We start from the raw sequence: 272753 nt of genomic DNA on the forward strand, positions 1-272753 counted from the left end.
ACACCAAGTTAGGGTGGGGCTGCTGGTGCTTGTGGAAGGAGGCTTGGAGTTTTATTTTGGTATGATAAATAAAAAAATACCAAAAGTAACTGCAAGGCAGGACAATAAGGAGACAGATCATCTTTCTTTTCTAGGCATATTAGTTTAAGTGAAGAAATCCATTGTGAAATGATTGTCACAGAAGTCAATGTAGTGATAAATGAGTATAAAACTGGTCACTGAAATAATGGTAAAACATTCTTCTATTGGTTCCAAAATAAGCAAGTTTCTGCGAGAGAACAGGGCTGTGTTGATTCCAAATTTTGACAAATGTAATACTTTCTTAAGTTTCAGAATAGATGCTTTTAAATTAAACCATCCGAAATTTCTTCAATATAATTCCTTCAAAGTGATTTCATTAGTTCTAACTGTATCAGTTAATTGCTTCAATTTAATGTGTAAAATCACTCCCAGCACATGGCTCTCACGGGCTGTCAGCACCATCGCTGCCGCCAGCAGAGGGCAGGGAACGATCAGTTTGCCTGGATGGCCGTTACCAAAGGCTGATTATTCCACACAGCAGGTAACCTGTTTCACTGGAATAATGATAGAAATTGAAGGCTATTTTATATTGTGGCATAATACTAAGCCCAGTGTAGTAGTGTCCAGATCAACGTCTCCAGTGACAGAAGTTCCCAGAGACCTTCTGGCCATGTCCTGGGCTTAAATGTCCAAGTTGAGAAACCCAGTGAGATAGATGGGTAACTAAAATGTAGTTAAGCCTACTGTTGGCAAAAGAGGTGAAGAAAAAGTCTGATTTTTACAGCAATCCTCTTCCAAGGATAAAGCTAGCACCAAATGTTTTTGTGGTCAACACCAGAATCTGAGTTTGTGCCCCAGTCAGGCTCCAACCAGCACGTTTCATCTCCAGGATTAGCTGGGGGTTCTTTCAGCTTATGGGGTGGGGAAAGGGAGAAGGGAGTCCTGTAGTAAGACATTACTTCAGAAAACTGTTCAGACAACACAGGTTTAAGATTCTAAATACATTCTTGAACTTTTATTCCTCTCAGCAGGTAAGTGGTTGATTAAAAACCTCAGTAGCAAACCCAGACCAAATATATAAGCAAGTCTCACACTTTGAGAAACAAACCTGTGCACTTGCACGTCAGAGTCACATGCAGAACAACTCGCCTTTCAGCAGTGAATATGCAAATGACTAATGAGGAATTCAGGTTGGCAATGAGCACAAATTAGCTGCATGTGTAACCATGGAAAATGTGCAACAAACACTGCGTGTCTGTTTAGGTGTGTGCAACGCTGAGCAAACGGATCGGGCCATGTAGAAAAAGTGATGCTCCTGACTTTGAAACGATGTAAGCAGAGGAGAAAAATCACATTAACAAACAGGACAGCTTAATGAAAACTGTTTGGCACTTCCCGAGGGAGGTGGTTTCAGCAACGTGCAATATTAACCTTTCTGTACCTGGATTGGATTTTATAGACTTTTTTTTTGTCATGAACACGCTGGCTTTACTTTCACTAGGACTTAACAATTGCACTAGTGAGTTCTGGAGTGCTACAGACACTTCACAAATTAGGCAAAACAAAAGCTGCTGGTTTCCAAGTCTTGAAGCCAAAGAGCCAGCAGGGAACAACTGCCAATTACAGAAACCCAACTGCAACTGGCTCTAGGCAAAGGAAAAAAACACATTCAAAGTAGAACTTCAAATGCAGTTCTGTACTGTGTTGTACAATCCCCTAGTCTCCAAACCATGCTATAATCAGTACCGTGGGTTAGATAGTTCAGTATAAAATAAAAATCCCATAAAAGAAAAATCAAGACTTTCTTAAAGGTCAAGCCAACCAGTTCTCAGAGGTGCTTCTTTGTAGGTGCAACATCTGTCAAGGTAAGTACCTTCTCCAGATTCATAACATGCAAATCCCATAAATTATATTTTCCAGTTGGATTCCCTTACTAGTGCTGAAAAAAATTCACAATATAAACTGTCAAGATTCTCCATGCTGTGAATGAATATATATATATATAAAAGTAAAGTGCAATTAATTTCGTTTTGCAGAGTCGTACAATGGCTCTGTATTTCAGCATTGGTTTACAGTAGATTTCCTAATAGGAAGAAGACGCCTCCATTAAACAATGTGATAATATCATGGAGATGCTTCTGCTTTTCAGTAGGCCACACAAAGTTTGCTAGGCTGTAGAATCTGAATGAAACATTCTTCATTCAGTCCAGTGTCTGACACTTGGGGGTTTCCATCACTGACCAGTAATGTCAAGCACAGCAGGTCTGCAATTTTATGCCTAAGCATGTAGCACAAGACGTGTCTGAAATCAAAAAGTTCATTCTTAGTTTTCCAGCTTCTGTGAAGCCGGACTCTTGGTATTGAATCCTCTTTATAATGCTCTAGTGATGAACTTGTTCTGCTTCTTCCCCAGTCTGCTAGAGCAGCTCTTGCTCGTCATCTTCAGATCCTGATGGTCCTTGTCGTACCTCTTCATACCATTTGTTTGTGAGGGTTTTCATCTGTATACGCCCATGATGCAAGTCCTAAGGCAAAAGCAGACCAGAACAGATTGTTATTTAGCTACATTGTTTGTGTGCCAGAGCAAAAGAGAAAGACGAGGTTAGCATATTCCTTAGGAAATAATCCACTCCTGGTCTCTAAGCATGCAAAGCAATTCTGCTTCCTACTAGAAAATATTTATCACTAGTTGTTACCATGGATTTTTGATGACAGGTAATTTTACCTGTTTTCTCAACAGTGCTGCTCTGTTGGCTTCAACAATCCTAATGCCCTCTGGATGGCCTGGTTTTGAACCTCACACTGCTCCATACTTCCCCAGGGACAGTGGGAAGCTTGTGGCTGGCTTTGGTGATTCACATACTTATTTTTCTAGTCTTTGATTGCAATCTGGATGGCAGCCTGTGCTTTTGGCTACCAACTACGAATCAGATGCTTACTGTGGTTTCTTGATTCTGTTTCGGTTTTGCAAAAAAATGCCTTCAACTTTTGTGGGGAAGTGCTGAAACAATTATCTTTAAAAGAAAGGTACAAAATAAACAGTACATATCTGTAGGCTAGGAAGATGGAATGTGCATGCTTTACACACAGCAAAAATGCTTAATCCTATGGCAAACTGGAAAAACAGTGAATTATATGGCCAAGGAGTCTCAGGTTTCTGAGGGGTGGAGTGAAAATGGCATAGGATTTACACCTCTTGAAGCCACTCCGTGTTAAGTTACGTACTCAGTCAGGTGTGATATTGCATTTACATCTTCTAAGTCTTGGTTTCCCAATGAAGAAGTCTTAAAAGTGAAGGTTGCAATTGTGGTACATATTTCCAAGATAAAATACTGCACTCTGGGGAAAAACTGCAGCTCCAGGATTCACAGGACCACGAACAGTAAAAGGCAGCAGCTTTGTGTAATAGCACATCAAAAACTCTACTGAGTGGCAGCAGCTTTTTCTAGCAACAGTGGTAACTAATAACTCCTGATACTCTTTATGGTGCTCCGCAACATTAAAGGCGAGTTCAAAAATCCATGCATGTTTTAAAGTCTAATTGCAGTGGCACTGAGAGATGCTCATTTAATCCAACCTTCAATTTTCAAATACAGCTTGTCATTAGAGCTGCTCTACATGCACAAATAATATATTAGACGGCTCGCTGTTCCTGATATAGAAGTTGCATGGCTGCACAATCAGCCCTGAATAGCAGGCTGAAGTGAAAGCCAACTCTAACACAGAGTTTCTTTTCTTCAAGAAAAAAAGACTGACTTACTTCTTGTGTGAGTCTTCTTGTGAAGAAAGGATTCAAATACTTTGCATCAAGCCACATAAACCCTTTGAGGTCCTGGCGTTTTATGTACTGGGCTTCATATTCCTCCTCTGTGAGCTCTGATAAGTGTTCAGATTCTATGGTATTTCCCTAGAAAGATCACAAATATTGCAATAACTTGAGAAACATAGCAGTTATCCCTCCAGCTCGCTCCAGCCCTCTGCTATGTTGTCCTTTTGCACAACCAATTCCCATGCTGGAACAAAATGCCAATTATCACCCTAGCCTACAAGGGGCTTATGGCTGTATTAATTTGTCCAGTATTGATTCCCAGAGCCACTTGGCTTCCCCTTTCAATCCAAAAGGTAAAAGACTGCAAATGTTCCATATTTTGTACTGTTACTATTGCTGAGATTAGACATGTAACATGCAGGTTTTCTGGCAGGAAAGTTTAATGTCACTGTCACACTAAAACCAAGCCCTGTATCAGAACACACCCCATCCCTCTGCTCTTCCTATGAGCATCTCCCTTTCTGGACAGTGTAAGATAATTCTGAAGACTGCAAGCTTTTTGAAACCTCACACCAAGAGGAGCTGTTCTTCAGTCTTACAAACAATACCCTGCAGGTATTGTTTGATGGTTCGGAGAAAAATGGGCAAATGCTCTGGGATACTTCATGTGCTCCAGCCTTTTGCAGGTGAGGTTTCAGACTGGCTGGTTAGTTTTCTGGCCACTCTTGCTTGGCCAGGAATTGCTTTACAATAAAATCCAATCAGAGGAGTGCTGTTGTTACCGCTTTCTCACGGCCTTTGCTTTGACTTTTTCCCATCTGCCTTTTATGATTAATTTGTGACTCACACTGTACTAGCTACTTTCCCTCTGCATATGACTCAGTCCTGTATCATCTGCTTTATGCATTTGCAGGGGTTACTTTAATTCACGTGGATCAATTTATAATTTGATTGAATAAAGAGACTTTACTCTTCCTCCCTTTGTCCAAGCAGTTATTTGTATGAACACTAGCCAAGCTCTGTCTTTGGGATAGTGTAAAATGATGTTGCTTGGCTTTTTCCTACCATGCTTTGACTTGACTTGTTACTAAAATAAGGTACTAGTCTTTTTTTTTTTTTTGAAAATGTAAAAATAGAGATCAATTAAAAAGTGATCGTCTGAATAAAAACCCCAAACAAACCATCTTCTCTGTCTTGCTAAGATTAATATCCTTCTTGTTCCTCTTGCGTGCTTTGGAGTCTTCAATGTCAATCAGTCTGATAAGAGGCATAGTTCCTCCTCCCAGCAGCAAAATCGTGAACAGCACTATGATGATTGTTGTTGTTCCAATGAGCTGCCGCTTCTCTATGGGTTCCAAGCCCAAGTGGAGGCTGAGGGCATAGGGAATTGCACCACGTAAACCTTATCAGAGAGAACAGCAAATCAGTGAAGAACAAATTAACACCGACATTGGTTCTCAGCATCCTAACTCAACAGGAATTAAATCTTCATCTTTAAAAGATTTTTACAGTCCTATACTGTTCCATTTATCTGCCATTTGGTCACCACCCTAAAATGAATCTGAGGTCTTCAGATGGTGTTTTTCAAATTGTGATGTCGCTAGACTTAGACAGAAAAGTAGACTGCAAAAAAGCTTTAGTAGGGGTTGCCACTGCATGATCCTCTAGCACAAAGGGGAAAGAGAACATATTTACTGCACTTGAGTTTGAGAGTGGAACAAGTGTTCAGCTGAGTTTTGCTCCACCAAAGGAAAAACAGTTCCTCCCAGAGCCACCCACGCAATGAGAAAGATAAAATATTTTTTCCATTCCTCTGTACTTTGCACTTGAACTTACCACTAAACCACATGATAAACATCATTTTGGGGGTGATTTTATGATCACGGAAAAAGTTGAGTAGGTAGGAAAGTGGGAAAATATTCACTGCTCTGCCAAAGAGAACAAGTACCTGAAAAGCAGAAATCAAAGCAAAAGATCATTTCACGTGTTACATTCAAGCAGGCCCCAGTTGCATCTGCCTTATATGGGGTGAAAATGCTATTTTTAATCACAAGTCTTCCGAGTAGGTGTGCTGCTAAACTAACATAAAGAAATCCTTCAGCACAGATCAATGTGGAATTCAATTTTTTAAACATCTTGTCCGCTTAAATGACACTAAACCAGACTTGTCACTGACAGAGACCAGACATTACTTATAATAAATAAATGAAACCCAAGAGGCATTCCAGGGAGACCAAGAATTGCTTTGGGTAAAAGTTCTCCTCAGTTCGGCTCCTTTAATCATTCCCTTGGTGCAGCAGCTAAGAGGCAATAACATATTTCTATTGCCTCTCCGTGGACCACTTCCTCAGAGAAAAGGCCAGAAGCCAAACAAAAAGCATGTAATCTGGTTCCTTAACACTTCCCTGGGTATAGTCAAAAATATACCACACACTGAAGCAACATTTTGAGAGGGTGGGGGAAAAGCACTATTGATTTAATGGCAAACAACTAACAGATACTGTGAAATCTTTAACTCGGAAAAGCAAAGGTTTTCACAATGGCTTCACCACAAACAGACATTGATTAGGTAAATATCCTAGAATTAGTCAGCAGTATCCTTGAAGGGCTCTGCTGTTTTCCTTCATGAATCACCCCAAAATTAAACAATTTGTACTATGCCTGTGAGGACAATGCTACAAAGAAGGAAGTGTCACACCTTAGATATATATTAGATAAGGAAGTTGGGTGTAATGCAGTGAGAGCAATTCCTTGTGTTGGTATCGCTATGCCTAAATTGTAGGTAACAATTTCAGTCCTTGAACCACAGACTGAAATGTGCTACTATACATTGCTGGGTTCATATTTCCCTCTTTTGACTCTGCAAAAGAGGACATACTTTTCATGTCTATAATAAACAATTACAATAGCAGCAGATGTAGGTAACCCCCATATGAAACATAATTCAAAGGGGAACTACATAAAGCTACACTGAAAGACAGAATGGAAGAAAAAGAATCATGAATTGAGTAAAAGACTGAATACACACTGGAGAAGGTTTGAGTGAGGACTTCCTCTGAAAGAAGTAAGCTCAGAGTGAAAAAGGGATGCAGGGGCTAAATTGGCTTATGTGAACCAAGTGCAATGATATATGGGAGAAAAAGACTCAAAAGCTGTAGTCCGGGAGAGATGTAATGGAGCAGAGTTTGGTACTGGTTTGTGCTGTAGTTTCTACAAACTCTGCATTCACACAAGTCATTCATATGAAGCTAAAGACACGTAAAAACTCAGGATTTTTTTTTTTTCTGGTAAAATAACTTCTGGGATAAAGCAGCACAAACAATAATCTCAACATCTGAAATTTCTTGTTTTAAAAAATCTAATATGGTCAAAAAAAGCAATATGCTTTCGCTCGTTTTTGACAATCTTATACAGAAGGGCTTCAAAATAAGAGAAACTGGAATTCCTTAAAAAGGACTGATGTATTTGTACACCAAACAAGAAGAATAATTTCATGCTATTTTTGAGAGTTAACTTTACACAATACGTAAAAATATAGAAGTGTTTTATTAAAACCTTTTAAAACATAAAAACTACTCTAAAATATTTTAACTGTAAGGTGTCTCTCCCCTCCCCAATATCTCAAATGCACCTAAAGAAGAATGGAAGAAAGTAAATACCTACTATGCACCAGATGACAAAGGACATTTCAAATTTGTGAGGAAAACTAAAAATTGACAGGCCAAGAAACGCAAACACACATGTTTCTGAAAAAGAGAAATCACATCTTAAATAAACAATTCTATAAAACCTTTTCTACTCCTATCACAACATACTACATATGGTACATAAAATAATATTTCCTGACTTGTGAGTGCACAAAATAGTCACAGATGCCATTATGCAAAAGGCCACATTCTTCTCTCGCTGTCAGCACCTTAGTCTGTGTGTGTAGGCTTTTCTCAGCTGTAAACTACTAATGAGCATGAAAAAAACTAGCAAACCTTGTACTAAAGACTGAGGAATTTCTTAAGGAATATAGGACGAGCTGCAGAACATAAGCTACAGGAGCAGCTACTGACTTCTGTAGCTTTGAATCAGATTCTATTTAAAACTGAAATGTCAGACACAATCTCATATATTGCAAGTTGAATACTATTATAGAGTATTAAATTCTCTAAATTCTTATAAATGGCAGCAGTTCATGTCTTTCTTTGTAATAAAGTACTGCACTGTAATATCTAACACCCTTGTATATTCTAATAACCTCCAGAAGTGATGTTTCCAAATCTGAAATAGTACCACCACTGCACAGCGACTACAGTAATCCAAACATTTTATTTCCATAGCACCAACTCACTACCATCAGAGAATCGCACAGTTAAGATGTTTTGTCAGTTCATTGCTGTCCTAGTAGGGTAGGTTCCTTATCATAAAGGCAGTTAAAACAGGTCTTTTGGACAGACAGTAGTCACATTTGAGTTAATGCAGCCTAAGACATTGTTTGGGTCATGCCTGGGGTACTTATATTTGCATGTTCAAAACCTGCTGCAAACATGTATGAAACTGCACAGTATCTTAAATAACTCATTTACAGTGGCTTGACTGAACAAGCCCCTTTTTAGCATCTGTAGTGGATTGAGACCAAACCCTGATGAGCTACTGGTGCTCAAGTAATGAGTGGTTGAGTTTAGTTTGCAGCAAGACCACTCCCTGACCATGTTGCAAATGCGTTTTCCTGCAAAAAGTACAGAAGACATTCCTGCCATCCCCTAAAAAAGGGATATATTTGTAATACAGAAGCTTGTAATTTCTTTGAAAGTTTGGATTGTAAATGGAAATGCTACGGGACCCTGAGCTGATGGTACTGCTACTTCCAAAAACAAATTCTCAATTTGTGAAGCCATTGTTTTTGCAAGTAGCTTTTCATATCCAAACCAATTTTTTTTTAAAAAAAGCTAAACATCCACCTCCTAAAACTAAAAATAGGCCAGAGGAATATAGGAATCAGAGCTCTCTATTCAGTTATCAGTCTTGTGACAAATCTTAGCAGGAACCTGCAGGATGGGAGAGAGATTTACTGTATGTTTTATTCAGTGTGGCAGGAAAGGTGACTTTTGACTGCCTTCCAGCCTCCCCTATTAGGAATTCTTCTCTTAAAGACATGTTCCACTGACATACAAATGGCTAGAAGAAAATTCACACTTCAGAATCAACGCTTCAGGCAAATACAATTTTAAACTATTAATATTAGATATTAATAGCAGGTAGCACCTACCACACATGAAAGCAACGGTTCTCAGTGTCTGCTGCATTAAAATCTGTGTAACTGGGGACAAGTTATGGTGTGTGTAGTGAGACATCACGATGCCAGAGAAGAGGATCGCCATGATACCTGGAGATGAAAATGAGGCAGTCAACAGAAGAATACCTTGCAAGTTCCAGTACAGGTCACTTGCTAGCTAAAATAAATCCCTGTTGCCTCATGTTTTCCTGTGAAGGCAAGGGAAATAAAAATCCAATTCTTGAGAGTTTTTCTTCCTTTTCATTCTTCTAAAAGATATAGAGGTGAGATCAAAAGAAGAATAAAACCAATCTGAGAGTAGCAGGGCTACAGAACAATGATTCAGTCCTTCCAGAAAGCATGTCATTCTTTCCTACATATTCATTAGCCAGGCCCACTCACTCCACCAGAAGCAGAATGAGACCAACAGGGCATCGGTATGAGTCCACTCCACTATGGTGCACCACATCTAATACTGTAAAAATTAAGAATGAATATCAGATACAGGGTTACTCCTAATTTTCTATGAATCTGAGAATCAGAGAAAGCTATTGAGACTTGAGAACTCAGTGCAAAAATTGCTTTAGTAGGAATCATAGAATAATTTAAGTTGGAAAAGACCTTAAAGATCATTATGTCCAATCATAAGAAAGGCATGGCCGGATATGCAGGGCCCTGCATGGAACGCTTCTGTGCAGAATGTCCCTTGCCTCCAGCAGAAAGGGTCACTAAGCCATCTACTATAGGTTACTACAGAGATTAATCTCAGCTATCAGCTATGGGAAAAGCCATCAAACTTTCCATTACAGAGTTCAGTTCCCCTAATGACATGCATTTACAAGAAATATAGTCCTGCAACTTCTCACAAACTTGTAACATTCTTAAATAGTCCACCTTGTACAGCAAATATATCTTTTAATGAACTTAAAAAATCAACCAACCAACCAACCAAGAAAATATTTTTTTTTTAAAAGAAGAACCAAGTAGATGCCTTAGCTGTTGGGATTACAGCAACTGCTGTGTCCCATCCCATTTTCCTTTAAGAAATGGAAACTCCGGAAGTGGCCAGGTTGGATGGGGCCTTGGGCAGCCTGATCTAGTGGGAGGTGTCCCTGCCCACAGCAAGGGGGTTGGAATTAGATGATCTTTAAGGTCCCTTCCAACTCAAACCACTCTATGATTCTATGAAATGAGACAGGAACCCGATTGCCTTAAAAAAACACCTAAATCAGCAAAAGTAAGAGATATCCGGTATCCAGCAGAATGGACCCTGTCTTTGTACTCAGTCCTACAGAGTGATGGAAGAAATTCGCTTGTAAGTCCCTTCCCGAGCCCTTCAGCAAGACTTCTACCAAGTATTCGGAGATAAACAGAACGCTCAGTGGTCTCAGCTGATTTCCCCAAAGGCACTGAAGGACAGGCATAAAAACAGCTACGGGGCAGTAGGCTGGACACTATCTAAGACAGCTGATATGGCTGAGATCTACAGTGTGCAGCGGAAATTTTAATTCTGGTTAGGCAGAGGGAACTGGGGAGAATACTAGTATCTACTCTGAGTAACTAACAAAAACTGCAAATACGTTTTCTGTACTTTTATAACATGAAGTAAAGAGTAAGTGTTTCTTTAAACTAAGTCAAGGTTAAAAATAGCATAGATTAAATAAGAAAACACAAAAAAACGGTCACTCTTAAGACACAAATAATACCTACTCTCTGTATTTATCAGACATACTCATTTTGCTACTCACCTGAAAGTGAGATACCTTCTGCAAGTCCATAAGGAAGGTAAGCGAAGATAATCATCATCCCAAACTCAAGGGAGGGTGTCTTCCTTAAATCAATGTGCTTTAGCACGTACACACAGGAAAATGTTATGGAAAATTAAATAAATTAAATTCAAAGAAAAATTCAAATCTGCGTCATTCCATTGAAAAACAATGTTTATGCTTAATGTACTTATCTACTGAATAGTTAATAAAGTCTACACACTGGCCTTTGACTCAAGCATGGCAAGATTAATAATTTCTCATGAGTGTTTCTTATAGACAGTACTGCTGGTAGAAGTCTATCAGAATGGACAGAATTAGAGACAGAAAGATCTGATATGCCTATGCAATACTGATAACAACACATAAAATTGTTTCCTTGGGTCTAGAACGGCCACTTCCCTACACATTCAGCCTCTGAAATCTCTGCTCCAAAGCTACTGCAGAAAATCCACAGAGAATCACTAAATAGTAAAGGCTTTTCTAAGAATGGGGGAGAGCTATGAAACAGCAAATTAAAAGCAAAATAGTTCTAATTTGCATTTTAACAAAAATAATGTCCTTTTGTTTATCAAGATACTAAAAATGTACTTTTCATTTGTACTCATAAATGTGGACATTTGTCAAGGGCTACAAATTCTGCTTTGCATCTCATGCACGGTGCTGCAGCACAGGTGCCTTCGATCGCATCCTCACCTTAGTGCTCAAAATACTCCGCCCACCATCTCTGTTAAGATTCAGAGGATTAGATGCCTGTGACACGGAAGTTCACATTCCTCCTGGGCCATGAACCAGCAACACCCTTCAACTATATTTATCTGCTGGCAGCCAATAAGAGATGTCCTTTACTGAACTGAAATTTTGTGTGTTTAGGGTAAATCCAATCCTTTGAGACACAAAGGATTGTAACAGGGAAAAAAAAGATGCATTTCTCTTTGCCTTAGTATCATTTAGATATCAGTGAAGGAAATGATGAACGTGTCTCCCTCTTTTGATGCGATATATGGAATAATTTAAAAGTCCATGGAATCAGGCTAATGATCCAAGACAGGAAACATGTCTATATTTAATCAAACACTGTTCTTGTTATTTATAAACAAAGTGCTTAACACTATGTCCCAGATAACATCAATAACTGTTACACAAGCCTGGCACAAAAGATTACTTATGCTGGAGTCAGTGTTAACATTTGAAAAGTGACAAAGGTGTCTGAATTACAATAAACTTCCTTATCTCAGCAGAGAGGCTTCTGGTTTGTTTAGCAACCAAAACACGGAAGTGGGAGAGGCAAAATATAATTCAATGTAAATCTAAATAAAACAGTATCTGTATTCAGCTGTCTGAATATGATACATAGGGACAAATCAGTCGGTCTAACTCAAAAGCCCTCAGGAAAAGCACCTTTTTTTTCTTTTTAATTGATTTATCTATGTAAAAAAGAAGGCATATGCTTGTAAAAATGGGTAAGTACTGAAATGGAATTAATATATTCTGAATTTACAAACCAATTACCATATTTTGTAACACTGCAATGCATGCAATATAAGCTACTATGTAGCATTTCAGACCTTAATTATGTTTATAAAAATTTGATGCATCTTTTCAATACACAACCATGCGTACTAACATAAGAACTAAATAAGCATGAGAAAATCCTCAGCCAACAAAGTAATATCTAATAAGAAATATTCCCTAAGAAATGCTGGAGAAGGTGAGAAAGAAAAATACTGTTAAAATATTGTTCACCAATTTATACATCTGTATCACCAAAGTGAAAAAAGGATATTAATGCAGAAATAAGACCAGTAAGTGTGCCAAGTGCTGCAGAGCCAAAGAACATCTTAAGAAAGTATCCCAGTGCTTGTAGAAAGGTTTGCCATCCGCTTACATCTGACATATTTTCTCTTGTCAAACCTTCTGCTGTGCTAGATATAATTAAAAAATAAATAAAAAGAAACAGTATAAATCCTAAGCCAGGATCTAAAAATACCAGACATCTTTTGAGAACAACAACAAAAAAGACTTCCATTTCTTTGTTGCTACCACTCTTAAAAGGCTTTTACCGTGATACATATAACAAGAGGAATGTCAAAAGATATTAAATCAAGTCTTAGTGTAATCCCCAAAGGGAAACCTAATTCTGCTAAAAATCTGGAAATCCAGCATTGCTCTTCTGAAGAATCCCCAGAATGGCATAAATAGGCTATGATAATGCCCAGTATTACAAAACAGTTTTCAAACTTTGAAAAGAAAACACATTTTGCAGTGATAAAATGTGAGGGCATAAAAAAGAAAAGAGACAGGTTATGTGATCTGCAGAGAGGAACAAATGAAGAGGAAAACCTCTCATCAAATATTTAGGTGTGGACGAGAGACAAGAAGATTGCTGAAGAAAAACAAAGTGGCTTTTAGGAGGAAAAGGGGACAAATCTCTGAATTTTAGGAACGTATTTCATAGAAATCCATGCAAAGACAACATGCCGTTAGCCTTAATGATCTTCCACAAGAGAACCACAAGTGTATTAAAAGCAATTAGTTAATTGAAAGATTACTAACTTCACTACCTCATTAGTTTATCTACTCCTTCTATATGTTCATAGTCACATCTACTGACTTCAGCAATAACACATAGATTTTTTCTTTTTTTTTTTACTCTTCCAGGCCCAAAGAATTATCATGGGCAAAGGATATGGACAGCAGCTGTTCTTCCCAACATAAACGATGGCCCCAACATAAAACTGTTGCATAGATGTGTCCCGCTCCCCCTTCAGAATGTGACTCCGGGTACAATCCAATAATACAGGAGCCACAGCTGTGTTTTCAGCAATATAAACCTTTCTGTGCAAGCCTGAAAAGGCACATGTTGGTTTTCTGTTGTCAGGACCTTGAGATGGAAAGAGAGCTGGTAAATGTATAGACTTAGAAAGCAATCAATTTTCTGGGGTCTATGAGATGAGGCACTGGGGTAGAGCTAATAAGACATCCATTTACTGTCTTCTGCCTATTCAGGATCATAGAGAAATACATGATTTATTCCAAATGGAGATGGAAGAATTACTGTATATCTGAATAACTCATTAACAGAAAAGAATGAGGTTGTTGTTTCCATAAACATGTGTAGTTCAAATGTACTTACTTGGTCAAGACAATAGAGACCGCATCATTGAGAATGCTTTCTCCAAAAACCAACATGTTAAGTACAGGATCCACATTGAGGGCATTGAAAATGGCAATAGTAGCCACGGGGTCAACTGCGGATATTAAAGAGCCAAATGCAAAACTAGGAGAACACAAAACAAAAAAAGAAAAACAGATGAAAGGAAAATATGTACCCTAGTAAACTTATATCAACAACTAGTAACAAAAATGTTATGTGTCACAGTTTCTACACAGTGAAAAGATACGCTGTTATGCTTTCTTCCCATTCATAAGAATCTGAAGTGAAAAAACCTATTTTTTTTTCATTTACAGATATACCAAAGAGAAAAGTTGTTGTCCAGCTGGAAGAGGAGTTAGAGAAATACTTATCTCCCAGCTCTCAACAACAGTACCAATGTCTTACTTCAACTAAACAGGAAAAAAGCAGAGCAATGGGAAACCAAACAACTTTACAGACACCGCCCAAACCATGTATTATACATGCATAGTGCTACCTGCTCAGGAATGCTAGAGAGGAACATTTAATGGGAACTGCTAAAACTTCACTACTTTGGAATCTAAAGGTAGACAATATAGAGGCAAGGGGACTGCTCAGCTATGTAAAGTCAAACACTGGAAGCAAATAAGGAGTATTCATGCATGTTTTGCTTGTTATATTTCTTGCCTGACACCTAATTTATTTATGGATTTTAACAGAAAACTGTTGTGTTAGCTATAGAGTAAAAAAAAACAAACAAAAATCCCAAACAAACCAGGAATGACCTTTACTTAGATTCTTTGCCAAGTTCTTGAAACAACCACATTATTGATGCTGAAAAACTCATTCTGTCTTTTAAGAGAAGATTTGGACAAGGAAGTTATGCCCTCATCCTATGTATTAATAATAACAACTAATCAAACTTTACATATTTTAACTTTAAGAGTTGCTTAAAAAAGCCAGTATCTTTCCTGCCTAGAAAAGTCACCGAGCACAGAATACTATTTGGAAATAAGGGTGTAATAAACACGGTTTATCAGTGTTTGATTTATTTATCAGTTTCATACACTATGTTGAACGTGGGCAATCTAAACAATAATCAGAAGAGTGGCCAACTACAGTGCACTGCCCACATACAGTTATTGTAAGGAATGTTTTATTTCATATACTACACCATTTCCCCAAGAGCTTACCTGTCTGTCATGTTGAGTTTATAAATTACATCAGCCTGAAAGAATAGGTAAAACATAAAAAACAAAACAAAACAAAACACAATCAACTGTGTTTTTCTGCTGTTTTTAGAAACGAAAATACTCATCAAATCCTAAGTCTGTTATCATGAAAAAAATCACAGGAGTGACGTTACCCAGCCTAACACTGCCCTCCAACAGTGACCTACTGCTACAATTCTGGTCACCCCAAAGCAAGGAAGACCAGATAAAACTGGAACAGATACAGGTGAGTAATTACTAAGGCACTCAAAGGAATGGAAATTCAAGAGACAAGGAGGAACATATGGATTGTTTGGCGTACCACTATTAAGTCTGAGAGAGAATATAATTACCTAAATCTATATCTAACCAATGGGGAAACACCAAAGCAGAGGGGCAAAAGAATTCTTGACAGAAGAAGAAATAAGTTTAATACTGGAAATTAAACGATGGCTCTGGAGAACAGAAGTTTTGGAGGAGCCTTTCGATAGGAAGATTGAGTAAATAAAAAGAAGTAAAAATCCACTCAAGTCTTAATTGCTTTTAATATGGAGCATGCTATGGAAGGGGCTACATAACACTGCCTCTGTGATAGCAGAGAACTGGGCTTTCTGACTCCGAAACTCATTTTCACTATGTTTCTCTGCTCTTGAAAAATGGACTTTCCAAGAGCAAGACAGATAAACCTAAGTACTTCAAAGCAGTTATGCTTACCTGGCCCAGGAAATAAATTCCTCCACCTACAATGAAAGCTGATATTGCAGTGCCAAATACAGAAAACAGAGTGATGGAACCGATGTTCTGAAAAAAATTACCCTGCAACATGATAATAAAGTAAATTAGTGAAAATTATCTGAGAGAAAACTCATGTTTGGGTTTGCATCTAAATTAGATTCTGAGTCACAACCGCGTTTCTGATAGCAAAGCTTCATCAGTTTGGTTTCAGGTACCCCAGGACGTTCACACCACCTGTCTAAAGAGCCTGCTCACTTGAGAACAAACAGCAACTAAAATCAGAATGTGTTCAAAAAAAACCTCAACAAGTAAAATGAATGTCCAGCAGGGACTAACCTTGTGCAATGAATATCCAGATTCAAATATAATAGGTGGAAGCAAAAGCAGAAAAAACATATTTGGACGAAACATTTCTTCTTCCTGCAAAACAAAAATTAAGTATAATTTCAAGAATATAATTACTAAAATAACATCAAATCTTCCAAAAGGGAAATCATTACTTAAAAAAACCCAAAATGTTGGAAATGAAAATGGCATTAATCTCTTTCCCTTCTTATAAGAAAACCCAAAAAAATGAATACTTTTCAACAAAAAGAGTTCCCATTTTATCTCAGTTTCAAAATCCGCGAGGATTGTCAAAGAACAGTGACCTCTTGGCCCCTGTTTGAATATAACCTAGGTTAATTGTGACCAACTACAGTTTCACTAGAAAACTCATCACCTGAGAAGAAGAAATCAGATCCTCACCTTAGTAGACTTTCAAGTGAACAGGCTCAAGATCTACACCACTCTTAGAAGTCTGAGGCTTGCTTCTTCTCAGCAAATATAATTTATGGATGTAATTTAATGGTATTATTCTGATGGTTCCTTTTCAGCATCAGAGTGATATAAATGAAACCTACTGTGTAGTAAGATGTTATTTTTTTGTGACCTTACTCTTTGTCACCTGTCTCATCACTTGGCTACCACTGCTTCATGGAGCTGTACCCTCAGATTGGCACCCTGCTTTTTTTCTTCTGCTGGTAAACTAAGCACAGAAGACAAATTTATTATGGCTGAATGTGCATCTCTCTCTTCATCCACTTGGCTCCCTCCTGGTCCCCACCGTCTGACAAGCAGAACTTGTCACCTTTGAAAACAACGATGAATTTGCTTCAATTCAGGTTAAACAGCTGTTTGACTGTTCTGCTAAAACAGCAGCTTTCAAAAAAAAGAAGTACTCATCTCTTTAAAGTCCCATTCTTGTCTGTACCAGCGGTAATCATCTTAAAGGATTTGGGGGACTTAGAAAATAAAACTCATCCTTTACACTGAAATGCTCTAGTCCATTATTCTGCATGCACAATTTTTGCGTTGATGGCTAACACTACAGAGTTTCTGTCAATACAGGAACTGCACTAGAATGAAAACCCACATATCTGATTAATTACACTGGTTAAAAGCCCCTGAAAGCAGAGCTGGACAAGGAGGCGAGAAATAATGAAAAGGAAGGATTGCATTTGTGCTGCATTGAAGCAGAGGCCAGGAAAGCAAAACATGAGAATTGTAACTATCAGCCACGCTAGCCAGCAAGGATCACCAGCAAATACAAGGTCCACTGACGACCTAGTAAGGCATGACTGCAAGAAATCAGATAGACGATTCTCTAGTAAATTTAAAACTACTTAAAACCGTTTTATAAAGTACATAATAATTTCTGATTAGAATGTTTCATATCCAAAACCATGACAGCCTATGTTAAAACCTAAGCTTTAATACAGGGAAATAACTAAACCAATTAATAACGTGGTATCTGTGATGCTTTACCTTAGCTGATAACATTAGCAACCGGATGCAGCACCCCCAGTGCCTTCCAAGATCTGGCCAACGCTTACCAGAAATAAACCACATAATTCACAAGCTGTGATCAGTATTTCCTGTGTTTATCACAGCATACTTTGCTGTGATTTCTTTTTTCTTCCTACATCCTTGATCTTTCTCACATTATTTTATTTAACTAATAAGAAGCTATTTCAAAATGCCGATTTGGGGCTGTTTAACTGGCTTTCAACTTTAAGTCAAAACCAGCTGACACAAATCAGGAATGAAAAAACACCAACTAGTGCACCACCCACTGTTTCCAAGAAGTAAATATGTAAAAATGAAATATCACAACATGACTCTTCAACTATGCAATTGCTTAAATGAATGTACACAGAATTAGTATAGTTTGTTAACAAAAAGAAATAAAACATGCAATTAAAGAGCTATGTCTGACTGAAAATCTATGCATTTTAATGTATTTCAACTAAGGAGAAAAAATATCTTCATTTAGGGAAGTAATGCAAGAAATATTAAGCTGCAAACTATGATTAAAATTCACTATTCAGACCAAGTTTTCCAGCTTGCTAATACAAATCCCGTTCAAAACCGGTGATTCAAATCACTGATTTCAATCAGTTCACTGATGTAATCCTAATAAACTGTTTGATTCTAGGAAACAAAATCACAATTTAAATATTGCAAGATTGTAAATTAAAGCAGGAACAGAGAAGAGTTCATTGCTTTGATAAAGTAGGTAAACTGTAGGAGGCAAAAGCCTTGCTTTACTGTAGACTTCACCTGTTGGAGACACTTTTGCCAGGATTCTCCCTCTGTAACTCCACACATGCAGAGGTAAGATCTCACAGTATCACACACTAATTCAGGTTGGAGGGGACCTCTGGAGGTGTCTGATCCCAGCCCCTGCTTAAAAGCAGGGCAAACTCAGAGCAACTTGGGTTGCTCCAGGCTTTATCCAACTAAGTTTTGAATATCTTTGTGGATGGAGATGCCCCCAGTCTCTCTGGTCACATGTTCCTATGTCTGCTTGCTGCCACTGTTAATATTTTCTGCCTAGTATCTAAGCCAGACACCGGGACAAGGACAACCTTCCGCGCAGAAAGAAGCTTTGCCTGTATCTTCTGCTGGAAATAAAACTCAAATCATGTTTCCATTGTCTCAGCCAGTGTGAAAAGCACTGCTGCGTCAGGTACGTTGGTTTTGGCAGTCTTTCCACAAGAAGCAATGAAGTAACCAAGAAACACGCCATGCTGAATTGATCGCTTTGTCGACTGTCTGGTTTTAGCACCATTATTAGTTGCAGTTTTAAGTAAACAAAATAAGTAAATAACATGACTTTAAGCATACCTGTTCTGAAGAAGTTAATGTTATGTTAACATCTTCAAGGAAAATGTGAATTCACAACTTACCAAAACACTAAAGAGGAAGAGCACTAAATGCAGTCAAAAAGTATACAAGACAAATAACTGAATTACTATATTTTTTACTGTAACTGATCCCAAAGATATCCAGTACCTTCTTCTATCATGTATCCAATAGGAACAGATTTGGTATCTTAAAAAGGATTACTCAGGTTAAAAAAAAAAAAATGTATAAAATGTTCAGCAGGATCAGGACCCCAAATTGGTTGTATTATTACTAAAAAAAAACCCGAACTTCGGTGTCAAGTATAACATACATGAGTTTTAGGAAATTACATCTAAAGAAACTGATATTACAATCAGTTTTTTAGAGATTTAGGACTTGTTCTTTAATTAAAAATTAATTCAAATATACCTTCCAGTTGGCCAGCTTCTGAGCTTCTATGATTTTTATAAAAGCTCCCATAAGAATACCTAGGAGAGAATGAGATAACACTCTGAAATATTCACAAAACGCATCACTGTTTCCATTAACTGTTTATCGACTCTCAGTCAACAAAGTTTTAAAAGTGAGAACAAGGCAAAACATAAAGCAGCAAGTCTTTCATTCCTAAATCACAAGACCAAAAAATTATTTTGGGTCCAATATACGACAGTTTCCAGTACATTACGTAATCACAAAGGTTCCCTTCACAGAAGACTGTCACTTGGGATATCTAAATACTGAACATGCATATTGACAACATTGTGTTCATTAGTTCATGAAGGTAACAGGTTTAACTACTGCTTCTCATCTAAACCGCATTCAAAGCAAATGTCACCTTTCTGGGTTAAGAATCAGAAAGTTACGAGTGAAAGCACAAAACCTTCATGTCACTTCAATGCTACTTGAAGTGTTAACACAGCTTAAGTGAAATCAGTCTTCTCCATGGAAGTTAATTTTGTCTCAATGAAATCATAGCACTTACTGGCAATGAAGCAGGCAACAAATTCCAATCAGGGTGGAGACACTGTGAGAACTACTTCCCAAATGAATTACAGATCTTTTAAGTCATGTAGAAATGCTAATTTGAGTATAAAAGAATTTTACCAAGGGCGCTGCAAACTCAATGGTTAAATGTTATCATGCTCTTTTCTCCTATACATCTTCAAACAGATAAGACAGAAAATTCTAAACTAATTTCCTCTGGAAACAACAAAGATAAATCATGAACTGTCATTAAATGCTTTCAAGGGGTTATGAGGAATTTGTCTTTTGTGAGATTCCAGATCTGTGTTTCTGCATAGTTGTGTTTTATTACTTACAGAACAGAGACTTCATAATCAAACACTGGGATGTAGAAATGAAATGCAATGAATGAAAAATAAAAGGTGCCAAGCAGCTTAAACTATGCTTTCCTGTAACTCATGTGTTTTTATTCTCTCATGCTGTAGCTATCAAAAGAGTCTTACAAATAGCATCACATGGATTACTCCTGATGGATGTGTCATACACACAAAGCCATGAGGCTTAAGCCTTCTTTCATACAAAAATATGTGAAGGCATTGGTCCCAGAGGATAGAAATAGTTGTTCCATGAAATGGTTTATATGGAAAGGAAGAGCAAAACATTAATGAAGGAACATCAAAGGTCTGGTTCTCTTTGAAGGAGGACAAAATATAGATGCAGCCACTCACATGCCATACAAACACAGGCCTCAGTACTAACAGTCAGGCTTGCCATTCTGGGATGGAAATTGTGTCAAGCCCAGGACTAGAACATTTCTAATAGTTGCAGAGCAGTAATATTGTCTTCAACTGATACAGGCAGTACTCGCATCACTGAACAAGAAGTTTATGTTCATAACAACCAGAGGCTATAAAGCTGAAGGCACAGACTTCAGGAAGTGAACTTCCTGAACAAACTTGCAGTATTTTATGAATTACTACTGACAGCACTCATATAAAACTATGCATAGAGGGGATTTAAAAGATAAGAAAATCCCTTAATTCAGTTCTGCTGAAGTGGAAGCACTCCAGCGTGACTCTGTGAAACTGGACCCCTGTGAGCAGGCCAACCACAGCCTGTGGGCTACAAGCTGGGCATCACTATCCTATGAGCTCAAGCAGCTCAACTAAAAGGCTGGTCTCAAATCTCTTTTTTTAGAGGAAAAACTAAACACAAGCTGACCATAACAGTGTCATGGACAGACAAGGTCCTTTCATGATACTGGAAGTTAAATGAACATTATAAACAGTAGAGGCTAAGGGAAAAGGATGAGCCTGAACAACACAACTTATACCTTAGCACGTTCCTTCTAGCTGCATACTACACAGAACTGTACTACTAAACTATGATTATGCTAAGCAAAGTCATGAAAGAGAGCTGCACAAAATAGTGCATCACCAAGAGGTTTTAAAAGCAAAAGAATCAAACTTTAATGCTGGTTTTTAAAACCCGTCCCACATATCTTTACAAACTACTTTTCTTTTATTACTAGATTAATGAACACAGTTTTTGTTCAGCTAGTTCCATATATTAAATCAGGTAAATAATTTTTTTTCAGGTGGCCAATTGGAAGGCTCAGTCTGTAAGAGTTAATCTAACCCTCATTCTTTTGAAAACGTTACAGGAATTTTCTTATTACAATCAACCTTTATTTTGTCTGAGAACATGTTAAAACTCAATACCAAATCAAAGAGAAAATCTTCTAGCAACCATTTTTTCCAACAAAATTCCAGTAACTTTTAAGGATGAAGATCAAAATCCAGCCTCAGAGAACGCACTCCTGCCCTGTCCACCAGGAGAGCTACATGCCCTAGAAACTGTAAAATGGAAGCTTCTGAGCAGTTTAGACAATGGGAGGAAAAGCAGTTGTGAAAAATCACACTTATCTTCCCTGCTGCCATTTTTACTAGCCTTCAAAAACCATCTGAGAACATTCTTAATTTACAAGTCAAAATAGGACACACCTCACTTCTGGCACTGCTAGCAAAACTGGATACTTGAAACTCAAGCTGTGCTCTGGCAGCTGTGCAGATCATTACCAGTAACAGAGGCTCACTGACCAGCAATTAGCTGGCAATTCCAATGATTATACAGATGCCGCGCACTGTCAACAGAGCTAACAGTAGTCTAAATATGACTGAGGAAATAAACTAAATAAATAAGGATTAAGTGACACAGAACATCTGTTAGTTGGGTTACGACTGGGTATAACGCAGTCTTGACTTAATGGAATTCCATTTATTGGTATCATCCCATCCTATTTGGGAGGCAGACTACAGCCATGCTGTGGCTCACTCCGAAACCTGAACTGCGCAAGCTTCCTATAGGTACAAATATAAGAGATGCAATGCTGCTCCTTCTCACCTATCTTGAGTAGCAGTCACAGTTGTGTTGGGACTAACAGGAGCACAGCTACAATCCTTGTCCTGCTGTTGAGACACCAGGAACAAGAAACAGAAAGAGAAGAATGTCTGTGCCGCTGCTGCTCTCTGCAAAGCCCAGCAGGAGCAGAGACGCAAGCCTGTCTAATGCCTCAGCTCAGCACTGCCCAGTAGTTGGCTTGGGGCAGAACATAAGGAATGATAGTAATTCAAAACTACACCAGCAAGGGCAATCAATACACTGCTGCATTTTAAATTGGGGATTATGCTTAAATTTAGATTAGCTATTTAGTAACAATGGTAACTAACGTGATTGGAAGACGAATTTAACACCTTTCACCGGGATTTTTGTGTACAATGAGGATACTGAAGGGATAGTGATGTCCTTTTAGAACCTTTGAAGACACTGGAAGATATCCTACGCAAGACATCTCACCTGTCCACAGAAATAATATAAGAAGGGAAGGAAAGATAAGTATTGCAGTAGTGAACTGAATACTGTATGGTTTTTATGGAGATGACCAAGTACGTCAGGATGACCTGCAGCAGCCCTGATCTTTCTAAGTCTAAACAGAAGCATACATGCATAAATGCCTGATGGATGCTGCTTCTATAAAGATGAGATGTGCACGCAATAGCCAGGAAAACCATACCAGCCCCATGACATATTTCTAACTGGTCCATTTGTTTTTCAGCTGCACAGAAATATCAAAACTCAAACAGGGTCTTCCAAGTGAATGCCTCTTTAAGCCTCAGTACATTCTACCACACTAGGACTGTGATGTGGTCTACATCAGAGTAATCTAAAAATTCAGGAAGTCATGCCCGCAGGAAAACATGGGGTTTTTTTTCTGCTAAGTAACAGCTCTAAGATCTTCTCAATCTAGCACCCAAGATGCAAGAAGATTCCTATTTTCAAGAAAACATAAGGTACTGACAAGCACCAGAAAGCTTATTTTCACCCATTGAGAAATTGTGTGAAAAATACAGTTAAGCATGAGAGAAGAAGGTACCAGCAAAGCCCAGGAGACAGTCAAAAATCTACCTGCTCAACAAGTATTACACTCCTCCACGCTATGTTAGGATTATAGCTAAGCCTCTTTTTCTTTTTGTTGTATTTTTAGAATGGCTGTCAGTGAAAGTGTCACTAGTAATAGAAGCAAAAATACCACAGATTCTTGTAAACAAGTTATGGAGACAGCTGAAGAATCATTGCTGGGATTAGTTAGACCAGGCTTTTTAAACATTACGTTAGACAGTATATGGAGAAAATAAATGTATTTGGCCCGATTCCCTCCTCATTTACCCATTTATAAAACAGAAGCAACAGCATACAAATAAATGAAATCACCCTACACATAAAACCACAGGCTTAGGAATACTCCAAATTTAATTCAAATCCAGTAAGCACTTTGTCTTCACTAAGAGTGGCACACTTATAGCTCAGGTCATAGGTAGAGCTCTTGTCATGGTACTACAGAGTTAAGTACTAGTTAAGTACTTAAGCACTTAGTTAAGCACAGTCCAGGCAAGTTTTCAGGATACAATTACCTCCCCTAGACAGACTAAAATCACATATAACAGATGTAATTTTACCAGAACAAATGCAATCACATGTACCACTTCAAAGGGATGGCCAGACTCTTTCTGCCAATGAGTGCTGCAGCATCTTGTCCCACAGAGCAGATGCAAAACCAGAGGGAGCTGCCAAAGTACTTGGGTAGTGACATCCCTATAGTGCCTGTACCTGTCTCTTTACTGAGCCAGCCTCTGCACACGAGCTCATTTCTTGTTTTTTTCCGTGAACTGAATTCTCTGAATTCATTGTTTTCTTCACCAAATCCAGTTTGTTACACCTTTCTAGTGACAGCTAACACACAACATAGCATTATTTCAAGTACAGAATACTGAGAGTCCCTGAATTAACATAAATTCAAAACAAAAATATCACAGTTACTTACCTAAAGAAACAACAGCCACACTCTCTGGTAAAAAATGAAGTCGGTATTTTATCAGTAAATGCACCAATATGATGCAGATAGCTGTGAAGGGAAAAAATTGTAGATTTAGAAGTGTTAGAAAAGAATAAATATACTTTTAAGTAGTATTTCTAAAATACACGACAGCAAAACTTCTCCTAATGATCTAGTAGAAATCCACTAATGCAAGCAACTAAATTTCATTTCAACCTAATTCGCACTGAAGTATGTAAATGGATCTAAAAATGACAGAAAATAACTAAGGCAAATTTTAGGACTTAAAATTACCTTCTAAAAATATCAGCATTACTACTTTTAGAGCTTGAGTCATCTTACAAGAAAAACCTCCTCTGAGCACAAAAATGCCAGTCATCCAGAATGCATTGTTTTAATAATGTTTTTGGTAAACATTTTGTATTTTTTAAATAAAATGTACACGTGCAGGTGGCCTCAATTAAGATTTCAAAGCTACACTCTGCCACATTTGGGTTCCTTTGAGAAGATGGGCTTTACCCAAATGGATAATCACAGAACCAGAAAAATTTACATTGGATGGAATCTCTCAAGGTTCCCTAGTCCAAGCTCCTGCTCAAACCAGGGCTGACCTCAAAGTCAAAGAAGGCTGCCTAGGGCCTTGTCCAGCCAAGGTTTAAGATCTCTGAAGAAGTCCCAATGCCTTTCAACCCCAGTTCTAGTGCTTAAGTGTCATGGGGAAGAACTTTCTTCTTGTCTCCAATCCGCATTTTGCTTGTTGCAAGTTGGGACTGGTGCTTCTTGTTCTGTGCACCTCAGAAGGGTCTGGCTCTGTATCCTCGACAACTCCCATTCAGTGGGGCTATGAGGCTGTAGCATAGGTAACTGTTCAAATACTCAGTTCTCACAACAAGAATCAGCCAAATTCTTATCCAGATCAGCAAGAGACATTTACTGCTGGGTGTTGCTGAAAGTTAAACCAGCAAGGGGGAAAAAAAAGCACTGTAGAAAAACACAAAACAGATTTGACTTGAAGATTAAAAAAAGAAAAACAAAAAAGAAAAAGGAATTTAATTTTTAAAAATCCAGTTTTGTACTGTAGCAATGTACTTTGCCCAGTAGGGAGAAAGTCTGCCTCACAACAAAAGTGAAGGTTCCAGCAATTTGAAAATCCCATCCCATCCTCTATGCTAATGGTAAAGGCAAATTACAAAGGATTTACAACAGATCTGGCTATCATCCCTGGATACAACTAGAAAACATCATTTGATTCTTTTAGGACTACTGCAGACAGGAAACTTATCTATAAGCATCAAATAATCCTGGATTATTAAATTCCTAACAATTTTTATCTGAATGTTCCCTACGTTGAAAGTACAACAATTCTTCTATTTTTCTTTAGCTCAACAAATGGTCAAATAAACAAACAACATCTGGCCTGCAGGTCTGTAATATGTGTATTTTGCTCTATTTTCTAACAAATCATTCTGCAGTGTCCTGGGAAATAAGCAGTATTACTGCTCGCATTTTCTCAGAAAGTAACTGAATCACAAGCAAAGTCAATTGCATTTTATATATTGGAATCAAATTGTGACCCATTAATTGCAACAGAGACTGTTTTAAACAGTGCATTTTGCAAACCTAATCATAACTGCAATGGGAATCTTCATTCTTCTTACTCTGTGCCTTCCAAGTTCTGTGAGTCTCATCCTGTTTCAGTGTGGGCACCACAGTCCCACGCCACGCTACAGCAGCACACATTTTGAACCTGAGAATGAACTAGCTTCTTGGAACTGCTCTTGGGGGTTTGGTTTAACTGCTCCTTCTAGTTAATTAACAATCAACAGCCACTCATGGTTCAGAAGAGTTCTTTCAATTTATAGCCGGAGAAGGTGCAAAATTGTCCACAAGTAGTTCCAAGCACTGGCACGGTTTGCCGGTCACACCACCTGTGAACTACAGGGGTTTACAACACAATCAATATTTACTATGCCGTGTCTCAAAGAAGTACAAATTTAATAAATACAATATCACTTTTTGTTGTCCTGCTCCCCAATGCAGTGCCCAGGAATGGGTATCACAGATTCCTGACTTCTCCCACTCGTTATCTCCTACACCCAGTTCATACAGTAAGCATTTCATTGACGTGCACATGAATAGGTGGATGGGCTTACGAACTGAGCAAGGACTCAAGAAAAACAGTAACATTTGCTCAATTATCAGCATGTGATTTGTTCAGAGCCAAAGCTGTGAGTTCAAAGTAATGAGCAGGGATGGCTCCACTCAGGAAAACTGTCAGAGCTCCCTTTCCCACATATTCATCCCACTTCCACTCCACAAATCTTTACGGCATCAACCAATCAAGCGGTTCTCAAAACAAACACCTGAGTTCACTGTACAATACTTTAAAGTAGACTCAAACTGGTATTTAATCTAAAATGCTGTACTAGAAACGGCAGCAGTTCAGAAGTTATCAAGCACCTCAGACACTTGGCTGCCAGCGAAGAGGACTACTGCAGTGATAGCTTCATCATATATCCCAAGCAAAGTTTTTATTTCACCTGTCAGCCAGGACATGAGTTTTCTATCAATTTCCTGCCTGTTAAACATGAAAAATATGCATCCAGCAAAGACATCTAGGATTACTGTCTTAAAAGCATTCTGTACTACTCTTTGGGAGAGATCCATAAAGGCATTTGGGCATTATGGATCTTCAGCAAACTCCAATGCAAGCACAATCATTCTTCCTATTCAGCAGATATAAACACCAGTTCCTTTCTACCAGCTCTTGACTACTCTGCTTTGGCAATAAACCAAAAAGCAACTGTAGTTTAAGAAGTAACTCCCACCACCATAAATATTATGGCAGCCTGGTATATTCTTTAGCTGTTAGTCACCCTTTCCTTGTGCATGACTATCTGGCAGCACATCATCTGCTCCAGGCACTTGTACATATCAGGAGTGCAGCAGTCAGGCAAGAAGCTGGAAAAAGCAGTGTTCTGGACAGACTAATAGAACATTTGAGTGTGCATCTAAGGAAGAGCGCAGCAGAAGTGTGTAACAGAGGAGAATACAAGGATCATATGAATATGGCAGAACACAGGTATGACTTTGAAAGTGAAGCGGTGTTCACACAGATAAACAAGCCATGGAAATCTGGGGTCAGAGACTAACTCATGCTACTTTGGGCACTTTAAATTTGGGGTTTCGCTTCAACACAACACAGCTCAGAACTGCTCTGCTTCTGAGTCTGTTCCAGTTTAGAAGGTTTAAAGGCCATTTTACAGCTCACCACATCCAGATTTGAGTACTATAGACATACCCATCTTCACCCTTCCTAAACCCTTAAATCTTATTTATAGATCATATAGGGTAATAGATTATGAAGGGTAATAACTGTAAACAATAAGGTTTTATACTCGCTTTACGTTGTTCAGGAACTCTCCTGTCCTGAGGGTGATGTTTTTAAGATCCCTTGAGTTGTCAGACTGGCATAAACAGGCTGGAACACAGTCAAAAAAATCACGGCTCTGTTCTTAAGTTCTAGGAATACAATTTCACCATGAATGGCCCTTTCAAAATCCATGACACACACATATTCAGAAACTTTATTTTAATCTTAGAAGTCTTCTGATCTATTGCATTTTGCTTTGGTCTTTGGTTTCTGTTCAAATTCTAACATACCACTGATGTCTTGGAAAACACTAACCCTCTTTGAAGACAAGTAGATACTTTATGACTAAGAAGAAGCCTTCTACTTTTTTCTGCACTTACTAACACTTACTTCTAAGAGACAAAATTTTATTTTTTTTAAACCCAAATGATTTGCAGAAGTTTCTGCATTGCTGTCAAGTCCACACCTATCATTTTCTCCCTTTGACAGCAGAAAGGATAATCACTTAGAAGATGAGGTGACCCATCTGTCACAGAAAAGTCTCTCAGTGTAGCTTGACCTGGAGGAACCAAGCGCACTAATGGACAGACAAACCCTTAACCCTCCATGAAAGTTTTGTTATTATTACAGTTTTGATTACAGCATTGCTCTAATCAGATGGTAAGAGAAAACTATAGTCTATTAAAGAAAGGTAACAGCCCAGACTTACAGAAAAGCTGCAGGAATGTAAGAAAATTATAAAGGTCAGAAAAATTGATACTATACTTTAGTGCTTGCACAGATAAATCTGAATGCCTTCTACTGGCTTGAGTAACAAAGTATGAGGGCTGTTCAGAAGTGGTAGAATTGGTTAAATTGACGTCTACCTACTACACTGTCCTGAAAGACAGCTGCAAGCCCCACAGAACATTCTGACACTGTCTTCTTCATACACTGAACACGTGGTACATGCTTGATAGAGAAGGCAAAACCAATCTGACATTTTGTTTGCACTTTGAGATCATGGTGAAAACTCTGCAATGGTCCTCAGCTTTCCATGGGTTTGAAAGCTCCAGTCAGTTATATACCCAACTTTGCAAATCCCTGTGCCTGTACAATATTTCACTTCATGGAGAGAAAACCAGAGAAGAAACAAAACACTACGATTTTGAAAGCTGGCCTGTGTCCTCAGATTCAAAATATGATTAACAGAGATTAGAAGACTTTCAGTTCATCATTCACCTAATACAAGAAGGCTAAAAAAAATCGTCATGCCACTAGACTGTTCCTCTTGCTGTGCTTGAACTCCAGTCTGAACTGGAAGGATAGGTTTAGCAGGTGTAGGTACCACCAATTTGGTAGTAGCAGCCAACGTAGTGTGGAAGGTGACATTGAAGACTTCATGGGTGGCGTTTGCAGACCTGTTAGGATAATAAAACACATTATTACACTGTATGGAGCGGCATGATAAAGACTTAGCCTACTAAAAATATCCACACATGAAACACCCGCCAGGTCATACTGAGTTTGCACTAGTGACTAACATGTTAAAGCTGCTTTTTAGAAGTGGTCTCTGATCACAGACAAATGCTGAAAGTTCAAATTCACACCACTGATTATTGCTAAGTTCCTTCACACACTGCACACACCAAATAGTCTGCACTGCAGCCTGGGACGCAGCTGAAAGCCTGACATGGAGAAAACGAAACAGCCCACTCAGCCTGCCGAATGTAACAAACCCGTGTCCGAGCAGCAAGCTTTGTCAGCCCTCCCCGCCGCGCAGGGCCGCCTCAGGGCCGGTCTGCCCCGTCAAACCGGACGGGGGGGGCAGTATGCATCATCTAACGGGGGGGCGTTCTGCCCCGTCTAACGGGGGATGGGGGGGGGGGGGGGGGGGGGGGCGTTCTGCCCCGTCTAACGGGGGGGGGGGGGGGGCGGGCGGTGTGCCCCGTCTAGGGGGTCGCCCCGCAGCTCGCCTCCCCACCCCGCGAGTCCCTGCTGAGCGGAAAGGCCTCCGCTCGGACACACAGCAGCGTCGCCCTGCCTGCCCATGAGGCGACGCCTTCCGCCACCGATGCCCGAGGGAGCGGAGCGGGCCGGCCCCTCCCACCACCCGCAGCCCTCCCGGCACCGCACTCACTCCGCCATCTTGCCACCCCTCACGCAGCCACTTCCGGGACGCCGTAGCGACGCTCTAGCGAACACGTCCGCGATCTCGATGGTCTGGTGGGGGAGAGGCGGTGGGCGGGGTGCGCGCATGCGCACAGGGCAGCAGGGTTCCGGCGGGCGGGCGCGTGACTGCGGGAGGGGCGGGGCCGCCGCCGTGGGAGCCGCCGTGCCGTTGCGTAGCGACGCCGCGTCGTCACGCGCCGGTGTGACGTCACCGGTGAGCCGCCATCGTCCTGCAGCATTGGGCAGTGCCTGGCGCCATGTCCCTCGGCCACCATCGCCCAGGGCTCCGTGTCCCTTGGCCACTGCTCACTGCCTTGTGCGGTGTCCATCAGCCGATGTCACCGGGGCTCCGTGTCCTTCGGCCACCATCGCCCAGGGCTCCTTGTCCTCCAGCTGTCACTGCCTGGTGCCCCGTCCCTCAGGTGCCATCGCCCAGGGCTCCGTGTCCCTTGGTCACTGCCCGGTGGCTCCTGTTCCCTCTGCTGCCATCACCTAAGCTCATACATAACCCCTCGTGCTTAAACAGAGACTGAAGTCATGGTGGCAGAGGGTTATCGTTCCAGAGGGTGTGCTGATAACCTGGGTAGAATGGCTTCAGGAGTGTGCCAGAGCACTGTGTCAAAATCCTCTGTGGTGCCTTGAAGTAGGAAATGGATCCTGACTGTAAATAACACATGTGCAACGTGCAGCTCCCCTAACCCTTTGCAGCTGGCTGAGCAGGTGGGTAACTGCACAGCTGAGCCGTGGGCAACTTTCACTGCTCAACTGCAGACCGAGAAAATAGCTTTACAGCAAGAAGATAGGGTCAAATGAGCATTCATCCAGCTAACATAAAGCTGAATGAGAAAGCCACTGCCTTAAAATCAGTGTCAAAGTGCTCTTGAATTAAAATACCATCTAGTTGTCAGCCTTACCTGGCGTAAGTTTCAAACACCCTCCTCTGGCATAGGCTGCTGCCATGACTTAGGTGTCTAAACTCTCTGGTGCTTCAGTTCATACCTGCGAATGGGGCTAATCAGCATCTCCCAGCTTACAAAGCCAGTCGTGGACATCCATGCATCCAGTCTGTAAAAGTTTGAAATGCAGGGGTGACAGATACTATGGAAACAAGTAGTATGACAGCATCACATGCTGTTCATTTCTGGTTTGACTTCTTCAGGGAAAAAAGGGGGGGTTGTACAAACAGATGTACAGGTTTGTATACCTCGGGTCATTTTGAAGACCCTTTAGAATGCACTTTAATCAAAATGAAATTGTAGATTCATAGCACAAGCACAGTGACACTCCCTCTGTGTCACAGGTGGGGCAGAGCTAGAGGAGCTCTGGTTTCCTGTAATGAGACTGAACCCACTTCCTTCTTTGTACTCGTCTTCTCTTGTGATTTTGTGGCAACCTACATAGACTTTCTACAGTCATAACCAAATTTTTTTTTCCACACTGACTAATTTCTGACAAACTGCAGTTTCCTAATCCCCATTTGCTTTAACTCATTGTCTCCATCTCAGCTGTGCTTGGGACAGTTTAGAGTGCATGACTTCAACTGAGGCACACGTTGTGTGGCACGCTTAAAGCTCACTGGTGCCAGTGAAAAATGAGAATGGCACTTTGCAGGATGGTGCAAGTTGATTTCCAATGTGCTTGTCTTACTCCATTTGGAAACTGAGGATATTGTGGGCCTGCAACACATCAGAAGCTCAGGTGCATCTGCTCTTTGATTTCAGTTTTCATGATGCTCTGGGTGAAGAACAACACTTCACCCATAAGCAATGAAGCTTGATCCAGAATGTCTTACACTTAGGTTGATGACACAGGAAAATTGCTTGTATATGCTGTCTTCCTTTCTTGTGCAAAAATTAAAATTCAAAATTTGCCAAGTCTTGGCCAATTTCAGTGTTTGTGAAGTGCTCCAAATGTGTTGTCTCAAAGCAGCAGGGGGGTATGGAGGGTCACTTTGGTACAGAGGCTGGTGCAGGTCACTCTAGATGTCTGGAAGTAGCTGGTTGCTAAAAGGTGAATTGTCAATATTTCCCCTGAGAACTAAAAAAACACCCCTTCCTCTAAAAAGAAATCAGTCTTCTGCAAATTTGCATGTTTTTATATAATAGCTTCTGGGGTTTTACTTTTGCTTTTCTGAGAAGCCCAGTGAAAACACAAGATGTTAAACTGAAAGGGATTGATGAAGGACAAGTAGGAATGTGGCAGAGGAAGACCCTGGGGCCATATGCATCTCACTTCCACCCAGTATGGCTTATGCTCTGGGTCACAGGCAGGAAGAAGCTCCTCTGCTGTGCATCCCAGTCCTCACCCAGTCATTTTCTTGTCCACCTAGAAATCAGAGAAAAAAATGTTGAAAGGAACCTGTGGAGAGCTCCAATTCAACCTCCTGCTCAAAGCAGAGCCAACTGCAAAATCAGAGGAGGTTCCTCAGCACCTTGTCCAGAGATATTTTGAAAATCTTTAAGGATAGAGAGTCTCCAGCTGCTCTGGGAGACCTGTTCCTGAGCTGCACCACTCCTGGGCTGAAGAACTTTTTCCCTGTTGCACCTCATCACTGGCGCCTCTTTTGTTGTGCAGCTCTGACAGGAGTCTGGCTCCTCTTCCATGTAGCTCCTTTCCTCTGTATCTTATAGCTGTGCCTGTGCCGCTCTGGGTTAAAAGGAGGAGCTGCATCCGTCTGCAAGGGCAAAGATTCTTAAAAGCAAAGCAGTGTTGGTCAGGGAAAAGGGCATGAGTAGAGTCCCATGTAATCTTCACCTGTTGCAATGGGTGCTTGCAGCTGTCACCTCAGAAACGTTCAACTCTGTACCAGGTTGGTGCAGAATAAAGAAAATCTTAAAGCTGTCTTTCCCAGTCACTCAAGTTTTGCTTGGCATGAAGAGTAGGTTATCTGGCCTCAGAGTGAAAGCCAGAAATTTTAGCTGTTTTGCTTTCTCTTCGCTTTTTCTTTTCTTTTATTTTGGTTTGGGGGTTTTTTTTTTGGTTCAGCCTTGGCCTCGTTTTTCGTTGTTTTTGTTCCTTGAATCTTTCAACTGCCATCATCAGGAAACTCCACACTTGTTTTGTTTTAGTGGCCTTGTAGCTGTCATGTGCTTTTAATCATGAGAGACTGATATAGAAAAGGGATGACTGCAGATGTAACTCTTCAAGATGTGAACTGACCTTCTCCTCACTGTGCCTGTGGTCTGCTGGCTCTGGCCAAGGGGGAACCACAGATGGGGGCCATGGAAAGGGCTCAGGAAGGGATGTGGAAGGAAGGAGGATTGAGCCAGGAAAGCAGAGGCCTGGGAACCTAGAGAAACACAAACACAGGACTGAACCTCATAAAAGCCAGGATCTGAAGGGGAAAAATAAAACAACAAAGGGGAAAGGGTGGAAGGAAGAGGATCCCAGTGGCCCCCGTAGGAGGGGGAGCATCAGAGTGGCTGGAGGGATCAAGGGCTGCTGGGTCAAGCAGCTGTGTGAGAACAGGAAGCCCCAGGTGCCAGGAGATGCATTTGGTCACCTACTGTGAATTGTCACATTTCTATCGAAATGAAGTGTCATCCCTCACAGCAGCGTGCTGTGGGTGAAGTAACCAGAGATGATACCAAATTGTAACATCTAAAATGTTCTGTATGAAGAGATGGTGATTTTTGTGTCTCATGACTGACTCATTAGCAGGAAATACCACTGCTTGCTTGACCTGTTGTTGCTGCTGGAAAAGAGTCAGTCTGACTTAGTACCACTGAGATAGCTACTAAACCAAACAGCAGTCTGGCATCACTGTACAGATGATTTTTCAAGGACTTGGTTGCAACAGAAAGTAATCATTTTGGCAGGAGGGCTTTCAGCCTGCTTCTCACTTGCAGTTTTCTAATGCACAGCTACTGAGCATCTGTTGATTAATTTGTGTGCTGAATGTTGCTTTTAATAGATCCCAGGAATTTCACAGTTGTTTAAGCTCATCTAAGATGATGTGGCTGTAGGTAACACAGTGTTTAGTTTTAATTCTTAAATTACAGAGAGCAGCCTAAATAGATAGCTATGTGGAACACCGAGGGCAGGCACAGATGAGTAAGTGACCAGCTGTGACCTTGTGCTGGAAACATAGGGGAGGGTGCTAATTTACAGGAACAGTACTTTGTTCTCTCTTACAAGTGGTGGCTCTTGGCACTAAAGAGCAGGGACATGCCAGATTTGCTCTAGGGAGTGGGTTTAAGAGTTATGACAATCTTTGACCTTGGAGAGATCTGGGTTCAATTTTTAAATTGTCTATGAATACCGTGACAATCTCACGTGGGTTGAACAGTCACCCTTGATTCAAGTCCTCCTGAAAGAGAGAGGACTGAACTTCTTCATGCAGCATTGGGCAGGTAGACAATGGGAGGAGACTGCCAGATGTAGGGGAGGTGGAAGTGCTTCACCTAGATTTACTCCAGAACTATTCTGCAAATATTTAAATATGTCAATCACTTTCTTGGCTTTATAGTAAGAACAAAATATTTCCCAGGGTGTGGAGAGGTGTTCAGCTCTAAGCTCACCTGAAGCCAGATTCTGATTCTGGCATGGAATACGGTATGGGCCAAACAACAAGATGAGCCTGAGGTTTCAGAAACATCAGGCAAATTTAGCAATATCAACAATACTGAAATCAGCGGTGGCCTTAAAATGTCAGTATCTGTAGGCTGCTTGTGAGAAAATGCCTATGGCTACTGCATTGAAGTGCCAATAGGACATTTATTGCCTTTTGAGGGCTTTGTCATCCTTCAGGATTGGTCCCATCACAGCTCCTGAAGATACTGGCAGACTGGGATGTGAATGTCAGGGAGCTGCATCAGCCTGAAAACAACCTCTGTGCAAAAAGATCCTTTCCTCCTACTTCCTTCTCTTGATTTTCCTGCGCTCCAGTCTGGTTGTACTTCAAAAGGAATAACAAATGATCTTTGTTCTCAAATTCAGGACATTTATGTATTAGACAGGTGAAGGTTAAACATGCCACTAAGAAGGTAGGAAAAGAGGCAGCTGTGTAATTTACTTGCTTTATTATTTTTGGGAAGGATTCTCTTAGGATGTCTGAGGAAATGCTGAAAATTGTTTTAAATCCTTTACTATATAGATTTGGTTTTATATCTTCTTAATGTGTCTTAGTATATATAGTGTCTTATTCTCTTGCTCTCTAGATAGATGCAGTAGGCATATGCCTGTGTGCATACATACACACATGCTTCTATGTACAAATATAAACAAATATAGAGAGAAAGGCAAATTCCAGGCACGAGTTCTCCGCAGATAATGTCTCTCCTGTTGCTTTCGTATTTGTTATTTGTAGCTATTGGATGCTTGGTTTATTTGCTTTTCATTTCGTGTTTTGTCTGGTTTTGACATGCTAAATCCGGAGTTTATCCAGGAGGAAGCAGTGACAGAGGGAAGCACAGCACATGGCTGCAGTCACTGCCCAGCAAGATGCACTGCTCTAGCAGCTTGCCAGAGGTGGTGATCCACCTGAAAGGCGAACAAATTGGATCAGCGCTTGGAAACAAGGACTCAAAGGGCAGCAAGGAGGGAATATTCCCAAGGACATTGTCATGTTGTCTGTTTGCACTGCTAGTCAAGAGGCTGGATAGGCGAGCTGAGGAGACTGAACTCTGCCCTTGCCTTGGACATGGGAATGAGGTGAGGAGTACCTTGTTGGGAAGCAGTGGCTGACTTCTCCAGTCCAGTTTGCCCTTCAGGGAGATGCAGCCCTCTTGATCCCAACCTCACTTCTTCCTTTTTTGTGCTGGTCATTTGTTCATTCTGGCTTGTGCCCTGCCATGCCCCAACAACTGACCTGCTGGGTAGGCTGAGAGAGAGGATGGTCCCCATCCATGGCACTTGCTGCCTTCCCAACGGACAGATGGGCTCTGCTGGGTGAATGGTTCATGTCATGTGGGGACAGGAGGTGCTGGCCCAGAGACGGGACATAGAGGGATTGTCTTCCCTTGGTTTTGCTTTTAAAGAGTGTATTTTTTTGATCTGAGAACTCAGGCATTTCATGCGTCTCAGAGCTGGTGCTGTGCTTGTGCGCCGTGACTCATCTGAGCCGCTCTCGCAGCAGCGTGTGATAAGCCTTCTGTCTCAAGATGTGACTCTCCCAGCGTGAATAGGTTATGCTTAGTGACAGCCTTCGGCAGGAGGCAGTTGCTATTTTACAAATAGCTAAACTGAGGCACAGAGAAGCTGGAGAAATGGCCCTGAAACAGACAGCGAGTCAGTAGGTGAGCTGGGAGGCACATCCCACAGGGTCCCCTGCCCTCTGAGCACCACTTCATCTTGAGACCCACAAAGACTGGGAAAATGTGCTCCCACGTTTTCAGCCTTATCATCCAGTGAACGTGTTTCCCTATGCTTATCAGCATGGATAGTTCTCACTAGTACCACTTCCTTATCTGACCTTTCTGGCCACTGCAGGCAACCAGCCACATGAACTGACTGCACCACCGGCTGGAGCCCAGCGTGTCGGAGTCCACAGCCATGTCTTGTCATGTCTTCTGCCAGGCCCAGGGATGCAGCCTCACTCTGTCAGCCCAACAGGTCCTGCAGACCCTTGGTATTCTTTCCAACAGTGGCCCCTGGATATTTCTGCACACTCAGAAAATGAGGCGAGGAAAGGCAATGATGGCAAAATAATGCCCTTTTCCATTTCTTCGTGAATGTCTTCCTCAAGTCAATCTTCCTTCTGCTTTAAGGGCTGTTCAGTGCTTAATTTCGAACAAGTGTTGTGAGTTTGAGCCTCCTGCACCCTAGCATGGGTGTGATTCTTGGAGTGCATCTATTTGGGGCTGGTGTATCCTTCCCAGAATTTGATGGCACTCCACATGTGTGCACGTGTAGAGGGTATGATGGAGAAAGAAGATGCCAGCAGTAGAAACCATTGTTAGTAAATTAAGAAAAACAAACAAAATAACCAAGAATGGAAAAATCCACTATGGTCAGGTTAGTATTAGAATTTTAAAAAACAACATCCCCCTTCCACCGCAAAAAGCCATCAGAGGCTGTAAGCAGACGACTCAAAGAGACAGAGAGCAGGGCACACAGATGCAGTCCTGCTCCTGACGGCCTCTCCAGCTGTGCTTCATTACATTGAAATGATAGTACATTGAAATTTATAATATCTGCAGGTTTTTTTCTGGCCAGTCATCTGTTTGCACCGGGCTGTGAGCAGAGTTGCCTCCTTTTCTGTTCTGGATCTGGCTCTTACCAGCTTCCTTGGACACTGGTGCGTGCAGTGGAGGGACCAGGAGTGTTGGGTCCACGTTTGCCCCAAGGGGACAGGCAGCAGCTGCTTCCCGGGCAGAAGCCATTCATCACTGGGGAGGTGAAACCCGAACACCAGCTGCAGGAAGCTTGGCCCTGCCCGTCCCCTGCGTTCCTCCCTCCCGCAGCAGTCCTTCACTGCCTGCTCCTCCACCAGGGCTTGGTTTTAACGGTAAACATCTTTTTGTTGAGGGGCAGCATTTATGTATTCTCTCCATTACATTCTTGCTAGCATGTAAGTTAAAAGTTCTTCCTTCTTCCTTATTACAGACTATCATGAAAGCCCTTCTGTCAATGGGAATTAACAAATCTTTGTGACAACACTGGTAAACAGAGTGTTTTGTTATCCGGATTATGGTTACAGGTACCAGCCCCAAATGAGTCTCAGTATCTGTTATGCTGGTGAGAAGCATCTGCTGTGACATGTCTACAAACGAATGGCAATGGGGAAGGAGAACAATGGTACAAGTGACTGCATCGACTGCATCACAGCGGTAGCGTGGAGCTACTGGGCACTCCCAGAACTGTCACCTCACGCTCCCATGAGCAGCCTGCCCTTGAGCTGCCTCTGAAACCTGCCAGCCCGTGCAGGAGCTGGCGCAGGCCCCTTCTAAGAAGGACACTGGTCTTCTCTGCCCTTTGCCAGTAGCGGGATGGAATGGCAGAGGCATCTGGGACACAGGGAGACGCCTGGAGTACGAACTCCTGAGTGTGACTTAATGACAATGTGCACAAAGGCTTCCCACCAGGTGGGTCTTCCCAGCCTCCTCAGTAGCCCTGGAGCAGCCAGAGAAGTGGAGATCTCTGCCGGGTGCTGTTTAGCAGATTGTTGGGGATCCAAGCAGGAGGATCCAGATTTTTTTTATGCTCATTGTTTTACCCTGCCTGTGGTGCATCTGCTGGGTGAGAGAAGTCTCACAGCTGGAATGATGCAGTTCAGATGTCCAAATATCCAGCAAAGTGATATCAGAGAGAAAAATAATAAACTGTGCTGACTCCTGCTCTGACCGGGGGGCCAAGCTTCCTCTCCTGTCTCCTTTCTATCAGAGGCAGCTGCTGGTGGTTTTTATAGGCATTCCTCTGCAGTGTCTCCCTAGAAGAACGTTCTGCTTCTTCTGTTATCTCTGTAGTCCCTCATCAGGTCAGCAATCGCTTAGTTAATAAAACACAGCTCCTGTTCACACGTGTTCCACAAATCACTTTTGACACACAACGTTTAGGCCCCATATCTTAGAGAGGGGCATCCCTTCCCAGGCCCATACGGCATTTCTTGCCCTGCACAGAGCAGCATTGCTCCTGCAGCTTGGAGCAGAGATAAGGGAAGAGGTGTAGTCTTAGGAGAGGTAAAGTGGAAAAAGCAACAATAATAAAGATTTAATGCTGGCAAAATGAGTAACTATGTCACAGGCAGAATGACTATATGACAAAAGAAACGGAAAGGATGAATGGAAGGAAACCTGCCCGGCTGTGGTGAGTTGGTGAGCTCCCATCTAGTTGCTCACACACTACCCTCCAGTGGGAGGAGCAAGAATCAGAAAGGCAAAAGCGAGAAAAGACTCTTGAGTTGAGATAAAGACAGGTTTAAAAGTGAATAAAAGCTGCACAAACAAGCAAAGCAAAAAAAAGCATTCATTCACCACTTCCCATTGGCTGTTCCCAGGGAAGCACATAGGGGTTGCTTGAGAAGACAAATGCCATAACCCTGAACGTCCCCCTTCTTCCTCCTGTCCCTGAGCTTTTATTGCTGGGCATGACATCCTGCGGCATGGAATATAACTGGTGACTGCGGTCAGCTGTGCTGATTGTGTCCCCTTCCCAGCTCCTCACCCCTCCGCCTCCTCCCTGTGGGGGCAGAGTGGGAAAAAGGAAAGTCCTTGATGCTGTGCCAGCCCTGCCCAGCAGCAGCTAAAACACTGCGGTGTTATCAACAGTGGTTTAACCACAGATCAAAAACACAGCTCCTTACCAGCACCTCTGAAAAAACTTTACCCCACCCAGGTCGAGTCCAGCAGCAGAGCCCCCGGCAGCCGGCAGCGCTGCAGGAGGATAGACGATGGGTAAAGAAAGAACAGGAGCCGAGGGCAAGGCAATTTCTTTCCTCGGCAAGGCCATTGTCCTTGGATCCTCCTCTCCTTTCAAGAAGAGGTCAGCTGTGGCAACCTCCTTTACCCCTGAGATGACTATTCCAACATATCCAGCCACTCCTTGTCTGCGTCACACCCATCCAGCCGTGGCACAAGGACTGAAGTGGGTGCCCTGCCCATTGCCGTAACGCCGCTGCCCGTGTCTCTCCCCGGCTGCGGGTCAACATGGAGCTGTAACCCAGCAGCTCCCCCTGCTCTGAAAGCCAAGGCAAAGCCAAGGTCAGGCCTTCGGCTGATAATCACTCTAATTAATTTCAGGGACACTGACAAAAAAATTGATTGCTTTGTCTCAGAGTTTTGTCTGAGATCTGTACCATCCCATCCCTCTGTCCCAGCGAAACAGTACTGGCTCCAAGTGGTCAGTCTGTTCTAAACCTAGAAACCTGCAGCGCCAGTGAAAATGTTAACAAAAAGCTGTTTGTTTAGTTTAAAATACCTTTGCAAACTAAACAGCTTAAATCTAGGTTGCATACAATGAACTGCAGGCTGTAAAGTTTTTTTTCTTGGTTTATCTGAGAAAAATATGCCCGTGGCAAAGCCACGCACGGTTTGTTGTCGTAACTAAGCACCGTTCTTAGCAAACTCACTGGCGAGCCGCAAGTCAACTGTTGTGAATAACTAATGGAGGTTGCATAAGATGAGAAACTGCAAACCTGGCTGAAACTAGCTGTCCCACTGGTAATGCAGGGAATACCTCCTTCCTTCTGAATCATGAGGTGGTGATTGGGGACACAGCGCAGTTAGGGCCAGCAGACCATTAGGTCACCGAGGCTGGCAGCCTCTGGATCACAGGCCACGTAGTATCATCTGTAAAAGCCTGTCGTGAGCCCCGTCGCTTGTGTTGCAGGAAGGTGGGATGGGTGGCTGACACGTGAATTGCAGGGAATTATACTGCTTTGCCTAGGTGACAGCAAGAAATAAACTATCGCTTCTGCTTTTGGTTGCACAAAATTCAGCCTGACTTTTCATTGGAATATTTCTGGCTGCAGTTACATCACGTAGCCACTCAGGTTGTTCAAAAGAAGCAAGTATGAGGACTGGTGTCTTGATTAAATACCAGTTTACACGATTGCATTCTGCTTTGCTGCAGTTTCCACGGGTTCTGTGGTAGCTGGTGATACTCTGCTTTTCCTGCCCTGCCCTGCATTCCCGGGTCAGTCTGTACTGTCACCTGCACACCCTGGTGTGGGTTTGGGCTGTGCTCCTGAGCTCCGCGGGGGAAATATCAGAGGGGCTCAGCCTGACTGTGGACCGCAGCCCTCGTTCCTGTTATTCAGGTGGATACACAGCACACAGAGCCACGCATGCAGAAACAAACCAACCCCAAATTTGGCTGGCAGCACAAATGGTGCCATGCTGCAGTGTCCAGGTTGGCACAAACAAGCCAGTCACATCAAAAATGTCTCCATCAGGAAATGCTCTGCCTTTTTCGAGATCCAGCCTGACACGACTGCTGCCTTTCCCTGTGGGCGAACAGGACTGCACAAATCCTGTGTGTGGGACCAGGGTCGGTGCCTTTCTTTGTGGCTTTTCCTGGGCAGATGGTTTGCATGTGCTCAGCAAATCCATCACAGTTGAAAGGTGCTGATCCATCACGCACATGTACGCTGCACAGCACCTCCACAACAAATCTGATGCTTCCAGAAGGTGTTGGTCTTGCAGCAATTCACTGCGTGGCGGACAGAAAAACACTGTTCTTCTTCCTGATTTCTGCTGCGCATGGCAGCACAGCTGGGGCTGCCGTTCAGTTCTGCCAACCAGCCTGCAAATCCCAGACTGCTGTAAATAACTCTTGTCTCCAGGTACAATGTCTAGGCTGAAAAAGAACGTGTATCTGGGGAAATGCAGGCAGGGAGCAAGCCTGCCTGCGGGGATGGCTGCAGTTCTGTAATAAGGCACTTCCAGGTGCCTCCAGATCCCTTGCATTGAGAGCATTAAATCAATACCTACTCCACTCCTATAGGCAGGGTCCTGCTTTTTCAACAGCTAATGCTTTAAATCATTAAATAATTACAAGACGAGCTGCCCTGTAGAGTGAGAAATGCACTGAAGTAAGGATCCATTTAGGCCAGATTGTTGTGACTGATGCTGTGTAAACTGCTGAGGCCCCTCGAGAGACAGTTTGCCCTTGAATTCTGTGGAGAAAGTAGGACAAGGGATTTGTGCGTGGCACCTCCTGGTCTTGCGTGAAGGTCATCAGAGGGATGACTAGTGAACGTTTTCCAGAACCAGTACTGCGAAGACGGCGTGTGAGCCGTGGTGCGGGTGCGGCATTGCGCAGGTGTGCACCCTGCCCTTGGTGGCAGCCCGGCTCCTTGACACCGGCTCTGTACTGTCAAAATTGCTCATTTACTTTCTTCCGCTCAGCAAGTCAAGCCAATACCCTGGGAACAGGCAGTGCCGAGCCCTTGCCCTTGCTTTGCCCTGGACTTCTGCAAGCAGTCGTCTGCAGAGTCCCGAATGCTGGGGGCCTGGGGCGCTCTGTGTTTATAGTTTGCAACCCCATATTCAGAGTCCTGCTGGTTTAGCTGTTACAAATAACCCTACATTCAAACCAACTGGCCTGGAGTTTCACCTTCTGCTCCATGCTGGGGAATTTCTGATTGGTGATTTTTTGGAGGCACCCAGTGGAGCTGAGTAATGCAGAGAAGCAGCCTCAGACTGCCTGAGCGTGGAGGAAGTTAACACATTTGACATTCGAGAAAATGTATGCAAATAGCTTTTCCAAGGCGTTCTCATCACTATCCACGCTGAAAGCAATTAAACCTCCCTCAAAGTGACACTTCCATGCAAAAAAACAGTATACAGCACGTCGCCAAACTCCAGCGCAGCCAAATAAATCACTGGAGTCAACGATTCTGGGCTCTGAACTGTTATTCTCCAGAGGAGGTATAAATCAGTTGCAGCAGCAAGAGCAGCAGCTGTTTTTAGAGCTGGTAAGGGTCTCTTTTGCTTGACTTCACCTTTTCTGCTCTCAGTCATGCTCACTCCTGCAAAGACTTCAGTTAGATATTTATAGAGTAACAGCAGGAGTCCCACAGCAAACAGGAACAAAATCAAGCACGAAGGCAAATCATTAGGATTTCCTCAGATTAAAATGAAGATAGTAAAGGTGTAAATGCTTTGTTGGGAAAAAATAAAAGCATGTGGCAGAAATGGTGCCAGTGCAAAAGCAGGCAGCAATTAAGCCGGCAGAAGACGGAACACAAAAGGGCGGCGTTGATGGTTTTAGCAGATCGCCCTCATCAGCTGAGCTGCTTCCTAAGCCTTGATTCCGCACGTGCCTAAGCCCTGCTGGAATACGGTCACTTTTAAGCAGGTATTTGAGTGCTCTGTCGAATTGCAGGTTACGGGGAAGGGGAAAGGGAGCACGGCTGAAATGGGCACCTCTCTTACTCGGCACCATCACCCATGTGCAGCCCAACAAGCGTCCTGTGGATCTTAGCTGGCTTGTGTTCGCATCACTTCAGCGCTCTGCACAGGAGGAAAACATCCAGCGCGTGGTCCTGCCTGGTGCCCATCGCTGCAGCTGGCAGCTCCCACGGAGCTGTGCGGTGCCCGAGACCAGGAGCTCTTCCCGCGGCTGCGCTGCAGCTCAGTCGCAGTAAACGTTTAGCCAAGCAGTCTCTGCTTGGGGTTTGCTGCAGGAGCCGGCAGCAGGCGGGCGAGCATGGGACACGGCCACCTTTTCCAGCCCTATGGTTTTCACTGGCACCTGAAGGACATGGGGACCTGGAAAACAAATGCCCAAGTGCACGTTTCGCCCAAGGCGAAGCAAGCCTCCCCTTATCCGACCAAGATGAGCAGGAATCACTTTGTACAATGTTAACTGCACTGCTTCTGAGTGGAAAACCACAGAACAGAGCCTGATCTTGCTACAACTTTAAGAGAAATGAGAGGCTGCACATGATTTAAGAAAGTCCTACGAGCCCTTTCCTTATACATCAAAGGGCAGCGACTACAGAAGCAATGCCTGGGTGGTCAAGAGGTTCAGCTCTTTGCCTTTCTAATTAAATATTGATTCCAGTTAATCAAAATCCAGGCCGAGAAGAAGGTTAAGACGGCTGGAAGCCTTTATACTTTACTGTAGCAAAATATCCGAACATATTCACAGAATTAATTAGGATTCAGCTCTTTGGCTGGAATTGCAGGGAGGTATCCGTAAGGGAGCTGTTTTGTAGGTCACCTGGGTAGTTTGACACCAGTCAGCAATTGAGAGGAAATGGTCAAAATCCCTTGGTTGTAGCTATTGAAGGTAATGGGCATTTTTTGCTGCACAGCAGAATAATTTATATTCTGTATTTGAAACACCATATTTAATGTAGCTATGGAAGATTCTTATTCACCACACAACTGTTTTCCCCCCTTGGGAATCCAATTAAGCTGTTGGCCTTTGGAAGTTAATTTTGCATTATGTAATTATGAGTTAATAGAAAGCAATTTCCTCTAAAATGTTCTTTTGTTCCTGGTTGCCCTTGTCACCAGATTTCTGGAAGGCAGTCACATTTCAACATGGTGGGAAAATCCCGGAGTCTTTTTTACAGGTGGCTTCACTAGAGGCAGAAGTTCACCCCACTTTCTTGCCTCTGCTGTTAGTTTTGAAATCCAGCTGTGTGCCTGAATAGTCCAGATGTTTCTTTTCCATCCCTGTCACCTGGCAGGATTTAGGCAGAGTTTTACCTCTGCCTGCACTGCTCTTTCATCTGGTTTTGCTTGACATCCTTGCAATCCCTCGCAGACCGGGGAAGAGCAGCACTCCTCCACACTCTCTACAAACAACGCTGGCCCCCATGGAGAATTTCCTGGCATCCCCATCCTGACCTCCTGGTGTGCTGAAAATGGCCTGTTTATTTTCCAACTCCCAGACAGTTTGGGCTGTTTGGCAGTGTTTTAGCCTAGCCATCGTCATAGCTTTGTGAGAGGGACTTTGGTAAGCGGTATTTTAAAATCTGGGTATATAACCCTAAATTACACAATAATTTTACCTCTTGCCTGCTGGAGTTTCCTTCCTTGGGAAATTTTGGAAAGTACAGCCCAATGTATTCCCTTAACAGAATATTTAGGTCTTAAAAGCATTTTACGAGTCTTCGCGCCAGTCCATTTTGACTGGGATAGACTGTTAGCCTTTGGAGGTGGCAATGAAATCAACTGAATCTCTGCAAAATGCCATGATAAGCTTAATATTTCAGCCTGTTTTTCTGATGACAGCCACCTTCCAAGTGAACGTGGAGCTCTGCAAAATAATTTCTGTTCCCATTGTCTCCTTTTGGGAGCTCTGACTTATCTGTTGGCTGTGGTAGAATGAGCCATCCCTGTGGTTAGGTATGTATATGGGTGCTATTAATATCAGAGCCCTACTAGTCTTGTTAGAAAGTGCAGTGGGTGGCATAATCTGACAACTGGTCTACAGCAATCCTGCTTGCAAGGAGCACCTTGCAGCATTCGGTAGAGTTTTTCCATCGTAATAGAAAAATCCCTGCCTTTGGTTTCCTTTCTGTTACTGCTGACACATGGATGTGAGGTAAAATAGCATCACCCGTGGGTGGCAGTGGTCTCGTCCCCAGCTGAAAATGCCGGGGCCAGTTAGGTGTGCTCTTATCGCCAAATTAAGTACACGCCCTGTTCTGTCTTTCTGAAAACCTGCTGCATCAATAATTATGTCTATGTTGTGGCACAAAGCAAACGATACATGGAGTATTTATTGCATATGCTGTGTCTGTGGGTGTACATATAGAAAATATTTACATTTCTGCTATGCCTGCATGCTCTGTGGCTTGCTCCCGCTCAAAGCCGGCGATGACACTGTGTCGGCTTTCAATGGAGCTGGAGCAAGACCCAGGTTGCAAAGACACTTTTACTAAAAAATAGAGGGAGCACATTGTTTTTGCAAAGCCAAGAGCTGCTCAGCATCCAGTCGCCCCCAAGCCCCATCTCTCTCTAAGCCACACCGCTCAGGTTCCCACTTTGCTCACAAACTGTCTGGCAGCAGAAACTCCAGGGAAGATCCAAAGCAAATCGTGTCGCTGAGCAGCTGGGGGGTTGACACGGTGCGATGCTGACTGTCCTCACCCTTGAACATAGAGGCATTTTCCTAATCACAGGATGGAGTCTGTTCTGGAAAGTCTCTACCATTGGGGCTGGAGGTGCCAGAAGCTCCAAAGACTGCGACAAAGACTGCAAAACCCTAGCGAGGGCTGCGACATCCTTCCTACAATCTGTCTTTTGCCAAAGTGGTAGAACAAAAATTATCCTCCTAGATTAGATAGACTACATTGAGCCTCTCCATGAAGTGGCAATAAGAGATGTGAAGTTAAAGTAGCACAGCCCTTTAATGACTGTTCCTAACCCCAAAACTGAGGATTATGCTCCCCATACTGGCTGCCAGCTTCTGTTTCTGACCTCGCTGGGCAGCGCTCCCCACTGGACACTGTCTGTCCGAGGGCTGAGAGCCTGGGGCAGCTCCTGGGCAGATGCGTTTGCTCCCAGCAGGATACGAGGCAGCCCCAGGCCTCCCTCTCCCATGGCAGCTCTTGCGGCTTGGTGCAGGATCTGGCCTGCAAGCTCTCTGCCCAGCCTGGCAGTGCCAGAGTTCATCGGGAGCGAGCCGTGATAGCTGCCAGGCTGGTCTCCCACGCGCAGCACTTGAGCAGCTGTGTTGGTGCCACTGTGAACACGCAGCTCCATCTCCAGCCTGCGCACGATGCAATAGTGTCCGTACCCTTCCTCCGAGTATTGTGCTCGCACCGGGGCACCCCCAAGCCATCAAATCAGAGCTCTCCCTCCAGTGATATAGAATGTCTTTCATGTGGAGACACACTCTAAGGGTGCAGCTACGTGTTCTTGTGAGTGTAGGTGCGCTGGCAGGACCTGTCCCTCCATTCCTGCTCGTGGCCACGCACCAGGAGACTTTATCTTCCCCTTCGGGCTGCTGGCAAAAGTGTTCACACGGGCCCTTCTTAAAGTGTGGCAGGCACCGTCGGTATGTTGAACTCTGCAGAAAGTGGGACTTTGCTTATCCGCTGGAGGCTGGGAGGGCTGGAGCAGCTGGTGCAGGCTGGAGCACAGCCTTTGGAGGAAGGTGGTGGGGCAGAGCCAGGACTCCCTGGATGTGAGCCACATGCACGCTCCCTGCAACAGCCCTGCTTGGAAGTGCTCCCACCCTGAACTCCTAACCTGGCCCTATGGGACGTTCCAAGACTTTTAAACCCCTCTTCCTGTTAATTTCATTTAACTGGAAGCAAGCAACGGAAGGGGGAACGGCTTTGGCTGGTGTTTCTAATCCCTTGGCAGAGATGCAGCAGAGAGGCAGGGCAGGGAGAAGAGGGGAAGAGAGAGTAAGCAAAAAAAGAGGGGGGGAAAGTGAAGTGTGTTGACAGGGGCTGAAGCTGAGCCCTGGGAGGGAGGGAGAGGGGAGGTCAGTCAGAGCTGGGGCAGTGGGACAGGCATGTCCTGCCGTCGCTCCAGGGCTTCTCTGACTTCACTCCTCTGTGACAGTCCCCATTGTGGCCACCTGGGCCTGGGAGTGAGTTTCTGGGTGGCTCCTCCAGCAATGTCATTGCTAATTAAATATGTTCAGAAGGTTAGATTATTGGTTGTGACGACGTCTCACCTTTCACCGTGTCTGCATCAAAGAAATGATAAACCAACCGAGAAACCTTCTTGGGTTTCCTTGCCCAAGGCGTTCCTTTTGGAGCTGGATAAGAGCTGTTTTGCAAACAGCAAATCTCACCACAGCTTGGCCGGGTAGTTCTGCCGGAGTATTGTGGGCTCCCAGAAATTAATAGGGCTCAGGATTTAATTTATTTCAGTGAAGGTGGTGGTGGATTGGCAGTTGCAGAAAACAAGAACAAGTGGCAGTTTCCTCACTCCTGATGTTAGCACAGCTTATGCATCCTTCCTAGGGAAACCCCTGCTTTCCTCCTCCTTCCCGGCTCTTGAGGATCCCCTGTCTTTGAGATCCTTTGGCGCCTTGGCACATTAAGTAAATTAATGATTTACCTTTTAAAAGGAGTTTCCACTATCCTGCTAGGCCCTGCTGTTGTTTACTTTATCTTCATTTTTATCTCCTCTCTGGGAAGACTATGTACTCTGGGAATATACGTATCGGACAGGGGTGTTATTTGTCTGCCAGTTGTCCAATGTGGGAATTGTTTTCTTTATTTGCCCTTACTGCATTCCGTCTGGGAGAGGAGCTAATCTCTCACAAGATTACTGTGATGCACAGCTGTACCTGGAGAATGCCTTATCCCAGCGTCTGGCCGTGGGCTGACATGGGGCCGGTGCTGGGCAGTTGGAAGTTTGGATTGAGCAATGCTTCATTCCCTGCCAGGGAGAGGCTCAGCCCCGGTGTGCAGTGGCAGTTGGGGGCACAGCGGGCACGTCCTGGCAGATGGTCCCACCCCACGAGCCATCCTTCCTGGAGGTGCTGCTGCCTTCGCTGCCCACGCCAGGCAGAGGCAGACAGCCTCTCCCCGCACGCCTGATCCGCGGCTCTGCTTCCTGCCTGGGCCTGGAGCCCAGGCTCGGTTTTCTCAGCTCTGTCTATCCGTGAAATAAGAAATTACCTCTCCCTCCAGCCTCTCCCCAAAAAAGTGAGTCGCACAGGTCCTGCAACTACATTGTGCTCTATGAGCTGGACTGGACCCCATCTGCTCTGCAGCTACTTCTGGCTCCCCGGATGGGGATGGCATTTCTTCTCTCCCATTATTTCATTTTCAGACATCTCCATATCTCCTTCCAACTCCTCCTACACACAATGGAGGAATGGCCCACAAACATGTGCAAAACTACTTAATTACTCTTTAACTGACTCGGCTGCTGATTGCTGCTAGTGCTGACTATTGCATTGACCGTGATTACTTCGCCCCCTCTTAATTCCCACCCATCAGTGCCCATCACCTCCTCTGGGGCTGTGCCTCCTCCTGCGCTATGTCTAGGGCACAGCCAGCACTCGTCCAAGCAGAGCCCTGCTGTCTAGTGGGCTGGGGGTTAGGGGGCTCAGCCCTCGCTCTCCTGGTGCTGGGTGTCCCAGGTTCACTGCTGGGTGTCCCAGGTTCACTACCAGGTGTCCCGGGACCATGGCTGGGCGCCCTGAGCTGCTGCTAGGTCTCTTGTGACCATTGCTCGGTGTTAGAGTAACATAGCTGAGTGTCCCTGGACCATTGAGTGTCTCTGGACAATGATGGCCTGAGCCACTGCTGAGAGTCTTGGGGCCATTGCAGGGTGTTCCACGGCCATCAGTGGCACTCAAGAACTACACCAAATGCCCTAATGTCATTGCTGGGTGTCCCAAGCTGTGTCTCAGGACCACAGCTGGGTGTCCTGAGGCCATTTCTCAGTGTCCCAGTGCCATCAGCAGTGCCGCAGGTCCATGCCTGGGTGCCCTGGGACCACCAGCAGTGCTCCTGGGTCATTGCCTGGTGTCTTGGGGCCATCGGTGGTGCCCCAGGTCTACAGCTGCACATCCTTGTGTCTTTGCCCCATGTCCCAGTGGTGCCCCACGTCCATTATCTTGTGTTCTGGGTCCATCAGTGGTGCTCCAGCTCTGCGGGGTGTCTGGGTCCGTCAGCAGTGCCCCAGTCCATGCCCAGTGCCTCAGGACCACCGCCGGTGGCCACTCTGTGCCCAGGAGCCCCGACACCACCGACGGTGCCCCCGGGTCAGCGCTTAGTGTCCTGGTCCACCGGCACCGCCCGGTCCATGCTGAGTGCCCGGTCCATGGCCGGTGTCCCTGGATCCCCCGCACAGCCCGGTCCTTGCCTGTTCCCGGTCCCTGCCCGCCCCCGTTCCCCGCCGGTGCCCGCGGTGCCGCAGCGCCGCTGCCGGCCCCGGCCCGGTCCCGCCCCCGCCCCGCCCCGTTCCTGCGGCGCTGGGCGCGGGCGGCGCCTCCCGCCGGGCTCGGCGCATGTGAGCGGCGGCGGCGGCGGCGGATCGGCCATGCGGTGGCCCCGCGGCCCCCGGGGCGCCTGGCGGCTGCTGCCCCGGCGCTCGCTGCTGGCCGCGCTCTTCCTCTTCTCGCTCTCCTCCTCCTTCCTCTACTTCGTCTATGTGGCGCCGGGCATCGGTAAGCGGCGGCCCGAGGCCCGGGCTGCGCGGCGGGGCACGGCGGCTCCGCTGCAAACGCTGAGTAATCCGGGGGCTGCGGCATCCCCGGCGGCCGCGGCTCGGGGGGCGCGGGGGGATGCGCGGCCGGACCGCGGGGCGGGGCGGGGCGGGCGGGACCGGTGCCCGTTCGGAGCCCGCGGGGGCGGGGGTGCCGGTGCCCCGGCGCTTACCGGTGCCCGTTCGTGCCCTGCAGATGCGGGAGTGCCGGTTCCCTGTGGGGCGGGACGGGCTGGGCTGGCCCCGTCCCCGCAGATGCGGGGGTCCCGGTGCCTTGGCTGTGTCCCGGTGTCCCGGCTGTCCCGGTGCCCATTCGTGCCCCGCAGATGCGGGGGTGCCGGTTCCCTGTGGGGTGGGGCGGGCTGGGCTGTCCCGGTCCCCGCAGATCTCGGGGTACCGGTCCCGCGGCGGGGTGGGGCGGGATGGGCCGTCCCGGTGCCCACTCGTGCCCCGCACACGCGGGGGTACCGGTGCCCCAGCTCTTCCCGGTGCGCGTTCGTGCCCCGTAGGTGCGGGGTACCGGTGCCCCAGCTGTTCCCGGTGCCCGTTTGTGTCCCGCAGGTGCAGGGATACGGGTTTTGCAGCAGGGTGGGATGGGGTGGGCTGTGTCCGGTGCCCACTCGTGCTTCACACACGCAGGGGTACCGGTGCCCGTTGGGGCGGGAGCGTGTGGGCTGTCCCGGTGCCCGCTGGTGCCCTGTAGGTGCTGGAGTGCCGGTGCCCCGGCTGGTCCCGGTGCCCACTCATGCCTCGCACACACAGGGGTACCGGTGCCTGTTGGGGCGAAGGGTATGGGCTGTCCCGTGCCCACTCGTGCCCTGCAGATGTCGGGGTACCAGTGCTCTGCGGGGTGGGAGGCTGTGGGCTCTCCCACTCGTGCCCCATAGGTGTGGGGGTGCCGGTGCCCCAGCTGTTCCCGGTGCCCACTCATGCTTCGCGCAGGCGGCGGTGCCGGTGCCTGGGGCGGGAGGGGTTGGGTTGTTCCCAGTCCCCGCACGCGTGGGTGCCGGTGCCTGCTGCGGGACTGGTGGGGCTGGAGTGGGGAGCAGGGAGCCGGCTGCCTGCGGGACTGCTTGGGAGTTTGTTGTGAAGAGGTGGAGCGTTGTCCAAGTGTTTGCGGTCTAAACTCCCACTCTGTCGGAAATTCTACTCTTTTTGTCAAGTGGGAAGATGAGAAGTGTGTATTTTAGAAGGAGACCGTGGTCGTTCTCTCTTCTTTCCTGTAGTGTGCTTCCTGGGTGGAAAGTGCCCCTGCCTATGGCACAAGGGTTGGAACTGGATGATCTTCAAGGTCCCTTCCAGCCCAAACCATTCTGTGATTCTATGATTCTATGAGTAGCTGTTTGCCAAAATGGCCAGTGAATGGTGCTGGTGGGGCTGTGTGCCCATCTCGGCAAGATAGGGGAGAGCTCGTGCCTCAGAAAGCAGCTGCTCTCTTTGTATGGTGGATCTCATTTCTGCCAGGAGCCAAGACTCACTGTTTGGCCTTCGTCTGAACTTTTACTTCAATTAAGTTTTATAAAAGCAATCTTACTAAAGAAATCTTATGAGTAGGAGTTTCCCCTTGGAATGTCATTGGTGTGGCTAGTGCAACATCCCTAGCTTGGACATCCCGGGGTGACCTGTGAGTGCTTTTCAAGGTGACTTCTCTGGGGTTTATTTACAGCTTGTGTCCCAGGGCTGCTGCTGGGCTTTGGGAGCCTTTTGCAGGGCTAGATGGGGGTTGGTTGGTATGTGAAGCTCTGCTCGTGGGGCTCATGTCCTGGGCACAGCTCAAGTGAGGACACTCATCCTGGGCTTCCCCACCATGCTTCTTCCTTGCTTGATGGCCCAGGGCATTGCTGTCCTGACAGGCTGGCCTCGGAGCTGCTGAGCTGTATTCTTGCATCCGTTGGAGGATGGTTTCACACTGGTGCTGTCCGCTGGAGGATGGTTTCACACTGGTGCTAACGGGTGGTGCAGCCACCGCCTGTTCTCTTGATAAACACAGCCTGACTCGCCCTGTTCACATGCTGCCATAGGCTTGGTAGTTGTTTTATTAAATGCATCCTGCAGCCCTGTGCAGGGGATGTATTCTTCAGGAGCCATAGTGTGGCTGCGGATAGGCTTCCCTGCAACCACAGGGACTAGCTGAGCAGTTTCAGAAAGAAACTTCTCTTGTAAGGATGATTTTGTATCTTTTTTAGAGTCCTCTCATTCATTTTGTGCTGTTTCTATGTGGTCACCAGTCCTGGAGATGCTGGAGATGCTGTAGGGCATAAAATGCTGTTTAAAACCAGCTCTGTGCCCAGAGACCTTTCCCTAAATGGCCCTCGGATAATTCTGTCACATCCCACCCTGTGTTTTCACTGTCTGTGATGCTGGCAGAGAGGGGAAGGTGGTCCCGTCTTCACCGGTGCATGGATGTCAGTGGTGTTCTGAGTCATCTCCCCACAGAGTGGTAAAAGATCTGCTTGCTTTATTGTTGGGTTTTTTTAATTCCTCTTTCAGCCAAAAATGTTCCATCATAAAAACCCCACCCAATATTCTCAGGGCAGATTGGTTTGTCCTCCTGACACTTGGAGGAAGATTGTTGTCAGGCCGGAGTGGTAAGGAGAAGCGTGGAAGAAAAGGAGTGAGACAGGACACAAACTGAGCCAAGGATTTTAATAGATTGACTGGTGTGTGATAGAGAGATGCCATCAGCGGGGTGTTCTGGGGGCCTCTGGCCACCCACCGCCGCTTTGGTGCAGTGGGGTAGGTTTGGGCTGGTTTTCTCAGGCCATTGAAGGGCCTGGAGAAGGCTGCTCTAAAACTGTCCATAGCAGGATGTGTTGGGAAAGAGGATGAAGAAAAACTTGCAGCTCATCAGCTATAGCATGGGAAGCGGAGTGATTCATCCGTTCCTTATCATAGCTCAATTAAAAAGGAAAAGGAAAAACCTAAAGAAATGGAACCTGAAGCTGTAAGTGAGCTTGAACCACCTGGAGCCTGGACCTGCAAGGGCTTCCATCTGCTGGGTGCTGCTGGCTGCCGGGAAGGGTCTGCAGCAAACCTCTGCTTCTGGGGGTTGGCAGCCAGTCGTGTCGGGGCTGGAGGCAGCCTACCCTGCCTGGGCAGCATCAGTCCCTCCAGGCTGGGAATCCGGGCATCCCAGTGGTAGAGTGTGCTGTCACCGTGGCAGAGGACAGAGCTGGGCTGAGCCTGTCCCAAGCCGCTGGTTGGAGAATGAAAAAAATTCATTGGTGTTGCTGAGGCTTGTTGTGTTCAAGCAGTTGTGCGTCAGTGCCAGAAGAAAACTGGGACAGTTGCGCTTCTGGGTGCTGTCTCAGCGCATTGGTGTGGAGCTGGCACGCTTGCCTGCTTCCTTGCTGGCTGGGAAATCTGGATAACTCCTCCTGGTGCCCTTTGGGGATTGGGGTCCAGCTTGGATTCGAGGTTGCCTGCCCCAGGGCTGGCCTGTCACCCAGCCAGCCATTGTGTTTGGCTCCTTGCAGACCAGGTAATGCCAGTGTCTCGGTCTGCTCAAGACGGAAAGGCAGGAAGAAATTGATGTTTACTGTCAGCAAATCACCACACTTGGTACCCATAAGGAGCCCAGAGCTTTTGAGGCTTATGTTTGCATTGTGCCTAGTTGATGCAGTGCCTGGGGTAGGTCCTCGCTTCTGTCCTTCACCAAGGTTTCCTCCTACAGAACGGGAGTTTTCTTGGGGCCTCAGATTTGTGCTGAGTGATCCAATGTAAACAGCCGGCAATGCCACCTCCCCGGCGCTCGCATCCAATCCTTGTGTGTCCTCCCCAAACATCACCCTAACAGTTTATGTCCTTGGGTTCCTGAAGCCACCTTGGAAAGTAAATTGCCAGAGACCCAGCTGATGGCACAAATACATGAGGCTCCACGTTTATTTGATGCTGTTCCCCAGCGCCTGCTCGCTTTTGTCACTGCGTGGCTGGGGTTATTATGTGGGTCTGTCTCATCGTGGCCATTGTGCGCTGGATAAGGCGGCTGATTGTTCTGCTCCGCGGTGAGCTGGGGCCGAGGCACGGCGGGGCTGGTGGAGATGCAGGGGCTGGTGGAGATGCAGCGGCTGGAGGCTCCAGGAGATGCACTCATGTGTTCACGGGTCCGCGCTGCCCTCCAGGGAAGCCCTGCGAGGCAGTAGGTATGAGGCAGTGCTTGTACGGGCGGGGAGGTTGCTTTGCTCGCTGCCCTGCTCAAAGGTCTTGTGAGTGGCATCAGCAGGGTAAGGGCTGTGAGGCAGATTGTGCTTTAATTATGTGCAATTGCAGTGCCCTCGTCTTTGGAATAAACAGAGCTTGGCATGGAGTGAACTATTTTGTCCTTTTCCGGAATCCAGTGTGTGCCTCGCCAGGTTTTTTTGCAAGGCTCATTCCCGGCACTGAGGCGCTCTCCTTCCCAGGATAACCACCCTGTGTGCCTTTCACTTCTCCAGAGGTGATGTGCACAAATGGGCTTGCCAGTTATCCTGGCAGTGCCTGGACGCTGGTGCTGGAGCAATGGGCCTCCTTGGAGCTAGGCTACAGTCACTGGAAAGGTCTTGTCTTGCTGTTTTTGTGTTCTTTTAACAGGGTTTGGGAAATGGAAGGAGTTCCTTCCTGCAGCTGAAAACAGTAATGCTTTTACGAGTTGCTTGCACTGCAAGTTGCCGTTTGATCTTGGTGACTCTCTGCAACATCAGGAATTTCTCGAGCCTTAGACTTGGTCCTCATGGAGAGGGTAGTTGCGGCGTGGCTGGGTGAGGGAGTTCAGGGGCCTTCCTCGGTGCTCCTGGCTTTTCCCTTGTTGTCTCTCCAGGTGTTGGAGCCTTTTTTTTTTTTATTGTTTTGAACTTAGATATGCACAGGAGTCGGTTGGATCTGATGTAGGAAAATAATGCAGAGAATTTAAATTATTGGATGAAAGATTGTTACCTTTGAGAGAGCTGTAATTCACCCTGGCTCTACTTCCTCAAAACTTATCAGGAATTGCTCCCAACCGGTTGTACAGGGCACAAGGTAGCAATGTTAGCCATCAATTACATTTATGGCGCAAGAACATGGCTTTGATAGGCAGGAGCGCTGTGGAACGCTATTCCTCCCTGCTGCATTTTGGTGGGCAGCAGAGCAGTGCTGTGGAGACCAACAGGTTCCTTTGTACGGCGTGTTTGTTGCTTTGGTCTCTCACAAGGATCTTACGTGGCCAAATGTGGCCCATCCAGTTTGGTTATTTAATGCATCAGCCTGGCAAATCTTAGCACAGAGGAGTTCCGAGGGTGAAAATGGCAAAAGGTTTTGCTGTTGCCGGCTTGCCCCACACTGCAGGGACCGCAGCACTGTGGGAAGTGGTTGAGTTGCTGTTGGTGGTGAGCAACAGAAGAACAGTGCTGGCTGTGGTCCCATGAGGGGGGTTGGCACTGTGGGGACACAGAGCTGGTGAGTCTGGGTGAGGGAGTGGGTAGCTGCTGCTTTTGCCACCTGTGCACCTCTCATGGGGATTTTGGCAGGAGAGGCCTGATGAGACTCCGTGACTGGTGGAAAGAGGCAGAAGAGGGATGGCAGGGCAGAGTTCCGAGCAAGGGGGTCAGGGGACACCAGCTGTGGCGGGGTGCTGGTGCCCACCTCGTCTGAGAAGCACACGCGTGAGGTGCGGTGGCTTTGGCTCAGCTGAGCTGCAGCTGGGTGCTGGTGCCCTTTTGGATTTGCCGGTGGCTTGCTGGGTGGCTGGACACTGCTTGAGCAGGGACAGACGATGAAGGTGCAGCTTGGAATAACAAAATGAGGATTGTGCTGTTGTAGCCGTGGCTTTCATCTCCTAGGTCTTCCCCTGCAGTGCAAGGGAGCGTGGTACCTTACTACAAAACATCGCAGCACTGCCCTGCTTTGCCCTCCTCTCCTGAAAAGGTCTGCCAAGCAGCGTTTCACAACCTAAGGAAGGAATGGCTCAGGCCTCCAGCATATCGCACTGAGGTTTTTGCAGTCATTGGATCCAACAGTGACTGGGAGTGGTAAGAAATCCTGGAGTACTCCTTGATACAAGAATTTGAGTTCAGGACCTCCAGTTCTGCACGTGGAAGGAAACTGGTGGCGGCTGTGGGAAATGATTCCTTTGATAGCACTGCTTTCTTCTAGTGCATCAGTCTCCTAAAATGCACCTGCAGGCAGGAGAGTGTCTGCAGCCCTGCTTGCACGGAGCTGCTCCTGTGCCAGTGCATCCGAGGCGCTGGTGGTGTGGAGCATTGGTTGGAGACCACCTTTTGGTCAAGGCTTTATACAAATTAAAAGGTTTCTTTGAGGGCAGGTTAATTACTAGGTTTTCTTTGCCTGTAAGCACGCTTGCTGTCTGTCAGGCACGTCTGGTTTGGGTTATTTTGCTGGTGGCTCTCTGGGTGTTGCAACTGCAGAGAGTACGTGAGGAGTTCACGTTTCATCTGTCTCTGGAAGGCCTGGCTTGTGGAAGCTGATCAGCAGTCACTGTTCATTCCTGCAAGATAAACGCTTCAAAACTTCAACGATCTACAACAGACCAAATCTTAAAGCAAAATTATTAGTGTTGTCAGCCCGGACTTCCAGGACACCTGATCTCCATGGGGTTGGGAAGCTGTGGAAGGCCAGGGCTTCAGCCCTGAACCTGAAGTTCAGTCACTTCAGGTGGCCGCCGGCTCGGGTGGAGATAAGGGCTGTGACGCTGCTGCTTTGTTTCCTGAGCTGACTGTCTGCCTCTTTTCCAGGTGGACTCATTAATTGCATTAACTCGGGCAGCATCTGCTCTGCAGGGTACAATGAACACCCTGGGGACCACTGCAGGGAATGGAGATGAGCAGTGTGGGGAGCCCTGTGTTTGTGCTTGTTCCTATTTGAATGCTGATGCTGTTGGTGGATTTGAGTATCCAAGCAGTCCACGGAGTCTTTAAGTGCTTAATTTTATTGAAACTTTTGGGGAACCTCACAAGGGTGGCACTGGTGACCCTCAACTGGTGGTGTTGGCTGGAGCCTAAGTCCTGTTGGCCGCGTAAGGCTCTGCAGAGCCCTCTCCTTCCTTGTGACAGCACCAAGGGATGAATAGTCTGGAAGAGAAACTGATACACAGCTATACAGAGCAAGAAAAGCTTTCCCTGAGCAGCTTTATTTTTAAAGCATCACTGTTACAGTAAAATGTGTGTCTACTTTGACAAAACCTTTGCCGAGTTATTTTAGGAAGGTTTGTTTTCATACTGGCTTTTCCTTCTCCTTTGCATTTGGACTGTTCTGACCATGGCTTTGTCTGACAGCATTTTGAACGTGCATTAGGATGGTCAGCGTGTGTTTCAAGGTTTTCTAGCACTTGCTCTGAATTCTGTGGGTATCAGTCCTGTTTCAAGAGGTGGAGCAGTAAATTTACAGTAGACTGTGCTGTTGAAATGCAAAACAAAACAAAAAAAAAGCCTAAATCAGAAATTTTTGAGGTGTTTATGGGTGTTTGTTTGGAGAACGTGAAATTGAGAACATTAAAAATGCCAGGGCTTTCAGCATTATTCCAGAGCTGCTATTATTTTGAAAGGAAAGGTAGATGGAAAAGCTGAGGGGTGATGTCAGTGCCCGGCAGGAAAACCGCTCTTGGCCATCCTCATCTGCTACTTGGAAGGGTCCCAGGGGTGACGAAGGGACAGCATGTGTGATCCCTGTCCCAGTGGGATGTGGAGTGTGATGGGCAGGGCTATGGTGCCCTTTTTCCATTACGAAAGGAATTTTCTGAGGCGTGCTGATCTTGTCCCATCCCAAAGTGAAGGAGCTGGCAGTTGTCCCTGCGGGCAGGCAGGTTTTGGGGAAACCTTCTGCTCTGTAGTGATTGTGGGTATTTTGTATAAACTCATAAGCTTTATTTCACCTTATTGGACACTATGTTTTTTCCAAGGCCTGTAAATACTGCTTCACGGGTGCCAAAAGCTCATTTTGAACTCTGGGCTTGCTCCTGACTACGCGGGGGAGGCAAGAGGGGGCTAGTACTTGCTTGGGTTGGGCTTTAGCTGGAAGCGTGTGGCCACATGTGTGACTTCCTACAGCTCATTTTTCTGGGTTTTTGGTTTTGAGACACAAAGCCAATGGGCTCTTCCCTTTGCAAGCCTGTGGTTGTGTGTGACATCCCCAGGCGGACACAAACCCCTGCAGAGTCCTTGCGCTGCACTGGCTCTCATCCCAGGGCCTCTCTGAAGTTGCTGTCGGGGCGCCTGCCATCCCCCCTTGCAGCACAGCGCACCCCAAGCCGGAGCACCCGTCCCCCCAGCTCTTGTTGCAGGGGAGAGGCTGCTTCCAGGGATGTGGGTTGAAATAGCACTATGGGTTTTTTCTCTGGGTCGTGCCTCAGTTTCCCTGCTTGGTGGGAGCTTGCTGCCTTCAAAAACTGGTCTTTTCCTGCCCTGATGAGCGGGTGTATGCTTACTTTGGCCGTGTGCTCCCAGCCCGCTGCAGGAGGGCTGTGTGTGAGACGGCACCTGCAAAGCCGTTCCCTCTCTGTGCCTTTCGAATCCGAAAGGTAAAGGTTGGGAAATATTTCTGTGTGGAGGACGCCGCTGCATGCAGAGTGGAAGGAGGCAAATACAAGCAAAATACCTCACTCCACTGCTGCAGGCTGTCCTGTGGTGTAAGCAATCTTTGTCCAGTGTGTGTTTGCATATCTAGGGAATTTTATGGCAAAGTAACTGATTTTACTTGAATGCATTCATCGCTGCACAAGTGATCAAAGGACTCTCCTGAATCCCGGCACCACCTTAGTCACCTCCTTTGCTTTGGAGAGGCTGCGCTGAAATGTTAAATATGCTGATGTGCTGCCAAAAGGCTCCTGTGCAGGGATCGGAGGTCTGTGATGCCTGCGACGGGGGAGCACATGCTTTTAATTTATGGTGTCTCCCCTCAGCAGCAGGTTGGAAGAGGCTGTGTCTTAAGCAAGGATTTTAGATGGAAAGTGGTGAAGATGGCTACGTGAATGCTAATGTTTACGGAGCACCTCTAATAAAATGTACAAAGTGTACAGATTAAAAGAGGAAAGCAAACACTGCACTGCTGCACTGCACCAGGTAGTCAAGTGCTAACTGATTTATCTTTTTTTTTTTTTGTTTGGTTGGTTTTTTTTATTCCACTTACCTGGCAGATAAAGGAAAGCATTTCAGCCCCGTTTCTGCCTTCCATCCGCTCTGCGTCAGTAGCTGGGCAGGAGGCTGCAGGCTGTGGCATAGGAGCCCTGGGCACGTTGCACAACAGCTGCTCTTGCTAAAATACCCAAGAATGTGACGGCAGCGTGGCTGGGGGGGACTGTGTGGGGTGGGAGGCAAAGGGGAGAAGCTGCTGGGAGTCATCAAGTGATGCACGGACCACAGATAAGTAAACCAGCTACAGCGGCTGTATTCCACGACAGGAAAAGCCCTGAGCTGTCATAGCTTGGAACTAGTGCGGGCCATGCCTAGAGCGTGTGGTGTTTTCTGTACTAGGGCTGCAGCAACCTGCTTCCAGAGAGAAAATACTGGATATTACATTCCTATCAGCAAACGTGGGGTTCCCTTGGGGCTGGGGACCCCGTGGAGGGGTGCAGGGTGGTCCCCCGCCGCAGCAGCCCTGCGAGCACAGCCAGCTGCTGTAGGAGTGTGAAATGCTTCCACACACGCAGCTTGCTTTTATTCTGCAGTCATATTTTTTTTCCCCTCAGTGTTTTTCCAACTCATGTCTTGCTGCCAGAGTCCATATTAATAATGCATGACTTTTTTTTTTTTTATGGTGCTTCCTTCCCAGCGTCCCTTTCAGCTGCTGAGTCAGAGAAGATTGTTATAGCAGCAACCTCTGAAGCGGTGAAATGCCCCTGCAATGCTCAACTGCTGTCATTTATCATCCTGGCTCCTCTGCGGGCAGCCCTTTCCCTTGCCCGGCTCGGGGTGAGGATACCAATGCCAAAAGGCTGATTCCTGCTATGCCAGCCGGTGACTGGCAAGCTCTGCTCTGCTGAGCCTCCCTGGTTAGTATGTGATTAAAGCAGGTATTGCCTCTGTTGACTGCTTTTTTCTGGGGTTTGAAATCCTGTGAAGTTTTTTTTCCTGATCTGCCAGAGACTGTGCTTTGGAGTTGTGCCCAAGCTCTTTTTTTTTTTTTTTTTGGTCATTCTTACTAATTCTTAAATTATTTTTTATTCTCTTCCTCCCTGCACTCCCCCTGAGGTCTGTGCCTGGGCTTTTTAAGGTAATTGAGATGACAGAAGCCACATAACGTGTTAACATGGTTAAATTAACTCAAAAGCCTTCCAGTGGCTGTTGAAACGTTCCTGACTGCTGCGGGAAGCCTCCTGCCTCTGGCTGGGATCAGCCTTGGGGAGAGGGGTGTCCCCACCTTCTGCATCCGAAACAGAAATAGGGAGCAAGAGTGCTTTTCAGGGAATTTGCCTAATGACTCGAATAATAAATATGCTGTAATCTCAGGAGAAGATCTCTCCTGTCCCACATCCTAGTGTGATCTTTGTTTGGTTGGAAGCAGCTGCAGGGGGAATCGCTGGTGGGCAGCGAGATCACACGCCCTCAGGATGGGAAAGAGCATCCTTTGGACTGGGAAATGCCTCCTCATAGTCTTCCTTAGCTTGGTGTTGTGCACTTTGAAAGACTCCCCTGTAAATTTATACAGGTATTCCAGAGCTAATCAGGAGAGGAGCGTGGCTCACCTCAGCAAGCAGGGTTTCTTTTTGCCAGACTTCCCAACTGCTGTGTTCCCCTGTGTCCTGCTGCTGGCGGTGGCACCAACGTGTGTGCACTCGTGCTGGTGTGTGCTGGGGACTGTGGAGGGGCACCGGAGAAGGGAAGTGGTGCTGCTTTTCTCTGTCACAGCTGGCGAGAGCAGCCGGACAGCAGCGCTGCCCCTTGGGAGCAGGGTGTGCGTGCCAGGCTGACCCTGGCTGCTCACTTTGGTCTCTTCCAGAGCCCCTGTCTGACGGGAAGTAGTTGTCCTTATGCGATGTGCTTCCCACTCGGCACCCAGGCCTTTCTGCTAAGGCTTTCTGACTGCTGTGCTACTCATTCCTTCCTCCCGAGGAAGGGGAAGCACTACTGATGTGTGAAATTCCCCCAAAGCTGCAGCGCATCCTCCTTCCACGCTGCTGCCTGGCTCCCGTGCTCCGGGTCAGTGATTTCTCCTGCCATGGATGTTTTTAGGGCTTTGCTGGCTGTTGGATGCCCGCTGCCCTGGCAGCAGGGCAAGCCCGGAGGGTCATCCTACCTGTGCCCTCCAGCAGGGAGGGGGCAAGCTCTTTCGGTGGGTGGCTTTTGCCCTTTATGGGAGGAAGTTTGCATAAGGATCTCAAACTTCTGTTCCTTGAATCCATATGGGCTTACTGGGGTGGCAATGGCAAGAGATGTGCTTTCTTGCTACGGTCGCCAGCTGCCCCAGTGCTTCTGCCTGCCTGGGATGTGCCCCGAGGAGCACCTTCCCACTGCGGGGAGCCCTGCTTGCCTGGCAGCGCGATGCAATGCCACCCACAACTAGTGAGACAAGCGACTTGCTTCTCTGCTAACAAGATTTAGGTGGATTATGCTATGTATTTAATCAAGGGCTAAGCTCATTGCCTTATTTGAAATGGATGAAAGCCCTTGAAAATGCTGGCCTGGAGACCAGCTATTGAGCAAGAATATTACTCGGATGTGTTTCTGTGTGGCAAGCCTTGTGGTTCATCAGGCAGGTTTCAGACTGCAGCAGTGACCAAATGCAAAACCAGATGGGAAAAGTTTGAAGTGATGAGGAGATAGGAACATGCAAATGTTGTTAGTTATTCAGCATCCTGGAAGATTTGGGCTAAAAAGGCTTCCTTTTCTAGGATTCAGTTTGCAAATACATTTCCAAATCTATAAAACTTCATGCTAGCAGGTAAGGGGGATATTCTGGTGTTTGGCAGTCAGGCTTTCACCTTCTAGAAAAGCAGCTGTGGCTTTTTTGTGAGCTTGCTAGGCTCTGCAGGCCAGATGCTCCAGCATTTTCAGAGGAAGCCCCACACCCCTGCCATGGCCAACAGCAGCGTTGAAGCTCACAAGGGATTTGTATCCCCTTGTTCCAGTCCCCGAAGCAGCGTTGCCCTGGGACCCTGCAGGACTTTGGCTGTGGCAGCAGAAGAACTCCTGCTGGTTGCAGAGGAATAAAGCAGACAATGCTCCTTGCTGCTCTTTTATCCTGGAAGCCTTTAGTCCTTGCTCTGGCCCTTGCTGTGCTGGGGGCACGCTGTGTGGTGGGAGCAGCAAGAACGGCTCTCCCCCTTTTCTGGGCAGCAGGTTGACGGCCGTGGGGCTCCCGTGGAGCTCAGCGTGTGCAGGTGCTGCCCTGCCTGTGGGTGAGGAGGTGCCTGGCCCCTGCCCGCACCCAGGCTGGGAGGGGGCCGGGGGGCAGATGTGGCAGCAGACCCGCACGGGGTTTATTTCTGCATGCCTGCTAAGGTGGAAGGAAGGAAGTGTTGCTGTAAGCAGTGAGGCCAGTTTAAAATGACTTCCAGTAAAGAGGTGTTGCGCTTGCCGGGGTCTGCTTGGAGTGGTAGAGCAAGGGTGCATGGCCATCTCTTTCTTGCAGGGTTGGTGTTTTTTGCGGTGAGAGGTGTGTTGGTGCTCACAGGTGCACTGTCAGTGTGCTGCGAGCACACTCTGCGCCACTTTACCTGCACGCAATGAGCTTTCCTAACTTTGCCAAGCAAGCTGTTGAAAATACACCGGCTATTCGGATCGCTTCTCTTTTTAAGAAAAGAGAAACTTATTCCAGTAACCATCTTGTGTCTTGCTGCTATTGACGTAAAGAGGGTGGCCACAGCTCACGGCTCTCTTGCTCTGTGAACATGACTGTCGGCAGCTGCCTCCAGAACAGAAAATACCACAACTAATGGTTTGTCTGGAGGACAACTTCTGCTTTCGGTTGAACCAACCTGTGCAGTTCTCACGCAGCAGCAGGTGCCAGCGCTCACAGCAACATCACTGCTCCTTCCCTTTTACTTAAAGCAGCATTGGGGTTTCACAAACTTCTCTTCTTATGTTTTCACCTCACCGTGTGCTGCGGTGGAAAAAACAGTAAATGCAGGGAGATAAATTCAGCTGCATCCTGCCTATGCCACAAGTGTGGGGGTCCCTTGCCCTGGTTGCTTCTTCTCTCCTGGATGTGGCCTGAGCTCTCGTGTAGGGCTGCCAATGCTTCTTGTGTGACAGCCAGGTTCAGCATGTTCCCATGTTTAATTTATTGCTAATCAAACCTGCAAATGTGGCTTTGCCTCAGTCTTCCTCCAGCCCAAGCCCATTATGTGTCCTTCTGCCCGAACTTGTGTTAGTAATTACAGGCGAGAATTGGTCAAGCATCCTTTTGCATTTCAGAGTCCTCATCAGTCTTGCTAGCTTTAATCTTCCCGTCAGCGCCGGCTTTCTGGTGTCTTGGGTTGTATCAAATGGTCTTACAATTTCTAGTCCACAGCAGTGGGGTGTCTGCTGGTACCTGGCCCTGGTAGGCAGCTCCAGGGTTGTTTGTTGTGTGCATTGGGTTGGGAAGGGCCTCAGGGCAAGAGCAGATGGGCGGGAGCTGTGCTGGGGGGTGCTTCAGGGTGCTCTAGGTTAACCCTGCTTTCACATAATTAAAAAAGAAAAAACACCAGTCAACACAGTAATTGTCTCATTTGCTGCTGCGCTGCAGAAAGCCGATAGCAACGCAGGGCTCAACAGTGGGTGCTGACGCCAACCCTTTCCCCCCCAGTGCCCTCCCCCAGCTGCCATCCCCTGCCCTGCCTCAGACTGGATCTGCCATGTCCCCAGGCTGTGCTGAGGGCACGGGAGGTGCCTGGTTGCGGCCAAGGTTCCTGGTGTCACTTGCGTTTGATAGGTACCAAAACTCAGTGGGTGGAGGCTCCCGTGCCGGGCTTGTGTCCTTTTCCATGCTGGTATGGCAGGAGGCTCTTGGAGTGGGCGCTGGGGGAGCTGCCCTGCCAGCTCTCCTCCTGAGCCCACACGAGGGCTAAAAGCCAGCCCTGATGGGAGAGGGTAACTGCTCCAGCCAGGGAAGGGCTGTACTAGCAGAAGAGCAACTTGTATGAACCTGTACTAAGTTTCTCTGCTGCTCCTCACCTTTGCATGTGGGGCAGAGGCTGGCTTGGAAGTGTGTCGGTGCCCCCCAAACAGCAGGATGCTGCTGCCGAGGAGCATCGAGACTTTGTAGGGCAGTGTCTGCGGAATGCTGCCAAGGGCTTGGCCGCATGGAGGATGGGGGAGCAGAGGAGGAGGAGGAGGGTAGTGTTTCGCTGTAATACCTTGGAGAAGAAAACATGACCTGGACAAATCGAGTAACTTCGGTGGATAAATTGGTGTAATCCAGAATCTCGTTATCCGGCACGGAGGGAAAGGGCTGGTGCCTTGGCCAGCAGGAGGAGGCCGATGGGCTGCTGTGCTGCTGCGGCGTGGTGCGTGCTTGGTGGGGTGGAGGGACTGGTGTGGGCAGGGGCCGTGGGACACCAGCCCCTATCGGCCTCGGGGCTGCCTTGGAGGGGTCCTGCCCTCAGTGCCTGCCCAGCCCCTTACTGCAGCCCTCTCTAACCCGGGAATGTCTGCAATAGCCAACTCTGCCCCTTTGAAGTGAGAGGGATGTTTGCAGAGGGGAAACAGGAGATTGTTAAGCCCCTGCTGAGGCCGCCTTTGCTTCCAGCTGTACTGCACGGGTCTCTCCCAGTGTCTGGCGAGGCCGTGCCATGCTGCCCCGTGCTCGTCCTGACCCTGAGGCTGCCAGGAGCTGCTCTGGTCCATTTTCATCAGATGCACATGAAGATACACGGTGTTTTGGTGAATGTTTTTAGGGTGCAAAGGAATCTTGCTGTCTCCAAGACCTCACAGTGTGCTTGGTGCACTTGTGAGTTCTAACAATGGTGCACTAACAATGTGGGAATCGGTGACAGAGGGTGCTCTTAAGTGGGAGCTGGACGTGAGAGGGGACAGTGATTGGAGACTGACGCCTTTGGGCTCTGTGTGCAGTCACCGGGAGTTGCTCCGGTAAGGGCAGGGAAGCCCATGCTGGGATCACCACAGCTCCAGCAGAGCACAGGGACATTCCGAGGCGGGAAGCCCGGGGTGTCCCACGTGGGGCTGGGGAGGGCTGCTCAGCCTGGGGAACACTGACCTCTCGTTCGCAGCGTGTTTCTTTTCCAAGGTAGCCGAATGTCTGACTCTTGTTTGCAGAGCTTGACTTCTGGGCGCAGGCAAGCTGGAACTGATTAGTTTGATATTTGTGTTAATTCTTTTTTCTCCTCCCTACCCTGTTGCTCCTATCGATGAGTGAGAGGTCAGATCCCTCGGTAGCCAACACACAACCCTAAAAAACTTCAGCTGCTGCTGTGTGTGTGAGGAACTTAAAGGTGTTTCTGTGGGGGAATGGAATGGAGGGAGGTGATGTTTGCTATTCCGTCATGTGCCCCCACGTGTGCTCACCCCTATCCAGGCCTGTGAGATGGGAGCGATGTAGGAGAACTGTGGCTTGGAGGTACCTAAGCAATTGCAGAGCTGCCACACAGATGAGGGCCGGTGACTCGGGGCCGGAAAAGGCAGCGCTGGCTGCCTCCTGCCCACGGCGGGACAAGCAGGGCAGCGTGTGCCCGGGGGGGCAGCCAGGCGCCGTGCCCAGCGCCCCCTCCGCACAGTCTGCTCGTGGGCTCCTTGTACCGCCAAACCTGCACCTTTTCCCCTGTTTGTCTAAACCCGACAAAACCTGATGGGAGTCTGGGGGCCACAAGCTTCGTGGCCCTCGCCATCATCCATGTCCTCGTTGCCCTGTGGTGGATCCTGAACCTTGGTTACAGCTCAGGGCTGTGGACACTCTTACCCTTTGCTGAGCTCACTCATTTCTGCTTATCTGGAATTAATATGTAACTTAATGGCAGCACATTAGGCACAAATCTACGAGCGTCGTGCTTGCGGTGAAGGGCGGTGCAAATCTGGTTTCTGATGCCAGGAGACTTTATTCCCCCTGCTTTCTGTGATAAGTTTTAGGGCTTTCTTATGACCGGCGCTGGGGAGGCAGTGCTGTCAGTAGCTGTTTGTCATGACCGGGCAGGGGGGGACGAGTCAGCTGAAGGAGGGAGATCCTGAACCATGGGGCACAGCAGAGGTCTGGGGCACAAGGTGATGGAGAGAAGGGGTTTTTCATTTCCTCACCTTGTTCGAGGCATCCCAAACATGCTCATCCCATTGCTTTTCTGCTGGCACACAGAAAGGCGTCACACAGGCTGTGATGTGATGTGTAGTTGCTTAGTTAAGTGCTAAATGAGTTCATAGATAGAGGGATGGATTATTTCCAATGAAACCATTCCAAATGCTGATAATGGAATTGTTTATTTACAGCAGCTGTATTACCAGTCTGCTCATCAGGCAGGAGGAAACCATATTAAACATGTTAGGTGTTCCAGGGCGACACAGCTCACAAAAAAGCTAATAAATGTCTTAGGACATCAGAGTTCTTACAAAATCCCATAGGTAATGGTCGTCTGTATGCTTGAACTTCAAAGTTGAATCTTTTTTCTGGCAGCTTGTTTCATCCTGTAAAACCAGCAGTTGTACCGACTATTTGCAGCACAGTCTTTAATTATTGCAGGCAAGAACAACTCTGTAATCGTGCTGCAGAGGCTGAGCTGCTGTGGGTCTCAATGGCACTGCATGGTGAAAGTACCCTTGGCAGGGAGCTCCAAGCTGCTGCCTTTTAAAATCTAGGACAACAATAATCCCACGTGATTGAAGAATTTCAGCTTGGAGAATTTTTTAGGAGTTGAAAGGGCTGATGGGCTCTCCAGCAGACAAGCCAGGCTGATGTGTAGTGTGGAGGTGGGGCTGTGACAGTGCTCCTTCCCTGGCTGCTGAAACGACTGGTTTCCCAATTACCTGGAAATGGCTAGGAAAGAAATTGCGACAGGGACTGTCTTGGAGTATTGCTACAGAGGGATGTCTCCGTAGATGCAGTCTGCACAGTGCAAATCATGCTTGCTGCAGAGCAACCTTTCAATACTTTCAGGGCTGAAGCATTTGCAGGATGCTTTTTTTTTGCTGGCAGGTGCTGACTGCAGTATTGCAGCGTGTGCTCCTGCTGGCCCTGGGCTCTCCAGACCCAGTGAGGAGCCAAAACGCTCAACGTCACCAGGCTGCAGCTTTTGATGGTCGATATTTCCCTGCTGATAGAAGTAGTCGTTGTGGTGCTCGGGCATTGCCAGAGTAAACGCCCTAGTACAGGGTTGCACTGCCACCCGCCTGCACCTCCCATGGGGTGGTTCGTGGCAGGCGTCCCCACCGGCGCGTCCTGCCCTGCCCAGCTTGGAGACACTGAGCAGCCGGCAGCTTGGCATAGACCAGCCCACCGCAAAAATCCCTGCCTTGGGCTTTGCCATTCCGATGGCAAGAAGCGGTCCCCTGGGATCTCTGTATCATTGGCAAACTATGCAGGGAGCAGGACTTTCCCTGTGCTAATTTTTTTTCAGAGACAAAGATATAAATAAGAGCTGGACTGTGCTTTAGCCATAAATGGCAGTGGAAGATGTGCTGCAGGTCTTGCTGAATTGAGCGGAGGACAAATGCCATCCCGGATGCTGTAACCACAGATCTTGCGCCTGCATTTAAGTGTGACAACTGGGAGGGCGTATTGTTTTATGAGTGCGAACTGGGATGGTCCAGCCTGATGTAAGAGGCAAACCACTGACCAGAAGCAACATCTCAGACTCTTGTTTGGAACAGCTCACTTGCAGCAAACACAAGGCTGTACATGTGATAACCCTTTTTGTTCGGCCACGCTGAACTTGTAAAACATGCTTGAAAAATCAGGTCTTTGTCTGTGTTTTAGGGAATATCCTAAAACAACAGTCCCATTCTCTTTTCCTCCATCAAAGTCAGGGTGTTAAAGCTTTGGACAGAACAGCTTGTGCTGTGTGAACAGAGTCAGTAAATCCATGACTCTGTTAAGTTGTTTTTATCTTGACAATTTTATACTCTCCAATGGGTATCGTTAATCTCCTAATTTGGAAGACTATCAAATCAGTGATTTCAATCTATTTAATTGATGTGTGATATATAAAGACATTTTAAATCCAAACCCAGCCTGTCTTCTATTCTCTGCTGTGTTATGGTTTTATTCTAGATTGTTTCAAACGGGGTAGGACAGCCCTGATGAAAATCCCTATTGAATGCGTTTCCTGGGCAGTACCACCCCCGTGTCCCCTTTTTCCTGCATGTCCAAAGGCTGCATGTTTGATGAGTAGGTGCTCGGTTTGTGCCGGAGGTTGCCTGCAGCAGAGGATTTCCTGTGTCTCCTGCAGCCGTGTGATTCCCATGACCCAGGAGACAAGAAGGAGTTATCCTGAGCACCCAACGTCCTTCCCTGCCCTCCTGCTTCAGAGGCAGTGCTGGGGAGTATTTGCCTGCTCTTCCTCTCCTTTGCTGCCCCAGTGTTCACTTAATCGTTTTATATTTTTCTTTTTAACCCCCTGTTTCCTTATTGCGATCCTAGGGGAGCAGGGGGCTCAGGCATTAGGAATCCTGACGCTTCGAGATGGTGTCTGGGACACAGGAATTTGCACGCCTTTGTCTCCTAATGAACCTGAGGAACAAATGGTGGACTGTAAATGTTTGCTGTCTTTGGCCAGCAGCAGCCTGTGAGTGCTGCCCGCCGGAGAGGTTAGCAACCGTTTCACTCTGCCTGCTGAAGAGCCTTTTATTGCGCATTTAACTGTGCAGTGCCCACAAGTGCCCAGCAAGTGCTGTGCTTTTATGCTCTGTGTGTGGAGAAATCTGCTGGCAGCTGATGTTCTTTTTCTCCTTGGAAGCGGCTGCGCTGACCCTGGCAGAGGGAGGCGAGATGGGGAGAGCTGCCCATCACCACAAAGAGGGGAGGGATGGAAGGTAAACAGGAGATGTAGTCATGTGCAATTGCATCTCCTGAACTGCAATTAAAGTAGGAGAGTCCAAATCCTACTAGGAAGGGTAATATTTAACTTGGGCAAATGCTTGTTATGCAGCAGCCTGCACATGTCACTATGCCCTTCCTTGCCAAGAAGAATTGCAGCGGAGCCGGGAAGTTGAGACGTTCTTTGGATTTGCGGAGTCCCATGTGATCTTGCAGCCATCATCAACATTCCTGCCCTGGTGTGCAGGTAAACTGTGTCCTCTTGGTTTCCCCACCCACAGCATCGCTGCATGGAGCCACGTACCACTCGCTGCCTCAGTGGGTGTGACTGCACCAGGGTGACCTGGGCCTCAATCCCACCGTCAGCTCTGGCTGCTGCTGGGTTTCAGGACTCCTTCCTGGGTGCTTTGGTGCTCCAAATGCTCCGTGAGTTCCATTGGCTTTCTGAGTTTTCCTGTGTGTGCAGCGCGTGTTGTTCTCCTCTTGCTAGGTATCGTAAAATCAGTGCAGCGTTCTTCAAAGCAGGTTGCACGAACACTTTAGCCCAGCCGGCCATGGGATTGCGACGGAAAATTGCTCTTTTAATGTGTAGATTAAGTATTTGAAGACTATTAGAATAATCTGATTTTTTCCTCCCCTGGTGAAGACTCCCAAGGGTCGTTTTTGTCTAAGACAGCTCAGATGCAAATTGCCAATATCCAGGTTTTGGTTGATCATCACTGCAGTCTCCAATCCTCCCCACTTGCTTCCTGCACGTGCAGGCTGTGTACTTCTCGATTTTGGATATGGGTGGTTTGTAATTACCAGTTCAGCGCTGCTGTTGCGTCATTAATTCTTAGATCACTTAATGTATCAAATTATTCCTTTCTGTGCTATTTATAGGTGAACGGCTAAGTAAGTGGTAGTATTCATATTCAATTCTCTAAAACTAATAGGAACCTCTCATTTAATTGTTCTGGCACTCTACATCTGGGGAATACGGTGCCACTGGAAGGTGAACTGATACAGAGATTTCATGGTGTATTAGCGATGGGATGCTGCTACATTTCCTAGTTAGCTTGTTTATGAGTTAGGACTATCGTAACTCTCTATCTGTTCCTTAGAGGCTTAGTTTGATTAAACCCCTTTGTGCTGCTAATGCTAATGGACCTGAGTTGATGCTGAGGATCTGCTGGAAGAGCTTAACAAAAGGCTTAATGTAGAGGAGTCAGAATCCCCAGTACGTCTCCCAGGCACACGCGTCCCCGCAAGCGCAAGCTGCTTCATACCCACTCCAAAGATCTGGCAAAATTGTTTGGCAGCAGTTTTCCCATTTTTACGTTGATTTATGACCGTGGTGGGTGAGACGTGTGCTCCTGGGGCAGAGCAGGGGCTTGCAGTGGCTGCCCTTGCCAGGATGGGATCCAGAGCCGTGGGTGCTGGCAGGAGAAGGCAGCGTATTGTGGTGAGACCCTGATCAACTCAAAACCAGCCCCTCTGTGCTCCTGCAGTGCTGATGGATTAATGAACCAGGAAAAATGCTGAATGTGACAGAAAACCCTAAATCTCAAAGCCAAGGAAGACTGTTCCTTCCTCAGGAAAGCCTGGCTGGTGTGCTGAGCACTGATACTGCTGCAGGGGTGTGCAAGGCTGCTGTGAACTGCCCTGCCCTCCTCCTGACCCCAGCCCCGGTGGCTGTCTCTCTTGTTAATGGGCTTGGGGTGTCACGCCATCCCCTATGTCCAAGGATTTTGGAGGAACATCCTTGCCACAGGCGGCGGAAACATGTTGGCGTTAGGAGGAAGACGTGTTGGATATGTCCCTTTCCTGTGTCGGTAGCTGGCATCCATCATGCTCAGACCTCTTCCGAATCAACTCCTGAGCTACAAATTACGCTGCTGCCTCTCCTACTACATATCATCATGGTGGAATTAATTTTCCATGAGAGAGTCAGCTGTTTCTTGATTAGAAGTGCTCCAAAAATACCAACGGAGAAATGATTACAGGAAGACTTCCACACTCATTTATATAATTGCACTTGACCTCCCTGGCTGAAGTTGTTGCATCCTTTCCTGGGTTGGATGAGCACTTGCCCTCGCTGTTGCTTGTGAGCTGGGAGGTCGGGGTGCAGCATCCCGAGGGGTGCACCAGCCCTTTAGGTGCAGCTGTGTGCAGCCTCTGCTCTAGCTGTTGGCAAGCTGTAGGTCTGATACTGTGGTTTCCATGTGTTTAAATCCCAGCAGGGTTGACTTGTCCTTTACTAAACTAGCAAGAATAATCTTAAGGTAGTCATTTGAACAAATTTTGTTCATTTTCTGTGTGGGTAGTGAGGTTCTGCTGGAAATCTACAGGAAAAAAGGCATCTCCCCTGCACTGACAGCAACTGGAATCCTTTTCCTCTCCTTGTCCTGCTGCTCAGTGGTCGTAGTTAAGCTGTTATCACTGCGTGTACGCGGTCTGAAGTGCTGTGTGCTTAAACGGAATAAAGACAAAAGGCCAATGTAATTTTCGAGATCATCCTGTGTGATTAGATTAGCAATATTAGCAAGAGTTGCTTTCCGGCTGAACCCCGGTACAGGCTGAGTGTGCTGCGAGTGTGCATGACTGCGTTCCTCCCCTGGCAGAGGGCAGCGGTGGTGGTGGTCAGCAGCTCCCTCCTTGGCTGGTAGTGACTCCGGCACTATGGCTCAGGGAAATGCTGCTTTTTGGGTAAGGGGCCCTGGGCTCTGTGGGGTCATCCAAATCAGGCTTAATAAATGTAAAACATGGCCAATTTGCTCATCAAAAGCAAAGAGGAATGAGGTTTAAGTTCAGTGCAGTGATTCCAAATGTTGGTCCAGACCCAGCCCTGGCCCCATGGAGCTCATTTCAGCACCGTGTAGGGAGTGAAATGTTTTCAATAACGTGCGTTAAATCTGATTTTCTGACCCAAATGAATTGAGTGTTCTGGACAAGCATAGTGTTAGTGAAGCTTATCTCACGGTGGCAGGTCATTGCAGAGGCAGAAGATGCTCTCATCCCTGGGTTGGGTTCGGTGTGGTCAGGGTGGGGGTCTTGGGGTTTGGGTGTGTAACTCGTTGATGGCACAGCTCGTCTGTGGCCAGGTATCTCCATCATCTGAGTAGAGGGGTTAATGCGTGAAAAGGCAGCTGCTGCCTTAAACAAAGCTGGTGTTGTTTGTGCTGGCGCTCCCCTGGGACGGCGGCTGCTGTGACAGTCTGTTCAGGATTCCCACAGCAGCTCCATGCGAGTCCGACCCAGCAAGCCGTGTCATGTGGCTGTGGTGAGGAGGCCCTGCTCCGTCTGCCTGCTGAGGGAGCAGGGAACAAACGACGCTTTCACTGCGCCCGACAAACCTTCCTCAAATGCAGCAGGGATTGGATGCCGATTTGTGTGTCTCATTCTTTCATGCTTCGCCAAACCTGGTTCTGCTTTATTCAGCGAGTAGAAGGCATAATGAAGTAGAAAGGTAAATTACTTGTTCAGCGTCAGCGAGTTATGCCTTGCCACTGACTCAAACTGTGCAAGCCGGAAAATGCAAGCTTGCTGCCCCCTCTTCCCTTACCAACAGCCTGGTCCTGATAAACATTTCAAATCAAGTGACTTCAGCTGTCCTCTGCTCTGTGCAAAGAGAGGAGCTGTGCCCCAGCTCTTGATGAGCCTTTTGGTTTTTGGAAAGGGAGCTGGGCAGTCTCTAGTCCTCACTACTTGCTGATAACCATGGTGAGGTTGTGGGGTGCTACTGTCCCTTACAAGCCCATGCCCTGCTATGCTCGCTTGGCTTTGGAGGATGCTGTTCCCGTTGCTGGGTGCATTGGTGTGTGCTGCTCCTGGCAGAGCCTTGGTGCCTCTCGCTGCAGCTCGGGGTGGTGTCACTGGGACAAGATCTTACAAACGTGTCCGTACGAGCTGGGTGTCCCAAACATCAACCCGTCACATTTGCAAGTGGGGCAGAGCTGTGACGTGGGCTGGCGAGCTGAGGAGGTTGCCCAACTTTCACATCTTGTCGTAGTCATCTGGGAGATCTGCCGTCTGCCTGGCCTGCATGGGCAGGTTGGTCCACAGGTGCCCTGCACGTCTTGCCCTAAATACCAGGGCCACGCTGGCCTGATAACATCGCTTCCTTATTCACCACTAACCCCTAAATAGCCCATTTCCACTCATTTTTTTACCCTAGGAACTCCCATTTCTTTGAGTCCTGGTTCGGAGCTGGCTTGAGAAGCTGATCAGTTGCAATCTCCAAGCAGATGACGACTCTAAGTTCAAACGTATGAAGGTTTTTTGGCTTGCTTGATCTGTAGGGACAGAAGGGGAAAGCAGAGCAGGGAGACAGGGAAATGTGTCAGCATGTGTACTGGTGGGCAATGTTGGGGGGACCTTTGCTTCCCCAGAGCGGTGCTGCCTCCGGGGTGCTGTGTCTGATCTGTGCTCTCCGTGACTGCAGTGATGACTGGACCTTCCTGGCACTGGCAGCCGTCGGTTTCAGACTATTGCAGCTTGTGAAACGCCTGCTGTAGAAAATGACCTGCCTACGAGGGATGCTTCCTGCTGACATTTCATCAGTTACTGCCCTCCTCTGTGCAGGGTCTCTGTTGTTTCCTTGGCCCGGTGCCCTCTTCCTCCCTCCTGGAGTGTCTTTTGACCTGGTTTTTTTAGTTATTAGTGTAGAATTGGCCTTCTAAATCTTCCCTCCTCCCTATTTTCAAGATTTATTTTTATTCCTTCATTCTTAGCCCTGAAACTTCACAGTGGCGGGGCAGTGGCTGGCACTGTGGAGTTGGAGAGGGCTGTGGGTGGCCGTCCTGCCGTCCCCGCGGCTGCTACTGGTGATGCAGGGCTGTGCTTGCTGCCGTTTGCTTTGGTGCCTGGCCCTGCCAGCACCTGGTGTCGGCTTAAACCGAAACCTAAGCAGGCTCTGCCTGAGCCGTGCCAGGGCACAGGGTCAGTGGGAAAGGGAATGAGGAGGGAGAAACTTGGCTGTGGGGGCTGCCCTGGGGACCCAGGGGCTGTTGCTGCAAAAGACTGTCTGCTTTGGGACGTGTGGCTTGTGGTGGGCTCAGAGACTGGCAGCAGGATGGTCCGTGTGGTGCACATTGAGGCCCTCGGTGTTGCAGGGTGTCCTTCTCCAGGGGTGCAGCTTAATTTCCTGTTCTAATGATATTTCCTAATTAAACCTTCCTACTTAGGCAGCAAAAGGTGATGTTGTTGGAGCTGCAGTGCTGCATTACAGACTGTGTTGTCAGGGCTAGCTAGGTATGTTCCCCTTATTAACCAGCCAGGTTTCCAAATGTGCCTTACACCTCCGCTTCCCAGCTCTGTGCCCTTCCCAACTCCTGTTAGGCAACCGATGCACGTGCAACCCAGGGATCCTCCTGGCAGGAGGGAGCTGAAACCATGCAGAAGGCTGGGAGTGGTTCCAAAAGACACCTCTTTCTCTTTCCTACAAAACCTGGTGCTCATGGAAATATTCCTTTCTTTTTTCTGCCTTGCAGTGAACACCTACCTCTTCATGATGCAAGCCCAAGGCATCATGATTCGTGAAAACATGCGAACAATAGGAGCTCAGGTGTACGAGCAGGTGGTCCGCAGTGCCTATGCCAAGAGGAACAGCAGCGTGAATGACTCAGGTATTTCTTGAATAATTGTCGATTTGAACAAAGATTCCATTTCCATTGGAAGTCGAGTTGGCCCAAACCACTCTTGCTTGAAGGAATTAATTTATGCTGGTAAATGCAGGGTGGGAACTTTGATTGATTTGCTTATTTTCAGATTTATATATGTATATTATATATAGCGTGAAAATATGTATTATATATAGCATTACTGTATATATACACATTATATATAAAAGATACATTCATTTCTTTATGTATGTAAAAAATTCAAATGCTTCCAACTTGTATAAAGGGTGAAAATCTTGAAAGGCCTCCAATGATGGGATGTGGAGCTGAAAACCTCTTTGCTTTCCAGGAATTCAACTTGTTAGCGTCAACCAGTCTGAGGGTAAATGTTTTCAAATTTCAGTGCAAGGATCACGTTTCGTATTTAAAAGAATAACTTCCCTGGCACATGTGCATGCAGAGCCTTGGCTCCGTGCACGTGGAAGAGCCTGTGCACATGAGCTTCACTCTTTCCATGCAAGGATGAACTGAGATGACTTGGCTGGAGATCTGCCACAAATAATATATTGAACTTTGGGCAGAATGCAGGAGCAGAGTCACAGGCTCCTGCTCCCAGGCTGTTTATCATCCATCATATAGAGCTGATCACAAGGTCACAAGTTTTGGTGTAAATATGGTACAGCTAAAGTATAAATATACGTGGCTGTGTGTAAGCCAGGATGAAGCATTGCCTTTGGGCTGGTGTGAACATGGAGCGCGTGACTTCCCTGCTGACAGGACACTGGTGCCTCTTGCTGGTGCAGCTGGCATCAAGCTGTGGCAGTATCGGAGAGCTCACCCTAGTGTCTTCGCTGTGGAGGTTCATTATTGGGGCCTGATAGTCTTCTGAGGCAAGATTATTTCCTTATTAATAAAAAATACAAGCTGCATCTTTGCCTCCCAGCCCTCCAAGGTGGTGCGGCTGCCGGTTCGGCTGTACTCTGCCTGGGGATGAGCACGGGAGGTGGATTATCAGCTTGCACAAGAGATTGACACCCTGGGTCAGCTCCTCTCCGCACTGGAGCTGGCCAGGGCTGCTAACCTGGGCTGGTTTTAAGTCTGGAAACATCAAGTAAAGTAGACGCAGGGTGAGGAAGTGGCTGATCCCTTGAGAGGAGAAGGGTTATACACTCCACCACTGCCACTGGTGGTGATGAGAGCCTCCATCCTGCTGCAGTCCTGCCACTGTGCTTGCTGTGGCCCTCGGGGCTCTGAGCTCTCCAGAGGTGTGCTGTGCGCTCCTGCTGCCTGCAGCAGACAGGGAGCTGGTACCACATTAGCAGCAGTGATACTGGGACCAGTGCTACTGAAATACCTGGCTTTCCTTGGGCTTCAGGTCCGCCCTGGCTCTGCAGGGGTGAGCTGATACTCCTCTTGCCTTGAGAGCTCCAGCGAGGAGGACGGTTATAACATATACGAGCACTACGTACTGTCCTTGTGCAACCTTCCCCATCAGGCAAGTGAAGCGCACACATGATGGATTGTGGTGTGGTGTGGCCACAAGATTATATTTATGCCAGGATCATTATCTCCCTTTTCCAGCTCTGTTTCTGGGTGCCTCAGTGGGCTCTGGGTGGGTGGCACTGCCTGGTTAGTGCATTTTGCCCACACTGCTGCAGGCAGCATGGTAGTGTGACGGCCAGGAGAGCAAACCCGCCTGGTACAGCTGCAGAGAGGGACCCAGCGAAGGCCTTGACTGTCCCTGTTGTGACTCAGAGGTGCTAGGAGCAGCTCCTGGGCTCTCCTGCCCCTGTCCTACTCCACAGGCAGCAGTGGGTGGCACATCCCTGCATCTCTCCCCCTCTTCCTGGGAGAGGCATGCAGAGCAGGGGCAGACATCCTGCTGTGGGGATGAGCTGGCACAGATCACTAACCAGTGCAAGCAGTAGAAGACCCCGTGGCCCCACTCTGGTTGTCCCTGTTTTAGCATCTTGGCGGCATTGGGAAGCAGGAGGCTGCTGATTCTTTCTGAGCTGGTCACACATGCCCCTAGCAAGGGGCTGAGGGGAACAGCTCTTTGTGCAGTCCTGCCTTGTATTTGTGTTCATGTGTATGCCTTGAGGTTGATGCTGGTGCCCTGGGTGCTGTGGGACCAAAAGACCAACTCTCTGCTAAGCATCTTGTGGTCAGAGAAAGTGGAGAGGGAGCATCTTCCTGTGGCAGTTGATGCATTACTACAGGCAGGAAACTCTTTCTAGTGCCTAAGATAAAGGTCATGCTTGGCTAAAGTTGCCTTATGCAAAGTTGGTGACTTTACTGTAGAAAGCAGAAGTTCCTGGTTATGCAAATACCTGCTTAAAACATCTACGGTTGAACCAGGCTGGAGAGGTTTCACCTAGGAGGTAAAATTATGGAGGGGAACGTGGGGGCTGGAGAAATGTGCTGTGGATACTGCTGTGACCTGCTGGGGTGTGGGGGCCCTTCTGCTCTTGCATGATACAAGCTGGAAGAAAGACTGTGTGTAACGTGATAGTTTTTATTGATCCTTTGAGGAGGACACAAAGCAGGATTTCCCTGCTCAGGCTGCTGCACTGGCAGTCCTTACTGGCATTGGGACGTGCCTAGGGACTTTCCTCTCTGAGCCTGTGCTGTGAAAGGACCCGCATGAGGAGTCCATCCCATCTCCCTGTGACATGGTCCTTCAGGGACAAGGTGCTAAGAGCCTTTTCCTTCCAAGGGCCATGTGCTCCTTTGCTTTGAGCTGTTTGTCGTACCTAGAGGTCATGCCCATGATTCCTCCTCTGACCAGAAAAGCGTGAAGGTTTCTTTAGCATGTTCTTGTCGAAGGCAGCTGGAGCTGCTCCAGCCATCTCGCAGCCCCCCCACGCCAGGATGGAGACAAGCGTCTAGATGGGTTGAGGCCTCGTGCTGTGTAGAGACACCCCCATGCCATAGGGGACATCCCCAGCTGCAGGTGGCTTTGGCGTCTGCTCACAGAGGCAGAGGGAGGTGGCTGGAAAAAACCAAAGACCTGCAGCTCAGGCTTGGCTTTTTTTTTTTTTTTATTTCCCTTCCCCAGATTATCCTCTTGATCTGAATCACAATGACACCTTCCTGCAAGCCACAACGTTTCTTCCTGAAGACTTTACCTACTTCCCCAACCATACCTGTCCCGAGAGGCTCCCTTCTATGAGTAAGTAGCATCCTGCCAGCCCCATGCCCCTCTCCTGCTTCCCTGTAGCTTTGGAGGTCACATTGCGGTATTTCCTAGCTTGCTAGTATCGCACCTTTCTCTGCTGGGCACCTGGGGATGAATGGGAGCACTGTTTGGAGCCCGGTCCCCTCGTGGGAAATCATTGTTTACCCACTCACATGAATTAATCCCTGCTATGTTGGAGGCACGTCTCCCTGCCGAAGCAGGAGCCCATCACTTGGCAAACACAGACAAAAGATGGATTGTACACTGGAAACCGGTGGAAAAGCTCAGCCAGTTCTGTTCCAGGGGCAGCGGTAGTGGGATAGCTGCATCATCCCTTGGCAGTGCTGCTGGTCCCGGTCCCAAGCCAGACAGGGGCTGGTGTAGGAGGCAGCCTGGACTGCCTGAGAGAGCTGTGAGAAATACTTCCACCGAAGCAATATTCCAGTGGAAAATTGGGCTTTTATGGGTATTTCCTTAAAGGTGGAAATGTCTCTCTCCTGAGGTGTGGGCTTATGTGTCTGCTGGAAACCTGTATGGAGGGGTAGAGGGCTGCCCCGGACTATGTGATGGAGAGCTGCGTGCCAAGAGTAGCCCCAAAGGCTGAGCAGAGCCCAGTTGTCAAGGAGGTGGAGGTGTTACAAGTCATGCTGGCACCACTTCCTAATTGGTTTTGTTGGTGCTTGGGCAAAAGAAGAGGCTGCCTCGGTGCTGGGGACGGCAGGCGGGGTGCAGCAGAGCACTGCACCGAGCTGCCCCTGACCCCCTCCTCTGCCTCTCCCTGCTGTCTCTGCAGAGGGCCCCATCGATGTAAATATGAGCGAGATCACAATGGAGGATATCCACCAATTCTTTGCAAAAGACCCTTCCATCAAGCTGGGAGGCCACTGGAAGCCAAGTGACTGCCTGCCTCGCTGGAAGGTAACCAGGACCTGGGGAGCCGCATGTCCTTGCTGAGCACAGGGTACAGAGGGTCCGCGGTGATGGGAACACATTAATGTCTGTTTTGTGCTGCAGCTCCAGAGTAATGGATATAAGAATCCCCAAGTGTGAGGCTGCAAGTGCCAGGGGATCAAAAGCTGAGCTCAGGAGCTGCTTTAGTGATGTGTAAGTCAGGCCTGAGCATCTGCATGGACTACCAAGGCAAGGAGCTAGACTGCCTGCTCCCCAGCTGCTAAGCTTCCTGCTGCCCTGTCAAGGGTCGGATTTGACCCAGAGAGGCAAGGTGACACTACTGGGGACTCCCATCCCCCGAAGGAGGTGGGTTAGGGCGTTGTGGTAGCAGCTGCCTGGCCCCACTCTGTTGTCCCGGGTGGAGGGAGGCAGGGGGGCAGGCGGCAGGTCTCCCTTCTGCTCAAGGTCATGCTGAATTTCCCCAAAGCAACAATTGCCCAAAAAGTGAAGAGGAAAACTGTGATGTGGGGCTGGAAAGGCTGCTCCAATTCTACCTGGGAGAGCTAAAACATCATGTTTGGTGCTGCTTCCCAGCCTGTAACACCAGCCAGTCCTGCTCCCCAATCCAGGAGTTGGTCGGTGGCAGAAGCCTCTCGTGCAGTGCAGTAAGAGCTGTATCTTCTACCCTTCAGGTGGCGATCCTGATCCCATTCCGCAATCGATACGAGCATCTTCCTGTCCTCTTCAGACACCTTATTCCCATGCTGCAGCGGCAACGTTTACAGTTCGCCTTCTATGTTGTGGAACAAGTGAGTGAGCCCTGGGTTGGTCAGCAGCCACTGGGGCACGGAAATGCTGCGCTAGAAATCTGTCAGCCAAAGCTGCAAGCATAGCTCTGCGCTGTATCTCCGGGCATTTACCTGCCAGATCACGTAATTTAAAGGTGTAGGGTTCATGTTGAAATGTTTAAATTGTCCCATTCTGCCTAGAAGTGGGATAGCTCAAGGGTGTACTAAAAAATTACTGGTTTTGTCAGAAATAAAGTAGAGATATTCATCCACCCAGTAAATGTATCACCATATTTAGCTCTGTATTACAAAGATTGATCAAACCTGGATTTTTTTTTTTTCCAAGTGTCTGAGTAATAAGTCTTTATCATCTTTATTTCTGTTCCTGCACAGTAAATGGAATATTTAAGTCTTGGTTGATCTCACTAGTCTGTCTTTTCCAATACATCATTTCCTTTTGCGGCAGTGATGTGGGAGCTGGTTGCTCTCCGCAGACAGAGGATGCATATGCAGAGCACAAACTGCACGGGGCTCCCCTTGAGAAGGAACTTTCTCCCTCCTAGGCTGGAAACCAACCCTTTAACCGGGCCATGCTCTTCAATGTTGGCTTTCGGGAAGCAATGAAGGACTTGGACTGGGACTGTCTCATCTTTCATGACGTGGACCACATACCAGAAAATGACCGTAACTATTACGGGTGTGGACAGATGCCCAGGCACTTTGCAGCAAAGCTGGATAAGTACATGTATCTGTAAGCACTGTTCTTTCTCTGTACTACAATAATAGATAAGGAGCCAGTGTTAGCTTATTCTTTTTAAAAGGCAGAAGGTGAATCTCTGTTTGCTTCCCATGCTTTGTGCTAAGTGAACATGAGAGGGGAATAGCAGAAAGTGTCTTCACAGATCAGGCTTTCCCCATTGCAGGCACTGATGGGCTCTGTGCAAGCGGCCGCATCTCCTGAGTGGCAGCGACTGTCCTGGCTCTGCCCTAATCTGTTCTTTCCTGCTTAGGCTCCCTTACAATGAGTTCTTTGGTGGGGTGAGTGGCCTGACTGTTGAGCAGTTTCAGAAGATCAACGGTTTCCCTAACGCCTTTTGGGGCTGGGGTGGCGAAGATGATGACCTCTGGAACAGGTACGGGCTCGGTTCAGCCAGCATCCTTGAAAGCCAAGCTTTGCATGTGCTGCAGGGGGAATTTCTGTCACCCTCTCATCTGGCGCTGGGCTTGCTGCACGCACTTCACCCGAGATGGGGAAGAGCCAGCCTGTCTGCGGTGGCTCGGTGGGAACCGGGGGCTGGAAGCAAACAGAGAAGCAGTGGTTGGGAAATTACTGGGTTTGTGTGCAGTATCCCACGCTGCTCAGGTCAAATTGATCTTGGCTGAGCTGAAACCTTGAAGTGCGGAGTGCTGTGTGACTTGCTGGGAGAACCGAGCTGGAGTGGGAAAGTTTGCATAGCTTATCTGCTGGGTAGAAAGACAAAGCTGCCGTTGGAGCCCCAAGCACACTAAGTGTGCAGTCCTGGCAAATGCTGGTGGCACAGCAAATACGACAATTGATTTTTATTGTTTATTTTATTTCCCCCCTTTCTAATGCAGAGTGCAGTACGCAGGCTACTCAGTGACTCGACCAGAAGGAGACACAGGGAAGTACAAGTCAATTCCCCACCATCATCGAGGAGAAGTGCAGTTCCTAGGAAGGCAAGTGATTCTTTTTTTTTTTCCCCAAGGATCCCAAAGCCCTTCACAAAGTATCTGTACTGTGTACAGGGCTCCCTGCCGCTCTTTGAGGGCAGTAACAGTCTTAACTCATGAAGGAAACTAACTGTGGGAGGAGAAGGAGGCAGAGCACTGCCTGGATTCCTCCAGTATGTCTTACACCTTGCATCCCTACCATGAAGGGTCTTTACTTTACGGCTGTAGTTGCTTGGACGTCATCCAAAAGAGGGGATTGTCAGCATGGCAGGCAGAAGACTTGCCCTTTATCCTGAGGGGAATGTTCCTAGAGGGGTAGCTAATGTCAAATATCAGAGGAGCTTCTGTATCAAAAAGAAGAGCCTGATCTGAGTGTTGAAGGAGGCATTGCTCAGCTTGCAGAAGGCAGAGAGTGGAGTCAGTGTGCAGGGCTTTGAGTCAGAGGGTAGCACTCGCACTGGCTTCATCCCATGGTGTTTGCAAACGGGGAGGTGACAGCAGCTCCAGCACATGTCACCACAGCACTGAGATAGAGTAGGCCATCCCTCTCCTTTCTTCTGTTCCTGCCTCTTGGCTCCACACTGGGCTGGGAGAACAGAGCCAGTACAGGGGACGATCCCTTCCCTACTCCTATTGGCCACACTGTTTCCGATACAAGCCAGGATGCTGTTGGCCTCCTTGGCTACCTAGGCACACTGCTGGCTCATGTTCAGTTGCTGTTGACCAGCAGTCCCAGGTTCTCTTCTGCCAGGCAGCTTTCCAGCCACTCTTCCTAAGCCTGGATTGCTGCATGGGATTGTTGGGACCCGAGTACAGGACCCCTCAATTGACCTTGTTGAATCACGTACAACTGACCTTGGCCCATGGATCCAGCCTGTCCATGTCTCTCTGTAGAGCCTTCCTGCCCTCAAAGAGATAACACTCACACCCAATTTAGTGTCAGAGTTACTGAGAGAGTACTTAATCCCTTCATCCAGGTCATTGATAAAGATATTAAAGAGAACTGGCCCCAACGCTCAGCCCTTTGGAACACCACTTGTGACTGGCCACCAACTGCATTTAAATCCATTCACCACAACTCGCTGGGCCCAGCCAGCCAGACACATTTTTACCCAACAAAGAGGATGAATGGCCTCTTTTGCCAGAGGGCCTTGGTGAAATTTGAGTCTTCTGAAAACTAGGCAACAGAAAACTGGAGGAATACCTTTTTCATAAACAACTGCAGGAATTAAAACTTGTAGGTGATGAGCTGCTGGACCGTGTAAGCTGTGCTCTGCAGGGGGACTCCTGGCTGCTGCTGGCAGAGTTGGGGGCAAGGAGGGTTTCTGTTGTACACACCATCTGAGCTATCTGCTTGTCTCTTTTAATAGAAGACTCTGGCTTTTGGGAGATTTCCATTTGAGGTTGTCATCTTTAGCCCTGGTTTTCATTTCTCTGTCAGACAGTGAAGTCAGAAGGAGATGCTTCCTCTCATTTCACTCTTGAAAGAGAGGTCCATTTTACCTTCTTGAGACACATTTAGTCAAACTTTCAAAGCTTAGAAAATTTGGAGTGCAGTGGGATTGAACTCCTGTTCCTAATGCTTCCCTGGTTGTTTCTTGGCTTCAGCCTAGAGCCCTAGTTTAGTGTCAGCAGGAGCTGCTGTGGGTCAGTTCCGCAGGAGGGGGAATCTGCAGTGAAGATGGGCAAGGCAGCGGTTTGCCCTGGTGAGGCTGATGCTCTTGGTGCTGAGCCCTCCTGCCTTCACTGCTGCGCCGGGAGCCTGACCCTCAGCCTAGGCAAGGATTAGCAATGGATGTCCTCCGTGGCCCACCTCTGAAATCTCTGCTCTGCACTTACCTGCAGGTGAAGAGTAACTGCTGCCATCTAAGAGCCCTGCTGCTTCTCCCACCCCTGCAGGGAGCTGGGGGACCCAACACTTCTCACTGCAGAGGAGGAAAGTGTTTGTTGAGATACTATGTGTCCTGCCTGTGTCCTGATGCTGTGACCTCTTTGAAGCCAGTTCTGGCACTTCTCTCTTTGCTATCACGCAGCATCTTCCTCTTCCTCCTGGCACATCCCTTCCCTGGTGCTTTCTCTGTCCCTAGGTCTCAGTCTCATCCTGGTGCTGCCAGGCCCCATCACTGCTGAGATGATTCTGCTTATTTTTCCCCTCCCACCCTTAGCCCTTTTCTCGCCAGGCTGCTCCTAAATTAGTTGAGGCTGGTTTTGAGCACCAGCTGCAGTTCCTTTCCCCCAACCATTGTTCTTTTTGTTTTACTTCCTTATCCTCAATCTCTCAAACTAAACCCATTAAGTTCTGCTCTTGGTTTTGGTCCAGTTTCTAAAGAATGGTAAGGACCACATCACCTATCAGCTGCTTTTCTCCAGGACATCTTCGGCTGGTGAGGGCTTGGCAGGACCCCCCAAGCTCAGCCCCTCCTGGGAGTGGGACGTGCAGGCTTTGGGCAGGAGTTATAGGTTGTTTTGACAGCTGAGTGCTGGTGGTGCAGAGAGCATTTTGCTTTTCATCAGCTGATAGAGTGTAATTTTCCAAAGTTTGGGATGTATACCAACAGAATACTGAAAATGTGGTGGCTATTTTTATTATGGGTTCAGAAATTTGTTGTTTTGTAGCTGCCACTGGGACTGGCTGTTTTAAGGATGTGCTAGCAGCATTGGGAGGACTTTGCCAGGTGTCTGTGGGATACATGGAACTGACTCTGGCTTCTGGTTCTCGTTGCACAGGTATGCCTTGCTGAGGAAGTCGAAAGAAAGGCAAGCACTGGACGGCCTCAATAACTTGAACTATTTTCCAAACGTCACGTATGACGCCTTGTATAAGAACATCACTGTTAACCTGACACCGGAGCTGGCTCTGGTGACCGAATATTAAGAGGAGAAAATAACTTTGCTCTGCCCTTCACCAAGAAAGCACCACGCTAGACTTCCTTTTCCAAGGGTTATTGAGGACAAGCAACACTTTGTCTAATGAAGGATCACAGTATTTGGGAGAATACGGCTGAAAGTGCACGCACAAATTGCCCCAGCTGTACCAATCCAGCCTGATACTCGTGCAGCGAGCTCAGCAGTCTCTTTATTTTTTCCGCCACTTGCTTTCTGGGTTTCAGGACAACGATTCGACCTGCTGCTCTCGTCTCCACATTCCTCCTCCAGCAATCTCCAGCACCAGGACTTGCCTCGGACGCGCTTTCTCCTCCAGGAACCAGCTCAGCTGAGGGACTCTGGCTTCTTGATGGCGAACGTCGGGAGCAATTCAGTTGGCAACTGCCCTGGTGGAAGATCAAATGACTTCCGATACCGTTCTTCTATGTCTGTGTGGTTTTTTAAATTACCCGCTTGAAGTATATACAAGAGAATCGCTTCTTAAAGAAGTGTAAGTGTAAATATGCTGTGTAAATTGCCCCTTTTTATTTTTCTCCTATGGCTCAAATCCAAGCTAGAAGTTTACATACTGTCACTCATTTTAGTCCTGAATTCTGTAAACACTTGTGTGTGCATCACTGTACTTGTGCAAGGTGTTCCCTTTTAAGCCAATGAGACTGCTTGCATGATTTAAGCTGTGCATATGCAGAAATGTTCATGGGACAGGGTCCTAAACTTTCCAGTGTAGCGGATGAGAAATGCAGTCATGCCATTGCTCATTCCAGAAACCACAGGGGTAGCTTTTTCCAGGGAGAGCAAGGAAATGGGAATATTTATGGAAAAACTCCCCTTTCTGTTTTGCAACGAGGTGTGCAAATGAATCCAAAAGCCATACAAAATGAAATCCCTTGCCTGTTGCTCTCCATCCTACTGATGGCAAGTGTGAGCTTGGCAGATTGCTCAGAGCTCTCGTCCACACCGCTGTGGGAAGCGCCGCCCTGGGTCAGCTGCTCCTGCCCCTGTGCAGTCTCTGGGATGGGGCAGCTGGCCGCACCGCCCCGAGCCCACCCCGGACCAGCAGCACCCTGCCGTCACTCCTATAATGTGATGGTATGGTTTGGGAGTTTGTTTTATTTTGTATTTATTGTGTAAATCTAGCAGTACGCTGAAGTGCTGTCAGAGCCAGGTAGTGTGCTTGGTTATCGCCATCGGCATCTGACAGCACTTGGACAAGCCCAGCTGGTGGGGCAGGTTGTCACAGATTAGTGAGAGTGAGAGAAATGAAGGACACATTAATCAAACTGATGGAAACATGAGGACCGGGAACCTGAGAGCCTGGTCTGATGCCCCATCCAAACTGGAGTGCCCCCTCCCTTCTCCCATCTGCCATCCTCTCCTTCCCATGGCTGCTATGGGCAGGCTGGGCTCCAGGCTCTCCTCCCACCAGCACTCAATCCAGTCCTTACACAACACCCACAGTCACTTTTACTGGACCTCTCTGACTTAAAATTGAATACATTGGGGGTTGCTGTTTTAATTTGTATTTATACATAACAACAGTGGGTACTTGCCCTCCAAAGTGCTTTAACTTTCTTTTTATTGCGTTGTTTGCCTTCGGTTTCCTTAACTCCTCATGGTTTACATTGTTTTCTTGGTTCCGTGGACGTATGATCCCCATACGCATCTGTTGTGGGTGTGACTGCCCAGGGCATTCCTAACCTGTATCCAGAAAACGTTAGTTTAGAAAACAAGAGTTCTTGTTATGTAGATCTTATCAGCTGGTATGAAAGGACAGCGAGCCTGCCCTTGAAAAGTGCTGATAAGTTTCTTAGTTAGATTTAAAGTCTTTGAACTTACATGTGCTTTAAACTCACGTCCCGAGGGAATTCAACTTGGTTGTTTATAGGCAGAGGTGAGGATTTGCTTTTTACGGCACATATAGCAATAAAGACTTTTGCTTCTACTCTCGATCTCTGATTCACGTGGACCCTTTTCAGATGCTGAACCCGCGTTGCCCTGCCCCTGTTTTCGTTCATCTTGAGACCTTGCTAGAAGTCTGTCGTTGTTCAATGGTGCTTCAAACAAGGAATGTATTTCAACGAATCCAAGTTCACTCCCCCAGGAATCATGCATGTGTGTGTGAGTAGGTGTTGAACTACCTTAAGTCGGGATCCTCAGCCTTCGATGTGTACCTGACACCCATCGCACCTTGTGTTGAACAAAAAGCTGTTACCTCTGCTCAGAAATGCACTCTACGGTTGGTACAAAAGGGTCCATCCGCTCCCCCCCCCCCCAGCAGCATCCCTTTTCATAGTTCCTTTGTTCTAATCACATTGAATTTTTTTTCCCTTTTTAAAACGTGGAATATCTGAAAATGTGCACTGTTAATCTTATCAGCTATGTCAAATACTGTATAGTAAATGTAACTGTTAAAAACATACTGTCAAGCGCATGTGCTGTTATGGTGTAAAAATTCTCGTATTAAGGAGAACTTGTACATATTCTGGCAGCTGAAATTCAACAAGGCCACTTGTTTGTCCCTTCCATGTCAACACCATCGGTCAGCCCCGCTGGAGGGCAGGTCCTGTTCAATGCTGATTTTTTTTGTTTCGTTTTGTTTTCCCTTAAATGAGCCATGTGGGTTTTATTTGCAAAACTGACGGTTATCTGTAAAGCTCTGCTTCTCTAAGGGAGGTACCATCTGAGTAAGAGCCACATGCTTCGGGTCGCTCACCATCAGAAGTGGTTTTAAACTCTGAAGTAGCTTTCCATCATCATAGCTTTTGAGCTTACGGTTATGTTTTTAAGAGGTGCCAGGGGGACATTTTTGCACTGAAGACTAGTGTTTTAAAACACACACACTTCTCAGCAAAGCAATCCTTTGTGTCATTACATTTATTTACCCATGTGTTTGTACATTTTTGTATTTGTTAATTTATGAATGATTTTTTCAGTAAAAAATACATATTCGAGAACAAAGATTGCAGTTGTTGCTTTATTTATAGGAGATTGAAGTGTGTTTTTTTTTTTATAGGAGGTGAGATCTTTAAGCCCAGAGGAGTAAGTACTTATGAGAGCTGGAGAAGGGTGAGCCGTGGATGCTAAAAGCTGGTTAGAAATTTCCCATTTGGGCTGGACTCGCTGCCCAGAAGTGAACTGAGTGCAGGGAGGAAGGTTCTTCCCATGCTCTCACTACTCTGCGTGTGATAAAGCCAGCCTTCCGAGCATCTGCCTCAGTAAAGCGCCGACGGAGGGGGTGGCTGCCTTGAGGGAGGTGGATTTAGGAAGATGCTTGGCTGAAAGTGATGCAAGGCTCGGAGATGTTGGTGGGGAAGATTGCTAATTAGATTTTTCATCAACAAACCAAGGCAGGCAGGCAGGCAAGCTTCCTTGCAGCAGCTTTAAAATATCTCTCCTGCTCTGCAGTGTTACAGGCACGCTAGAATAAATAGCTGGCAGCTCTGGGTTGTTCCAGGCCTTGCCTTTATTTAGCTCTCTGTCTTCTGGGAAGCTTCCTCCCACCCACAGCGCTTGGCTGGAGCCTGCAGCGTGGCAGGCCTGGAGATGATGGTCTCGCCTCCCACTGTGCTTGAAGGAGCAAGGGTGGGAGCCCCTCTTGCTCCTGGCTGTGTGCTGGTGGGAGTCCCTGGCCTCGGTTTAGGGAGTCCCCATGGCCGTGTCCCTTCCCAGTTAACCGCGCTGGGGGAGGTTTCACTGTCTTGTGTCACCCCTGCGGTGGCTGCGCAGGACAGGGGCTGGAGAAAACGCGGGTACTCATGTAGAAATGTGGCGTTGCCCATATAATAAGAAGGGTAGGGGACCCTCCAGTTCAAGGTGTGGGTGTGTGTAGAAACCCCCTCCCCAGGGCCAACTGCAGAGAGAAAAGCAGGGAGCAAACCCCCATTTGTGTGGGTTGTGCAGGGAGGGCACCAAAGAGAGGAGCCCTGTGGCAGCACAGCTCTGGCACAGCCCCTGCTGCCAACCAGCAGCCGCAGAGAGGCTTTCCTCTCAGCAGCCCACGCCTGCGGGGGACAGTGCTCCCTGCTCGGGCAGGGAGAGAGCTCAGCCTTCTGCGCTGCAAAAGTCTCCAGCTTTCCTGCAGCGTGCATTAAAAAAACACCACCCAACCACCAAAGCAGGGTGTTTCCTCCCAATTCTTTCCCCCTTCATCTCCATGTGGCACAATAAATCTGCTGGGACAGCAGCTGGAGCCACACACATCCCCGGGCACACGTGGCTGCCGGGCATCCCTGCCCGCCTGGGGGGAATGCCCCGCTCAGGACCTGGTGGGAAGGCTGGGCAGGAGCTTGGGGCTGGGGTTTCTTTCTTGTTCACACGTATTTTGACACTCCCGGGCACAGCAGGCTGGGAGACGTGAGCACGGCCACGGGCCGCGGAGAGGCAGCGGTGCTCATCCCTGAGCTGCAATAAGCACAAGATGAAAATAAAATGCTAATGCTGCTTTGCATCTCCTCCTTCCCCTTCAGAGCACCTGCTCGAGAAATCAGGCCTTTTTTGAACATCCGATAAATAACCAGAAAAAAACCTAATGACCTTTTTCTCCCAAAGATTAACCTTTTCCTGCCAGAGACAGCTCTTTATAGGCACTAGACCAGGAGTGGCTGCGCCCGTATAACCAAAGACAGGGCTAGGAAAAGCATGTGGCTGCTCTCGTCAGGCAGATGGAGATGAGTTTCTCCCGGCTGCACGTGAAAGAAGCCAGCCCGGGAATGACAGGCTGAGCTGTCTGCCCAGTGGCCAGTGACAGCCCCGCTGGCACGTGGCATCGGCACATCCCCGTGTCTTAGCCGGTTGCTACACAAGGCGAATCCTCCGGTGAAAACATCTTCAGAGGCTCCTGGGCATGGCTGGGGTCCTGCTGGCTCCCTGGACCTCTGGGTTTGCTGCTCAGGGCACATTCCGCACAGGAAGGGCAGGGTGACCCTGGATATTTATTCTTCCCTTGGGTGAGAAGTAGGACAATATTGACTGTTGTTTAAGAAGGGCTCTTGGTAGTCAAGAGGTGAAAGAAGAGAACAGGAGCAGCACGGTCATGGAGGATTAGGTGCGGCTCTCAGGCAGCTGCCCTTGGTAAATCCTGCTGAGGAGGACTTCCCAAAACACGCCTTTCCTCTGAAAGCCTCTCCCAGGTACACAGCCGAGGGCTGCTGGTGGCCCCTGCTCCTCTGGCACACTCAGTCTCCATAGATCAGCCCCGCGGCATGTCTGCTGCGCCGCCATCTGCCCTTAGCATCTCAGCATCCCTCAGCCCTGGTGTCCCCTCTGCCCACCCGCTCCCTGCCACGCTCCCAGCAGCACCCACCAGGCGAGGAGCCCCAGTGACATCCCTGTGGGGGTTCCAGGCACCCCATGGCCATGCCAGCGCTCTGCTGAGCTCCCCCAGGAGAGAGGAGGCCCCCAGCACCGCCCTCCCGTGCAGCAGCTTGGCTGCCGGAGAGGGGCTGTGAACATATGTGTGGATAAGAAACCCCAGCCCCAAGCTCCTGCCCAGCCTTTCTGGCAGGTCCTGAGCGGGGCATCCCCCTGGGCAGTGCCCCCCAGGCGGGCAGGGATGCCTGGCAGACACATGTGCCCTGGGGTGTACGTGGCTCCAGCTGCCATCCCAGCCAGATTCACTGTGCTACGCAGAGATGGAGGGGGAAAGAACTGGGAGGAAACACCCTGCTTTGGTGGTTGGGGTTTTGGGGTTTTTTTAATGCACTCTACAGGAAAGTTTGAGACTTTTGCAGTGCAGAAGGCTGAGCTCTTTCCCTGCCCGAGCAGAGCTCCACGGCATTCACTCGGGCTCACGGGCTGCACTGTCTGGGAAGCGGTGAGCAGAGCCACAGAATGGCTCCTGGGCTCCTCAGCGCTGCCTTCGTCACTGTGTGCCTGCAGAATTGCTTTTGGATAAGAAAGGAGCAAAACCAGGAAAACCCCATAACTCATGCGGTATCACCCAGGTGAAGCAAGAGCGAACGCTGCCCTGCGAGCAGCGGGGCTCAGGCTGGTCTCTTGCCGCCGTTGGGTGCCACCCCTGTGGCACGGGCAGGGGTGCAGGATGAGGGGGTGGGTGGTTGTGCCGCAGTGGCTGAGCCAAACAGGTCATCTGGGGATGGCTATGGGATGCCTGGACATCCAGTTAAGAAACCACCTCCCTGAGCACTGTCTCAGGCAGGAGGACAGTTTCTGAAGGCCACAAATGTGATGGCGCATGCAGGATTCTCTGCACAACCGCCTCTGTCACCAGGACTGCCCGCTTGCCGGTGCAGTGGGTTCCCGGTGAACGGGAATGCTTCCTCAACCATAAAACTGCGAGTCACCTTGTGATACGTGCCTTGCTGTGGGGCCAGCGAGAGCCACGGTGGTGCCCCGTGGGACCAGGCGGATGCTCCCTCCCCTGCTGTGCCCCAGGAGGTGTCCGGATGGACGGTGCCTTCGCAGGCGCATTGGAGTAAAACCCATGGCCTCAGAGCAGTCTGTGTGGCCACATCTTGGTCCTACTGCAGTTTGCATTTGCCCATAGGACCCAGGATGGGGAGACGATACAGCCATGCTGGTGATGCCCAGGAACCACTCCCAGATACCGAGGCTCCTGCCTGCCCCTCTCTCATCCCAGCACCGCTCCCCCTCTGACCACATTCAAGCAGCTAATTGTGTTAGTGGGGCAACAGCCCGCTACCCATCGCCGCCTAGATGCGCACCAGGGTCTTTGTTATCACTAACAGTGTCTCCAGCCCACGGCTGAGACCTAATCCCCTCACCTGAGCCAAGATCTCCATTTGACAAAGCAAATTCATTCATAATTCAAAGCTGCCTCTGTAGCTGGAAAATTTTCTTCGGTGACAGAGCAGTCTGGAGCTACGCAGTGGCGCGTAGCCAGCCCCAGGGCACAGGGGGGGAGGTACACTCTCCTTAGCACAGCTGATTTCTGTGGGGAGTTGGAGCCCATTCAGAGGGGGGCAAACGAGCCAGGGTCAGGATTTACACCAGCTAAACAGTCAGTGACTGTTGATACCACGCACAGGTGGCCCTCAGAGCTCTCTGCCCAGGAAAGCACGTGAGCCACTGGAATGCCAATCAGCTTTTTGCCTGTGTGAGTCCCTAAAGCTGCTCTCTACTCCACTGACAGAGGTGTTTATTCCCAAGAAAAGCAGCCACGAGGGCTGCGAACGGGGGCTGCATCCCCAGCTACGGAGCCGTACAGGGGGGCTGTATCCCGCTGCCCTCCCGGCCAAACCCCTGTCAGCCCATACCCTGGGAGGACATCAAAAGGAAAAGCTGCAGAGGTGCAGCTCAGTCCCAAACCCCCCTGAGCAGGTGGGAAGGAGGGCGTCCCTCCCGCCACAGTGGCAGGCCCTTGCTACAACAGGCTGCAAATAAGGCATCTGCTCAAGTGCAAACCGAAATAGGTGCTCAGCAATTAGTGCTTCCACCTGATGAGGAGCTACAGGTCCTATCCTGCTCAAAGAGGGGGTGGTGATGGGGCAGAGCCCCACACGAGCCGGCCCTTGTCCCCTGGTCCAGGCCGCTCTGGGGCAGGACGCTGGCGGGGCTGAGAGCGTCGGGTCCCCAGGGGTGCCCAGAGGGGCTCAGGAAGCGCCGGCAAAGAGCTGGGCTGACCCCACCACCCCAGGGGCGCCAGGAGGAACAGCCCCGGCAGGAGGGGGAGACCCAGACCCGCACCGCTGAGCGGGGAGAGCGCGTGAGGGGCGGGGGAGATGCTCCTGCGGGACAGGGGTGGTGCGGGGACCGGGCGGGGCGGGGCGTGGGCAGGCATGGAACGCATCCCGGGCGCGCAGAAGCCATGCGGTGCGGGGCCTGGTGGTGTGGGTCCCGGCGCTGCGGTGCGGGAGCGATGCGGGGCGGATCCCAGGGGATGCAGTGCGGGAGCAATGCAGTGCGGATGCCGGGTGATGCGGTGTGGATCCCGCGCAATGAGGTGCGGGAGCGATGTGGATCCTGGGCGATGAGGTGTGGGAGCCATGCTTTGCGGGTCCCAGGGACTGCAGGAGCAATGGGGTGCGGGAGCAATGCGGTGCAGGTCCTGAGGGGTGCGGATCCCGGGCAGTGCGGGAGTGATAAGGTGCAGTGCAGGAGAAATGCGGTGCGGGAGTGATGAGGTGCGGGAGTGATGCGGTGCGGATCCCGGGCAATGAGGTGGTGCGGGAGGGATGCGGTGAGGATCCCGGGTGATGAGGTGGTGCGGGAGTGATGCGGTGCGGATCCCGGGCGATGAGGCGTGGGAGCGATGCGGTGTGGGTCGCAGGGACTGCGGGGACGATGGCGTGCGGGTGCCGGGGGTGAGCGGTGCGGGAGGGATAAGGAGCGCCGCGGTGCGTTGCGGGTCGCTGCGGGTCGCGGGCGGCGCAGCGCGGTCCTACGGCGCCCCCTGGCGGCAGGGATTGCCCCGCGCCTGCAGCCCCGCCCTCCCGGTGCCGCCCCCGCGGAGGGGCGCGGGGAAGGTCCTCCCGATCGTCAGCGCTGGAGCTGCCGCGTGGGAGAGGGGGGAGAGCCCGTGGAGAAGGGCTCGGGGGCTGCGAGGGGCTGCGAGGGGCTGGGGGCAGCTCGGGGAGGAGGCAGTGAAAGGAAAGGAAGGTGCCGGGGGGTATTTTTCCATTCCCAGGAGCCAAAGTTTTAACCCCGGTGCCCCCGAACATTTGCTGATGGGGGCAAAGATGCGAGGCTGACAAAATAAGAAATGGCTTAGGGGAAAAACTGGGTTCAGTTCCTGCAAGAGGGTGAGAAATCCCAGGTTTTCAAGGATATTTAAAAATGCGGAGTGAAAGCCAAATCCGAGTCTCAAAGTGCCCCAGAAAGCGGAGTTGCCAGCGGGGAAGCAGCTGCTGGCTTCTGCTTCCTTGGTGCGAGAGAAATTCTGGCCTCGAAGATGCTCCCGGATATCCTTGTTCTTCCTTGATATCCTGGGTGAGTTATTCCTGCTCTTGCAGCTGTTGCTTACTGCCCGGAAGAAATCATTGTGACTGGTTTTCAGCTGCCGAATTGGTTTCTCGTGCATGGTGCCCAGCCTCGCAGAGCCTTGGGAATGACCAGCAAGGACCTCCCTTCCCACTGCCCCTTCACTGAGCAGAACTGGACCTGCTGTGGGTTCTCTTGTCCCACGGCCAAAACCAGGGAAAGTTCTGAGCTGAGAAGAAACGTTTCTCCTCAAACTGGGATATGATGTTTCATGTTCATGCTATTTTACCGTTCTGTTTAGTCCTCTCTCCATCAATATTTATCAACATAACATCTTTTAAGCAATGTCAAAGCTTTGCTTTAAAGAAAAAAAAAAAAAGCAGAATAAAATTTTTTGAAGCTTGGACTCTATTTTTTCAGCTCCCTCATTCCTCCTTCCCTGCCTGTTTTGGCCTAAAATGCAGTCTGATTTTAATGAAATATATTACTCTGTAGAAACATCAGATGAGCACATCTAGATCTAAATGCGACCAACCTCCTGAAACGGGGAACTGCAAAGTTTTTATTATACCAAGAGATGGACACGGGGAGGTGAAGCCGCTTCTCCTGCACAGGTATGGGCTTAGAAACCCAGGTGCTCCTGGGGCTGCGTTCGAGCTGTCTGCCTGGGGCTCAGCGGGGCTGGATCCCCTCCCCGCTCAGCACACCAACCTTTGGCAAATGCCTTTGTGTCCATTCCTCTGCTGCCGGGCAGGAATGCTCCTTCCTCTGACTTCAGGAGGAGCACAGCAGTGATCTGGCTAAACCTAGAAAGGAGCTAAAGTTCCCTGTGCTCCAATGTTTTGTTTGGATAAACCATTTGGCTTTTGGAGGGAAAGGGCAGGGAGATGGGTCCTCTGTGTCCATACAGGCTCTGCAAATGGTGGAAGCTGCACTTAGAACAGTTCAGCTGCCTTCTGGGAGGAAGAGAAGCAGATGTAAGGACAGTTTGGGAAGGCGTTTGGGAAAGGAGGCAGGTGCTTCTACACATCCAACAAGACTATCTTGAGATTTATTTTTTTTTTTCCCCTGTAGGAAGTTTGAAGGGAACAAGTGTCTCTTGGAAAATCAAGGTGTCTTGAAGGTTTAATTTGCATGTCCAGCAGCAGTGACCCCTCCCCTGGAAGCATCTGCTGCCCTGGCTCCAGGAGCACAAGGTCCCAGCAGGTGCGGTTTAGGATGCAGTGAATATTTAAACTTGATGCTGGACTCCTTTCAAGTACTGTCTCCTCCTGAGACGCTGCAGTTCATGTTTTTCTTAAGTATACACGAATATCACAACGTCTGACAGCGGTTTATGTTGGCGGACTCCTGCTGCCTTTGCCTCTCTATCTTGTGTAAGCTAAATAATGTGGATCAGTTCTTTGGGTTTTTCGTGTTCTTATTTGGTAAACTTAGGTCCGTGTTTTGGGAAACTCACCCCAGTGCTCTAGCACTTCTCTGTGGGTATGAATCTATTTTGAACTAATGCTCATTGCCAGCATTTATCAAACTAGATATTGAACGAGAGAGGTTTTTAGTTAATATAAACCGGAGTCAATTTATGATGACAAAATATTGCTAAATGTGTCAGGGAAAAGACAATCTGCTAAAATGTTTGACTAAAGTCAAGTTAAAAACTGCAGTGTTGTTCATTGGCGGATTCTCAAAGCCCAGCTCTGGCAGGGAGGGGAGGTCGCTCATTGCTAGCAGCTTTTGCAAGCTCCCAGTTCTGTTCCAGGAGGATGGAGACTGATGTTTTCAAACAGCCTTTGACAATGAGTGGTAGGCAGCGCCCGTCTGAAACTCAGCTGTCTGCTTGGATGATGATTTTTTGTTTGGTTGGTTCTTTCTTCTTTAAGATATCTGGAGTGCAAAACGCAGCAATGGATATTCTGCTTGTAAGAATCTAAAAGTGTAGAGCCCAAAGCACGTTGCTGTACTTAACCTAGCGACTTCCCACACTTTCCTGATGAAAACACTGAGGGTTGCAACTGGGATGGGCTGTGATGCTTGCAGCACCCAAGCAAGAGCTCCTTTCCACAGTGAAAGAAAAGAGAGACACAGAACATCAAAATGCTGACGTATAAGATGAAGACATCCATAGAGTCGAGGCTTCACACTCTGTATTTAAAATAAGACAAGCATCAATAAGTTTTCACTCTTCATCTCAAGCAGAGCTGGGTACCTGATGCTGTCTGGTAATAATGGAGAAAACTGCAGTGGTCCACGGTCTCAAGCTGAAGACATCAATGAGGAGAGTGGGAAAGTGAAGCAGGTTTGATAGCAGCCCAGTCCGTGCTGACAGAGGTTAGTGCCGGGGCTGGGGGGACTGTGCAGCTCTTCTCCCGCTCTCCGCTTTGGGCTACAAGCTGATGGCCCAGCGGGACGCTGGAAGTGATAACTCCAAGTGGCTTTGCCCCTCCCCAGATGGGAGATGTGCACCAGTGATGTCAGAGCAGAGCAGTGGCCCAGGGAGGGTGAGGGCACCTCTGACCCCAGGCTCTGATGTGGAGTAGAGCTCTCAGATGTCACTCTTTGTTGAACTGGTGTTTTCTGACGTGTGCAGATAACTTAAACATGAGCAGCTTTCCTAAGGTGGAGCAGCGTACTGGTGAAGTGGGAACTTTCCTTTATTCCTGCTGGTGGAAATTTGCCTTTTCCCTCTTCTCCCCTTCTGCCCGGAGCCGAGTGTGGCAATAGATGGCACTGCTGGGACAGGCTGGAACCTCTGCCCTCTGTGCTGTGGCCACAGCACCTGCACTTGGTGTCCCAGCTGCAGACACAGGAATTGGGCAAATCCGGTGCACATTGCCTGCAGCAAGACTCCGAATTCCTAGCTGAATTTCTGCTGCAGCAAGACACTGTTTGCACCTGAATTTCTGCTTCTGTTTACATGCAGTGGAAAAGGAGGCTGCGAGCATCAAAGGGCATGTCTGGAAACTTCTGCCTGTGAAAATCCAGAGCAGCAAAGCATCTGGGAGCTGCCTGGAGGAGCTGTGAGCCACAACTGTGGTCCGTGCAGGTATGTCTGCTCAGCTGGACAAAGGGGAACAGGGCCTGTCCTGATGCTCGGTGCCACCGTGTTGAGCTGCAGCCTGTCCCTGAGCAGCCTCTGCTCCTCAGCACAGCACGTCAGCCACAGCCCCCTCCTCTGCTTTCACCTCCCTGCAGGCTGCCAGGTCCCAGCAGAGCGGGTTAAGGTCACCAGGCCATTTAATTTTCATTGAAATGCTGTCATTTATGTGCTTTGCAACGGGCTCAAATCCCTCGCTGATCTAAGCCGCACAAAACAAGCGGGAGAGATCCTTGGCTGCTGCAAGCAATTGCGTCAGGCTGGGGCAGAGCAGCCCAGCATCCACGCGTGGCTCGTGCCTCACCGTAGGTCGTGCAGGTAAACTCCAGGTGTCCTCCAGGTTTTCCAGGTGTCAGGTTCTCCAGACGCAGCACCTTACAGTAAAAATCCAGGGATTTCAAAACGATGATTGTTGACTGCTTTTGATTTACTTCCTGAGCAGCAGAGCTTTATTCTGGGCTGGAATCTGTTTTGTGGAAGTTAGTGCTTATACCAGGGCCGAGTTTCCCACTGTGCGTCCCTTGCCTAGGACAGATCCACATCCCACAAACCCTCTGAGAAGCTCCCATTGAGCTAGAGGTCCTGGGAAGGAAGAAAAGGGCTGTTGCCTGTGGGGTCAACAGGAGGTAAGCAATTAAACCCTCTGAAATCACCCAAAAGCTGGTTATCTTCCTTCATAATACTGCTAATTGCCTGGGAGAGCCTGCTGTAAGACAGACACTGAGGCAGATTGATTCTGCATCACGTTTGCTCTCCAGCATTTCATTCTTTTTTTGGTTTGATCTCGGCAAATGCATCTTCCCCGATAACTCTGTGCTGCACAGCAGAATGAAACGCGCTCTCGGCACAAGACAGACTTGCTCAGATCATTCACAGTCCCACAAGTTTGTTGGGTGTAATCTACAGAAAGATGAAAGCTGCTTTATTCTTTCTAATGCATGACCAAGTCAGCTTGCTTCAAACATGAATAATTAAATGCCCACGTGCATTTGTAAATGCCTCCATTTTAATTAAAAAGCAACCTGCTCCTTGAAAATTTAGGCAGCTAAAGTGGTATTGTGCTCTCCAAAAGAGAATTAATTATTTATATGATATGCTCTGCTGTTTAAATTACTTGGGTTTAATGTACTGCATAGGCACTCTGTATTGATAACAGCACTGTTTTTCTTCCACTTAATCATCACAATTTTAATTATTTATTTATTAACAAGAGCAAAAATACCCAATCTGATACTTCTTCACTGCACCAGTGGTGGGTTGCATTTTCTCCCGCTCTTAGGTTGAAATAATGATGTTTTTGCTGTGAAGAGGCTGTTTCGCAGCCCACTGTAGTACTTGGTGCCATGTGTGAAATGGGACTGTGGTGTCTGTCACTACGATGGTGCTGATGCTGATTTGTGTTTTGCACTTTGTGCTTTATGGGGGTTCTGCTGGTTCCAGTTCATCTACTCACCGTTTAAATAACTCTGACTCCTCTCGTGTTTATTTTTAGGGTGATGTAGGCCCTGCGTTTTTTTTTTTTGCTTCTCCTGTTTCTCCTAAAGTATCCTGCAGCCACAGCAGCAGTTCAAGGTGAAATAGAAAAAGCAACTATAGAAGCAGAGGACAAGCTGCAAAGCTGATACGTGGAGGTAGCCAGGGGATGCTTGACCACACGGCCGCTCTGGGCTGGTGCTCCTCTTCTGCATAATTTGGTTACCAATAACTCTGAGCTGTACTCTCCTAGAAATTAATTTACCAGAACAACTGGACAACTTAGGAGACTGTGTTCAAGGGGACTGGCTGCCCTGGGTTTGTGGTTTGCAGCACTGTGCATACCGTCGTGTTGCTGTACAAATTGCTCATGTGGGATGCAAAGTAATGAGATTTATACAACATTTTGCAAGGGAAGAAGTGAGAGGTAAGAGTCATCAGCTCCCAGGAAGTGTAACTCGTGCCCTGCTTTCCCCACAGCAGCTGTAGAGGTCCTCCAGCCTCACTTCTGCATCCTGGGTACAGCACAGGTGCAGCTTACCCCTTTCCTGACTTATCTTACCCGTAAATTGTCCTTTCTGGTGTACAGCTATCCACCCGTGCTTGTCGCAGAGTACGAGCGTGTGGTGCTTGTGGGACAACTCGGCTCTGGTTTCATGGCATCATTGCACAGATTTAATGACTAATTTTTGCCGGAGGTTTGCCCAGCGTAGGGGCAGCGCTGTGCCCACTGAGCAGCTGCCTCCTCCCTGCTGGGTCACAGGCATAGAAGCCCTGGCAGCACGTCGAGGGTAGTTTGGATCTGACTTTGATATGAAGTAGGTTTTTGATAGAGCTGGGTAGAAGTGAACTTCAGGGCTTTGATTGAGTTTGTATTTCCTTCCGATTTGGGATTAGACTGCAAAGTTACCAAAGTTATTTCAGGTAAGATCAGTTACTACTTTCTTGTGATAATTTAAAAATATATCATTTCAATTTTGATCCCCTCATTTTCTCTTTGTTTCAGCTATATTGGGGGTTTCATATCAGTTCAAATCAGTTGGGTTTCAAGCTGCCAGCAGCCTCCCCATTGGGATTGCTGTCTTGGGGCTACTGTGGTACCACACCCCGCTAGTAGGTGCACACTGCCCGGGCACACAGGCGTGCTGTGTGCAATCTCCTGACTTCTTTTCCACAATCTCTTAGTAAGAAAGGAGTTTTGACTCTTGGTAAGCTGCAATGATCTGCTGTTAATTCCAAAACAGGCAAGACTGTTTAGCAGAAGCAGCTTAGAAAACCAGGAACTGATGCGCTGCAGGAAAGGTGTTATTGTGTTACTACCGTTTCTAAGTGCTGAGTTGTGTTTGATAGATTAATAACAGGGTTTGCTAGTTTAGAGTATAAGGGCATCAGCTGGGAGGAAATGGAGCAGAGCCCCCCGTGCTGCTGCTGCTGCTGCTGGGGTCACTGAGCTTCCAGGCTGGTGTGGCCACCAAAAGGCAAGTTGAAAATTGCTGTGTGTGTGCAAAGTGAGGTGGTTCCAGGGGTGACACTGAAAACCTTATCTGCCTTCTGAAATATCAGACTCAAATTCAGTCACTGCAGCCAAAAATACTCCTATTGCTGTAAATGGTTATTGAGGTGTGTGTAGGATCAGTGATTGTAATGCACATGTGAGGGACTCACAGGAAAATCACAGCTATGTATCCCTGGGAGGGCTGTGAAGATGCACCCTAAATCCATCCTCTGTACAAAGCCAAGATCAACGCATTCCTGACAGATTCCATTCCTGACGGATGCTTAAGCACCTTTTCCTTTAAAGACTTAGTGGTTTCTTCACCCTCAAATATCCTTGGGCAATCTACTCCAGAGCTTTAATGTGCTTCTTCTTTGAAAGGTTTTCCCAACAGCCATCCTAATTCTCCTATCCTATTTTTATGTGATTACCAGCAGATATGCAAAGCAAGTAATTGCTTTCTTCTACAGGAACCTTTTATGAACGGAAAACTGTAACTGCATCTCTGCTCTGTCTTCTGTTTTCACGAGTTGATTGACCCATTTCCCTCTGTCTCTCCTTAGAGGCTGTTTTCTCTATCTCTGGTCACTCCCGTTGCTATCCTCTGGGCTCTCGCCAGTCAGGGCCTGTCTTTCTTGATGAACAGTGCCCAAACTTGGATGCAGGACTCCAGCTGAGGCTTTAGTAATGAGGAAGAGAAAGTTTACTTCATGTGTCTCGCATACAGCTTTTCTGTTTATGAATTCCAGCATGATAGCTGCAAAAAAAAGCAAACAATGTCTTGGTGGCCCTTGAGATTTAGGCATGTTGGAGATGAGGACCATATAAGTACACAGATGGATGCATGGATGAAATGCAGACTTTCAGTAGTCAGACAGAAGCAACTGAGCATGGGGAAGTGGCACCGCAAGGGTCAGGCTGCTGCCAGCATATGTGCGAGGCTCAGGTCTGCCCTGACGAGGACCAGCAGTGGGTATGGAAGGAGGGGTTAATTCCCACCCCACTGGGACGCACTCCTTGAGCACCTCGCCCACGTCAGGAGCCGTGCAGTTGTCTCTCCTGGGGACACATTGGGTAGATTTCATCCTGCTGGTGGCTCCCAGCCCCTGGGGGCTCCATGAGCTGAGAGGGTCTCAGCCTTTCTGCTGCTAGACTCGGCTTTCAGTGCTGCTATCTGTAGGCATATTTATTTAAGCCGTTCTTCTCATTTGCTTTTCATTTCTGGAGGAAAAAGCTCTCTGTGAAAAGATGAGTTGCATGTCTCCCCCCCTCCCCTTCAGCCCAAGTGTTAGGCAGGAGGCTGGTGAGTGATGCGAAGTTGGGCTCTGCAGAGGATGGCAGGGAGGCGTTCGGAGGAGCCCGTGGCGGTGGCTGGAATTCCTGTTGCCATAACAACCCTATGCAGGCCTTAAATATAGATTGGTTTTACCCCATAGCCCCCCTCTGTCCTTTCTCCTGTAATACAGGAGCAAACAGCATTTACTTTCATTTTGCTGCAACCCGTTAGAGTCGGAAAGGTCGGAAATGGGGCCAACTCTCCAACAATATAAATCCTGGTGAGTGCGGTGTGTGAGGTCAAAAGCCCCACCAATAATGGGTTTGATGGTCCTGCTCCACTCAGAGCTTTTCTGTGTAGGCTCCAAATACTGGTTTAGCTCAGTGAAAATCCTTGGACGTGTTGGACCGAAAGAAAAATCCTCTAGCAAAAATGGGAAACATTTAATTGCTGATGCAGCTTTGGTTGTGGTGGGCAAGAGACAACCGGTGCCGCTTTGGGGCTGAGTGAGGGGTAGAGCTGGGACACAGATGGGGACAAACCATGCCAGAGCATCACATCGAGCTTACTCTACCCAGGGATTTCTTGTAGTTTCCCAAACGAAAGCTTCGCTGAAAGAGCTATTCTGTTTTCATGAGCTACCCTATTTTTTTTCTCCTTCCGCGGGGCTGTCCCCTGCAGGGTCTTCCTTCCTGTGACCCCTGCTGCTCTCCCGTTCCTGTGAGCATCAGGAGACTGCGAAGGCTTAATGGATGAGTAGCAGCTGGCTGCACCAGGGACAGGTCAAATAGCCGGGATGTGGCTTTATTATCTTTCAGGAACATAAACACCACATATTTCTCGATGGAGACAACACCGAGAAAGAATTCTAGAAAGGAGAGAAAGGCCAAGTACTGCAGTGTGCCATGGGGAGCAGGAGTGAGCAAGCGTGTTGGACGGCCGCATGCAGTCTGTAGCATCAAGCAGTAGCGCGCAGGGAGGCTGCGGAGCGCGGCTCTCCCCCTCAGCACAGTCCTGCTGGTGGTGATGCTGACAAATGCTGCTGAAGTCCCTCTGCTTAGGAGAAAGATCATCGCGTAGAAAATTCATTGGATGCCTTTGGTATCTCCAGCGTGTGATTACACAGCAAAACTATCTGTTAGATCAATGTTTATTCCTCAGTGAACAGTATAAATCCTTTTAGAATGTCATACTTTTATTTTTCATTAAATATTGGATTTTATACCGTAGATCAGATGAAGTCCCAAGCTGTAGTAATTATTTACTGGTGCAATATAGTGGGAGAGCTCCCAGGATCCCGACTCCATTGTAGTGCTGATTTCATTCTGTAAGAGTAATTTCATTCTCTTAGTTTATTAAATTAGACGAATGTTTAGAATGAAAAATCAAGCAGCTGAAGGTTTTCCCATAAAATCCTAATCCATCTCCCTTGTTTATCTGCAGAGAGGTTCAACCTGCAAATGTCAGATTAATTCCTTATTTTTTTTTTCTTCTCCAATAACAATCTCATTCGTGTTAATACTGTGTACTTTTCTCTGATCTTGTCACTGAAAATAGGTAATTTTCCTGAAATTGCCTTTGATTTTGACTAGAAACCCACAAATGGCATGGAAAATTCCAGCCTGGGTAGTTTCAATTTTGGCAAAGTTACAAGTAATGGAATACAGAATAACTTGGGTGGGTCAAGCAGCTGTCTTCCGAGCACAGCAACAGAAGGTGGCTCTTCTGAATCGCCTCTCTTATCATTTCAGATTTATTTTGCTCCTGTTGAACTCTTCTGAATTGGAATTGAAAGACATCTGGTGACAAATCTCAGAGTTTACCAAGGAAAGACCCTGCTTTGGGATGTTACGGCCAGAAAAGGACATCAGGGTTCAATATAAACTGAAAATTGAGTAAAACAGCAAGGGCTTGCCTTCCATCTACTGGTCATCTTCTTCCCTGTATGCTTGTCAAAAAATGCTACAGTGCTGCTTTTTAAACCAAATAAGTCTCTTGGGATGAAAAAGTGGTAGAAAAAATTGCACTCAAAAAATACCATTGCTATACATCAGCTTTGTAGCTGTGAGACTGCAGCTTTGATGCTGAGTGCCTGCGAGTGCTTGGGGAGCTCCAGCATGCTGTACGGTCGTTTTGAGTAACTAAACGCTAGATACATTCAGAGAAAACTGCATCCTGGAGGCGCATTTCAAGGGAAAACATAACTGTCAGAATCTATAGGATGTAACTTGCAATTAAGTTTGCACATTCATCCATTTTCTTGCAAATCCTTGGGTAGACGGGAGCTAAATATAGCTAATGGACTCATGAGCTCAAGTACACGCAGTGCTGTGCTTTTATTTCTATAGAGTGAAGCCCAGGGTCTGAGCACAGAGCTGATAGTCATTGACGGCAACGTAACGAGGGAGGACTGGAGGGAAGATACTCTGGAGTGACTCAGCATCGTCACTCTATGTAGAAAGTGCATTAGTGCAGTATGGAGCCACTGGGGAAGAGAAAACCTCCTGTTGGAATTTAGGCTCCCAACCCAAACAGCGGTCGCCCAGAAGGCTGCACAGGACGCAGCTGGGCAGGAGGCGCTCAAGTGGGTGTTCATGGGACACCGTGTTTGTGTGGTGTTCCCCAAGGGCCGGAGCTGCCCGGCTCAGAGCAGCAACAGTGCCTTCCTGGCAGCACCAATGAGGTGCCTTCCCCTGACAGACCAGTTGTGTTTGAAGCAGAGGAGAGGAGGAGGCAGTTGATTTTATGACTTTATTCCAGACCTGGGCAGTCCTATTTCTTTCTGACAGCCAAGCAGGACTTTCCAGTGCCTTTGGTAAGCCTGGTAGCACCTGGTCTGAAGGAACAGAAGGACTAGGGCTTGCTTTGCTTGTAATTGCTGTTGTCTACATGTACCGTCCTGCAAGGCGCTGACTGGAAAGTGAATCTCGCCCCATGCTGCAGATCTCTGTGCTGAGACAGCCCCCAGTTCTCTTCTGGGGGGTGCTCCTTCAGGGTCTGGAAAGGTTGCATTTAACCCTGGAAACTGTGAGCAGAACAACGGGTTTGCTTGTATTTACAAAGTCACCTCCCCTAAAATGTGCTTTAGTCCATATCGGAGCTGGAGCATCACATTTCTCCTGATCAAGCAAATGGTTGGGAGACTCAGTCTCAGGTTGCACTGCAAAGGCTTGTAAAGCAAACCACTGAAGTTCCTGGGATGGTTCCCCAGACATTGCTGCTTGTTTTGTGCATGTTCCTATCCTAATTAATCTTTTTCCATGGGGAAACACTTGTTTTAGTCAATTTCTTGCAAAATCAAACCGGTCGTTCTTGGTTTGCTAAATTAAAATCCATGAAGATGGATGCTTTAAGAATAGATGTTTTGAGACCTGCTGTCCACATTGATTCTGACTTTACAGCAAGAAGGCTGGTGCACATCTGCTCTGCAGGCGTATGGGTACAAGATGAAGCTGGGTTCTTCGATAGGCAAAAATGAGACATAGAGGGACAATGTTTCTAGTGTCACACGCTCAGTGGTCTGGGACCGCGAGGGTGAGTTGTACCTGTGCAATACTCCTTCAGATCTTTGCATGTCTGCAGTAGAATGCTGTCCTTACCTTCAAGAGCCCACTGATGAGCTCTTCTATAAGGACTCATCAGTGGACAATGTCACCTCATCAGCCATAGAGAGGAGGCAGAGAAGAGCTACTGGTGCTGGGGAAGCGAAACAGCTGAGTTATCCTCAAGTTATCGTTATAGAAGCTTCAAGCAAATATCGTTTTTATTACAGAATAAAATACTTTTATTACCCAGAAGGAACTATGCAAGCTCAGAAATTGTGCTTTTTACAATGCATCTTTACTGAATTCCCTTGTCTGCAGGGTTCCTGGGTGCTATTAGCTGCTTTAACTGGAAAATCAGCTGCTGGGACTCCGGGCGTTTGCTTGCGGAGGCAGCATATTCCCTGTAGCTCCCAGCCCCCAGGGTTCACCCAGCCCACATCAGCCTGTGAACGGCTGCCATCCATCTCCCTTCCACCTTTCCTTTGAGAGCAGTGTTCAGGAGAGGAAAGACCAGGGCAAAGAAGGAATTGTACAGCCACACGTGGCTCCCAAAAAGTCAGTTAATGTTTTACCATTTTTTTTTTCTGCAGAAAGAATGAAAACGCCCACGCAGGACAAATAGCCTTGGGCTAGGAATAAATTGTAGTTGCTTTATGGAGCTTAAGATCTATTGAAGTGATACTTGTGTTGCTCTTGGTAATCAGAGCTGAATTGCTCTTTGGTTTCTCTGAGTGTCCCCTGTGCAACCCTTCCCATATCAAAGGAGATGGTCTGGACAAGGCAGGCAAAGATCGCCACACATGTCAGGCTTGAGAAGAAGGCTTTTGATGTGTTGCTGAGCAGAGGTATTTAATTAATCTTCTCTATTGATTTTGATGGAGAACCGCCTTCAATTTTTATGTGCGAGAGAAAGAGACTGAAGAGCAGCCATCTGTAAGATGGCCAAGCGAGTGCTGGGCTCGGTTTGCTCGCCTCTGGTTTTCCAGTGCAATCCTGTGGTTGACCTTTGTGAACATGCCAGAAAACAGATAGGCTGAGGGAGTTGAAGGAAACTGGAGAGAACACCTCCAAATACTTTATGTCTCCTCAGCACGCAGGGTGATACAGGAGGTATGTGAAGAGTGGAGAAACTCCCCTCTCCTTCCAGCAGGTGAGTGACGGCCCCCGAGCAGAGACAGCACATGCAGAGGACCTGCTCTGTGTTGGGACTGAAGGGGAGAAGGAAGGTGGACATCCCTCAGCGTCAGTTACCAGGGCAGGGCATGTCAGCGCTTCCAACTGCCGTACATGGGCTGAGCTTGAAACTGAAGGGCCATCAAAGGATTTCGGAGAACGATTGCAAAATATTGAAATGTTTGCTCTTCCGACGTGACAAGGGTAACAAGTTAGGAGTTTGCTGGGATCTCCCAATTTACTGTGGTGTAACTGCTTGAACTTAGGGCCTTTTAAATTGTGCATTACATTGACTGGGTTGTTAATATTTAATCTATGGAAAAAGACAAAGGTAGTTAGCTGACAATTCTCTTCAAATAAAAATCTCTATTATGATAATCCGGAGGAATCTTTGCTATTGTTATTACTTCAGTTACTGGAATGGCAGAACATAAATGCTAGGAGCAGGGAAGGAAGCTGTGCTGTGCCAGGGACCACGAGAATGGAGGGGCTCAGAAGCTTGCAGGCTGGAAGACAGGGAGAGCATGGGGACAGGAGTGACCCTGGTGCGGAAGTCCTCCTTAGCATGGCAGTTTTGTTTTAGCGAAGGCTGTGACCTCGTGTCATGTCCTCACGCTTCATCACTACACTTAAACCAGTCTTCCACGATGTGGCTTGCTGGTCCAAGGACCCACAACCCTGGGCTGGGTGCCCCTGCCCTGTGAGTGTGACATCCTCTGCAGGGCTCCTCTGACCTCCCTGCCACGGCATGGAGCGGGAAAGCTTCCCGAGTTCAGGGTCATGCTGCTGCTTTTTAATCCAGGCCTTTTTCTCCCCTTCTCTTCAGACCCTTTCCAGCCAGCAGAGATTTGAAGAGTGGGCGGGTGGGAGCAGGACTGCTGCTCCCCAAAGGCACTCACCACCTGCAAAGCCACAGGAGTTTAGCTGGACTATGTCCTTTCACCTGCTTTAAACCAGGTGACAATAATTTCTGTCTTCCACAGTGAATCTGAGCTCTGTTGAATCCTCCTCCAGAGCTGTCTGGAGCACGGGCAGGGATTGCAAAGGCCTCCCTGCCAGGTTCTCTGCCCTTTCCACAGAAGGAGCCTAATGTGCTGCACAGAAAAGCTGTGTTGCAACTGCCTTTGGCAGAAAATAAAGCATTCACCAGAACTCTTAATTCTATGTAATCATGAGGAGTTTGGACAGCAAAATGCTTTTTAGAGCACTCCGACGATGCCTGGAGTTCAGAGATGATAGTAAATCTCCATTTCTAAGCTGTTGACCTTTTTAGATGTTTATGCACACTGGAAAATGAGTCTCAGCAGGGCAGAGACAGTCAGGTCAGACATTGCAGTAAAGGTTTTGCTGCAAGGCTCTTAGGCATTTTGGTGTCTAAAGCAGCTGGAGGCAGGAGGTGGAAGAGCCTCTGTGTGCAGAAGCACTTGAGCAGGTATCTCTGCTCTCTGGTCAAGCGCTCAGAGCTGGGGTATTTCTTAAAAATTAAAAATCTGGTTTACTCCCACTTTCTTCCAGTTGCACCTTTGAAAACAACGTGACCGGTACGCATTGCACTGAAAAACTCAGCGCACACAACTGTGTTTAAGAGAGGGTCTCAGGCTGCAAATCCCAAAGGGAAGGAGAAATGTCCCTGGCACCCTGAGAAATGGGCCATTCAAGCATCCAAAAAATGTAATCTTAAGATGGCTCCATCCTCCAGTTTTCCCCTTGGTCGGCTCTGGACAACTCCGTTGGTGGCTTTCCCAGCCACGCTTTACTGCTCCGTGCAATAGCCTAGGGCCAAACCCCAGACCTGCAGCACGCTCCAAGCTGGCCACTGCGGCACTTCCCACTCTGTTTTCAACATCTTCTACTCCTGTCAAGATCAAGAAAGCAGAGCTGCACTTTCAGTAGGTTACTGCAGTGTTTTCGTTTTGTACGATTACATCCAATTTGTTCTTTTTGGTTAGCTGGCGCTGGGTATTATTCCCCTGCAGAACTCAAGCATACAGTGAAAAGGGAATGTTTAGAAAAGCTTATTAAAATTAATGGGGAGTGGTGCTGTCCCATGTGAAGAAATTTAATCCAAGACAGCCTTCAGGAATGGCTTACTGCAGCCTTCTGCGTCACCCACAAATACTTTAGGGAAAAGCAGGGAAGGAGAACAGAGTTTTAGATGAGCTGCTTTAAAATTATCTTTATAATCCTGCAAATTAAAATGTGTTTTATTAGAGACAAGTTACAAATGCAAAATAACCCAAGAGAGGCTGGAAGTGACCGTTCTCAGAGATGACTGATGCAATTCCTGCAGCTGTGACTCGATGTCACTGAAACCAAAGCTCTCCCCGCTCCAAGGAGTCTGCCCCATCAGTGGCACAGGACACCCACCGTTTCCTACAGACCTGCCTCAGAGGATCTAGGCTCCTTTCGTACTAGGAATAACATTAAATAGTTGCTTGAAATTAGGTTCGACCTCCCCATGTCATTTCACAGGCACTGCTATGAAGCTTCCTGACCCCAACGTAGCTCCAGCTTTCACCGTCATTGAAAGGTACAAAGGCAGGGAGAAGGAAGTGTGTTTACCCAAAGCTTAGGGCAGTTGGGATCAGGGAATGGCTGAGAAGGGCTGGGTTCATGCAAGGTTTTCAAATTCTGCTGTTTTCTGCCAGTTCCTCATAAGAGAGGAGCAACAAAAAGCTTAAACTGTTGGGTACGCCCATCAGCCTTATTCTCACCAAGACATGCGAGGCTGGTACGAGCTTCTGCCACTGATGTCAGGAACCTCTGACAAACGCCCTCCCTGTTAGCTGCAGTGACAAGGCAAACAGTCTTGGTAGGAATCACTAAAGGATATCTCTTAAGATTTACAGTACATTTTGCTGTTCATTCATTCCCCGCCCCATGCGGCTTTTGGCTGGTTGCTTTAATCCTTCTCAGTCTCAATTTCCCTCAGTCTGAAAGGGGACAGTATGGTACTTCCCTACCAGGAGCTATCTAAAATTACTCTCTGCTGCAGAGTCCTTTTAGGATCCGCATATGCAAGAGCAGAGAAATTTTTATTCTCATTATCCTAAGAAAACTCACCATGCTTCAGGACTTTCAAGCAATGGCATTTTTCCAGCATTAGACCCCAAAGCTGGCTGAGTTAGGTGTTTGCTTTGCCTCTAAGGCTGAGCTCTCAGCCGGTGTTTGTTAAAGAGGAGCTGCGCAAGAGAAGCCAGGGACAGGATTGGGTTGCTATGGGGGCAGAAGTGAATCCTAGCAGGAATACGGTTCAGGTCACAGCTACCTGGTGCCACCTCCAGACATCAAGGAGCCATGTCCCCAAGCTCAGGTGGAAGCTGTTTAGGGAGGGGACCTGACTTTTCCTCTCCTGCTGTGAGGATGCTGTGAGGTACCCCATCGTGGAGTGCCAGATCCGCTGCAACTTCACTTGTGTTTTTTCTTCAGCTGCACAGGGAAAATGCTGCCAGGGACAGGAACAGGGAGCTCTTTAGCAGACCCAACTGCTAGCTATACTGTTTGGAGTCTCAGTGCCAAAAGCCTTTCCTGAAACAATCAAGCCGGCATGTTCTCTATTAGGAGAAGGTGGACTCATCATTCCTTCTGCTGCTCTTTCTCAGCGCTCCTGCCCTCAATAGCAGGCGAGGGCTCCTCACCGCCTGTTGCAACACACTTCAAGCAGGCTGGTTCTCCAGATGCTGATTAAAGCAGTCAGGCTTCCTCCAACCCAGGGATAGAAACAGCACCTGAATCAGAGACACTTGTCTGTAATGCACGCAGTTGGTGGCAAACGCAGGGTCAATGATATTTATCTAGTTCCCATTACACCCTTACTTACGCCTTTTCTTTAGGGTTGGGACTTCAACTTGACATCCATCAGCAGCCGCCCCATCGCATCTGCAGACCCTCGCCCGGCTGTGTGAGTTTTCCCCACATTCAAGCCCTCAGCTTAGCTGTGTCCCACAGCTGCCAGACGGATCCCAGCCCTGGTGGGTGTTTAGGGAAGGCAGGCAGGGCATTCTGCCCATGAATTCCTAGGAATGATGCTGCATCTAGGTCCTGGGCTCTCGCTTTCCCAAAGCACCACCCAGTTTGCCAGCACACAGCATGAGGTGGGTGTGCCACAGACCCCAAAGGGTGTGGACGACTGCAAGGTGCTTTGCAGTCCGCAGCAGATGGGTGGAAAGCAGCCCAGATGGACAGGAGCTTGGTCACCCCTGCAAGGGACACGTCACATCTCCACCACCGCAAAGGCTGGCTGAGCTCCTTAGCTCTGCTGTCCTCCCTCCTGGCTGATGGCGAGGTGACTGATAGGAGCCTCCAGCCTTTCAGGGGCTAATAAATCTGTGATTGCTGAGTAACGTAACAAGTCATATTGCTTTACAGAGCTCAGTGCTTAAAGCTAAATGTTAGATCATGTATTATAGATGGCTGCTTTTCCCTTGGTGCCAGCCCTGCCTGAACAGTACCAGCTGAGATCATCCTCTGCTTCTCCATGGGATGCAGGGGCTGGTGGAGTCCTGCTGCCACCTGTCCCTCCTGGGCAGGACAGGGACCTGGGATCCCAAAAATTTGGCTTATGGTGTTGATAGGTAGCGGAAACTGATTTCTCAGGTAATCTTCCCTAGCAGGTGGGTGACAGGCACACACTGGCCCATTGTTTGTTTGGTTTTCTTATTCCTCAACTAGAAGAAAAATTTGTGTCTTTTTCCCCCATGAAGTAATTGTATTTGGTCTCCAACCTGATGTGAACAAGACAGACACAGCCAAGAGGTGACACCTGGACACCTTAGGGAACAGGCTGGTGCTTCCACAGCTTTCAGTCATTCCCCCAGACTTATCCTCATCAAGACAAGAGGAAAGGTGAGTGTAACAGAGCTATCCTTGGGAAGAGGAGCTCCATGGTGTGTGCTTGTGGTTAGTGAGCACAGAGAGGAGCCTCAGTAGATGAGCGGGAGAAAATGCACACTCTGGGAAAGGCAGAAAGCTGGAGCCAAGGAGGGACAGCTCTGAATGTGCTTTGTGGGAACCTGAACCAGGAGCTTCTCTGATAACCAATTTGCCCTGGCTTGTTTCCTGACCTTTTCCTGAAGGCCAAAGGAGCCCAAGGCTGACTAAGCACTGAGAACTGTTTGCAGAATGGTGCCAGGCAAGCAGTGATGCAGCTCTGGTCTGTCCCTCCTTGAGGTGGCGAGAGGGAGGGAAGCCTCTTGCTATAGGAGGGCATTGTGGCACTTCTGGGACTTGAAATGCATCTCAAGTGTAAGCTGGAAACATCAGCTCTGTAGGACGGGGTCCCCATGTGGCTACTGTCCTTCCAAACACAAGAGAGGGATGTCCTCACCTGTCTTTTCTCTTCCATAACTAAGACAGTCTTCAGAGACTTTGCCCTCTGCCAAGTGGCATTTGCTCCCTGGTCCCTGCGGAGACCTCTCGGCTCTTCCTCCCTCCATCTCCTGCTTTTGCAGTATCCAACCCTTCCAGATCCTCTCAAGCTTCTCTGAGGACCCAGAGAGTGTGGCCCTGCTTTCTGTACCAATGAGCTGTTATGAACTTATAAATAGACATAAAGAGTTTAGAAAAGGCTTTCTTTTACCGTGTTGAGAGGAGGAGCCGGTGGGGAGCAAGAGTGAATGTTGGAGCATGCTGCTGGGACAGACGAGGGGCCACTAGTTGTGGCTACCAAAGCCCCCGCCGTGCACGCAGAGCCCCGCTCCCCTACGGCAGTGTAGGTTGGCAGCTGCAGCTGAACTCCTCCCAAAGTGGCTTTCAGCAAGGGAGAAGGTGACGATGGAACACAGCTGCTGCTGGCATTGCCATCCAAGCTCTGCCCGAGTTCTTCAAGGAGAGCCTTGTCTCTTTAAGCTTTATTCTTGGATTGTATTTTGCTGTCTGTTTCCAGTATTTTTCACTGGTATTCCAAGTATTTCCATGCTCCTGGGCTCTTGGTAGCACAAGCCACTTCGCACAATGTATCTCAGTTCTTTTTGCACTTTTCAACACTCATTACAGATCTCTGTCAAGAAACCTAATATTTTTTTTTTTCCCATTTGAAGGAAAGGATTTTGGACTATAAAAGAAAATCTTCATTGTACCTAAAGTGTTTCTAGGCTGGGAAGAAACTCCCTGGAAAATAAATGAATCCTTAAAGGGACATACTCGGATACACACTGTAACAGAGACAACTTATTGAGTCTGACTGTCTTTCCCATTCACGAGGACAAGTACGAGGCCCTTGGGCTGCACGAACAATACGGGTTATTGTTAAATCTTTCAGCTCATTTTAGAATGTGAAACCCAGCATCCCCTCAGCATGGGGAACCAGCCAAAACTCCTGGGCCACCAAAGCTGCTTTGCCCATCTCTGCTGGAAACCCATTGTTCCACATACCATTGCTGTGACAGGGGCTGAGCATTTGTTTATGGGATAGGAGCCTTCCTTTCCTTCTAGTCCTTTGTTTTTCTTTTTTTTTTACCAGTAAAATGATGTAAATCAGCCTCCTCTCTTGCTTCATAGGACGCACTGGATGAGTCCAGGCTGTTGTGTAGGTGTGGGTGATTGTGAAGATGTGATACTTCTCCTTACGCAGGCAGAGGAGTCTCTGCTGATCAGCTGAGGGATATTTAGGCTCAGCCTATTCCCCTGTCATGTTGTAGCACAGCAAACACTGGATAACAGACTTTTTCTGCCTGGTAGGTGAGATCCGGATATGTATTTAACACCGACTGTGAGCCCAGGAGAACATATATTTGCTGTACTCCACACATTTCCTCTAGCGTACTTGAGGTTTAAGGTGTTTCCTTGTCAGTAACTGCTGTAATACCTGGAAAGGAACAGAGTTTGCCTCGGTCTGCATTCAAGCATTCTGCTGGTTCCGTAGGCTGCGGAAATAACAATCCATAAATCAAGTCTGCAGAACCTCGGGGTACAAAAATATAAATTGAAAGGAATATCCAAACCAAGATTGGGTTAGATAACCTTGGAGAAGAGCGAGCAAGCTGCACATTTCTTCCTCAGGCCTGCACTGCCCCTTGCTGACAAACTCTCCATCACGGGACAAGAAACACTGCAGGGAACAGATGTCCCGGGGGTGGAAATCTCCCCTCCTCTCCTCAGACTCCTGCATCACCCCAGACAAAGGCAGCTGGAGGGCCTGCCCTTGGCAGGGCTCCCTCTTGCAGCTTCTACCTGAGACTCCAGCATGACTTTTCAGTGCTGGCAAGAAAGCGTGTGTGGCAGGGTGAGCGCATAGCAGAGGAGGAGTCTGGGCTTCCATGATGTCCCTTTTTGCACCCTGACTCCAGGGCTGGTTCGCTGGCCTCTTGGCAGAGCATGTGAATGACATTGCAGGGCAGCAAGAGCAATGCAGGAAGATAGTAAACACAAATTGCATCTCTTGCAGTGATTTAACTACATTGAATCTGATACCTCTCCCTGCATTAGGCTACCTGTCATTTTCTCTTCTGGCATCCCCTTCCTGCAAAAGTGGCCTGCGTTTGTCACAAAGAAAGATAACGTACCCTGGATGCAAGTGCTGACATAACTTGCTGTCCTACAGCACCTGCCAGCTGGGAGTTTCAAAGTGCTTTGTAATCATGTACAGATTTAGCTTCCTAGTTCTGATTAGGAGTTTTAATCTCTGTTCTAAGAGGAGTAAAGTAGAGTCTGAAGGCAAAATGATGAGAAAGTAAGAGGAGAACTGAAGTGCTCTAGATACTGCTTGTAGGTTTTCATGGGGGACGGGGAGCTGCTTCAGTGGAGGAGCACTGGGCTGCGATTAAGCTGGTCAACAGGTTTTATTCCCAAATGTTCCTTCCATCTCCCCTTTGGGTGATCTTGCTTTTCTATATCTTAATTTCCTCATCTGATAAAGGAGTTTAGTCACCCACTTCTCCTTGAAGAAATTCCAAAATATACAGATAATATACGATTGTGGGAGGAACTGAAAAAAAAAAACCCAAACCACTGTTTGGGATTTCAGAAAGCTACATCTAAGGAAGATGTGGACATAAAACACCCAATATAATAGCATAATATCAACATTGTGTACACTGGGCAATGAGAGCCAGGTGGGTTCCAGGCGAAGAAGCATAGGAAGTGGGGAAAAGCAACACTGAGAGCCATTTTCCCTAGTTAAGCACATAAAACCAGACACTGCACTCCTCTTTTAGAAACCTCGTAGTAGTAATTGTCACTGGAGTCCAAGAGCCACGGTCAATCAATGCAAGAGGACAAAGGTTAACGAGCATTGCTGTGTACCTCTGGTACAGAAGCCTAAGCAGGTGAACTGCATTAGGTGATGATGATGTATCCATTAAATGGTGCTAATAGAGCTCCAGGCTCCTGGTGAGGTCTATTTACTTTGCTGGGTGTGAAGGAGGAGGGCAAGAGGGACAGAGCACCAGAGGGGAATGTTGGATGCTGAGCTACTGCCTGGAAAGTCTCTGTTTCTGCTGTGTTTTCAGGTTAGTAAGGAGACCCACTACTATTCTTTCTCTCTGCATTTGCAAATACACCAAATGACCCTGAGCACAGGTTTTTTTTTCCTTTGATGAAGGTCTGTGGGGGTGCAGAGGAGGGCCCCGTGGGTTCCTTACGCGCAGAGCGCTGTGCAGCCTCGCTGAGCTCAGCCGCTTCTGGCTCAGCAAGCGGGGCCGAGAAGCAAATAGGGCCCCGCTGAGCTTATCGGCGTTCTCTGCCCATCGTCTTTATTTCTGGCACCCATCCCTGCTCCTGTTTTCAGGGGTGATGCCTCCGGGGGCTGCAGCCTGGAGGGAACAGCCCCCTCGCCCTAAGGAGGCACGCTGCGGTCCCCCCGGGGGAAGGAGTCCCCTCTTCTCTGTTCCTGTCACCTCCACCGCTGTAAATCCTCGCTGGGGCGGCGCGGTCCGGCCAGGAAAGCGTTAACCTTCCTGCAATGCTGCATCCCAGCTCACGGTGGAGCTGCCTTCCTCTCTTCCACCCCCAACTTCCAATTCACTCCAAACAACTCTGGGACGGAATTGCAGGGAAAAGCTGGAGGTTCAGACTAGACTTGTTGATCTCCGTTCCGAGGCAGCAGAAGGAAGTCCCGGAGCTTCCCTTTGTGTCTGCACGGAGAGAGAACGGGGGGGAGGGCGGGGGCAGATGCGGCGCTAACTGTAGGCAGGAGTGAGGAGCCGCAGCTGAGGGAAGGCCTTGGAAAGCTTCCTGAGAAGGGATCCGATTTACCTCGTTTGCCTCCCCTCCCCCCTGGGCTCCGTGGCCAGCCAGGAGCGCTGCCGCCATCCCTCCGCCTCGAGGGGATGCGCGCGGGGCCGCTGCCCGCCCCGCCGCACCATGTAGCCGCCCCCGGCCCCGCACAGCCCCGCGCCGCCTCGCTGGGAGCCCGCAGGAGGAGGTAGGTGCGGACCGAGGGCGGGGAGCCTTCCCCGCGGGCGGCGGCGGCCGAGGAGCAGCCGTGGGGCTTCGGTCTGGGGAGACCGCGATGCGCGGGGCTGAGTTCCCGGGGCTGAGCTGGCTGGGCACGGAGGGGCCGTTCTTTCCTGCGCCGGGGCTTCTTTTCGTGCCATCTTGTGTAAGCAGTAGTGCTCGGGGCTGTCACAAGCCACCCGGCTTTGCAAGGAAGGCGCCGTGTTTTTCTTTATTCTCATTTTTCGTCGGTTTCCCTGTTATGCAGAGGTCGGCTTGGGGGTGTGAGTGTGGGCAGCCCGGAGAGGTAGCGTGCGTCGTTCGAGTGGCTGGAAATAGATCCCCTTTCCCTTCCCCAGCTCTTTCCTCGGGGAAATTTGCAGGACTGGAGTTATAAAAAGCATCCCCGTCTCCCTGCAAGCCTCCAAGGCTGGGTAGGGCAGGGAGCACCGGCAGCTCCGAGGACGGGGTCTGCTCCGGGTGGGTCGTGGGAGCACCTGGGGTCGGGCAGAACCCCTCCGCAGGAGGCTGGGCCGGGTGCTCGGGGCACAGCGGTGGCAGGGCCGGTGGCTCCTGGATGGGGGGGACAATGTGCCACCCCCGGCTAGCGGCCCGGCGCCTTCCGGGGCGCGCTGCCCAGCGGTGCTCCGGGGGCCTCTGTGCCCTCCCCTATCAGTCAGCAGTTCCCAGCCCTTTGCTAGGCTCCCGGGGCCGTGCCCATCCTCCTCGGCTCCGCTGGACGGGGGCGTGCAGGCGACCCTCCCGGCTCGAGGCAGGGGTGGTGGTGGGGGGGGACGCCCGGCCGCCGCCCGGGGGAGCTCGGCGGCAGCGCCCCGGCCGACACGTGGGAGCGGGCGGCCTTCAGCACCGCGGACAGCGCCTGCCCGCGGCCGCTCTCCGGGGCGCGGAGCGAGGTTCAGCACCGGCGGGGCGGACAGCGCCGCCGCCCCCTGAGCTGATTAGCGGGGCGGCGGGCGCGGAGGTCAGCGGGCGGGGACCCATGGTTGGCTTCTCTTGCAGCTCTGGGACATGGAGGGGACGGAGAGGTGAGGAGAGCCAGCCCCCACGCCGCACCTCGCAGTGTCCAGCCTGAGGGGGACCAGCGATGCCTCTGGGGATGAACAAGCATGGATCTCGCTCTACTACCTCTTTGCCTCCGGACCCCACGGAGATCGTCAGGAGCAAAGCCTGCTCCCGAAGGGTCAAGCTCAACGTGGGGGGGTTGGCCCACGAGGTTCTCTGGCGGACCTTGGACAGGTTGCCACGGACCAGGCTGGGTAAGCTCAGAGACTGCAACTCACACGACTCCCTCATGGAGATCTGTGATGACTACAACCTGGAGGAGAATGAATACTTCTTTGACAGGCATCCTGGGGCATTCACCTCAATCTTGAACTTCTACCGTACTGGCAAGCTGCACATGATGGAGGAGATGTGCGCCTTGTCCTTCAGTCAGGAGCTGGACTACTGGGGGGTGGATGAGATCTACCTGGAGTCCTGCTGCCAGGCCCGCTATCACCAGAAGAAGGAGCAGATGAATGAGGAGCTGAAAAGAGAAGCAGAGACCTTGAGGGAAAGGGAAGGAGAGGAATTTGATAACACTTGCTGTGCTGAAAAAAGGAAAAAGCTCTGGGACCTTCTGGAGAAGCCCAACTCCTCCGTAGCGGCCAAGGTAAAACTTCTACATTTCTTCTTGAATCTTGTCAGTATTGGATCATGATTGTGGTGATGCTTACATGAGGTATTGCCCTGCTACCCTTGCTTTAGCACCTAGGTGTTTATGGTTGGACGGATGCTGTGAGTGAAGGGGAGAAAGGCCTCCCAGGTGTAAACAAGGCTTAATCATGTTTTTGTGGGTAGTTTAGAAGGAATCTGATTTGAGCTACTCCGGGGCAGTCTAGGCTGCTCAGTGTGGAAGGAGCTTCGTTGATCCCTGGGTATGCACATGCTGATTGCTGTTGCTGAAGGTTAGTAGACTTGTTATGCAGTTATCCCTGGTGCATTTTATAATATATTTCTTTGGGCCAAAACATGTTTCCTACTGCTTGGCCAAACTGGCTTTAAAGAAGAAAAAATCTGCTTGAACTCTTGGGTCCAGGTCCAGTCAGGAGACAATACCTCCCCTTATAGGACTTTATTTAAAATTTTCTGGTGAAATACATCTAGATATTTGCATTATGCACTCCTAGCCTGCGGGTCTGCTAAAGCTAGCATTTACACTTCATCTTTTACCTGATATTAGCCTATTTTAAGTCTCGCTGTGCAATACTGCTGCAGCTCTGTCTCTTGTCAATAGCTGAAGTGTTGCTTGCTCTGAAGTTGGTGCCAGTGCAACAGATCTTTTTTGAAGGCATTCGGAAGATAAGATCCATGTTAGGAGAAACCAATGTCAGATTTGGCTCTGATAATTTAGCTGTTTCATGTTAGTCACATCTTCTTTAGTGAGGAAAATCTCTGTTCACAGTGATTCAGTAACCATGGGGACAAAAGTGAAGGGGGAGAGGTTGAAAACTGTGGGATGAATAACTGAAAAGCATGAGAGACTGAGCAGCAGGGACCAAAACTTGAGTTTTCTATGTACTGATGTCTTCACAGTATGTCAAAGAAGCAGAAAAAGGCTACAGCTATCTCTTTAATGTCCCCCCCCTTGTTGTACATACATTTGCAAATGCAGACATTAGCTCTGTCTCTCAGGAAGGCTGGTTTTGGTGGGCTGCTCATGAAAACAGACTGCTTATTTTCCTCTTCTATCAAAATGTTGCACATCATGAACCAAGAGTATGTGTGAAAGTTTAGGGAAGGGATTTAATGAAGTGTGGAGCTAAATAGCTCATTCTAGCAGGTGAAAGGAGAGGCATGGTCAGCTGCTCAGCAGATTATCACTTTTGCAATGACAAACAGAAGCCCAGGATGTCTTTCTCTTCAGTGGCACAGATGACACTGTGCTGAATACATTAATCATTTATAAGGCTCCTTTGGCACAGTCCTGGAATCCTGAGACACAGGCCCGGGGCTTCACTGTCTGTGGCACTGACTCAAAATCCATTAGAGACTGTTGATGTTCATGATTTATTGTATATGAACAGAGGTCAGCCTTGCCAAATAAGTGTCTTTTGTGATTTATAAATGAGATCACTCTAGCTTCATTTTCTGACAAAATTTTTGGAGTTAAGTGCATTCAGCATTGCAGGCTCTGGATTAATTGAGAGTGAATGGTAATGCTACCATTCTGTGGCTTTGTTACTGTAATGAAAATGGTGCTGTAGGTTCTCAGACCTCAAATATTCCAGCAGTTCCCAAATACTGTTTTCTACTCACTTCAAGTGTATCAAGGAAAATGGGCATGATGAACAATTAGCTTACTAGGCAGGGACAGAAGAGCTGCTAAGCCTATTTATCCGATTTTCTCTCTGCTGGTGGATAGATTTTCTCTCATGTCAGAGTACGCCCTTTGCTTTGATCACCTTCATAAGAGTTCATCGCACATATTGAATAGGCTGAACCCTGTCTTCAACTCTGATGGAAGGGTGTGGGGAGAGGGACTTGGCAGCCCTGACCCGTCATCTGACCTCACCAGCTGTGCCCAGAATCCATTTCGGGCTTCATTTTTCTAAATATGAGCCTTTGCTGATAGCTCCTGACCAGCTTTCCTTAGCTGTCTGCTCAGTGGAGCACTTTTGCTGAGGCTATGGGAATCCAGGAGCTTTTGTCTCCTTTCCTAAAGCCAGACTCCGTCTGCTTTGCCAGGCCTGGGAGTTCAAACTGTTCCTACAGAAAGGGAACAAAGTAAACTGTTCTGAAGTTTAATGACTGTCACTAAAGGACCTAAAATTGTTGTTGGGAAGCCTGTACTACTCTTCTTTATTATTATCCTTCACACTTGTGCCATTCAATGCACAGATTTTTATATTTAAATGTAAGGAATACAGATTACCTTCATGGCCTCTTTAAGAAGTCTAGAAAATGGTTACAAATGCTACAAAGGTTCTCCCCCAAACCCAATACAATCCCTCTGTAAGCCATGAACCATGGTCCAGCTCCAGCAAGGTGGGCTTTCTTGCTGGTGGTCAGGATTGTTTGTATTTTAACACTTTCTGCACAACACTTAACTCCTCCATAACAGCTTCTCATGGTTATACTGGGACCAGTTAAATCCTGAGAGTGAGTTGGTTTTCATTTGTTTGGGTTGTTTTGGTTGGGCTTTCCTGTTTTGTTTGTTGGTTTTTTTTTTAAGTTAAGAGAGAAGAAACAACCCCCAGACCTTGAATTTTATTGCCATTTTTTTTTATCCACTAGGGATTTGCCCATATCTCTTGACTAATATCTTTGGCTTTTAAACTAACCACCTCATGGCAAGTGAAGTCTTATTTATGCATGATGCTTCACCCTGTATGTGACAGGAAAGAACGCTGTTAGATTTTATAATACTCACTCTTTGAGAGTCTCCAGATTTCTAAGATAAGGAATTGGACAGCTGTTAAAGCCCTTGACTCACTGCCTTGTTATTACCCCCCAGTGCTTGCAGAGGGCTGTGTACTCCTTGCCTATAATGCTGCAGTCCCTTGCGGCTGTAGCCAAAGCTGTAGCATCCTTGTGTGAGGTGCTGTGGAGCTCTGGGGCAGCATTCCAGCCCTTCTCCAGGGTCAGACCATGCAACAGGCACCTGAACCATTTCCCACTGCACAGGATGAGTGCAGCGGAATACAGCACAGCAAGTGCCTCCAAGTTAAATGGACCAGTGGGTGAAAACTCCTATGCACAAAATTGAGCACGAGGGACTCTTTCTACCAAATGAAAAAATATTTATCAGACAGTTATTTACTAAAATTTAATAATTTGGCTCTCTAGCCTTACAAGATATTTTAAGGAATTGGTTTGTCCTCTGTTCTGTAGCTTTAGTTGTCTGTATATCCCTAAGAAATATTCATTGCAGTCTTTGTAGATGCCTCTTGCCATCACCGTTTCTGCATGTTCCTGCTTATTTTTATCATTTTTCTAGTCTTCCCCTAACAGTCTGGGGCGGTTTGTTTGTTTGTTTTTTAAATGGCATTCTTCCTATACTTTGGCATACTTGCAACATCTGTTTTTAACCTTAGTGGACTCTCCGGTGCTTGCTTCTATCTGGAATTAGCCTAGATGAAGATGATTTGCAGGTATTTTCTGGAGTAGCTATTACATTGTTGTATGGTAGTTTTTCTTTCCTCAGGAAAGAAAAGCAGCTCTTGGAAGCCAAAAAGAACTGCTGCTTTTTCTTGGAACTTAGTGTCTGTGTCAGGGCAGTGGTGGCCAGCAGTTTACCACCAATCTGGTTTAGGCTTTAACCCTTTATTACTCTTTCCTTTGCTAAGGCCAAACCTGGGCAGCTGGTTTCTGTCACCAACAGCCCAGATAGCAGCCCTGGGCTTCCAAAGCAGAAGTCCCCCCCTTTAGTTTGTTTTGCACTAAACAAGCTAGTTAGGCTCTGTGGGTGTTGTGGTTTAACCCCCTCACTCGCTCTCCCAGAGTGGAGTGGGGGAGAGAATTGGAAGAGTAAATTGAGAAAACTTGTGTTGAGATAAAGACAGTTTAATAGGTAAAGCAAAAGCCTCACACACAAGCTAAACAAACCGAGGAATTCATTCACTGTTTCCCATGAGCAGGAAGAGGTGCTCAGCAGTCTCCCAGGAAGCAAGGCTCCACGAGTTACCTGGGCAGAAAATTGTCCCTCCAAATGTCTCCCCCTTCCTTCTTTCCCCAGATTTATATGCTGAGCGCGATGTCATATGGTGTGGAATATCCTTTGGGTCAGTTAGGGTCAGCAGTCCCAGCTGTGTCCTCTCCCAACAGCTTGGGCACCCCCAACCTGCTCTCTGGTGGAGCTGTGTGAGAAACAGAAGAGGCTTTGACTCTGTAAGCACTGCTCAGCAGTAGCTAAAACATCTGCTATCAATGCTATTTCAGCAAAAATCCCAACCATGGCCCCATATGAGCTACTATAAAGAAAGTTAACTCTATCCCAGCCAAAACCAGCACAGTGGGTCTCCCTGCTGAGTGAGACAATTCTTCCCTTTGGAAGAGTCAGCCTAGCTGTAATTCCAGCTAGACTTCATGACATCCTGAAAAATCACATTCCACTTCCATGCTTTCCGGTATAAATAACAAATTAGACTCTCTCAACATCTTGATTAACTTATATGGCCTTGGAAATCCTCTGGTCACCTGGACCTTTCCAGCAGCTCTGCAAGAACATCACCCTTTTTGCCTCTTAGGAGGAAAAGAAATACTTTCTTCTTTTAGTTCTTATGAATTATTTCCCCGATCAATATTTGAGCAATTAGCGTTGCACAGAGTGGGGGGGGAGAGGGAAGTCTGCTCGTCTTACAGACTCCTCTGCATGTGCTGGTTTCATCTATTTTTCTCTTGCTGTCCTGAAGGCTGAGAAAAACACAATGACATCACCCACTTTTCCAAAACCTTCTCTGCGTATCTACATGTCAAGTAGGATGTGCACTTCCTCTCCTCCTTGCTGCCTCCACTTCCCACTTGTCCCTGTCCTGTTGGGAGCTCAGCTGCAGCAATCCCTCCATTCTGGCAGGCTGTTTCTTATCCTTTCCTCTATTCCTACTATGTCTTTGCCAGTGCAATAATATCACTTTTATCCTTGAAAACATGCAACTCCAATTCAGTAATCTTATTATGCATGCCTCTACATTTATTGAACAGCTTTTCTCAAGCTTGCCCACTGCTCTTTGCTGCTAATCTCTGGATGCATTGCTTGAGGATTGGAGAGGTTCCTCTATAAGCTCTTTTCTTATTATTGTTGATAGTAGTGACAAAATAAGAATGATAAAGCCTCTCGGAGATGCATTCGCTACATCTAGAGCGTTCTTCCCCCACAGAGGTTTTCTATTCCTGGCCCTCCCTTATGGCATGCAGTTTTCATTCATCTCTAAACCTGCCTGAATTTAGAATTCAGCAGAGGAAACTCCTCTCCCTCATTGCAGGGGTCGCGTCTTAGCCATGCTTTCTATCTCTGGGGCTCCCATCACCAGGCAGATCCTGACTCTTTTTCTGTTAAGGCCACATTGCCTAAATCTTGCTTGCATCTGTGACTTTCATTTTTCCAATGCAGCCACTGCCTTGGCTTTCCTGCTATATATAGGAGACTTTCCCCTTCATCCAAAGTAAACTCCTGTCTTCAGAAATACTCAAAAGCAGAGCCTCATTCCAAAGCCTTCCCCATGGGTTCAGGGATTTACCACTTTGCTCTGTAGCTTATCGCTGGGTTATTAGCACAGCACTGTTCTATTCTCTATCACTCTCTTTTCATCCTGTAGCTCCTTTCTGGGTGCATGTCCTTCCAGTTAACTTTTTAAATCTTCTGTCTGGGGAGCCCTAATTCCCAGGTTCAGTTTCCTGCATTGTGTTCTCTGCTCTGTCTCACCGATGACCTTCCCATAATGTATTGCTGTGCTGCCAGTTCCCAGAACTCCTCAGCATTACAGAGGAGCAAACTGAACTCTCAGTTTGAGAGGAAAAAAACCAAACCTTAGTAATATTGCCAGCCTGGTAATTATATCCTGTGATTCTTCCCTGGCTCCAAAGAATCTTGCTAGGAGTCCTTTCAACGTAGGAAGCACCTTGACCGTGACATCATATTGGCTTCATCTCCCACATTCCTAATGCAACATCCCATGCTATTCCCTTCATGGGATGCATGTGCCTTACAAGCTTGTTCTAAGCTCTCCAGGTGGGATCCTCGCCCTTCAAATGTGATCTTTTCGCCAGACCTGTTACTGCAGCCCTGAGCAGCCAGCAGCTACCTGGTGTTTTCTGCCTGAAAACGGTTTGGGTTCGGCACTTTCCAAGCCTGCAGATCTGCAGTATCTAAAGAATTTTATAAAAGGAAACATAAAATTGTTATGCCTAGTAGCTCTTTTGCTGTGCTTGCCATACAGTCCATGAAGTATAGTGTGAATGAACATATACATGTAGTCATACTCCTAGATCTTTAATTTATCTGAAACTTCCTGCAAGGACAGCCTGGAGCAAGACTGTGGTCTTTCCTGAGCCCAAGCATTCACAGCTGCCTCAGGAGGGAAGTGACAAGCTTATGTGCTCAGGCTGAATTCCTCAGAGGATGTCTGCTATAGAAGTATAGTCCATGCTATTTTTAATGCACCAGCTCTTGCTTCTACCTTTGTGTGTGTGTGTGTGTGTAAATTCTGAGAAATTAATTCCCCCCACTGCTCAGCATTCTCCCATCCTGCTCAGCTCGTAAGCAGACATGGTTTAAGGTGCCAGCACCACCAGTCAAAAATGTAGGGAATCTTGCAAGAATGGAAAATCCCTGTTTTGCTCAGCTGTAACTGCAGAGGTTTAATACTAATGGGATTCAGAAGAAAACCTGATCCACCCAGGAAACATTGGTGTGGTATAATGCTCACAAAGTGTGGGTGCATCTTCAGCTGGTACCTGTGCAAAGCACTTGCATGAGCTGCCGAGCCAAGCATGCTGTGCCTGATAGGTGCGTGCGGACTGCAGTGATGATCAGAGCTAGCTATGCGGAGGTACTTGGGCTCTGTGTCAAAATCAATTATTTTCGTTTTTTAAAACACTTTCTTCATTTAACTCTTCTTACACAGTGGATTAATATCCTTGCCATCACATTCCTACTTTTGTCTGTTCTCCTTGCTCATGAAATTCACAATTTCCTTCTGATTTCTCTCAATGTAAGTGCCCCCACGGAGAGAAATAATCCAAAGTTACTTTTACAGCATGAGGTATTTGTCATTGCTAATGGCAAAATATTTATGTCAAAGAAAGTTCACAGCTGATCACTTAGTTCCTATAGTAAACATAGTCAATATGATTTACTCCATGGAGGTATCTGGCAGCAACAGGAGAGGCACAAACTGTCCGGTGAATGTGAGCAAGACATTAATATTAGCTTCCTCTCAAGAAGTTATACATAGCAGCTATATATTTTCACTGCTTCTACTACATTAAGGCAGGCAAAGGTTAGACCCTTACAGCTATGAGAGTTGCCCAGTTTGTTTCCTAGATCTAGAGGCTCAGTTCCACTGTGGTCTGCGTTGGCTTCCTATGGGTTGCACTGGGAGCACCAGCATCTCAGTACAGTGATAACCAGGCTTGGGTTTGAAGGACACTGTCCTTGTGGGGCAAAGCTGTTTCAAGGGCTAAGTCAGCTCTGTGTTGCTCTGTGCTGTGGACTTAGGAGATGGCAACAGCTTAGGGAGTCCTGCCCCACACCTTATTGCCTAACTGTCATACTGCGCCGCTTCAGCGTTGGCACCCTTTATCCCTAGGATGATGTTGCCTTAAGTTTACTCCCTGTGGTAACAGCCATGTATTCAGCTCCTGGCGCTCATGATCATTTGGTATAGAAAAAGTAAACCTTGTAGTATGCTTTCCCCCCTGAGTTTGGCTGCTCTCTGGCTTCTCTCTGCTCTCCTAGCTTTTCTTGGCCTCTGCCATCACCTTTACAGCTTGTCAGTAGCTGAACGTGCTCACCAGCAGGACTGAGTGAGGGTCATACTGACTTTTAATGAAGAAAGCCTACTTCTTTTTTTCTAGAGTAAGCCTGTAAGAGTACTGAGCATCCCTAGGAAAGCGCTGTGCCTTTATACTCGCCGTAGATCCTCCCAAAATGCTAGCATTTAAATACCCTAAGCACGTTTATTTTCTAGGCGCCCCGTTCCACCAGCAGCCCAGCCCTGCTTCTGTGGGGGTAAAACTCCCATTGACTGTAATGGGAACAGATGAGTATTATAATGTCTGTACTCATCATGCAAAGCTTTCTAAGTGCTTTGAAAAGATGGATTAGTTGAGGCCAGGTCAAACCTATGATATATGTATTATCCTCATCTTAAAGTGAAGAGGTGATTGTTGCCCAAGGTCAGTGAGGAAGGCCAGGGCAGAGCTGGGGGGGACATCCTGGTGTCCCTTTGTCCCACTTTATCAGTGCATTTTCATGGTATAGATGAGCATCCAGCAGCCCCTGCCTGCTGCCTACAGCAAGATATTACAGAGAAAAAGGTGCTGGCAGCCCTGAGTTTATCCAGGGGGATGGAGTGAGAAATCAAACCTCTCCTTGTTTCAGCACAGCTATTCCTACTTAAATGAGCCCAGCCTGTGGGGGAAGGTCCTGGTAAACTTTGCTGTGTTTGAGGAATGAGTGGTTATAGAAAAATGGCAAGTTGTCCTCTGGTAGGTCTAAAAGCAGGAGGTCTGTACTTGGGGCATTTTCATTGCTCTCTGGTGCAGTTCAGACTGTAGGGAGGGGATGCTGTTAAAGTGTTTTGAGTAGTGAGAGGATGCATGTTAGGTTTTATATATGTTGTATTGTGAAATGATAATATAAATCATAGTATATATCTAATACGGTATATATTGATATGTATGCACTTATATTAAAATTGCCCATCCATATGGGAATTCCTTTGTATGAAAATTAACGAAGGTTAACGAAGGTGTTAATTTTCAATTGACAACTAATCCTAGCAACCGGCTCCACTTTGAGCACAGCAAATGTAATGAATGACTCAAATGTTACTCAATAGGAGTAATATCTCCTCAAACAAAGCATGAACAGGCTCTGGTCTTCCTTATTTTCCCCGGTTGTAACTGACCTGTTCAAAGTGTGCAACTATGTCCTGTTAGAATGCTAGAGAAGACACTGGTTGAAAGCTGTTCAAGCCCTTCAGTGCTTGTTGGTTTTCTTGTTGCAATTTCTACTGTGGTTCTCTAACCGCCAGCTTTGATAATAACAGTATTTGTACAAACGTGAAGGGCCAAAGCATAGACGTTTGGGAGATCCCTTTAGCCTGGTTTCAAATAAGTATTGATGCTTGCGAATGAGGGAAGGGAGAACATTCCTACAAGTCTGCCCCAGATCCGTTGTGATTCCTGTGAGTGTTTTTGCTGAAGTTTGCAACTGTTCTGGTCCAACGATGTGCGCTGCTGATCCAAGGGGGTGGATGTTTTGTGACTCTTCCTCTGAGGTACTGACATTGCAGTGCAGGGAAGGGGACCTTAATTTGCCACTTGGCTTCTTGAGGTAGGGTAACCTGGGTTTGGACAAGAGAAATCGATAGCAAAGCAAAAACCTAAGTACTTGTTGGTACCTGAATCTCACATTAACAACAGTTATCAGACAACCATCTAATTTAATAAAAAAACTTAGGTCACTAACAAAAGCTGGGTGAACAGTCAAAACAAATGGAAGAAACAATTTATTTTCAAGTTTATTATTTCTGTGGTATATAACTCATAATAACTGGAGCTGAACTTACTCAATGCTGTTTGGACTAGGATTCAGGCAGTCTCTAGCCAAAAGCACAGATTAGTTTTGTTTTATTTTATTTAAGTCCATTTGCTCTTGCTCGTTTTTGAACAAAATGGAGCTGTAAATCTCATTTGCAGTACATAAACAGCATCAACACCAGAAACCTGCTCTTGTTGGTACTGATGGACAAAATGTTTCTAAAATATGATTACTCTTACAAATTTTATTTTATATTTAAGATTCTTTCTATCTCCTAAAAATACTTATTAAAAGAATAAATTGAGGATGTGAGCAAAGAGGTCTGTCTCAGTCTCACTACTTAATCTTTCGTAGGGGGCAGGAACTTCAGTAAGCGCACTTTCCATGACACAAGAAATCTATTCCACGCGCCAAGTATGCTTTGCTTGGCTGGTTTCAATGGTATCTGATGGCAGTGTAAACTAGAAATGGAAACATGTTGTGGCACAAAGCACCAGGAGCAGCAGTGTGGTTCCCTGAGGACTCTTAAATGACTGTGTCCACTCTTTTCTCATCCTTCTCTGCAGCAGTTTGGTGTCCACTGGTCCCTAGCTTTCTCTACTCTGGCATCTCAGTGTGTTGTAATGTTTGTCCTCCCAGCTGTCTTGTGAGGAAAAGCAGCATGATTATCCCAGTGTACTTGGAGAGGGTACAGGGGGACTAACTGACTTCTCAGGGACTGTGATGGAACAACAAACTGAGTTATTTGTCCTTAATTTCTGGACCATTTTTCCTCTGGTGCAGCTGGATTCCAGCCATAAGCATTCAAGAGGCAGCTGTAATACACGAGTTTAATCCTTCCATGGAACTGCCTAGGAGTCCATTCCAGACTAGGTTTCTTCATATTTCTGGGAATTGCAATTGTATCTGGCACATTCTTAACTCTGAAACTTCGTTCACACAGCTGTAATTTTTCTATTTGTTTCAAAATGTCCATCTATTGCACATTTAGTTTCTTTTGCTTGGCATGCTTTTATTAACCGCAGTGATCGCTACGTGCCCTTGATAGGCTGTACCTCGGGGGTCCCTGCTGCAAACGATCACAAACAAAGGTTCTCGGAGCAAGGATCAGTAAATCCTGTCACCGAGGCTGCTTCAGAGAAATCCCTCTGTCACCAGCTCCAGTGTTTTCAACCAGTGACACGAGTTCTGCTGCCAATCACAACTTTCCTCTTGCCAGCAGAGATAATACTGTGTTGGTCTAGAAAATCTCCTAACTGCTGTCTTCGGCCTGTCTCCAGCACCAGTCAACCTCAGATGCAACGGCTCTGAGATACTGACAGGCAGACTGGTCGATTCACTTACACAAAACACAGCTACAAAATTATATCCTCTCCAGCTTGCTTTACGTTTCTAGAATAGGTTTGCTCTTGCCCTGTGTCTGGGAAATTTTCTTATTTACTATTTCTTCTGTATTGTCATATTTAAGAGTAGATTGATAATAATAGTTACTGCACCAGGCAGTCTTGAGGATTACTTAATTAATGTTTGTGAAGCACTTTAATATCCTCAGATGAAAGAAGCTAAGAGATGCAATGTATAATTATTATGTTTTATTAATAAACTTCTGGCATATTGACAGGAGAAGAGAAAACACTTTTTTCTTTTCTGAGAAGATTTAATTTTTATGCTATGAAGGACAGATTTACCAAAAGCCACAAGTACGTAAACAAGGAGTGAAAGTTCGCTATTCCACCCAGTGTCCCATGAAGGTCTTCAAGCTCAGCAGATCCAGCTGACCACCAAGGTTGTCACAGTGATGGGTCTCTTCCACTACCCACAACTGATGGGTGCAAGGGACTCAAAGCTGTCAGCCCAGGGCAGCTCGTACCGCCAAGGGGTCACCATGCGGAGTGCGAGTCCCTTCACTTGAGCTTTTAATCTGACTGCTCCGTTTCAGTCCACCAGCAGTCATGACAGAGCCGCTCCCAGGCTGTCTGCTTTTGCAGGGGAAGGAGCTTTTGTCATGTCCCTGCCAGCGTAGCTCTTGCCTTTCTACACATGAAGCTTTAGGAAGTCCTGCATGGGATGGACTGCAAATCTCACCTCAGTTCTTTCCCCTCAGCCTGTGGACTAAGAGTTGCATCTGTGTCTTATTACTTGACTGTTGTCACTCGGAATGGGTTTGTTCTCAGCAACAAACAGCTTTTGTTAGGATAGAACAGAGATGAGGTGAAAAATAAATAAATACCCATGTTCTGGCAGCAAATGCCCCCTCACTTTGCAGCTCTACCTCATGTCTATTGCTGATTTAAACTTGGGTTACTCAACACGTGGTTATTCTTAGCCTCTAATCTTCCCCAGGTAAGAGACTGACTGATCTCAGCAGATTTTGCAGCATTTAGCTGGGAAAAGCAGTGTTTTAAAAGCGTTGCCTGTTACTACAAGGAAGGCAGGCTCACGCAGCAGCAGTTTTGGTTTTCAATGTGAAGTACCTGCCAGTGTTTCAATGTATTAGGATAGGTAATGCCACCATTCGGAAGGACTATAAGGAGATGGTATGGATCCAATTTCCCAGAAATGTCAAAGACCCTTGGTACCATGAGAGCTCTCACATATGTCAACCTCCAGTTTTACCTTTGGAGGAGATGTGAAATGACATGACTGGTATTCACTTTTGGTTTATTTTGACAAAGCTGTGGGCTTGGTAGCTGACTTTGTGTATGTTGGGTCCTGGTTATTGTTATTTTGATTCTTCAAAGTAAATTTGAAGCACATGAAGGGTAGTGTGTGAAGTCTGATTAACTCCCACTGATCTGGTGCCCACTGGCCCTGCCTTGACAGAAGTGAATCTTACCAAAGGCAGCTTTTCAGGAACAAGTACCTTGCAAATCCTTCATTCCACCCAAGGTACTGACAGACCCAACACTCGCCGTGTCTGCTGTGACCCCTTCCTTACTCCAGGTTCCTGTAGGTGGCTCAGCACGACAGGGCAGGACACTCTTGGGCTGTCCTGTAAGGAGGTAGTTACACCAAACATGAGATGTGCTACATTCTAGATTACATCAGGTATCGGAGCTCGTTCTGCTAATTGACATGTTTGTACTTGCTCTGTCTGTGTTTACACAATGTTTTTCTGTAGAGGTAACTTTAGACTTCCAGCAATCCCAGGGAATCGTCTCATGTAACACCTGCAGCCAAAGCCGGCTTTAGTGTATGTGATCTATCTACTGAAACACGAGACTTGCGTCATGCCAGGCAAGTGCATCAGGTCCCACTAAAGCGATGTCAGGCCTCTTTCTTCGCTGCTGAACACTGGGGTGGTATAATGACGTTATTTTTGCATGTCCACTAAGCGAAAGAACAAATTTGCTGAAGTTCCTGGCCATGAATGAATGGTTATGGATGAAACCCACTTCACTTGGCAGTTATTTTTAAAGATGCTCTCAAGATCTTCTCGTAAAGTGTCTGTGAAATACTTCTTAGTTTGCACTGTCTTCTGGAAAACTTGCTTCATGGTCCAGAGAACTTGTGCATGGGCAAGCCACTTCCAGGAGTTATGGAAGTAATTTATTTAATTCATAAATATTTTGTAGGAAGTTCCATCTTTTTGTTCAGTGTTTACAGAGCACTAAGTGCAATGCTTGTCTTGACTCACAGCTCATGTATTCTACCCAAAACAAGTCATAAATGTTTTACAGACTAAACAAAAACTGGTATAGAAAGGTATGGGGTTTAGTTTCCATAATTACTAATCCCATAACCAAACTGGCCTGTTTCTTGAGGAGGAGTGGCAGAAGGATGGTGTGCCTCTGCCAGCTCTTTCACTGTGCTGTGTAAAGCAGTGAGTGTTTGGTCATCCTCCAGTTGCACAGAGGCAGTGACCTCCAAAACAGTGAGCGGAGCAGATATTGAGGAAAACATTATTGTTTTGGCTGTCCCTGCTTAATTCACCTAAGCTGGTTGCATCACAGGTTCTGTTGCTATAAACTAATCCTAAAGCAACTGGGAAGCATTCACCCCAGGCACTATGTGCCAAGTCCAGTGCATGAGTTTGCTCCTGATACTTTCCACGCAGACGTAATCTGTGGTCTTGGTTTGAACGGACTTAGGCAGGCGTGTGTTTGCAAAGGAAAGATGAACAGCTAGGCTGTCCATACAGTTGCTGTGATTTAGCACACGAATCGGGTAGTTGGAATACACAAATGGATCTGGCAGTTTATATGAGCACTTACACAATCCATGAGTGGAGAAACAGGATAATTGTGTGCAAATTAGATGTATCATTGCATGGAGTGCAATTGTGTGTCTAAATGCTCAGCAAATCAGATCCTTTCTATCAGTAATTAAGGACTTCATATCCTAAGGGAAACTAAGTACTAAGGCTCTTCTTAATGTTATTCTTCTTTCCTTTTCCACCAGGTCCTTGAACAGATCTCTGCTGTAATTTCATCCCCCTTTTTCCTGCATTATAATCTCCCTGATGGAGTATTTCTCCTGGCTTTTTCTGGGGGGGAATAAGCCATGATGCTGGTAATAGGCTCCCTCTTCCTGCCCACAAAATGATCTTTTGCATTGAAAGTACATTGCAACCCCTTCTTTAAAAGCCTGTTTCTTTCAATAAAAGTCCTTCGCCACTGACCTCCTTGCTGCAGTCTTTTCTACAGTCTTTTTTTCCTGGTGAATCCAGTGAGTCAAAATTTAGCTCAATGTTCCTGAATTAGCCCCGTGGCATTGTAGTGTTCTGGTGTGTCTTTCCTCCATGCAGGTGGGGGGGGTGAAACCCTGGACTGAGCAAAGTGGTTGCCTGTTGGGCGGAGTGTGGCAGATATTGGCAGAAATGAGGTTATGGCTTTGCTGTGAGTTTTCTGCACAAACTACAAAGGATGATTTTTCTCTCTTGTGCCTTTGACCAACATCTGCAAATGATGAAAAATCTCTCTTTGCTTTCCCATGCTTGTCTTAGTAGGGTGTAAATCCTTTGGGCACTGCTTCTTTGCCCTGTACTTGTACATCAGAGCCCTAATTCAAGGGGCAAAACAAACAGTCTGTCTTTTTACTGCCCTGTTGGTACAGCATCATTTCTGCTTGTACTTTTCAGAAGGAATACAAACAAATATTAGCTTGCCCAGCTACTGCCTTTTTAGTATCTTAGGTGGTCAACAGCTAATGATTGATCTTAAATGTCAGCCCTTTTCGGACTGACTCCTTAAACCGTTGGGATGTTTCAATTTTAAGTAGAGCAATGATGCTCTGTGCCAAAAAAACAGAGAGCAAGTATGGCAAAACTCCAGCCTTTGCACCTGTTCTGGTTTGCTTTTTGTGTGAAGTGCTGTATAATTGTCTTCTTCATTAGCATCCTGCTGAATTCTGGTGTGTGAGGGATTAAAACCTCTAATGAATATGGATTATTTCAAATATTTTCCTCTGGGACCTAGTAGAGAGTGGAGATTTTTGGAGCTATATGTTCATGTAAGAACAAAGATTGGAAGATGTTTCCCCCACCCTTTTTCAAAGTTATCTCTTAAGAGTGAGTATCAAGCGAGACAGCTGATCTTCCTGCTCTGCCCAGAACATAGAGAATGCTCAGATCCAGCTGAACCTCTGGCTGGATCTGGCTATGGGTGAGACCTTGCTAAGAGCATGATGCTCTTCGGCACATGCATGACTTAGACATGGTTAGTAGTCTTGAAGTCAACAAGTCTTAAGCATCCACTTAACATTAAGCATGTAGCAAAGAAGGGGCAAGTTATGGTGCAATTAAAGGACTCATCTCTCTGAGGAGGAGGGATCATGTGCTGGCTAGGGAAATAAGGATATTTTCCTCCTACAATTAAAATTCATCAGTGCTTAAGGTTAACGTGTCATCTGCAACATCCAAGAGGCCTGGAGAGATTGTTTCTGTGGAACAGATGTTCAACAATCTGCATTTTTTTCTTTTGTTTGGCAGTTTGGACTCTTTCTTGCTTCTGCTTGCAGAAATTGGATCCTGCATTTCTACAGGGAAGGCTGTTCCCTGCCCTGGTCAGTCTGCATAGTGTTCCTCTAGAGGGGATCGCAGAGCACTCCATGGGAGTCTGCTTACGCCCACATTGCAGGCAGGGAGATTGAGGCAAACTGAGGCAAACTTGCAGCTTTCCCAGGTCAGGCCTGAGCTTCAGGGAAGTGTTTCCAACACCACGCCAGCCCCGCAGGCAGTGCCAAACCACCCAGCCGAGCTGGTGCACTGTCCCCGCGGCCAGGGCTCGCTGCAAGCCGCTACTCTCTCCGCTGGCTCACTAGGCGAGGAGCCACAGCGAAGCCACCCGAGCATCCTATGCGACCATTAGGGTCTCATCTGCTTGTTGCGGCTATGGTTGCGGCGGTGCTGGGTGCAGGAGGTGCGAGGTATTGCTGAAATAGGGGAGGGAATTTGTCTTCCCTAATCTGTCCGTCTGTCTCCCATTGCACAGTCGGGCTGTGCGTGTGGAGTGGGTTAAACCTTTCTGTTATTAAGCTTTTTGCTGGGAAAAGGAAAAGGATGGAAGGTTTAGATGAACTTTTAATCAGCTCCTGAGCGGGGTCCTGCTGTAGAGGCAGCAGCTGAGCGGTGAGCTCTGGGGAAGCCCCCGGCCCTGGGAGTGCTGCAGTCAGCCAGCGCCCGCGCTCCGGCCTGCGGACAACGTTGAGGTCTCTTTTGCCAGATAATAAATCTCAATTTTTTACTGGCTGTGCAGGGATACTTTTCCTCTCCAGGTGAAGAATCACATGGCCATAAAATTTTGTAATATAAACAAGGCAGACATGGTCAGAATCCTATTTGGACAGATTTATAGCTTGACTGTGAAGCAGCAACCTTGCCTGGGCTTTGTGCCACTGGTAATTAATATGCATCCTGGGCTCCGTTTTCCTTCTGGACAGTGTACTCTTGCATGCTTATGTTTTTAGACTGTAAGCACGAAAGTCTGCTGTCCTCTGAGAAAGAGCCTCTCCTGGGGAGGCTGTGCTGGAAAGCTATTGCTCTGCAGATTGTGTGGAAGTGAAAGATGGGGAATCGCCAAATTTGGGAGAGCAGCACTTCTCCAGGACACTTAAGGCCTCCAGGTAGCTGGCAACGAGACCTTGTGCAGCGATTATTGTAAAGACAGTCAATGTTTACTGTGATTTCTGCCTACAGATGAAGCGGTTGCTGGAGAAACCACATTTTGTCCGTTGACATTGGACAGTGACCTCCAGCTCCTGCCCTGTCTGTGGGCTGATTATGGGAAACAATGGTAGTGTCCGCCAATCTTTGAACTAAATTTCTCTGCTGGTGTTTTTTTTTTCCAGTCCAAGTCAGCAAAGCATACACATAGGCTTCAGCGTGTGCTTTCATAATGTGGGTACATCCCACCAAAGCTGACTAAGGGTGTGCTCACACTCTCCTGAAGTGGATCAGTGCCGTTGGAGAGCCAGGTGTCTACTGAGGCAATCTGGAGTGCGGTGGTGACACAGAGAGACAGGGATGTCAAGGAGAGATTTATCACCAGCAAACCCTCCTAGCAACAGGGGTGACAGCAGGGTCCCATTTGGCCTATGAAGAGGCAGGAAACCAGATAAGAATAGATCATGTTGCCTCTGTTTACCTCCTGTCCTCAAATGCTGGGTAAAGCCATCACTTTATTTTCTCATCTTCATGGTTTTTCTTGGAGTGACATTGTCCTCATTGTCCAGGTGTTCACACCAGAGGTGACTGCAGGAGTTACCACCCCTCCAAGCTGCTCAGACTTGCCTTTTTTTCATCATTCACCCTCAGGTCATCTCTCAGGCATTCCTTTGCAACTCGGCACTTCAAAAACTTTGAAAAATAATGGAGAATTAAAAGAGAGAGAGAAGCTTATCCTATATTATTCCAAGGGCCATGATGCCAGCACTGGATTTGGGCGTAGATTTTCAACTTTTTCACCCACATGGTGATAGAGCTCATCACCATTGAGCTCTAGCCAGAAGCTACTCAAGATAATGCAGTTTTCCTTCTCACACAAGAGCTGTTTCCTCTTCACTATCCTTCCCATTTTCTGCAGGCATTCAGTCCCAGTGCTTATGTACAGAGGAGTTTTGGCATTGTGAGCCCACTTCCCTCTCTGTTCGTAGGGGTACAGTATAAAAGATGTATCTAATTAATGACCAGTGACCTAGTGCTGTTGAGCACTGCCCATTATCAAGTAAGAGGCGAGATGCTGAGCGCATTAAAATCTGCCACCTTTAGGATTTGAATTTGAAACAAGCACTGTTGCATTGCTGGGTTATTTGTTTTATTGTTAATGAGATTTCTCTGCACTTTTCTGGCTCTATGTGGTTTAGAAAACACATTTTGGTGGGCCAGCAATCCTAGAAACATAGGCTTAAACAACAAAATCAATATGGTTTCATTAGACTCAGCACTTGGTGTGCAATTATGTTATTTTCTCAACAGCAAGTGGCTGTATCAGCTCAGGCAGAGAGAAGGGCTTAGCTGCGAGCTTGCTGAGGCTTGCCTGGGTGCGGATGTTGGACTGCTGGAAGTCAGGGCTTGGGTTTATCATACACTAGCTTTGAATAACTCCCTAGGGTGATGTTTTTGTGTGCACTATGCGTAAGACAATTTACTCCTCGATTGCGTATTTGAAGCCATGGAGACTGTGGATGGCAAAGGCTACCTTGTGTTTGTGATTGAGTTAGTCATTGAGGGTTGAATAAAAGCATTCCATTGCAAATGATTCCATCACGGGTACTCTGTGACCCTACTGCACGATATCCCAAAATAACTCGGTCATGTGGCAGCTTTACAGCACATGTATGGGCCAAGTTATTTCTCTTTAAAGAAATAAATTTGGTTTCCAAAAAATCCCCAACAAACTGGTTTTCTGGTTAATGACTTAAGCTGTCCTGATCAAATGGCGATCAATCTGAAAGGCTGGTTTCCATGCAATTTCCTGACACCTCCAAAGTAAAAAGTTTCTTTGGGTTCTGAAGTCAACAGTATACCAGCATCAAGGCTAAGGCAAATGGTTTGGTCTTATTTATATTTCCCTGACCATTTACAGAGTTCTCTGGTTGTTTATGAGATTTCATGTAAGGCAGTAAGAGGCAAGTGCGTGTCGGGATGCACCAGAGTTCTGTGCTGATGAGTAACGTTTTATGTGCTGGCAAAGACCCGAAAAAACTCTGCGCTAATGGCTCCTTCGTATCTTCATCCCCACAGAGCCTGTTCCCAGCATTGACGGTATTTTTGGCAGCGTTTGATCAAAGTCTTTAATTTGAGCTCTGTTGCAGTAAAAGCGATGAGAGCAAGCGCTCTCCTTTACCTCTGGCAGAAAGTACGAGCTGCTTCTGTCCGAGCTGAGCCTGCAACTAGGTCTCCACGTCAGGATTTTCAAAGCGGTAGAGGAACATTGTATGGGACCACGCAGGCAACCAGACTGTGTGTATGTTTCTAAGCCTTTGGAAAGATGCACAAAGCGTGAGTGGAATGGCAGGTTGTTTGTTATTCGAGGTGAACAACACGCTATGTTCAAAATGACACGATGGTCTAACTATAGAGCTAACAGCTATGTTATAATTGAGATTTCTGATTGAATATTCCCCCTGCTATTGGGAGAAGGGTATAAAAGTGCATAAGTATTAAATTTGCTCCCCTTAATTTTTTTTTTTTAATGATAAAGATGCCTTATTCCATACAAATTTTTTGTATTTGAGGCATGAAGAATGATGAAGGTTCTGGGGGTAGCCTGGAGATGTTACCTACGGATCCATCTTTAATGTAGACCAGCAAACTTCTAAATCTCTTCCCACTGCCCTCATATTCCCTGCCCATTATTAACATTCAGGGAAGCTCCAAGGAAAGAAGCATTCTTAAAACTTCATGCTCATATATAGGTGCAAATCATTCCTGGGGCTCGCACCATTAAAAAGGTATTTATAGTCATCAAGATGATGGATGGTAAAGGCTCCTGAGCTTTTCTGAGGTGAGCTACTCATGGACTGCAGAATGGGAGGGTATGCAGAAGGATTAGCACTCGGTAAATCCATCACAGGATATTATCACTTGGGTTTGGAGCTATTTCAGGATATGCAACACCCTGGCCATTTTGCATCATTTATATACTCTCAGCTGGGTAATATGACTTTCTAGAAATGAAATGGATAAACTGAGCTGTTTTGAGGGTCTGCCTCTATTTTTCATATATTCTTAGTTTTGCATTCCAGCAGAAATAATAATTTTCCCCAGGGGCATCATTAATTCATATGTTCAAAACACAACCCTAAATGCAAATACAGATAAAACTCGATGTTTTCAGAATTAACAGCCTCAGAAAGCACCACATCAGGCATGTAGATACTATCAATGCTTTATAACAAAGTACATTTAGAATCAGGTGCAGCTGTTTACCAAAATCTTCTGGAAAGCCAGCAGTGTAAAACTTCTTCCAGCAAACGTTTTGTACTTGCTGCTGTTTCTCTAAAGGGAGGGAGCAATCTATGTGATGGTAGAAATATGCAACTTAGGGCAACAGAGCTGTAAAATGATGTTAAATGAACAGTAATCCAAGGAAATCTTCCTAGTTTACAGCTCTGTCTCGTGTGAGGCAAAAAATGTTATGAGGAGGCTCTTACTTGAGGGGGTGCATTGCGCTTTGGTGCAAGTGGGACAGCAGCTTGCAAGCCGAGCAGGAACACGTGGAGAGAGCTCCTCTTGGAAGCTCTTTGTTGCAGGATGGGGGTGATGAAATCTGTCCCTTGAGATGAACTCATCTTTCACGGGAACCAGCAAGGGTTTGGATTATCCCTTCTGCAGTAACGTGCAGTGCAGAGCAGAGGGCTGCAAACAGAGCAAGAGAGACCTGCGAGCACGGCAACGGCTTTTTAACTTGGAAAAGAGTTGGTGGCCGATGCCAACAAAAGCCAGGCAGGCGAAGCGCTCGCCTGAAATAAAGTGATTGGCAGGAGGTAATCAGGTGGAGTTAGTTGTTTGGCACAGGCTGCAGAGAAGCTGTGAGGGATAAACCACGTTGATTGTGGACCTGGGGAGTCAGCTGGGCTGGATGGCAAAGGTCTCGTGATCTGTCACCTGCAGATATTTAGGTGCGACGGTGACACAGTCTGTTGTTACATATAAAGCTGCCACTCCAAAGGAGCTTTGAAGAAATGCTGTTCATGGTTTCTGACCCAGGGACACTGGAAAAAAGTCTCTTTTCCTAAAATAATGGGCATGTCAAAATTCAGATTTTGTTTATTGGACATTTTCAAAACTCTGTTAAAAAAACCCTTTTACAGAAGTACCTGCCACCTTGTGCTTGGCTCTCGAGGCTTGGGAAGTTGTGTGGGATCCAGCGTGGCCATCACTGATGTCGGGAGCTGGACGTGAGATCTCAGCTCTTGTATATGTGCTCAGACATAACTCATTGGCATGTTTTTTATAAAGACATTTGCTCTGTCTTGTGTCAGCCACACGCTTCTGACTCCCTTGAACTGCTTATTCTTTCACTTAAGCTCTGCCCTTTTTCTGACAAAGGATTTCTAGTAGTCTTTTTGATTTACTAACAGCCCGGTAGAAAGTTAGACGCAGATGGTATTTTCTTGGTAATGCAGAATTCCACTGTGGTGGGGTGTTTTTTCAGCCTGTCCGTCAGACAGATAAAACAGGCTCCTTTTTTCTCTACTGTCAGATTTTTCAAAGACTCTTTCAAAGCAGGTGCATAAATTACAATGAAACTGAAGTCAGAGGAAAACTCTTAAGTCTGCACCCTACTGAGAGGGATTATGAGGAGTGGAAAGTATGAGTCATGGCATGGCTGCGTCTTTTAGACAGAGTTAATATGGCTCCAGGCAGAGAAGGGGAGAGTCCTCTGGACCGGCAGACTGCTCTCGCCTCTTTAAAACACATTTCTACTCCTGCAAATCTGATTTTGGTTTCTTTTCTTTCCTTGAAACTCCAAAGGAAACAAGTCATTTAAATATACTTATCCTTTGATCTTTCCCTAAAGTCCAGTTTCTTGGCTTCATTTGCAAGTATTTCCATACTAAGAGCACGGCAGTGTTTAACTTTGTTTTGGCAGTTCAACCACTGTACCCAGAGATTTATCCTGGCTGCCCTTTATCTCAGCAGATATACTTGCACATAGAGCCTGAATTAAATGCCCAGGGCTAAAACTCTGCCTCTGATTCTCTTGTCTTCTGTGTTATATCAGGTGCCCCGTTACACCTGGAGTAAGATCTGCTCCCCTGGACCTTGTTCTAGGCTTTCTGCTTAATAGTCCTCCCCTTTCATAGCTCTGCACAAATATCAGACTTTATAAATATTAACTGAGAGGCTAAAGGAGCTTTGAGGCTGGAAGTCGGCTTCCAGCAATGCTGAAGTGCTGTGTCTGGGGTTGCATTTGTCTCCCTCATCCAAGGGAAGTGCAAGGGATGGATGTCTGACTCACAGCGCGCACACTCCAAACTGTGTGGCTACAACGCTGCAATCAGAAATGTTTGCTGTGGAAATGGTCCCTCTGATCTGCTCCCCTGCACCCCTGTTCTTCAGGCTTCGTCACTCAACAGGCTTTTTTTCCTGTATTTCTGAAGATTTTTAATTGAGCAAGGTTAACGAGGGCTGTCTCGGTCTCAGCTTTCATAAAGGCAGGTTGCATAGAAATGAGAAAACAAGAGGTTTTGGGGTTTGGGTTTTTTTCCAAAGCAAACAGGAGATGAATTAAATTGAGGAATGCCTTGTTCCTCTGTTTATTGTCAAAATATAACATATATCCAGAGGGATATAATTTTTCCATGAAGTTTATGACACTGTCTTTGTTAGATTCATTCCTGGTGATTCACTTGTCACAGTAAGAAGCTCAGCTGAGAAACAAACCACCACAGCTCGCTGGCGCTGGGCTGCCCAGCAGCAGTTTGTGAGGGCTGAAACACTCTGCGTAACCTGGGCAAACAACCGAGGTGTGTGGTGAGCGGTTGCCCCCGCCGCCCATCGCCCTCCAGGGACTCCTCACCATGAAGGCGATCCACTTTGGATTGGCGTTTGAGCAAACTTGGATTCCTGCTCTGCGAAGGAGAGAGAAACCATTCAGCCTAACGCTGTTTTCCATACTCTCTGCCACCTGACTGACTGTGTTGCCACTGATGGCAGTGAGGGGTAACTGCCCTTAGAGGAGAAACACTCTCTGTGCAGCAACTGCTTCATTGACATGACACAAGTAGAAGATTTAAGTGTCAGTTACCCAAAACCCAGGGGAGGTTAAGGCATTAAATTACGTGGTAGCGTGTGATGGCAGTTACGGTGTTTCCCTCAGATTTGCACTGACAACCCCTCTGTCTGTGCTCTCTCACATTTATTTTCCCTGGACGCTCCTCTCCGTCCTCCCACACCTGCATTTCCTTTATTTCAGTCTGGGCGAGCCCAGGCCCCTTTCCCATCCCCGCAACGAGGGGGTTGTGCCAGGCAGGGCTGCCCACTCCCTGCTTAGTGGAAGAGTTTTGGGGGGGGGATCTGTGCAGCCGGGCTGGCTGGTGTGGCACCTCCACTCGGGGTTCAATATAAAAATGCAGCACAGACCTACCCAGGGTGATGGAGCAGGAAAAAAAATGGTGAAAGATGGTACTTTTGGAGAAGCAAGAGGCTCACGTGTGCAGATATGACACCCGCGCAGGGTGTCACTCAGTCCCCAGGGCACTCCAGCCGCCTTGGCACACTCTTAGCTTGCAGCATCTTCTCTGTGTGCAGCACCTGTGGCCCAGGGACTGTCCTGAGCGTCACAGCCCCCACATCGCCCGGCAGGTCAGGAGGATGGCCACGCATCAGCAGAGCAACTCTTTCTAGATTCAATTTTCCCTTCCTGTAGATTCTTGCCTTACAAATATTTTATGCTTTTCAACAGCCCCACTAATGGCCCTAGCTGACAAATTCACAAACATTGGCATGATACACTTATAATTAATATTTCCATTGCCTCAGGGACAGCCTTGGAGAGAGGGACTGCAGGCAGCGCTGCAGCAGCAGCTCTTAAGGCACACGCACAGCTCTAAGAACTGAGCGGCTGTTACACTCTGCCCCCTGAATAACCCTGGTGCTGCCCAAACAGCCCCAGGGAGCGGGCGAGGAGATCCCGCTTGCAGGCTCTGCCTTGTCCATCGGCTCTGCTGTTGCCCAGGGTTCCCTGCCTGGTTGGATGCATGATGGAAGAGCCTTGGCTCCTTCAGTGCTTCCTCTGCCCAATTGGCTGCCTGTATCCTTAGGGCATGGTTCATCCTTTCTGAGCTGATGTCATCACCCCATTTAGACCCCTCCTGCAGAGAGCTGGAGGTCTCCTGGTCCCCACGCAGGAGGAGGTCAGTCGTCACCCTGAGCTGCTATAAACCATAACAAGCCCCCTTGAGCCAGTCAGACCACACCAGCCTTCATTAACTGATGGCCCGGGGATCACTGCCTTCATGTTCTCATATTATAGCTGTTAACAGGAATATGATACACGCTATCCATAACTTTAGTCCGAAAGCTGCAGGCTACTGTAAAAAGAAAGACCATTTTATTGCCTACTCTAATTCTTACCTGTGAAGTATAAGAGATATTAACAGTTAATCCCACTTTCCTTTTTGTTATTTACCTGTTGTGCACCTTCTCGGTTGATGTAGATTGCGTGTGTTGGATTTATGAATCCAACGCCAGCTCAGGATTTGGCACTGCATGCTGGCCCTCGGGTAGCTGGAAAAAAAATGTTCTTTGGTATCATTTTCAAATCATTTGAGAAAGTCAAAGAGTTCAAGTTTATGATGAAAATAATTTTCTGCCAACACTTAGATCAGCCGTACAGAATTCACACACTGGGGGAATTGCAGTGATTTCCTTTATGCTGACTAATACAGTCAAGACGACTGCGGCTGGTTCCACCTCTTCTTTGCTTTACTTACTAGCTTTGTGTAGAGGATCATTCGCCAAATTCAAAGTTAGACTTTATGAATCATATTAATTTATATTGCTGTGGTGCTTGTGAGGTCTGGCGCTGGGCTGGGAGCCCACCGTGATAGGTGCTGTGCAGGCATCCTGGCCCAAAAGCTTGATTCTTGCTTTGAAGAGAAAAGAGAAGGGCAGGAGCCACCCCATGAATGTTGGGAACACTATTTATCTTCTTACCAGGTCATTGAATGAGATGCTGTGAGCAGGAGAAAGATTTTGCTTTCCTAGGCAGGGGAAGGCACCGTACCACTGTGCTGCAGAGAACAACCTTTCCTCTCTAGGCCGGTGCTAAAACCAGCTATTAGTGTAGGATAGGCACAAGGGTTTGTTTGTTATTGGCTTAGAGTGAAATTTTCATAGTAAAACTTCTCTTTGAGAAAAAGACAAATGCTCCTAGCATTGGCAAATTAGTGCATTATCCCCTAGATTAATTACTGTAAAGTGAAATAAGGTGCTCATTATTTATTCAAAGCTTCACTAGAAATCCTTGGTGGATACAGAGCTCGGAGGCCTGGCTTGATGCAGAGGAAAGGACAAACCCATCACCGGGGCGGGTAAACAGCCACGCTAAGCTCTGCATTGGTGAGGTCTGAAGGGAAAGGGAACCAAGCGGCTCCCCCTGCGGAGAGCACGTTGGCTGTGGGACAGATCCTCACCCGCAGTGTAAGAAGAGCCCGTTCTCTCAGGGAATCACCACGCTTTGCTCTGCTCTCACTGCTGACACTGTTTTTCACACATGTCATTTCTGTGGCATCTCCATACAGTTCTCCACACTCATAGACAACTCCTGGTTTTTTTTTCCCCTTACTAGCAGTGAAAACTCCTTACTTTTTAACCAGCTCGCTACTGCCCTGGCGCTACAAGGCTGCCGAGTGGTGCAACGCTGGATGACCAACCGCTTCACATGAAAAAGCATGTACAAAAGTCACCACATATAAAGCGATTCCACTGAATTCAGCAGTGATACAGCAGGGATGAACTTGGCCTTAGGCCATTATTTCTGCAGATCTCCCAGACTTGTGCAAAAGAAATCAGCGGGATAATTGACAGGTTTGGTTGGCTGCTGCCGCCTTGTTTGCTTTTGCCTTCCATGCCTGGTCGCGGCTTTGAAATGCTAATTGCAGACTTCGTGGTCTTGTCAAAGGATGTTTGATTTATTTTGATGTATTTTTGATGCGCTCTGGAGCTTCGCAATCGAACTTTGAGCTTTGCTTAGGAAGGTAAGAGCCAATAGCCGTCAAAGTTGACAGAGGCAGAGCAGGAAAGGGGCTGAGAGAATTTGCAGAAAGGACTGAAAGCTGAAGCATCTGCATGCAGAGGTTGAGGCATCGGTGTGTGCAGGCTGAGGAGGTGTCGCACCAGCAGCCCTCCTCTTTGCTGGCGTTTGCGTGGGAATTGGGGTGCTGTACTTGCTGAAGGTATTTTATCCCTTTCCCTGCTGTATTAGGGCATTGTCCCTTTTGTCTCTGTCCCCCTCTATTTAAACCTGAGGCTGCTGTGGGCAGAGCTGGCCCCATGTGGGGTGGGGAGCACACAGCCAGCCCTCGAGCTCCAGGGAATATTTTAGGCACTGGTGTAAGACAAATAAGAAGTGCAGTTCCTTCAGTAGGCTACAGAAACTGGGTTGTATTGAAAAGAAATGTTATATAAGGGGCTAAAATTAGCAGAATGGAAAAAGAAGTCTGCTAAATACTCCCGTCTCTCTGTTGACACAAGCAGACTTCCACCAGAAGGGGAGGGCTCCTTAATTATACTTTTCTGACGTATTCTGGAAATTAGGGATTAAGAGAGTCTGTGAGCTTGGGTTGCCCACCCAGCGGGTTGACCGTGAGGGGATGACTTGGGCAGCCCCGGCCAGTAGCCCCCTCCCCATGCAGGATCTGACTTGATGTGCCACAATACAATGGAGCAGGAACAGATCCTGCCCCATCCTCTGCGGAATGGAAACCCTGCCACTGGTACATTTGGTATTGAACATGAAAATGAAGATAGTGGAGGTGGATTTTTGGAGGTAGCAGGATGGGAGCTGTTAACTGCCTCTCCCAGACAGGTTGGTCACTGGTGAGCATCCCTGCAGGAGGAAACCATGTTCCGTTTCTCCCAAATAGGCACCCAAGCAAACTGATTTATTTTTTTTTAAGACCTTTCTGTTGAATTTGAGCCTGTTGTACGGTACAGCTGAGGTTCACTCTCCCTGGTTTTGGCTCTGGTCTCTCTGCCAATAGACTGGCTTATTTGCTTTTGAAGCTTTATCCTATAAGCCATAACCTTAGAGACCTTCCTTGCCCTGTAAATACCAGTTGTCTTTTTCTCTTGATCAAGAGAAACAGTACGGGGATACAAGGTGGGCCCAGTTTGGATGCTGGGAACACATCGCTATTTACGCTGCGCTCCTCCGGGGCAGGGGAGCAGCAGGCTGTCTATATACCTATTGCTCTGCCCCTGCCAAGGAGTCTTGCAGGGTACGGTGTGAATTTGGTCATTTCATTGAGCTGTGAACACGGCTTCAGCCTTTCTGGGGGAAGGAGAGGATTAGAACGGCAAAAAGACAGGAGAAAGCAAACCCTCTCCCAAGGAATGCTCTAATGAGCACAGCAACACGGGCAGCTCCATCATCCTCAGCCTGTGCCTGCCCTCCCGGCGCTGCCACCCTGCAGGAAGCAGGCGATCACCCCAGTACTGTCATCTCTGACAGAAAACATCCATTCTGCTGACACCCACACACTCGGCATCACAGGAAATTGGAGGCTTTATATAGAGGTGGGAACCACACTACTGAGTTGCCCCAGCACGGAAGGGTTGCCTCGCGTGTGCTCGCAGCCTTCCGAGGCTGGAGGAGGGGGAATGCCAGGCTCCTTGCTCCGGCTCGCGGACAACCAGGCCACAAGGCCCCTTTGCAGGGCTGCTTCTCTGAGCCTAAAGGAGAGCAGGACTCGTGTACGGGAGCTTTCCCACATGGCGAAGGGGCCTTCTGCCTGCGATTGCCTCCCTCTGGCAGCACACCGGCTCATCAGCTGTTCCTGCCCTGTCTTTTCCCAGGGCCCCTGGAAGCATCGCTGTTATTATAGATACCACCACTGGAAAAATTTCCTAGCAAAGCTGTTTTCTAACTGAAAACTGTAATTCAACAAACTGAAGGGGTTTTTTTTTGCTGGGAGTGGATTGGTTTGGGTTTTTTTTTTTCCCCTACTGACCATTTGAATTTTTTGTTCACAACACCTGAAATGATTTGGAAGTGCTTTTGCAGGGTTTCATGGGAGTCACAGTCCAGTGCTTCACATCCCTATTCTTTGCTGTGCTCTGGGCTCTTAGGACAGAATATACTTTACGCGATGCACCGCATAGTTTTATAAAGGGAGAAAACCATGCAGTAACAGAAGTTTGTTCCGAAGCTGTGGTCCAGGAATGAAGTTTAAATTAAGAAGTATTCACACCAAACTCAGAAGTAGCTATGCTAGATGCCACAGCTTGAGAGAACAACAATTCAAGAGCTAAAGCTGTAAGTTTTTGTAACTCAAACAACAAATTGTTCAAGTTTCTTGAGGGAATCTATGGTAGAGCCTTGCCCGGTCCACGGGAGGTCCCACAGCACTCGCGGTGCCTTGTCAGAGCAGAGTTGGATGTAATATCCAGGTGTCTAAGTATTCACAACATAAATGTTTACCAATAGTCATTGACTCAGGTTCCCCTTTCACTCATTGTTTTGCTGAGATACTGCTAAGAGCAAAATGGGCTGAGCTAGTTTTAGCAGAGGCTCATAAATCAACCAATATCTAAAGTTTTTGTTTTGAACTTTTAAATTCAGACAATGGAAAATAGGGCTTCCAGATCAAATAAACATTCTCTTTCTATTGATGGAAAAATAAACATGACCTGCTTAAATATCTGTAGAGCATAATTTATTAATCACATGAGGATGAAAAACACAAGCCCCACTGTGATCTCAAGAAAAGTATGAGTCTCAGGAGTGCGCAAAAGGCTGGGAGAGGTCGAGACTGTCAGAGCTGAAAGATGAAGCAGTTGCGGTTTCCAGGCCAGGATGTGGCACGTACGAGTTTTTAATGTCTTCAGACAGTACTGGATAGGACAGAGCAAGAATGTAACCCACACCCATGTCCTCTGCAAGATTTCCAAATTCTAATTCGTGCACTAAAATGGACAGAGTTATACCTGAGGTTTGTTTTTTATGTTATTGGGCTGTGCCGGCAGACACAGAGGTGGCTCTGGTCTGAAGTTACCTGGAGGTGGCAGGACAGAATCCTGGCACAGGCATGGTTGAGGTCTGCACAATCCTCTAGAAAAGCTCACAGAGCTGTGCTCTTGGGGCTGTAGGTGGCATGGAGCGTGTGTTATGATGAATAAGATACTCTGGCTGAGAGCAGGTGGTCTCGCTATCCAATGCACTTGATATACCTCCTCACGGTCATGTAGGTGACAGCAGAGGTCTCTCACTAGGCTCTGCCACCCTGGGACTCCAAGCTACGAAGCATCATGAATTCAAAAGAAAATGGTTGCGCATTCCTTTTCATGAGGTTCTCCCATCCTTGATTTCGGTTCATTTGATTTTGGGTTGTCTTGGTCATGTTCTAAATGTTTTACAAAGGGGCTTGATTTGATGTGGTTTTTAGTGAAGGAACAAAAACCTGCATATATAGATATATATTTATGGTGCATGCATTTATAATACCTGTATTCATGGGCAGCGAGTAGCTGCTGACCAACCCCTAGTGTACGCGCTCTCTTTACCCACTAGATCTGTTCCTTCAGTGCACGCTTAGAGCATTTTGGAGCTGCAAGTGCTGATTTATATGTATATGGGTATTTGACCAGACATAGGTAAAAGATGGGTCTAAAATCACAAGTGTCTTTTGGCAAGAGAATACGGCACTATTTCCAGCTTGGAATCGCTCAACTTTCTCCTGAAAACATACGCAACGCTTCTGAGACGCTGCATTGCTCCATAATTTTTAATTATCTCTCCCAGTCACTAATGGCTGGGAAGCTGTCATGGGATGGTTCTTTTCTGCCTTTGACTGATGTGCTTAGAGTAACAGCTCTATGCTGGGAGGACTGATCTCGTCCTTCCCAATGAAAATCAACACAGGTTGTGCAATGGATCCTATACGCTCAAGAAAGCAGGGTCCAAAAGTCTCAGAGACAAAGCTGTATTTCCAGAGGTGTGTCCCTGGGCTCGGCAGGGGATCCCTGGGATCAAGAGGCACTGCAGGCAGCACATGCTGCCTTTGGCTGGGAGGTGTTTGGGGAGGGTGGGAATTCGCTGCATCAGGCTGCTTGGTTTATGCCAGTTTTTAAGAAGTTTTCTTTCCGCATCATGAGAATGGCAAATTGAAAAGGTACTGAACCTGTAAAGAAGACTCTAAGAAGTGACTAAGCCATGGGTCAGTTGAGCACAGGCTCATTAGCGTCTGAATGCATGAAGGAAAGAGTTTAAGTTAACTCTTACACACCTGAATCTCTATTTCCTGTGGTATTGACTTAAACTCATTTCCTTTGTGCTGGGCTGTGTGAAAACAAGTCGCACAATCCTTGAGACAACAAAAGCAAAATTAAACTCTGAGTACTGTGCTTTGCTTCTTGAGCAAAATCTCTGCAGATAGAGCTTTCTTTTGACTTTGGAGAGAATCAATTTAGAAAATAATCAGAAGGCAGTTTCCAGTGGCCATAAATCCGAAGAGTTTGACAGCTTTGTTTTTTCAATTACAATATGAGACTTCACTTTGGTTGTGCTTATGATCAAGATCTGAATTTCAAAGCTCTCTCCAGGTAGCTTCTCATTCCAATGCTTCAGGCAGGATTTCTTCAACTAAAAGGCTTCAGCTGTCTTTCTGCCACATGGCTTCTCTAACTTTTCTCCCTCCTGCTGTGGAGAAGCCAGCTTTGTAGATGTGAGTGTTTTACAGACCTTCAAAAGCCTCTTGCATCAAATGGGATCTGGGATCCGGTTTGGAGCCGTTCGTATAAAGGACCTGGCAGAGCAGTGCGACAGCCAGTGCAGGCAGCTGTGCGGCTGTTTGAGGCGGCGGCAGGGATGGGAGGAAAGGTCTGCATCTTCTAAAAGGGCATCAAATTATGAAGGATTAGTGGAGGGGTTTTCTGTACTCAGAGCCAAGGAATCTGCCTGGGTAGTCATGCCCCAAGTGAGCATGCAACTGGGCACCACTGCATATTTGTTTTGATCCGGGTCTTAGTGGAATAAGAGGAGGTTGGGGTGGTTGGTTTTTTTTTCCCTTTTATCCAGCACTCAGATGTTAGTAACGTGCTTGGGACCCAATGAGCCAAATCTATGGATAGCTTGGCTCCTCAGAGTTCAAGGACAGGGACTGGAGAAGGTGGCACCACGCAGGAACACGGTGGCCTTCCCTACATTTGGGTGAAACGTGAGCTCACCAGAATGAATGTCCCTGGTTGCTCAGAAATTGCTCCAGAGGCTGTCCCGCATTCCCAGCTCAACCTCACCGTGTCACAGGCCTGACAGATGCCACCAGCCAGCCACCCACCACTAGAAGGAACCTGGGAAATATGCTGTGGTATTTAGGAAAACGCAGCATATAAATCCTCACTGCTTAAAAGGTAGAGATTGAATTTTTTTTCCAAAACCAGAAGAGACTGTGAAATCCTCTGGATGCCTCTGAGCTTTGCTCTTGCTGGGAGGGAGGGATGACCTTTCCCTGCTGCCCAAATCTGTACTCGTTCACAGAAAGCTTCTGCTTTTCTTCAGACTCCAGCACCTTCCCCAGTCCCCTTTTGCCCTCCCACTATCAGCAGGAGCCACATGAACATACTGTCCTGCTTCATCATTTAAGCAACTTCAGATGCAGAATTTTGAAGAAAAAAAAAAATTAGTTCCCTCAAGCTGGACATCTCCGTGACCTTGAGTTTAGTTTAAATAAACAATGGTCTTTTAAGGTCTTACCAGTAGTGAAAACTTGTCTTTCTGTCTGCCAATGCAATTCTTGTTACTGGTTTCACTTCCAAAAGTTGACAAGCAGAAAAACAAGGTCCCTTCCTCCCCTTCCTCTTTTCCATAAGTTCAGGCAGTTGCAGGATGGCTGAATTGCCCTTCCAGTCACTTTTCCTGGGCAAGGGGGGACAGAGACAACCCAGGATGTTATTGGAAATACTGGTTTTGGAGCGAGACACGAGGATTGTCAGAGGAGCTGGCAATGATCCGTGTGTGCGCACGGCAGTGCGTGCTGCCCACCTGGGCAATCCCTGCTCTGGTGCACACGCCTGGCACGTGAAGTGTGTCATTTCTTTACAAAGTCTGTGATTTCCATCTAAGCCAGGGCAAAATTTGCTTGAAAGCTTTGTCATGCCTTCATATTCAAAATGGGAGCATGGAGCTCAAAAGGAAGATGTGACTCACGCCAGGCTTTGCTAGTGGGGTCAGTGGGAGCTGTGACCCATCAGTTTCTTGCCTCTAAAATATGCCCCTGTCCTCCTGTACACATATGCTTGCTGTATCTGTTACAACTTGGGGAAAGGCCCTCCAGGCAGCTGCTCGATGAATTTTCATCAGTCTGGTTAACAGGAGAATAAAGGCTGGAGAAAGAGAGTCAGGGAGAGAAGGAAATTGGGAAAGACATCTGGGAGGTAACCCCAGAAATGCTTAAAAGGAGCAGTTAAGGGGACCGAGTCTGGGGTGATGCATGCCTGGAGCTAGAAGGGAAGCTTCATTCCTGTTTCTTTTCAGTGTATGAGGGCTGTTCATTGTGCATAAATAAGTAGGATTTCATCAGAGAGATGCCTAAATCCTTTGTCAATTTTTCCTATTAATTGGGTCATCTAGTGTGGCCCCAAACTTTGATCCAGATTAAACAGGGATAAGTCTGGCTTTCAGAGGCAGGAGACAGTTTCAAAAGAACAAGCTGTGAGCTGGTTATCGCTGCTGAATCTGATGGAGCAAATAACCAAGCTGTGCGCAGAGCCCGGGACCTTAGGCCATACGACTGTAAATGAAGACTTAAAACAAGAGGTGGAGATCTTGCATTTAAGGAATTAAAGTAGATCTAAAACAGCTAGACACTTTGCAGAAGGAATTAAAATAAGATTAGAGCAAATTCTAATAAAGAACTGTAGGCGTCAACAAAAGGAGTTAAAGGCGCATCTGGAAGTTTCCCAGAGTTGCTGAAAGATGTCTTGCAGGCAGAGATGAAATTTGTGCTGGGAAGGGGAGCACAAAGCATCCCAGCAGGCGGCTGAGCACAGATGCAGTTGTGCCAGACCTCCCCTGGGAGTGGGAGGTTTTCTGTGCAAGAGAGGAGTCGAGACCTTTAGCCGTCATAGAGCTAAACAAGAGGAGCTACAGCATGGAGTGAAGGAGCTGAAAAAGCACCTACAAAAGGGAAAGAAAACAGGCAAATAGAAACCAGTCCCTGGCTGAAACTGAGCCCAGAAATGTCTAGCTCCAGGCCAGGAATTTGTTGTAATTTTCTTTACCACCAGCCCACAAAGGCCTTGAGGATATCAAACTATCTCAGGTCAAGCAGTCCTTGAGAGAAAAAAAAAAATAAAATCCTGAGGGGACTTATTTGCTGAGTTTGAGATCACTGAGCACACAGCCGGCTGAAAGGTGAACACCGGGGCCGTTTCCAGCCACGAGCGATGGTGCCCCAGCTCTGCTGGTGCTGCCAGGCTGGAGGGCTATCTGATTTAATATGAAGGTTTGAAGGTTAGAAAGAGGGAGGAAAGCAAACCCGCCTGAGTTCCTGACATTTCCAGGTGCCCCCCATGGCTCGGCACTCGATCAACTCGGCGCTGCAAGTTGCAAAGCCAAAGGGACCCAGGAGCGTGTGACCTGCAGCAGAGCAGGGACCTGCCTCTCCTGGCAGCGGGGAGTGAGCCCTGGGTCAGCCCTCAGTGCTGCAGCAGCCATGGAGACAAGAGCGGGGAGGCTGCTGCTGCCGCCGGCTTTCTACTTTGCTTTAGTTCTGCATAAAAACACTGCATGGGAAAGGATGGAAAGCCAAGGAAATGCATGAACGTGCTCTGCTCTGAGAGACTGTTGAGAGCTTTTGGGTTGAGTGTCAGCTGCAGGAGGTGGGAGGGAAGATGCTGCTAATTGCTTTTCTCAGGTACAGGATGGGAAATGTTTCCTTGTAGTTGAGCAGATTACCAGGACACGCAAACTTGGGCCGTGCTGTGCCGTGCTAATTAGGTGAAATGCCAGGGAGCACCAGGGCAAACCTGGGTACTAAGCCTTGGTTGTTCTGTACATCAAAGTTATCATACCGTATTTGGATGAATATATTAGCAACTTCCTTTGCTGGTAATTAGATGCCAATCTTATACAAGGTCTGTCTTTCTATACAGTGAAATTTCGTGTTGTTATCTTGCAACAAGGGACAATGTCTGCCTGACAGTACAAGAGCTTTGCAGCAACAGAACATGGCAGGAGCTTGGCAATTAAAGCCTATAAATGGCATCTCCTTTGAATGCTAGATAACGTAAAGTGATTAAAGACAGATTAGCCAAGAACGAGAGAACGAAGCAATGGATGGCGAGGGTGCACACCAAGCTTCTATAGTACTGCTGCAGGACCCTTTCTTTTGATGGTGAGGGGTGAATTGGTGTTTGAACACCAGGCTGGAACCCTCTTAACAGGATGGGATGAAGGTAAATGGCAAAGGCTGAGTGAGGGGCTTTGTGGCCCCATGGTTAAATGCTGAAATCCAGACTGATGGTCTATCCTCAAACAAATGAAATCTGGCACTTTCCTCTTCCTTCCAGCCCTCTCAAATTTTCCTGCAATGTACTTTGACAATACTCATGCATTGTTCGGTCAAAATAATTTCTGTCTGGCTTGTGAAATCCTCCCTCCTCTCATCAAGGAAGCAGGCAAGTCAACCGACCTGAATACTAAGCAGAAAAAAAACCTAGAGCTAAGCTTTGAAGTGAATGACTTGCGTGGTATTTTTGTAGCCATTACTCCTCCTCCACCTCTGTCCCTACTTTTGCTGTTTGAACGTGGCTTGGAAGTGGCATGTGTTTTTTTGGGGATAGTTTTACTGCTTTGGACCCCTCATTCCTAGGGACTGATACTGTTGCTTAACCTTTAAGCTGCTTGGTAACTCTCATCGTAAGAATTGCATTTATTTTCTTATCAGTGTCTCAGAATTTCCCTTGATGGCTGTTTCAGTTAACTTGCATAGATCTTATCTGCTGTTCTTCCTTCATGCCCCTGCAAAACTTATCATAACAACAAATAAGCTGGGAAATTCAGTTTACACGTCAGTGTGGCTGGTGTGAAGGCTTGGCTCTGCCAGCGGGGGCTCTGGCAGGAAGCTTTTCTAGGGCGCAAGGATGTTTTGAGTGTTTGCATTTCTGACTCCCATTCCCACACCTCCAGGGAGCATTTTTTGGTGCCTAGACCAGGAGATGGGGAGCCGGGAAGGCACCTCTGCTGTTGGCAGCCTCCTGTCACACTGGCCCTGGGCCAGATCCTGAGAGGCTTCCGGGTACCAAAAGATGTGCATTTGGTGGTGGCTTTGATTAGGGCCTCAGGTGTGTTAAGTAGCCACTGATTTTTCTTAAATCACATCCATGGGCCAGCAGATTTCAAGATGTATCGTTAACACCTATATTTTCAGCATGTCTGTGAAACGTGTGGGGTTTCCATTGCACTTGTGTTTCAGGATGATTTCTTTTTTCTTTGCAAGTTTCATAGCACCAGGAAATACCTTCATGGCAGCAAAGGTCATTGAAGGAAACTCGTTAGCCCAGGACAAGACTGAAATACAGTATGTATGGGTTTCTTTGAATTTCTGGGTTATGATCCTTTTGTTTCCAGCGTCATTTTCAGTGAATTTGCTCCACAACAGGTTTTCAAACCGTTTATCTTAACATTGCAGGCACACAGAGGATCTCGCAGGGGATAGCGGGGGTAATTTCAGAGTTGTGTGCCTCAGAGAGGGAATGCTCTTCAGCTGTGTGTTAGGCAGCCACTGTTAGAAAAGGGCATTTGCAACGTTTCCATGGCAGCTGATTCCCACTGCTGGAGCTGCAAGCTGCGACTGGGGACACTTTAAAAGCACAAGAAGGAAGATCCAGGCACCCCACTAACTTGGAGCCTGCAGGGCAGTTACTGGACCCTGTCCTGTTTGTGGCTATCTGCCAGCTTCAGCTTTTGGCGCTGCCAGCCGGCGGGCAGCTGGGAAGGGCGGAGGGTGCAGCGTTTCCATGGGCAATGCGGGGTCGTCCCTCCCTTTGGAGAGAGGCTGGGCTGGATCCTAGAGCCGAGGGAACCCCAGTCTGCATGGGGGTGGAAGAGGGCTGTGAGCATCCCTCCCCGCTTGTGTCTCAGAGTTATTCGCTGTTTATCGCATAGGCAGCACACATCACGTGCACTTTGCATGGGAGGCAAAGCAGTTTGTCAGTGCCACTGGCATCCAGCGCCAGCAGAGATTACCATGAAAAAAAAGAAGCGTTGAGCATGAAACACATTTACTGGGGTTGCTGGAGCTTTTTTATCCCCTCATTATTCATTAAACTGGGCCCTGCAGCAAATATTTTTCCACCCACAGTGAGTAAACTTGAGATTTTTCCCTCTTTGCGGCTTGACGGGCCCTTGGCAGCCGGTTCAGGGGGGGCTCAGCGCCTCAGCAGGCAGAGGAGAACTGCGGCTCACGATGCGCTGTTGGGCAGGAAGGAAAAAAAACCCTCTCGAGGCCTTTTACAGAGAACGGGCCACATTTTTATTACTGGAGCAGCTCTTTAGGAGCTCCTACCTGTCGATACTCACATTGCCATTGGACCAAACAGAATGAATCCCGCTTTCCCAGCTCCCTCGCAGCGAGCTGCAGTACTGAGTGCTGCAGACCCCTGGTGTGCGGGGCCAGCGGCCGGAGCGGGGTGTATTTACAAGCTGGTGAGAGTAGCAGAGAGGGAATGTATTTAGCAGCATTGCATAAGCATAGTATTTGCAGACGCAGGCGAGTTCTTGCGCTGATGTCAAAGAGCAAAGCTCAGTTGGAGTCAACGCAAATCTCCACCTACTAAGGATCAGCCTGTGGTGCCAAATCTCTGGAGTGTTTTGTTTTCAGGGCACCAGGAGAATGTTTCTGCTTTTTTTTTTTTTTTTGCCTCTTTTTTTTTTTTTTGCAGTTGGAGAGCTGAAGTAAATACTGGCATAAAGCAGCTGTCTTGGTGCTAGGGACTCTTCTGGACAGGCTTTTTGTCAGCTAATGAAATCCTGGAGCGTTTCTACGGTCCCGGTTATTTCTCAATATGAGATATGGCTTCAAACCAGTCTTAAAGACTCTGCTGAAATATTTGGGGTGAGACCTTTCTGCTGCAAGACCATGTCAAATGCTGCTGCAGGTTTCTGTAGGTTCTCTCTAATGGTGAGCACAGCCCTGCTGGGCTGAGGAACCCCAAAATGGGGAGAGGGCCTCCTGCAAAGCTGCCCTGTGCCCGGGCTGCCGGCTCTGCCTGGGGAGCCACCTGCCTTGTCATGTTCCGAACGCTTTCCTGAATCCTGCTTGTACATCAGCAGCGTTGCCCAGACTGCAGTTTTCCTCACTTTTAATGGATTGCCCTGTGCGTGGTTTTGCTTTGCCGGCATTAGAGAGGTAGATGTGGAGAATGAAACTGCTGTGACTTGCCACAGGATCTGTTTAATTGGGGAGGAAATTGCAATGAGCTTTGAGGTTTTCTGTCCCTTTCCTGTGCTGTAGGAAGTGCTCACTTGCACGGCTGGCTGGTCACAGGCTGGGCATGAAGCTGCTCCTGGTGGGTTTGAAATGGGGTGAGGAGAAAGCGCACGGGGCTGTCAGAGCTGGTGAGAGGACTCTGTCTGCAAGACTCCAGAGAACTGAGTGAGCAGGAAGGGAAGGAGGTGACCAAACTTAAGTGTGGTCCTTGACTGAGCAAGGACTGAGCACTGATCCTTTCTTATCTGATCATAGCTCTTCATGTCATCTCCTTCCTCACGCCTGGGCCCTGATGCACCGACCGGGGTTGTGTCCATTGAGGATGAGAACAGACATCTCCACCTGAAAGCACTCCTCCAGCTTGCTTTTTTCCTGTTCTTGTGATTCCTCTGTTCAGTCTGGATGTGGCAGGTCCCGTGTTAAGAATTAGCACTGTGTCAAACGCTTTTACCTTCTGTCTATGCAAGCAGCTGCCCTCATACCAAACTGGTCTAGCGGGCAAGAGCAGAGATGTCACCGTGGATTTTGATACCAGGCGTGTAATGGGAATTTTTCAGAGCATGAATTGGTTTGGGGCTCCCACTGTTGGGCAAGGACATATAGGTCCTGGTCAGAGCAAAGGCAGTCTGACCGAGACGTGCTGAAGGAAGACAGAGTCAGATATATTGCAATAACCTATTGCCTTAACACTGTTACAAGTTATGAAATACAGTACCTGCACTTTGTTACCACCGTGTGCTGGTGCTGTCCTGCTGGGTCAGGATGCTCTGAACTGAGACCCCCCGGGAGGTGGAGTCTTCATCATGTGTTGGTGTTTTCTGATGGGCATTAGGAGGTGTAAGAGGCCAAGGAGGACAAAGCACTGAGGTTTTGGAGCTGTTCTTGGGAGGGTGTCAACAGCCTTGGACAGGAAAAATCTGTTTCACATAAACTCAGAGCCTGACAGCACTTTTGAATGTCACTCTGGGACTCAGCCCTGTCATAACTTGTGTGAGAAATGGTTATTTCCCTAATAAGTCGGTCTCTGCCTGTGATATTCAGTGTCTTGGCAGGCAGCAGCAGTGGAGAAGCCAAAGACTGAGTGGATGGCAACATCCAGGTACATAACATGTGCTGGACTGGGGCAAGAGTAATTACGTCTCTAAGGGCACCTTTCCAGCACATAACCTCCCCCGTGTTGAGAACGGTGGTGAGATGCGGCAGCCTGGGCAGAGCGCAGGAGACAAACAAGCTGGGCAGTGGCTCCTGTCCTGCACGATGCTGGTCTGCTGTGGACCACCCGGTCCATATCTTCACCTGGCTTTCTATAAGGAATTAACAGGTCAGACGGTGCATTTTGCTCAGATTGTGGGCTCTAAGAAAAGGCTGAGCAGAAGCAGGGCCCTTGCTGCCCAGCGCCATACCCTTGGCTGCTCGGGCACCTGCAGCAGGGAGCAGCTGCGGAACTGCCAGCACCCTGTGAAACTCTGCAGGATTGAGCCTCTTGCTCAGCTGCTGCTGAGTACCATCCGGTGTTTCAGTGTTTGGCAACCTCCAATAAAAAGATGAGCTAGAGCGAGGTGCTGGCTCTGCTCTCCTCCAAAGGGCAGGGGCACGCAGGAGGAGGGCGGTTACTCCAGAATCCATGTGGGAGTACTTCGGGGCAGGGACCGTCTGCATTGCATCAGCCCCTACTGTGCTCCCGCAGCGCTCCTTGCAATAATTGGTATTGAAAACATGTCCTATCTCAGGGCTGCTACCAGATCCCTGGTCTTTTCTTTCCTTCGTCCTTGAAAGGGTGGATAATCGAAAGCTTAGGAGAACCACCCCTGCGTTTGGGACAAGGGTGGTGGGATGCTGTGTGTGCCCCGCAGCCCAGGGGTGCCCCAGCCTGCCGAGCACCGCGCTGCTGGCCGGGAGCCAGCGCTCCGTCCTCTTGACCAAATTCGAAAAAGGATTTATTTATGTCTCCTGCATATTTCTGGGCTCGACTGCCAAAAATGGCAAGCAGCACTGGGGCAGAGTGTGAGAGTGCAGTGGCTGTGGAGGAGCAGCCCCGGCAGGGACAGACAGACACCCACCACCCGCTCCCTCCGTCAGTGGTGGGAGGAAGCGGGCAAGGGGAAGGGGCTGGGGGGCATTGAGGCAGATGAGCTGCTCAGAAATTACAGAAGGATTCAGTGAAAAGTCTTTTTTTCCCCCTAAAGTACTTCTTAAAAAAAAAATAAAATCTTTTTTTAGCTCTCTGTAATGGGTAAAAATAGCTAATATGTTATAAGAGAGACAGAGGCGTGCCTGCCCAAAGAATTGCTGTCCTGGTTTGTGTCCCGCGATGTTTGATTGCAGCAGCTCTGTCAGACGTCTGCTGAGGGGAGGAAGAGTCAGCTTTGAAAAGGAGGGTTTCAAAACACTGAAGTGATTTGCTGTGCCAGTCCCCTGAGAAGAGGGCAGAAAAGGTTTTGGAGAGAAATTGGAAGATGTTTGCTTAAAAATGGTGGTTTTGCTATGTGTTTTCAAGCAAGCAGGAGGCTATGGGGCAGCAAAACAGGAGGAGGAACCGTGCTCCCACCGGCTGGGAGCAGCCTCGGGCTTTGAGATGTTCAGATCTTGTCCAGGGTTTTGTTAGAGTAGGAAAAATGATATTACTGCTGAAGCCATGTAACATAGCTAAAAACTTTGATTTTATACAGAAATCTGCCAGCAGAACCAGAACATTTCAGTCATGTTCAAATTAAGATGCTTTATGGGCTATGTTAATTCTGTCTGAATTCCCCACTGGAACAGCCCAAATGAACCGATGGTCTTGTTTTGTTTAATTTTATGTTAAATACAGATATTATATTTAACTATAATTTCCTTATTATAGTTAATATTAATATCATGTACATTGGTCTTGTTAAAGCACAGTGTTTCAGTGAGTCAACTCTTTCTTGAACTTCATTCCATAGGAAATTTCAAGATTTGGGGCTTTTTTCCTTCCAAGGCAGAAGGATTTTATTATCTAAACCTATAATAATCAGGATTTCCTGCGGCTGGCAATTCTGGCTCCTGCCCACATGGCTCCATCAGTCCGCGGCTGCAGCCGTGCCCCTGTTGCTTTGCCGGGGCTGTTTCGGTGCCTGCGGTGCTGGTCGGGGCAGAGCCGGGCGGGCAGGACTGGCTCCTGCTCTGCTCGGGGAGATGGGCTCTGCCCCACACGGACACACACTGCTCTGTGTGGCCTGAGCTGTTCTCGCTCGTGACGTGGTGGGTTAGCATCTAACCACGCTGAGCCGGGCACTGCAGAGGAAGTTATTGACAGAAGGAGGCACGGGCGCGCGTCAGTCCCTCACCCCTGCGTATCCATCCTCAAACTATGGGGGTGTACCTGTTGATAAAGTCACGCCGTTAGGTGCCCATGAAACCTCGATTCAAGGATGACATTAAAAATGCTTGGAAGAACGCTTCACTGCCAAAACCACAGGTTGCATTTGTGATCATGAACTTTATCTTTTCCCTTCCCCTATAAATTAGAGTAGAAAATGCCATCCTCTGAAATACTGCTGAGTGTCAGGATGCAGCACGCAGCACAGCCCTATGAGTGGAATTACTAATAACCTCCTAATGAGGGAAAATGACATTAGACAGTCTTTGGCTGGTGCTTCCTTTGGATAATACAATCCAAGTGTGCAGACTGTCAGCCTGCAGTCTGACCCCACTGCCGTGAACAGAGAGGTTCATCTGATATATTGGCATTAATCTCATAATAAAATTTGTCAATATCCAGAGTTTCTAAGGGCTCGTGCTGCAGAGCACCTGTGCTGAAACTTGCCGTAGCAGGAGCATTAAACCTTCGGCCGGGGTGCAAGGCGCCGCGCTGATCCTGCACCTGGGCAGGGAACAGTCCCGCCAGGGATGCTTGTTGGCTTTGGTCTGCTTCCATTCAGTCAGCCATAAAAATCCCATTAATTTTCACAGCCCCGGGATATGGGAAAAGGTGTCTGCTTCTGAGGTGCCATCTCTGTCAAGTTGACAAGAGTAATAATAGCAATAATAAAGAAGTTATCTGAGGGGGTTAAAAATCAAGCGCAGCCACAGGAGCCCTTCAGCAGCAGGGGAAGGCGGGGTGAGGGGCTGGCGGCTCCTCCGTCCCTGGCTGGCAGCACGGTTGCTGCCTGCTCTCCCTAACGGAGCCAGATGTAGAAATGTTGTTATCCCATTTGGGGCTGGAACAGGGCATCCAGTGGCCACCTTGGTAATCTGGCAATGCACAGAAAGGCCGGGAGTGCCCTGCCTGTTGGGTCTTCCCTTGCGCGTCCTTCGGGATGGTGAAGGAGTCATCTTTATATCAGGTCAAAAATGTTTACATAATAGTCTTCCATCTGAAAGCTCAGTGTTGTTGGATTTGTTTGAGGCACCAGTTAAGCTTATTTTTTGCACTTCTCTATCTTCTTCACAAAAGGATGAACTCTGTCCGCTGTGTTTTCAGAGGCGAGCGGTGGGAAGGTGCAGCGTGCTTATTCCCTTGACTGCTTCAGAGACTGAAACAAACTGATTTGGCATTGCTCTAACAAAACCCGTCTGCGTTTCTGTTCTGTGGTAAACTTCAAATATGTAGTTTTCTCTTTTCAATTTGGATCTGAAGTTTTATTTTTCCCAGTTCTCCTTGTTCCTCTACTGGCTGACTGCACATCTAATTCCAGGGAGCCCATCAGTGGGGCATCTGCAGCTGAGAGATAGAAACCGGTCTTAGATAACAGAGCACAACTGTAAACATTCTCCTTGGCTGGCACAAATTATCAAATCTACTCGCAGTGCTTCAGAGCTATTGCAGGATCAAAATCTGAGTATCAATAAACCCGTTCCCATCTGGAGGCAGCTCGGGGAGATCAGCGGGGCACGGCTGCTTTGCTGGGGCTAAACCTTCCATGCACGAGATCTGAACGGCACGTCTGGCCTCAAAGCAGCCATCCATGTTCCCTGGGCTTTTTAGATGTGGAACAGAGAGATTTTTATCTTGAAAAGCAAAGGGAACATTGTCTGAGCAGTCTCGTGGCATGGCAAAAGTCTGGTCTGCTCGGAGCAAAGGAAGGTGGTCCCTGCTGTATTTCCTCCTTTCTCTCTGAGAAAAGCGGGGTTTCTCCTAGTGGAGGGCAGCACTTTCCCTCCTCCTCACATTCCATACTGTCTAGGGATGGCTCTGGACCTCCTGTAGAGGCTCTTTGCTGCTGGAGGTGCGTGTGAGCATCCCTGGGGATGTGTTTATTATGAGGAAAGCAAAACCCATGAAGATACGTATGGGCTGCACCCTTGTTCTTGCACACAGGCCTTTGTGCTCATGTGAGGGTGCAGATTCATGCCTACAGACACAAACCTGATCCTGCACTTAGCAACTCTTTTGCTAGTTTTGCAAGGTGATTTCTATGTTTATTTTTAAATCCTAGTTTGATAGTAGCGATTTATCTGATGATCAATTTGTGCTTGCTGTCTGTTGCTTTGCATTGTGAATTTCTGGCACTTTCATTTATTGAGATTGTCTCCTGTTAACGTGTTATTGTGACACATCTTTTGCTGTCAGTCAGCGTAGCTGTTCATTCAGTCCTGTAGCTGTTACCTTTAGAAAAAAAAGTCTGCAGGTTTATCCTTCCTCACTAGAGGGACTGAAAGTGGCATCTCTGCAAGTGATGGGAGAGTGGTAGAATTTATTTGGAAAGGGGATTTGTTTGTTTAATTCTGGGGAGCACACATTCAACCATTACTTGTACCGTTCAATCTGGAACCTCTCCATCTGCGGCTCCCTTTCCTCTGTTCCCACAGATGCGTGCAGTTACATGGCCAGCATTCAGTGGAATGCGCTTTAATCCTTTCTTTCTCCCATAAGCTGTTCAGAACTGTTTTACTTGGAAAATTATATGGATATATCAGTATTTGCTGCTGCCCAATGAGGTGGAAAATGCAGAATAGCTTTGATAGGAACCTTCTCCTGAAGCCAGGTCAGGAGCAAGCGCCATGGGGCCTTCTTCTTTGGTGGTAACTTCTGCTCAGCACCTGAGCAGCCTCACAGAAGAAGAGAGGGATCCTTCTAGGCAGCACACGGGAGAGCATAGCCGGGAGTCACTGCATGTCCCCAGCGTGAGCTGGCTATGACCGGCAGAAGCGTGCTGCTCACCAGCCTCTTGCTGGGATACCAGCAGGACAAGACTGGCTGAGCTGGGGCACCGTTGGTTTTCAGGCTGTTTCCACATCAGCTGCATCTCACAGATACTATCAAATTAGCCTCATGGCTAACAGGCAAGAAATGATCCAGTTTTTTATGGTCTTGTGCTCTGAAAACCGAGGCGTACCTCAGTGTTGCTAAGCCATTTCCTCAGTTGCTCCATGCTGTCCCAGACCAGCTCAGTTAGATATGTCTGCACGTGTCTTCTGCCTCTGTGGTGCCCAGGTGTCCACAGCTGTCTGGGTTAAAAACCAAGGGGTTTAGCATCCTCCTAGGAGAGTCCCAAACTTGGCAACGTCCTGCAGTGCTGCTCTTCCCATGCAATTCTTTCGGCTTGGCTGATCCCTGCTCATTCCCTGCAAAGCCGTGAAGGCCAACATAGGGAAATGCTGAACACCAACATCATGGTTCTGCTCATGGCCCAGTGGCAAATCGGTCCTGGATCTGTGCTCAGGAGGCACCGCACACCTTGTGGCGCCGCTGCCCGGGGAGGCTCTGGCCGGCAGCTCCCCAGCACGAGAGCCCTTCCCGACACACGGGCTCAGAAACCGAGCAAACAAGGAGCAGATGTAAATAGGAAAGGCAGACAGAAATCCCATCAAAGCATAACCATGACAGACAAGCCAGGAGCAGCAATGAGGCTTTATTTACATGCTAATCAAATCAATCCTGCTTTGTCAGCCACGTTATCTGGATTGGAAAAGGCTATAAATACACAGGAGCAGAAAGAAGCTCCAGAGAAAAGCACATCTAATTCTGGTGTATTTTTTTCTGTTAATAGAAGGATAGGCACTCTGTACAAGGCTTGATCGAGAGTTTTTGCCCCTGCAATGCACAAACAGCTATGCCTTCAAACCTCAATCCAAACATCTGTAAAGTGTCTCTTGCTATTTCCTTTCCCTGGCTGTTTGATATAGCACTCTTGTGACAACCTGTGTCATCTTATGTCAGATACGACAGCTTCTGTTGTGTTGCTGCTTCTTATTCTGAGTTTATCACTTGCTATAGCATGGTGTGACTCTCTGCAGAAGCCCTAGTGCATGGGAGCACATGGCTATGTGGAAATGGAAATGCATTCCCCCTTCTCCCTCCTTCCCCCTTTATGCATTTCCATCATTGTTCAGAAAAAAACAGATCCAAACTTTAGTGGGAAAAGAGTTTTCTAGAAAACTTTCATTATTAAAAAATGCAACTAGCACTGGTGGCGTGGGAGGTAACTAGCTGCAACCATAAATCGAGCAGGATTGGATTTTTTTCCAATGGACAATGTTTGGTTAAAATTTTAACTTCTTGGAGAATTTCAGTATTTCTAAAAGGGTATTTCCCATCAGTATATACTTCTTAGTGGAACATTTCTCCCTTCCTCTCCTATTGTATTGGCAGACTGAGTGCAAAAGATATAAAAGCAGTTTTTGAAACAGGAATTTTGCCTTTACTTCAATGGGGATTATGAATACAACTTCTTTTTTGAGGAAAGCCAACCTAAAAGGCAGCAGTGCGTGCTGGTGCCTAACGGGACAACTTTAAGATATTTGACAAAAGTTCATTTAGATTCTATATTAGTTTGAATAAGAGTAGAAAGGCAGAATATTGCTGCTTTCTTTGAGAACATATACTGTGATTCACTGTGTAGATGTCCTTTAGGGACAGAACAGTATGTGGTTGTTTAAGATCATAAAACTTAGAAACATGCATGGGTGTCCCTGGCAGATAACTCCAGAGCCTATTCCAGCTCGCTTCTCTCTGCATAATTTCAGCAGAAAGTAGGTGGGTACTTTACAGCTAAGGAATAATTTATCAAACTATAGCAAAACAAACAGATCACACTGTAGTGGCTTTGTACAAATGGACTAAGGACCTCAGCGCAAATTGCCTGCTCTTAGTCATGCTCTCATTAAAGCCTCCCATGCCAAAACTGGGAGTACATAGTGCTCTCAGCTTCAGGTAACAGAAGAGAACACAGCTTCAGGTCCTCATGAATGCAGAAAAAAAGCCTAAAGATACAAAATATGAGGGTTAAAAAAGCAGAAGGCAGATAAAAAGCCTGAAGTAACTATGTTTGTGGCAGTCTCATGATCTGAATGTTTGATGTTAGCAGTATCTCCCTCCGGCTCTGATTCACTGGGATCTTGGCACGTGGGCAGCTGGCTGTAACACCCCGTGCCCGGGCTGCTGACCTCCACGGTGCGTATGGAGCGTGCTGGCGCTGCGCATCCCCAGCCAGGGGAAATCGAGGCTCTGGCCAAGGGAGACCTGCCCACCACCCCCAGGAGAGCAGCTGTGGAGTTGGGAGATGAGTAGCCCCCAGCCGGAGTCACTTCCCCGGGTGCTTTCCCTGCACGCCGCGTGTGAGCCACCCCTGGGGAGCCTGAGGGACTGGCACGGGTCACGGACATGAGATTCCCCTTCCCCTCATGGCTCCACACACTGGAGAGGTGGAACCCACTTGCTGAAATCAAGGCCATAGATAGGAGGGCAGCCAAATTCTTTCATGCAGGTTTTCATGCAGGTACTTTTCATGCCCACGTTTGTGAAATTAATAGATCCCCGAGTACCCATCCACTTCCTTTTGAGAGTCAAGGCTTTCTCCATCCCTGAGACGCAGGCTGACCATTCTTCTCCATGCATCTCTTCTTCAACAGGCTTAGCTGCCTGTAGCTTTAGTAGACATCCTCTGAGTCCCTCCTCCTCCAATTTATCCGCAGAGACTTTTTCTCTGCTTACACTAAATAAAAATAGATCAGTTCTAAGTAATTTATAATGTGATGATTTTACTATATTTTGCCAGACATAAAAATCATACAGTTGTATCAAATTCTGGTTTTGGACACGTAATGGTTCCACGCCAGCTGTTACAGCTCCTCGTATAAGAAGCTCTTGAACATTTTTCAGAGATTTCAAATATTGTTCTTCCTCCAATGGATGGGCAAGTCAATGAAGTGTGTCTTTTCCTTTAGTAGAACTGAAAAGACTGCATATGACGAACGTATTTAAGTGGTAGTAGAAATTTATATCGTAAAGCTGTCTTTTAAAACCAAATCAAACTTCCAATTTCCATTTGGGTTAGGTGAACGTTAGGGCTACCTTGAATCTTAAGTTTTAAGAGCAGCAGGTTTGAGGTATGTATGCCTCAAACACCCGATTTTCTGAGTGCTTAGGCATAGAGCTGGACACTGAGCTGTGTCTTGGCTGTGACCTGCGTTTGGGCTCTCCATCCTCACCCTCCTGCCCTCCTCCAGCCAAGGATATCAGTCCTGCAGTGACAATCTCTGCTGTGGTGCTGGTTCAGGGATCAGACACCGCAGAAGGTAAAGCCCTCCTCCTCTCCATGTGCACACAGACATCGCAGTCCCTGGCTCTCAAGGATCCAGTGCCCCAACCCAGGCTGGAGAGTGAAGAATTGCACTCACACAGACTGAACAAAGTCTGATTAAGCCTAGTTTTTGAGTGCATGAGAAATCTAAGCAGTGATCTTTACCTTTTTCTTTTTCTATTTATTTCCCTCTGTTATTTTAACTTGGAAAGTCCCATAGGCTCCATTAGACGTGTGCCCATAAGAATTTGAGTACAAGCGCCTGCTCTTTAGTTTGATGTTGTGACATGCTAGGGCACGTTAGGTGGTGTTTCTGCTGTAGCAGTTTGTATGAATTTGAAGCACTGTCACTCCCAGGCTCCATTCTCTGTTCTGAGTACAAGTCGTGCACTCTGTGAATAGGATCAGAGTTTCCTTTCTGGGCTGATTAATGAGCATAAGCAGATGAAAGAGACTCAAATCCAGCCCTGGGAACCAAAATGTGTCCATCTTTTCTCTCCTCATACTTGCATGAACCACCTCCGCACCCAGAAACATATTTGCAAAATCTATTTTCAGCCTCACAAGGCAACATGATACATACCCGCTCACATTTGTCAACTGAAAAGATGTTGATTGGTTAAAAATTACAGACCAAACCTTGCTGGAAGTAAACTGTGAGAGCTTCAGACCCATTCATTTTTACCATCTACAGAACTGATACTATTTTTACCACTAAGTATTAAGATGTTCTTTAATGCATAGACAATGCTATGTTCACATACAGTTACTGGGAATGCACAGACAAAGACTATTTTGTTCTGAAACTGCAGTAATTAAATGGGCTTAAATTTAGGTATGTTTTTGTGAAACAGGAGGGTTTGAAAGAAAGGATTTTCACCTCAACAAAAGCTGAGATAGCTTATTTAGGATGGGCAACTAATGCAAGACAGATCCATTTTTTACTGAGGATCTTAGCGTGGGGAAAAGGTTGGGTTTGGTTCTGCAAAATTCTGTTATCTCTCAGTGGTGCTGATCACTGTTATCACTTAGAAACATGGTGAGGATGCCCTTTCAGCTGTTCTCCCATTGCCCCATAGCCGTTACATACACAGGAGATTGGTTTCCACCTTGTCTCGTAAGACTATTTTGGGAAACTGTGTGGAGAGTGAGCTCTCCATGGGGCCAAAGGATATCCTGGGTGGGAAGGAGGAGGAGAAAGAGGACAGGAGCAGCACTCCCGGTATGCCAGGGGCTTTCACAGCTGGGTAAGGACAGAGAATGCGGCTGCTGTCTTACGTGGCAGCCAGCAGCAGTGCAGAGCTGGTGTTCCGCAGAGAACGCATCCCTCTTCGACAGGGAAAGTGAGTTTTCTATCCCATCAGACACCGTACATTCAAGCAGCAGATTGACAGATTGTTACATCTCATTGTCAGGCTGGAATATCTCATTTATGTTGTTCAGTAAAGGTCACTGGCAAAAGGGGTTATAGTCTGTGTTGGTCTAGCAGTAAATTCTTTATTCTGCCTTAAACATTTTGTTGCACGCGTCTCTCTCTGGAGGACTTGGGTGCCTTCTGGAGAGCTGTTTGCTCGCTGGAAAACAAAATTGCTCTTTTCATACAGAGACAATAATGCTTCAGGGTATAAATTGTAGTCAATAAAAACATGGCTGTAAAATATGCATCATGTTCATCCAGAGTCTGAGGAGCACTGGTGTGTGCTTTAATGTTATGGACAAGATTGCTAAAATTACAGCTGGCTTTTTATCTCTTGCTCTTACCCTGTAACACACGCTCTTGTAATATCACCTGATTTTAATGTAACGTTTTATGGTCAGTTGTAGTAGACAGTCCCACCAAGTTAAAATCTCTGGAGCAGTAAAAATCAGCTTTGTTTTACTTGTTCTTTTGAATGTTATTTCTTAATATAACAAATGAGGTCCTGGGGACAGTGTAGCCAATGCATCAGCTGTCACTGAATAGGTTGTACTGTGCTGTACAAACAAACCCTCCATCTGCTTGCTCACGTAAGGCAGGCAGGCCAGCTGTTCGGGGACACGGGCTGCCCAGCTCTAGCCGAGAAACGTATCAGACACCGTTTGGGTTTAATGGGAGGGTAATGGAGCAGGAGATACTAAGGCTGCGGTATGAAAGAGCCTTTACTTCGATGTACTTCACGTCTGTCGATTTGCGTATGGTGGTCAGGCAGATGTACAGTCGGAGGGTGCTCGCGCCTCCCCGCTGCTTTAGACTGTTTGCAGCTCTCAGTCCCCTTGTGCTCTTCTGGCTCTTTACTGCAATGGAAATAACATACACACAAAACCACTCAGGTTTCCATTTGTGGCCCAGAAGATGATGACGGGCCTTTTCTTTTCTTTGTAAAATTGCCTCTAAGTGAGATTTTTATCTGGAAACCGTGCAAAGCAGTGTCACTCTTCAGAAGTCAAGGCAACACAGGCAAATGATGGTAAATTTTTGGAGAGGCTTTTGGGCAGCAGTTACTGTTAGAGGACTCTAAAGAAACAACAGTTCTGGTGGAATGTGAAAGTGACGTTCACCTCCAAGAGATTTTGGGCTGCTAATCAGGTTCTCTCTGCCAGTCTCTGAATCATTATGATAGTAATGTAGTAAGAATAGTAATAAACTGTGACCACCTGTGGGGCAGCGTTAACCATTTTTCCACTATCTTTTTTAGTTCTTCTACAAATTCATCATCATGGCAAGAAGAGTAAAAAAATATTTTCCGGTCATTAGTTTCATGTTGATGTCATCATTCACCACTGTATTTTCTTTAAGGCCAGAGATTTTTGCCCAAAGCGGTCTTATATGTGTATTTTCCCATGAACTTTCAAGTCGTTAATGCCCACAGGATAAGGCAGTGATGTGGGAAATAGCCAGCACCCATGGGATTTGTTCTCACGATGATGCCACAGGCTTTCTGGTTCATTAAGGATAAAGCAAAATTTAAGTCCAGTTCCAAAAAGCTCTAAGGTTCCAAATTCCTACACAAATTCCTAACAGCCCATATCTATTAGTCCAACTAGGAATGAAATATCTATTTTTTTAATTAGTTTCTTGATGTATGTATTTGTCTGTGGCTTCCTGCGGAGCAGAGGATGAGGAGGAGGGACCGGGGCACCTTGATTCTGGGAGAGACAGGAGCTCATGCATAACCTATTCTTTCTATGGAAAACTTCATAATCCTCTGAAAGAATAAAATATACCAGGCAGGATCATGCTGGCTGACCTCCAGTTATTTCAGCTGCTGCCTCTGAGGATTAACCCCTGTATTTCACTTTGTGCTGAAGCTGCTGTGAAAAGCCAGAGCCTGGCTGAAGTCAGAAGTCGTTTGGGAAGAGGATAGCGTTGCTGAAACAGCATCATCAGTGCTTCTCAGTCACTGTGGTTTCCACCTCCTCTCCTCAGCCTTTTTTCTTCTGCAAAAAAGGAATGAGGTCAGAAGGACCCTGGATGTTTTCATTTTTTAGCTGGCTAAGAGGTCGTTGCCCTTTCCATGCAGAGAATGTTATGGGAGTTGCTGGCACAGAATTATTTTGTAAAGCTTTTGACTAGAAATAGAAAACTCGGATAGACGTGTTCTGACCCTGATCTTAGCATATACACAAAACCACTCAAGTTTCGATTTGTGGCACAGAAGATGATGATGGGCCTTTTCTTTCCTTTGTAAAAATGCCTCTAACTCAGACGTTATCTGGAAACTGTGCAAAACAAAGTCACTCCTCAGAGAAATTTCTGTTTGAGTTTGGCTAGAGGATATATCCAGGAACTGTGCGTGTCTTCTGAGCGTGGGTTTCTGAACTTGGGGGAGGGAATGCGTAACTCCTTGGGATTAACTGATACTTTTTCCTGTGAGTGTCCTCTCATGGTCCTTATTACCAGTGCTGTTGCTTAAAAAACATGTAATGGCTCAGAGAAGGCATTCTGGTAGCTGGGAAGACTTAGGAGAGAACTTTTAGGGATTAAGTGTGAATCCTGTTGTTCTTTGTGCAGCCTCGCAGTGTCTGGCTCCGGAGGGCCCTGTGACTCCTTGATTACAGCTCTCAGTGGTCGTGATGTGGCTGTGGGTGGAGGGATGCATCTCCCTCCAGTGCAGCCCGGAGATACTGAATCTTCCAGAACAGATGGAAAGAAAAAAAAGCTTTGTTCAATGCAAGACAGGAAAGGAAATTTCCAGTACATAATTGCTGCTCTATTTGTATTGTTTGCTTTAGACGTTTAAAGCTTGTGAAACTCCCAGGAGAGGAATGTGATCAGTGACTTTGCCATCTTGCAACATTTTGGCTTCCCCATGAGCCACAAAAGAACTGAAGTGCAAGCTAACAATGAGATCCCACTGAGTTTCCAAGAGATTCAATGCCCTCTTCTGCTGCCAGGGGACAGAGCACACAGAGCCTTGGGAACAGCGCGCTGCTGTGCCGGTGGCTGCCCAGCTGCTCTGTGTTCCTCTGCCCATGGCCTGGGTCTGGGCGCAAAAGCTTCCCTGTCCTCTATCTCCCAGGGCTTGTGACAATGTATGGTATAGATCTGCTCTAACTGCGTGATTCCGTGGCAGATTGTGTGTATGGTTTGTGGCATCTCATGAGCAAACCTGCTGTAACTAGTCATGAACGTGCCAGAGGGAAGAAAGAATTTATCTTATCGCTCCCCAGGGCACCCTTTATATTGAGGGAGAAAAAATGTGGAGCAATGGAGAAGGAAAATCTACCACTTTCATTCTTAGAAGAACAGATTAGAGAGATCGTATAGTTCTCTTGGAGCACGGAAGATATGAAGAGTATGATATGTAGGTAGTGTGGCACTAGGATTTGTGTTTATTTTGTGCTGGAAGTATCAGTAATTGCTACAGCGAGGTACAACCACATTGTGTGTCTGCATGTCTGACGTGGACTTCAGAGACACTAAAAGACTGTCAGGGCCAAAGGCAGAACATTTTCTCCTACGGAATGCCATGCAGCCAGTCTGAGGGTGTCCTAAAGGAAATGACTCACCTCTGCTTGCAAACACTGTCATCCCAAATGCCAGCCCTGGAAGCGCCACAGCTGGCCTCCAAGCACCGAGGCCAAGGAGATGAAGCATGACCTCATGTCTCTAAATGATTGCTTTGTGGCAATTGTGGGGTAAGCAGAGTAGGGACTTGCTGAAGACATGGGCAGGTCTTCTCTTTTCTACCCCTTGTGGGAAAAGCCGGTAGAATCCCATGCCAGCCCCGGGCTACAGCCTCACAGGTATGTGGATGGCTGCACGTCCATCCATTCTGGGGCTCCTAACAGGAGTCATTTCTTCAGGACCTTTGGAGAAAGGTTGTTCATATACCTTGATTAATAATCAGCTATAGCTCTTTGGACCTGTTTCCATGGGGACCGCAGCGTGGCTTAGGCTTGTCTTCCATGTAGTTAGTGTGGATAATAAAAGCGATGAAGATAATGTAAAACAGACTTCCAACCTATGCCTCCATGGTTGGGTGCACTGTGTCAGGGCTGATTCCATCCCTGCGGCTCTTGCTTACGTGAAGGGCAAGTCTGGAGAGGGACCCCTGGCAACAAGCTCTGAGGCTAAATTCTCCAAGCCACGGCGGGGTTAGCACAGGAACTAATGAAGGAGGGGTCAGCGTTTGGAGGATGCAGTGAATAAGCGGCAGTGGCAAAGGGCCACTGAGGAGTGAAGTTTTTCAGCTGCTGCTGATGTGCTGCTAGTGCTTTGCCACTAATTTGAACCAAAAAGCTCCAGGCTCTGTTAGCACTCCAGATGCTTCTGAGATGTATTAGTCGAGGTATTTCAGGGCTGAAATGTTTTGCCAGCTCGTAATAAGAATATAGGAAAGCAGGAAGATGTTGAGGAAATCTTGCTTAAAACCACTGCTAAGGCTCCACTTAATGCCTGAAATTGTGTTCTTAACTGAAGAGCTCCGGTATGGTTGAAAAGCCATCAAATAACGAGAAGTACTTTTTAATGGAGATGAGAAGGAATGAGTACAATTAACAACCATTCCTACAGATGCTTTTGGTTCTAGTGTTGGATCTGTGTATTCCAAGTGTGGTTTTGTATGGAGAATGAAAATTTCTGTTTGTTTACCTTCTACACGTTAACTTCCATTCATTTCTAGGAATAATGTAGGTTGTCACATCTGGTTTATGATTTTACAGTACCTCTTCTAGTCAGAACACAGGTGAGCTGAGAAAGTCAAGCATTAATCCCCTTGTTTCATTCCCCACTTGATGAGATGAGCTGGTGCTACAGAAAAAAATTCTTTTCCTAGTCTGACTGATCTTTCTGCCCTGTGATCTTTTTGAATGCCTAACTGATATAGCATGTGAACAGTGTTGTATGTGTGCTCAAGGGACTACTTTAAGGCATTTTGAAGTAAGACAAATAGTTGAGAAAGCAAAACTTCTTGCATTTCAAGCATATAAACGGCAATCTGCGTGATGGACACGTGGAAACTGCAGTAAGCAGTAGGTGTGAGAGGCTGCTCGTGTTCTGCAAGAGTGTCACTGCAGCAGAGAAAGAGGCATACTCAAAAGATGCCAGCATGTTCCTCTCCTCCTTTTGATGAGCTGAACATCTCGTCACTCAGTGCAAAAGCTGTTGGAGCCCTGTGAGCTTCCCAAACCATGTGTGCTGTGGAGGTAGCAGGGGGACAGTCTTGTGTGCTGACCAGTCACACAGTGCAGGCAGGTGGCTGCCCAGCCAGAGTCCGGCACATCTTCATAGGGTTTGCTCAGATAACACACTCAATTTCCACCCCTGTCGCAGAGGGGCTTTTCATGCCAATTCGGCAGATCCACTCTTCACAACAGTCATAAATGATTGCCCTCACTGGTCGTGTTACCTGTGTGGCATGAGCAGAAACCACAGTCACTTCTCAGAGACGGGCAGCACAGTGTTGTTGGTTGTGTCCCATCTCCCAGTGGCACATCCACTGAGGCCCTTTAATAAAGAAGTCAACAAACAGATATAGGGCTATTCAAGAGGTCTCCAAAGCCTGCATGAAACAAAGCCCTATTTCATGTCTCCTCAGAGTGGAGACATTCCAGGAGTTCCCCTGAATTTCTTCAAAAGTTGTCTCCTCCTCCTGCTCCAGCCGATCTTCTTCTCGGCTCAGAGGCTGTTTTCATGCAGCAAGGCTGAAATCTAGCTCAGCTCACAGCTTCCAGTTCCTAATCCTTACCCAGGACCCTGTTGTTTTGTGAACAGTTGTCATGCGAAGAGCAGGCAAAGCTTAGCAGATGAAAAAAACTTTGTTGGAAAGTAGTTTGCATTTAAGAAGTCATGTATTCCCCACTCTCCACATCATCTTATTTCCACATCACTTTTGCAAGGTGCACAAAGTATTCAGCTGTTGCGTACATCCGTTACACTGAAGATCTTTGGATGACACTCAAATCTTCTTCTGGAGAGGTAAATCCCATCATCTCACCTTCTGTCTTGAGGGTGAGTTGATCATGCCGGCAGCTAACAACATAATAAAAAGCATCCTATTTCAGACAGCATGACTCTTCTTCATCTTTCCCAAGATCCTCAAGGTCTGAGTACCATCATGCAGTGTATTCATGCCCTGGCTTCACAGGAGCTCCCATGTACACAGAATAAACCAGAGGAAAAACAAAACAGGCTTGTTTTGAATCAAGATGCTGCAAGGATTACATGTTGTACAGCTCCCAGCACAACTGGAGCACATACTGGGTGAGGCACTAGGGGAGTTATGGAAACAGAGACAACATGGCAGCAATAAATTCCTTCTTACATGCCCCAAGCTTACATCTCTACAGCTCCACCAGCTTCAGAAGAGCTACTCCTGCTTCCTCCAATGCATGAGAGGAGATCCAAAGCTGGAAGAAACATTGTGTTTCATTTGAAAAGGGATGCTAAGCAGCAAGAACAGCTGGCTTTGGCAGTCAAGATAATAATAAGTTCAAGTGGTAGATTATTTACAGCATTTTGGCTCTGAAACAGTGATGAATATAACATGAACACTTAGGCTAGGCTCTGCTGAAGGACTGGCAAGGACTGCTGCTTGTTAGGAGAGGAGCATAGAATGTGCAACAAGTAAACAAGGAAAAACACTATACTGCATAGATAAAATGCTCTCATTCTACTCCAGGGATCCAAGCAGAATAAATGTCTTTTTCTGCTTAGGAGAAATGGTGTTATTTGGACTAATTATTCTGGATATTTCCCCTTCTTTTTTTAGCTTTTTCAAAGACATGAAAAGACTCTTTAACTGTGTAAAATGTTTTCATTTGAATCTCATTTTTCAGATATTCCTTTTCTACTCCCACATCTCCATAGTTCGTGTGCCATTAAATGAAATAAGGAAGCCAGCCTGGCTTGTTATCTAATGATTTAAGGGCTGACTCTGACCTCACTCTTACACTCATTTTGCTCTACCCTTTTTCTGTTGACAGCAGTACAGCTGATCCCAATTGGTCTCATGGAAAGGATAAGAGAATCACTTCAGACCTTATTCCAAGCTGTGCAATGAATTTGCTTTCAGCTACCTTAATTGGTTCCAGCATCTACAGTTCCTTTTAGAAAACTGCCCAATAGATCACCACATTGTTTTGTAAACTTGTCCAAAATGATCTCTTCAAATTGAGAATATATTTTTTTCCCCACAAGGTTTCCAATGTTCCTGTTTTTCAAACCTCGTTCTGAAAAGGTCTGAAAACAACATGTTTTAACTATGGCAGTTCAGCTCAGCTCAGCCAGTTCTACAGCACAAAGAGATTTCAAAAATAATAGGTGCCATCGCTGTTCCACTCTCCTCCCCTTGAACTTTTTCCAAACATCAGCATGGTTTCAATTCAGTTAGAAGGGACGGATTTATTGCCAAATTACTCGATCCATGGACAAGTAATATAGGTCAATGACAAAGGCCCCTAGGATTCAAGCTGTGGAAGTTGGGGGTTTTCCCTCTGTCCTGATTACTGTGTAACTCCTGTGCTATGGGAGGATAAAATTATTTCTGCTAAACTGGATTTTGCCAGTCCCCTTTCTTTCGGCGGTATTTTGGGATTTGAAATGAGGAGTGCTAAATAAGTCTTTAATTGTTGTTTAGCTAGAAGCAGCTTGTGCTCGTAGTTCTGATGGATACGCTTGGGGAACAGGACTGAGGACCCCAAAGTGCTGCATCAGTCGGTGCTGTTAGTCCCACCTGTGCAGCCTGCAAGGAATCCCATCAGGTTCTCAGACGGAATATCTGTTGATGTGTTGCATAGATAGGAGAACTTAAAGACTTGAAAAAATATGCATGCGATAAGTTACCCTGGACCCATGAATATGTTAAAAATGCAAGTCGTGCTCGCTGAGAAGGGAGAAATCAGAAAAAACCCACTATTTAGACAACTTCTTTGGCAGGGTAGCAAGTCTGGTGGGAAAAATCAACATACTGTAAACCCTGGCGTTCTCACAAACTCCTGCTCTGAAGTCAAGTCACAAATGTGATGAGTTCCCTCAAGCTGTTCAACTGAGGGGAGCACGGCAAGTGCAGGGGGGCAGCTCTGACCCACAGGTGTAACTGGAGTAGGAGGAACTCAAAAAGGGGCATGGAGATGGGTGGGACCCTCTTCAGGTCCTTCTGAGGTTTTTCTCAGAGCCCAGGATAATGCCCTAGGAAAGATTATCTCTAGATGTATTTTAACTTTGTAGACTCTTTCTGTGAGTGTGTTCCTAGTTGTATACCTCAGCCCTTTGCTCTGACATTATCCTGCGTAATGTTTGAAGTAAAACCTCAAATGAATCTGGATAAAACTGAGTGGCAACCTGTTGAGGTGCTCGCAAACCAAATCAAACACAGGGGGCTCACAGGCTGAGATGCGTCTCTCGTTACAAAAGTTGAGAAGAAAGTGCTAATGTATAGGATTAGGTTTCCGTGGCTGTAAAGAGGAATAAATAGTTATTGATAAACAGTGAGATTTGGGAACCTCTGGCAAAAATTTGGCAGCGAAAGGAAGTCTGAACAAACATGACAATAATGACCACACAGGAGGTAATAAGCTGAAGGTTGTTCGTCTGAATCTGAATGCTGAATAGATCTGTGTCATAAATATTCGCTACTCTTGGGTCGGGTCTAGCAGAGTTATATGGTGACTGTTGAGGGATTTTGATCTCTCACTCAACATTTTTAGTAAACTCAGAGGAATGATGCTTCTCTGCAGAGAAGAGTCCGTCCGTCTCCCTCTGCTCCTTGAACTTTGTTCTTGATGCATCCCATTCAACAGGGGGATGGTAGATGGCTTGTCTCTTCAGAAGGTTGATAGCATGAAGGAGGGGACAATGAGGTGCAAAAGTGCAGCTGAGCCTTTCTGTGCACTAACTGTGCTTCTGTGGGAAACCACAACCTTTCAAAACCTTGCTTCTTTTCCTAAAGGTCTTCTATTTTATTCTAAGGTATAGTCTTGTTGTATGTTTTCGTAGCTTCAGGTTAGCGTCGATTGCAAGCTACTGTTAGCTCCAGAGATAATATTGCCTCATGCGTATTGTCAAACAAAGTGTTGTAATAGTGATGTGTCATCACCATGTCAATGCAGTAAAACTCTTTTTTTTTTGTGAACAATGGAACAGGTCCTTATTTGATGTATCATAACCGCTTCTGAGTTGTCCAACGTTTCATTAGACCAGTCTGAAACTTGTAGGATAGGAGGAAAACTGTGGAACCTTGTCCCTGCCTCTTCTCCACACCCACCCTGTGAAGCCCATGACACACGAGCGTAGGTCAGGACCTGGCACTGAAGTATTTTCCTTTTCACATCTGGAATTTATTTTTGCACAGGACATTTCGAAGTTTATTCCTGTCCAGGTGTAAAACCCCACCTTATCACAAATGTGCAATTCTGCTTGAGCCATGGGGAGGCTCCTCCAGCCCTCTGGAGTGAGGCACCCAGCACCTCTGACCTCCCTGCACCAGACTAACCACCTTCATTGAGAAAGCTCACAGATCTTCCCTTCTCACACCATCACTGCTTCGTCTCCAGCACTGCTAGAGCTGCTGTCCTTCGCTTCTGACCCTGGCTACACAAAAAACCTCTCTGGAAGTGGTCGGTCTAATAGCTAAGGCGCTGTGGTTTTAGCCTCTTTAATTGCTGTAATGTCAGTGAGAATGAGAGCTCTGATAAACCTGGAAGCTGCCGGCCAAGTTCGCAAAGCCTGCACGCTCAGCTGGGTGACATTTCTGGGTCTGTCTGCTTCTATGTATGGAACAAGATAAATTTTTCATGCTGTATCCTGTCCCGGAGTGGAGGGAGACGGGGAGCGCCTGTCATCTGTGAGGAGGAGCGCGGTGGCCTCCGTTGCTCAGCCCTGCCCGCAGCGAGCGGCTGCGGAGACACAAACCGGACCTGAGATCCTGCTGTTTCCCACCAGAATGCAGAGCGGACGGGTTGGCTGGAGGGGACACAGCATCTTCCGTTTGGCTAGGCTATTTCTTTAGCAGCCAGAGAAAGAGCCCCAGAGCAAGAGCGAGATTGTCTCAGGTTGCAAAGGTAGAGAAACTGCTTAATTGAGTCACAGATGATGTCTCTGTTTTGATATTTACATAATTGGCTGGCTCAGACACTGCTCCGTAAACAGGTGGCAAACACGTGTTCCCTGAAGTCAAAACACAAAAATCAGGGTTAAAGATTTCTCCTCTCTAAAATATTATAGGGCAGGGCTAGAAATATCAAGCGTTTTAGAATAAAATCACATACTAATTGACTTTTACAATTAATTCCTCTTTTTATTCCGCCTGTACTGGGAAAGCCATGTACTGAAAGGCTTTTAGTATCTTCCACTTTGGAACATTATTTATTTAGTTTCTAATTTTATTAAGATATTTCTCAGGTACTGAATGAATCTAATGGAATATGCAATTCTTGTTTCCTTTCTTAAGTCACTCATAAAAACTCCTGTCGGATTTTACAAAGGATAATGTTCTTTCTTAAGCCAGAGTATAAGATGATATAGATGAAGTATAATTCTCAGTTGAATCACATAAGTCGCTGCATAAAATTCTCCATGAACTTTTTATTAATGCCTGCAGGTCTATAAGATAATGTCTGTAGTGATGGAACTGATTTCTACCTCCTTTGTCCCTACAAGAAGGTAACTTTTGCAGAGGAGGAAATGGGGCGTAGCATCAAAAGAACTGATTCACATGAAATGGGAAAACGTGGAGGCTTGTGCTCCGCTCAAGTGGCCGTTGTTGCCAACAGAGAGAGCGCAGACGTGCACAGGGATATCCCTCTCCTCAGGGGAGCTTGTAACGCAGAGCTGTGCATCTCCAGCCTGCCAAGGCAGCCTGCTGACCTCCTGCAGGGTGTTTCAGGTCTGTGGGATTCTCCATACGGTACTGACCACCCACCCTCCCTCTCTGCGGCATTTAGGAGCACAAGGGAAGGCTTTAGGAGCTAAGGTACCTCTGGAGGAACAACAAAAAGCACTATGTGACCTCCAGAATCAGTTCTGGGTGGGAATCCTCAGTCATTTTGTACCAGCACAAAGGTTTCCTAACAAGCCGACGCAGAGCTGGTCCCGGGGAAGGTAGCGGGAGGTGGAAGCTGGTGCGGGAGGGATGAGCAGACTGTGGCTGCAGTGGTGTTGGGCCTCTCTGTATCCTCCTCCAATTAGAAATGTTCCGCAAAAATGTGTCAGTAACAGCTAAGTGTTTCACGGGAAATGTCAAATCATTTTGACTTTCTTGTTTAGTTTCAATAACATCAAAGATGTTTCATTTTGCTGAGGCGAAAATGTTTCCTTTTGATCCGATCATTTCAATTCCTGTCTTTTCGGCTTTTGAGTTAGATGAAAATACAAGCTTTAAAATGTGAATGTATAGGAGTATAAGATACATATGCCGTTTAGTCTTTTATAGTGGATTATGACTTTGCAGTTTTAGCACAAAACATCGTAATTGATCAAACTCAAACAATTCAGCGCTATTAAAGCTATGTTATCTCATGTTTTCTATTCTGTTGCTCCAAAGAAAACGTAAAAATGACAACTCTTCAGACTATCACAAGTTTTAAACAAGACAAGTTTTTCTGATTAGCTTTGCTAAAGTAAAGATAAATACAGCGTCATACCTGTTGAGTTTGGAGAACTGAAAACTCTCTCTTGCGCATAAAATCGGGGAATATCAGAGTGGGAAAAGTGCAGACCTTTTCTGCTGCTTTTTGTCCTTCTTTCCCCACCAGAAGTACCTTTGGGAGGAGTACTGGTAGCACTTATCAGCATATACCCAGTGTTTTTTTAACTTACTGTGCATAGAAAAACTGAATGATCTTGGAAATATATTTTCAGTGCTACCATTGGCTGGCTCTTGGTTCCAGTTGAACCCTTATGTGCTATAGTTTCCACTCCCTATGCTCCACAGTTATCTGCTAATAATTTTGCCCAGCTGCTACCTAACTCCGTTGCTGTTGTGTAGGGTCCCAGCTGGGTTGTTGCTAGCGGACAGCCTGGCTCATGGGACCAAGGGCTGCTCCTGCAGTGACTTCTCCATCTGACTTTATTTCTGCACTGAAAGGAGAGGATAACAAACCCGGCGCTGCTTCAGAGCGGTTCGTAGAACTCATTAAAAGGCTGAGTGTACAGTGACCTTATAACTGTCCTGGCTATTAGAGAAAGAAAAAAAGATGTAAAGCACTGCAGTTTGGGAAGAAAAGGGAGTATTAAATGCCATGTCTGTTTTATTGCAGCTAGGGATGACATAGCACCTGCCACACCAGGCTGACTTCAGTCTTGTGACTTTCTGCACCACCCCACTGCCCTTGTGGAGTCAGTCGTCTGTATCTTGGGGAGGCAGTAGGGTTTTCTTCATCGTGCAAGTACCGTGTTGGGAAATGGCAGCTGCTCCTGGGGAGTCCTTCTCATATAATCCTGTAGGAGCTTTCAAATGAAAATCGCCACGAGTAACAAAACCAGTGGCCAATTTTTGCCTTAAGCCACCAGGGTGGGACTCGGACTGCAGTGAGTTTTTAGCAAGTTTTTGCCTCTCTGTGAGGGACAGGAGATCAGATCTCTATGGCTTCACCCATAAAAATGAGTATTTCTGGAGCTTCATGGCACATACAAACTTGAAGCTGAACGTGGGGGATCCATCTTTTCAGCCTGAGTGCAAATGGTGCTGAGGGGCTGTAGATCTTCCTCGCTTAAACACGCAGAGCATTGTTAATGAGGGCAGAGTAAATTTACTTGCTCATAGAATTAACAAGTAACAATTAATAATTAAATATCTCTCCCAGTTGCAGCTGTAATGTAATCATGATGCGTGTTTACCACTTGATTTCAGCTTATTGTGAACTGACAATTCTCAGGTTATCTCCAGTGCTCTAACCTTACCTTCTGTCTGAAGGAAATTGTTAATAAATTCTTGTCTATCCTGGGGAAGACATTCCAGGTTTGCATTTTTTTAGAGTGTACATATTCTTTCATTCTCCCCTCAAGGCCTTTCAGTCTTATCTAAACAAAACATCCCTGTTGTCATACCAACCATGTAAATTTGTCTTCACATATCTTTCTGGGTTTCTGCTTTTACTTTGTGTGTAACTCAACTCATATCGCTTCAGAACATAAATTCCTGCAAAACAGGACAATGTTATCCTGGCACCTATCGAAATGATTAATTTCATAAGTTGGTTTTTGAGGAAATGGATAATTCTTGAGCTGCAGCAGAAGGGTTTTAAAAAGTTGTGACTTTTGGTGGCAGTGAGGAGGACCAGGGAGAGGAGCCCCAGCTTGTATTCCTCCAAAGCATCCTCAGGCTCCGGTTAGCCATTTCCAACTGGTCCACAGGAGAAACTGGTTGCAAAGAACGATTGCAAAAACCGCGTTTAAAACCACAGAAGTGCATGCTGCTGCATACACAGTCCAACAAACAAATAAAATGAGAGGGATAAAAGAAGTGAGCATTTGGGATTTAGCCATGATTTTCTTCAACCATCAACATAGACCACTACGGTAATACAGACAAAGGGACATTATTGAGCTTTTCTGTTAAATTACATTGCACCTCCTCTAATGGGAGGCTGGAGGGCCCTCAGGGCTTGACCAGGCAGCTGAGAATTGAGAACATGAGGTCTCTACTCTCAGCCAAGCTGGAAATACAGATTTCAGGGTACCTAGGAGGAAGCAGGCAATAAAGAGTAATGGATTCTTTATTAATAGGACATTGATAAAGTCATTTAAACTCTGGAAGACACGGTGTCATCAATAGAACTGGGGCAACGGTCAATTTATCTATGCCACAGATGCCACTTGGTGATGCAAAGTGCAAGCAATGAAAGGTAAGAGCTGGACAAGGGGTACTAATAGGGTAGCAGCTTGCAGAGGAAAACTCGCCTCAAGAAAATAGTGTTATCAGAATGGTATATTCCACTTGCTTATCTGAATAGGATGAAATTCAGTCTCCGCTGCTTTGGTCTATGTATTCAGAAAAAGTATTTTTAACCTCCCCTCTGTGGCTTTCCTGCTTGCACGCTGCAGATTCACCAGTGGCATGAATACGAAAAGCACACAGCACTGAAAATAGCATCACAGGTCCCAATCCTGCACTGTGATGAGCTTTGCCAAATCTTCTTCAAGTCAGTCAGATCTTATTTTATTGTTGCTATCAGCTGTACTATCCAGCCTTGGGGCAGGCTGAGGCTTCAGAAAATATGCATTTGCCTTTGCCTCTACAAGAAGTCTCTGTTCATTCTACTGTATGTCATAGATACTTAATGATCTTATTCCTGCTACGCACGTGCGTATTACCAGCAGTGGGACACTGCCTCTGCAGAAAAAGACTGCTGCTTTGGGGGAAGGACAATTTTATTGGTCCTTAGGAGTTTGCGTCCAGGCCTGCTTTATCCAGCAAGTCTTATTTCTGCTTCAGAGAAGTCTGTGCAATGGTTGTTGGCACATGCGTGTAAAGGAAATGTGGTTTTTTGGACAGGACTGGCACTGCACGTTTGCAGGGTGCTAACTACAGCCAGTGCTTTGCAGAGCCTGCTAATTAGAGTAATTTCAGTACATCTGTGGTCATTAGCATAACCGAGCCCGACTGGCAGGCATAGTCCAGCTCGGGCTGCAGTGGGCTGGCATAGAGAGAATGTGAGCAGAAACCAGGTAGAAATGTAATAGAGAAGGGTGAGATACTTCTTTGTAAACAAAACTTCTCGAGCCATCTGCCAAAGGGAGTGGCCGTATTTTTATCAATAAAACGTGAGCAACAGCAGAGAGACATTGGTACTCGAGTGATACTGGGAGGGGGAAGAGATGGGAATTGGTAGTGTGCAGCAACTGGGAGGAAGAGGAACACAGGGCCCTGCCTAACGCGTCAGGCAGCGTGTGCGAGGGAGCCTCCCTGCAGCATCTCTGCAGGCTGCGGGTTCTTCGGCCAACGCTTGCAATAGGAGAGTACAGACCCATCACCGTGGTCCCCTGTTGCTGCCCTTGGCCAGTGAGCTGTGGCGGGGTTCACACGAGGTCTGATTAAGATGGACAGTCACAGAACGGTTTTCTAGGTTGTGTCCTCTTCATTCAATACGGAAGCACAAAGGTCTTATGTGGACACCAGAATGGACTGCGGGACTTGGTCACTCTGCTCTATCGCCACTTTCGTGGCGGTGTCTCAAGAGGACATCTCTTGAATGGATGATATGGATCACAGTGGGCTTGTCTGAAGGCAGGATGTTGAGAGCTGGCATATCTGGGCTCTGACCCTGGTGTTGCCATACCAGTTTAATTACCTCTAGACTGTCATACATAGGAGGGAACCTCTATGTACCTGTAGAGTACCTACAGAAAAGCTAGAAATCCTGGTTCTGCTGTTGTCCAAGCTGAAAGCATAGACAGAGCACCCTGTAGCTCCCTTATGGCCTGTGTGATTGAGTTCTTCCAAAACCAGAATATATTTGCATATGAATATATAAATGGCTTTCAGCAGGTGAGTTACCATGGGCAGATAGGCAGTCGCCGGAACAGATGGATCTGCGCCTCCCGGTAAATCAGAATACCAGTTTCTGTCATTTTACGTATTTCAGTCAAAACCAGCCTCTCCTTCTCTGTGGCACCGTGAGGTGATCGTTTCCATACCTGTGATGTAGCCGCAGTGTTAGTAACTGCCTATGCAGAGAATTTCGTAAGTTTGAGTACTTGTAGCTGTTCCACCTTCCTGACCCAGAAGGCTCTACCACCTGTACCAGGCTCAGCACCAGGACTTGTACATAACTTACATTCTAGGTGGAGCCAAAGCACCCTGCAAAACAATAAAAAGCTCAGCTATTGATTTACAATTAAGGTTGATCCAGCAGAAAATTAGATTTTGCTCACATTTGTTCCCTGAGGCTGTACTGTCTGGTCCTGGTCGAGACGGAGGTAGTGCTGCTGACAACGTGGGCAGGCTCATGAGCTCTGGGTTTGTGCCAAGACACAATTCTTTTGGCTGGAAGTTAGTAGGAGGATTAATATGATAATGGATACATCCTTATATTTACTTCCCCGAACTGAGTTTTTTGGGATGTATCCCAGCATCCTGGAAATTCTCCACATGGCAGAAGGACTGGTTCTCCTGTGCACTGATTGTAGCCAACTGGCCTGTGTCTGCTGGGTGGGAGAGGAGCCGGCCTCCAGGACAGGGGCTGGGCGCGGCAGCCAGACTGACCTAGCAGCATCTGGGATGGTTCAGTTTTGGACAAAGGAAAAATATTCAGTACTGATTTTTTAGACTGAAAAATCTCAGGTTGGCAGAAGCCAGACTGTTCCTCTTCCTATCCCTTTCTTGCCCAATTTTCTCCATCTTTTTTCTTCTCTCTGCTGTTTTTCATCTTTTGTTTTCTTCTTATTTTTATGGGGAAATATAAGTTATCTCTTCAGTAAAAGTAGAAAACCTGTGAAGAACTGCATATGCTTTATAGATGTTATCATAAAGACAGTATCGTTGCGATAGAGTGCTGGAGAAAAAAATGATGAAAAAAAAGAGTGCCGTTTCAGCATCTTCCATAGCATGAGTCAGAGAGATTGATAGTTATCCTCTTGCAATTAGAATTTTTATTAGCATTGCCAGTGGCCCTTGGCATGCTGTGAATGGATGCCATTTTCTTGGAGTGTTTAGTCTTTCATAATGCTTTAGAGGAAATAAAGATGGGCTGGAGTCACTCACCACATAATATTGAGGGGAAAATCACATTTTATGCTCCCTTGAGCTGGATTTTCAAGCACCAAACACCAGGCATAAAACTCGTTATCTGCATGGAGCAAAGCTCAGCAGAGCCCACGTGTCCTCGGGGCTCCAGAGCACAGCCATGGGCTGAGGATCAGAAGCTGGGCAGGGCGCTCCGGAGGGATTGTCCAGCTTTGCTGCTCTCCCCATTCCTCAGCATTCCTGATCAGAACTCACAAGAGACACCGTCAACTCAGCCCGTGATCTGCATCAAAACAGCCATTCCCTCCCCTAAGAGACCTTGCTCGTCTCTGCTTTTCTTTCCTTGAGGCGGACGCAGCCCCCAGACTGACCCAGTGAGAGTTAAACAAGCCAGGGCTCTCTTTCGCAGGATGGCATTTTTAGGCAACTTCATTAAAATCCTGCTGTCATACAGAACAATAACATTTTTCAGTTTCTGTAGGATTCGTATTACTGAACGAGGCAGTCTGACACCTGTGCTAGAGCCAAAGAGCAAACTGGAATACATTTTTCCTTTGAGACTTTCTCCAATGCTTTACGGTCTTCAAAATTCAGATCCTGACTAATGCAAGAGGCTGCTCGGTACGACTTCATGTTTGCAGAAGGAATTTCTGTGTCTTGCCCCGATGTTTCTGGAAGGCAAGGGCAGCAGTTTTGCATGAACCCACCCTTGTGAAGCTCACACCGGCGTGGGGAACGTGACAGGGTGTTCTCTAAGCCTGCCTAAAAATGCATCCCGGGAGACTAAGCCCTTTTGGTGATGCGGGTGCTTCGTGCTCTCTTCTGAAATACCGCAGGCTCCTGAGCGCATCACAAGCATTTCAGCTGCTGTTAAATTGCTGCTAGGTGGAAATGCTGCACCTGTGGTGGGATCTGCATTGCCTTCCTCAGTGCCCTCCAGATGGCCTTAGGATCTATTTGCCTGCTCCGCTGCCTATAGCCTTATGACAATCTGCCCTGCAGTGCCTATGCCTCTTTTGAGAGTGGGAGGCAGGCTGCTAAATCAAGCGCTCCCTTCTGAGCATCACGCCCAGCTTACATGCCTGTGCCGTTACCCGCGTGCCTCCACGCCTGGCGGCTGCTGAAGGTCCCCGGATCCGGCCCATGGGTGCTCGGCCATGTGCGTGGGCACTGCGGAGAACACAGCCCTTGGCAGTGGATGCTGCACAGAGTTGATGAATTACCTCCCTGAGTAGTGACACCTGCTGAAGGTCTTGCAATATGCCAACCAAACAAGCCTAAGACGAGCATACAGACGAGCCACTTATAATTCAAAACAGGCCTGATTTTTCCTTTAAAAACTCATAATATGCAGGTTTATTTTCTGCAACTCTTTCAGGCTGGTTATCCCAACTGTTGGCAAACTGCTAGGATGAGGTTGCCATGGATACACTCCACACTGATTCACATGAAATACATCATTGCATTATCCCCAGAGTGGTGAAAGTCTTTCACAGCTGGTAATTTTTAAGAGAATGATTCATCGTTAAATATATCATGGCAGCCCTGCATTGTTTGGTCTTCCTTGGAAGCATAATCTGGAAATAGGCAGCTCTTGGGATGCTCCAGAAGTCGAGAGTAAGATCCTGAGCAATGCACCTGCAGCAGAGTGCAGCGGCACTCAGATTTTGTTCAGCCAAGTCCGAGGGCAGGAGGGGGTCCTGTGTGGCTCAGCTGCCCAGTTGTGTTAGGAAAAAACATCACAGTCTGTGTCGAGCCCCACCGGAATGCTTAAACGCTGGTGGGGATGGAGGGGCTATCACAGTCCAGCTCGTGGCTGCGAGCACCTCGCGTTGGAACGACCACTGTGATTGTTCACATTCACCTGTTGAGAGACTATTCTGTACAGTTAAGGGAAGAGCATACACCAGAGCAGGGGTCTGAGGGGGGTCTGAGGGGGAACCTGTCTGTTTCCTGGGTGAGGTGCTGCTTTCAATCCTCCTTTCCGCTCTGTGCAGGCTGGGAAATCAGAGCACCGTCCGCCAGGAGCAGAGCTGGGATGAGCCCGCAGCTGTGCATCCCATGGGGAGCCTCCCCATCCCCACTGCCCCCCGGCTCTGTCCCCCCCATTCTCACAGGGCTGCACTGTGCCCTCCTTGCCAGGCACCCGCCGGAGAGAGGGGACCCCATCTCCTGCCGCCTTCCCCACGTTATCACAGCACAGAGAACACAGAGGGGGGGCAGGGAGAGAGCTCAGTCAGCAGTGACTGGGAGAGTCGAGCACCACAGGTTAAAAGGAGGAAAAGAAAGAGAACAGGGGTGATGAGGAGAGCATGGATATGTCCATCTGAGCTGGGCTTTGCGTGGATGGTGAAGGGGAGAGCTGGAGCAGACAGCATTACACTGGGAGAGCAGCAATGGCGTTAGAGGTCCATATGCTGTCCAGGTGAAAATGGGATCTGCAGCCAAGTGTTTAGCATTTTTCCTGGTGACTTCTGTGTATCTGAGAGCAGAGGAAGCGCTCCAGCATCTCCTTTCTGGGCGGCAGGCAGGTGGGAGGCAGCAGCTCAGAGGCATCGGTGCCTCTGAGCTCATGGTCCATCCATCGGTGGACCTGATGTCCACCGGCTGGATGCATGCGGTCGGCTCGGTGGGAGGCGGGAAGTCACTATCATCTGAATTTTGCTGTGACCACAGGAAACTGCTGAGTCCCCAGACATTCTGCTCAGCTGAGATCAAACAAGTCTGCAAAACCATGCAAATGCCGTGGCAGACCAGCAGTGGGGACTTGCAGGCCAGGGCAAGAGGTCACACACACGAGCAGAAAATGAAAAGCAACATTTTTCCAAGATGCTTACACGATTTGCAATGCTTTCTCAGGCCTCTTAGCCCATTGTTTAAAAACTACTTAGGTACCTAGGAATGTTGAAGGATTCACAGCTGCGTTTTCAGGTGTAGAGAGGTGGAACACAACCCAGAACTGGGTTACATGTCCTCTGGAGTCACCCGAGATCCGTGAGGCAGCAGCCCTGGAGATGGGAAACAGGCATTATGCTGCCTGCTCTGGTTTGGAAATGGTGCATTGAGAGAATTTGCTGAGAACAAAATAACTTTCTTTTCTGTAGGAAATGGGCCCTCATCAAACAGCTGCCTGCACTTAGAAAGTAACCCAAAACCAACTCAGATGAACAAAAACTGGTCTGTGTGTTCTTGACTCGAGGCCAAAATAATCCTCAGTTATTCCCAAGACAAAACTGTTTCCTCTGTCCCTAAAAGCCAAAGATGTACATTTCATGCATAATTAACGCGAGATTTTAGCATACATCAGAGCCTACGGTTGTGTGAGGCACAAATAAGGCTTTCCAAATAAGGCTTTTGATTACCAGTCATTTTAAGTGCAGGAAATAATGGCACTTCTGAGTTCTCTAAGCCCTCAGAGAGGAATTTCTGGCACAAGTGATAGTTCCCGGTATATTAGGGACCCAGTCAGTATGGCAGCTTTCCCCAGATGGATGGAAACACCGAGAGAGACTGACATCACTGTAAGACCCTGAGCTCAGGGGATGGAGACTCACACCATGCCATGCTCTGCCGTTGCCCTATGCCGACAGCTCTCACCTATCCCGCAGCGAACCAACACACACCATGAGTATTTTTGTAGCTCTAATACCCAGTGAGTTTTCAATCCTTTAATCCTCATTTCTATGCTTCTTTGAGAGCAGCCACTAGTGGGTGAGGGACAAGGGTAACAGTTCCCACTTGTGCCCTGCTAACACTGCTGCTAAACCTCTCTTCCTCGGGTCAGGCATAGCATGGCTTTTCCCAGGAAACTTTGAAAGGGCTGGCTCCGCTCTCACCTGAGGTTAATAGTAATTATTTGTATTGCGGTGGCAGTAGGCAAAAGCGTGACTGGCACAAACCTTATCCCAATGTCTCCTCCTGATCTTTTCTCCAAAAACCGTAGCGCCACAAGAACTCAAATACAAGAGGACCAGGAGTGGTGAGATCTGAGGGTCCTGGTGAGGAAAGAGGGAAGATGTCAAATGAGCGCTACTACGACACGTCCTTGTCTTTGGGGGTTGTGTTCATTTGAACCCTCAATCCCATTTGCCCAAGGCAATATTTGTCATTATTAACCATTATTAATCCAACCATTTCTACAAGGTTAAAAGACAGGGATTAGCGCTGTCTGTCCAGGCAGATACCTGCTGGCAGCGGCACCCTGGCGTGGCAGCATGCACGTATGTGTTCTCCTCCAGACCGAAGGGCAGCGGCGTGTGTCAGCCCTGGAGCGGGCAGCTGAGCCCCCTGCCCCACGCAGCTCGCCCGCTTCCCTGGCAGCCCACCGCCTGCCACCAGCTTTTCACCATATCACAGGTAACCCTTCCTTCTATCCAGGCTCATCCCAATCCTTATTAAGGGTTTGCTTCAGATAAGAGCATTGAGAAAACATGATCTCCTTTCCCCTTTCTTACTCCCTCTCAATGACACTGTCCCCTTCCCAGTGAGAATTGGCTGCCTGTAAATCCAAATCCACTGCTTGTGCTGGGCTCTCCCTCCCCAAACCCAGGTGCGGTGCTGACCCCACACGACCTCTCCTTCCTCCCTGCCTAATCCTCTCTGCCCTCCAGCTATGGCACAGACCTCCAGCACCCTCAGCATCCCCGGGTGCGCGAGCTCAGGGGAGACCTCATGGAGACAGACGCAGGGGGGCTTTCCCTGGGGTGAAATGGTGGCGAGAAGGGGGAGCTGCTCCATAAATATATGGTTTTCTCTCAGGCCAGATGAAGCCAGGTATCCTCGATTTCACACAGGGCTGGAGGCTCAGCAGGCACCTGGGATCCAGCCAGGACCAAGAGAGGTGGGGGAAGCTGGTGGTGCTCTCCTGTTGCCATGGGGAGAAGGCTGTAAGAGCTGTGGACCCTGTCAGAACTGCTCACTGCAGAGCTGAACCTGGTCCATATTTCCCAGCTCATGGATGTCCTGCCAAGATGGTCAGTAGAAACGGATCAGATGACTTTAAGACAAATCTCTTAGAAGAGAGAAAGGTGCAGAAGGGGGGTGGACGCTAAGAGAAAGCTGTGGCCTCTTCACCTCCCTCAGTCTCTTCTCACTAAGAATTGAAGCCATGACATTTTAGGTGGATCTGCGCTTGACATATATCCATACGATTAACGCTCCCACCTCTTTCTAATTCCCATCTCAACTCAGTGACATTGCAAAGGGCTGATGTGTGTTAGCTTAATCAGGCCTGTATTAATAATTGATTTATGGAAGGGGATGTTGACATACACTTTGCTTAATATAAAAGTTGGCTTTGAGGCAGGGGCAGGGTGGAAGATGATAGAAAAAAAATGGATTTGCTTCTCCTGCATGGAGTCATTTAGCACCCTGAATTTCAAAGACCTTTCAAAAACTTCCATAAGACGGTAACAAATAAGTAGGTCACAATTAAGATCTCGGTTTCAAAAGGAATCTACTCAGAAGGATACATGATGTGTGTAATTATACTGGGGATTGACTGAGCTGCAGAGCTATTCATCAGGAAAAGACACTGAAGGTGGTCTGTGCTTTGCAAAGGCTGTATCTGCAGTTTGCACCCCGTGCTCCATGGCAGGGGCCGGAGCATCTTCCCTCACCCCTCCTGCGGTGTCACTCCCAGATCCTGCTGGCGGGAGCCACAGGGCTGAGTAGGGAGTTCAGACTGATCCACTCGGCCCTTGTTGTTTGGCAACATTTACTCCTTGCAAGAACTGCAAGCTGATGGGTACTGGTTAGAGCGAACAGCAATAAGGGATTGTGTGAAATGAGTTGAACAGAGAACCAATCCTTCATTTCATACCATCAGAAAACTCCCATGCCATTTTCTTGGAGGTGAAAATTTCTGTAGGCCACCAGCTCTTTGGAGAATCACCTGACCCGTGTTCCAGAGGCAGAATCTGCTAGTGGATCCAGCTAAGCAGGGCTTTTCTCCCTAGGGAGCTCAGCAGGCGAAGTCAATAGGAAATCAACAACTTAATGGCCAAATAAAACCTGGATCTGACCTGCAGTCCTCTCTCAGGACCATAGTGACACTTTGGTCATCTGCAGCTCATGTCTAAAGGGTTTTTTGTCTCCTCTTTATCAGAAAAATGAAACGGCACCGTGTTATGCTGTGCTTCAGGGAGTCAGGGAAGAGCCATCCTTCCCCTAATAAATAGCACAACAAATCTCAGTGTCCCAACAGCTTGCTCGAAAGCATTTTCCCTGGCTGGCACGTTTTCTACCTTGCAAGCTCAGCTAGCACAACAGCTCCAAAGGATTGCATGAATTCTTCCTAGGGACAGGTCAAGCCCTTTGTCAAAGGCAGCGGGTTAGTGTGTGCGGGAGGGAGAGGTTCTTACAGTAATAGTGCTGAAGTGGCCACCTCTGACATCACTTCATCTCTTAACGTGTCTCTGCATTTCTTTCTCTGGATTTTCATCTCTCCCTTTGGACACAGTATTGCGTGTCCGGTCGCTCGTGCGCTGCTCAGAGCACGGCAAGTGAGAAGCACAAACACAGAGCCCTGAAAGCTTCGTCATGTTCCATTCTGTAGAGGAGGCATTTCCAGGCAGGAGAGATTTTGCATCCCGAGCAGAATGGTGGAAGCAAGACGTGTTGGTGAGGCAGATATCTAAGGCAGCACAGCGGAGGGCTCTCGTGGAGGAATCTGACAAGCTGCACTCCTCATAACCAAACCCTGGTAGGTCTCAAATGCTCAGTGCTCCCTGGTGCAACCTTCGTGCACGCAGCAAGGGAGAAGTGAAGAGCAACGTTCTTTTCTTCTTCTGGAGATACAGCCTTGCTCATAGGTCTCTGTTCATACGTGATCTAGGGTGCGTTTTTATCTGTTTACGTATTAAATGGGTAACACCTGGCTTGTAAATTAGGCTGAGCATTGAGTACTTCTGTTGCTCTTTACAACTGTACTGGGCTGGATGTGGGTGAGCAGTGGATTGCAGGGGTCAGAAAGAGTGTGTGGTAAGGAGCACAGTAGTCACATTCGTTATAACCAAAACCAGTTCTGGGGTTCTTCTACCTCAGTTAAGGGACCTGAGGGAATCCTTCAGTCAGGACAATTGTTGGTACAATTATAATACCTCACGTTGTCCTTTTGCAACCCACAGCTTGACATTTGCAAGCATTTGTAAAGTCAGACCACGAATCAGTTAACTTTGCTTGACCCCTGAGCTGTATTACCGACAGAATGCTTTGATGTTGCACTGGTTTTTTCCATGGTAAATTCAGTAAATGGCATTTTGACCTATTTGCTAATGTATCTTACTGCAGACTGGAAACATCACTGGATGGCACAAGCATAGGTCTGAAGTACTCTTAAACCTGCAGTATAACAACACACTTGAACAGAGGTGAAATGCAGTAATCAGTGACTCCGCCTGTTTAGAGTGAAGGATTTACACAGCTCTGGAAACCAGAGAGGAGGAGAGCACCTCCTGCCTGGACTGGCTTCTGCTCCTGCAGACAGCTAACACCAGCCTCTGCCCAGTCCTGCAGAGTTGATGTTAAAAGCAGGGTTTGCACTGTTTTTCTGAAGGCTGCTGGATATCACAGCCAGCACAGCAGCGCCTCAGGATCCCCTGAAATGGAATTACTGCAGGCAAAGTGGGTTTAGTCACACTGACTGCTGCCCACCAGGAAATTAGCAGTTCCCTGTTGGCACCTAACGTCTCAGAGCTGCCCGGGTAGTTTCCACTAAGGCACTTCGCCTCCAAAACCTCATCTTTTGTCAAAATTCTTGATTTCCATGGCATTTTGGCTCTGCAGTCACAGTGTACTGCCTGTGGGCTATAGCCCCAGTCGAGTTGGGTCAGCCCTGCTGGGAAAGCAGGACTCACATGAGAGAGACCAGCCCGCATCAGGGTCTGCTCCCTGCGTGAGCACTGAGTTCCCCAGACAGTGGGCTGTTCTTCCTGCCTTTTCTAGAGCGGGGATATCAATAGACATGCGTGTTGTGGAAGAAAACAGTCAGGGTGATGCTGTGTTTGATGAAGTTGAAATGGTACAACTTTAATTTGGCTTTAGAAAGACCTTTCTTTCCAATATGCATCTTATTTTCTACCGTGCATGGTAACACAGTGTTTCCTAAGGTCACGATTGGAACAATTTTTTTCGGTATTCTCAAAATGTCTTTATTTATCTGAAAGTTATATTTTCAGAAATTTGGTTATGCAATATATGTCAAAATGTCCTTATTTCTTATGGGAAACAAACAAAGCTCTAGTCTTAGCTTAGAGTTGCTTGATTAATGGCAAAGACCTGAAGCTGCATACTGGAAGTGTTCAGCTCTCTTCACTGCACACCAGAGAATTATATACAATTATATAGAGCTATTGTGTGCAATGACCCTTAGTCATATTGTCTAAGCTGCTTATCACAACAGAAATAAGATGTATATAGTAATCTTCTTATACTGACTGAGAAACCTAAACAAGGCCGGTACTGTGGTCGGGTCACTTATATCGGGCTATAATAAGGTTACTATACAAGGAGATATTAATGTTGGCAAAAGCATGCTGGGGATTTCATGTTTAAGTCAGTGTAATTATTTCTGTCTTAAGTAGGTGAACATAGAAGGTTTCATTTGTAGCTCATGGGTGAGTTTCACCAACCAGAAAGGAAAAGGAATCAGTAGGACATCCCTACAGGACACAGAAGTCCAAGTGCGTTGTACAGCTGGAGTGATACTGTTCATTCTGTCTTCTCTAAACAAGTCTCGCAGAACCAATCATTTGCTGTAGCATTAAAAGACCATCTGACAGAGATGTGCGCCCCGTACGTCTCAGTGTTGTTGGAGTAATGGTAACTGCTGATTTTCAGTAAAATTAAACACAAAGGTACAAGCTGGGATTCCCCGACTGTCGTGGGCTGAGCAGGGAGCCCGGGTGGGACAGGGAGAAGGTTGGAGCCACATCCACATCCCTGCTCTCAAGGCACACGGTGACAGCAACTCTGAATCGAGATGGTTTTTAGCCAGGGGTAACTTCCTTTCAGCATCTGAGTTTTTAACAGACGATTGAAAAAACGAGAAGAGCCAAAGAAGAGTTAATGGTTTCAAAGAAAGATTTTGCTTTGTGTTTGCAATTTCAGTAGCAAAGATTTTTTTCTGTAAGGAGAAAAAATGTTTTAGCAAAAAAGCCTCTGTTTTCTCCCTGGGGAAAATATATCCTAGTTACACTGGTAATTCCCAGAGTGGGAGTTACAGAGGATGTGTGGAACGTTTTTGGAGTTGTTCCTTGGAGGGCAGAAGTGGTCAGTAGGGGAAATTCTCGTTTGCAGCACTCTGCATTGGAAAATTGGAGTCATTTGTTTGCGTTAGAGGGGTCACTGTCAGGGCTCCACCTACCTGTAGGTTCCCCTCCAGCAAAGGCTTTTCTGGGACATAACAGTGCCAGTGAAGGGAGCACAGGAAGGGGTTGGAGTCAATCCGGGCAGGAATAACCTATGGGTCTGTCTCCTCCATCTGGCATAGCCAAGATCTCCATTGACACCAGTGATCATGCCGTGCAAAACTGCTTTTAAAAATAAATTTGTCCCAGTTCACTAGTGCTAGGCAGGACGATCAGGGAAATAGTCATGGGAACAGAGCGCCGGGGCATGGGGAAGGCATGTCACACACAACCCATTAATACAGAAATAATTTTCCGGAAGAACAAACCCAAGATTGAGCAATACATTTTTGGGATAAAACCAAAGCCATTAATCTTAGTTGTACAGAATGCTTGTAGTTCCTACTCAAAAAATGCTTTGGAGAAAAAGCCCCTGAAATAATGCTTGAATGATGGGGAGGAGGCTCTAGTGTGCTTTTGTCCTTGCTTGCTTGCTTGCATATTAAGTACAAGAGAGATTTCTCCCAGGTTTTGGGTTATGCCAGGCCTCTTGCTGGTGGTGTGGGATAGCGGCTCAGCTCTCCTGAAGTAATCACCTGCGATATTAAGCTCAGTAGATGTATGTCTCGAGGCAGGGACTGTGTAAGGGAGACAAGGGAAACCTGACCCCAGAGCTGTTTGGGTAATGAGTTGTCACCTGAGCACGCAGAAGACCCCCTACTTGCTGAAATAGCTTATCCCAGAATTGTTGCTCCTCAGACTTTAAAAACACAGGATCACCAAGGCAAAGAGAGCATCCAAACCTTTGGATTCTGCAAGGCTGTGCACCTAGCAGAGCAATATTCCCAAGCTCTCCTGGTCTGGCTTACTTTTTTGGGTTGTATGGATTGATAAAGTACACACACGTACCCACAAAGCCTAGAGACAGCATCCACCTGGCAATTCCTTTATGCCTTAAAAATGAACATTCTGCAAAAGGCCGGTTCTCTCACCACAAAGTGTCAGTGACCCCCTCTTCTCACAGAACTCTCATTCTCTCTTTCCACCGGATCTTGAAAAGCAAGAGGCAGCTAACTGCAAACACAGGGGAGGAATTTAGAAGCCTCATCTGGTTTTGATTGCTCTAAGAGATGGTGATGAATTAGACCGCTGGGATGATCCATTGTGTAACCCAGCTCTGTCGGCGTGGGCCAAACCTGACCCCCACCATGTCCATGCTCGCGGTTTGGCTCTCCCCGCGGTGGGTGAGTCACTGTTCACTGTTCATTCATGAAAGTCAAAAATGGCACTTGGGAAACGTGCCAAATCTTTTAGGAATATTAGCTCCTCGATTACTGACCAGTTTTACAGCAGATCTGGGGACAGGACAGATGTGCAGCATGCACCGCAGTGAGCTGCAGCCAAGCAAAAAGCCGCGATGGATGATCTTGTGCTGCATCTGCTCTGTCACTGGTGTGTGCATCCTGCGTGCTCCACAGCGGAGCCTACCCCTCAGAGGCTGGTTTCTTTCCAAAGACACAGTGACAAAATATCTATTGTGCTCAGAAATCTCTTTACAAAAGAAAATACATCTATCCGGCCCTTTGGCACATGACTTGAGCTCTTCTTCACCTAGTTAACCCAGGAGATTCATTTTGTGAGCAGGGTGTCAGTTCTTATTTACCTAAAAGCTCACGATGCTCTTAATGCTTGCAGATACTGCTACTGTCATGGCAACAAGGTTATTTATGCATAATAGATACCTACTTTTTTTTTTTTCTTTCAGTGTTGCTAAGTTGCGATAGGGTCAGAGGGGCCATAAAATAGAGTGGGAAACTCCCAGCCCCATATCCATGTTAATAAGCCCTCTTCTCTGGCGCCTGGCTGCCCTTCTTCTGGTCCCTATGACTGCCCCCAGTCCAGCCCTTTGTCTGGCAGGAACAAGTGACAGCAGAAGGCCTGGTGGAGATACAACCAGAAGATGCTGACATCCCCTTCAACGCAGGCTGAGGTGTGTCGGTCTCCACGCAGAGCAACTGTGTCATGAATCCAAGCGCCATTCGCCAAGCTGCCTCCATTCGCCTGACCTCTTTACTTAACTTGATTTGTAATTTATGCTTTATCAATACCACTGCCCTGTTATTTAATAGACAGGCCACCAAGGAGATGTCAGCCACCCTGTTGTGAGGTTCGGGCTAATGAACGAGGTTCTAGGGCTACAATTTCAATTTAGCTAAGTTCTCCTTTAAATTCTTTCTGTGTTTCATCTGTCCGTTTTCCACGGCAATCAGCAAGGGCCAGAGGTCAGAGAGGGAAACGGAGGGAATAAGTTCATTTAAATTAGACGAAGCTCTGTTGGGCACTGGAGCTCTTCACGTATGATGGGCTTTCTATGAAAAGGACCCCTTGCTCAAGGAGAGAGGCACCGTGTGTCCTGGCAAACCTCCCTCTGCAGAACTTTGTTGTTTTCTTCACTAAGGAGCTTCTTCTCAGGACCTAAACTAGTTCTATCTACATATAATACTGAGTCCAAGGAATGGAAAAACCCTCCATGGAAAGAGAAGAGTAAGTGACTGCCCAGAATTCATTATCAGGTAATGATCCCCGAGGGGATCCCGGGGCTGCATAGCCCCTGTCCCTGCTCGGGGCTGGGAGTCACCCTCACAAGCTCCATCAATTGGTGTTTAAAAGCAGTGCTCGGAGCGGCTCAGCATCCAGCAGGATGAGGTGCCGGAGCAGGGGAGCACTGGGGATTCCCATCTCAGCATCATGGTGAGAGGGGGCAAAGGCAGGAGGTGAAGGCAGAGCAGCGCTCTGAACTCAAGCGAATCCTTCTTCCCCATCGGTGTTGGAGGCTGTTCCCACAGTGCGGATCCGCTCCTCGAGCCCCACCGAGCAGGAGCATTTAAAATAGCTGCCTACGCCTGCAGTCGCTGAGCGGGAGCGCTGTCCCAGGGAAAAGGAGGGCACGTATGGTAATGACAATACGTTCCTCTTATGTAACTCTTGCCTAAAATACTTCAAAGTGGGCTTGTAGATAAATAATTGAAGATAATACAGAATTAGCTGTCATTTTGCATGTCAGAAAGTAAAATTCTCCATTGCTCCTGTGCTGGTTAGGTATCGAAATCAGCCCGTCTGTGGGCTGAAATGAGGCCACGTGGCTTTGGAAGCTGACCAGGAAAGCTGAAAGTGTGCTCACATATATTGCAGCTACTCGATGTTCAGGGAAAAAAAGTTATTTACTGAGAAAAAGTTGCAAGTAATTCTGAATAATGAATAATTGAGAAATTTCTAATTTACCCACAGGAAGTTTGCAAGAGTGAGGAGAGGGGAGAGGGGAAGCAACGTTTGTCAGATAAATTATTTGTGAATTAATCACTCTGATGCTCTCTGAAGTTGATGTGGTACTTGCATAAATAAGACTATTCATAGAGAATTCATAGAGAAGACCAAGTCTTTAATGGTACTCTGAGAATGGTAAATTCGTTAGCTGAAAGCACTGATTATGAATCAAAAGGATAGGGAGGGAAGAAAATCAAGTCATAATTAGTCACTTAAATTGTATCAAGCAGCAAGCAACTGATTTTAAACAAGTCCAAACAAAGGGGAAATGATTCGTTCTGATTAAGTCAGTCTCTCTTGCCCTTTTAAAGATTTATGAAGTAATGTCAATAAATGATGGCTCTTGGGACTCAACCTATAAAAACTACATAGAAATACAATATAATACAACATCAGACATTTGGATTAGACACAGTGGAAAAGAAATTAAATGCATATTTATTAAGGAGGTTTATAATGAGTCTCATGTCACCCAAATATTGACCAACTGTCTCTAAACTCCCGTCTTCACTCCCGTTGTTACAGATTCTCTCTCTGACTGCTCTTCTAATGCTGAAGTCCGACCCAATTTGATCACTGATAAGCTTAATTACACTGCTGAAGGACTTCTTGTAAAACTAAGTGATCTGAATTAATTATGGTGCTGGTGAATTATGTAGCATACACATAAAGACCCGTTCGGAATTTCCCCTTTTTCCCAGTGCAGCATGTGATCTGAATTTCCTAGAAACAGCTGTCAAACGGATGCTGCAGGGACAGGGCAGGTCTGTGGTTCGGAGCTTTCTTTCTCCAAGGTGATGTATAGGACAAACAAACAGTATTTGCTACAGAATTGTAAATTCAGGCGTACTGGTTCTGGTGCCATAGTGGTGGTGGTATTATTGTTACTGTCGTTATTATCATTATTGCTACTAAGGAAGAGCTCTGTCAGTAGTCTCGCTTAACACACGCGTTCATCCAAGTTATATCGCAGTGGGCTACTCGCTGGGGCAGATACAGGGGTAGACTCAGGGAAGGACAGACTGTATTTAAACTAGAAAGTCCTGAGCCTCTTCTGGGTTTGATCCAGAGCTAACAGTGCTTTACAGGAAGACCAAATTTATCCAGGATTTCCCAGCATTTTGCACTGAGGAATAAACATTCTCGTGTGTGTTTGGATGCTGGGAGTGGCTGAGCTCAGTTCAGCAAAGCCCTTCGACAGATGCTTCAGTTTGAGTCCACACAAATCTTGCTGAAATCTGTGAGATTTAAACACATGCTTGTGGTATTTGTCAGAGACTGATGGGACTGCTCGACATGCGGTGTGTGCGCCGGGGTTTCCTGCAGCTGTTGATCTCACCACTGGAAACTGTACATTAAAGCTGGGAAGGGTTTCGGAGCAGCCAGCGGTGTCCTGGTGCTGGCAAACCAGGGAGCAGCCCTTCTGCTGAGACCTCCCTGGCTGCTGGGCAGGTTGAGCTTGGCTCGTCTCTGTTATGAACCGTGCTGAGGTTTGCCAGCTTGATTTTCCTCCACCCATCAGACACTGTCGGGAGAGGACTGACAGGCTGGATCAGCACCCGCCTTCCGGATGCAGAAGGCTCTGCTTCAACAAACTTCTCCAGTCAGCCGGTCCTGCCCGGCTCCATTTTTAGTAGCAATAAATCACCTGTAGACATCCCCTTTGTCACAGCCTGTTCCCCAGCCCCTAACTCTGTAGGCTTTTCTCTGTTCCAAATGTAATTGCTCTTCAGCCATTTTTTTTCCTTTTTTTCTGCTGTCTGGAACCGTAGCTCATCATCCTACACTTCTCATTATCTTAATTAAACCGGGGCAAATCAAGGACCTCTTTTATAACCTGACATTACCCTGTACAAGTTTTTAGCTGAAAAGATGTGAATTAGCACTAAGATATCTCCTTGGAGGGAACCGGCACTTCAGCTCACTCGGTTTTCAGTACTGTGGTTTGTCTGAGAAGGGCTGAGGAATAATCGGAGCCGATCGCTCCCCTGTGCCCCATTACGTCAGGTAAAGCCAATCTTTTCCATAGCAGCCCAGTTCTTCCCCACTGCCTGGTGCTCCGGTGTGGCTGCTCCGGTGTGGCTACTGGCTCTGCCTCCTGATCCGTTTGCTGCTCGCCGTATACTGCCCGATTGCTGTTTTGTTGGGTTCAGCTGCATTTCTACATCCCAGGTTGCTATCTGCCGAGCCGACTGCAGCACCCGGGAGTTGGGTGAGGAAGCTGAGGGCCATCCACAGCGAACAGCGGGAAATGGAGCAGGCTGCTGGGATGCTTTGCTGTGGCTGTTACTGCAGCCTTTGCAAGAGCAGTGTTTGTGGCGAACGCTCCGGGTACAGCTTGTGCCCCGCTCCAAGCCATGGGCATGGGGAGGTACCGGCTGCTGAGCCACAGCACGGGGAGGTGTCTTGGTCCTGCTGCAAGTCCCAAGAGATGTCCCTTGAACTGATTAACCCTCCTCTTGGCTCCACTCAGAGCAAAATACTATTTTATGTGATGTGGCATCTGAGGGCTGTTTCAGGGGACAGGGCTGGCGTATTCCTGCCCTGCACAGTCTCACATTTTCAGCACAAATTTGCTGCTGACCTGATAATGGTATAATCTGGATCAAGGTGGTTTAGCTTTTCTGTACTGAATCGAGATGTTTTCTCACAGCAGTCCTTTCCAGAATCTGTTTCCTGGAAGGATCACAAGGAAAAAATGGGCAGAAAAAAATTTGAACCAACATATTTTTATACTGCCACTAGGAGTAAGAGCGTTTGTATCCCTTTACTCGGGTGTCTCGTCTCATCATGCTGGAAATTCTTGGGTAATGTTTCCAATTTCAGAATGGGGAAATTAAATGAAGAGGGTGGAGATGTGCTTGCGGCCAGGAGAGGGTGTTGGGAGCCGGGTTCCATCCCCACCACCCCGAGGGATGAGCACTTGCATTGACACACGCAACCTGGTGTAAATATGGGCCAGTCATTACATCTCAGTTCTGCGTGTGGGTATGTGTTGATGAGAACAGTTCTCTTCAGTCCTTTCAGGAGAATTAGCTGCTGTTTAATTAAACAATGTTTGTACAGTATCTAGAAAGGCTCTGCTGTAAACCTATGGCGTCCAGCTTGGAGTGCATGGGTGGAGAATCTGCCCTTGACTTCATGCAGCAGTAACTGATCTTACACAGTGCCTCTCCTGTGCACACCTCAAGATGAGCTACGGAAGAAGGGAAGGACTACTCTCGGCACATCTGTTTTTCAGAAAAATCATGGGATTTTCTGAGCCCCAGAGAGTCCCTCAGGGCACCCCAGGAAGGCAGTTTGTGTCTCCTGCCATCTCACTCCCTGGGTCATTTCTCTGTATGATGAACAGAGACATTTTGTGGTATCAGGACAGCCAAGGGAACTACTTGTCTTCATGCTGGTGATTTTTATGCTTCTATTTCAGCTCCTGCTTTGGAGCTCTCTGTCTGACCCACCAGCACAGCTTTGGCTCTGGGCAGTGCAGGGTCTGTAGACTGAAGGTGGGGTGTACCCAGGAACTCCAGCCCAGGAGAGCCGTTGGGCATTGTACCCGAAGGCTTGGAGGAACATTAACCTGGTATTAGACATGAGTCACCAAACACCTTTCCCTAATGAGCTTCGAAAGTGGAGCACCATCTGGCCTCACCTTCAGCACCTCGATTATATGCACGTCCTGCAAGTGTGTGTTCAGGGTGCACCAAGGAGGGTGCCTTGTGTAACCAGCTTAAACCTCCCCTGGTGTGGGGACTGCACGGCTCTTGGGGTCTGCCACTTTGGTGAGAGCAACTGCACGAGCAGGAGCATCGATACCTGCTGCGAGAAACACGGTAGCTCAGTGGCAGCGAGAAAAGCACTTACAGACAGGCTATGGTTAAAATTACTGTACCTGTGGCGTTGCAAAGCCAGGGGAAAGCAGGGGGTAACGGGTGCTGAGTAAGGAGATTTTCTAGCAATGAAATTACACTTTTAAAGTCTCATGTAATTGAGATGTTAGTTCCAGGAGCGAACAACTGACTGCTCTGATTTTACAGGGAAACAAGAGATTCAGATGGTATTAGATATTATTTCTTTTCGAAACACAGCCAGAATTTTTTTCCATTTTTATTCTGAAGTGAAAATACATTTTTAAAACAGGCCTCCCCCCCCCCCCCCCCCCCCCCCCCGCTGTCTGGCCACTGCGAGACATTTGGTAATACCAGCAAAGCTGATGGCTGATAAATGGCCTTCTTTCCAACAGTAATAAGCTGCATTTAATAATGAATTAAACATCATTAACAGGGAAGGTTTTTGGTGAATGCTTCTTTAATACCATTGTGTAGCAATTATCACTGGAGTGAATAGCTCAGCTCTGCCCAGCTGCACCATTTGTCATTATTTGGAGGAGCAGTAATATCACCCTGACCAAGGAGGGCTAATAACATTAAATGGCACTGAGTAAAGTTTAACAAGTGTTTCTGTTCATCGTGCAGACCAGGACTAACTAAGATGCTTTATCCTGCTCCATCTGCTTCTGTACCTGGATGACCCCGCTAGCCTGGCTGTGTCTGCAATCGATGAGAGCCCCTCTCAGTGTGGTCTAATTCATAGGCACATGAAATGTCTTTATTAAAAATTGATACACAAAATTAAACAATGATAAAAGGTGATAATGGGAGTAATGAAGCTATTTGGTATTTGCAGTCTTTATTACACAATGCCACTCTGTAATAATGAGACCTTCCAGGCTTATTTATCTTGTCTAGTTATAGGGTCACATTCATGAAAATATGCTTGGGACTTTTCCAAAAATTATAAATTAATGAACTTTTGGAAAAAAACCCAAACCAAAATAACTATTTACTAGTATTCCTTTGATGTTTCCTTACTGCCGTAGCTGAGTGATATATTTTTTAGCAAACAGTGTGGTTGCCAAAATATTCTTTTCCAGGAGGAGAGGGGGCATTGCACAGCTCACTGCCATGAGGAATGGTTCAGTCTGCGGCAAGAAGTGTGATTTAGGGATGGATAAACGTTTTGTTTGGGCAGTTGTGAAAGGAAATGTTTTTTTCTAATATTTTCTAAATGAGATGGGTCTCCTCTCTTTCTCGAAATAGTGCTAAGATAACTTTTCTGGTTAAAAAAGCCACTAGAAGCGTCTTAATTTCGGTAACCCAGAGCAATACAAACTTTTCTTCTTTTGAGCAGAAAAAATTATTTGGGGTCATGTCAAAATTTTGGGTTTTTTAGTTTTTCAACTCAGTCTTTCAGCTGAAGGATTCATTATTTGGCTGCACTGCTCATTGCATCCCCGCCTCCCTGCTAGGGCGAGGGCTGCTCTGCTCTCTCTAATTCTTGCTGGAGTGGGGCAGCACAGAGAGCAGACAAAGGACACAGCCCTTGCTGTCACCTGAGAGAGTCAGAATAACTGGTTTGTGTTTTAAAAATTATGGAATGTTGGAAAAGCAGGGGTTGGAGTGCAGCAGCACCCCTGGACTGTGTATGTTAGATGTCCTTGCGGCAGGAAAGCCTTCCATCCCTATTTACCCAGCCTCTCAGGAAGAGAGAAGTGCATTTGCAATGGGGAGCCTTCCCTGGCTGCCTTTTTGGTTGTGAAGGATGAAATACAAGGACAAAACTCTCATACAGAGATCCCTCGCAAAGATCTTTCTTCTCAAAAGCTCTGCAGGGTCATTGCTGTGGGCCAAGTATAATCACAGGGCGGTAACACATATTTCAAACAGCAGCAGCCTCTTGGTTTTGTACCTTTTGTGTATCATTTAGCCGGGATCACGCTGCAACAAACGGCTCCCATCGTAAAGTAGCTATAGCAACAATACTGCATAGTAAACAGATGTAGGCACCAAAATGTTTATGGATGTAAATGAATGCACTTGATTTAATTGAGTTTTAGACATCTCAGACAACTGCAGCTCCTGGTTGAACACAGCCATGAGCAAACTGTGCGTGCAAAACATCACGAGAGGGTCAGATCATTGCATGAATCACTTGGCAGGCGTTGGCTGGTCTCTAGGAGGGAAGGTGATGTGTTGCTGATCCCCTTTGAGAACCCGTTGGAAATCGGACACTGTGGTGGGCCGGGTGGTCTTCCCCAGGGCACGGGGACTCCTCCGTTCCTGTGCTGTGCCAAGTGCTCACTCAGTTCAGTGCAGACATTTGTAGGACTAATTGAACTGTTGCTCCAGAGCGTTCCCAGTTGCAAGGCAGTTAAAACCCAGAAGAAATGTCTTCCTGTCTCCCTCATGTGCGCAGCAGCACAGTCTGCAGAGTGCAGGGTACCAGCCTGGGCAGAGGGTCACGGGCGCGTTACTCACCAGCTTGGCTCTGCCAGCCTGGAGATGCTCCTGCTGAGACTGCAACTGCTGAGCCACTTGGGGCTCTGTGAAAACACCCATCTACTCCCTGCTGGTATCAGGCACGAGCACAGGCTGATCAGCTCCTTCGTTTTCCTGTTCGATGATCAAAATATTTACGGTTGTGAGTGAGGCTGGCGGCAGCCCCAAAACTTTGCTCTTGATAGTAAATGTCCTGTTTAATATTGATAACGTAGGCTACTCAAGTCACACTTAGATGAGTTATTAACCATTGGGAATGACATCTATAATAGGAAACTCCTAAATTGTGAGCTGCTTTATAAGTGCTTATAGCTTCTTTTTTATAAAAGATATAGAAATCTAAGCAATTCACTAAAAATATATGGATGCTGTTTATTGTTATATGGCCAGGAGATACCATCTGCTCTCCAGGCTGGTTTATTATTCACCTTGGCAGTGCATAAAACTATGCCCTGCAGGGGAACAGAGCAGTTATTTTATCACGCTCAGCAAACGGAGCACGGAGCACGGCTGTGCTGTGTCACCAGGGAAGGGTCCCTCGCTGCTGTCAGCCTCCCCAGCTCCGCTCCCCTGCCCACGGTTCCCATTTCTCTGTTTGGCGAGACAGAGGATGCCAGGGGCCCACACCTCTCTGTCACAACAGCGTTAGGGTGCTTGGATTTTCTTTTGATTGTGCACTGAAATTCAAATAAGTGGCTTTGCAGGGCTTCGAGCCAGCACTAATATACTATGAATGAGCTGGGCTCCGCATTTTCACATCACTGAGAAATAGTAGGGTAAGGAGTACAATGAATTTGGTGTTAGTGTTCTGCTGGGTGTTATCATGCAAGACAGTCTGTACATTACCGATATTATGGGAGACAAGAAGGGAATATAAAGTTACACAGAATGTCAGCATTTATAGCTTGTAATAAAAGGGTTTCTTATTATTGGTAAATTCTCTTCTTGGGTATATTGGTGCAAATGCTGAATATTCATAGATATTCAGTAATTTGGTCAAACCATACTATCAAATTCGTCAACTGCTGTGTTGATTAAGTCACTGAATTTTATAGGACTATTCCACATGCCACTGTGTGATACTCGTGTTACTGCGATGAGCAGTTACTCTGAGATGAAGTGCAGTAAAATTGCTCATGAATCCCACAAATCCATTTTGGATACTGATTTTCCAAAACCAGACAGGAAGGCTCTCTAGGGAGCTGTGTTGCTCAGACTGGAGGAGGGTTGCACGTTCAGGATGGCCGCTTCAGCGCACACAGCGACTGAAAATGTGGTCAGACCCAAAGAGCTGTATTTGGTGGGCTTTTGCATCACAGCCAGGCAGCCAGCGAGTTTCCAAGACAAATACGTCTACTGTGCTAGGCTGAAAAAAAATGAAAGGAAGAACAATATCGTGTTATTCTTCCTGCTTGGCTTCCAAAATAGCAGTATAGATTTCAAAATGAAGGGTGGAAATGTAGGAAGTTATACGGGAACTTCACACAGCTTCTTATCCACAGTGGGAGATGTAGCTATTCCTCCCCCTGTGCTTCTAGAGCCATCAGAATTTACTTTGCTCCACTTCATATTGATCCTCTGGCAAACAAAAACACAAACCCACAGCAGAGGTGACCAAAGCCAATCCGAACTCACTCTCCATGCAACCCAGAATCCCCTGACGGCTCCTCTTGCTCCTGGTGTGGGCAGCTCCTCCGGTCAGCTTTGCACCGTTGATGCAGCGGTGGTTTACACCTACTTCAAGTACAGGAAACAGTAATTATCTGCGCTTCTTAGCGCCGTAATATCTCTTAGCACACCACAGACTTGCTCTGTGCCAATGTCTGCCCTGACTCATACCTTCACCTAAGCCAAGAAAAGCCAACCTTTTTGAACAGGAGCTATTAACCTTCTTCTACAGATGAGGGAACTGTGCACAAAGAGAATAAATTATTTACCCAAGGTCACAGAACAAATCCAAAATGCCATAATTAGGAAAAGGACCCAGATTGCCTAAATCTCTTTCCTGCCCTTTAGTGTTGAGTGTTATTTTTCCTCCTCAGTGTGACTTATTCTCCCTTGGGCACTCCATCATCCACTCCACCCCCCGAACCCCTTTCTTATTTGGTACCTATCCTACTTCTTCATTTCCGACTCGGCAGTATCACGGTACACACCGAAGTAGTCAGTCTCAAAGTAGCATCTGGCAACGTAAGTGTCTGGTAAAGATTTGCATTTGACTCTTTAGCAGTCTAAATGCAAATTATACGCTTGTGTTAAGGCATTGATTTATACTAATTTGTGCTCTGTTTTGCTTTGGTGAGAGCTACCTGAGAGACTGCAGCTTTTTTTAACCTTTAATAATGACAGGGTTTTAAAAGCTTGTTCTGTAAAGTGGTGGAACTGATTGTTTCATCAACCTAAATTGTGGCTGAGATAAGTTCAGTTTATGGACACACTGAAGTCTTCCAGTCCCATGCACTGCCAGTCTCCTAGTCAATGGGGGGATAACTCTAATTATCCTGACAGCCTCACAAAGGCTCCTTTTGCCCCTAATCAAGTTTGAAAGTGTCAAGAGCAGGTACTGCATCAAAATAATCATCAGCAATATCCGAGTTAATTTTAACTCCTCGGTGCATTAGCTGGGTGAGGCTTGTCACAGTACAGAATGTATAGTACATTGCTGGAGTTTGCAGGTACATCTATCGTATTCCCATGAAGCGCTGTCAATCGAGGAAGAAAACACATGAACAAACCACAAAAAACTATCTAGCATTTCTTTGCAGAAGGAAACTGGAAGTGAATTTAATGTGCAAGAAAGGTAACACCCAAATTACAACCTGAGCACCTTGAAAGTCTTACGAGAGCCGTGAAGATCCATCCCTCATCAGCTAAAGGAGCAACCACCAAGCTTAGCAATTGATTTCCTGCAGAGGAAAACACATGTGGATAAAAATAGCAAAAAGAGTACCTGTAAGTGGCAATCAGCATGAACCAAGTAAGCTGTGAGATCTTCTGGAAAGTCCCTGTTCAGGTTCAGCCTGAGGGCAAGGGGCTGTATTTCCAGCATCACAATCAATACCTTTTCCACAGCAACTCAGAAGCTTCCAGTGAGTACCTTGAAAATGACTAGAAGTAAAACAAAACAAACCGAAACAAAACAAGTGTTATTTCTCCCTGTCTTTGCAGCCTACATTCAATTAAAGGAGCTTCTTTACCTGCAGACCGCTCACACCCCAAGGCACAGCAAAGTGGGGGGATTTTCCTTTAGCAACCATGACGGAGCATGCAAGGAGTGCTAAAACTCCTGGGAGGGTACAGATGTGCCTGGACGTCATCCCATGGGCTTCTGAGAGCCATCTCGAGATACATTTGGAACGACAATTACATCCTGAAAGCTGCCAAAAAATCACAAGGAACAGCTGGTAAAAATGCTCAAACCTCCCCGTGCCCTTAATATACCGTAAACAGATCTGCTTCATTTAAACCACATGCAGGGTGGTTAGGAGAGTCGCTCCCAGATTTATGGGGTTTAATAGTTGTTATTGCTGTTCTCAAACATAATAATGTAAAGCACTTTAGGAACAAAAATTGCTGTGAAGAAAATACTTTAAGCCCTCTCAAGTTGTTGCTAATGTTTTGAAAAGACCTAGAGCTTTCCTGGAGTCCAGTGTAGAAAACTGTGCCATAAAATGTTTTCTTTTTCTCTTTCTGGCCAGTCAGAGCAATAGGAGAGTGTCCATCAGAGCACTGTCACACACCATAGCTGCTACTCCATAGAGGAATGAAATATTCACACCTTCTGGCAGCAGCTTTTATTAAGGTTTCAGGTGCCTTCCTTCTGCCATCCACTCCATTTAAGTTATGATGGCCAAAGCACAGCTCATTTCTCAAAGATAAACGGCTTGCCGAGAATATTTAATTGTCTGGAAACAGAACGGAAGGATCCTGCGGCAAGTCCCTCACTCCCAGGGAAGATCCTGAGGCCAGGATTGGTGTCATTTACAGGATTAAAATCCCAGTGTGTCCCAGTGCAGAGGTGGCTCAATTCCAGTGGGGAGAAAGCAATTCAAAGCCAAGGACTCATGGCCTCGACAGCTGCTCAGAAACGGTCCAGCTTAAAGCTGCTGTGAAATTGTCATGAGTTGTTATTATTATGGGATCTTGATATGCAGCAAAGCAGCAATAAATTATTTTAAACTGCTGGGTTTTGTAAGCATACAAGCACCTGATGCAGGAACCCCAGGGGCATCAAGGTCTCAGAGAAGGTCTATCCCTTTGAGGGTAGCTTTGCTGGGGCGCAGTGCTCACAGTGCTCTGTGTGTGTCTGCACAGATGTGTTAGAGGAGTGCTTCATTGCAGACAGGGTAACGTTTGCTTCTGTACATGTGAGAGACTCTTACTCTCCTGCTTATTGTCTTCATGCAAACTTGATCTTGTGTTCACGGCACTACGGTTATCAGGAGAAACCTCTTGTTTCTGCGTCCTTGTCCCTCTTGCCCTCACATTTCCATTCTCTAGTGCCTTAAGTGGACACTTAAAAAAAAACCAGTTACGCATGCATGAGCCGCCCTGCTCCTCGCGGCCTCCAATGCCCCAGAACTAAAGCTGAGCAGCACCTTCAGATCATTTCCTTCACTGCAAGGCTTGCTCCAGCTCAGCAGAGCTGGAATTAGAGCTGAGCTGGCTCTTCTAGTCCCATATATGTGCTCCAGCCCTCAGGGTACAGCAACACCTCTTCTTTCTCCCTTTTTTTCCTGTGGGAAAGCACTGCCTTGGTGTGGGTGTCCATCTCCTGAAAGTTCCCATCTGCCTTTTAAGGTGATGTTCAGCTCTGCCCTGCCCGTGATTTCTTTTGCTCTTTTAGGCTGATCTCTAGTCAGGTCTGCGATCCCAATTCTCAGCCATTTAACTCTTTGCCTGTGTAGTGCAGGAAATGTGCAGCCAGGTGGGACCCTGCTGAGCTCAGGGACCCTGCGGGGGGTTATGGCAGATTTGGGAGGGGTTGACTCCAACAAGAGGTGGGTGCCAAAGCAGGCGTCAGAGCCCAACTACCTTTGCCGAGCTGGCCCTCCACCACCTCGCTGCGCCTCTTTAATTCAAGTGGTGACTCACTACCTGGAACTATTAGGGGGATGGCATATGCAGTTAGTGAGTGGTATTTTTTTCAGTGCTCATTTTACTTATTATATTATTTTTTGATTTATAATTATATATACAATGCATTCCTCTCCTTGGCTCCAGGCATCCTTGCCAAAATTAAAAAGTACAGTTAGCAAAACTAAAGCCAGCAGATGCTCAGAGCTCCCAGTCAAAAATAACTAAACAGAGCAATTCTTTTTTTCCGCCAGTTCTTCATATATTTTCTGTTCTCCCTGCGCTTTGCTTCCCATGGGCCTCAGGATGAGGAGAGCAGCGCCAGACCAGCCTCTTGGCCCCACAACAGCAATGCAGAGAGCAACAAAACAGCTCCAACTCATTCCTCTAGTAAGGAGCAGTATTTGCTGGTATTCCCAAGTCTCCCAAATTCATTTGCTTTGTACTCCTGGGAGTTTTTAATGCTAGGAAGAGTGTCTGTGTAATCATTAGGTGGGATTTGCAAGTGGCTGTGAGAAGGGATGCAGTGGAGCATCACCTCTCAGTCTCTGGAAGCCTTTCTTGTTCAAGGAAATTCAGTTTACTATGAAGAGGATCAGGGATCCTAGGGTGGGATCACTGGAAAGATGAGGAGGAGCAAGTCATACACAAGATGTCTTACACTGATGAATTTCTATAAACAACATAAGTTATACTAACTCCAGAATTGCTGTCGTCTCCTGGGGAACTGCTGGGGTCAGTGCTGCTGTAAGTGATGGAGGTGGTAACTCAAAAGCTGTGTTTGTAGAGGTCTGTTAAAGAGTTAGCTCAGAGGGCTTTGCTGGCAGGGCCTGTGCAGCCAACACCAGCAAATCACCGCGTAAAAAGTCCTCTGTGAGATTTTTAAACAAGGTGAGATGATATTTATGGATTTGCCTCTACAAAAATATGGCTGACAGCTGGCAGGAGAGCATCCAAGGAGCTGGGCAGAGGTTTGTTAAACCTGGCAGCAAAAAAAAATAGCAAAATTTCATGATTATTTGAGGCTTTCCTCGGAGATCAAACAGCAGAGCTGCTACAGGCCTGGTAGGGAATTGTCTAGAGTTAGTGCAAGTCGAGAAGAGGCTGACGCCGTGATTACTGCTGGAAGTGACTGGTGGGGGAACACCTATGGAGCTAGGAGCTGGTTAAGGGAAAAACAGCCTGGCCTTTCGCTATTACTGAAGGAAAAAGGAGATACAGGCTGGCCAGGACAGGGGCTTTCATGGGATGCTGCAGCAGGGTTGAGTTTGGAGCACTGGCACAATCCCAGCAGGTCTTTCACAGTGCAGTGGCACACGTCTGGGTATAAGGCTGACGAGTTTGATGGAGGGGATCGTAATTTGGGTGAAACTTGACAATTTCAGTGAAATTCATGCTTCTTCCTGAAAGCTACTTGTAAAAATGTGACTTTTCATCAGCAAACCTGTGACTTTTCATATGCACTGGGTGTCATCCGAGGAGTTGCACTTCTGGGTATGTTCATAATTGTTTCTTGTCCCTTTGGGAAGGATATCAAACCACACAAAGGCAGAAGAGGTCCATGCAGGGAATGAACTGGATCTCCTTAATGCTCACATGGTACAGTGGGGAGGTACAGGAAATAGTTCTCTTGTCTGAAATAATTTTTAATACTTTGACGATTTTTCCCTCCCCGAATTGTGCAACCATTTTCCCCCCAAAATCCTACATTTGGGGGTTAAGTATCCAAAACATTTTATTTCAGTAATTTCAGGCCAAAATAATTAAAAACTAACTTAATTTATTTAAGATTATTTAATCAAACAAGGGAGGGGAAAGGAGTTTTTACCTTAAAAGAGAGCTTTTCATTAAATGTTTTTGAAAGGGAACATTCTGAACATGGAAGAATATGCATATATTTTTTAAACAGGCCGTAGGAACCCAACTTTTGTTGCCAGAACGATTCTGTTTTGATGGATGACTGTATTGTCACAAATTTTGCTGTAATATTTCTGACCGGGTCAAGTTCAGAGCAATCATATTGATTGATAAGGCAAAAGAAAATTTTTTTTTTGTCGGGGAGGGATATCAGGAATTGGAATCTTTTGGCTGGAGCCAAAGACTGAACTGAAAATAAGCTGTTGTCTAACTCTAGGTGAAAAAGCACACGGATTTAAGGGCATAATGTATTCTCAAAGTTATTTATGCTTGATTGTATGCAACCACCTCTACCGTGTGCCTCGGTGCTCAGAGCCTCTAGGGACAAATCCCTGCCACTGGATATGCACGTCGGGTTCTTCTGGATCTGGGTTTGGAGCCTGTCTGAGCGGGGATGAGAGGGGAGAGCAGGCACCGTCTGGCTGGAGCCGGGTGGCTTCCGAAGTGAAATGTGGTGAATGTGCTCTGTGCTGTCCTTGCACTGCCGCGCAGACACCGCTCCTAAAAACAAAATCTCACATTGAGGCAAGCAGGAGGGCAGATCTGACTGCTTCTGCCTCTTCTCTCTCATCCTCAACATAAGTAGAGTGGTATAATCCCAAGGACTAGCAGCACCTCGCCATGCCAAACGCACTCAGGCAAAGCCACTGTCTTTTGCTGGGGTTTGTGATCTGACAATATTTATACTGACACGCTGGCTGCTTGAGGAATTAGGTCAATGCATGGACCGGGCAACACCCGGAGTGCAGTAGGGATTTTCCTCTTGTTCTAAAGTTCGTGCTTCAGCAACAATTTCTCTTCTCCCCAATATACCACCATTTACTGGGAAATCAGCCTTGCCGTGCGTCCAGGGTAGCATTCACGTGCTCAGTCCTAGGGAGGGTTTTGCCTTCTCTGGGAGAGATTTAGACTTTTGTTTTATAAGCACAATTATATCTGCAGTTTTGGTGTGTTCAAGTTTCCAGACGGCTGCTTGTGTTTGCTGAAGGCAAAGAGAAACTCAGCAGCTGGTAGTACTGAAATCCAACAGAGAACAATACCTCTGGCTCCGGGACCACTTGATTCCTGGAGATCTGCTTTAACTAGCTCGCTTTAAAAAAAAATAGATGTTGCCTTTGTTGTGATATGATGGATTAAGATATATCCATATAACAACTGAGACAGGAATGTAAGAGGACTACAGAAATTTCTTTGGCCAGTGTGGAGGATGTCATTTCTGCTTTAGTTGATAACTCTTCAGCAGGCAAGTGATTGCGTTCCTGACGCAGGCTGCTGGAACAGGCAGAGACCTATCTGATCCATGAGGTGAATGACAAGCCGTCCAGCAATGACAGCTAAGGGAATCCAAGGAAATATTTGTTGCAGTGTTGCACTGTCCCGGTAGCTCCTGAGCTCTTTCCATCCCTTGCCTGAACCCAAGGCAAAGGCAGCTCCGTTGGGCACCAGTAGACCTTGCTCAAGCTCCTCGCCTGGAACGTCTGTGCTCTGCAGGCAGACTCAAAGTTTACTCTGCTGTTTTATGCTGGTTTAAGACAAGTTTTAGGCACCCAGGGAATTAACAGTTTTGTTGCCCAGTAAAGTTGGTTTGTGAAACTTTTCTAGTTTTCTTTTTTTCAAGGTTTTTTTTTGAGCAGACTGGAAAAAATATTGATGCAATTTCTTCTGATAAGAAAAAGCAATTCTAAGAATTCTGCTGATGAAATCACCCTGCTAGCAGTCACTTAAATAACATTTTTCTGAGATTTCTATTAATCAGAAATTTGCATTACTTCAGTTCCTATAAAATTAAACCCCAACATTGGTTTCGTAAATAGGATGGTTGGTTCTTGGTCACAAGGGATTTTGGAAAGGGGGAAGAGCATGGCAGGGACACAGCATCTGCTCAAGAAGGTAGTAGTTAGCTACCAGGAATGAAACCAGCAGGAGTTGCACTAAGTTACAGTCTCGTTTTCTCACAGCAGCAGGCTCTAAGGTGGAGACCAAGCCCTGGCTCTCAAGTCCATGCACAGAGATGTGATTGCGCGCTTGCATGTCATAGAGCTCCTGGCTGTAGACTCAGTGGAGAGAGGTGTAACTGACCCCATATCATGGTATTTTCTGGACTTTGGCTAAAAATAATAATGATGATGTTATTCTCCCCAGATGCTATGTGCTTGGGTTCCTGCTGGTCGGACTGCACTCACACCAGTCCCTCTCCCAACACGGACCCCGCAGCCCACCTCCCTCCACTCGAAGGAGGACCTGCAGGGTGTTCTCAGATATACACTGTCCACTGAGAGAGCCACAGGGACCTACGGAAAGAGCCACTACTTCATATGGCTGGAGCTTCCATAATTACTGAACTGGAAAGTTAATTAATTCCTTAATTATATTGAAACAGTGATCAGAGTTTTTAAAAATGAACCTTTCCTACCTGCTGTCTCAACCCGAGCCCCAGTCCTGGCACAGCCCTACTGAAGCACAGTGAGATGCTACGGGAGGCCCCAAGCTCACAGCGCAGGACGTGGGTGCAGGCAGGCGCCCTGGGGGCTGCGAGGCAGTTTCCCCCCTCCCCGTTATGTGCACACACCGCAGCAGGGGCTGGGAATTAAGGGCCTGGGTTCCTTAGTCCTGATGTGACAGCAGCACTACATGGGGAAGTTTGCAGCAACCAGAGCCAAGGACCAGCCACCAAGAAAAGGTTCAACCTGAACCTTAACAAAGACCTGTCAGGTCTACATCTTGAAGCAACACAGATCTCTGCCCAGAATACATGGAGTTAGCTGAGGAAGCAGGAGAGTTGCCTTTTTAACAATCAGTATTGACCTCTATCACTGTTGCTTGGCTGTAATGACACATACATTTCACGTGTTTACATCCAGCAGCAGCCAGAACGGTCCTGATGGGGCTTACCTGGAGCAGGAGGGATCTTTGGAAAATTGTTAGGCTGCCTTGCCAGCAGGCGTTTTGCTGGCCCGTGAGAATTCAGATGAGCTGTCCCCTTCACCCTGCACCGACGAGACCATTCGCTGGACATTTGCCCCCCTTGGTCCTGTGCTTGCCATGGGCCCTGCCTGGCCTCTTGTCCCGAGGAGCCGGCCTTCCTCCATCTAGCTGCTTTACTGCTAGTGTCAACACAAATAAACCATATTCCAGTTAAGCTACCTACAACTTTTGACAGCTACAGTGATGTAAATAAAGCAGCTAACGCAGATGCTAATATTAATTCGCATGACCCAGTTGTGCTTCACTAATAATATCTGGGTTACCAGCCAGGCAAGACAAGAACACAAAATATTTAGCCTGTCTCAGTCTGTTTCACCAAAAAGAGCAAGCATTTGAAGATATTAATTTCTAGAGCTATATCTCAGAGATGCCCTCCGACAGGAAAAGGCATGGGTAAGGTCTGAAAAAGTCACAGGAATCCATATTTAGCGATGGTTAGCAGTTAAGTCATGCCAGCCACACACAGGGTGATACCAGCACTCCTTGCTACGCTGCAAATGAGCTGCGACATCCTCGGGTCAGGTCTTATCCTGTCCGGGACTGGGTATGCGTCGCACAGACACACCACCGTGGCAGTCAGAGATGTGCTTTTTGCAGGATGGTGAGTTGTGTTTTTAAAGCAATATTTAAGGTATTATTTAGCAATATTAAGATTCCGGGATGATCACCCACGTAGCCCTCTGTGGCTGCAGCTTGTATGCCCTTGCTCATCCCAGGATGAGCAAAGTTTCTGCCCACGAGCTTCACTGACATTCTTTTTTTTTCTGGAGCAATTCAAAGACTGTCAAGTGTGAATAGTGTGAAAAAGTGTCAGGGAAGAAACATGAATGCTGTCATCAAACTGCACGCAGCTGAAGCAAAATGGTTAGGCCATTCAAATCTGCCTTGATGCCTATGGCAAAGCTGGACACAGCTCTTCTGCTCTCCAGTCGGTGTGGGTGCTCGGAAGGTTCACACTGATGTTCAGCGAAAGGGGGGCTGTAGAGGCACAAGGACTGCTGCGATCTAGCTGGTTTTCACTAGCTGTAGATGTAATAACGCTTCTTTAAAGACTTGAAGAGCACCCCCACCCATCCTAAAGGCCAGGCTCGGGGCCTGGCTTATCTGTACTGGTTTTATGTATCCTCACAACCATGCAATGAATATACAGAAGTTCATGAGTAACTAATTTTCAGCCTCAGCACAGCTATCTGCAAAAGCAGAGTTATTGCCATATGTATGTGGTCATGGATTTGGGCTCTCAGTGATAAAGATTAGGATGACAACTCTTCGTACAAAGAACTTGCCATGAATTTACTGATAACAAACTGAATGAAGACAGGGAAGCAGCCTTTGGTGTGTGTATGGTACAGGTGAGCTGCTTGTGTTTTCTGCGATAACACGACCGTGTGGCTGCAGAAAGACAGAATTGTGCTGTTCACAGCAGGCTTGGAGGCTTAATTAAGCTTCTAGTGTACTGTAAAGTTCATTTCACTGTTCGGTGGAGGACAGTTTAGGATAAGCATAATAGGATTACTGCTGCTATATACAGCTGCATAAGCCAGGAAGTCCTCGTAATGGGCCTTTACCCAGTAGGAAAATCTTTTCAGAGGATGCTTTTTATAAACTGAGCAGTTAGGCACGCTATGAGTGTTTGGGGAAGGGTATCCTTCCTTACGCAGGTTTGCCCAAACCAGCCCAGGTAAACCCTTTGGAAGAGCATGTTTCACTTTGCCAGCTGCACTAAGGTTTGCCACGAAAGGTGCAAGCCATGTATTTGCTCTCACGTGGAATGGTCTTTGCTTGTAAGCCCTTCGCCTGAGACTAATCCTGGGACTGAAGTCCAGGTGCCTTTAGCCAGGTAAGCCCTGGCGTACCTCGCCTGCCCGGGCTCACGCGGCAGCACTGAGCGCGGCTGCCTGGCCGTGGAAGGCCACTGTCTGTCTGCCTGCAGGGAATTACGAGATGCTGCAAGTCACAAGGTGAAAGCAGGGTTGTGTTCCTGTGTGAATGGCTAATTCATCAGTATGTCTTATTAGGAGCAGAGACAAGGCTCCTGGGCTACTGCCTAGGAGAGCCAGAGCCCTGCTGGTCCTTCAGGAGCGGAGCCAGGATGAGTCTGACATTTGTCACTAGTTGGGAACAGCTACAAACCCTGGTGGTTATCCATGGTGCACGAAGCAGCACGCTGCACTCAGAACGAGATAGATTTTAAAAGCACTGAGTGCTGACTGCTCACTCGAACTGTCCCGGTTGCTCTTAAAAGAACTGCAGCCTGGGAAGCCTGCCTGCTTGGCCGGACAGGCTCGGCAGCTCAGCCGCCAGCTACAGGCAGGGTGGGCTCTGCGTACCGAACGCCGCTGGTGGCCCTGCAGCCCCGTGTCTTGGTTCAGCCACCTCAGGACCTGCTGTGTCTGCGGAGAGAAGGCACTGAAACACCGCGGCAGCACCGAACCCAAGGAGATGCCAGCAGGCATCTTCGGCTCCCACTGTGAGGAAGAGGCCTCTTTCCACTGGCTCTAGTCACTACAACATTTAAAAGGCTGTATTTTTTTAACACAGGTGACGCGTATTTCAATGAGTTTTTAGAAGACGCGGCTGGCAGAAATGTCAGGGACACCTTGATTCCCCAGGGACACCAGCTGGCAGGGCAGGGAGCGGCGTGGCAGGGCTCTGGGGTGGCAGTGACAGCAGGTCTGAGCTGGGAGCACGGCAGGAACACAGCCCAGCTGTGGCTATCGACCAGCCACATCCATGAGGAACAGAGGTTGAGCATGCGGAGAAATGCCAGCTGGTTTAGGGGCAACAGGCATTTCCCAGGCTTCCCTGGCCCTGGAAAGCAGCCCCCCTCTGTGGTACACAGCATCACCCCAAGAAGCAGAGGCAGAGCTCAGATGTGAGCAAATAATCCCCACTAATGCTGTTCCCAACGAGGCCAACTCAGGCTGCTTTCCTTATCTTTGCCTTGTCTGCACACCAGCAAGTAATTCATAGATAAAACAATCAGTGCTTATACACACACAGACAGTTAGGAGCTATTCTAATCTTTTCCAAATCCCTTAATATACCTTATGTATACAGTTTCAAACTTGTAGATTTAGCATGATAGATTGAATTCACACACTATCTCAGTGGAAAATGACATTAATAACTAAATTCTTACTTTTTCTTTAGCCCTGGCTAAGCTACCGCAGAGCACCGCACTGCCGATGGGCTGTCCAGGGCCCAGCAGCGACGCTCTCAGACCAAGTTCTCTGGTTGTGTCTGGTGTTATTGGCTGGATTATATAAAGCCCAGATGGGTACAGCCATAGGAGAATTTGGCCCAATAACTGCAGTTTGAGCATATGTTATAACCAGTCAGCTGGAATGATTGTATTTATTTTTCGCAGCTCTCTCGAAATGGATGAGAATTGAGTGGGTCACGCAGATTGATAGGGAAGCTGCTATGACAGTTTGGAAGAGATGACTCAGTTTTTTGCTTCATGGTTTTCTACTTGCTCCACCAGGGATTTCCAAGAGGTTTCTCCAGTAAGAGCAGGCAGGCAAAGTACAGCCTTTCCTCATTAGCCGCGCTGTAGTGAAAGTGGGCACATGTGCTCATGGCGCTGAGCTGTCCTCTCCTCCCCAACACTCATGGTCTCACCTCAAGCAGCTGATGTTTTTAGGAAGCATGTACGGTGCTTGCATGTGGACACACCATATGTTGGCAGTCCTAGGAGCTCTGTCACTTGGCTTCCTCGTGGCTTAGGAAGCAGCTGTCTCATCCCAGCTGCAGGGCTGGTGTGGTACCACCATGACCATAAGCATCACTGAGCACCTGCTTCTCCGTGCTACCCGAACGCTTCCATGGTGTGAGCTGCAAGCTTGTGTGCACAGAGATGTTACCCCGTGGCAGCCAGAGGTGTGAATTAGGGGCACCCTCTGCTTTGCACAGATGGCACAAGAGGGACTTCAGTTTGCAAATCAGCTGAATTTGCTTTCAGAGCTACCTCGCAGGTAGTGGCCAGCACAAGCAATGCAAACTGGCTCCTGTGCACCAAGCCTGCTGCTTCGGTGAGGGCACTCACGATGTCCCACCCTGAGATGTCTAACAAATTTTCTTGGCTCTCCTTTCGCCGTGGGGACAGCAATGCTGGCTTATCTTGCAGAGCTTAGGAAACTTGTTGCAGTCGCGGTTGCAGAGGTCCCTTGTGCTTGGGTACAGGCATTTTGCATCTCCGCTCACGATGCTGTGACTCTACTACCAAGCACGGAGCCTTCTATGCTTCTTGCCTTTTGCCTTCAGAGGGAAAAAAATTTTCCATTGCGTAAATCAAGCTATGGCCAACCGAGGGTATTGTTTTGTCTATGTTTTTATGTCCCTTTCAATATACATGTCAGCTCTGCCACGTCCCGTCTGTTAGAAAATGCCTGGGTTTACACATTACCTCATTAGTCTTACTGTCTATCCGCATTTTTTCCATCCTACGAGCTCCTCGCTCCTTTTACATCGCTGTGATTAAATCATTTGCTTAGGCCATTAGCAACAAGGCTTGGTGGTTTTATACTCCTGGCTCTGTAGGAGATGATGTGGGAGAGGGCTGAGGAGGGGGGATGTGTTGACTTTTAAGTCGCGAGCTGGGGATGTCAGAATAGAACAGCACAAGGAACGTATATTTTATGGTGCCGCTGTCGCAAAGCAACACAGCAGAGCTGTGGCTTTGTGTCAAGAAACACTGTGCAGAGCCTCTTCTGTGCTTATTTTTTGGAGCAGTCTGAACTGGGAAAATAAAAAGCCCAGAAACCTCCCTCTGCAAGCAGACACACTTGGCTATTCTGAAGCCGTTTCTCTTGAAAGCCCAGGCTCGCTATCTGCCATTTCCCTTGAAAGCCCGGGCTCGCTATCTGCATCAGCAGCACATCTCCAAAGGATGTGCACAAGGCACACACGATTAACCAGTGGCCTTAAAGCACAGGTTTTCTGCGGCTTCATTGTACTGCTGCCATGTCACCCACTGGGGCTGCGATAATTAAGGCTCTGTCAACTTCCAGCAGCCGCCTTTACACACTGTGATTTTCGTGGGGGTATAATTTAACCCAAAGCTCTTGCTTGGCAGCACGTTATTTTACAGGGTTTCTAAAAAATATGTTTAAACCATTTCAAATTACAGATTGGCCCCAAAAAAATGCTTTCTCAAACTAGGGTCACCCTTTTAAATATAGGCATCGAAACAGGGCTGGTAAATTATCTGAGTACCTGTTGGGTGTGGGGTTTTCAGGGGGCAATTACAGAGCATGGAGGCAACAGACTGTAGCAGCACCAGTCTTCACTACAACAGCAGGCAACCAATAAACTCTCAAAAGAAGGCGACTGGGAGAGAAGCGATCTGCCTGGCTCCCTGTCGGGCTGTTAGCAGGTGCTCCTAAGAGCAGCTTGTGGAAGCCAGGTTGGTTCATGGCCTGTGCTCGGGATAGTCGCATCTGCTGTTGGCGTCTGTTCTACAGCAAACACGTGTGTGCGCGCAGAGGCGGGCGAGGGGCTTCCCAACACTGTGCACAGTGACCCTTACGGAGGATTTTAACCCTGGCAGCTTAACGAGGGTTGGGATGTTTTTCAAGAAGTCCAGGTCTTGTGCTCCAGACCCTTGTGAAGGCAGGGCAGAGCTGACCAGAGACAGCTATGATGTGCACACAGGCACCATTTCAGGTGCGGCCTTTTCCCTGGGCCTCCGCATCACATCTAGGCTGCACAACCCGTTTGGAAGGATTTGGCCCCAGGACTGGAGTTCAGCTCTGGTGCTTAACATAGGGGTACACCCTGAGAGCCCATAAAACCCCTGTGCTGCTGGAGGGAAATCCCTGTGACATTGCACCTGCCTGTAGCCGGCATTGAGCCACTGTGGAGTCCGTCCACTCGGTGCTCACACAGCCCTTCCTCTGCCAAAAAAATCCGTGAATAGACTTATTTTCTTCAGAATAATAAAACAGAGAAGCATCAACAAAGCCAAGAACATTGAGATGGTGACAGCAAGAGTCTGGCTTAAATTCCCCAAAATAATATCAGCTGGAGCCTGATTTCAAAGCAGCAGACACCACGCTGCAAATGCAGAGAGTTGGGGATTGTTATTTTTTTCTTCAATAGAGTTTTTTTAAACAATAATACTTGACATTTTTCTTTGAATAACTCTATAGCTCTCTCCAGATTTCCAATTTCTTCCATGTTTTCCACCATCTTCACATAGCAGGAGATTGGCTGCAACTTGTTTGCTGCAAAGAGCAACTTTGGAGGGAGATACCAGGTTTAACCTGGATTCCTTTGAGCCTTCAAACCTGGAGGGATAAGTCTTGGAAGAGACTGGTGAGCCCTGAGAAAGGCACTCCAGACCCCTCCTTCCAGGCCAACCTCACCTCCCAGGCTGCATTTCCTAGGGAATGACCATGATTGCACAGTAGTTTCAAGCCCATTTCTTTGGGAATTGCTTTTTGCTGCCGAATGAGGAGGTTTTGCAACAGACAGAACTGAGAGGTGGAGGTCCACTGTATCACATTTACAGTCTTTGAAAATCCTGTTTAGGTGAGTTTTGCTCAGGCTGCAGTAGTAGCGCTGCAGTGCGTGATGCTGACCGCCTCCCAGCCACAGGGAGAGGGGGTCCCACCTCCAGCACCTGCGTGTGCGTGGAACAGAACCCTCCCGGCATGGCTATCAGACGCTGCTGCTGGCGGCGTGGCGAGACGTGGCCTTTGCTGTCAATTTGACAGAGACACCCTGCTGCTGTGTTGCTGTTTGTGCTAATAATATTTTAGCAATTTTCAAGAGTTGTTTCATTGGAGACATTTGAAAGGTAAACTGTCAGCATTTCAGCGCTCCCCCATGGAGCAGTGAAATAACCCAGGAGCGTGGCTTTGCTGGCTAATTTTCTTCCTTTGTGTCTTTATTATCTCTCCCTATGGTAACTGGGGTCTGTGTTATCTTAGTATTTTAACTGGATTTAGGAGCAAAATCTGGAGGTGTAAAAGGGGCTGGATTTGATTAAGCCATCTTTAAATAGAATAGAAGCCATCCCTTCCCCTCCTGCCCTGCTGACAAAGTATTCTTAGATTTTTACTTGGTTTCCAATACTGTCATCTCTTACATGCAGCTTTAATGCAGCTTGAGTAGCTATTCACATTTCCAAAAGCAGTATTTCAGCCAGAATGCCCCATTTTTGTCGGGTTTGTCATCCAACCTGCCCAAAGCCAGAATTGAAATGGGAAGTTTTCAAGCCTGCCTACGCGGGGCTGGTGGCAAGAGCAGGGCAGCGGGGCAGGCAGCAACCACCCTGCTCGGCTGGTAAGTGCAGACCTAGTGTTTGCATCCATTTTGGTAAGAAAAAGACTTCATCTCTCCACTCTATATCTTGTTTTGGCACATTTGCAGCAGCAGAGGATGAGACCATCCAGAACAGAGCATTATTTATTCCTTCTGCAAAGGTACAAAGCCTTAGAGGAAATGAGTTAACCCAACCTGACGTCTTCAGTCAAGCTTAGCTGCAGTAGTAGCAGCTCCACGCCTGGCTTATTCACCCCAGAAGTAAGGAGAGCCTGTACCCAGCTCTCTGCTTGCCCAGGAAAGGGTCTGCTCCCTGCCCTGCTGATCTTAAGTCACCATTTCCTAAACCAGCCCACCAGGTATTCAATAATCTGATGAAAGTGTTTCTGACAGAAGGTAGTAGAAATCTCACGTCAAAGATTTCAATCTCATGAAACCTTACAGCAAAACTCTACCGAGAATAAGCTAATTCTCTGGAATGTCGGGGGAGTAATACATAATATATAAAGTGCAAAATTAAGAAAATAATTGTTTTCTATAAGGCATTTTTACCCCCGCACCTTCTTCCCCGTGGTTACCCCGGTGGGCAGGGTGAAGTTGAACAGCATTGTACAGAAGCTCAGGATTCACCACTTTATTTTTTCCCCTGTGCTTTCACTGGCCACTTGGTGAAAGCTGCAGTTTGGGAATTACCAATCCAGGTGGAAACCGTTCAGGAACAGGCTGTAGTTTTCATGCACGCTATACAACTACAGTTTGCAACCCATTAATTCATCCACAACAAAAGGGGAGACCAGAGCACAATTGTTGCTGATATACAAAAGTGAAGCAAGTTTTTGATGTGCGCAGGGACACCGGGCTACTGCCCTGGCCCCCAAGCCAGAGCAACCCCAGGCACTGGGGTTCTTTAAACACGGCTGGGAACATTTTGGTTCCAGCTTATTTCTACCTATCACTGAAATAATCAAATAATCTCTTGCCATTGGTTTTTTTTTAAAAAGTCTGTTTCTGAAATGATCGAAGGGCTTTTTCGTGTGAAGGGGTGAGCAAAGGAAGCTCTCAAGGTCAAACCTAAATAGCCTAACGACTCTGAGACTGGGATCTGACCTCCAGTAGCAGCTATGAGCTAGGAGAAGATGAGCAGTTCAGGAAACAGAAAATGAAGGTTTGAAGCCAATAATACCCTCTGGCAGTGAGCGATCAATTGACGGAGAAATGAGAGAGACACAAAAAGCCACCAGACCATTCAGCCAGACTGCAGGAAGGGCAGCGCCATAAAACGGGCCTGTCTCATAAATAGAGCAGCAACTTATTTTCCTTCCTTTCTCTTTCCCAAGGGAGAGTGGCCATGGGAACAGACATGCTTTGTGCCCTCCGAAGGGGATGCAGGAGAGAGCAGAGTGTCCCTACCTGCAGCAGGTTAATTGGGGGACACAGCTCCAGTACTGCTATCCTTAGGATGTTTTTTCCTCTCTAAGAAATAAAGGAAAACCGTAAGCCAATATTAGCTCCTCTGATGAGCCTGGCCGTTCGGAACTGCCTTGGGAATTGCCAGCTCATTCCACATAACGCACAGAGAGCCTTCAGCTGCCGAGGACTCTCATTCACATCTCTGTGTGCCAGATTTCAACCATTGAAAGGTTATTCCTAGATCCCTTGGTAATTCCTATAAACTTATTTCCCTGGAGTGCTGAGGGGTTTTTTTTTTCCCCCTTAACATTTTGCCCTCTTTAAATGGCTCCCAATTTAGCCTGGGTTTATCTTTCCCACTCAGCAGTGGGTTTCTCCCTGTGCCAGGCTTCCTCTGTGTCTCATTTCCAAATGTGCTCAGCAACTCCGCACCAGACCGGGTCCAGCAGCTCGTATCAGGCAGCAGATGATTGACAAAAGTGTCGTCAATGAGAGGTGATGGATAGCGCATGCATTAAAAAGCTATATTTTCATACCTACAGAGGAGCTGGGATCTTTTGCAAATCTTTCTCTGTTGGGGGTTTTTGACATTTTATACTGCACTCGTGATGGGGCCAAATGGCAGAACAGAAATAGGTACCCATTCCTGCAGACATGTGGAGCACGAGGAGACCCTGGAATCAGCTCTTCCAACAGGGAGGTGGTGGGGTAAAACTCCTAGCTCAGCAATCAGCATTTTTCAATAGCACGAGCAGTTTATGTGCCTCATTCAGGACCCAGTTAACATCCCAGCTGACGCGGACAGGCAAGCGTATATGGAAAGGGTTAAGAGCTGCCCTCGGGAAGGTGGGTCTTACCGGTTTCTCTTGATGGAAGAGCAGAGAGCTGAAGCATCTGCCAGAGCTCATTAGGGATAATGCAACCTGATCGCAGACAGAGCTTTATCCAGCAGCTACAGGAACCCCCAGGGTGGCTTTCATCTGACCTTGCACTGGATTGCAGAGGCTCTTCCCAGGGCACGGCCTCTGCAGACCTGCTCTCTCTTTCCAAAGAAAGTTACTGCAGACAGAAGGGACGGATGCAGGGACCATGGCACCGGGGAGTTACACCTGTCATGGTCTGTGTGTGTTTAGAGGGACGGGTTATTTTCTGCTGGCCGAGCAGAAATGTCCAAACCAGGCTGGAACTGCTTCCCTGCCGTGAGTTGGGAGCCACAGCAGGAGGAGTCAAGCAGAGCCACGCTTGGAGAGGAAAACAGTGGGTCCAGACAGGGAATGCTCAGCTGAACTGTAATGACATTTCAGAACAGAAACACAAAAAATAAATGACCTGGCCCCCGTCCACATGCAGGACGTGTTTTGCAAACCCCAAGGCTGTTGTGCTCACAATCTGCTCGATGTGCGAGATAACGGGACTGTTTGCCTGACAGAAAATCCCGAGTTTCCCAGGACATCAAAACCATGCATTTCCCTGGAATGACAAGTTCTGTCTTTGCCAAACAGAACTCAAGATCTTTAATATGCTTCTCCCCCAACGTGCCATGTTAGCATGTGTTTGTTTAGCAAACAGTTACTAGGAGGCCTCTAAAAAAAATGGCTATTATTATTCATGGATGGAGGTGGGGAGGAGAAAGAAAAACAGCGCCAGTGTAGCCAACAAGTTCAAGTAAGGTTCAACTTTGCTATTCCAAAATCTGCTGCTATGATAATGAGACAGTCAAATCAGCTCAAATTAAGAGCTCAGGAAGGCTCAGCCTTTCAAAGAAGTACATTCGTGACAAGATTAATTTCTGCCAGACAGTATATAGTGTGGTGTCATCCTATATTAACACAGAAACCCCAAACAAAAAATAGGCAACTGAAAACCCCAGCGAAGTGTATCATTTCCCTTGGTCTTCTATGCTGGTCTTTGCTATTCTCTACATGGATTAAAATACGATTCATCAGCTGCCATTTACAGGAACCTGTGTCTCCTGCTCTCTCTTCCATAAACATCCACTCAAAGGCAGCCCACCTGCTTTTTTCAACCAGTCTCAGGTGACTTTTATTGGGGTAAAGGGCAAAAAAAAATCAGTAAAACAGCAGCTAAAAAAAAACCAAACAACAAAAACATCCCCCAAAACAGTATAAAAACAGCTCTGTTCCCTATCCAAATGGACAGTGGATTTTTTTCCTTCTTTTTTTTCTGTTCTTTTTTGTTCCCCTTTCTTTTTCTTCTTTCTGTTCAGCTCTGTTTGTTTGCAGACCCTTGAACACTGCAAAAGGCGTGATAAAGAAAAAGTAAATTCTTGTTGGAAATGTACTTCTCAGGTCCCAAGGCAGCATAAATGAGTCCCTGCTGCTTGTGGCGAGCCCAGGAGTGTGGCAGTAGCAGGGTGATCTCAGGGAGCTGTGCTGAGGAGGAAGGGGCTGCACGATGATGGGCATCCGTGCTCGCCTGCCTGAGCAGTGTCTGCTGGGAGCACGCAGGGATGCAGCAGCATAGGAGAGGCTATCATAAGAGATTTCAAAGCTATCAGAAAGCCAAGGGCTATGTGGAGTGGGTGTTTGTTCCTTCTGGTTTGAAAAGGCTTACTGTTGTGTCACTGTGCAGAAGCCAGTGAGCATGGGAGTGAGTGTTCCCAGATTGCCAACCAACACTTCAAAGAGTTTGAGCTTTTCCTGAGCTCGAGAGACATTTAAAAAAAAAATAAAAATCCCAATACCAAGGAAAAAAAAAAGAACCAAGTCTACAACTCCACACTTCAGTTTCTTTTCTGTATTTATAGCTAGAATGCATCAAAATTGTCTTACTGAGCTGAGATCAAACTTGTTGAAATGCTGATGTGTAGCTGCCTTTTCTTTTGCGTTCAGAGTTTGTATCTACCACCTCTACTTAACGCTTCCTACAGCCTCATACTAATATGAATCATTAATTGCAGATGATTAACTTTTAGCTGCTTTTGTACGTGGTTTGTGTACAGTTGTTACTATTTATTAAATATGTGATATCTAATCCAGTGTTTAGTGCTTACAAAGGCACGAATGATCTGTGCTTGAGATTAAAACACTTCATTCACTTTGTGCCAAAGCCCTCCCCAAGGGCTCGGTCCTCTGCTGCCGTTAGAGAAAAGCATTGGGAACCCGGGCTGGGGAGGTGTGGATGTGTCCCTGCATCAAAGCCCTTCTGTCTGATGCAAGGTCTGCCCGCCAGACACAGAGATACGTGTGGGCATGATGGAGAGCAGAGAAGCTGATCAGGGAGATGAGGTTTTATCTGAATAAAGAACTAAGAAGTAGGGAAGTACTGATAGCTCAGGGGGATCCTGCAGAGTTGTTTTGCACCACCTGCGGGCTTCATATATCTCTTCTGCTAAAACATGGGTGCTATTATTAAATTTATTTGCAGACTACTTGCAAGGAATAAACAATTAACAGCTGTAATCCCTTGTGTGAGTCCAAGGCTTTCTCATCAGTGCAATATATGCTAGCAAAGCTCTGTAAAGCACTGGGCAGCGCTGCACAGCCTGGACAAAGGCTGCACCCATGGTGCAGAAGGACTCTTCTCCCTAAAGGAGTGCATTTCCCCCAGCTTGTGAGGCAGCAGAAGTGCCTCAGCGTGTATTTTGTGCCCTCATTCCAAGTGTCAATGGAAAAAACCATCTGAACTCCGCTGGAGAAACCTCCTGTGACCTGCAGAAGGAGCCCAGGTGCAGCAGTGCCAAGAAGCTAAAATCAGCCCTTGGGAGCAGCCTCCTGAAATGCTCGAACACTGGGTGATAGGGCCGTGTTAGCGTCAAACCTGTTAAAGAGGTAGAGGAGATTGTCACTGCCTTTCTATTGACAGGATTTACCGTTCCTGCAGGCTTTCCTGTCTCTTCATAATGTCGTTAGTGTGGCTGATGCTGCTAACTGGATTTGCCACTTCTCCTAACACATTTCTGGAAAAAATGTTGAACAGGTCACCATTTTTGCAGATAAAACATCACTCGAGCTCTGTTCTAATTTCCTCCCTATGTAGCAAACCAGTATGGTATCAATTACTAGGTAAATCTCCCTGCAGCAGAACTAATTATACCTTTTGGTGAGAAAATGGCAGTGGAACCGGTTTAGTCTTCCAAAAAATTCCACACTATAATATGCAGGACTAATGTGCCTCACATTTGAAAAGAATTAATATCAATTATTCTCATGCATATTCATAAATTAAGACTAGTTTAGCAATCAAGCTAATAGTCTTGCTTAATTACACTTAGTTGATTTCATGCTATCTTGGCACATTCCTGATTGAATTTAACCATTAAAGAAAAAAAAACTCCCACAACTACTCCAGCAAACACCAACACCACTTTAAGCTCAGCATCCCCTGCAAATAGTGTCTGAGGCTGAGCAGACTGCTTGGGGCGGTAGGAGTTGATCACAAGCATTCTCTTTCCCTGATGGAGGATAAAATCAGGAAAGCATCCTGAAGAGCACTTCTCAGGTATTTACCAGTGCTGAGGGTTAAGGCATTCATTTTTTCATTTTTCTGAATCTAAACCATTCTCTACCTGAATGCAAGACGGATAGGAGGAAAGGAAGATATACCTGAATGCACCAAGCTAGAGGGATGGGTTGGTCCGGGTGGGTGGTCTGGAGTCTGATAACAGCCAGTGACTCGCTGGGATGCAGAGGGCTGAAGAGTGGGTGGGATGTTCCGTGCATTGGGGGGGTAGAAGGAGTTCACCATGAGTCTGTCTCTTTATTTGCCTTTCAAGGAACGACGAGGCTGTGGAATACCACACTGCCGTTCCCCTTTTCTGTACTCCAAGACCAACATTTTGCACAGCCCAAAGGCTGGGAACATGTGAGCGAGATGGAGATGTGTTGGGGAAGAGGGCTGGGAAGGGTGGATTGTGAGAGCGCTGGTGAGGAAGCCCCCCGGGCCGGGCTGGTGGGGAGCTGGGGAGAGGGGGAGCTGGGGGGGCTGGAGCCTTTCTTGGCAGCAGACATCACCGTGCGGGGCCTGAACAGAGCGTGCTGCCACGGCTGGAGCACGGCCGCGTGCTCCGTCTGCATGGGTGGATATCTCGCAGAGGTGCTGCTTGCTGGGCTGTGGTCTTCCTGGGCGGAAGGCAAGGACAGGAGAGAAATGGGAAAATTCAGCTTCCATGTGCTCTGCGCTTGTTTTCGTCTTATCCCATGCTAACAGCAGCAGAAACAGGACAGACTCTCCCCTCTCATCTGCTCTTGAGCACTATCACTGCACTGATGTCTAAAGGCAGTATATGCCTTTGAAGTTTGCCTTTTCAGTATTTTCATTCATTTATCATTTTCTTCTCCAGCACACCATTTGCATCTGGGCTTTGCTCAGAAGGAAGACTGACACCATTTATCGTTTAATGGGGCTTGATAGCTCTCTGACAAATAAACATGTTCCTAACAGCATTAAGGAATTTACAGGCAGCCGTGCCTGAAGGCTACTTTTCTGCCCACTTCAGCTTAGTCAGCAGCAGTTGTAGCTGCAGCTCTTTGGGTGCCTTTAGGCAAATGAAGCATTAACATATAATCAGCTGAGGTATTATATCCCCTTTTAAACCAAATAGACTTGCTCTCTCAACAGATAAAATTATTACAGCTATAACTGAAATCAAATAATTAACCATTCTTCAATCTGGGCTTTTCCAGACCATGTCAAAATTAATATCTCAAGTATTTCCAAAGCAAAACATAAATGGTTTTTACCTTGATTTTGGTTTTATGGATTTTATACTGTGTGGTAATGCTTACAGAAGAGCATAGGAGTTTACATTCTCACAGGCTGTGGACACAGTCACTAAAGGCACCACAGAGATGCAAGGGAATTGATGTGTGCAGTGTCCTACCCCTCCAGAGCGCGTATCTCCTGGTGCAAACGGGGGTCGAGGACCCCTTTAGGGCAGGATGCAGAAGTGGCACGTAAAGTGCCAGACCGTGGAAAACTCCTAAGCATGGGTTTATACTCCATGGGAATCAGTGGGACTTAAGGGTTTTGGAGAGTCAAGGTCTTACATTGCATCTTAATATCCTTCTGCATGAAAAAAAAACCCAAATTAAAGGTTCTCTGTATTTCCTCTGCAACTCTATCCCCTAGTTTGGCCTCGACTTCTTGTCATGATCCGAGAAGCAGGCGTTACTTTTCATTACACCCTCAGCATTTTCTACAGAAAACATCCTGCAAGCCCGATAGTCAGAATCATGATATCAGAAGCGACCAGATTCTGTGAAATCTTTCAGTTAATGAATAAATAGGTAATTTCTAATGAAGAGATGTTCTCTAAAACAAGTCCCTGTCAATAAATACCATAGACATGTATAGCTGCCACAAGAAGGAGACGTTATTCCCATGCAGAACAAAGTGAGGAGGAGATTAGAGGAACTCTCCATCTGTTTCTGCGCTGTGCAGCACGTGGGATATCACTCAAAATACACCATGCTCTCTGTTTCCAGGAGCCTGGGGAGGCAGCGGCTGGCATAGGTGTGGCGGGATGGAGCCGGACAGTCTAACTTAAAGTATATTGTTTGCTCGGGAAAGTAGGGGGGCCTGCTGGAAAAATTCCTTGGTAAATGGAGCATATGAATGAAACCTGGTCCTGATGCCAAGTTTATACTGCAGGACTTGATAGAGCTAAAAAACGCATTAGACAAAATCATTATTGAACTTCTTGATTACATAACCATTTCCTCATCGTATTTCCAAGAATATTGAATCTATATTCAAACACCCTCCTACTCTCTCCCACACACCACCCCTTCTCCTTGCTATATCAGCTTCATTACTGAGTATGAAGACAGAAAAAGTATAGGGTATGTTGCCGTGAGCAGATAATTCTTAGATGCTTACACTGAGATTTTAGAGCCATCTATGGGATTTGGACAGGAATTCTCGTTAAATTTATTGATCTTGAAAGTCTCTGGCCTTATCTCTTGACCTTAGTTAGGGTCTTTAGCAGTGCAAAGAACAGATAATCAAGCGATAAATATCACCAAGCCTAAATATTGGGTTAGTCCCTGCTGCCTAAAACTTACCTCACCCTGTGCTGCCTTGGGGGTGGCATTCACGACTTTGCTGCCCACAATCTGCTGCTACCACGAGCTCCAGAGAGAGACGGGAAATTTCTGAACAGACTGCCTTCTTTGTGGAAGCCCTTTTCCCCCCAGGGATGAGCCCAGATCTTGCCAACACGAAGGATGAATCCATTGTACCAGTCTCACCCGGGAAGCAGGATCAGGCCCTGTGCAGTCGATATCTCCTCAGACGTCTGGTAGAGGTTGCTGCCCGGTTTGGGGAGAGGGGAAGGGGTGTTGGAGGAAGTGGACATTAATGGCTTGCAAGCGTGGCGCATCCATCCTGCCTCAGGAAGTAGCGGTTACATACAAACTGGCTACGCTTACTCAGATAATCAGTTTGCCTGTCTCATTTGCATGTGTAATAACCAGCATGCATGTACAATCATGATAATCACTTGGAGGCAACTGGTTTCGATTCATTCAAAATCTTGCCCTGCGTGTCCTTGGGTTGTTTAACTTTCACGAAGGAATCACGGCAGCAATCCAGAGCTTCACTCAATAAAAATCTTTGCCAAACAGTCAGTTTAGTGGAAGATAAGGGTTTTTTTCTGGAATTCTGCCTGTACATACTGAGACTTGCACTGCAACCCAGTGCTGTCATTAGGAGCGCTGCCTCTGCTGCTGATGTGACCTGTCCTCAAGCCAGTCCTTTCACTATTTTGTGCCTCCAAGTTTTAGGCTGCAAGCTTTTCCATTGTTTTAGTTATGTTTTATAGGGCTTACTGCAGACAAGGGGCATCCAGCCCCAAAAGTTCTGGATGTGCCTGCAGTGATGTTGGAGGTGCCTTCTGCAGCCCCCACACATGCCAACATATGCCAGATGAGCCAGGAGCAAGACCTAGCAGGGGGCACAGCAACTCTGTAATAGGAGTTTACATTTTAGCAGCACTCCTGAACGCTAAACTTCCCTTCCCAGGTTCTTTCCACAAGCCCAAGCCTGCACTCTAGGGACCTTTCTGTGCTTGAGCACGTTCAACCTCAGCTCTTTGATTGCTTGTGCAAAAGTTTCCACCAGCATAAGGCCGTGCTGCGTGTGTCCTAAGGGATCATGAAAACAAGTGCTACAGCGGGAGGCCCTCTCCCCGTGCTCACTTCCATTTCAAGAAGCAGTTGGCAGTGACTCGGCAGCAAGGTTTTGGGTCAGTGCCCTGGAACAGGGACAACAGGCACTTCTTCTACAGTGACCACTTGCCTAAGCAGCTGGACCCTCATTCACCACTGAGGTATCATTCCTGCTCAAGTCCAGACTTGTCCCATTGGGTTTTCTGGTCAAAGAGAAGTGAACCTGGAAGAGGAAAAGAAGGAGGAAAGGCCAAGAGTCAAATGAAAAGGCTGCCTGCCACACAAAGCACCTCTAGAGGCATCCTAATTCTTAGTGGGATAAGTGTCTTTCCTTCATCTTTCTGTCCCTCATGACTGACGGCAGAAAATACAAAAGCTGCCAAGCTAAAGGTTCTGTGTAGCCAAGATAGGAAACCTTATTAGACAGACAGATGGTGATTTCTATAATCTGAAATCTCAGACTGTAAATACGTTGGGACAGAGCCCTGGGCCACCGAATGCAGTGCTGGTGCCTGAGAGCAGCAGCTGGATACAGTTTCCTGTGGACAACTGCTCCTTGGATGGTTTTTGTTGAGGAGTGGATGCTACCAGGACAAAATATGCTTTAAAGATGGATCCTCTAAACTCTGGTGCAGGAGTTTTATCTCCCAGTTTTTTGTACTTTCCAACTGAAAAAGGTCTTTGAATACCTGAGGACAGTCAACTCACATTTAGAAGTTTTTCTTAGCCTGACATGATTCCCAAAGATGTATGATTGCAGTAGATCAATAAGGGGAAAAATCTGTGTCTTAGAAGCACAGGTGACATTTGCTGCAACTTGCAGGAGAAATGATAAATGTCTCTCTCTGTTTATTGCTTAGCTCCTTGCTAAATCTGCCAAACCCAAACCAATTTTTACCCTCAGATCTCTTAGTTTTCAAATTTATGTTTATCTGGCATTGCCTTGATCTTCAAAGCAGAAATTTATATCAAAGGGAACAGAAAATTTGACACTAATTACTGCCACTGGATGCTATCCGCTGAATAAAGATGGAGTGTTAATATTTACATTGAAAGTGAAGGAGATAAAACACACTAGGAACATCTAAGTCTACAAATAAGCCCTTCCATGTATACTGGGCAGAGATAAAACCGAACAAAAAAATTGAAATTACCATTGACAACATCCCAAACACCTTCAGAAATGTTGGGTTGTAAACAAAGTAATTGCAGCAAAAACACTGAAAGAGTCTTCCAGGAAAGCAGATCCAACTCCCTGTTTCTCAGGGGTATTACCTGGTCTGCAGGAGATGATCTTGTGAAACAACCAGCCATGCAGAAGGAGTTAACTTCTACATTTCTCCTCACTTCACCGTGAGAAGCTTACATTTTATTCTCTTAAGTTTGAAGCCATCAGTTCAAGCACTTTTCCCTGTTTCCCTCTCTGCTTTTCTTTATCCTATGGTTCTTCCTACTTATTTCGGCCCCCAGGTCTTTCCCACAGCTCCTTTGGCTCACTGCCCGGAGAAGTCTCTCAACCAGGCAGACTCCCCATTGCGCAGGTTCTTGTGGGGTTGTCTGTGTCTCAGCAGCAAATGTATGGAAGAGGAAAATAGTGAGGAGAAGGCGAAAGGTTTGCTCTTACTGTGAGGGTGCACAGTACAGCTGACAAAACCCATTCTTTTAGCCATCCTGTTTAAAAGGGGATAGGAATCTTCCCAGCGTTTTTCCTAGTAAAAATTTAGCAACTGAAAGTGAGGCTATTCTAAAATTCCCAGTACTAGAACATTGTATATGAAGCCATTTACACCGTTCACTTCTTCCATTTAATCCAATTTAGAAAATTAAGCTGGACTCTATAATGGAGCTAATTTTTGTTTCTAGGCAAATCTCATTCTTTAGATTAAATTACTAGGTCTGTAGTATCATATACAAATGAAAGTTATACAGCATATTTTAGTGAGTTAAAAGGTAAATTATTTTATTACATTTAGTTGGAAGGGATTTTCTTAACAGCAAGTGGATTTAAAATTAAAATTTCAAAATTCTAAGACTTACCTTAAATTTGGAATTTTTTTTTTAAGGTATTTAGGCTTTTCTCTTAAAGCCATAGCTTAAGCTTGCCATATGAGTTTAGTTTAACTCAAGTGAAGCTTCCAGCTTTTGCAGACCATTCCTACCTTTCAGCCTTGAGGAAGAGGTGAGGCTCTACTTGAGGACAGCACTGTCTCTGAGCCATGTTGGGACTGTGTGTTTCTCCTACAGCAGCAAGGCTTGTTCCACTTTAGAGAGTCTCCATGCAGGGATAACTGTTTAGAAGTCTGATATTTTCGGACTGTTAGGATATCTGTGCTGGGCTTGACCGAGGAGAAATCCCGCAAGAATTTCTTTCTCCAGTGCCCCAGGTGGTAGCGGTGGATATTCTGTGATTGTGAGGCTCGCTGAGAAAGGTCACTGTGAGGAAACCTACAATATGGGGAAGGAAGGAGTGTGTCAGATTTGCAATTTATGATGTAGAACTTCTGTCGTACATTTTATAATTCATGGTTTAATATTGTGTGTCTAGTCATCACGCACATACAATGCAATTGATTTCATGCTGCTTTTCCATCAAGCAGGAGAAAAGGAAGCAGAAGGGACCAGCTTACACCGAAATAAATACATAAAACATTAGTCACATATACGTGTGTTTTGAAATCATTGCTGTATTTTGGCAGGAACCTAAGAAACTAGATACATTCCTACCCAATTAACAAACTAGAGAAATAATTTACTAGTAGAAAAAAGCACTTCTCAAATTGTCTGTCAGCTCTAAAACCTCCCTAAAATCTCTTCAAAAGAAAATGTAATTAGGGAAACTGGAAAGCATAGCATTAATGTTTTTATAAAGCAGTCATGGAAGGACAGCCTGCCTACATCAGCTGAAAGGTGCAAATACACTAATCCAGCATTTCACACTTTCTGGAGTCGCTGGCCCAGGATCTGATCAGATTTATGGGGTTTTTTAGAGAAGCTGCTCCCTGCGGACTCTTCTCATTGCACTCTTTACCCAAGAGCTGGTTTCTGATAATGGATGAGCTCTCCGGTGGTTGGACCTGCCCTACCTTGAGTGGCTCAGAGTTGTGGAGTTCAATATTTCTGGATGAGTTTGCTCTTCTCCCTGGTTGTGATGAGGAGCTGGGATAGCCAGTCAGTTGCACGAAGAGTAGCTCAGAGCTCAAAATGTTTTAGAAAGCTTGGTAAAGCCTTCTTGTATTTCACAGCCATCAAGTTTCAAATTAGAGATGAGTCATTAAAAAGAGTGTATTACTTGTATGCTTATATGCAGTAGAATGGTACACGTCTCTTTAATTAGCCATAGGCACCCAAAATTACAGATGTAACTGTGCATTAAATGGAGGACATTGCTCTGGTAGAATCTTGCATTCACAGTTGCATTTCCTTTTGCTTAGATTTCAAGACCCTATTGTCCAGATGGGTTTTGTTGGGCACCTAATTAGTAGTTAATCAAAAGCTCCAGCTGTGAACTGCTTTGCAGCCCTCCTGGCATCCTAGCTGCTTGGTACGAGTTCCTTGACCACACAGAAATGAAGGCTCAGGAGTTGAAGTAGATGCTTTATCTCCTTTATGCATCTGACATAAGTAAAGCAGCTTCCTCAGTAAAATCGCCTTGGATGCATGGGTTATCTAACATCTGTCTACTAAGAGCAAAATTAGTCTTGAAATGTGTTAAGTGGAAATACAGCCCTGAGTTAATGGCAATGATAGATAGCGTAATATATTCTGAGATGAACTCACTCTTTTCTCTTTCCTTTCCAGATTTTGGCAATTATTTCCATCATGTTTATTGTACTATCTACAATTGCCTTGTCCCTTAACACACTTCCTGAACTACAAGGCATGGATGAATTTGGGCAGACCACAGATAACCCCCAACTTGCCCACGTGGAAGCGGTGTGCATTGCATGGTTTACAATGGAATACCTCTTGCGGTTCCTATCCTCACCTAAGAAATGGAAGTTTTTCAAAGGCCCGCTGAATGCTATTGATTTGCTAGCTATCTTACCGTACTATGTCACTATCTTCCTCACAGAATCCAATAAAAGTGTACTTCAGTTCCAAAATGTACGACGAGTGGTCCAAATATTTCGGATTATGAGGATACTCCGGATTCTAAAGCTTGCCCGGCACTCAACGGGTTTGCAGTCCTTGGGGTTTACCCTGAGGAGGAGTTACAATGAACTTGGATTACTCATCTTGTTTTTAGCCATGGGCATTATGATCTTTTCCAGTTTAGTGTTTTTTGCAGAAAAGGATGAGGATGATACAAAATTCAAGAGTATCCCAGCTTCTTTCTGGTGGGCAACAATTACCATGACAACAGTAGGCTACGGAGACATCTACCCCAAAACTCTTTTAGGTAAAATAGTAGGAGGACTGTGCTGTATTGCTGGAGTGCTGGTGATTGCTCTTCCCATCCCAATTATTGTCAATAACTTCTCTGAGTTCTACAAAGAGCAGAAGAGGCAGGAGAAAGCCATTAAGCGCAGGGAAGCTCTTGAAAGAGCAAAAAGGAATGGCAGTATTGTCTCCATGAACATGAAGGATGCATTTGCCCGTAGTATAGAACTCATGGACATTGTGGTTGAAAAGAATGGAGACAGCATAGCCAAAAAGGATAAAGTTCAGGACAATCATTTATCTCCCAGCAAATGGAAATGGACCAAGAGAACACTCTCTGAAACTAGCTCTAGTAAATCTTTTGAAACTAAGGAACAAGGATCTCCAGAAAAAGCCAGATCATCTTCAAGTCCCCAGCACCTAAACGTCCAACAGCTAGAGGACATGTATAACAAAATGGCAAAGACTCAGTCCCAGCCAAACCTTAATACTAAAGAGTCAAGTCAGCCGGGAAAGCAAAAAGAAGAGCTAGAAATGGAAACTCTTCCTGGCCCTATGGTGCCCTTGCTGACAACTCGTACTGATGGGATCATTGACATGAGGAGCATGTCCAGCATTGACAGTTTCATAAGTTGTGCGGCAGAGTTCCCAGACTCTGGGAGGTTTTCCCACAGCCCACTCGCTACCATTCCCGGCAAAGGTGGCATTAATGTGATTCAGGAGCAGAGCAGGCCAGAGGGAAGCGGTGCCAGATTTTCAGAAATGAATCCAAGCTCTGAAGGCAGCCACCGTTCTGCTTTTTTCATAGAAAGTCCCAAAAGCTCCATAAAGGCCAGTAACCCCTTAAAATTAAGATCTCTGAAAGTTAACTTCATGGAAGAGGAAACCAGCACGTTAGTACCAGCATCAAATGTACTGAGAATATATCCAGACTCTCTTAAGAGCCGGGGAGCTGCTGCTGCCGCCGCCACAGATACTTCCTTACTCTCTGACAGGTCTCTCATGAGCCCAGAAACCTCGATTTACACAACTGCGAGTGCGAGAACACCCCCAAAGTCACCAGAGACACAGACAGCCATAGCTTTCAACTTCCACGATGCTGGTATACACAAATATATAGATGCTGACACTGATGATGAAGGTCAGCTGCTTTATGATTCAAGCCCACCTGGAAATGTGAGTCCCAAGTACAAAGTTACAAACAGTGGCTATTTAAAGCAGAAGGACAATGTTTATAGAACAGAGAAGAACCATCTAGAAGCTGCTGCTTTACCCACCTCCCCAAAGCTTATAGGGCAAAACTGCATTTACTCTATGGAAGGTATCACTGGAAGAACCCAGGGCAATCAGGAGACCGTCAGACTAGAAAATCACATTTCCCCGGAAGTCCATGTATTACCAGGCAGTGGAGGACATGCTAACACACATGATCAAAGCATCTGAGATGTCTTTACAGTCGACACAAAAAAAAAAGAGCTTCTGCATGGCATGAACTTGGCTGAAACGAGCCACCTGTTTCTAAAAGTCTGGGCGAGGTCCAGTGTGGGTTTGTGAAAATGTCCTTCTCTGAAACAACTCTAAAGACGTTGCCCACATCAGTCAAAAACAAGGATTGCAAATCATGATCACACATTGATCTCCTTTCATGTTGTCCAGTGAAGCCAATGTGACCAAATATCCATCCATTCCCCCTTGAACGCTAGAGCTCCTTTTGGAAATATTAACATCTGATTTGCATTAGTTCCATAAAGGATGCCAAGGCAGCCAGATTTGAACTCTGGAATAAATTGCTGGGGTTGGTATAAAGCTATCAAAAACACAATGCTCACTGCTTCGGGGCAGCTGTTCCCCATCTACAGCTTTCTCTGATGGATATTATGTCTAAAGGTAATAGGGAACTCTTGCATTATTGGAAAATCCAAGCGAAAAACCATTTAAAACAAATAACAGCCTAGAGAAACCAATTATTAAAATGCTCTCTGTGTGTTTAACAATACAATATCCTGTAGGACCTGACGTTTTCTTTTGAAATATCAGCAGGGTGAGTTGCACCACTTGTATCTAATTCCAAACATCCCCTAGGACATAGTGAAACTTGCACTTACCCTCTGCTAAAAAGCGATAGCTGCCCCAGGGCTGGCACACGGCCCTCAGGGGACCCACAGCCCACGCAGGGAAGGTGTGAAGGAGCCATGCAGAAGCAGGAATGTCCGGAGGCATCGCAGCTAGACCCCCCTTCCCGGAGCCAGGGAGCATAGGGCTGGAAGGAGAGCTCGGCTCTCGCCCTACCCCTCCGCGGAAGGGAGATGCTCGCTGCCCTGCCCAGCGGGGATGGCGGAGCGCGGCCCCTGCGGCGCGTGCCAGGGGCACCGGGACGGCTCCTTGGGTCTCCCTACCCCATCCGCACGCCGACTTGAGGCGTCAGCCAAAGTCTCGCCCTTGGCATAGGAGAGGAACCGGTTGGTCTGAAGCTTTTAGCGCCCGAGCGGCGCAGTGAAAGATATGCAAGCGTTACATAAATATGCAAAAAGAGGGATTCGTTAGCGACCCACCCCTGGCCTGGCTGTGCTCTCTCTCACGAGGAGGTCAGGCAGGAGAGGCTCCTGCGAAGCTGCAGCACGAAGAAGCTGCGAGAGACAGGAGAATCAGGCCTGATGTTTTAGTAACATCCAGTCATTTTTAAATGAAATGAGAAAAAAAAAAAAAAAAAAGAAAAAAAAAAAGATCCGACCATTTTAAATGAACAGAACTAGCAGCCACCAGCCTAGGTTTTTAAAATATTATTGTTTCAATAAAGTTATGTCAAATTGTGTAGGAAATAATTTGTCTTTGGTTTTTAATCTCGGGGGAGGGGAGGAAAAGCACTTTACGTTGACTTTTTGTTGTTGTTGTTGCGATGCTGGAGTAGGATAGCAGAGTGTAACAATCAAGCACTTTAACCAAGCACTATTTTAATTTGTGCCTCCTGTCGTGACCGTGATTTGTTACACGCCTGTAGCAAGTCACAACCTGTCCTGTGATAACTGTGATGGTAATCTTTTATGTTGTTCTCTGTTTCTACTGTAAAACTCAATTGTAAATAACTCTGTCGATGAGCATTTCCTGACCTGTTTCTGATTACCTGCCGGGGCGTGTAACGAGTTGCATGCAGCAGGTCCGGGGACGTGCTGAGACACAGGGCACGGGAGCAGAAGCGCATGGGTGGGAGGAAGACCCCGAGCCGCTCGAGTCCACTGCGTTTTGTTCCTTCCTATTGTAAAAACAAAAAGCCGTTGGTTAGTCCTGAATGTAAATGTCTGTCCGTCCAAGCTGTACAGTACTTCTGTCTGTAATCCGTAATAGTGAATGCAGCACGTACGGACAAAAGCAATAAGCACATATATGTTTTAGGAACTATTATGGGTTACAATGGTAGCTTTGTTAGGTCTCTCCTTGGCACAAACTGTACACGCTTTGGAGTTAACTCTGCTCTGCTCAGCCGACCCCATCCCTGGGCGGTGGGACGCAGTCTGAAGTACCCACTCAGAAGTCACCCTTGCGTCCCAGCAAGGCGAGAGCCTGGGGGAGGCGAGAGTAAGACCTGAGCCACCACCTCACGAATTAGCCTGCCGGCAGCGAAAGAGACCTCGTGTCATTCAAGGAGTGACTCAGGAGGTATGCAAAGTAAGTTTAAGGTACTTATGTGTGCAAACGATACGCTCCAGAGTATTTCTACAGAGCCAGTTCCTGAGGTTCCTCGGCTTTTACTCTGCCTTCGCTCAGCCAAAACCACTGGTCTCCGAGTGGGCTCTTTGCTTGGTGAAAGACTTTAGGATTTGGCCATAGTAAATACAAGTGTACTTAGAGGAACCGATGTATTGCTGAGATACTAGTTAAGATTGAGTCGCCACAAAAAAAGTAAAGTGACTTTCCAGCAGATAAGCTTTAAATACTGATTTATTCTGTGGCTTTCTGAGGCCGTAGAGTGGCAGTGAGAAATTTTAAAGAGAACAGTCTTAACATAATCTCTATGTTTCAGTGATCATTCATGTCTGCCATCAGCACAAATGTAAAAAGAAGAAAAATCAGGGAAAATTTTTTTGATAAAGTAAGTAGTAGTGATTTCCAAGTTAAATATTTTTAAAGCTGATGCTTTCATGTGGAAAAAAAAAAAAGTCATATCTTACATATCACAAAAGTGAACATATTTAAATATAGCCATATAGTGTAGTATTTACCACACTCTCATCCAAATTGATGTATTTGGTTTATATATGGCACTGACAAAAATGATCTCTAGATCAACAATTCTATCATTTTTTAACTGATAATCAACTGGTGCAACTCTCCTTGTAACCAAAGGCCCTCTGTCTGCCTTGTGTGCTCGCTCATGACACACACCTTATATCATCTATTTAGTCCTACCTTTAAAGTAGCATTTTATTGAGTCACTTTTGAAAGCCAAATTCAAAAGTATTATTAAAAACCTACCTTTTAAATCTGAATAGCCAAAGTCCTATAGATTTCTTATAGAAAGCAAATAATTTAAAATTAAGCATATAATATGCTTGAAGAGCATTTCTTTCTTATTTATGTATGAAGATGTAGCTCTCATTTTGTGCCCAGTTAAAAAGGAAGTATGTTTAATTTATTTTAATGAAATAAAGCCTGAATATGAAGTATGTACCTATATATGTGTGTGCATAATACACATACATATATAACGTAAGCACTGGGAAATCTACTCTAACATAAAGCTATGGTAGACTAAATCTGTACTCATTACAAAAGGAAAGGCAGTGCTTTGAAAACATAACGCTCACCAAACACTTTAGACACTAGAAAGACAATTTCTTTTTATGGTTTGTTTGATACATATTTCCCAAAGCTCATAACAGTTGGGGAAAATATGCAATATTTCTTGCATCGAGCTAAAGCATGCGGTTTAATCACTGATATTTGGCATTCAGGTCTGCGAATTTACTGTGCATCATGTATCAAGCAAGCTGACAGTTTCACTGCTACTGCAGAAGACGTCATATCTGAAAGGACAATGTACGTGTGATGTCTGTAATTGCTTGTATCTTACGCCATCAACATTGGTCTCAATACATATATATAAATATATATATATATAAGGAAGGAATGGGTGCAGTTTCCTTAACCAGGAGGCAAGAATCCTTGGAGATTTAGCCTTGAACAGAGGAAAACAGCAGTCACATTGCAGTAGATTTCTCAGTGCCTTTTCTTAGAAACTTCACCTAAGCACACTTAAGGAAAAAAAAAAAAACCGATGAAACAAAACAGTCTCCTGTGAAATCCACATTTTTCTGAAAGGTTCAAGAGTCAATAAAGGTAGAAGAAAGAAAGAAAAAAAAAAAGGAAAAGAAAACTCACAGAACGCACATTCGCTTCCTGAACATGCCATGTGTCACGTGCCGGGGAATATCTGTCTGTGCGAGTCACGCAGAAACACATCCGAGGCAGTCGGTTTCTTTGGCAACTATGGCTGTGATGAACTGTAGCCTTTTCTTCCCTTGCAGCTAATAAGATACACATTTCTAAGGAAAACAGTATTCTCTTCTGTAAAATTGTAATGTATTGTTAATATTTGTACCTATTGTATATTTATGTCTTGACAGAAATGACTGGTACAGTTTATAGTAAATAACAAGGGTATTTAAAACTCATCGCAAACACAAGGTTTCTAAAGCCAAGTTCTCTCTCTGTTGATAAGCTCCACATAACATGATCTCCAATAGTTTTTTACGCCTCATTTTAAAGCGCATAGTAGAATTACTGAATAAAGTAGCCAAGCGATGGAGACCGTGTGGCACCGATGCCCTCCTGCGCAGCTCAGGTGGGAGCGAGATGGGGGGTGGGCTTCCCCGGTGACTCCAAATTAGCTCCAACTTCTTCACGTTTGGTCAGTCACTTCTGCTTACGGCAATCAGACTGAACAAGTGTTACCTTAGGTTGCTTTAGGATCACCCACTTGGGGAGAATATGGCTTTAAATAGTTCTTGAATAAAGTACAGATGTTCTAGTTACCTCTGTACCTTCTGTTTGCCATTGTGTTGGCTTTATAAGTATCTGATGTATGGAAAAGTCATATGACTTTCATGCATTCCAGAGTAATCTATTTTTCTGTTCAGATTTAAAAAAAAAAAATTATATATATATATATATAAAAATATAAATATATATCTGTATTTTTAGCAAATTTATAATAGGGCAATCAAGTCAGATTTCTTCTTTTTGTATTACAGAATAATATATTAGATGCTTTCTTGGCGTTCATTTACATAGCTGAGCCCCTATATCTTTTTGTTGTTGTCATTTTCTTTCATTCTGCAAAAAAATATGTGCAACATCCCCCCCTGGAAGTGCGTCCGCGAAAGGTCACTGAGTTTGTCTGATGTTGTCATGTTTTCGTATTTTCCTGTTTGTGGTACTTAAAAATAACCAGGGACTGGCTATGGAAACTAAGTTGTTCCCTTTGAGAAACACGGAAGCGGGCCATACTCTGCCCCGTTACGGCAACGTAAATGCCAGCAAACGCCACTGGCGTCATCATTAGCCATAGCCGGGACTTCAGTGGAGTTTTTCCAGATTTACATCAATTAAGCTGAGAGCATAAAGAAGAGAAAGGATTTGAATCTGACCGTCCTAATAATTAGGATGGATCCAGGATAAGTATCAGAATTCAGGCTCTTATTTTAAGGTGGTGACCTGATGATGCTCAGGCAAAGCTCTCACCTTCATGAGAGTTTTTCCTGGGTTAAAGCAGAAGAGTTAAGATTTTTATTTCCCACGGGATTTTGCAATTTCTATTTTCAGTCCCAGACGAAATCAGGAAATGAGAAAAAATTACAGGGGAATAAAAAAAACCTGAATGTATATGTTCAGAAAGGGACTGGATTTGGATTTGCTTATGGTAAAGTCCATCCCCATACCTGCTTACTTACTGATCTTCCTTGCTACTTTATAGCTGTACTGTCACTTAAATTTAATAAAAAGTCCATGAGATAAATGTGCATCCTGAAGCTATCTCATGGCCTGGTGAAGTTTAGCACGACAAAGAGCTTCAGACCAACTCTGTAGCTCTGCAGAAACATTTCCTTTTGTCTGCTTGTGTGATTTTCTTATACACCCACTACAGTAGGCAATAAACCCAAACCAGAATAAATTTGGGAAATCATGTTTCAGAATGTCCAGATACCACCCAAATGAACAGAAGAACCAGCAGACTCTGTTATGTGTGTGGTTATGTATCAGCAAGACTCGTTTGCACGTGAGGTTAGGAGAACTGGGTGGGATTTTTCTTTTTTTCTGGAAGCCATTAATATAATAGTCCATTCTATCTTTACATCAAAGATCACAAAAATCCCTTCAAAAGGCACCTTAGGTATCAGTAAATTTGTTTGAGCATAGTCAACACACCACCGAAAGCTTCTAGTCAGACCAGTCTTAAATTCTCCCCCTCAGACAGCCCTCCCACACCACAACAGAAATGACCCAAATACCAACCAGCCCTTCAAAGAAGAGGTGTTTCTTTTCCAGCGGGTGTTTTGCGCCCCACACTGATCAGATTTAGGCTCTTGCACTGAAACTTTGTCTTGGCCAGACAAAGGAAACCTTTGGCAAACTGAAGTTCTGCATTGGGGATGTGTATCCCCTGTGTCGCTGGTGTTACCTAAGCCACAAATAAGTGTCCTTTGACACCAATGGTGGGGTGCCACAAGTGTTCCTGTCTGTAAATACTGCTCAGAATTTTGCTTTGCTTGATTCTGGCTTCATCGCACAAGAAGTCTTCAGTCTAGAGGCTTAGAAGAGAAAGCTTCGTTTTTCTTTTTAACTGGAAATAATACTATTGATATTCTGTAGGACTAAACAAGGATTAATCTTTGGCATTTTTAAAGGGGTCTTTCCCAGACTGTGGCAACACTACCCTCAAAAAATAATAATGAGGCTCGGCTCAGTACAAAGACCCACCCAAACTAGAGCCTTGTGGAAGCTGAGGAACCAAATTTACATGAAATGTCAAATTCTGTGCTGTTGTAAGTAAAAGCCCATTGAGGTCTATGGAGCTGTGCCCCATTTAGGCCAGTAAAGAATTTGGACCTCTATCTCTAAAAGCTAATGGAAAACTAAAGGCTCTACATGACCTCAGGGACGGAGGTGTCTGTCCACAGCACCTATGAGGAAACTAGTTGGGTGAGGGAATGGGAAGCAGAGACAGGTTAGTGAAAGCCTGGGAAAGGAGGGAATCCTTCGTGCAAGAGGATGACAATCACATCATCCTAATTTTGACTAAGCATCCCTCCATGTCAGCTCACTCCACGGGCTTGATGCTGCAAGAAGCATCCCAGACTCACAAAGGACTGTCTCTAGAGCAGGACCACAAACTCAGCCACGCCGTTCAACCCTCCCACCCAGTAAGGACCCAGTAAATCCAGAGACTTACTGACACTGGGAGGACGCTACCAGGGATGGGCCATCGGTTACCTTTGATGGTGTCGCAGCCTCTGGTCTTGTTGGTAATCCACATTTAAGACCATTCTAGGATTTATCAGTTCTTCTCTACTCTCCATGTTTCATTTAGGAGCTCTGCCCATTATATCTTCTCTTCCTTTGACGTCTCACTGCCCCAATACCATTAGCCGCGTGTTGGCTCACGTGATCACTGGGATTTATTTTGTTTATGTCACTTTGTTGACTCGTGGCAAAGACAGAGAACGTTTTTTTTTTTCCCCATTCTTTCTGACTTTTTGGTGGTGGGTGCAGAAAATTGCTTTTGCATTCGAACATTCCCTCTTGGTGTGCTTGGGGGGAGGGTGGGCAGCATCTCCACGTTACTTTGAACTTTGAAGCCATGATACTGCAATCAGAAAGGCCAGCCACAGCTACCAACCAAATTCACTTTTCAGCTAGATTAGCATTAAAAAATATACCCCGACTTACTGCAGCAGAATCCTGCTTTTTAATCAGGCCAGTGAAGCAGTTCCTGAATGGGGAGAAAACACTTAATGAGGCATGTGCTGTTTAATAACTGCTCCGTGCCCACGGAAGGATACCGGGGCAGTCTGTCACTGTGCTGCACGTTGTGGCTCTTCAGGCTCAGTGTTTCACAGGGCTGGGGAACAGCCTCAGGTCTGCCTTCTCCAAAAGCACAGGATGGCTGCTGGCCCTGCAGAGCTCCATCGGCCTCCGGATTCGCATTAGCATACCATGAGCCCCAGGTGAGAGCTTCCTAGTGACATCTCTAAAGGGCAGCAGTGAGCATCCGTAGTCATTGAAGGAGAAGAAAGCCATGGGGTTCCCTTTAAAAGAAAAATGTGATATTTATCAACAAATAAAAACTGAAAAAAAAATGTTAGTTTTCTGTGTCTCGGCTAATACATGTAGCTCGAATTGCTTTTGTATTTGGAAATTGAAACTGTGACCCAGATCGAGAAAGGGCAGAACATACAACAGGTTTCTCCACTGCCTTGCACTTCAGTTATTTTTTAACCTCAGCAACGGTGGAGCTATGGGGAACCCAGTTCAGCGTGTCTGTAATGAAGGGCAGCGCTTCTCGCCTCTGCCTGGCAGCCCAGCAGATCCTGGACATCTTGCACAATCTCTTCGTTGGGTTATATTGGATCAACCCAAGGGGCAACACGTCAGCAGATGTTTTCTCCCCATTTAAGCAATGTTTCAATACCCTGGCACTTTGGGGTGATTACAGCAACATTAGCCATATACTGGTGTACTTAGAGTCTTAACATTTTTTGTAACTTTCATTTAGTCATTCTTCGTTGAAGTTTATTGACCTCTCCAGTTGTTTCCGTAAACAGATTATTAAAAAAAAAATCAGTGTCTTTATATGCATGTAGTAGTATGAAACTGTGATCAATGTGTGACATTCAGAAACTGTACTGTCTTGTAAAATATGTCCAAATGTCTAAGGATTTTAAAGCAATGGTCCCTTACTACAGACTACAGAAATAAATAAAAAGGTATGGATAAAACCAAAGCCTTTATTTGCTCTGTTTCACGGTCATATACACTGGCCAAAAATATAACTACCATCAGCCGGCACTGAGTTGATGCTTTAGCTCATTGCAGTTGACAGCAGGTTTAGACATATGTTATTTTCTCATGGATAAGGCCGTGATTCAGGAAAGCAGTGCCGAGCTCGACACCTCCTGTTTTAAGTCTGACGGATTCAGTGCATAAACAAACCTGTGGGCTTCAGTCCTCACACTCCATGGACAAAATCTACCCCCATCTCTGGTAGCCTCCGCCAGGTCCAGGGAGTGAGGCATCTCCCGGGCCCTCTGCGCACAGCCCAGGGGTGCTGAGCACCCAGGGAGGTCCCCGTCACAAACACTGCCTGGAAATCAGCATCTGGAGTAGATGACTGTGCAGATGTGGAACCAGACGCAGGTGGGAGAACAGCCAAGGTTTGGAGACAAAGAGCTTTGGGTGTGAAAACTAGACAAACAGGCTCCTTTGGCTGCTACTTTACGCAAAGACTTGGACTTTCTGCTAGAGCCACTGTGATTTTCTTCTCAATCAGATTAAGCAGTGGGTTGGTTAGATGATGCAAGTCATGGGAACAAGAGATTTAAACAGCTCACGAGTGTTTTATTTGCATTGATTACCTCAAAATTTTTTTATAATGGAATGAAGTCTCTCTAAGAATCTTCAAAGTTCTAATCTGAAGCCCCTGATTTGTGGAGGTGTTAAATTACAGCCATTTAGAAAACGTTAAAAAGAACAAATATATTCCTACCCAGAACAACAGCTTGTTTGTGCAGTTTTTGCACTCTACCCATCCTCACAGGTTCCTGCACGTTCAAATCAAAAGACCAAATGCACAGTTAGACATCTTATTTTATACGGTCATCACATTTGCAAATGGAAATCAGAAAGTCAAATGCACCAGTGGAAAAATCTCACAGAAGCCCATGCATGGCATTTTAATGGCAATTTCTGCATTTGCTTGTGTTCATCTTCAGTTCAGTAAGGTCTTTTTAAGAAAAATCTAAATGTTCGGTTGAATGTTTCATGCAAGCAGTGACAATGGCATCTAATAAGATTAAGGCACTGAATTTGAGGGGAAGTTTCCAAATGAACTAGAAAGTGGAAAAAGTCCTTTAACATATGTCTTCCTCTTCCACTTTCTGCTAATGATTTTTCTTGTTATTCGCCTGTCAGCTTGAGCATGCAAGCTCCTGAGTTATAATCCAGTATATGTAATTATACTGTCCAAGGAGGTTTTCTCTATGAATTGATTTACTTTATGAAGTCAATTAAAATAATGCCTATCTCCTGAGGCGTTGTGGTTCATTATTGTGTGCCAAACCTATAGATATTAAATGTTTTTTTTCCTACTTAAAGTATATTATAGAAGCTTTGCTTTGCTTAGACCCTCCACCGCACATCCCCTCACCCTGTTGCTTGCTCTTTCTGCAAGCCGAGGCACTGGCAAGTTAAATTCCACCACCAGGCAGAGGAATAAAGGCGGCTCTGTCCCAGCCCAGGCGCTTGCGGGCGCTCGGTGGCCGCGGGGCTGTTACTGCTCAGCAGCAGCCTCAGTGCTACTTTGGGCATCAGCTGCCAAACCTTACTGGGGCCAACAGCAGTAGATTTACTGTTTAACCAACAACATAAAACATTTCCCAGACTTTACACAGATGAATGAAAAGGAGCAGCCTTTTCACATTTCTAGCCTCCTCTCCTTCATCTCCTCCAGTCCACCACCTCAGGCAATTTCTCCTCCTTGGCTTCATCACAAATGACCTCACTATCTCTTCTTTCCCACTTGGATGGGTTTTCCTGTCATTTGTCCTATTTCAGCTAAACTAGAAGCCTTTTGTTTCTTTCCACGTTACACACTGTCCTCCGATTCTACAAAACCACCCAATCCGGTTTCTGAACACCCAGAGCAAGCCGGTTTCCACCTCACACCGAGACAAGTGACAGCCAATAATCCCAAAGGTTAATCAAACAAAGCCATCTGGCAAGAGGGCGCACACCCTGAAGCAGGGCACAAGAGCCCCAGTGAACCCCCGAGCACTGGTGGGGCCTCAACCAGTTCTTACCTATCACCCCGTAGGGCAGAGGGACCCAAGGAGAGCTGCTGGGGCACTTCTTGCTGGGGCGGCACCACCTGCCTCCGCGGCCCGATGGCACCGCACGGCACTTTGCATTGTACAATGAAACACAAACGTTAAATGCAAACAGGAGAGAAGTGAATGCTAGGAAACAGTCAGATGAAGTTTGATCCAGGCACGAGTAAGTGTAAATTTCAACTGTTTAACAAAAAACAATTCCCGTAGATGTTCACGGTCTGGTTTTACTGCTCTTTACAGGCAGATTTAATAGGCAGATGATGCAATAAATTGTAGGCATTACTTTCTGAATCACGAGAGACTGGCAAAGCCAAAAAAGCCTTAAAAGATTAAGTCCCCGAAGTGCAGGAATCTGAGGCAGAGCTTATCAAATACCTATAATGCTACACAAGCATGCGCTTACCTTCCAAGCCTCTGGTACCGCTTGGTGCTTGTGTGGTTGTGCAGAAACTGCCGCCTTTCATTGCCGTGACTCCTTCACAGCCAAGACAGTGTGGGTGATGCCAGGCGTCCTGCTGAGCCACAGACAGAGAGAGGAAGGTGACTGCAGCCGTGCCACAGAGGAGGCCACAGTGCCCTCAAGCAACATTATGCAGGAACAAATCCCAGGAGACTCTTTCTCCCTCAAGGCTTAGTTAAAATATGGGAAGATGACCTCTTTTCTAACCTCCAAGTCCAGTGTTGTCCAATGGTAATGAGGGGATGGGAAAGACATACCACTCCTGCTGTGGTCAGGTCACTCATTTGCATTGTATGCAAATGTGCAAACTGCTCATCGTTAGGACCCAAGTGCTGCCCTGGTGCACCCCTGGGCCCAGTTCCCCCTTCAAGATGACAGTGGCTCTCCAGCCTCGGACCAGCTGCGCACTGCCACCCCCACTAACGGGAAGGTCTGGATGTCCCAGTAGCTCCAAAGAGTTTAAACGCTGAATGGAAAAGCAAATCACAGCATTAGTCAAAGAATTAATGAATTAGAAGTTATGTAAACCCTTTGGCTAATGGTATAAAGCAAAAATGATTCATTCTCCTCCAAGAATAGAGGGGTTTAAAAGCTGTCCTGTGTAGCTTTTCTTATATATTCTCCCCAAGCAGTAGTGCTGACCAGCTGGGCTAGGTAAGGGGAAGAAGCTTTAGTCTGATATCACAGAGCAACTACATCCAAACTCCCAAATACAAGCTCCTGGCGAATTATCTGGCCAAGGCTCTAACTCTGTTTTGTTCTGTTTGCTTAGTTTTTATGATTAGTCATTAAAAGCCATGAGGCTGTTAGAAGACAGCTACTAAGTTATATCTGATAGCATACAAAATTGGACTACTTTCTGAAGGTTTAATTCACCAGAATAAGCTGTAGGTTTCACTCTTTATTAGTTTTTCACATCAGCAATATAGGTTTCCACTAACATTTTCCAGCAAACAAACATTTTTGAGGCATTTCAGTATGGAGTAACATGGCTGCATGGAAAAAGCAGACCACCAACTGCTCCGCTGGGAATCCAGCAAAGAGAAAGAGTTGATTTCCTATTAATATAAATGAGCTTGTTAGCTGGCTTGACTTCAGACTGAGTTCAAAGGTTCAGAGCTTCTATTCCAGGAAATATAAAATTTATGTAACAAAAATTAAGAGAAAGTGAAGGAGAGGTTTTGCAAGTGCCTGTTTCTCCACTAAATGCTTTTCACACTCTGGTGTCAGGGTGGAAGAATGGAAGCTGAGCTGGGATACTCTACTGACTGGACCATTCCCAGAGCTGCAGGAAGGTTTCTTACGGATATACTAGGGTGCTTAAAGAGGATTTCTGCGACTCTAAGCACCCCATAGTTCTCTTTATTTATGTCTACGTCATGAATAGTTTGTGTAACTGATACTCTCATAGAGTTCCAGAATAAACTCACTGAATGGCATTTCTTGGACTTTTTCTGTAAAGCAGAAGCCTTTAAGGATGGGCAATCATTTCCACCCGCATGAGATTCAAGGATGATTTGATGGCTTTAGCATAATGGTGAGGGCTGAGAATGCCTGAGCTCTGGCCCTGTGTTTAACTCTGACACTTGGCTCTTGAGCACCCTTCAATGTGGAGGAAAGACACCTATTTCATAGAATTCATTTATTAACATTAGTTCGTCATCTGGGAATCGTATAGTGCATCCAGCAAGATAATTAAGACTGCACTACTAGGTAGGAATACAGTTTCATGGAGAAAAATTTCTCACAGATAGAAAGAATAAACAAAAACATGTAAACTTTGCCATATCTCATGGTATTCGGGAATTATTTTTCTGGTTTTATTCCCCAGCCCTTTTGTTGGGGAATACAATCGGAAATCTCTCACTCCTGCTCAATCCCTCTTTCTCATCCTACTCCCAGAACATGTACCCCGTTCCTAAATCAGACACTGCCCTCCTATAAATAGTTCGCTTCAGTACACACCGTGCAGTTCACCTGCAAAGCAACACCACTACCAACTGCAGAGCTGTACGGGAAGAAAAGATTGCTTTGACAGCAAATCAAGCGTGTGAAAGTTAGAAAGCAGCAGCCGAGCCTTCGCCTGCGTTTCTGGCGACCGGGCATGGCTGGCAGCAGCAGGCATGCTCCAGCATAATGCAGGAGCAAAACGATGGCAGTGAAGGAATTGCACAGGAAAAAAAGCAGTTCAGATATTTTTTGACATTTGAAGTTTGTATTTTGCAAGTCAAATAACACCCAGATTGCCAGGTTCCCCCCTCTGGACACATAGAGCTGCCCCTGAGCCGCTGTTGAGAACAGTTGCCCTTCCACAGTCACTTTTCCAGCTGGTTTTGGGTCCATCATCTCCTCAGCACGTGAAATGTGCTTTCTTTAGTCTTTTCACAGTCTCTGGACTCTGAGAGACTGTGCATTTGCTTTTCCACCTCGGCAGGGAGGAGCATTACCCTGTGTAATAGCAACACCGTCTGGTCTCCCCGCAGCGGGAAGCAAGCGGAGCCCTGCCACGCCAGGAGCATTTGTCACCCCACGCTCAGCTCTCCTCACCCCATCCCAGCCCACGACAGAGGCCATGAACCACACAACCTTCCTTCATACCCACCCGCCGAGCCGGTGCCCGCTCCCTGTGCACAGCGAAATGCTAAAAACCCCGTTTCACAGATGAGGCATTTTGGAGCTGAGGCCACAGCTGCCAACACCCAACATCAGCTCACGCCAACACTCACTGCTTCTGAAAATTAACTTCTGAATGGCCAAACAGGGGCGTGAGGGATCTCAAAAACACTGTCTGTTTATGTCAGGAGGGGCTGAGGTCACTCCCAAGGGTGGCAATACGGACTTTTCAACTCCCGGGATGCTGTGTTAAATATTAAGCATCCTTCCAGGAGGAGGAACTTTAAAAACCTTATATTGGAATAATAAGCCCACATTCTGGACATATTAAATCTATCTCCCTAATTTATTGTCCCTATTCACTCCCCCTTCAGAGAAGAATCTCTCAAAAGCTTTGCAAAAGCTTTTTTTCAGTATCGTTCTCTGTCTGAAACAAGAATTTTCTCCACCATGGATGAAAAAGCTGGATGCCTCTCTTTTCCTGGCTGTTACTCAAGGTATAAGATCCATATCCCTACCACAAACCATGCTGGGACTTCTAATTGGGTTTTCCTCCCACTGTAACTCCCTCTACCATCTGTTTCTCTTTTTCTCTCAGATGACACATCCCTCAGTCACTGAGCAGTGCCACTGGAATGCCAACCCAACCTTGGAGACTCAGCCAGAGCAGCTCCATCCCTCTTCCCCGTGCCCCGATAGCCACCAGCCTCAGCTCCAGGTGTGAGGTGGGATTCCAGATCACCACCTTCCCATTTGAGGACAAGGAGGGGATCAGACACTCGGGGACTGTGTGTTTCAGTCCACATTCTTGGCTGGGTTTGAACTCCAGCTGGGCAGTGGAGTTCCTTTGAGAAGGAGACAGAGACCCCACTGTCACTGAGGTTCAAAGCAAAAATTCCATCACTCTCAGCAGGGCTGTGGTCCCAACTCTGTGTTTTTAAATAGCAGCAGAGCTGTTTAACCTATGACACAACTGACTTTTCTGCTTAGCTTGAAATCACTGCTATGCTCACAGCAACCAGAAACTCCCCACGTCCCCAGTGCTAACAAAGGGCTCTGGAGCTTCTCTGCTGAGATAATTGATTGCCCCAGGCTTCAATAGGATCCGGCCACTGTTTTCCAGTGCTGCATCTAAGGAGATTACTAAACTGTCAGAAACACAGCTACTTCTCCTGGCCTCTTTCCAGGCCCCCAGTCATGTTAGAGTTGAGCTACTGCAAATGAAAACACATTAGAATTTTAAATCAGTCCATCAGTGATGCTTGCTCATTGGGAAACTTGAAGTTAATGTTTCCTGCAGCTATTACTAGTGTTTTCAGAAATAATTCATTAGCTGCAAAAATCTTCTTTCATATCTCAGGAGATGAAACAAAAAATTCGCTATTTTACTTTTCTTGTTAATTCCTTCCTTTCAGTCTTCTTCTTCTCCAGCATCCTCCCCTCATCGGGCTGCAAAGCCGGGACATGAAGTCTTAAGGACAGAGTCCATGGACACGAGAAGGCTCCGAGACCCGAGAGCAGCTTCAAGCATTTGAAGGGGGGGTACAGGAAAGCTGGGGAGAGGCTCTTTCTCAAGGAGTGCAGGGATAGGACAAGGGGGAATGGTTTCAAGCTGAAAGAGGGGAGATTTAAACTAGATCTAGATCTTAGGAAGAAATGCTTTGCTGTGAGGGTGGGGAGGCCCTGGCCCAGGGTGCCCAGGAAGCTGTGGCTGCCCCATCCCTGGAGGGGTTCCAGGCCAGGTTGGATGGGGCTCGGAGCCCCTGATCCAGTGGGAGGCGTCCCTGCCCATGGCAGGGGGTGGAACTGGATAATCTTTAAGTTCTCTTCCACCTCAAAACATTCTATGATTTTTCATGGGGTGAGAAAGAAAAGAAAGATTATTTTCTCTCTGCATTTCAGCTCCTCTGCTTTTGATACCAGGAGAAAAGCAACACATGTAAATAAATGATAGATGGAAAGAGGAGAGTTTTGTGGATTTCCCTTCAAAGAAAATACACCAAGGATTGAAGTCAAGTCTTACTGGCTACTCCACCAAAAACATTTTGTTCAACCTCATAATGGGATGTGAAATCAAATTTCTTACATTTTCATGGTTCTGAAGAACTGAAGGTCTTTTTGAAAGTCTTGAAGAGCACCAAGGAGCTTTGTGCTGGACTAAGTCTGCGCCTACCGAGGCTGCCCACTGCAAGACTGGGTGAACCTCCCTTTTCCTGCACAGAAAGGACACAGCTGTCGGATATCATCCCTGCCTGAGCGAGAGAGGGAAACAGCCACACTGAGTCCAACAAAGAGAGCGTGCTTTCATCCAGCTGCCTCTCATACATATCTCAGCCTTGCTGACAAATTCAAAGAACATCCTTAATCCCAGGACATGGAGTTGCTTTAGCATCTAAGGAAAGAAAGACAAAGATGTAGGTGATTTGGTTATTGTCCTGGAGAACATGTGGCTCGACTGCTCATCCTCAGCAAAAACAGAACACTCGATGCCATCTGCAGACGATATTGTGTGCTGCTTTGTGCACCCATCGTAACTCCATCTCAGGGCCAGACAGCCCTGGGGGGGACAGATCCAGCAAACACTACGGCCGCTGTTCTTCCCTGGTGGGCACTTGGGCTGCCTGTCCCACTGCGCTCCCTCCCGAGGTCTGCAAACTGCTTCTCACCCCCGTTTCTCCCTCCAGACTCCGCAGCTGTGTCAGGTGGCATCCCGAAGGGAACTCGTTTTTCCTCCTTAGTGTTTTGACAGTGAAATTAGATTGGGTTCAGTTGCTGGGACATTACCACCTGTGCTAACAGCCAAAATTGCTTTCAAAGACAGACTGCAGGGTTTTGAATTTGAAGAAAGATTGCTGTCCCTTTTAATTACATTTACTGTCCATAATTAGACAATTATAAGCATTTCAATAGCTCCCAGTCATCAGTCTTCCCCTGTGTGAGAGCACAGGCAAAAAAAGGCTGCTCCACCTACCCTCTTCTTTCCCCTCCCACCCACTAATTTCTTTGAGCAATTCACAAGTGTGTTGTGTATATTCATCTCCATTCTGGCAGAAATCCTAACAGCACTTGGATTGCCCAAAACACCCTCATGCATCCATTGCACTACTCCAGCTGCTGCTCTTAAGGACAAAACTCCAGTTTCAACTACCTTTGGAGGGCAGCACGTGTAAAGAACCTCACCTACTCATACCTGTTTTTCACTTAAATTACAGGTACTTAACAATCAGGACTGTCGAAATCAATTCATATGTATGGAGACAGAGAGACTCTTGTCTCTGAAATAAAATACCGCAAGAATACAGAAGATGTCACACCGGACCAACACCAGGCTGTCTGCTCTGGTGGTCTTCTCACAAAGGTCAGTAGCTTCGGTGCTAAGGACTGGAAAATTAAGTGCTAGATCAGGTTAGTGCTATATGGTATCTGGGCACTGGAGGGCTGATTCCTTCCAGCTAGAAATCCTTTCAGCTCTAGAAATCTGAGCCTTTTAATCTAAAGCAGCATCAAATGTTGTTATTGTCAGATTGCACGGTGCTGCAGATAAATGCTGCATTTAACATATCAATGTTACAGAGTTCCTGCACCCTGCGAGGCAGGATGCTGGAGAACAGGCATTGTGAGCAGGATCAACGTAAAGGCCTCCTCAAATGTAGGCTGCCGTGATATCTCTTCGCAAAGTCACAGGGCATCTTAAATGAGCAACAAAAACGCTCCTAATTCCCATGGGTCTACCTCAAAGACCCCCGTTCATCAGGCCGAGCTGAACCCATAGCAGGGGGTGGTTTTCCATATGTATTCATGAAACCTTTGCAGAAAGAGTGAGAAATTCAAAGGAGGAGGAGAGTTTCAGGTGCAAATCTGCCATAAAAAAGCATTATTAACCCAGAGAGACATAAAAGCCTTAAAGACCAAGAGCCGATCAGGGTCTTCCCTGTGTCAGCCTAAAAGCCCTTTCCTTACTCCCAGTGTTTTCTAAGGCCAAAGTAGCCCTTGAGACATCTTTACATAACCCTGATGTGTCCCCAGCAGCCACCCCAGGCTCTTGCAGCACCCCCCTAACCATGGGAGCAGCAGCTGAAAATGTGCAGTAAGGACACTAAGTGCCCGTTGGCGGGGTGCTACCAGCTGTCTGAGTGGGGGAATACGTTGAACTATTAAGGACTGCGGCTGCCTGGTTCCAGCAGGTGGAATGGCCTTGCCTTGGGAGCATGGACGACAAAGAAACCCTCCCACAGTGCTGCAGCAGCTGCGGTGAGCGGTGGGACCTTCAGAGCAATGCAAGACTGGATTGTATGTGGTATACATAAACACATACGTATGTACGCTATGGCATCCAGAGCCACGTGAGGTGATGCTAGGGGAGCACAGCCTAGGGAGCGCAGCAGGAAGAGCAAGAATTACACTATTAAGCTTGAAAGTGGGAGCAACCAGCGAGTTAGGAACTCTGGGGTGCTCGCACAGCCCTGTGTTTCTCTGCCCTGAGCCTCCTTGCCCCCCACACACAGCAGGGCAGATGCACAGGGTGTGGAGCCACACACACTAACTGCACTTAGGGTTTCTCCGCTGAGATATCCTCAGGGTTAGAATACCTGGCTTTTTGATGCAGAAGGACTGAGGAACAAGGAGCTAGGACTCCCAGAAACAATGAATTACCAATCAAGCTCAATGGCTCAACTGATCTTCAAAACGAAATAACTTCCCTTCCATTTCTTTTTTTGTGAAGCTTCTAAAAAATAAGTCTGAAAATATTCGCCAGGGTTCAATGCTCGCCACCTACAGCTCTGGCACGATGACAGAAACTGCATCTCAGATAGTTTCCATCAAAAACCCCAGGTGGTTGGGCCTAGGCAGTTGTGCAAAACTCTTCACAACACCCTGTCCTTGGGGAAACTTCACTGCAAGCCAGCTAGAGCTAGGATTTACCATCTACCCAGTTAAACATGAATCATTGTTGTCTGATTAAAGATGATCTTCCCAGTACTTCTCTGCCTCAACCGTGCTGTTTTGACATACTAGTTCAAGAGCTGTCACTTTAATTATAAGAATGAGTGGTGATGCAGAAAACCAGCAGCAGCAGTAACAACAACAAAAAAAATTACAAATCCCCAACTCATAGAAACAGAGCTTTAATGAGATTAGTGGAGATGGCTGGAGGGGATTGCACACTGTGCAGGAAGAAATGAGCGTACTGTCTGCATCCAGAGCACCTCGCTGGGGGACTCTGAGACCTTCACAAAATATGGTAAAGTTTAAAAGCCCCTTTGACAGCTGGGAAGATGAAAAGGAGATGAGCTGTAGTCTCAGGGGCGCGCAGGAAGCCAGGAGCTGAACCAAGAATTAGGGTCCAGGTCTTTCTGCCAGGCAGCAGCTGGCAGCACTTGTGAGACATCAAAGGGCTGAGGCTGATATCAAATTATTGACATTTCCAGCCAAGGCAGCAGGTAGCAATAATCAAGACTGGCTACTCAAACTTTTTGGGGGAGGAGTTGTTCTTTTCAAAGGAAATGGCTTCTTAATAGAAATAGACTTTCAGTCTCCATTTATCCTTCAAATTCCTCATGCTTTTATTTAAGAAAGTCTTCACAGACACCAACGCTGCCCAGATTGTGTAACACCTTTCAAGCTGACCCAGGACTGTGCATTCAGGTTGGGGGAGGGAGATAAGCTTTGGATTTGAGACTTCCATTTAGCAGGAAATTAAAAACATTCATTCTCACCAACCTTTCTCACTTAGAAAAACCTCCTCAATGACTTCTACCCAATGCTGTTTCCTGAAAAAAGAGGTGAGAAACAGAAGCGCTCTGTCTCCCCTAGCGAAGCTCTTGGCTTTCACAGTTCGCCTCTCTACAGCCACCGGGACCCACCACTTGTTTCACGATTGCACGATTCCTGCGACTGCAGGCAGAGAGCACCGAGAAGATCAGCAGCCCCCGGACTCTAAACCTAAAGCTGTTCCGTAACTGAACGAGCTGGGGGAAAACAAACACCAACAGGAGCCCTCACAGCAATGAGTTTGTGATGCCAGAGCTCAGCGACACAGGTTTAAACCCCCCCACAGCTTTGGGATACATTACAAGACATTTTATAATCCAGAGCTCATATTCTCCCAATCCTATTTACTAATGCAATAAGAAATTGCACTTCCCATGGTACCCTGGGCATATTATTATACTATGTAATTTCCTTCTGGAAGAAACCAATTAGCTGTACGTGTCTGTACCCATTCTGCCAACGATAACATTTTATAATTTCGAAACAGCAGCACAAACTGCCGGGAGTTATCAGTAAGAACTGTTCTACAATAATTAATAGATGCAAAGATTTAAAAAAGGAGCAAAATAGGCACATAAATGAACACAGTCAATTGTAGCATAGCTATCTGCAGGCCCAGCATCTTGTGTAAAGCGAATTTCTTTATTAAGCTTTACCACATCCCTCCCGTGACGGAGGTCAAGGAGGAGACTGAATAGAAGCTGATGTGAGAACTGGTTTTGATTTCCCTCTGTTTGTGCTCAAAGGACAGAGATGTGAGAGCGAGCAGGTGTGATTGCGATTTGAGACCTTAAATCATCTCTGACTTCTCTTCCCTCTCATCTTTAATCAATTGGTGAGGGAGTTATACTCATGAAAACCTTCCATAACTGATGTTCCTCTTTTATCCTGGGCATCTAAAGCCTTTTGTGGATCTGGCCATTTTACACCCTTCCAGACCCCTTGTGAGTCGAGGATGGACACAACTGATCCCACCACGTAGCCACTTCCACCCAGTTCTGTGGTCTAAGCAACCGAGATTCTTCTGAGAATGGTGGGTTTGGTGTAAGGTGGGTACAGGAAGCAGGATACAAAAGAAGAAACTCTGCTCCACTCTCGAAATCTCTGCAAGACCCCAAACACACTCAAGTGATAGCTTTTTTAATCATATTCTGACCACAGCACACAAGCAGACAGCCCGGGAGGCAGAGAAGGGGCCTCTTTGCATGTATTGCCTTTCCACTCGGCCCAAGGCTGTGCAGTTGTGGAGAGGGTTGAAAGATTTGGCTGGTTTTAAAAAAAGATCAGCCCACCACACACTGTTCCATGAAAGGGAGGTTACCTGCCAGACTGAAGAGAGGCAAAACTGCTTTTGCACATCCATGAGCTACAAGGAAAGTTCCGCGTTTATGCCACTTCTATCCACTTCTTACCAAAGGTGCACAGGACTGAATAAATCCATTGCAGACATAGAGGATATATAAAAAACTGGATGATCGTAATCCTGGAAAATGCACTTGCTTAATTGCACAGCTTCCACGCTTCCCAATAAATGACTTCAATACAGTCATTAAGTCATTTTTACTGAAATGTACTACCATAAACAAGCGTATTTGCCATTGCATTTGCATAGTTACAGTTGTTTGATAAACTATTCCCAACACGTAAATGTAGCAACCATTCCAGTGTTGCTTTGGAATCCATTTCTGGCTGCTCGAAATGCCAGACAGAAGCTCATTTGGAGATATATAACATTATAGAGCGCTTCTCCCTCTACCTGTTAGCAGAGCAGTCCTTCCCCTGCTCCTGCCCTTCCCTGAATGCCTGTTCCAGCCTGGTATCACCCTTCCTCCCTTCCCCCCACAGGCACAGAACACTGCCCATCTCTCCCTCTGACACTCATGACTTATTGAACGACCTTATTCCCACCAGTACTCACCACAGGGTGTTGCCGGGTGAAGCTCAGCGCTCATATGGCACTTGTGTGGTGAGGAAGCCTTAAGCATGTTTGTTGTTTCAGGTTGTTCGAGGCACCGGGCAGTCAGCAGATGTGCTCTCCTCTCCTTCAAGCATGCAGGTGACACGCAGGTCTTCTGGGATCGCACCGCATTCTTCAAACTCCAACCGAGGGCAGCTGTAATGCATTGTGACATATCAGTGCGCCATCACCTCTACATCAGTAACATCAACTATGGATTTCAGCGACGGGAAACACTCCTCTCTCTCTGACACCCACAACCACATCAGTTTATTGTACGTTATTTTTTAATTGTCATCTCTGTTTCCAGGACACCTCTGTTAACCACCATTAAATATTGCAATTTTAAATGTGTTTGGGAAAAAAAAAAAATCTTAATGGAGCTGAATGAGTTCTCAAGCCCAAAGCTCCCATCTGCCATCAGTCTGGTGGTGTTTCGACACAGAAATAAAGCCCCGCAGCTGGTATGTTAGAGGAACATGTGCCTTGTGAGCCTGCACCCAATGTTTGATGGTTACGTGTACATGATTTCACACAGGTAGGACCATGTTCACAAGAAACAGTATCAGCACTGGGGATCATTTGTGTTTCAAGGAAAAAAGAGAAAGAAAAGCTCATCCACACTAGAAACAACCCAAGATCAGAGCTATTCCTGAAATCTCAGAGGACAAGAAGAAGTTGAGTCTTGCATCAGAAGCGTTACTATTTCACAGCCCCTTGCTGTATGGCTATAAAGGGTCATTGTGTACAGAGAAGATTGCACCTCATTCTGGCAACCTCCCAGAGGATGATAATGTCATATTTTGGAGAACCTATTCCTGCCTAAAGCACTAACAGCCTAGAGCGCTCTCCCTTTCTCACAACACAGCTCCTTCACCATTCGTTTAGTTGCTAGAGGCCAAAAAAGTCAGCAGTGTGCTGTGTTTGTACCCCCTGCACACAAGCGTGCTGCCCTGCCTTGTGGCTGGGATTCCGGGGCTCCAGTGCTTCCCTGTGTCTTTTGGGGTTGGCTGTCAGTCCTCAGCACGTGCTGGAACTGACACTTTCCGGCCTGGACAGCATAATAAACAGTGGTGCTTTCCTTGGAAAAACGCAAGTTTTTTCCCTACCTCAGAAAAATGAGTGACTTATGACTTTGTTCTTGAATTGGGCAGATGATATTCATATTCAGAGTGCAGCACACAGAGGAGCTCAGCCCACAGCCCCATATACCTGTCAGGATTCACCCTGAACAGACAAACGGAGGAGGAAGAGCCAGGCAGAGGAAAAGCTCCATGGCCGTGGCATTTCACAACTCTACGTGATCGGCTCTTTCCACCAGCGACGACAGGCTGCGTTCCCACACTGGTGTGCCCAAAAGAGCACAGTCAACACCCAGCAGGGAGCTGAGGGGGGAGGTGGGTCGGGGAGCTCATGTTGTGCCCAAGCATCATTTGCAAGGCTACTCACTCATTTATCCCCTTGAACTGAAATCAAGCCTTAAGCCACCCTTGTTGTTAAAACATTCCAGGGATCTGCCCCCATATTGCATCCAGACACTGGACAGAGTTAAAACAGAGAGAGAAAAAATAACAGCGCCTTGTCAGGTCAGAGAAACCCAGTTTCTCCAGCTACTGTGCTTCTAACACTATTGACAACTTCCCTGGAGACGCTCTCCTACATCCCTCCCTTTGTCCCAGCAGCCAGGATGCAGAATTGGGTTCTGGGTGCTGCCTCAGGCGAGCCCACCACAGATGTAGACGCCCTTACCGTCAGAGGGTGAAGACGTCCAGCTCACCTCGTGCTCTCAGACGGGAGCTCCGAGCACTGGCGGATGGGGCTCAGCCTGCGGGTGAGCAGAGGGGCACAGCACTGGGCCAGGCAGAGCAGCGCCAGCGCAACCCCCGTTTGTCAGACAGCCTCTTCTCCACCTGTTTATGGCTGAGATATGGTGCAAGGAATAAATCAAGTACTGGCTAATTGCTCTGAGGACTGTTATGGAAGTGGAGGAAGGTGAAAGCCCATTAGTGCTGGCACCATCCTACAACACCCCTCCAGTAATTCCAAAGCACACAATTAGTCGTACAGGAAGGCCACCACGGAGCTCAAGGAGAGCGAGGACTGAGCACAACGGCAAGAAAACAATGCTCAGAACCAGACTGCTGCTGACCTCTGCACTGGGATCGGCTCTTCATCCCTGAGGATTAGGGAATAGTGATGGAAAGAAACCTTGCACCTCATCTCCAGCGTGGAGCTAGGTGTGGAACTCATGGCCTTGGGGAGCACAGGGTCACACGCTGGGCCTAAACTCATGAAAAAACAGTAATATTGTGATATAAACTGCACCACGGTTCCATGTTTCTCCCTTTCCAATATGAATTTAAGATGTTTGCAAGATGTAGCCAAGCCCACCCGGTCCTGAATGCCTGTCTTTGTCCACTAGTGTCACAGTGAGTCGTGTACACGTGTCATGGGACAAGAGCAACTGGGGGACCACAGAGCGGCAGCCCGGAGACCCCGCGTGTCCCTGTGGATTTTAAAAGGTGGCGAGTGGCAGAATACATAGAACAGCCTTTATATTTAAATGTATTTCGCATAGCTTGAGAATGGGAGAGGCAGAGCGTTTAAAAAAGAAAAAAAAGGTTCTTGCTAATATTTTGTTTTGGGGTTTTAAGCCGGCAGAGACATATTTAGAGAACAGAATAATCTCTGCTGGTTCAGACTCTCCTTTCTCACCTCTACTCCTCCACTTGCAGTATCACGACTATCACCAAGCAACTAATTTTATAACTGGAAAGTACTTCAGAAAAAAACTTCAGTTAAAAAAAAAAAAAAAGAGGAAAAAAAAAGAAGTTACTGATCTTAATATTTAAATACTCAAAATACCCAAAATGAAAGATTAAAAAAAAAATAACAGGTTTGAAAAGCTAAAGATAACAGAACAGTCTTATTTATGGAGAAGCATTGCTAACTCCTACTGTTCAAGCAGTATCTGCTCGATTCTTCTGGCCACTGAGCAAAAGAAAAAAGAAGTTTGTCTGTAGAGCAACAAGGGTATTTAAGAAAATCACAGGTTTTGTTGTTCTTTACCTTTGGCTCCTGAGCTTTCTGGGCACATTTTAATTCTTTTTTTACCAAATGTATGCAGGCTTTTCCCTTGATGAAAGGAAGGTGATGGTCATACATGCAGGTGGCTGCAGCAGCTCAGGCACGCATACCATGACACTCGGATTGCTGATAGTCCTAACGAAGATCCCATGGCAAAAGGCTATTTTACCCCTTCTGTTCCAATGCAGAAGAAAACTGTGGAATCACAGGCTGAACGCTGCAAGGTTAGGGTGAAGAAAAGCAGAATTCTCCAGGGCCTCCCTCTCTATCTCATGATGATGAAAGATTTCTTTAAATCAGAGAAAATCACACGGCCTCCTCTGCAGTTCGTAAAATGGCCTGGATTTCTGCTTGCCTTTTCATCATTAAGAATTGTGATCCTCAGCTGGAGAGCAGAGGGAAATGTAGGAACATCAGTTGGGCTTAATTTTCTTTTTACATAATTCAACTCACTGGTGTTTCAGCTTTGTTTGCTCTTCCTTTCATCGGGAGCCAGGATGGTGCCTGGAAGATGGAGCTGCACGTGCACGACTGGCGGTTCCTCATTATCGGTACCCAACAGGGTGATTTATGGGAGACGAGGACTAAGATCCTGGCTCTGTGTCCTTGCTGTGGGAGATGTTCTCCTGCTGACATCCAATGGTGAAAGGTTCTAGCGTTGTCATGGGAACAGCTGTCATCTTCAGTGAACAGCCTCTCCTCAATGTGATGTTTCCTTGCTTGTTTACTGTACAAAGCCATTTTTCAGGAATATTTCGCCTTGGATTTCCACTGGTCTTACCTTTCCTGAAACCCAGGCTGTGGAAATTATGGAGATTATGAAGATGGACAGAGATAAAGCCTCTAGAGGGAAACAGACAGGACCCAGTATGTGTCTACACCATGAATTAATCTTCATTTGCAATGAAAGTGAGCTGACAGCTTCATTATCTTCTGCTGCAAAGGCTCACTCTTGCATGCACTCACTCTCTCTCTTGCACACACAGACGTATCTCTCCTTCATTCCATCTCCCCTTCATTCTTGCATTGCTTTGCATCTCTCCTTCATTGTCCCAGAAATGTACCAACAGGATTTGTTCGTACAGTCACCCGTGGTGTGGAGGTGGAGGCAGCACACTGCACAGCTCTTTTTAGGGTGTGCTGATGCAGCGAGACATTTGCAATGTTTTGTTTCATCAAGCGACATAGCCTGTGTAGAAACATAGCTGCTATGAGGGTCCCTCGGGGGCTAATTCCTGCATCCTACGGTGACAGAAGAAAAAGACTGGAAGTCCTATTATGCCACCAGCAGCGGCTCTTGTTAGGACCTCATGTTATCAGCTCTGAAGGACGAGCAAAGAAAACCCTGACCAGGCCAGGAGACAACTATTTTGTGCTGCCTGATTTAGCATTGCAGTTGTCTCACGAGCAGGAATCTGCAACTGCTATCAATAAATCATTTTGGTCAATTCAAAATAAGTTCTTTTTCTCCAATACTTTCCACAAAACACTAACTTAAAAACATTGAGGGGGTTGAATGAAATATTTTGTTTGACTCTGATTGTTTCAATCTTGAAATAAAATTCCAAAATCAAAACACTTCACTTAGGAGGTATAAAAACATAACCACTTCTAAACCTCTCTTTCTTTTGCCTCCACCTATGAGGATTAAGCATCAAATGCAGCATGAATTCACAAGCAGTTTCAGTCAACCAAAAACATATTTTAGCAAACTTACTGTGAGTCTCAAAAAAAATGTAATTAAGCCCAGGTTCTATAGTGATCTGGCCCAGAATACTGTTTCTGAGCAGCAGCTCTCCACAGCTACCTTTGCTCAGTTAAGAGACCGATTCTGCAAAGTTCAATACACCAACTTTAGATCAAAACTGGCCAGTTTCATATAGCTCCTGCCAGAACAGGGCAAAATATTACCAAGAGAACATCACCCAAGGCTCACTCGTCCTCAAGACACTGAAGCAGGAGGGGAGTCTACTTTCAACAAGAGCTGGAGTCAGGGAGGGTGCTTTTTACACCATTTACTCATGGCAGGTGCCGGTCACCGTTTCCTGAAAGGTTCACCACAAAACATATTAATGTCAGGACTAAATATCTGACAGGAAGTCTTAGAATAACTTAATGCAAGTCCTACACCCAAATATAGTACAGCTAATGCCTCAGTACTCTGTAAATCAAAGGGATTGCAATTAAGATAGTTTAAGGTGCCATGTTGTTTTCTTGATTAGAATAAAAGCTTTTCCCACTTGACACTATCATTCATAACTTCACGATACAGTCTTTTCCTCTCTGCCTGACTCTGATGTTGTAGGAGAGGGGCACTGGGGCGAATGCAACTTTTGGAAGACTAAGGTTTTTTAGCATTATTAAGCAAAAATTGCAACCTTTATAGGTTCAGTGCTCAATTCTGAAAGCATCTGATAAGAGCAGAGTTTCATGTTGTCCCTTTGGGTAGATTTTGAGAATGAAAAATGTTTCCAACAGCTCCTGAAATGACCAGCTGCATCTTTATGGTCCTGTGGCCCAATATGGGGCTTCTGCAAGACAAAGGAAAACTTCCAACAACTAAATGCTACTACGATTACATATCTCCAGCAAGAAAATCAAAGTGGCTTAGTAGACATTCCTTATTACAAAAACCAAAATGATGTGATCTGGTTATTCATTCCCAAGCCAGCCCTCAGAGGATCACATCCCTCTACTCACAAACCAGCGAGCACTGAGCAGGACACCAGTTAGTTACAGATTATGTCAGACAGTGAAGCACAAATTTTATGGTTCTTTTTCTTAAAATCTTGCTAATCTGGGCTGAGATCACCCCACTGTGAGTCATTAATCCACAGTGGAAGCTTGCAACATACAATAAAAAGTACAGCCTTGCTCTCAAATCCATACTGTACTGGCCAAGAGGCCGCAGGTGCTTTCAGACCTCTCACTTCTGTACTACACACGCACGTATCCTCAGTGCCCTTTAATATCAAAGACACTCAACACAGTCACCAGATGAGTTTCATGATCCAAATCTAGATCAAAGTCAGCCTTGAGCATTAAGACTGTCTTCTGGAGTCACCACCAGCTACTCACCCAGGTTTTGACAGATTTAATTACCGAGATACTCAGCACTGCAGCGCCCTGCCACAACGCATAAGTGCCTTCCGCAATTTTGTTTAAGTAGATTCAGAAGTATGTGTATATGAAAAGAAATACCAGATCCATTTCTGCATAGTGGTAGGTCACAGTGCTGGACCTGTAAATCCTGAGTAGTTCTGGAGCTGGACAGCAGCAACTCGCCTCCTGGAGCAGAGGACCCAGCCGCAAGATTGGCTGGAACATATCAGGCAGGTTCACGTGCTAAAGAGAAGGCACTACACAGATTAATCAAATAGATACATACTGGGAGAATGTTTCCAGCCTCCTTTATTTTCATTTATAGAAAAGTATGAATATAAATCAGTGGAATATAAAGAAAATATTTCAAATAATTTCCAGTTGAATACACAAGGCTATAGCTAGCCCGCCTGGGATGACTTCCTATTTTGAGCCACAGGACTGCACTGCATTTTGGGGCACCTCAGAGATGCTCCTTAATACCTGAAATCCCAGGGCCCATTTATGCCTGGTACCTGGTATCCTGGTAATTCTCACAGATTAGAACAGGCTCACTTCTAAGTTTGCCTATTATCCCAGCCATGCAAGATCAATCCTCTGTAAGACTGAGGATCTGTATGAAATTATAAGACCAGGAAGGGTGAAAGCAAAGGGAAAACATATATAAGCACAAGTAGGAAGGATGCACAAAGAAGTGCCATCACGGTGAATAGAAGGCACGTGAGTTTATTTTGCGTTGTTGATTCATTGAGACTTTAGAAAAATAAACCTGGGTTCCTATGGCCTTTCTGTCCAATTTCTGATTTGGTGAATTCTTGTTCCTCTCAAGAAAGGGGCAATTTGTGAAAAGTCATCAGGGTTAGACAGGCCTCTCTCAAGCAGAGGAGGCAAAGGAGATGTACAGGCAGGAAAAGACTGGCACTTCAACAGCCACTTTCATTTCTTTGGAAATCAAGGAGTACACAGGGACAAAGAGGATTCAGGATTCCCCAGTGCAGACAGCCACTGCTTGAAAGTAAGCAGCACATCTGGCAAGGAGAAGTCATTGTTTTGGTTGTGGTTACCACTGCTGCCACATGTTCGTGCCAGACAAGCCACCACTGCACTCGCTTGCTGGGACCATCAGGAGAAGCTAGATGAACAAGAAGCTGTGAACAGAAGGACAGGAACAAGTGTCCAGCTGGCGAATTCTCTTCCAGGTTCCCTTGCATCGAGGGTTCCCTACTGCCTGCCAGTGCAACAGTTGATTCCTGAAACACAATCATAAAAGGGAGAAAGTTAATGTGCTGCACCTCTGCCGCACGGAATTCACTTTTATGACAAAGGCTTAAATCACCAGTAAATGCTAATTATTTTGCTAATATTGATTTTCATTCCATGGACCCAATTCTGCCTTTTTACCACTGTAAAGAAGTGGCAACCACAGTGACTCCCACAGGATTACCACAGAGTGAAGTAAAGCCATAACCAGTCTCATAGGAACATTGGACTAGAAGAACCCCGAGCAGCACATACTGCAGACGATAAATCCAAAACATTCCCTCAAGGTACGCAGCATTGCATGCAACAACTCACAAAACACACCAACATCTTCATAATTCCTGTACTGAAACACTTAACAGGTTGCAAAGTGGGCAAAATACCCTCTTTCTCCATTTTTCTTCATAACATCATGCTCCCTCTCAGAGGCAGAGATCAGTTGCCACCCATAGCCATTGAGATGCTGAATAAGTACCTCTCACACAATATCCAGCACACATCTGCGTGAGCAGGAGCAGGGACAGGAGCACCTCTGGATAACCACATTAGTGAAACACTTGCCTAAGCTTTCTGCCTTGCTAAGAGCTACCCACTAACACACAGATCCTGGGTGGCAGCTGGCTGGAGGCACCAGATGACACACGTTGGAAGAAGTTTACTCAAAGGCCTCTTCAGTAGAGGACAAAAAAAACAACCAACCAACACCTTTTCTCCCAGACAGTCCTCAATACTGAACAGAGAAATAGCTTGTTCAAATAACCAAGCAGATCTGCAGGCCATCTCTCCCAATCAGTGGCTGCACAAGCAATGCTGGCCTAATAGCCACAGAAACTGAAAATTTGCTATAGCACTGTGCCCCTTGCCAAATTTTAGCATTTAGTGGTGTAAGGGAATTCTTCACCATCCCAGTTCCAGCCTTTGGAGAAGCAGAAAAACCACAATTGGATCAACTTGTGCCCTATGCAGAGAGCTGCCCACAGAACAGCCCAACAGACCCACAACTTCTGCTTGTTTTACAGTTCTGTGGAAACTAAAATCACTGTTCTACCTCCACAAATATAACCCTGCCCTTGGTTTAATGAGATGTGATGTTCCAGAACAGGGTTTTGTGCATCACACATGGTTGGTAAAGGCTCACTGTATTTTTCTTTTGGCTTGGGCCATTTCAAAATACCAGAAACCGCACAGGGAGGATGAAGATCCCAGATAAAGCAGCCTGTGCACAGAGCAGTCCCATACCCTTCTCAGCTCTGGGCTGCAGCTTTACCTTTAAAAGGCTTTACAACTTAAACACATAAACTAAACTTGCTTACTGTGATCTTGCTAGTGGGAAAGAGAAATAACGACTTTGCTACAAATCCAGTCCATCCAGCCTCTCTCCCTCCACCCCACAAACGTGGGCATAAACTGCTGCAGTCTGGTCATTTACGTGGTACAACTGCCACACCTTGCTCGCCGTGAAGCAGAGCAGCTGATCCTCCCAGACGCAGGCTGAGTAACAATTTCACAGATGTCAGCTCTGTGCTTTACTTGTAGATCTTTCAGAAGACAATTCAAACATCAATTTCCTGTCACAATGCTTTGCCTTGTGTATCTTATAATCTTCTTGAAGAAAGAACCCAGTGAGGATTCTCTTAGCCATCCTCACCTGATTGCTGCAGATCTGGTCATAAATCAAGGATTTTGGGAAAATTCTTGAGCTGCATAATTGGTTAAAATGATCTAGTGTCTTCTACAGAGTGGGAGACAGGTAGAAGGCACAGATAACAAGCATCTCTCTGACTTGAAGCATTTATAAGCCAGACTCCACTTAGACACAAGGAGATAATTAGGGAATACTCATCAAAACATACCAGCATTGCTGAGTTTATTTTAAACTCTGTCAGATGTTTTCCTTCCTGAGAGTCACTCTTGGAACAATATCTCAGGGAGCTAAATGCTGGCATAAGCTGCCAAACCGACAGTGTGAGAAGCAAAGAGCAGGCACGGCGTGGGTGGGACAGCAACAGCTGTGCATGCATCCCCGCAGAGCCTCAGCCGGTGTGCCATGGCACAGGTCAGTCGGCATAACCTCCGCTCTCAGGTTACCACACACTGTCCATGTCTCCTGGCAGATTTACACCGGCAAAAATTAAAAATTAGGGCAAGCAAAAAAGAGTATACAGCCAGACACCTGTGAGCAGATATAAGCAAAGCTAACACATGCTGCATTCTAGGCTCTGGCATCCCACCATCCTCTTTCTCAGGGAAGCAGCTGCTTTCCCATCTTCTTCCACCTTTCTTTACAAGTATCACATTTAAGCTCTGCTCAACCATCTGCAAGAAACTCATGGTATGGAAGAAAGACCAGTTAATACTTGCAGGGCGCCCCAGAGAGCTGTGTGCAGCGCGTTATGAAACTGGGACAAGCAGATCAAGGGAGAAGAATGAAAAACTCAACATGAAAACAAAAGCTAAAATTCTTACCTTTTGCTTCCACTGCCATCCCCGTAACAGTGTTGACTTCTGGAGTCTAAAGCTGGGTACTGACACTCCACGCAGACAGTGTGGCCCTCCCTGAGATACTGCATCCAGCGAGTGTACGAGTGGTGGCTCTGCAAGCACCCTGGTGTGATGGCCACCAGCTGGAATTCAACACAGTACCTGCAACCAAAATAATCAAGTATATCATCTCAATAATAAGATTAGAGCCCAGGGAGATAACCCTTCCAATTAGGACTGTGTCCCTGCTAGCGATGACCTCAGCTTGTAAAGAAGAGGACTGAGAAGGCTGATGCCAAGCTCCTCCGTGTTTGAGGCACCAGCCCAGAGGCAGAGCAGCACACACAGAGACGGTTGTGTCTCAGAAGCTGAAATGCAACAGAGTTTGCTGCACATCCCTGGCTGCACCTGTGGTGTGCAACAGTGCTGCAGGGGAAAACAGGCAGTGCTAGAGCTAAGGGGGGCTGAAATGGGAGAGGGATGTGCTTCCCATGCAACAAGATAGCAAACTCTGCCCCCTGAGAATTTAACCCACTTATCTAAAAAAAGTACAAAGTGCACCAGATTCCACACTGAGAAGTGCTGAAGCGAATGGTCTTTGGCTTTTTGGTCACACAGCATTAAACAGCAGCGACATCATGAGCAAACAGCTGGATTTCAGTCTTTTACTGGCCTGACATCAAGACAGACCCACAACCTTCATATGCACTGCACCTGGTGCTGTTGCTGAGAGGAAAGCAGCACCCTGCTCCGGTGAAGGGCCACCCTTCTGCTGGGAAACGCTCATTCTGATGAGCAAAAAGCTGAGCCCAAAACTGCAACCAGAGAGACATTGAAGGTAGAGTATGACTGAGGCCCTCATGCTGAGCCTCCAACTTACCCTGCTCTTTCATCGCCATCAGCTGCAGCTCTTTTTTTCCTTGCTTTTCCAAACCCTCCTGTTGTTATTAGTGCTGGCACTGTGCATACCAAAGAGAAAGAGCAGACAGCGTAAGTGGCAATATGGCACTAAGTCTGTTTACATCTGCAAAACAGTAAAGATGGGCTTCTCATGTCATACGGTTCAGTGGGAGAGGAAAAAAAGTCTGACTTTGTATTTTCATGTTCTGCGTGACCATCAACCACTTCACTGAAAAGAGAATCCACCTTGTTGCCAGGCTTCTGCCTGAGCAGAGTAAGTGTAACGTAACAGGTACACCCAAAAGACAGAGAGGGGAAGCAATATTCACTTAATACCAACTCTCACCAGGTTTGAAGAAGTCAGTTGTAGCCGACATCCAGACTGGACAGATTTTAATCCAAAAATAACAGCCAAAAATGATAAACAGTTCTTCTAAAAAAAATCAGTAAAGGTATGAAAAGCTGATTTGAACAAACTGAAAGGCTTTTTCTCCAGAAACTGTTTGGAGGCCTCTCCTGCCTGCACTCTGTCTCGCTGCAGAGAAGTCACACCTTGCCTTTGATGGGCATTGCTTTTTCATGACTTTCTGCAGATGACTTATAAAATAAATTTAAAATAAATATAAAAGAAAAAATAAGTGCTCAACACCCACATATAGAAGTTTTAAACCGGCATAAATCTACCGGCTCAATCAAAATTGCCAGAGATTTATGCCTGTTTAAGTGAGATCCCAACAGGCCTGTAATATTTCACTTTTGAAACAGCAGATCACAGCAAACAGCAGGCAATACTTTCCAGTACTGGGAAGGATATCTCTAAGCCCTCGTGTGAAGGTCTCAGTTCTCAATTACACCAGACAGACCCAAAGCAAACACTCTGGTGTCTGAAAACTACTGTTTTTAAATGCAGTAAAGAAAGAACAGCTCTGCTGACCCAAACAAGAGTCCTCCCCGTGATTAGCCAGACACTTAAATCTTCAAGGACTTACGCAGGGACTGTTTGCACTCTGTTCCTTGCTGAGTCCAGTACTCCATGCAGCCAGCCCTCTCCTCCAGAGGAGGACATGCCTCTCCCCCGTTCCTGGGCTCCTGGATGATGCGCCTCTTCCGAACACGATACGTTGTCTTGCAAGGCTCTGCACAGCCACTCCAGACACTCCACTGAGATACCACACAAGGGATAGCTGGAAGAACAGAAACAAAGAGGCATGTGGAAAGTTACAGAAATGATGTTAGTGACATGCCTTCTCCAGTAAAACACTATTTGAGACAGCTGAGTACACCTTCCTTATCTCAAACGTGTCCCACAGCTGTGTTTGGCACTCCCCAGCAGCTCTGCTCCCAGGGAATTACCTGGCCAGAAGCTCCAGACAGGATAGTGCATACGGGTCTAGTCACCTCCCTCTACCTACACCACCACAAGACTCCCCTGCAAACTAGGAACTGCACCGGATGAACTCAGAAAAGTGTTAGAAGCAGACAAGGTCAAACTGAGTGGTAAGAGAAGGATGGAAAAATCCAACCCATGTGCTCAGGCACAAGGAATTCCTCAGTTCACAGTTCAGCTCCACTAGTAATCTGCTGCTCGATTTAAAGATGCAGGTGAGCCCATTCAAATCCATTAAGAGCCACCATGCTCAGCACCTTATGGTAACAGATATTTATGCTCCGATTTACAAAGGCATTCAAAAGCCTGAGTCCCACTGATTTCACTGGGAGGCAACCTGCTAAATGCTTTTGTGAATCCCAGCCTTTCCGAGCAGCTCAAGCTTCACACCTCAATTTATTCCCCAACGGAATACAGATAACCCCTAATTACTGCATTAACATCATTTGAAACTGCCCTTGTCTTCAGAAATGTTAGGAATATCTTTCAAACGCTATTGCTTTTCTTCTTTGTCTAAAGACACCACAAACAGCTTTTTAAACCTATTTAAAGATTAAGAACTAAATCAATTACCTAAGTAATTGAGATATTTCATATATACAGCAAAGAACCACAAAAAAGACAGTATACTGGACTGCAGGCTACCCAACACTATAATCCTTTTGTGTATCTCGTTTAAACTCTTGGAACTGGAAGCTTCTGCTCTTTTCAGTTTCATTTAGCATCAGATATTAATGCCTTTGCTTTAATATTCAGCTTTACAAGTCAGTTTGACAAAGCAGCGCTTTAGCGCTGGGAGAAAGAAAACTACTAAGGCAATACAAGCTAAAGCAGAACTGGGTTCCTTACATTGCAAGAAATAATGCAGAAACATCCCATCGGGCACAAACCCAGCTGTCTCGCCAGACGTGGGCCAGCAGGATGCTGTTGTTCCTCCTGGAGCCATGGGATGACCCCAGGCTGGGAGCTGCCAGCAAGGGCTACAGCCTGGCAGCGGTGCCCGGCACAGGAGAGCAGAGCCTTCCCCCTGCCCACCCCTCACTGCGCCTAACAAGGGCCTTCAAGCACGTTTTTCTTATTACTTTCCTGTAATATGAAGAAGACACACGAAGGGTTCCTGTCTATCCCAGTTATCCATCCCAGTTATCCGGTGTGAGCGCCTAGAGCAACAGGATTTGGACACAGAAGGAGCACCCGAGAGCTTGGCTGTGTTCAAACACCAGTGGCACTGGGGTCTCCAGCACCAACACGCCCTTCCCCTGGAAGCCCCGGCACCAGGACAGCGAGGGGCATCCTCCGTGCAGATGTGGGGGTAGGCAGGTTTGCGGGATCCCCTCAAAAGCACTTTCATGCTCCCTACGCTCTGTGGCACTCAGGGGCTGCCGGTCTCCAGACCCACCAGTCTGTTTTCATTCACAGACGTAGCTTGTTTAAATCACTTCAGAATGAACTAATTTCTCACTCATTTTCTAGTTCTCAGTTGAAAGGAAAAAGGCAATTAAATCACGGGGATGTCTGACCATCGGCCTAAAGCAAAACTCTGCTAACCATACACAGGTTAAAAGAAAAAGGCATTCGGTGAGCAGAGAAGAGTCCATGAGGATGCTGTTCATGGGAAGGGAATATGAGATTACATCAGTCACTAAAATAACTTCTCTTTAATTCACACCGGTCCTCGAGCAGAAGATGTTTATGGAGTGAGCGCTGCTGTGCCCCTGGCAAGGCCGCACCGCCCAGGGACCCGGCACTGTGGCTGAGGCTCCCACCGGATCAAGCGCTGGAGCTGCAGCTGTCGATGCCTTTTGCAAGGATGTGTGCATTAACATGAGCAGCAGACCTGATCCCGTCCACAGTTATTCAGTCCCCAGGAGGCAAAAGGATGGGGGAATTCTGACTGGGTCAGGACATCTCGTTACACGTTTCTGTCCCATACAAGCACGCGGCGTCCCAACGTGCCCTGCGGCCACCTGCCCCCGCCATCCTCAGCACCTCCAAGAACCACATCAGGGGATTCTGACCGAGTCAGGGAATGTCCTGTTCCACACGTCTGTCCTGTACAAGCACACAGCATCCTGCCCCAGGGGACCTCTGCGTCTCCGAGAAGCATATTGGGGCATTCCGAGTCAGGGAATATCCTGTTCCATCTCATTTCCATCTCATACAAACATACAGCATCCCAACCTGCCCATGGGGACCTCAGCATCATCGAGGAGATCAGAGATCAGGGGAGTCTGACTGCGTCAGGAAACGTCCCATTCCGTGTTCCTGTCCTCTATAGGCACACAGCATCCTCACCTGCTCCAGGGACCTCCGCATCTTTGAGGACCAGCGCAGGGGATCCTGTCCGAGTCCAGGAATGCCCCGTTCCGCATTTCCATCTCACGCAAACACGCGGCATCCCGACGCACCCCGCCCGCCGCGGGCCCACCGGTGCGGACCGCCTCAGGGCAGTCTGACCGAGTGAGGGAACGGCCCGTCCCGCGGTTCTGTCGGCTCCGAGCACGCAGCACATCCCCCCCCGCCCCGGGGCCCGTCCAGGAGCCCCCCCGCAGGCACCCCCCCACACACCGGCCTGCCCGCAGCGCCCCGGGCGGGGCCGTCTCACCTGGGCAGGTGTCGGCGTAGTCGTGGCAGCAGTCGAGGGCGCGGGCGCACGCCTGGTCGCAGTAGCAGAGCCCGTGGGAGCCGTCGGGCCGCCAGCCCGTGGAGCGGCAGCCGGGGCCGCGCCCGGGGCAGCACAGCCCGCGGGGGGCGCAGCCGCCGGCGGCGGCGGGGGGCAGCCACAGCAAGAACGGCAGCGACAGCAGCGCCGCCCGGGCTGCCATGGCACGGCCCGGCCCGCCTTAGGGGAGGGACGGGGCCGCCTCCCCCGCCGTGCCCGTCCCGCGGCTCCGGGACCCCCCGGCGGCGCATCGCGTGGTTCCCGCGCGGGAACCCTCGGCCTGAGGGTGCGGAGCTGTTGGAGCGGGGCCAGAGGGGCCTACGGGGGTGATGAGAGGGGCCGGAGCGGCTCCCGTATCGCCACAGGCTGAGGGAGTTGGGGTTGTTCAGCCCCGAGAGGAGAAGGGCCCGAGGAGACCTTAGAGCGACATTCCAGTGCCTGAAAGCTGGAGAGGGGCTGTTCACAGAGGCGTGCGGGGATGGGGGTGAACTGGAGAGGGGCGGATTTAGACTACACATAAGGAGGAATTTCTTCACCATGAGAGTGGTGAGGCACTGGCACAGGTTTCCCAGGGAAGCTGTGGCTGCCCCATCCCTGGAGGTGTTCCAGGCCAGGCTGGATGGGCTTTGGGCAGCCTGAGCCAGGGGGAGGTGTCCCTGCCCGTGGCAGAGGGGTGGAACTGGATGGGCTTTAAGGTCCCTTCCAACCCAAACTATGATTCTGTGTCCATGCATCCAATGGTGCTGCCTCCATGGCCTTCCACAACCAAAGGATATAATCTCAGCCCCGCTAGCACTTCGCAGCCAAATGAACATGAAGGTTATCATTGAAAGCCAGTGATGAAAAAGACCATTTTTTTTTGCCAGATTTGACTCTAGCATAGACATATAGAACAGTTTGGGTTGGAAGGGACCTTAAAGCCCATCCAGTTCCACCCGCTGCCACGGGCAGGGACATCCCCCTGGCTCAGGCTGCCCAAAGCCCATCCAGCCTGGCCTGGAACACCTCCAGGGATGGGGCAGCCACAGCTTCCCTGGGAAACCTGTGCCAGCGCCTCACCACTTTCATCATGAAGAAATTCTTCCTTCTGTCTAGTCTAAATCTGCCCCTCTCCAGTTTATACCCATTGCCCCTCATCCTATCACTAGGATATACCTCAAGTCATAAAAAAAACCTGGAAAAAACTTAAAAAAAAAAAATTAAAAAAAAAACCCATTTAATTCCTCCAAAATCTTAATTCCCAGTACAGCATCTTGTGAGAAACACAATCCAGCTGGCTACCCTGCCTCGCTACAGAATCACTCTGCGTTTTCTGCTTACTTTCAAATGCAAGAAGCTTAAAGTGATTAGAGCCACTCCTGTGAATTATGTAGCGATTCAGTAGGAAGCTAAAGACTTTACTGTAACTTCTTATCAAACAGGCTTGCTCTAAAATATTGATCACAACAGATGTTATACATTGCTGAACACTGTACTGGGATTTATAAAACCCACCCATTGATTTCTTGGCCACCGATGGTGCTGTTGAACTAACAGTGGGTATGGGCAGAATGTCCCCACTTCAGGGAAACTGCAGCAAAGATGCTTCTAGAAAACCAGAAAATTATATTAGAGGACAGGCAGACAGCTTCGCCATGTGTAATGCTGGAGCCGTGGGAGCCGAGGAGACCTGGCACCGCACCAGCTCAGGCATGACATGGAAAACATTCCAAAAAAGATAATAAATAAAAGGAACTTGAGATTCTTTGTCTTTCTGTAGATATCTGTAGTAAAAGAGAGATGTCTTGTTTTCTTGGCAGATATTGTCACCCTGGAAATCACACATGTAACAAACCTGCAGTGAGCCATAGGCAAAAAGGCCAGGAGAGGTAAGAGGAGAGCGCTAGAAATAAGAGGCCATGGGGTCTAGGAAGCAGGAATTTAACGATACCAGGTGTTAATTCCAGCCTCTGCCAGTGAGTCACTCACTATGTGACCACTGCGGGTAAGTCATTTAATCAATGTATGTCTCATTCTTGATCTAGAACAGGAAGTACATTCAAAAAGAGATTGCATTACTCAGCTAATTAGTCAACACAAACCAGAAGCTTGTGCAGCTTTTGCGCAATTAACTGAGAGGCAGTAACAGAGAATATCTCCCAGGTGTTTCTGCTTCCAGCACCGATGCTTCCATGCTCCAAGTCCTCCTGCCAACAATTGTTGGGGTAGGAGGAACACATTCACATTATTCTGAGACAAAAAAAACCTGACTAAATGAAAATTAGTTTCAGAAATCAATGTGTCTACATAAAGACTGCAATTTTGACTGACCCTGTGCTGTTAGGAAAATTTGATCTGGGTCCAGATATTTCAGTTGGGTTTATATTTAATCCACCCCCATGTAAAGTTCTTGGGAGCAAACTCAGTTGCTCGTCTCCTGTTCCCAGTCTGAAAGCAGTTGTTCTCCTGTATTCTGGTTTGACATAGACCTAGGGGTTTTTTTTTCAGGTTTAGGGTTTTTTTCCTCTGACAGGGTCCCAAGATGGTAATGTTAAAAAAGCCAAGGAGAATATGGCCTGAGCCATGCTGAACCACATCAGCCCAGCAACAGATTTCTTGCAAGACATTTGCCGAGTCTAAAAGTGGGACTGTTGGTCCTGTGAGGAATATTGGAGCCAAGGCAGTGCGCTTTACAGAAAAGCAACGTGGCTCATCCATTTTACAGGGAGAGGGTCAGGAGCGGAACAGCTGGCAGGGCTGTCCTTGGCAGCAGAGACTGCATCTTCCAGCCTGCAGGGAATATCAAGAGGCAGCTCACGAGGGCAGGTGAAACGTGACATTATCTGCTTGTTCAAACCCAGCTGCTTTGCCTGCTCGTCACGAGGGGTTCCTGCCCTCCCGTTCATTTTCCTTTGCTTAATTAAGTCACACTGCACTGGAGCTGCCACTGACCCAGTTCCCAGAGGCTCTCCTGCTCGATTTGTTAACTCTGAGGGGCAGGAGGATGTCACAGATGGGAAGTCCCTTCCAAGGGACAAAGAGAAGCTTACTCTCACTTTCACTCTGGCTAGTTAATCAGTGTCCCTGCCTGCACCAGAGGCTGATCCACCCATCTGAGGAATGGGGAAAGCTGCCCAATACCTTCTTAAACCCTATTTTGCCATAACTTCCCCACTAAAAATATAATTACGTAGCCCGGATGTAGATCTACTAGGATTTTAAACAGGATTTACCCTATTCTTAAGTGTTCATCACTTTGCCTCTAGCCGTCTATGCTCTGTTAATATATGTATATTGCAAACACATTAGGACAGCACTGTTTTCTTTGTTCTGTGTTTGTACAAGCCTGTCATACTTTATGTCCCTTATGCAGGACTTGGATTCCTGTGCATTCCAGCAACAGGAAAACAGCAGAGCTATCAGTATGCAGGACAGGAAAAAAAAAAAGGTTTGGTTTAGAACCTCTGATTTTACTTTCCATTGTCACAGCCAAGTCTGTAAAAGCCTAGAAGGAAAGTAGCCAACCAAGTGATCTGATTTCTTGGAGCTGATTTCTACAGATATGCAAAGGCCACAGGAGAGCTGTCTGCCAACTCATTCAAACCCTTCTCCAAGGCTATCACAAGGGATGCTCTGCTTGTTCATTGTATTTCAGCAAGAAGCACAACCATTTCACCCGAGCTTCCCAGAACATGACGCAAATCCACAGCAACGGCAACAATGCTTGTCCAAAAGATGACAGAGGTCAATATTTCCACCTACACTTTTGCTGCTGTGAACAGTTACCAAGTTGAAAATCAATTTCTGCAGCAGTCTTTTCTGCGGTCTGCTGCCCTTCCTATCTCACGTAAGAGCCGAGAGCATGCAGGGCACACTCTTATAGGCTTTGCTGATGAGCGTTTTAGCACACATAGGCCTAAACAGACTATATCCTGCTGGGCAGAGAGGAACATGGGAGGAATTCCAATTGCACATAACTTTGTTCTCAGCTTTTAAATGTCAGCAGGGAAGCAGAGAAACCCTCAGAAACTTTAATGTTTCCAAAGAAAAGCTGGGACAAATGTTCAAGCTTTCTACAAATAACTAATCCAATAGAAGCATCAAAACTCCAAAACCCAGCAAGAGGCTCAAACCTTTTCGGATAGCTGATAACCAGGGACACTTTGCTCAATCACAGACTGAATCTCTGATTCTATAGTTTGCTGAATGTTTTCCCATCCCAGATCCTTCCCTCTGTATGGCAGATAAGGAAAAAAAAAAAAAGCCTCTAGGTCAGGAAAAGGAGGAAACATATGCAAGAAACACCTATCTGTCTCTGAGGATTTACCCTGCCCGGCTGTTCCACTGAAGCCAGTCCCCTGAGGTTTTACTGTTTGTTTCATTCAAGTGCTTAACTCCCTTCCCCATGCCGTGGCAGCAGGAAATCTTTGAAGCACCTCAGCCATTCATCCCATACTACTCCGATGATGCTGTCCTAGTCTTGCCAACCCCAGCTCTCAACAAATGAAGTCAGTGCACACAGCTCCTTCCTTCAACAGGTCAAAGATACCCTTTGTACAAGCTAGACTCCTTCTCAGAGCTGATCTAACCATACCAAAGCAGAAACTGGGATTTGAGCTCAGACTGCTGACGAAAGAAAGCTGAGCATTTATTCATCCACTCGAAAAGCTG

The 272753-nt window shown here is 46.8% G+C and overlaps 4 protein-coding genes and 3 long non-coding RNA genes across 11 annotated transcripts; 4 read left to right on the forward strand and 3 right to left on the reverse strand.

Moving 5' to 3' along the window:
- Positions 1-312: 312 nt before the first annotated feature.
- SLC9A8 (solute carrier family 9 member A8) lies at positions 313-30021 on the reverse strand. The gene is made up of 16 exons (XM_054081461.1): positions 29918-30021; positions 29020-29198; positions 24414-24494; positions 19499-19557; positions 16238-16321; positions 15881-15982; positions 15149-15183; positions 13956-14099; positions 12606-12744; positions 10802-10907; positions 9048-9164; positions 7454-7536; positions 5627-5738; positions 4972-5192; positions 3782-3928; positions 313-2546 (listed from the first exon to the last, which is right to left on the reverse strand). The coding sequence occupies exons 1-16, from the start codon at positions 29923-29925 to the stop codon at positions 2439-2441; spliced, it is 1725 nt and encodes a 574-aa protein (XP_053937436.1). The 5' UTR covers positions 29926-30021; the 3' UTR covers positions 313-2438.
- A 19224-nt stretch (positions 30022-49245) lies between these two features.
- Positions 49246-86310, forward strand: B4GALT5 (beta-1,4-galactosyltransferase 5). Of its 4 annotated transcripts, none has more exons than XM_054081514.1 (9): positions 49246-49431; positions 73805-73939; positions 76992-77105; positions 77905-78029; positions 78695-78811; positions 79354-79541; positions 79801-79923; positions 80387-80488; positions 83210-86309. In XM_054081514.1, the coding sequence occupies exons 1-9, from the start codon at positions 49305-49307 to the stop codon at positions 83355-83357; spliced, it is 1179 nt and encodes a 392-aa protein (XP_053937489.1). In that variant the 5' UTR covers positions 49246-49304; the 3' UTR covers positions 83358-86309. The 4 variants fall into 4 exon arrangements, with proteins under 4 accessions (XP_053937489.1, XP_053937488.1, XP_053937490.1 ...); XM_054081513.1 differs by lacking the exon at positions 49246-49431 and adding an exon at positions 53395-53611 and having other exon boundaries at positions 83210-86310; XM_054081515.1 differs by lacking the exon at positions 49246-49431 and adding an exon at positions 53881-54004.
- A 6444-nt stretch (positions 86311-92754) lies between these two features.
- LOC128853836 (uncharacterized) lies at positions 92755-94309 on the forward strand. The gene is made up of 3 exons (XR_008452642.1): positions 92755-92880; positions 93341-93472; positions 94147-94309. It is a non-coding gene; the product is annotated as an uncharacterized LOC128853836 (long non-coding RNA).
- A 411-nt stretch (positions 94310-94720) lies between these two features.
- On the forward strand, positions 94721-104656 carry LOC128853865 (uncharacterized). Its single transcript, XR_008452675.1, has 4 exons — positions 94721-95309; positions 95890-95986; positions 96853-97260; positions 101356-104656. It is a non-coding gene; the product is annotated as an uncharacterized LOC128853865 (long non-coding RNA).
- Positions 104657-112643: 7987 nt separating this feature from the next.
- Positions 112644-233448, forward strand: KCNB1 (potassium voltage-gated channel subfamily B member 1). Of its 2 annotated transcripts, none has more exons than XM_054081565.1 (3): positions 112644-112769; positions 114715-115366; positions 229740-233448. In XM_054081565.1, the coding sequence occupies exons 2-3, from the start codon at positions 114800-114802 to the stop codon at positions 231762-231764; spliced, it is 2592 nt and encodes an 863-aa protein (XP_053937540.1). In that variant the 5' UTR covers positions 112644-112769; positions 114715-114799; the 3' UTR covers positions 231765-233448. The 2 variants fall into 2 exon arrangements, with proteins under 2 accessions (XP_053937540.1, XP_053937539.1); XM_054081564.1 differs by lacking the exon at positions 112644-112769 and adding an exon at positions 113403-113683.
- Positions 224744-233571, reverse strand: LOC128853824 (uncharacterized). The gene is made up of 4 exons (XR_008452606.1): positions 233443-233571; positions 229987-230141; positions 228101-228386; positions 224744-226164 (listed from the first exon to the last, which is right to left on the reverse strand). It is a non-coding gene; the product is annotated as an uncharacterized LOC128853824 (long non-coding RNA).
- Positions 233572-259712: 26141 nt separating this feature from the next.
- On the reverse strand, positions 259713-268302 carry LOC104057408 (somatomedin-B and thrombospondin type-1 domain-containing protein-like). The gene is made up of 5 exons (XM_054081457.1): positions 268047-268302; positions 265044-265238; positions 264035-264113; positions 263140-263316; positions 259713-260663 (listed from the first exon to the last, which is right to left on the reverse strand). The coding sequence occupies exons 1-5, from the start codon at positions 268264-268266 to the stop codon at positions 260546-260548; spliced, it is 789 nt and encodes a 262-aa protein (XP_053937432.1). The 5' UTR covers positions 268267-268302; the 3' UTR covers positions 259713-260545.
- Positions 268303-272753: the final 4451 nt, after the last annotated feature.

The sequence above is a fragment of the Cuculus canorus genome, chromosome 16, assembly GCF_017976375.1.
Source record: "Cuculus canorus isolate bCucCan1 chromosome 16, bCucCan1.pri, whole genome shotgun sequence".
In the NCBI taxonomy this organism is placed as follows: Eukaryota; Metazoa; Chordata; class Aves; order Cuculiformes; family Cuculidae; genus Cuculus; species Cuculus canorus.

Bases quoted from the DNA above. Each gene is read 5' to 3' on its own strand.
- SLC9A8 (XM_054081461.1), bottom strand. The intron at 16,322-19,498 runs GTATATTTGAAT...TTTGTTTTGCAG, and splicing joins AGAAGCTGGCCAACTGGAAG to GAAGAAGAAATGTTTCGTCC. The intron at 5,739-7,453 runs GTAGGTATTTAC...TCTGCTTTTCAG, and splicing joins CCTTTGTCATCTGGTGCATA to GTACTTGTTCTCTTTGGCAG.
- LOC104057408 (XM_054081457.1), bottom strand. From the start codon at position 268,266: ATGGCAGCCCGGGCGGCGCTGCTGTCGCTGCCGTTCTTGCTGTGGCTG. The intron at 264,114-265,043 runs GTAAGTCCTTGA...TGGTATGCACAG, and splicing joins AGAGTGCAAACAGTCCCTGC to TGCCAGCACTAATAACAACA. The intron at 263,317-264,034 runs GTAAGTTGGAGG...TTTTGGTTGCAG, and splicing joins GATGGCGATGAAAGAGCAGG to GTACTGTGTTGAATTCCAGC.
- B4GALT5 (XM_054081513.1), top strand. From the start codon at position 53,410: ATGTGGGTCTGTCTCATCGTGGCCATTGTGCGCTGGATAAGGCGGCTG. The intron at 78,812-79,353 runs GTGAGTGAGCCC...TCTCCCTCCTAG, and splicing joins CCTTCTATGTTGTGGAACAA to GCTGGAAACCAACCCTTTAA. The intron at 80,489-83,209 runs GCAAGTGATTCT...CTCGTTGCACAG, and splicing joins GAAGTGCAGTTCCTAGGAAG to GTATGCCTTGCTGAGGAAGT.
- KCNB1 (XM_054081565.1), top strand. From the start codon at position 114,800: ATGCCTCTGGGGATGAACAAGCATGGATCTCGCTCTACTACCTCTTTG. The intron at 115,367-229,739 runs GTAAAACTTCTA...TTTCCTTTCCAG, and splicing joins ACTCCTCCGTAGCGGCCAAG to ATTTTGGCAATTATTTCCAT.